This window comes from Molossus molossus, unplaced genomic scaffold, assembly GCF_014108415.1.
Source record: "Molossus molossus isolate mMolMol1 unplaced genomic scaffold, mMolMol1.p scaffold_m16_p_6, whole genome shotgun sequence".
NCBI classification, from domain to species: Eukaryota; Metazoa; Chordata; class Mammalia; order Chiroptera; family Molossidae; genus Molossus; species Molossus molossus.
The window spans coordinates 19,597,407-19,855,605 of NW_023425399.1; the positions used below are offsets into that span (position 1 = coordinate 19,597,407).

The 258,199-nt window shown below is 42.5% G+C and overlaps 4 protein-coding genes and 2 non-coding genes across 16 annotated transcripts; 4 read left to right on the forward strand and 2 right to left on the reverse strand.

The window, feature by feature from the left end:
- Positions 1-7,994: 7,994 nt before the first annotated feature.
- Positions 7,995-73,796, reverse strand: CNBD2 (cyclic nucleotide binding domain containing 2). Of its 2 annotated transcripts, XM_036246049.1 has the most exons (14): positions 73,755-73,796; positions 66,884-67,149; positions 62,399-62,536; positions 59,990-60,043; positions 54,916-55,079; positions 50,053-50,209; positions 49,393-49,544; positions 46,269-46,407; positions 34,578-34,692; positions 27,305-27,482; positions 25,258-25,378; positions 19,448-19,611; positions 12,583-12,675; positions 7,995-8,104 (listed from the first exon to the last, which is right to left on the reverse strand). In XM_036246049.1, the coding sequence occupies exons 2-13, from the start codon at positions 66,932-66,934 to the stop codon at positions 12,639-12,641; spliced, it is 1,470 nt and encodes a 489-aa protein (XP_036101942.1). In that variant the 5' UTR covers positions 66,935-67,149; positions 73,755-73,796; the 3' UTR covers positions 7,995-8,104; positions 12,583-12,638. The 2 variants fall into 2 exon arrangements, with proteins under 2 accessions (XP_036101942.1, XP_036101943.1); XM_036246050.1 differs by lacking the exons at positions 62,399-62,536; positions 66,884-67,149; positions 73,755-73,796 and adding an exon at positions 60,397-60,541.
- Positions 48,408-48,824, forward strand: LOC118619356 (thyrotropin subunit beta-like). The gene has a single exon (XM_036246052.1). The coding sequence runs from the start codon at positions 48,408-48,410 to the stop codon at positions 48,822-48,824; it is 417 nt and encodes a 138-aa protein (XP_036101945.1).
- Positions 73,797-76,088: 2,292 nt separating the features above from the next.
- SCAND1 (SCAN domain containing 1) lies at positions 76,089-77,069 on the forward strand. The gene has a single exon (XM_036246051.1). It carries the CDS (start codon positions 76,293-76,295, stop codon positions 76,830-76,832), a length of 540 nt encoding a protein of 179 aa, XP_036101944.1. The 5' UTR covers positions 76,089-76,292; the 3' UTR covers positions 76,833-77,069.
- Positions 77,070-78,630: 1,561 nt separating this feature from the next.
- PHF20 (PHD finger protein 20) lies at positions 78,631-231,766 on the reverse strand. Of its 10 annotated transcripts, none has more exons than XM_036246046.1 (18): positions 203,513-203,544; positions 182,967-183,052; positions 179,517-179,688; positions 177,492-177,576; positions 164,851-164,930; positions 160,455-160,842; positions 156,775-156,888; positions 155,902-156,090; positions 155,196-155,375; positions 121,731-122,009; positions 111,826-111,924; positions 110,945-111,109; positions 109,882-110,060; positions 102,477-102,576; positions 98,366-98,561; positions 90,659-91,055; positions 89,141-89,324; positions 78,631-81,151 (listed from the first exon to the last, which is right to left on the reverse strand). In XM_036246046.1, the coding sequence occupies exons 6-18, from the start codon at positions 160,660-160,662 to the stop codon at positions 81,009-81,011; spliced, it is 2,433 nt and encodes an 810-aa protein (XP_036101939.1). In that variant the 5' UTR covers positions 160,663-160,842; positions 164,851-164,930; positions 177,492-177,576; positions 179,517-179,688; positions 182,967-183,052; positions 203,513-203,544; the 3' UTR covers positions 78,631-81,008. The 10 variants fall into 10 exon arrangements, with proteins under 10 accessions (XP_036101939.1, XP_036101938.1, XP_036101937.1 ...); XM_036246038.1 differs by lacking the exon at positions 182,967-183,052 and adding an exon at positions 231,706-231,766 and having other exon boundaries at positions 78,636-81,151; positions 203,513-203,627; XM_036246039.1 differs by lacking the exon at positions 182,967-183,052 and adding an exon at positions 230,788-230,918 and having other exon boundaries at positions 78,636-81,151; positions 203,513-203,627.
- On the forward strand, positions 101,900-102,010 carry LOC118619435. Its single transcript, XR_004957210.1, has one exon. It is a non-coding gene; the product is annotated as a U6 spliceosomal RNA (small nuclear RNA).
- A 19,899-nt stretch (positions 231,767-251,665) lies between the features above and the next one.
- LOC118619514 lies at positions 251,666-251,829 on the forward strand. The gene has a single exon (XR_004957273.1). It is a non-coding gene; the product is annotated as a U1 spliceosomal RNA (small nuclear RNA).
- The last annotated feature ends 6,370 nt before the right edge of the window (positions 251,830-258,199 follow it).

The following is a 258,199-nucleotide window of genomic DNA, read 5'->3' on the forward strand; positions in this document are numbered from 1 at the left end:
GATAAAGTAGAGTTAGAAAATCACACGTCTTGCAAATGCCCATGTAAAAAAATATCAAAAGAAATGTCTTCTGGAAATGACTTTTTGAAATGGAATTGTTAGACTACCTCCAGAAACGACATGTGACATCGGGAGCGACTCGCGTCCACGTTTCTCCCCTGAGTTAGAGGACATGGAGTAGAAGACCCTGAGGAGGAAGAAAAGAAGGTTCTTTGCCAGACTGGTCATATTTAGAAGACATTTTCATATGATAACCATTGTTTTATGTGTGCATTTTATTCCTCACTACTGTATAATAGTTGACAATGCTAAGTACTTTTTTGAAATACCTATCTTTCTATATGTTCTGAAGTGCCTGATAAAAGTGGAGGTAGTAAAAAAGACATTTTAGTAAATATCTTATTAAAATTCATATCAAATATTGTTATTTTGGAAATGACCAAACCACCTCTTTGAACAGTGCCCATTGTATTTGTGCACAGGTTCAAGGGAAAAGGAAGTGTAAAGAGCCTTTGTTAGTGCTTCGTCCCTTATATTCATGCATTTGTTTTCCTGAGCTGTGTATATAGTGTATATAATGGACAAATTAGTCCTGATTTACAACATCTAGTCTTTCTAGATGTTAAAGAGGTTGCCAGTGTATGACAATAATAGAGTTAGTAAACTAGTGCATTTTGTACAATTGTGTTAAAATTTCTAGGAAAGATTGTCTTCTAAAAATGTGAGCATTATACCCTGCATGGTTGGGGGAGGGGGAGGGGAGAAGATAAGGAAGGGGGAAGGGTGGTGGTGTTAGGCTACAATGTTCATATTTTGAAGACACTTTCAGATTGTAACTGTTACATGTGTGTAGTTTATTCAAAATTTGTGTATATAGTGGACAAATTAAGTCCTTATTTGAAACATCTAGTCTATCTAGATGTTTAGAAGTGCCCAACGTATGTTAAATGTAGAGGTAGTAAAATATCACTTTTGTAAATATCTCTTTACTAAAATTCATAGGAAATACTATACTATCTTTTGGGAATGGAATTGTTAAACCACCTCTGTGAGCAGTATACTATAGTCTATACTTGTTCAGTGGTTTGGAGGAGGTGGGAGGGAAAGAATTGCAAAAGGTAATATGCTAGTGTGTGTCATATTTGGACATTTTCGTATAAAACCATTTTTGTATATTATGTGCATTTTGTTTTGCTGTGTATATAATGGACAAATAAGTCCTAAAATTGCAATATCTAGTCTCTAGATGTTAAAGAGATTGCCAGTATATGACAAAGTAGTTAGTAAAATTAGCCCATTTTATACACTTTGCGTTGAAATTCATAGGAAAGCTTGTCTTGTGTAAGTGACTTTTGGATATGAATTTGTTCAACCACCTTTAAGTATTAAACATGCCTTTACTTGTCCACTGGACTGGTGGTAGAGAGAAGGGAGTGAGAGAGGGAATGGTTCAGGCCAACACGGTCACCTTTAGAAGATACCTCAGATTATAACCATTGTTCTGTGTGTGCAATTTTAATAGTGCTGTGCACTTAGTGGACAAGTTCTTAAATGAAATATCTAGTCTTTCTAGACATTTAGAAGTGCTTGATGTACTTAAAAATAGAAGTAGTAGAATAATGCTTCTTGTAAATAGCTTTCAAAACCTAATAGGAAATACTGTCTTTAGAAATGGAATTGTTAAACCACCTCTTCAATGACTATGTACTTCTTCACTGGGTTGAGGGAGGTGGGAGAGAAGAAATTGCAAAAAAGATGTTTTGCTAGTGTGTAGAAAATTTTAGCTTTTCCTTTGCCCTATATGTTATATACATTTCATTGAACCTTACTGTATATATTGTGAATATACTGGACAAATGGGTCCTTATTTAATAATATCTAGTCTCTAGATATTAAAGAGGTTGCCAGTGTATGACAAATGTAGAGTTAGTAAACTAACACATTTTGTACACTTAATGTTAAAACTCATCAAAAGGCTGTCTTCTGAAAAGGACTTTTGGAAATGAAATTGTGAAATTACATCTAAGTAACACATGTGCCTATACTCAACCCACTGGGTTGGTGGTAGACAGAAAGAATTAGGAGAAATGAAGGATTTGAGACTAGACTGTTATGTGTAGAAGACACATTCAGATATAACCAGTGTTAAATGTGTGTAGTTTATTCAACACTACTGTGTATATAGTGGACAAACTTAAGTCCTTATTTGAAACATCTAGACTTTCTAGATGTTTAGAAGTGCACAAAGTATGTTAAAAGTAGAGGTAGTAAAATAACACATTTTGTAGATATCTTTTTGTTAAAATTCATTTCAAATACTGTGTTTTGGAAATGGGATGAACAAAATGAACAGACCACCTCTCTGAACAGTACACGTTACTGTATTTGTGCTGGTTCAGAGAGGAAGGAGAAGAAAGTGCAAAGGGCTTTATACCAGTATGGTTCTAGTTAGGCGGGAGTAACCATCTTCCCGTGTGCCTGTGCATTTTGTCTTACTGAGCTGTGTATATAGTGTATATGAAGGAAGACTGTCCTAATTAACAACATCGAGGCTTTGTAGATGTTACAGAGGTTGCCAGTGTATAACAGGGTAGTTAGTAAAAAAAAAATACATTGCATACAGTTTGTGTTAAATTCCTAGGAGAGACTGTTCTGAAAACGTGAGGAAGTGAAATTGTAAAAATCCCCTCTAAGTATTATGGATGCTTACTATACTTGTCCACTGAGTTGATCTAGATGAGAAGGGGAAGAGTTCTAGGCCAGAATGCACCTTCTTATTTAGAAGACACTTTCAGGTGCAGTTTATTCAAACTTAAATTCTTACTTGAAACATTTAGTCTTTCCAGATGTTTGAAAGTGCACAACATATGTTAAAAGAGTTAAAGTAACACCCTCTAAGTGTTTTTGTTGTTGTTGTTAATTCATAGGAATGGTTGCATTCTGGGAATGAACTGTTAAACTAGATGTCTTGGAGAGAATGCTGACTGTTCACAGAGGGAGGGGGAAGGAAGGAAGGAAGTACAGAAAAAAGGGTTCTGTGCCCATGAGTAGACAGATTGTCTAACCATTGTTATATAATGTGCATTTTAGTTAATATTGCTATGTATTCAAGGATAAACAAGTCTTTATGCTCAAAGTATATTAAAAGTAGAGGTGGTAGATAATCCCTTTATAAGGCCCTTTAGTTAGTTTATAGGAAGGACTGTCTTCTGGGAATGTGTGTGTTAATCCACCTCTTGGAGCTAGGTGTCTTGTATTTAGTCACTGAAATGGTGGAGGAGGGAGAAGAGGAAGGGTGAAGGGAAGGGCTCTTTGCTAGTATCTCCATATCTAGAAGAAAGTTTTAGGTTATAATTATAGGTCTATATGCGCATTTTTGTAAAGTTCCTGTGTTTATTGTGGACAAGGTTAATTATTTTGCAACATCGGAGCTTTTTAGATGTCCTGAGGTGACAGTGTATGGTAAAAAGTAGAGCTAGTGAATTCACCAATCTGTAAATATCTCTTTGTTATAATTGTTAGAAGAGAGGCATCTTAGACATGGAATTGTTGAACCATCTCAGAAATGGACGCCAGGACTTGTTCATTAGGCTGGCAGCAGAGGGCAGAAGGAAGGGCAGGGAGGGGTGTGTGTGGATGTGCTCATGTTCACATTGTGATGATAGCCACTGATGTGTGTGCATCCCTTTGGCTGTGCTGTAGGAATACAGTGTTAAACATTTTGGTCAAAACTGCCTCCTTGCTAACATTTTTAAAATATAGAAGCATTATACTTTGTGTACTCTTGCTTTGTGTCTCATTGTTAATCAAACATTAAGGGAATGCAGTATTTTAATTGTAACTTTGTCACTATCTTTATGTAGATGTCTTGCTATTTTTGTCCTTGATGAATTTTTTGTCGCCAAGGAAGGCAGGATTACATTTTCTTCCAGATTGAGTTGGTGTAGGGTATTCTTGGTTATCAGAATACTCATAGCTTTGGGACTTTGAAGTGGTAAATATTCACGATGTGTGAAAAAGCTTGATACATAACTGTACAATCCTGATGACAAAATAAAGGGAAGCTTAGTTGTGTAGACACAGGGGACTTAGAAGGACACGTCAGACTGTAAACTGCTTGTGATTATGGATAACTCTGTTCTTTGCTTCTTGTGCTTTTCAGTTTCCTATTATATGCACATGTTAACTTTTAAAAAATAAATGTTATTTTAAAAACCTGCATGAAGTCTTCATTGCTTGTAAAGTTAGCATACTCCCTTGACACAGTGTTCATACCCTTCATGCTTGCGCCCTGAGGTATTTGAAGTATTTGAAGTTTCACATCTTGCAACACCTTCCTTGATCTCTTAGATGTTAACCACCCCTGAGGGCTCTGCTGTCTTCTAGGTTAACCTTGCACTTTGGTTTGTGATTCCAACTTTGTTCTAGCTATTCCTTCTGCCTATAGTGCCCTTTCTACATTTTTCATTTAGTAATTAAAATTGCCCAACTCAAATTTTAATTTATACACAGTCTTATCTGTGAGAACCTGATACCCAAGAAAGTGCCAGAACCAAATGTCAAAAGTGTTGCTCTTCCCTTGTGGCCCCTATTTGTGCCTTTTGTATATGGAACCCACTTGCACCATCATTGTTACTTGAAAGTCTACTGGACTGAACTTGAGCTTAAATCCGGCACCACAGGTGCCACACCATGCCTGACACAGCTATAGCATAGGAAATGTCTTGAATGCAAAGGTGACAAATGCTTAGCTTTTCGACAGACTTATTTGGCATTGCTGTTACGGGCACTTGTTAAATAGGTGGCTTCCCAGGCTGGAAGTCAATTTCATAGCTGACCAAAGCGGAGGAGCAGGTCCAATGCAGCACCACCCACCCCCAAGTCGGGCACAGAAAACCTCTAATGGAGTATCAGAGGGGTTCTTACTCCCAACTTTGAGATGAGGCTCAAGATATGCCTCCGACTGTGGGGAGGTAGTGTTTCTAGTGTTTCCTGGGTGCTCTTGGTATAACCTGGGTAGGCTCAGAGCCAGTGAGAGCAGGTAGAGTAGGCCCTTCCCATCATCTCAACCCAGAATCAGGCCTCACTCCATCTCTCCTGCTGATGCCCCTATGAGACATGTCAGCTGACTGAGATGGGCTTCAGGGAGGCACATATGCCTTGAATCCCTGGTCTGAGGGAGGAGAACCAGGTGCACTTGCACAACTCATCCCAGGTTGGGACCAGTCTGCAAGCCCAAATCTACCAGAGCTGGGGAGAAAAGCTGAACCTCTCCTCTGTGGTTTAAGGTGGGTTCACCATAATGGTCTCCTGGGAGAGGTAAGTCTCATAGAAAGCTAAGAGATAGGCTAGCTCTCAGAAAAGCTGTCCTTGACCCCCAGGACCCACAGTCCTCTGTGGACAGAAGAGGAAAGAGGTTCAGAGTGGGGACAGCCACACTGGGATCATCACACCTTACAGCTAGCAACATGTATTGACAGGGAAAGAACAATGGACAGGTAGACAGTCAGAGGCCTTAGCTCTCATCTATGCTGTGACTAACTGGGGAACAGCCAAATGATCCCATCTAGGCCTCAGCCTGCCTGGCTGATGAGGTTTGCCTTTCCAGATCAGATGGTGGGTCTTTTAAAGCCACAAATTTCATCAGCCGCCAGGGCCAGGGCCAGAAGCTTCTCAATACCATTCTCTACTAAAAGGAACAGGTCCTTGGAGAAATGGTTACTTCCAGGGCTGCAGCAGGAAAGTACAAGCTGATCCTAGAATATCGTGTTGTGGCAGAAAACAAGGAAGTGATCAGAAATAATAGGAACATGTAAAAAGCACAACAGAAGCCAGCTGGAAGTGACTTCTATTGGCCAAATCTGACAATTTGTGCATCAAATATAGAATGATAACAGATTATAACACATTAAATAAAATAAACCATGAGTCCAATGCTGATATAAATAAATGAATAAATGAAAAGTATAAGAGAATATTCTAAGTACCTCCTCACAAAATACTTATTAAAAGGCAATAAGATGCAATCAACAGAGTGAAAAGACAACCTATTGAACTGGAGAAAACATTTGCAAGTCATATCTGAGTTTGGTTCCTGCTAAGGGCACGTACCTGGGTTGCAATTTGTCCCCAACCTGGGTTGGGGTTGTGTGGGTGGCAACCACTCAATTTGTCTCTCTCACATCGATGTTTCTCTCTCTCTCTCTCCCTCCCTCCCTCCCTCTCTCCCTCCTGCTCTATCTGAAGATAAATGCAAAAATGTCCTCGGGTGAGGATAGAAAAAATAATAATAATAAAATAAATAAAAATGGGGACAGTCCGGCCAGTGCAGCTCAGTGGTTGAGCATCGATCCATGCACCAAAAGGTCGCTGGTTTGATTCTCAGTCAGAACACATGCCCAGGTTATGGGCCCAAACCCCAGTTGGGGGCATGTAGGAGGCAGTCAATTGATGTTCTTTCTCATCAGTGTTTTTTTTCTCTCTCTCCCTCTCACTTCCTTTCTCTCTAAAATCAATAAAGGAAAAAAAAAATTTTTTTAAATAAATAAATAAAAATGGGGACGAGGTCGACCTTGCATGAGTATGCATGAAGTGCCCGGTACTGCTCTAACAGCTTTATACATACTAAGTCCTCATGTCTCTTTTTTTAAAAACTTAAAACCACATTCTAATGTTTACTCCTAAATGTGCTTCTCCTACAGCCTTCTCCGACTCAGGAAATGGCCACTCCACCTTCCACTTGCTCAAACCAAAATCTTTGGAGTCATCCTTGACTCCTCTCTCTCATTCCTCACATTCAGTCCATCAGCAAACCCTCATCAGTTCTACCATCAAAATATGTCCAGAATCAGCCACATCGTGACACCTCCACCATAGCCACTCTGATCCGAGCCACCATAATCTCCTACTTGGATTATGTCACTGCCCCTCACCCCACCTCCCCCTTCCAACCTGTATTTAAACACCAAGTCTGTACAGATCATACTACTCTGCTGAGAACTTCCAAATCCTCCCTTCACATGCTCACAAGCTGGCCCCAGTCCCCCTCTGCCCTGCCTCCTTTCATCTCTCTCTCCTTTGACTCCGTGCTAACCACACCAACCTTCTAGCTGTTATTTAACCATGCCATGCATCCTATTTCTGCCTGGAATGTTCTTCCCCCAGATACCTGCACAGCCCATCCCCTCACTGCAGAGTCTCGCAGAAACCTTCTTTGACTACCCTTTACAAAGTAGTATCCTCTAACCCACCTGCATCCCCCACTTACCCTGATTTTTCTTGTACATTTTTTGTGTTCTTTGACTACCAATCCAGAATGTAAACTCCTTGATGCCAAGGACTTTGTTTGGTTTGGTGCTGTATCTCCAAACCCTGACAAACTCCTCCCCAGAGCAAATCTGCTGATTGGAGACAAACTGATTGAATCCATCTAGATTTTAGTTTAGTCCTGTGAGCTCCCACACACTTCCCTGTCTAGTGGAGATGCCCAAGAGCCCAGGGGCTGAGGGACAGCAGACAAGCACTGGCATAAAGGGAGGATGAGGAGGAGGTAGGCAGGCAACAGAGAAGCTCCAGGGACCTTCTCTCAAAAAGGCATAGCTGCTAATCATTGCATGCTAGTAGAACAATGTGTAAATGAGAATGACTCCTTGGTAAGCGCTCTTTACGTGTGCAAATCCCCCAGCTGCTGTGATCTATTAAACTGAGAAACACCCATATGTAGGACTCTTTGGTTGCTCCTCTGTGAGCAGGGCTGGCCTCCCTGTTGGTCTGCAGGGTTCATGGTATCTGTACCATTTTGTCCCTGGCTGCCCCTTTTTCTCCCACCCCAGGCATCTGCTTTCTGTAAGTCAAACTCTGAATTTAACGTTGTATATGGACTACTTAAGTTAATTTTCATGATTTCATGAGACATGCTTTTATTATTCCCATATTGGGAAACTGAGGCAAAGAGCAACCACTTACCTAATGTGCTGCAGCTGGTCTGGAACAGTGCAGCCTAAATCCAGAACTCCTGCTCATAATCCTGCTCTGTGATGGACAGGAAAAGGGCTGGCATCCTTTGGAGGAGGCTTCCAGAAAAGCAGTTCCTCTCCATCTCCACCTTACATAAAACAAGAGAAAGTCTTTAGCAGTAGCATGAGTTTTAAGTTATGACCAGATGAAGGACTTCCCGACAGTATCTTTCAAGATAAAAACCTGCTCTCAGGAAAAGATATGGTGGTCAGTTTCTATCCATTAAAATCATAGATGATCAGTGTTGTTGAGTCTACTGCCTTCTTCCCTGTGATAGGGATGAGGGGGAACAACCTTCATCTGCAGCCAACCAACTTTGTGCTATTAGAAGGGACCTGAGGCTGAGAAGTCTAGAGTCAAGTAGAAACAGGCAGACCCCTAATTTAAAGTACCCCCGAAGAGGGAAGCACACAGTAAATTGAGTAGAAGGCACATATGAAAAAAGGGAGTGAGGATAAACTTCCCCAACCTCCTGAGAGACTGAGCAGATTCTTCCTTTCAAATAATAAAATACCATGTTTCTCTTTTTGCCTTGGCCACCGGGGAACTCAAAACGAGGTTTATAATCATCATGGAGCTTATACCCATACATCAGGGAGCCTATCATCAGATTTTAAATTACAAACTCATTTAGATCTAATATTTATGCATATCTGTATTAGCTTCCCCTATTTTTTTCAGCTGTTATTTTTATTTTAAAATCATGTCCCACTAAAGTTGCAAGAATGACATAGCCACTATAAAAAATAATAAGGTAGGTCATCAATTTTATTAAAAAATTAAATTAAAAAAATAATATGATAGTTCCTCAAAAAATTATAAATAGAATTACCACATGATACAGCAATTCCATTTCTGAGTATATATCAAAAGAATTCAAAGAAGGGTTGTGAAGATACTTCTATACCTATGTTCATAGCAGCATTATTCACAATAGCCAAGGAGTGGAAGCAACCCAAGTGTCCATAGAGAGATGAGTGGATAAACAAAATGTGGTCTATACATACAATGGAATATTATTTAGCCTTAAAAAGGAAGGAAAGCCCTGGCCAGTTTGGCTCAGCGGTTAGAGCGTCAGCCTGCGGTCCGGAGAGACCCGGGTTCGGTTCCCGCTAAGGGCACATACTTCGGTTGCAGTTTGTCCCCGGCCCTGGTTGGTCGTGCGGGAGTCCCTTCATGGGACACTCGATGTGTCCCTTCACGTCGATGTTTCTCACTCTCTCTCCCTTCCTCTCTCTCCCTCCCACTCTATCTGTACAAAAAATGGAAAAAATATCCTCGGGTGAGGATTAAAAAAAAGGAAGGAAATTCTGCTACAGCACGAATTATCCTCGACAGCTAAGTGAAATAAGACATTTACAAAGAGACAAACATTGTATAATTCCACTTATATAATGTACTTAAAGTAATCAAATTCATAGTGACAGAAAGTAGAATGGTGGTTGCCAGGGGCCGGGAGAAGGGGAAGGGGGAGTTATTATTCCATGGGTACAGAGTTTCAGTTCTGCAAGATGAAAAAGTTCTGGAGATGGATGGTGGTGATGGTTGCACAATAGTGTGAATGTACCTATGCCACGGAACTGACTGTACACTTAAAATTGGTTGTGAGGGTAAATTTTATGCATATTATAAAATTAAAAAATAATTTTTTAAATATTGCAAAAATGGTTTAAAGAACTCCTGAGCACCCTTCACCCAGATTCGCCAATTATCATTTTGCTGTATTTGCTTTGCCATTCTAAATATACAAATATATTTCTAAATCATTTGAGAGTAAATTGAAGAAATCATCTCCCTTAATCGCCGAGTATTTGTGTGTGTATTTCTTAAGAGTAAGGAGACCCTTCTACATAAACATGGTACAATTATCAACATCAGGACATTTGACATTAATACAATATCATTATCTCACCCACAGTTCATTTTCACACTTCACCAAGGGTCTCAATAATCCATTTTCTTCTTGATTCTGATTTTCTGTTGTGGGCGGGGTGGCTTTGGAAGTAGGGGAATAGGTAGAGGCAAAAGAAGAGAGAGGGTCAGGGACCCTGCACAGCCCTGGGCTTGGGGGGAGGCTTGGAGAACACCTACTGGACCCCTCAAATTTTACAAATGATAGCAGTAAAGCTCCAGGAAGGGAAGGGGCCTGGCTCAGCACATATCCCAACGTGCCACCTTCCCATTGCCCCCAGCTCTCTCCCCAGGGCTAAAGCCCACAGCCTTCAGCAGCCATGAAAAACCCGTGTTTCAGCTTTCTGCTGCTTCCCAGCACCTAGAAACTACTCAACCTCACTGTCGGCTCTGAATCGGTGATTACAGATTCTGCAACTCAGCACCCTTGTGGTTAAACCCTTAAATCCCCACATAGAAAAGCATCACAGCAAAATGGCCTCTGGTGGTACTCTGGGAGGTGCAAAGTGACCCATCTCACCCCTTAGATGTCCCATAACTGGAAGGTAAGATTTTTCCATGAGTTCTATAAAAGAAATAGAGGATTTAAAAGAATGTTTTTTCTTCCAACCCCAAGATGGGATCTTAAACACATCCTATAACAAGTACTGGCAACATCGCCCATGTTTATTTTTCAAATAAGTGTTTCATTTTCCCCAAAACAGTGGAAGCTGTTAGTGCTGGGGGCTACATTTTTGGCTCAAGTGGCCTGGGTGTGCCTCTCCAAGTATGACTGTGCTTATTTACATATGGAAAATCATTCCAGAGGGTGATTATATTCTCCCCAGCACAGTTCCTGGGTTGTGCGCGCAGAATTTCTTTTTTGAAAACAGGTGGCGTGCATGGGATAGACAAATAACATGGTGTAACAGTTCATGCACTTGAGTGCTGGCTGCCTAGGAGGGTGCCAGGGTTGCAAAGAAAGCACAACCTGGAACCACAACCTGATTGCTTAGACAGGCTTTTGCCTCTCTGGGCTTCAGGCTCTTCATCTGTCAGATGGAGATATAATGCACCTCGTTAGTTGCCAGGAAATATTTTCAGGGCAGTGATGGCCTCTGCCGAGTGCTTCACATAATGAATGCCTGGTACAAGCTGGGTACTCAGTACCTGAGCCCTGGCCCTTCTCCCTCATGGCAGATCACTGTGGGCTTCCTGACCCCTGGATCTGTGCCCAGGTGGGCTGTGAGGCCCTCTACAGCCCTGAAAACATGGTCTGTTGCTAACGCTTGTGCCAAGGGAGGGAACCTAGAGAACCACTGCTCATTCTGCAGTTCACAGCCTGGAAACTAGGAGGCTCTCACACACTTACAAGCAACCATCCTTCCTGCAACGGCACCCTCACCCACAGTGCATGCTAATTAATGCTTTGGTGACCTGCCTCTACTCTCTCCATCCCGGGCTGCCCTTTAATGTTGACAGTAACTATTTCAATTAGTGAAGAGGGTGGGGCTGGGCAAGATGCCAGCCAGGATCACCTTACTCCAAATCTCTTGAGGATGGCTTTTATCACTAATGATAAAGGCTTAGCCTTCCAAAGCCTCACTTTCCTATTCCATTGAGAAGGGAGGAGAATCTCCAGATGGCCTAACTGAACTTGGTCAAAATAACATCTGATGTGTATGGAGCACTTACTATGTACCAGGGACAGTACATGTGTAACCCAGATAAAACTAGGGCCTCGTGCTGCCCACTCTCTGCTTGGTTACTGAAGTCAGAGAAATGGCAATACTGCATAAAACCTAATTAAGAGAGATGCAAATGTTTATTTGGTTTCTCAAAACAATGCCAAAGGAGAAACATATTCTCAATGCACAGAAAAGCTCTTTGAAATCCTCTTAAGACTTTTCTCATTCTCGGGTTCTTCTGTTACATAGTGACTTCAGAGAAAGCTTTGCTCCCTTCAAGACTTCCGGAAACCCAGCCCCCACGTCCTCTCTCCCACACGCAGTGCCTTGACTCCTAGGTTGCCCTTCTAGTCCATTTTGTCACCCGCCACTCTCCTAGAAGACATATCTGCCTCCTGTTCTGGAATTTTTTCTCTCACTTTCCAGGAAATGGGATCCAGGGGTCTTGGTGAATACAGTCCTCTACCATCCCGAACATGTACCAACTCTTTTAATTCTCAACAGCTGTTGAGTAGCAGAGCTACCATCTTAGCCCAAAGGTCATCAGATTCCACAGTCAGATGCTTAGCGAGATGGCTGCCATGGAATAAGTGCTCAACAGTAAGTTTCTCTCCCCATATCATATCTGCTCAAGAACCTTCAAGAGCTCCCTATTGCCTGGAGCAGGGGTAAGCAAATTATGGCCCACAGGCCAAATCTGGCCTGCCACCTGTTTTTGTAAATAAAGTTTTATTGGAACACTATATGTTACAACAGAGACTACATGGCTGGCAACACCTAAAATATTTGTTATTTGGCTCTTTACAGAAAGGGTTTACCTAGAGAATAAGAGGGTACAGAGACGGCCCCTTATCCTCCTTTGAATCTGCTATGGAGCAAGTGCTTAATAAATAAATGTCAGGGGAATGCACAAGATGTTCACCATCATCTTGGAGTCACAACCCTACCTGCAAAGAGATCCCAAGTAAAGTCAGACACTCCCTCTTACCTGGTTCCAAAACAGCGTCACCCCATCCTTGCAGGCCATAGACAGCGCTCCCAGGACTACTGCAGGCGCCTCAGACTTCTTGACCTTCTGGAGCTGTCAGGGGAGATGAGCTGATTGAGTCCACGGCTCCTCTACCCTTTTATACCCACACTCACTTGTGACAAAAAATTCCATACGCTGCCTCCTTTGCTGTGCAACATAAAAAGTTTTAAATTCAACATATAAAAGTATAATGTTGAATATGTTTTTCAAACTATACTCACCCCTCACTCATGAAAACCATTGATCTTGTCCAACTTGCTCAAGGTGTGCTCAAGGGGGTCCAGTGAGATGGAAACAGGGCCAGGTTCTCCAGAGCTCTCAATGTCTAGCTCGGCACTCAGGTGTCCCTCAGACTCCACTCCTTGCTGGGGTGGGCTAGCTGAGTGCTGGAGTGTGCAGGTGGGGAAGGCTCACATCTCTCTCGGCGGCCCCAGGCCAGGCCCTTGTGCTGTCATGGCCTCCACCAGTGCCCTTGGCACTGTCAAAGCTGGACTATGGATTTCCCATCGGAAAGAGGTGACTGGGTGCTGGGTTTGGGGTGCTGAGGCTGAAAGAAGACAGGAACCTTGAGTTCTAGGCCCAGGGCTACCAACAGGAGAGCTGACCCAGGTCAATGACAGGTGGCTGCATTCAACCTTGTCCCCAGAGGGTCTGAGGAACTCTCTTTAAGTGCAACCAACTGCCTCCTTGTCTCTGGCCTGCGTCCTCTCTCTCTCAGGCTGCTTGTTCCTCTTCATCCTCGACCCAGAATGTTGATTCTCTTGCTGCCCACCTGTCTCTCTGGCTTCTTATACCCCCCTCCACAGTCACACCTCACTCCAGTCCCTGGCAATGCCCTGTAAGTCTGACAGAGGTGCTTGATGAGCATTGGCAAAATAGCAGTCTGAAGGCCCAACACAGCCCACATATGTGTTTTGTTTGCCTAACACGGTATTTCAAAAACAATGTGAATTAGTTGCTCACATTTAAAAACCAGTAGGAATCTTCGTAAATATTGGGTTTCTTGGTTCTCTTGAAAGACAGACCAGCGGTACCAGGCCTGCACTTATTTCCTGGCATGGCGTCAATTGACTGGGTCTAAGAAGTAGCTGCTCCATCTCGATGGGAATGTATGCACCAGTCCCCACCAGTCCCTGTTGCCTCCCCAGTCCTTCTGCGGGCTTACTCATCTGGCCTTGGAAGGCATTTGAGTTCACAACCCCAGTCTTGCTCACTTTGGTTTGAGCCCCTCTGTGCCTCCCATCCATCTTGTCAGATTAGACCCTCCCACCCTGAGATCATCCCCAGTGATTAACCCATTCATACCAGCCTCTACTCACGCCACTCACTCAGCCCCACAAGTGTCAAGGGAGAGGGTGCCCTAGCTGCTGTCCCTAAATATCTCTCCAGACCCACAGCTCAGTCCCAGCATCCCCCATTCCAAGCCCCACAACTCCCATGGTGGTCATTCAGGAAACATGGTGGCCAAACCTACACCCTTTATTGGGTCTAAACAAGGACCCCTGCATTCTTGTATCGAGGCAGGAGTTCCTGGATTTTGTACCGCGGAGCTGTGATGGTTTGGACAACCCTCAATGGGGGGAGGTTTTTCTGGGGTGCCATAAAAATTGGATAAGTAGGGTTAGTCTCCTTGTTGAAACTACACAGATCCAGTGTCAGAGACTTGGGGTTGTAGATCTCGTTCTTCTTGTTCCGCACTGAGGGGGGTGGTGGACCCCGGCGAGGCTTCAGCAGCAGGCGTAAAAAGTCCTTTCGAAAGACATCCCAGCTGTTCTCCATGAGGAACTTTTGGCACATATCGTCGTCACTGAGGGTAAGGCACAGATGCTGAGGTTCCCGCACCAGCTCCCCTGGTCCCCCTGCCCCTCCAGCCTTGCCTCCCATCACTCTGCAACCCTGAAACACAATGTGCTCCTTCCCACCTCTGTGCCTTTTCCCAGACTCTTCTCTCTACCTCCTTTCCCTTTCCCTACTTTCTTCCCCTGGGCCTGTGCTGTTCCACACAATGCCTGTGAGCTGTGTCTACTGAGTACCTGAAGTGTGGCCAGTCTGAATTAGAGAGGTGCTGTGAGTATAAAACTTACACCTGATTTCAAACACTTAGAACAACAACAAACAAGAATGTAGAGTATCTCATTAATAATTTTCATGTTGATTACATGTTAAAATGATATTTTAGATATACTGAATTCAATAAAACACTATTTAAAATACTCTCACCCATTTCTTTTTACTTTAATATGGCCACTGAAATGTTTAAATTACATATGTGACCATCAGCCATCAGGGAATTGTAAATCAAAGCCATAGTGAGATACCAATTATGCCCACTAGAATGGTTATAATTCAAAAGACAATCAGTGTTGATGAGGATGTGAAAATATTAGAACAAAGGTTCCAATACATGACTGATGGGAATGTAAACTGGAGCAGCCACTTTGGAAAACAGTCTGGCGGTTCCTCGAATGGTTAAACAGAGTTAACTTATGACCCAGCAAGTCTACTCCTAGGTATATAACCAAGAGAAATGGAAATACGTCCACACAAAACTTGCACATGAATGTTCACAGCAGTATTATTCATAATAGCCAAAAAGTAGAAACAACCCAAATGTCCATCATCTGATGAACGGATAAAGTACGGCATACACATGCAATAGAATGTTATTTTGACAATAACAAGGAATGAAGTATTGATACATGCTGCAACATGAGTGAAACTTGACAATATTATGCTAAAGACCACATATTGTAGGATGCCACTTATACGAAATGTCCAGAACAGGCATATCTATAAAGAAAGAAAGCAGATTGCTGCCTTAGACTGGCCTTGGTATCCTGGCTCTACTCTGCCCCCTACCCTATAACATGTGAGGGGGCTCAGCACTCATTGGCTTATTTCCTTCCGAGACCACAGCAAGGGAAGGGCAAGTTCAATGTCTACTGACTCACCTGTACTTTCACCTAAGGAGGCAAGCCTAATAAACCACAAACGAATTAGTACATTCTTCTGGCTACATTATTTGACCAGAACAGAGTCCATTTTGATCCATAGAGAGCAATTTAGTAAATCCAGAGGTTGGCCTGGACGGTATGGCTCAGTGGATTGAACGTCCCCCATGGCCTGAGAGGGCCCGGTTCGATTCCTGGTCAGGGCACATGCCCAGGTTTCGAGCTTGATCCTCAGTAGGGATCGTGCAGGAGGCAGCCAACAGATGTTTCTCTCTCACATCCATGTTTCTACATATCTCTCTCCCTCCTGCCTCTCTCTTTTTTATATTTTGTTCAGATAGAGTGGGAGGGAGAGAGAGAGAGAGAAACATCGACGTGAAAGGGACACATCGAGTGGTTGCCACCCACACGACCCAACCAGGGCCGGGGACAAACTGCAACCGAGGTACATGCCCTTAGCGGGAACTGAACCCGGGTCTCTCCAGACCACAGGCCGACGCTCTAACCGCTGAGCCAAACTGGCCAGGGCGCTCCTGCCTCTCTCTAAAAAAAAAAAAAAAAAAATCAATAAAAATATACTAAAAAAGAAAAAAAAATCCAGAGGTCAGAGTGGGCTACAAGCTAGTCCTATTGGTCTCAGTGGTGTTATCAAAGTCAGCTCCCACCAGCTTGTGAGAGCTGATTGTGTGCACCTCAAGTGCATGTTCAGTGACATCAGGTTGGTAGCTTCAAACTGGGCATGGTGGAAGTGTGTACATCACGGAAATCGACACACTCTTCAAATCCAGGTTACCTCCACCTCCCAGAGAGTTTGTTGTTAAACATTCACCAGCTCACCACTGAAAAGTCTTCACTTAAATATTTCCATTAACTTCCAATTTCTTACATAATAAACAACAACAACAACACTAACTCTGACTTAGCACTTACCACGCCAATTTCTAGTCTAGTTTTTCACTAAACAAGATAGCTCTTCTAGAGGCCTCACTTGAACAGAAAGTTTCATCTATCCTTGGCCCTATGATTCCCTTAACCCCCATCCTCACTGGGCAATCCCAACACTAGTTCCCCCTGTGCTTTGGTTTTTAGGCTCCTCTTCATTTGGCCCTTCAAGAGTTCCCTTCTTCCCTGTGATGATATTCTTCGTGGCACTCCCTGTGCTTCGTACGAAGCACAGGGAGAGAGGTTTCCGTTTACCTAGCCTGTAGCATTCACAGGACAGGTGTCTCGCGAGGCCTACGTGACCTACAGGATGTCACAGCCCATTTCCTGGGCCTCACAGTCCTCAGCAAAAACATGGAGGATTTGAGCTAGCTAATGGAGATGGTTTCTGCCTGCTTTAGCAGTCTAGAAAACCATGAGTTCAACAATTAATGAGTAAGCCAGAATTCAATCTGTCAGCATTATAGATGATTGCAGCAAAATGCTGACTGGGCAGCCCCAACACCTGCCACCCTCGAGTCTATGTGAGCCTTTTCTGAATTTCAGTTCAACAGGCATTAACTGATACCCGTCATGTGCCAGGCATTCTGCAAGGAGTTAAGGCTCCTTAAATCATTCCTTGGGTAGGTGGCTCTTAATAGCCATTGTCTATATTGGTAGTACACAGGAACCAGAGAACTGTGGCATCTTTGGACTTCAAGGAGCCACCACTGTTTCCCAAATTGTTTTTCTCAGAAAACTGCCCCAATTTGAGCCCTATCTACATATTATCTGTTCTTTAATTAACTAAGGATTTTTTTCCTTAAATCTACTTAGTTTCTTTTACTTAGATATTTACTTTGGCTTTGTTCTAAGCAAAAAATCTGTCAGATCACGGGTTCAGTGAGCGAGTCCTGTTATTTTTCTCATTCACACTAGAATAAATACATAGCGGCTAAAACAATGTCAATCAACGAGCCACCTAAAATCATCTTGTACACCTTCTGTGAATGTGTCCCATAGTTTAGGAAACAGGAGGTGCTGTAGGGGAATTGAAGGGTCAGACTATGAAGAACTTTTATGTGGCATAGAGTATGCACTGTATCCTATAGTCAGTGAGATACCACTGACAGATTTTAAGCAGGAGTGTAACAGCCAGATTTAGGTTTCAGCAAGAGCACAGTATGTACAAAGGATCTAGTGAGGAGGAGACTGAAGCAGGATTACCAGTGGTAAGAGAACATCGATTGGCCACCTCCTGCATGCCCCCACTGAGGATTGGGCCCACAACATGTGCCCTGACTGGGAATCGAACTGGTGACCTCTTGGTGAATGGGTCGATGCTCAACCACTGAGCAACACCGGCCGGGCTAAAGATCTAAATTTTTTTTAAAATATGTTTTTATTGATTTTTTTTTTTATCCTCACCCGAGGACATTTTTCCATTTTTGTTCAGATAAAGCGGGAGGAGAGAGAGGAAGAGAGAGAGAGAGAAACATAGACGTGAAAAGGACACATAGAATGGCTGCCTCCTGCATGACCCAACCAGGGCCGGGGACAAACTGCAACCGAGGTACGTGCCCTTAGCGGGGACCAAACCCGGGTCTCTCTGGACCACAGGCCGACGCTCTAACCGCTGAGCCAAACCGGCCAGGGCTAAAGATCTAATTTTTATATTTATAATATATGTGGTATTTAATATAGCAATATATGGATATAATAAAAATTATATTCTCAGAGAAAATACACTCAAATGCTTTTTAGCAACAGTGTGAGATCAAAACAGTTTTGTGAACTGGTGTGGCCAACAGATTAATTTTTCCAAAAAAATATTAAAGGTTATTTTTAACATTATAAAAGTATTTACTCTGGACAATTTGAAAACTAGGGAAAAGTAAAAAAATATATATTTTACTGAATCTTTCAAGATAGATAGTTATCTTTTTAAATTATGAAAGTAATATATCATCATTACAGAAAATTTGGAGAATAAAGAGGAAAAAAATCCACTGATTTACTACCCTGACACAACTTTTACCAAGTACATCTTTTCCCCCTCATTACTAAAGCAATGCATACTCATTTGAAAAAACAAACATGAGAGGAATATATAGCTATAACTAGAAAGTTCCTTTAGTCCCACATTCCAGAGTGACAATGACAAATGTAGCAATACCACAATTATCATCTTGCTTATTTCCTTCTAGATTTTTCTCTTGTGTTTTACAAAGGTGTAGTCATAGTACACACAATTTTGTACCCTATCCTTTCCATTGTCATTATATCACCCGTTTCACTCTCTTGCTATTAGAGCCATTAAACTTATAATTTTAATGAAAGTTATATTCTATCAAGAGAATGGACCACAATTTTCTAAACTATCCCCTTAGTGTAACGTGTGGGTGGTGGTGGTGGTGGTTTTTCTTTCTATTATGAATATGACTGCTATGAACAGAGCTTTCTCCTTAACTTAGTTATATAAAGATAAATTCACAGGTGGACCACTGCTCCCAAAAGTAGGAACAGTTTTTTGGCACTTGAAACATAATGCTAAAATTATTACCCAAAGGACTGAGTCAATTTAGAGTGTAGCAACAACTACCAGTTTCTTTTTTTGCGTTTATCTTCAGATAGAGAGGGAGGAAGAGAGAGAGAGAAACATCAACACGAGAGAGACACATAGACCGGCTGCCACCCACACGACCCCAACTGGGGCCAGGGACAAACTGCAACCGAGGTACGTGTCCTTAGTGGGAACCGAACCCAGGTCTCTCTGGTCTACGGGCCAACGCTCCAACTGCTGAGCCAAACCGGCTAGGGCACAACTACCAGTTTTCACCCACCCTTGTCAGCATTAGGTATTATCATTTTTTTCCTTCTTTTACTAAAATAACAGGTGAAAAATGTGTTCGTTTGATCTGGTGGGGTGTACACACATACCCAGCACTGACCTGAGGTACCCGATCTTGAACCTGGACAACTTTTCTGTTACCTTACTGTCAATCAGTTCACAAAATTTTTCTTTCCTCACTGTTATCAACTCAACTCCCATGCTCACGAGGATCAAGGGCCGCAAGTCTTGTTGGTTGTCTGGGAGGAGGATCTGGTGAAGGCCCTAGAGGAAAAAAGTCCCAGAAAGTTAGACCTCAGAGACCATCCACTCTACCAGCAGATATTCTAGATGGAAAAAAACAAGGCCCCAAACAGGAAGTGAATCCATCAGGGGTCATTTGGCAAATGATGGGAAAAGTCTAGGGCTCCTTTTGCTAAATGACATTGACTCCTCCTACTCCTCCGACTCCTCCGATGAGAGGAGCCCTTAAGGCACTCTGACTTGCCAAAGATCCTACCTCCAGGCTCTCTCCTGTTTGGGGCCTTGTTTTTTCCATCTAGGCTCTCTTCCAGCATCACACTTGCATAGTCACTCTCCAGGGGATGACATTTTACAAGTCTCCCCCAATATCCAATCTCAACTCTTCCTTGGGCCAGGTAAGCCCATTTTCTCTTCCTTAGAACTATGACAAAAAATCAAACAGCTAGTCCCCCTCTTCTATATCTTCCATTTTGCAGCAACCACCCTCTCCCATCCTTTTCTGCAGGTCTCTGCTCATAAATGGGTGTTCCCACTGAGCCTCAGTCCTTTCTCCATCCCACATAGACGTTGGAGACCACTGTCCTCCTCTCTTGCAGCTTATGATGCTTCTTTGGCTCCTTGGCATGGATTCCTTTTTGGTTATATCTGGAAGGGGGATGGAGGTCAACAGGCATACCTGTTTGTTTTACACCCCCCTTTTAAGGAGACACCCTGAGATGGGGCAAAGCCCTTGTTGGTAAACTGTCAATCCAACGCTCACTCCTTAGCCTCTCGGCTATTATTTAAGATGCAGGGAAGGAGGGAAGGGGAGGTCAGTGGCCCCAGAGCCTACAATGTTTTGCTGTCATGGGGTAAAGAGAAAGGAGGCCATAAACCAAGAGATCTGCTCTAAGAAGGTCACCTGGGATTGGGAATAATCCTGGCTTCAGGAGGAATTTCCAAGTGTTTATGTGACTTTGGGCAAGTTATACCTCCCCGGGCCATTGTTTGCTCAAATGTGAAACAAAGGTGAGAATTACCTGCCCAGTGTCTCTGAAGGATCCTGAATTTGAAAGATGTGAAGTGGGGTTTGGAAGAGCCCTCACCACCACCATCACCATTTGGGTTCTAGACCTTGAAGTATGACCATCCACAAACGCTTCAGTGCTCTGAGCCCTGGCCTGTCTCTCTTGGTAAGACTAGAATGGAGATATGTTCTTTTTCTTTTTTTTTAATCCTCACCAGAGGACCTTTTTCCATTTTTTGTTCAGATAGAGTGGGAAAGAGAGAGAGAGAGAAACATCGACGTGAAAGGAACCCATCGAGTAGCTGCCACCCGCACGACCAACCAGGGCCAGGGACAAACTGCAACCGAGGTACGTGCCCCTAGCGGGAACCAAACCTAGGTCTCTCTGGACCGCAGGCCGACGCTCTAACCGCTGAGCCAAACCAGCCAGGGCGATATGTTCTTTTTCTTATGAAGCTTTTGAAGGTCCAAACAAGATGATATGTGTAAGGATACAGAGCACCTCACACATCAGTTATGCTCGGTATGGTGGGCATGAAGGCCCTTCTATAGTGCCAGGCCTTGCATGGAATCCAGAATAGCCAGCTCTACTAATGGTAGAAATATATATACACATGTGTGTTTAATCCTCACAACCACTCTAGGAGATAGAGATTATCATCCTCAAATGTGGAAAACGAGGCTCAGAAAAGGGAACTGACTTGCTAAAGGTTATACACCTTGTAACTAATGATAACAGCAAATGATGATGATAGGGATATGATGATAGGACCAGCCCCTCCAGTAACTTTCATGTATATTAACACATGTAACCCTCCATAGCCGCCCCATGAGGCGAGTGCTACTGTTACTCTCCTTTTATAGATGATTCTGCTGAGGTTCAGAGACTTGGCCAACATAACAGCATGGGAGCACTGAAGCTAAGATTTGAACCCAGGTGGTCTGTCTTCAGAGTCCATGCTTTAACCACTATTCTGTGAGGAAACTGAGGCACCAAGAGGTTATGTAACCTTCCTAAGAACAGAAAGTGTTGCAGCCAGTATTGAGCCCAGTGATGTGTTCGGGGCCTCACTAAGAGCAGCACTGTCTTCCGGCACTCCTGTCCACCTCCAAGCCACCCCGACACTCCCAGCGGGGTCAGGTCCTTTCTCTGCAGACTCTTCAAATAGCTTCCCCAAGCACTGGGATGGAACAAAGCTCGGTGTGGCCACCAGGCTGGGCTCTCACCCTTCCAGGGCTCTCCAGCCTGGCTTCACATTGCCTGCGCCTTGGCTGCTCTGTTCGGCCGTGCTGCTCCCCCTCCCAATCCCCTCAACATGCCAAGCTCTTTCCCACCTCAGGCTTTGAACTTGCTGTTCCTTTATCTGGCTCACTCTTCCCTCAGGTCATCCATAGTTTGTTCTTTTCATCATTCAGGTCTCAGCTTAAATATTACCACCTGAGAGTAGTCTTCCTTGACCACCCTGCTTAAGAAGCCCACCCCACCCAGCTTTCTGTTTTGTCCCTAGCAGCAATTTGCAACTTTCTATGTGTCTGCTAATTTATCTGTATACCGATTGTATATTTCCAGACTAGATCTCCAACAATGTTACTTTACGCCATGCTTGGAACATGGTAGATGCTCAGGAAATATATGCTGAATGCTCCAATGGAATCAGAACATTACAGCCGGCAACGCACCCAGGTGAATCTCATTTGTTGATGAGGACACAGATTCAGCAAAATAAAGTGATTTCCCCAAGGCCACACAGCTAGCTAATTAGAAGCAAAATGAGAATAAGACAACACCGGCTTGCAGTCATCTCCCTTCCGCCCTGCCCATAGCCCTGGCCTGCCCAGTCATGACCATCTCTGAGGCCTCAGCCTGCCTGTTCCCTGGAGAAGCTGGTTCTCCTAATGCAGCGGTTCTCAACCCGTGGGTCGCGACCCCTTTGGGGGTCGAACAACCCTTTCCCAGGGGTCGCCTAAGACATAACAGTAGCAAAATTACAGATATGAACTAGCAGCGAAAATAATTGTATGGTTGGGGGTCACCACAACATGAGGAACTGTATTAAAGGGTCGCAGCATTAGGATGGTTGAGAAGCACAGCCTGATGCCTCCTGGCTCAAAACCTGGGACTCAACTCTGGGACCCAAGCCCTGCTTTTTCCAGGTCCAGCTCAGCTCCACCTCCTGTTCTCAAGGATAAGGAAGATGTGATCTCCTACCTCTGGTAAATGAATACAGTAACAGCCGTTACCATTCATTCTCCTACAAATGAGGCCAGAGCCTTGAAATCGGGGAAAGCAGGGTCTTACCAAAGGCACACACCATGAGATATCCACAAGCATTTTCATCAAAGGGCCCTGTGGGGGGCCTTCTATGCACTGGGCTCTGTGTAGGGAACAAAGCAGTCAGGGCCTTGCTCTGAGCCCTACCCAAAGCCTGCCAGGTCTTCCTAGAGAATCAAGTGCAAGGTCCCTATCGCGGCATTGCAGGCCCTCTACAGTATGTATCTTGTCGTTTCTGTGCCATCTTACACAGTCTCCTGCTCCTCTCGCCGTCTACCAAATGGGTCAATGCCTTCCCTGCCCCCTGGTGCCTCCATTCTCCCAGGGTGCCAAGCATCCCCAGCTCCTCCACCTCACAGTGTGCCAGGCTGCAGTCAGGGGCCCAGGGGCCTGGCCTCAGGCGACCTGTGTTCAGTCCAGAGCACCTCGCTCGGAAACACTGACAAACTGCAGCGAAGTGGAAGTGAGCAGGCTGGACACCACATCCAGCCTCACTGAAGGAATGGAGGGCGTTTTGCCTGAATAAGAAAATAAGTAATGGCATTGGCACTGTGCCTGGCTCCATACATGTTGAATGAAAAACAACACAGCATTCTTTAAATTCCTACGGGCCACCACATGGCAAGGAAGCTGATTTCTTCTGTTTTGTTCTTAGGGTGGTTAAGGGAGGGAGTTATTAAAGTTACAGGAGGCCGAGTTTTACTGAATTTAAGGAAGAGATTCCTAAGAGCTTGAAAATATTCAATTGGCATTGACTGAGGGTCATGGTAGAGTCCGGGGTTCGCTCCCAGACAGTACTGAGCTGACCTTCCTGCCTCAGAGGACATACAGTCCAGCAGGCAGAAGCATTAAGAGCCCACCACACACGGGTGAGAAGGGTGTGCAGAGGGCCCTGGAGACACTGTAACTGAGGAACAGTGGACAGAGCATGGTGAGGGAGCAGCTTCCCAGACTAAGGTGACCACACACAGGGCTCCAGAAGAGAACCACAGAGATAAAAATGCCATTTTCATCACATATACCATTTTTACCATATCACAGCAAGGGGACATACTAGTGACATGATTTATTACTGTTGACTTTGGCCTCATTCACCTGGCTGAGGTAGTGTTTCTCAGGTTTCACCACTGTGAAGTTATTCTTTTTTTCTCCCCTTTCCGTACTGTACCTGTTGGAAGGAAATTGTTATGTCTGGCCCATACCTCAGGAGCAGTGAGTTATATGCATCCTCTCCCTTAGAGTAGAGTATCTACATGTTCTTTGGAATTCTTTTGCATGGAGGTTTGTCTCTTCTTTTCTTTACATTAATTTATTCATTATTTAGGCATTACATCAGTATGTACTCATGGATGTTTATTTTATACTTTGAGTTATAATCAATACTACTTTATTTTGTTGCTCAAATATTCAAATCATTCCAGCTTTGGCCATCAGCCTTGGCCAGCTTTCAATTGGTCACTGTGTCCCTTTGATATGCCCCCATAAATGTAGTTCTTTGTGTGTTTTTTTTATTCCTCATCTGAGGATATTTTTGTACTTATTATCAGATAGAGTGGGAGGGAGATAGAGAGAGACAGAGAGAAGCATCGATGTGATAGAGCCACATCGACTGGTTGTCTCCTGCACAACCCAACCAGGGCCAGGGACGAACCGAAACCGAGGTACATGCCCTTGACTTGTAATCGAACTCGTGACTCTTTAGTCCACAGGCCAAGGCTCTAACCGCTGAGCCAAACCAGCCGGGGCTGTTTAAATCTTCTTTGAATTCTTTCATTATATAGTTTTTTGCATACTGATCCTGAACATATTTTGTTAGATTTACATCTAAGTATTTCACTTTTTGGTGCTATTGTAAATGGTATTGTGTTTTTCATTTCAAGTTTCAATTGTTCATTGCCTTATCCTTGCAACTTTGCTATAATCACTAATTAGCTTCAGGAGTTTTTTGTTTTTATTCTTTAAAATTGTCTACATAGACAATCATGTCATCTGCAAACAAAGACAGTTGTAATTCTTCCTTCCCAATCAGTATATGTTTTATTTCCTCCCCTTATCTTAATGCATGAGCTAGGACTTCTAGGATAATGTTGAATAGGAGTTGTGAGAGGGGACAACATGTCTTGTTTATTCCTAAATTATTTTAAAGCAAGTTCCGGATGTCATATTTTATATGTAAATATTTTGACACATCTCTTAAATATAAGAACTCTTAAAACAAACATAAGCATAATATAATAATTTTAAATGATATCTTTTAAAAAATCAATAACGTTTGTTAATATCACCACATATAAAGTGGAATGTGTTTAAACCGTTACTCGCATTACTGAACACTCCCAGCCCATCATGTCACACACTATGTCGTTAACAAGGCTCTCTGTACACTTACGATGATTTCTCCTTCCTCCACCGTGTGGATCTTGATGTAGGCCCCCACTGAAGCCTCCTTTGGGATATCACCATGCTTGGTATTGATCATAGGACACTCCAGCAGCTGAGGTTGCCTGGATCTGAAATTAGACAACTTGGTAAAAAGAATTCATTTGTGACACAGCCAGCTAATGAGGACATGGATAATCAGCTCCAACTCTACTGCATACGATCTCCTCTCCCCTTTCCCAGAAGTGAGAAAACTCAAAATCAAGCCCCGGGAGAGACTGACTGCCTTAGGACTGGAGAAGTTTAGTAAGGGGGAGACTTGAAAGAAAAGAAGATAGGACCTCTTTAAACACCTGAAGGCCACTGTTATGTGCAAGAATGGGCTGAGGACCTCATGCAGTGGAACCAGGCCTGCTGGGTGAGAAGTCCAAGCTGGTTGACTTAAGCTCAACATGAGGAAGGAATTTCTAAGTCAGAGCTGTCTGAAAATGGAACAGATTGGTTGACAAAGAGTAAGCTCCGTGTCTTTAGGGACACAACAGGAGCTGGGGCTCTTTCTCTTGACAGGAAGGCAGAGAAGAGATGCCTTCGCTTGCTTGTTTACAGACAGGTTTCTCTAGGCGGCCTGGAGACTCTACTTTGTTCATCTTGGAGTTAATTTTACCCAGGCAAACTCGTTGTGCTTTTTTGGGTCTCAGGCTAGGTAGAAGGAAGAGACAGGCCATGCTATTTGGATTAGAGGAAAAAGAATATTTACCAGCTGGAAATATAGCTGAACTCATCCAATACATGAATAAGGCAGCCTTCTATTTTAATCACCCACCCCCACCCCAGGACTTGTACATGAGTGGTACATGCCCAGTATGTTCTTTATTTTTCACTTCTGAGTCTAACCTGCCCCTTTTCCCTTGCTGATTTATAGCAGAGAAACTAAGCATGTTCCACCTCTGCCTTCAGAAGAACTGGGATTGTGATTTCAAGCATGGCATGCCTTAGAAAGAGTATCCATCCAAGGGAAAAACTCAGAAGCCATGAGATGCTCACATGGAGGCAAACAGACTAGACATGTTAACAGGCAAAAGACTCGAGGAAAGTGGCACTAGGCAATATGGAGATTGTGGCAACGATGTCATTATCAGTATCACTGCGGTATTTTTAGCCCGTATTTTGGGGGAGGGGCTGTTATGTTGCTCTGGGCCCAGCTAGGCCGGTGCCCTCTAGGCCGGTGCCCACCGAGTGTCCTTTCCTGCACCCTCACTGTGCATCCACCTTGTTGCCATCATGATAATTGTACCAGACAACAAGACGGAACCATAACAAGCTACTGGGCTCAAATCCTGGCTTTGCCACTTCCTACATGTGTGACCTCAAACAAGTGACTTAATCTCTCTCTGTACCTTGGTTTTCTCACCAGAAAAATGAGTGTGATAATAATAGTACTTACACTTACCTCACAGGGTTTTTGTGAGGATTAAATTAGATAATACAGTACCAGGCAGAGTATTCCATAAGTGTTAGATACAATTATAATTATCTCACTTAATTGCTGGCTTGCAACAACCCCAAGCCTTAGACACTATTATCTACAGACAAGGAAACTAAGGCTTACAGAGGTCAAGTTCCTTGCCCAGGGACACAGAGCTAAAATAAGTAGCCAAGCCAAGATATGAACCTGGGTTGAACTGACTACTAAGCCCAGGCTCTTTTCTGCTGCCTCCCTTGGATGGTTATAATTTTGTGAAGAGGCTCAAGGCCCAGACACACACAGCGTTGGAGCTGTAAGACCTATCCTGCCCCTTCTTCCTCAAACGGGTTCCCTGCCAAAGGAAGTAGCTGACCACCTAAAGTGACCCTGAGAGTTAGAGGCAGAGAATGCAGCTCCTGGATATCAAACCTAGCACCTCTCAGGCTGCCTTCCCCACACACCCCAATCTTTGTGTCAAGCTGCGCCTGCTACCTCTGCCACCTCCCTAGCATTCCTGACATTCTGCCCTAAAGTTATAACGTCCTTTTTAATCCGAATCTGGACACTTCTATCTGCCAAGAGCTAAGCTTACTTGATCTTTGGGCCCAACATCTTTGGGAGACTGTTTTCTAGGGTATTAATCTTCCTACTGAAGCTAGTCCCCTGTTGCTCCCAGGCTTTCTCGAGACGCAGAAGTTTCAGAGAGCTAAAATCCTGTACAGGATATGATTTGATCCGGAATTCCTTAAATCTCTTCACAGGAAAAAGTTCTGTTAGAGAAAGCACAGGAAAACATATTAGCAGGTCTTTGCACATATGCGGGTGATGGTGGTGGTGGTGGTTGGAGGTATACCAAAGTCACCTGCCTGGCTAATCTGGTGCATGGAGAAATTAAGAAAAATAGAAGAAAAGCAACAACAAAAACACTGTGGCACCCACATATTGTCCCTCTGTGTTAGTTGGGCCCTAATCTAGAGCCTTCATAGCCATTGCATCCAGACAAGTGTTATTGGTCTCATTTAAGAGATAAAATGAGGTCAAGTCACCCAGGAAAAGGCTGAAGCTTAGATTTGAACACAGGTCTATCTGATTCAAAGCTCATGTCTTTCAGCAAATCACATTTATCTGGGCTTTCAAACTGGGATTAAGGGTGGGGGCAGCAATGAAAGATAAATGGATGACCAGCCTTAGAACCTTGAACAAGTCACATAATCTCTTGGAACCCTCATAGGGTAATTGTAAGAATTATAGATAAGAGTATGTGCTATGCACCTAGCACAGTGTCCAGCACGTAATAGGCCCTTCATGAGAGTTATCAACAAGTTCTCCAAGAGAATACTACTCGGAAATAAAAAGAAGTAAACCAACTACTCAAGAACACTATGCTGAGTGAAAGGAGCCAGACACAAAACAGTACTATGGTATGATTCCATTTACATAAAACCTTAGGAAAGTCAAATGTAACCTATATGAACAGAAAGCAGATTGCTGGTTGCCTAGGACCAGGGGTAAAGCGTAGTGATGGACTGGGAAGGGGCACAAGGTAACTTTTGGGGGTGATGAATCCTATAACTTGATTCTGGTGGTTACAACAGATGTAAGTTTCTCAAAATCCACTGAACTACACATTTTATTTTTTTTATTTTTTATTTTTTTAATTCTCCCCGGAGGACAATTTTCCATTTTTTTTCAGGTAGAGTGGGAGGGAGAGAGAGAACAGAGAGAGAGAGAGAGAAACATCGATGTGAAAGGGACACATCGAGTGGCTGCCACCCGCACGACCGACCAGGGCCAGGGACAAACTGCAACCGAGGTACGCGCCCTTAGCGGGAACCGAACCCGGGTCTCTCTGTACCACAGGCTGACGCTCTAACCGCTGAGCCAAACGGGCCAGGGCTGAACTACACATTTTAAATGTGTGTATTTTATTGTATGAAAAACTTCAATAACAATGATTTTAAAAATAGATCTCCAAGTGTCAGAATCAACTATTAAAGTTAATGTTAATAGAAATCAGTCCAAACTGCACAAGGAGAAGGGCCTAGATTAGCAGAGCACATACATATAAAAAGGCCTGAGTATAATCTCTGAAAGGCATTTTGGCAATACCGATCCATATTTTAAATGTGCATAGCCAGTACACCCTGGACCAATGACTTGATTCAGTGTCCTAAGAACTCATCCAGTATGTTTCCCTGCAAAAGTGTGCAAAGATAAACACACCAGGAAATTCACCACAGTAGGGTAAAAGTGAAAAATTGGAAATAACCCACTGTATCTGTAAAAGGTAATTGATTTAATCAATTATGGTATATCCACACAATAGAATGAAACTCAGCTATATAAGAAACATAGATCTAGACTTCTGGTTCCAGCCAAATTTACTTTCCTGCCTGAAACTACCAAAATATCATCAGACTAAATGTATGGGGGTGGGGGGATGGTTTTCCAGACATTGGCCATCAGGCCACAGTTTTGAAAGACAGAAAACAAAGGGAGTGAGCCCTACTATTGCCCCAGTTTATTGCCTGGAGATTTTTCTGGGACATGGTACAGAGAAGGGAAACCCAAGTGATCTCTCTGAATTGAGGCTTGGGGGAGAACACAGAAGCTAGAGTTCACAGAGCAGAGCACCAGGGAGGAGAGAGCTGCAAGAAAGAACTCTGATCTTCCAAGGCTCCCCATTCAGTCTCAGCAGAGTACTGAACAGCATATGTATCATGTTAGGAAACCAACAATGTTAGGCAGCCTCTAAGATGGCCCCCAATGATCCCCACATCTCCTGGTATCCACACATTGCGTGATATCCTCCCATTAAGTGTGGGTTGGACTTGATTCTAACAAACAGAATACAGCAAAAGTGACTTTGGATTAGGATGTCACTTAGGATTAGGTTTAAAAGATTGTAGCTTCTGCCTCGGACATACTCTGTGTTGCTTTCTCTCACTCCCAGGGAAGCAAGTTGCCCTGTCCTAAAACAGCTCTGTAGATGTCGGGCCAGTTTAGCTCACTGGTGGAGTGTCGACCCATGCACCAAGAGGTCAACAGTTCAATTCCCAGTCAGGGCACATGCCCAGATTGTAGGCCCAATCCCCAGTAGGGGGCATGCAGGAGGCAGTCAACAGATGTTCTCTCTCATCGATGTTTCTCTCTTCCTCCCAATCTTTCTGATGATTAAAAATAAATAAATAAATAAATAAATAAATAAATAAATAAATAAAATTCATCATCAGCTGACCTGAACTATAAGAAATGTTAAAGTATATACTTCAGGCAGAAGAAAATGGTACTTTGGAAAATTGAATCTACACAAACAAATGAAGAACATCAAAAATGGTAACCACAGCCCTAGCTGGTTTGGCTCAGTGGTTAGAGTGTTGACCCCCGGATCAAAGAGTCACAGGTTCAGTTCTGGTCAAGGGCACATACCTCAGTTGTGGTTCATCTCCAGCCCTGGTTGGGATCATGCAGGAGGCAACCAGTCGATGTGTCCCTCTCACGTCCATGTTTTTCTCTCTCCTTCTTTCTCACTCTATCTAAAGATAAATAGAAAAAATATCCTCGGGTGAGGATTTAAAAAAATAAATGGTAACCACAGCCCTTGACAGTGTGGCTCAGCTAGTTGGAGCATCCTCCCATGCACCAAAGGGTCATGGGCTTGATTCCTGGTCCAGGTACATACCCAGGTTGTGGGTTCCATCCCCAGTCCACTAGTGCGCATATGAGAGGCAACCGATCTATGTTTCCCTCTCAAGTTGAAAATAAAATAAAATGGAATCATACAAAATAACTAATCCAAAAGAAAGAAGAAAAATCAAAAGGACAAGGGGAATAAAGAACAGATGGAGAACAGATGGGTCAAACAGACAACAAATAGCAGGATGGTAGATTTAAATCCAACCATAATCAATAATAACATTAAATGTAAATTTAATTGTCAATAAAAAGGCAGAGATTGTCAGAATGGATTGAAAAAGCAGGATCCAGCCCTGGCCAATGTGCCTCAGTGGTTAGAGCATCAACCTGCTCACCAAAGGGTTGTGGGTTTGATTCCCAGTCAAGGGCTCATACCTGGGTTGCAGGTTCAATCCCCAGCCCAATGGGGGCACATGCAGGAGGCAACCAATCAATGTGTGTCTCTCACGTTGATGTTCTCTCTCTTTCTCTCTTCCTTCTACTCTCTCTAAAAATCAATGGAAAAATATACTTGGATGAGGATTAACAAAATAAAAATAAGAAAGCAAGACCCAACTATATGCTGTCTTTTAGTATTTTATCTTGAAAATACTGAAAGTGGGTTTTTTTTTGTTTTGTTTTTAATTATTATTTTTTTATCCTCACCCGAGGACATTTTTCCATTTTTTATTCAGATAGAGCGGGAGGGAGAGAGTAGAAGAGAGAGAGAAACATCGATGTGAAAGGGACACATCGAGTGGCCACCACCCGCACGACCCTGACCCAACCAGGGCCGGGGACAAACTGCAGCCAAGGTACATGCCCTTAGCGGGAACCGAACCTGGGTCTCTGTGAACCGCAGGCTGACGCTTTAACCGCTGAGCCAAACTGGCCAGGGCTGAAAGTGGGTTTTAAAGTAAAGAATATTGCCCAGTATATTGAAGTTGCTACATTAAAAAGCTCATAGTTGGCCTGGCCGGTGTGGCTCAGTGATTGAGCATCAACCCATGCACCAGGAGGCCGCTCGTTCAATTCCCAGTCAGGGCATATGCCCAGGTTGTGGGCCCAATCCCCAGTGGGCGGCATGCAGGAGGCGGCCAATTGATGTTCTCTCTCATCTGTTTCTCTCTCTCTCCCACTCCCTTCCTCTCTCTAAACTCAATAAAAAAAAAAAATGTAAATAAATAAATAAAATGTCACCAAGACTTAAAAAAAAAAGCTTATAATTGGATCTTGGGAGCAGGAGGGCAGTCCAGCACATGAGGTGAGCCACCCCCTGTCCCCGCCCCTAGCCTCTTGGCACCCCCTTGATGCTCTTAGCTGAGTGTCCCGTGGGTCCTAAAGCGTTTACTTTGAAAAAATTAGAGTTCAGCCCTGGCCGGTTTGGCTCAGCGGTTAGAACGTCCGCCTGCGGTCCGGAGAGACCCGGGTTCGGTTCCCGCTAAGGGCATGTACCTCGGTTGCAGTTTGTCCCCGGCCCTGGTTGGTCGTGCGGGTGGCAGCCACTCGATGTGTCCCTTTCACATCGATGTTTCCCTCTCTCTCCCTCCCACTCTGTCTGTACAAAAAATGGAAAAATGTCCTCGAATGAGGATAAAAAAAAAAAAAAAAAAGAAAGAAAAAATTAGAGTTCAAAGCAGGCGCCCTCCCCCTCCCCCTGCCAAAAAAAGAATATTGCCTGACCGGTGTGGCCCAGTGGATTGAGCATCATCCCATGGACTCAGATGTCCCAGTTGGATTTCCAGTCAGGGCACATGCCCAGGTTGTGGGCTCGATCCCCAGTAGAGGGTGTGATGGAGGCAGCCGATAGATGTTTCTCTTATTGATGTTTCTATGTCTCTCTCTCCCTTCCTCTGTCGCTAAAAAATCAATAAAAACATATTTAATAAATAAATAATAAAGCAAAGAATATTACCAGGGATAGAAGTTCATTTCACAATAAGCAAGAATTCAATCCTAAAGTCAAAGCACCTAATAAGAGAGCTTCAAAATACATGAAGCGCCCTGGCCGGTTTGGCTCAGCGGTTAGAGCGTCGGCCTGTGGTCCTGAGAGACCCGGGTTCGGTTCCCGCTAAGGGCACGTACCTTGGTTGCAGTTTGTCCCTGGCCCTGGTCGGTTGTGCAGGTGGCAGCCACTCGATGTGTCCCTTCACGTCGATGTTTCTCTCTCTCTCTCTGTTCCTCTCTCTCCCTCCCACTCTACCTGAACAAAAAATGGAAAAATGTCCTCGGGTGAGGATAAAAATAAAAAAAAAACAAAAAACAAAATACATGAAGCAAAATTGGTAGAACTGCAAGGAGGAAAACATATCTATAATTGTAGTTAGAGATTTTAACTCTCTATATTAATACTTAATAAAGAAAGTACACAGAAATAAGAGCATAGATGTCTTGAACACTATCAACCAACTTGACCTAATTGGCATTCTTAGAACACTGCACCCATTTCCAAATGCAAATGGAACATTTGCCAATAGACTATATTCTGATCCATGAAACAAGTTCCAATAGATATATAAAGATTCAGATCATACAAAGTATGTTCTCTTCTAAATCACGAACAAAAATAATAGCTGGATAATCCTCCAAATATTTGGAAACTAAATAACACCATTTTAAACATTCAATGGGTCAATGGGTTCTGTTCTTTTAAGAAATCCAAAGGGAAATTTAAAAGTATTTTGAACTAAAGTCTATGAAAAAACAACATATTAAAATTTGTGTAGAAAACCCTAAAGATTCCATGATAAAACTGTTAAAACTAATAAAAAAATTCAGCAAAATAGCAGAATACAAAGTCAACACAAAAGTCAGTTGCATTTCTATATGCTAACAATGAACAATCTGAAAATAAATTTATTTTTTTAATTCCATTTACAATAGTATCAAAACGATAAAATACTTAGGAACTGACTTAACCAAGGAAAAGAAAGACATGGACAATAAAAACTACAAAACACTGCTGAAAGAAATTAGAGAAGACATAATAAATGGAAATCATCCTATGTTCACAGATTGGAAGCCAATCCTACCCAAAGCAATCTACAGATTTAATGCAATTCCTATGAAAATCCCAGTGACTTTTTTGCAGAAATAGAAAAACCCATCCTAAAATTTATAAGGAATCTCAAGGGACCTCAAATAGACAAAACAATCCTGAAAAAGAACAAGCCCTAGCCAGTTTGGCTCAGCGTTTAGGGCATTGGCCTGAGGTCCAGAGAGACCCGGGTTCGGTTCCCGCTAAGGGCACATACCTCGGTTGCAGTTTGTTCCCGGCCCTGGTTGGGTCATATGAGTGGCAGCCACTCCATGTGACCCTTTCATGTCGATGTTTCTCTCTCTCTCTTTTCCTCTCTCTCCCTCCCACTCTATCTGAAAAAAAAAAAAATGGAAAAATGTCCTCAGGTGAGGATTAAAAAAAAAAAAAAAGGAAGAAAATTGGTGGGATACAGCTTTTTCTCTGGTGGATTGGCAGTGGAAAAGAAATTGACATAGAGATCTGACATTTATTCAGCACCTACCAGGCCCTGTGCATACATGATCTCACTTAGCCTTCCTTAGTAATCTGTGTGATAATGACAACAAACATATACTACATACTAATGCATCCAAGTACTATTCTGCAAGCTTTATATAGTCATCTGCTTAATTTCATAACAAGTCTACGAAGTAAGGACCACCATTCACATTCTACAGACTGAGGGTCTGGTTACACAGGGATACTGAGTGACTTGTCTAGAATCACACAGCTGGTAAGAGACAGACCCTGGATTCAAACACAAGCAGTTTGGCTCCTGGGTTTATGCTCTTAACCACAACACTACCATGATACCCAAAGAAACTAGGCCCAGAGGCTTAGTAACTCACCAAAGTCACCCAGCTAACCAGTGGGATTCACACCAGCTCTAACTCCAAGCTCACCCACCCCCACCCCCTACCCTCTCTCCCTGGGGGAACCTGAAGCAAAGAGGAAACGCTGAAAAGGAGTGGGAGAGGTGGGCCAGAGCCTAACCTGGCTAAGCTGGCCTTGTAGGTTTCCACAGCTGGTAGAAGAAAGAATCAAACCAGACATCCTGCCAGGCCCTTCTAGCTCTAGATTTCTAAGACTCTATGAACTGGGAACAGGCAACAGGATGGGACCAGGTGCCCCCTGCTGTGCAGCCAGCTGCCAGATGTGGACAGCAGCTTACCTTTGAGGTTGGTTTTCAGAGCTCTGTCATCTATCAGCTCCAGATGCTGCCAGATCCACTTGTAGTAGAAAGGGGAGGCCCCAAGGTCCAATAGCCGCAGGACTTCACAGCTGCCCTGTATGCATCAAGGGACATAAAACCAGAAGTTTAACCTGGAGGGCTCCAGGCAGGCCACACTTTGAAAATAAGCTCTCTGTATTATGTCTCACTCCATTTTGTTTTACTTGCTCAATACAAGTAGTTCTGGGTCCTTTTTCTTTTTTTTTAAATGAAATGTTATATACTTATAAAAAATTCAAATAGCTAAAGAAGCTTGAGAATTAATAACAATGCTGGCACTGGAGAAAAATCATTGAGGATGCTATTGGGACATTTGATAAAATTGATTATAAACTCTAGAGTACATATTATATCACTGTTAAATTCCCAGATTTTGATCAGTATTCTGTGATTAATTTCTTATCTCAGAAAATAATCATGTAAGTGTACAGGGGTAAATAAGTATGATGACTGATACTTAACTCTCAAGTGATTCCGGAAGGAAAAAAAAACCCATGTATTAAAGTACATGTGGCAAATGTTAACAACTGATGAAGGTTAAGGTACTACAGAAGTTCTTTGTACTGTTCTTGAAACTTTTCTATAAAATTATAATTATTCCAAATTTAACACTTAAAAAAATTCAAACCAAACAGAACACAGAGAAAGTGAATCTTAACACCCAGAAATAACAATAACATTTTGGTGCATATTGTGTCAAACTTTTCTCTCTAAGCATATACTATCTTTCATAAATGAGCCCCATTTATGTAAACAGACTTTTGTAACCTTTTAAAAAACTCAATATATCAAAATAAAATAAAAACAATATATCAAGGATATCTTTTCATGCCAAGCAATATAGTTGTATATTTTTGCTTCTAGTGATTTCATATTATTCTAGGTATGTCAGAATTTGTATACAATTAAAAATAACAAATATTCAAATGAGCAAAAGAAGTCAGACACAAAGATTCCATTTATATGAAGTTCAAGGACATGTAAAAGTAATCTGTGGAGACAGGTCAGGAGAGTGGTTACCATAGCGGGGCTTTGTCCGGGAAAGGGCACAAGGGAGCCTTCTGAGGTGCTGGAAATGTACTCTATCTTGATTGGGTGATGCTTACTCAGGTGAATACATATATAAAACTTTACCAAGCTGTAAAGTTTAGATTTGAGTTCTTTATTGCATATATGTTACACCTCAAGAAAATATTTTTGAAGATCAATATTTAGTTTGTTTCTAATTTGTCAGTATTGTATATAACTCTGAGTTTGTTCAGGATAGCAAAATCCCCAGTTAAAACAACTTGTCACCTTCCCAAACTCTCCAGCAGTGGGCGTGGCAATGATGCAGTTCTGGCTAATGAGACATAAGTGGAAGACTGGTGGATAAAATAGGAAACTATGGTTGTCCTTCCCCCTTCCCTTCGCTTGAAACTCAGATGTGATGGCTGGAGGTGGAATAGCCATACTGAAAGCCATAAGCTGTGGATGATGAAAGTAGAAACTAGAAGGGGCCTGGGTTCTGGAGGCCTTCCTAGAACAGCTCTTCTAGCCCTGGATTGCTTAAACCTAGACTTTACTCCATGAGAAAAATTCCTTATTAATTAAGCCACTGCAGGTGGGTTTCTGTGACTTTCAGTGGTCAGCAACTTTAATTGACAATCTTGTCCATACACCTTTTTTTTTAAATTTATTTTTATTGTTGAATATATTACAGATGTTCCTCATTTTTCCCCCATTGACCCCCTCCTCCCCCATTCCCACCCCTCTCCTGCCTTTCCCCACACTGTTGTCTGTATCCATTGGTTATGCATATATACATATAAGTTCTTTGGTTTATTTCTCCCCACCCCTTAATCCCCCTTCCCTTTGAGCTTTGTCAGTCTAACAACCAATTTGTACTTCTTAATCCCTTCACCTTTTTCACCCATTCCCCCAACCCCCTCCCATCTGGCAACCAACAAAATTCCTCTGTATCTAAGAGAATGTTTCTGTTCTGCTTGTTCATTTTGTTTGTAGATTCCATTGTCGATAGATAGGTATTCATTGCCATTTTGTTTGTTCATATTTTTTACCTTTTTCTTCAAGAAGACCCTTCAACATTTCATATATTAATGGTTTGGTGGTGATGAACTCCTTTGGCTTTTTCTTGTCTGGGAAACTCTTTATATGGCCATCGATTCTAAATGATAGCTTTGCAGGATAGAGTAAACTTGGTTGTAGGTTCTTGCTTTGCATCACTCTGAATATTTCTTGCCACTCCCTTCTGGCCTGAGAAATCAGCTGACAGCCTTATGGGAACTTCCATGTAGGTAACTAACTGCTTTTCTCTTGCTGCTTTTAAGATTCTCTCTTTGTCTTGAACCTTTTTGCATTTTGATGATGATGTGTCTTGGTGTGGGCCTCTTGGAGTTCATCTTGTTTGGGACTCTGTGCTTCCTGGACTTGTACGTCTGTTTCCTTTACCAAGTTAGGGAAGTTTTCTGCCATATTGTTTCAAATAGGTTTTCAATTTCTTGTTCTCTTTCTTCTCCTTCTGGCACCCCCAAGATGCAAATGTTGACACGCTTGAAGTTTTCCCAGAGGCTCCTTACACTATCCTCATTTTTTTGGATTCTTTTTCTTTTTTGCTGTTCTGATTGGGTGTTTTTTGCTTCCTTATATTCCAAATCGATGGTTTGCTTCTTGGCTTTACCTACTCTACTACTGAATCTGTGTAAATTATTCTTTTTTTTTTTTTTTTTTTTTTTTTTTTTCCAAATCTTTATTGTTGGATGTAAAATGTATTACAGATGTTCCACATTTTTCCCCCATTGACCCCCTCCTCCCCACTCCCGCCCCCCTCCCACCTTTTCCCACACTATTGTCTGTGTCCATTGGTTATGCATATAAGTTCTTTGGTTTATTTCTTCCCACCCCCCCCAACCCCTTTCCCTTTGAGGTTTGTCAGTCTAGCAATGAGTTTGTGCTTCTTAATCCCTTCACCTTTTTCACCCATTCCCCCAACCCCCTTCCCAACTGGCAACCAATAAAATGTTCTCTGTATCTATGAGAATGTTTCTGTTCTTCCTGTTCATTTTGTTTGTAGATTCCATTGTTGATAGATATGTATTCATTGCCATTTTGTTTGTTCATACATTTTATCTTTTTCTTCAAAAAGACCCTTCATCATTTCATATAATAACGGTTTGGTGGTGATGAACTCCTTTAACTTTTTCTTGTCTGGGAAAGTTTTTGTATGTCCATCGATTCTAAATGACAGCTTTGCAGGATAGAGTAATTTTGGTTGTAGGTTCTTGGTTTTCATCACTCTGAATATTTCTTGCCACTCCCTTCTGGCCTGCAAAGTTTCTTTTGAGAAATCAGCTGACAGCCTAATGGGTACTCCCTTGTAGGTAACTAGCTGCCTTTCTCTTGCTGCTTTTAAGATTCTCTCTTTGTCTTGAACCTTTTGCATTTTGATGATGATGTGTCTTGGTGTGGGCCTCTTGGGGTTCATCTTGTTTGGGACTCTCTGTGCTTCCTGGACTTGTATGTCTGTTTCCTTCACCAAGTTAGGAAAGTTTTCTGCCATTATTGTTTCAAACAGGTTTTCGATTTCTTGTTCTCTCTCTTCTCCTTCGGGCACCCCCAAGATGCGAATGTTGGCACGCTTGAAGTTATCCCAGAGGCTCCTTACTCTATCCTCATTTTTTTGGATTCTTTTTTCTTTTTGCTCTTCTGATTGGGGATTTTTTGCTTCCTTATATTCCAAATCGATGGTTTGCTCCTTGGATCTACATACTCTATTATTGAAGCTGTGTAAATTATTCTTTATTTCAGTTAATGCCTCCTTTAATTCTAACTGTGTATCCATGATTTCTAACTGGTACTTTTTTATGCTCTTGATGCCCTCCCTAAGTTCACTGAGGTTCTCACTAAGTTCATTGAGCATCCTTATAAGCAGTATTTTGAACTCAGTATCTGTTAGGTTGCTGATCTCCCTTTCGCTTAGTTCTTTTCTTGGGGTTTTGTTCTGTTCTTTCATTTGGGACCTGTTTCTTTGTATCCTCATTTTGGCTGCCTCCCTGTGTTTGTTTCTGTGTATTACTTAATGAGAGGTATGGGGCTCGCTGAGACCCGGTGCTGCTCGTTTGAAAGAATTTAGGAAAAACCTGAAGCAGGATCCAAGACCAGCCAATCCTATGGTTAAGCAAGTGGCAACAGCTTGAAAGTTGTGTCGGGCGGGGCGGGGCCTCAGGGAGTCAGCAGGGCGGGGCTAAGAGTGTGAGCCAGGTTGCTGGAGTCCCAGATATGGCTTCTGTCTGCCGCCCCCGGGAAGGGCTCACCAAAGGAACAAAGGCCTCTGACAGCACGTTTGTCCCCGAGGAAGCCCCCTCTCCAGCTCTCGCTCCAGTGCCAAACAGCTCAGTTCTTCCCTGTGTGTCTCTGGTGCCCCTCGAGCTGCCTCCCCTCCGAGCTTAGAGGGAGAGAGTCGGATAAGTCCATGCGCGGGCCCTTTAAGGAGCTGCCTGGGGCTCCAGCCACTTCAGCTTCCCTGAGCCTCAGTTTCCGCTGGTTTTTCCAGCCAGAAGTTATGGGGACTTCTCTTCCTGGCACTGGAGCCCTGAACGGGACACCTGGTGTGGGACGGGGACCCCTCAGTCCTCAGGAAGGACCTTCCCAGCCGCGGGATCCTCCTGATTTTTATCCACTACGCTTGGGTGTGGGACCAGCCCGTCTCGCCGCTGCGCGCTCCGCCGCCGCTCCCCCTCGCGCCGCCGCCCCTCCTACCGGTCTGGATGTAGCTGCTTTTTTTTTTTTCCTTAGTTCCGTAGTTGTACGACTTCCATTCAGCTTGATTTCAGGCGGTTTTGAATGATGGTTGTTCTGTAGTTTAGTTGTAACTTTGATGTGGTTGTGGGAGGACGCGATACCGCGTTTACCTACGCCACCATCTTGACCGGAAGACCTGTGTAAATTATTCTTTATTTCAGTTAGTGCCTCCTTCATTTTTGACTGGTCCTTTTTTATGCTCTTGAGATCCTCACTAAGTTCACTGAGGTTCTCACTAAGTCCTTTGAGCATCCTTATAAGCAGTGTTTTGAACTCAGTATCTGTTAGGTTGCTTATCTCCATTTCACTTAGTTCTTTTTCCTGGGGTTCTGTTCTGTTCTTTCATTTGGGACCTGTTTCTTTGTCTCATTTTGGCTGCCTCCCTGTGTTTGTTTCTATGTATTGCTTAACGAGAGGTATGGTGCTAGCTGAGACTAGATGCTGCTTGTTTGAAAGAATTTAGGAAAACCTGAAGCAGGATCCAAGACAGGCCAATCCTATTGTAAAGCAACTGGCAACAGCTTGGGTGGGCCTAAAAGTTGGGTGGGGCAGGGCCTCAGGGAGTCACCAGGGCGGGGCTACCAGTGTGAGCCAGGTTGCTGGAGTCCCAGATGTGGCAGCTGTCTGCCGCCCCAGGGAAGGGCTCACCAAAGGAACAAAGGCCTCTGACAGCACGTCTGTCCAAGAGAAAGCTGACTCTCCAGCCCTCGCTCCAGTGCCAAACAGCTCAGTTCTTCCCTGTATGTCTCTGGTGCCTTTCAAGCTGCCTCCCCCCACACTGGAGCCTGGAGTGTGCCAGTCCGAGTAAGTCCGTGTGCGAGCCCTTTAAGAGGAGCTGCCTGGGGCTCCAGCCTCTCTCAGCCTCAGCTCCTGCTGGTTTTTCCAGCCAGAAGTTACGGGACATCTCTTCCTGGCACTGGAACCCTGAGCTGGGCGCCTAGTGTGGGACGGAGACCCCTCAGTCCTCTGGGAGGACCTTCCCAGTCAAGGTATCCTCCTAATTTTTATCCACCAAATGTGGGTGTGGGACCAGCCCGTCACACCTCCGCCCCTCCTACCAGTCTCGATGCAACTTCTTTAATTTCGTAGTTGTAGGACTTCCATTCAGCTTGATTTCAGGTGGTTTTGTTGTCCTTACATCTTAATGCCTAGAGTGGTTGTTAGGCAGTTCACAAATACTTGATTTCTCTCAGGTACATGGCAGGATTGTACTTTGAATTAGGCGTGGCCTTCTTACTTGCTTTGGCCAATTTCTGTTAGCAAAGTGACTTGTGATACTCTAGGTGGAAAGTTTAAAAGCCAGTGCTTGATTCTCAACATTCCCTTCCCCCGTCCTATTGTGCATGAAAGCATGGGTCAAGATAGAGTTTCCAGTGGCCTGGGTTCCTGAGTGACCATAGGAAGCAAAACCAGCTGGCCTGCTATGATCAAGTAGTGGGTTAAAGGAATAAATCTTTGTTAGTTATTCCACTGAAGCTTGAGGATTGTTTATAATTGCCGCTGAAGCTGGTTTACCTAAATAAATACACATTTTTTATTTTTTCCTTGGGGTTAATTCCAAAAGGTATGCATGTTTCCTCCCTCCCTCCCTCCCTCCCTCTCTCCCTCCCTTCCTTCCTTCCTTCCTTCCCAGGCCAATGCTCCAACCACTGAACCAAACCAGCTAGGGCAAGGTATGCATGTTTTCAAACTGCACTCTAGAAATGTTAGATCAGTTTATACCCTCTCTGACAGGGCATAACAGAACCCCTTTAATACATCTTTGTTTTACATTGACAACTGGGTTTGCATAATCTTTTAATTTTTCCTAATATGATAGGTAAGACAGATATCTCATTTTAAAATTTCACGTCTTTATAAAATCTTACCCTTTTTTAGTAGAAACTCTAAGAGGCACATTATGAAGGGTTAAGGTTCAAGACAGATTACTGTTAAAGAGGAGGAAGAAGAAGGTAGCAAACATTTAATAAGCCTTTTTATATGCCAGGCATTGTGCATGGAGCTTTATTCAATATTCATTCAACAAACATTTATCAACCAGGAACTGCAGGTGCTAGAGAAAAACACTCCAACAATTTCTTTTTAGAAAGCCTCTCATGGGTATTTAATCACATCTATATCTGTGGAGAAAACAATTTCACCATGTGTCCCCAAATGATAAACTGTTCAAAATGAGTTGATTATGGGCATTAATTATGTTTGTAATGTCAACAGGAAATCAGGTTCTTTCTTGGGTCTCAAGGATGCCAAGCCACCAGCTGCTGATTTGCCCTCTAGTGGCAATATGGGTAAACTACAGGAGTCAGGACAGCCTAGTCTCATTAGCAGATAAACACTCAAGGAGCTGGAGCTGGCTAGACGGGAAATAAAAATGAGAAGAGTAGACCCTTTAGAGGGACAGGTGCTCTGAACTCCAGCCAGAGGGCCACACCAGAATACAGCCTAGTGTTGCCTGATCTTCTGAATATTCAAAAGAAGCCAGAAATCAGAATTTTTACATACAAACTTCATCTTACTGATTAAATCAGCTTTTAATAAAACACTGTAAGGGGCAAACCAAACTTATCTGCTGGCCAGGAAGAATTTGTGAAGTCTGTATTATTTTTCTCAGAACGAAGTTCAAGCACCCGTGCATTAGACGCACCTGTGACACTCGCTTATTCAGAATGCAGTTTTCCAGAGTCAGTGAATCAATCTCTGTGGTGAGGCAGGAATCTATCTGTCTTTTTAAGAAGCATCTTAGGTGTTCTTTCATGCTTACCAAAATTTGAAAATGCCTCCCTTAAATCACAGGTTCTCCGACTTTAGTGTACATTAGAATCACCTGAAAGGCTTGTGAAAACACAGATTACTGAGCCCCCTACCTCCCAGAGTTTGGGATTTAATAGCTCTTGGGTGGGCCTGAGAATTTGCACTTTTAATGAGTTCCCAGGTGATTCTGATGCCTCCGATCCAGTAGCAACACACTGAGAACCGCTGGATTAGAGATGAATGTTAATTCAGTAAGTATGTGCTAAACTCTCATCCTTACAGACTTTGTGAGGTAAATTAGTCCCATTTTACAGATGAAGAAATGAAGGCCAAAACAGATTAAGAACCATCCCCCACTTTCTGCTGGTCAGCATGTAATCATCTTACTGATTAAGAAAGTCTTGCCCTGGCCATGTGACTGAGTGGTTAGAGAATCAGCCCACGCACCGAAGTGTCATGGGTTTGATTCCCAATCAAGCTTACGTATCTAGGTTGCAGGTTCAATCCCTATTCGAGGCACGTGCAGGAGGCAACCAATCAATGTATCCCTCTCACATCGATGTTTCTCTTCCCGCCCCCCCTCCCTTTCTCTCTCTCTAAAAATTAATGGAAAAAATATCCTTGGGTGAGGATTAACCAAAAAAAGGGGGAGTCTTGAACTTTACATCCCTCACTACTCCTCCTTCCCAATCTTTTAGGGAAATTTTTAGGAAAAACAATTTTAGGAAAGACGAAGCAGATATCAGGGAGGAGAAGGAATTGTAAGTGATTCAGATTGTCTTCAATATTCTCCACTGCCAGTTCTCCTAGGCTCTCTCCCATCGCTTCTCACATGACCATCAGGATTCTCCAAACCTGTATAAACCTCAGGTACATCCCTGCTGTAAGCTTGGCTTCCCACTAGTCCCCTCAGGTGGCAAAGACCTCACCTTCATCCCCACCCTGAACTGGGTCGGTTCCTGTACATCCAATCCCCTTTTGTGTGTAGAGGCTGGAAGCCAAACACTATATTCCCTAAGCTTCCTTGCAGCTCAGGGTCTGGTGTGATTTAGGTTCCACCAATCTGATGCACTTGGGTGGGCTTAGTTTTGGAACTGCCAGACATCCGTGTTGTTGGTGGAGGCGGTGGCTGTAGAAGTGAGTGGCTTCCTGAACGTGGCGGGAGCAGCAGCCCCTGTGGCAGCCAAATATGACTTTGAGCTGGAGTTGCTGGGGAATCATTTTCAGTCTCAGTATGTTTCTTCAACTCTCCCCTCCCCCTGTAAATCTGTCAGCCATTCAATATCCTGCAATAAATCTCTTTCTGCTTATGTTAGCTAGACTTGACTGTGTTCTCTAGAACTGGACCCAGGATAATAACACAAACACATCCTAGGTGCTGCTAGGTTTAACAACTAGCTCTCTAGGAAAATGTACACAAGTCTATATATTTTACTGTTATAAAGGGTGTGTTATATACAATTTATAAATAACAAAATATACCATACTCTTCTTAAAAGTTCCATATTGCCAATCGATTTCCGCAGAATGTTTTTGTTGACTTTGGCTGAACTCTTGTGTCCATGGCCAATCGATTTACAGTGACACTTCAACCATGATTTGACAAATGAATTTGTATCCCAATCCACTCTTCCCAATCACTTTAATATTATTAAATCCAATTTCTAATCTACTGGTAAACTATTTCTCACTCTCTTACAAATTATATTCATTAAATTGAAAAGCTTTATCACTGTGTGTATCAGAACTTCACTGTTCATTGATTGATGATATGACTAATTTCTGTGATGAATCAGATAATGCTTTTTCAATACTAGAAGAATATTTTCTCAGTTTTCTTCTCTTTACAGTGTAATGGTTACAGACCCTACCCACTATTAAATATAACCTGCATTATAAACATTTTCTCTATAGTTTTCTTAGGACAATCAGCCAAGCTATAAATCAAGAACTGACTTAAACTGTCTGCCAATTTCCATTGTGTAAATACTCCCACGGTGGCCAGTTCTAAGCTACCAATGTGAGTAAAATCAGTGAGTGTGGAGTTGAGAAGAAATGTGCACAACTATATAATATTTCTGCCATACAGCTGCAATAGACATAAGTAACCTCAAGAGCATAGATAATACTAAAATGCAGTAACATCATTAGAAAATGATGAGTGTTCAGCATTGAGAGCATTGTTTTCAATATAAAACACTTAATTATAGGTTTATATAATTTAATTTTTTATAATTATAGTGTTATTGGGAATAGTGTTTACCAATTCACAGAATTCCTAAAAACTTAATCAGCTCTTGAAGGCCACTGTGAGCCAGCTCCAGCACACAACTAGTTCTGCCCCTCCTTCTGTCTAATGGTCCGATACGTCAAGGCTCACCTCCTCCAGAAAACCTTCCTTAAAGCCTCCAGCCTTTAGAGACTTCTCTCTCCTAAATTCTTATAACTCACAGGGTTTGTATTGATTACTTGGTGGTTTCATTGACTCCTTTGTCTATGCTCAAAATCTAGTGGAGGAGATGTGAGAAAACCAGTCTTTTCCATCTTTGTAACGCTCCCGAGCCTGGACCAGTGTCTCATGGCCTTGGCAAAAACCTGACAAATGTCTGTGGTTGCTTAACATTTAGATAATAGATATGTTGGAAATACTAAAAGTTTCAGGGGCAGAATGCTGGCTCTGCCACTTACTAGCTGGGTGGCCTTTTTTTTTCTTTTCTTTTCTTTTTTTTTTTAATCCTTACCCAAGGATATTTTTCCATTTATCTTCAGGTAGAGTGGGAGGGAGGAAGGGAAGGGCTGGCAAGAGACATCAGTGTGAGATTGACACATCGACTGGTTGCCTCCCGCACGACCCCAACCAGGGCTGGGGACCGAACCACAACCAGGGTACATACCCTTGACCAGAATCGAACCTGAGACTCTTTGGTATGCAGGCCAATGCTCTAACCGTTGAGACAAACTGGCCAGGGCTGGGTGGCCTTTCTTAAGGTGTCTTAGCTTTCTTGTCTGTAAACGTAGGATAATAATATCTTCCTTATAGAGTTTTGGTGAATATTTACAGTGAAACGATAGTATGTACATGGTTATTCATCAAAACACTGTTGGAAATAACAAAAGATTGAGACAACCTAAATATCCATCAGTAGGAATCTGGTTAAGTAAATTTAAGTGCAATCATACCATAAAATACTACACAGGTGGAAAAAATAACGAATGAGTTCTGTATGTACTAATATGAAGCAATCGATAGAAATATTCTTAAATGAAACAGCAAAGTGCAGAACAGTTTGTGTTATTTGATGCCATTTATGAAAAAAAGGAAAAATATATACACATGCATTTGCAGGCCAGACACGTAAGAAACTGGGTGCCAGGGGAAAGAGTTTCTGAAAAGGAGACTTACCACTCTTTTGAACCTTTTGAATTTTGAACCATGTGAATGTATTACCTATTCCAAAATAGACACAAAAAAATTAATGATGCTAGTTGAACCCCTGGCACAAGAGCAAAAAGCCTCATAATAAATGGTGGCTCTTAAGATGGTAATAATGATTAACTACTTAGGATCTGAGCAAAATCAACAATTGACAGAAAGGTGGACTCAAATTCCAAATCCCAGCCCCTGAGGAAGAGAGCTTTGAACCCTGCCTCTGCCCCCCAGCAAATGTGTGACCTTGGACAAGCCACTTAACCTTCCTGTGTCTCTGAAAATGGGAATATATATCTAATGACAATACCAACCTCCCTTGTGCTGCTGTGAGGCTGAAATGAAATAAAGCACGTGAAGCCCGCAGCCTAGGACACAGTAAGTACTCAATATATGTTAGATTTTCTTTTCATTATTAACCAAAGAGAAACATAAACATAAACATAAAGCAATTCCCAAAAGACAACATTTCGATAGTAAACAAACATGATTAATCTTACTAGTAATCAGAAAAGATATAAATTAAATCTCAATGAGGCAGCAACTGCCAATTGCGGGTGCGGCAGAACGGTGCTCAGCCCCATCTGTCTGGCCATAGGATATGACACAGGCACACTCTTCCTAGCTTCACAGCCCCAACCCGGACCTCTTACCCTGCAGACAAACATGACGGAGGACGATTCGACAATGTCTTTTGAGATCAGCTGCCCATACAAGAACTTCTCCACCTTCCCCAGGGTTACCAGCTTCCAGAGCTTCTCATCAGACCAAGAATGTAACAGACTCATCCGCCTGAAGGAAAAAGCCTGTTAGAATGCACTGCCCTCCATCACTGAAGGTGCACAGCTCTTAGCAATTTCCTGAAAGGGAGCATGTTCTCCTGCTCTGGCAAATGCCTGAGTTGAAAGATTTCGCACACCCTCCAATCACCTAGCCTGTAGCCAATCCCCGCTTGCATATTGCCTTGGCTCCCTCTGCCCTCTTCTCGAGGCCCTCCCCTGCAGCCATGCCCCTCTGCTCTTCAAATACACCTGTGTAACCCACCTGTGTAACTGGGAGTCTCTTGCTTCTGTACCCCCACCCCCACCTGGGAGACTTTCCCCAGCTCCATTGCCTACAACCTTGTGGCTCACTAAGCTATTCCTGTTTCAAGGAACACTGTAAGGAGGCCTCACTTCAGCTCACTGGCTATTCTACCTCCAAGCCCAGCAGTCCTGGCCCTACTTTGGTTTGGGTAGTTCATTCCTACCCATCTCCTATAGCCTATTGGCTTCAAATACTCAGCCCTGGAGCAGTGTCTGGACTCACCTCTTTGTTCCCTGTGGTTGAAGGCCCACCACAGTGACCGCCCCTTTGCCTGACCTCACACACCACATACATGTGTTTGCCTTCCCTCATATGAGGCCCCAAGGGACTACTACCAATGGTCTTAAATTTTCTCAGCTCCAACAGATTATGAGCTCAGAACTCGTGACTCAGGCCTCAGTGGGGACACTGGGTTTCCATCCAGAGCACCAAAGGAGAACAGAGTTGGTGCCATGTCTAGAAGAGAAGGGTCTGGAGACACTGAAAGGAAAGTGGGGCCACCACAGAAGGAGAACTGGGCCACAGACTCCCATGGTCATCTCATTCAATCCTTACAATGACCCCAGAAGAGAGGAATCATTATCTCCATTTCACAGAGCAGGAGACTAATGCTCGGAGAAGTGACTTATCTAGGGTCACATGGCCAATAAGTGTAAGAGCTGAGACTGGAGGAAAACCAGCCCTATTCTCCCACTGTATGAACAAGTGAGCTTTTCTCCCTTGGGGACTAAATTCCCCTTTGTCAGGCTCCAGCCCCTTTATGAAGCACGCGCTCAGCTCTGGTCCCCAGGGACACTCTGCCTATCCTGATTCTCTGCAACCTGCGACCCAGAACCTGTATTTTCAGTGCCAGTGCATGTGCTTCATTCGACTTTCACTCTTCCCTAAAGATAACTGGATGAGCACCTGTTTGTGCCTGGCACCCTGACAACACAGGGATTGCCATGGTGAAAAGGGCAGATGTGGCCTTGCCCCATTCTGCTTACTGTCTGATAGAGCAAACAGCTGTAAAGAAAGTATTGTGTGCCCTGGCCAGTTTGGCTCAGCGGTTAGAGCGTCGGCCTGCGGTCTGGAGAGACCCGGGTTCGGTTCCCGCTAAGGGCACGTACTTTGGTTGCAGTTTGTCCCCGGCCCTGGTTGGTCGTGGGGGTGGCAGCCACTCGATGTGTCCCTTCACGTCGATGTTTCTCTCTCTCTCTCCCTTCCTCTCTCTCCCTCCCACTCTGTACAAAAAAATGGAAAAGTATCCTCGGGTGAGGATAAAAAAAAAAAAAAAGAAAGAAAGTATTGTGTAACCAAGAATTACAGTTTTAACACAGTGTAATAAAAGGATCGAGGGGCTGGCACTCTGGCTGGTTTGGCTCAACGGTTAGAGTGTCGGCCCTCAGACCGAAGGGTCTTGGGTTCGATTCCTAGTCAACGACACATACTTAGGTTGCAGGTTCAATCCCTGGGAGACAACCAATTGATGTCTCTCTCTTGAATTGATGTTTCTCTCCCTCCCTCCCTTCAACTCTTATATAAAAATCAATGGAGAAGACTTCTGGTCAAGATGGTGGGTAGGTAAACGTGGTATCGAGTCCTCCCACAACCACATCAAAGTTACAACTAAACTACAGAACAACCATCATTCAAAACCGCCTGAAATCAAGCGGAATGGAAGTCCTACAAATACGGAATTAAAGCAGCAGCCACATCCAGACTGCATGACTGCTATCTTCCTGGTGTCCATGCTTTCTGGCCTTGCTTGTGCACAAGCAACATCTTTTTGTATTCCAACTGAGTATATGATGCATGTCGGAAGGAAAGAGTACGATTATTGCCTAACCATCAACACTACCATCTGTGCTGGATATTGTATGACACAGGATATCAATGGCAAGCTGTTTCTTCCCAAATATGCTCTGTCCCAGGATATTTGTACATATAGAGACTTCATGTATAAGACTGTAAAAATACCAGGATGCCCACGCCATGTTAGTCCTTATTTCTCCTATCCTATAGCTGTAAGCTGTAAGTGTGGCAAGTGTAATACTGACTATAGTGACTGTATACATGAGGTCATCAAGACAAACTATTGTACCAAACCTCAGCAGTCCTACATGGTGGGATTTTCTATCTAACTTCAATAGCAATGTAATTTGCAACTCAGTTCAATGTGTTTGCTTGGAATAAAACTCATACTATATCAGTATATTTCACAACAACAACAACAAAAATCAATGGAAAAGTATATCAGGGGAGGATTTTTTAAAAAGTGTTGAGGGGTACCCTCTCTATTCTGGGGTGAGGTTAGGGTTGGTTAGTGAGGTGGGGGTGGTGAGGCCCAGAGATTTCTGAATCAGACATTCTGGGACATCCCTATCCTGAACCTTACTTCCCTTACCCATAAACTGGGGAGAAAAAGAAAAATATCCTCATAGGACTGAATGTGAAATTAGATAAGGCAGAGAGTACAAACGTTGCCTGGCAAGCACTCGATACACATTAGCCATTCTAGTATTATTAACCCACAAGGAAGGGATATTTGAGCTGAGACTGAAAGTATAATAAGAGTGTGATAGAGAAGTTGGGTAGGAGGTAGGTACTGAAGAACATTCCAGGCAAAGAGAAAAGCACCTAGCGGCCTGGGGCCAAGTTAGGCACCTAATAAACACCCAGGGAGAAGATGCAGGCTGGTGATGGAGTTACCTAAAGAAGTCAAACCGGTGCTGAGCATCCTTTTTAACCTCCTGGTCCAGCTTATTAGCAAGGAAATCCTCTTGGTCGACAACCAAGAACTCTGTTTCTTCCATACAGACCACGGTGGCCCTCCTTACTGAAGAACTCAGAAGGCCCATTTCCTGTCGGGTAAACAGGGCAAAGGCAAGTGAGAGGCTACCTCCAGTTTCCTGCTTACAGCCCTGCATACCTCTTTCCTGCTTCTCTCTCCCCCCTTCCCTGGAAATCTCTCCTCTCAGACTGCAGGTTCCCAGGCCAGCCCTGTGCTCTGGCTCATCCTTCCTTCCGTGGGCCCACTCCTCCCTCTTAATATGCTGCGTGTGGGACAAAAAGCAACAGGCTTGACCAGGCCAGAGGCAGGAAACTGGAGAGGCCTCACTGAGGAGTCACTGAATCTCTAAGGGGTTATATAGGGAGCATACTTCTTAAACATCCCAAATGAAGAAGCTGGCCTTGGATATCACTTGGTCCAATTCAATCAGCATTTGACAGATAAAGACTCTGGGACCTACAACAGGGCCATGGGCTTGCACAGAGTATAAGGCAGGACTGGGCCTAGCTGAGAGGTTCTAGCAGGAATCTTCTCACACCCCAACCCCACCCCAGGAAGCCAGGCCCTTCCTCTGTTACCCCAAAGCAGTCGCCCTTGTGCAGCAACATTGGTTGGGGATCTAGGAAGGCACTGCTGCCATCCTCATCCTCGGTTACTGCGACTCTGCCCAGGTAGATGAAATAAAAGCTGTTGCTCTTCATCCCCTTCTTTATGATCACACGCCTGCGGCCAAACCTGGGGAGAGATCATGGCCATGTGATCTGGTAGTAACACAGAGCCCGGTCCGTCCTGGGAGGAGAGCTGGACTGGTTGTGGTCTTTGCTCTGGAGCATGAAAGCACAGGCTGGGACTAGAAAGGACCTCAGAAGATCCCAGTCCCAGCCCTACCAAGCTCCACTTCTTCACTAACACTTATCTAGTTGTCCACCTCTGTTGGATTGAAGCTTCTGGAGAGCAGAGCCTTTGTCAGTCTGCCTAGGCACATAGTAAATGCTCAATGAACAGTTGTGAAATAAATGAATGAACAAATGCTAAAAGCAATGTATGAGTAGCTAAATAATTAAGAGTGTTGGCTATAGCCTTGGCCGGTTTGGTTCAGCGGTTAGAGCATCAGCCCGTGAATCGAAGGCTTGCAGGTTTGATTCCCGGTCAAGGGCACAAACCTGGCTTGCAGGTTTGATCCCCAGCCCTGGTGGGGGTTGTTCAGGAGACAACCATTTGATGTGTTTCTCCCATATCGATGTTTCTCTCCCTCTCTCTCTCTCTCTCTCCCTTCCTTCCACTCTCTCCAAAAATCAATGGAAAAATATCCTCAAGTGAGAATTAACAACAACAAAAAAAGAGCACTGGCTTTAGAGTCAGACCAGGATTCCAGTCCTGGTTCTGCCCCTGGCTATGTGCCAATGGGCAACTCGTATCCTCTTTCTGAGCTTCAGTTTCTCTTGTCTGTAAAATACAGATGAGCATGCCTAGAAAGAGACAGATAAATGGTCTTACTATGATCCTCAAGAACTCACTACCCAACTGGGAACCCTTAGAGTAGAAGCACCCAGTTCCCCAGAAAGCCGGGAGTTAGTTCTTAAGCTCAGAGGAAAGTTTCTGTATTTCAAATGCAAGTTCAAATCACGTCTTTCAGTATTCATTCATTTCCTTCATTCGTTCAATATAAGTTAAATAAATGCCAACTGTGTCTGTCAGGCACAGTGATAAAGGACACAGAATTTGTTCTCAAAATTATGGTCAAGTAAGGAGTAAATAAGGTTTAAAAATGCTTAAAGAGAGGTAAACACAAGCTAATTCAGAATGGGCATTTAACCCAGCTTAGGGAAGGCCAGAGAAAGCTTTGGGGTAGTGTCTGGAGTCATCCAGGTGGATAGAGATATGGAAGAACATCCTAGGCAGAGGGACTTCCATGTCAAAAGGCACACAGGTGGCCAGAAGCATGGCACATTAAAAGGAATAATGCACCATTAGAGAGGAAAATGGGAGACGGGAGAAGGTCAGGGGAGTAGTGGAAGAGAAATCTGGCTCTCTCTAATCACAAGGAATTCAAAAGTTGGGCTGTGTTTGGATTTTACCCAGAAGGCAATGAGGAACCCAGTCTACCCTTTAGTCTCTGCCAAGGTCTGATGAATCAGTAGTCTTTGTAGAAGTACTTCAGTATTTTCCAGACTGCTGCCATGTCCCTCAGCTCCAATCTCAGCACTGCCCTCAGCAGGTCCTCCTCATTCTCCTTCCCCTCCTCACTGAGCCAACCCTCTGCACAGGCCAAGTGTCACTTCCTTTATTCCATTAATTCGTCTACACAGCAATCCCTGCCTGAAATGGCCTTTCCTGTCTTATCCACCTATTCAAATTCTTTCTAGGGGCTCAAGGTCCAGCTAAGATCCTACCTCCTCCAGGAAGACCTCTCTGACTCAGCCCATAGCAGTATCTCCCTTTCTGAGCTTCCAGAGCACCCAGTGGCCTCATGGCCTCATGGCCAATTCCTGGGGGCAGACAGAGCACAGAGAACAGAAGGACTCAGGACTGCATTAGGCTGGAGTTAGTAGCTTCAGGCTCCCTCTGGCTGTGGGCTTGTTCCAAAACAAACCAGAGGCTATGTCATGTAAGAAAGAGGTGATGGCCCAGATGGCAATGACCAGATGGGAGAAGTCAGGTATATTCAGCCAGGAAATAAGACATGGGGGACAAAAGAGCACAGTCAGTGTTCATGCAAGTGTAGACCCCTAGAGCTGAAGCCAGAAAGACCCCCAGAGACCATCTACCTCAATCTACATTTTCAGGATGAGAAAAGTGGGGCCCGGGGAGCCCACAGCTTGCTTGAAGATCACACAGTGAGTCACACTTGAGTCAGCACAAAAACCTGAATCTCCGCCCTGGCCGGTTTGGCTCAGCGGTTGTAGCGTCGGCCTGCGGTCCAGAGAGACCCGGGTTCGGTTTCTGCTAAGGGCATGTACTTCGGTTGCAGTTTGTCCCCGGCCCTGGTTGGTCATGCGGGTGGCAGCCACTCAATGTGTCCCTTCACATCGATGTTTCTCTCTCTCTCTCTTCCTCTCTCTCCCTCCCACTCCACCTGAACAAAAAAATGGAAAAATGTCCTCGGGTGAGGATAAAAAAAATAAAATAAAACAAAAACAAAAAAACCCTGAATCTCCTATAGTAGACATATATTGTTTTTTTCCCTTCTTTATTGATTTTAGAGAGAGGACAGGAGAGAGATCGATAGAAATATTGATCAGAGAGAACATCGACTGGCCGCCTCCTGCATGCCCCCAACTGGGGATAGGGGCCCACAACCTGGGCATGTTCCCTGACTGGGAATTGAATCAACCTCTTGGTGCATGGGTTGATGCTCAACCACTGAGCCACACCGGTCAGGCGACATCTATTGCTTTTGCTGCCAAGCATCGGGTCACATTTTTCTACCAACTGCACCCTGATTTTGCTTTGGGTGGAACACCCTTTCTTGATTCTCAGACAATCAGAGCATCATTGCCCACTGATGCGTTAAGTGAAGCCAACCTGGTTCAGAAACAACTAATCCCAAGGCTCTGACTCGAGGGACTGGAAGGGGTTATTCTGTTTCCCAAGGGACTGAAATGAAACCAGGATGGCAGTTTGGAGCGGTGGCTGGAGCAACCATCTCGCCATCGTGAGAAGAGGGTCTGGCTGAGAAGGTAGCATATGCTATGAAGTGCCAGGAGATGGAGACAGACAGACAGACAGAGAGGGTCCTGGTGACACTGAGCCCTAAATCCAACTGAGCCTGAAACTGAAAAACTATCCCAGGACTTTTCAGATACAGGAACCGCCAATGCATTCCCTTGGGCTGCTTTTTCTGTCATTTGCAACTAGAAAGGTCCGATCTAATCTGCTAATTCCCGGTCCTGGCAATGACAATCACCATCTCTTGACCTGTACAAAATCCTTATCATCCTCATTTCACTGATGAGGATACCAGGCTCAGAATCGTTAAGTGGCTTGTCTGAGATCACAGTGGGACAGACATGGCATTAAATTCCAGAGCTTCGCCCTGGCCGGTTTGGCTCAGTGGTTAGAGCGTCGGCCTGCGGTCCGGAGAGACCCGGGTTTGGTTCCCGCTAAGGTAGTTCCATGATTCTTTTTCCTTCCATGACACCTTTCTGCCTGCCCGGGAATCTCACTTTAAGACAGCAGTGACAGAAAAATATTCTCAGGTGAGGATTAACAACAACAACAAGAAAAGATAGCAGTTACTTGCTCTTCTTCACTGGGCTAGAACAAAGCAGATGGTCCTCTCTGCCTGGAACATCCTTGTCTACACTTCCACCTGTCAAGTCTACCTGTTCAAATGCCCCCTCTGCTGTGAAACTCCCTTGGTCAAGCCGGCTGGAGAAAAACCTCCTCCGCCTGGCTTATTACCTATGGAAAGGATCCTGCATGGTTCATAAAGCATCGTAATCTACAGTTAGTTGTGATTATATCCTAGACTGTGACCTCCATGAAGGAAGATATCGGTGCACAAACCTATAATGACATTGTATCCTAGATTTTCAAAACAGGCCTCACCTAAAATATTCTGCTGTCACCCACAAGCCATTGGAATGTCCTGGAAATAGCAATATTTCCACACGCACCTCTTAAACTTCTCTAGTACAAGGTATTTACATGGTGCTTGTTGTGCCATGGGCCCTGTGACCATCTGGCGAAGACTTCACAGAATAACATTTTAAATGTATAAAATAAAATACAGCAGAAATATAGTTAACAAAAACCCAAATTTGTGATATAGCAATATGTGTGTGTCTATATTTAGGCACTGAGTAATAGCTACCACATTTTCGAAGATGTGATCAACTATTTTTCAAAAAATCTGCAACAAATAAGGTGAAAATATCTGTGATTTCTTTTGGTGAAAAAGTCACAAGAATGTCTAATACTACAGTGATTTGTTACCTATATCCATGATTGAAGAAAATGATAAATTTCAGTTAGAAATTAATGAAGATACAGATATAATTTTTCTCTTATCCAAGTTCAAGACCCTTGCCCTGGTTCCCGTCTGGATATAGTATAACCACCTGTGATCCATTCTGGCTTTTTGGGCCTGGATTTGAGCCTCTGCTTTGTTACTTATTATCTGGTTGACCTAGGATGAGTCATTTCCCCCTTTTGAGGCCTGTTTTCTCATCTGAAATATGAGGGGATTGGACCAGATCCTTTCCGGGGTTCCTACCAGATCCTCTCCAGATTCAGTGGCTCCTTAATTCTGGGTATACTCTCAATTAATGGATGAGATAAACTGTGCAGCAACCATAACAGTGAGCTCTAAGGTGAACTAACAAACAGCTTTCCATGGCTGACACTCCAGAGAGGCTGGCAACCTGCTCAGTTGGGCTCTTCCTGCCCTGCCCAGCCCAGCTCCAGCCCAGGAGCCAAGGGTTATGCCCCCCACTGACCGTTCAAAGCGAATGACTTTGGCCAGGAGCAGCTGAAGGGGCTCTGAGTAATTCCGGTAGCAATCCAGAACCTGCAAGAAGTTACAGAGGGACTGGACGTCCTGCTCCGTCCTCCAAGAAGGAATCTTCTGTGCTATCTCAATGGCCCTTGGAGGGAAGTAACCCTGGGGAGAGAGAACCAGAGTGACACACAGGACCCAGCAGTTTCCCCCACTGGCCAGCGGGCAACTCCTCATACTGCTGCTCTTACTCCTTCCTACCCCCCACACCACAGTGGCTGACATGTAGTAAGTGCTTACTGTGTGCCACACATCGGGACATGCATCTCACACACACCATCTTACTGCATCTTCGCCCAGCTCAAGAAGCGAGGCACGGTTACTGTCCCCATCTGATAGGCGAAGACACTAGATCTGCTACGTGTCAGGGCCTGTATCCCCAACTACTGACCATACTGCCATTGCTGTTCATTGACCTCCTACCCCAGGGAACATGGGCTCCCTGGGCTCCAAGGGCCCCTCAGCACATGCACATGGCAGTCAGGAGAGACCTCCCTTGCCCCAGCCTATACCTATGCATGCTGCCAAAGACTAAGGAACAGGAAACCTACAGAGACTATTAACCCTCATGAACCAGGACTCATGGACCAGTAGGCGAGCAGGTCCACCCGTTCACCCACTACTCCCACCTGCGGGGAAAATGGTACGGAAATTGTTAACACTCCCACTAGCTGCCCGTTGCACTTAGGTTAAAATTTTAACTCTGTACCACAGCCTACGGGCCCATGTGGTCTGACTCCCTATCTCCCTAATCCTTTCCAACCTCACCTCCTGCCTCTCCCCTTCATTCTCTTGTCTCTAGCCTTCTACCCATCTCTTGGAGGTGCCAAGCTTGCTTCTGTCTTGCGATCTTTGCTTGGGCTGTTTCCTCTGTCTGGAATGCTCTTCCTCTGGATTTTCCCATAGTAAATCCTCATTCTGATCACAACTCCTATGTCCTCAGGGAAACCCTATTGAATCAGCTGAACTAAAATAGCAGGGCCCCCTTCCCAGCACCCTGTAGGCTCTGAATACTTTCCTCCCAAGCATTTAATACTTTCTGAAATTATCTAATTCCTCTTTGTTAATCATCCTTTTTGTATATTATCTGTCGTTCCCTACCACACCCCACAAACACAAACATATATATAATCTACAACTGCACTGTCCAGTATGGCAGCCAGTAACTACACGTGGCTATTTACATTTAAATTAGATTAAAAAATAAGTTCTTCAGTCACACAAGTGCTTAATAACTACACGTGTCTGTTGACTACTACCCTGGATAATACAGACTATTAAACATTCCCATTATTGCAGAAAGTTCTATGGGACAAAGGTGCTCTAGAATATAAGCCCTGATGTAAACATGGTAGTGGCTTCGTCTATCTTTTTTTTTTTATCCTCACCCGAGGACATTTTTCCATTTTTTGTTCAGATAGAGTGGGAGGGAGAGAGAGAGAGAGAAACATCGACATGAAAGGGACACATCGAGTGGCTGCCACCCGCACAACCCAACCAGGGCCGGGGACAAACTGCAACCGAGGTATGTGCCCTTAGCAGGAACCGAACCCGGGTCTCTCTGGACCGCAGGCCGACGCTCTAACTGCTGAGCCAAACGGGCCAGGACTGGCCTCATCTATCTTGTTTACCAGTCTAGAATAATGTCTCACATGTAGTGGGCACTCAACAAAATATTTGTGGAAAGAATGAATGAATACCGACAGTCTTGCAGAACAGTGACTATCATAGGAGCAAAATGAAAGTGGTATGATGAAGAAAGCTGGACATTAGAATGGCAGATCAAAGCCTTGCATATTCATTATTCAGAAAGGCAATGTAAGAAAAAAAGTTAAAAAGAGAGAAAAAATAAGAAAAAGAAACATAAAGGCAGTGTAGTTCAGGGATTAAAAGCTCACAGGCTCTGGTGCCAGGTGTCTGGGCTTGAATCTTGGCCTGCTTCCTAGCTGTCTGTCCTGAGACAAGTCACCTCTGCCTGAGCCTCAATTTCCCTATTGATAATAGCAGAGCCCTGGCTAGTTTGGCTCAGCGGTTAGAGCGGTGGCCCACAGACCAGAGTCCCAGGTTCAGTACTTGCTAAGGGCATGTACCTCGGTTGCAGTTTGTCCCCCGCCCTGGTTGGGGTCGTGTGGGTGGCAACCAGTAGATGTGTCTCTCTCACATCGATGTTTCTCTCTCTCTCTTCTCCCCTCTCTCCCTCCTGCTCTATTTGAAGATAAAAGCAAAAACTATCCTCAAGTGAGGATCAAAAAAAAAAAATAGCAGAAACTATATGTATAAATAACAGAGTAAATACGTGTAAAGGACTTACAACATGCCTAGCACACAGTAAGGACTATGGAAGTGTTGGCTTTCTTTCTTTCTTTTTTTAATCCTCACCCAAGGATGTGGTTTTGTTTTGTTTTTTATTGATTTTAGAGAGAGATGAAGGGAGAGAGAGAAGCATCGATGTGAGAGAAGCATCGATCAGTTGCCTCTCATATGAGCCCCAACCTGGAATCAAACCCACAACCTACTGGTGTACAGTATGACGTTCCAACCAACTGAGCCACCTGGCCAGGGTTAGTGTTGGCCTTTTTTTTTTAAATCCTCACCTGAGGACATTTTTTCATTATGTGGAAGGGAGGGAGGGAGTGGGAGATAGCGAGAGAGAGAAACATGAAAGTGAGAGAGACACATCGATTGGTTGCCTCCTGCATGACCCCAGCTGGGCCAGGGGTGGAACCTGCAATATCCCAGGTACGTGCCCTTGACCAGGAATCAAACTCAAGACCCTTCAGTCCATAGGCCAATGCTCTAACCACTGAGCAAAACTGGCCAGGGCCATGTGTTGGCCATTTTTCGTCAGAATCCAAATGTTCTCCTTTCTAACTCTTTTGCTATCAATAACCTATTGGCATTCTGTCACAGAATCCATTTACAACAAAACACAGGTGCTCTTACCCTCATTCAATTCAGGCCAGCAATTCCCTCACTGTGTTCCTGTAGCACACAGGAAGGATAAAGAGGGGAAAAAAGGGACTGCCCTTAATCCCACTACCCAGAGCTGGCCATTAATATCTGACATGCTTGTTTCCTGTCATTTTCTTATGTATAAATAAACTCTTTGAAAATAATACAAGTAATACATGAGTTATTTTCCATGAAGAATCAGAACAAGATAATAGTTAAAATCCCCTTGTACCATGTCACCCCTAATCTGGATCTGCTCTCCATCACCAGTTACCATTTTTATACATTATTATATAGTTACACATGTGCCCACAGAATCTGCATAGAATTGGTTTGTTTTTATTTACATAAATGTCAGACTGCAGACATCATTTATGCAACCTGCTTTTTTTCACTCAATGTTCCTTTTAAAACTATGTTTTTGAAATATACCCAATGTTTTTGATGTCTCACAATTTTTATAATAAACGGGTCTAGATTCAAGTCTCTGTAATTCTAAGGGTTCTTTTTGAGAAGTTCAGCATTAGCAGAATCCCAGTATGGACTATACTGAGGTTTAGTTTTCAGTCATAATCCAAGTGCTGCCCTGCAGGGGAGGTTATATATGTATAATACATGTGTGTGGGGATCAACTTGATTGAGATATAATTCACATACTGTATGATTCACCATTCACCATTTAAAGTGTATAATTCAATTATTTTTAGTGTATTCAAGAGTTGTGCAACTATTACTACAATGCATTTTACAACCTTTTCATCACCCTAAAAAGAAACCAGGACCCATTCGCAGTCACTCAAAGCAGGTTTTTAAATTGGGTCTCTGCTCTTTGTCTCCGTGTTGGAGCCAAAGTCATTCAAGAGGCTGAGAGACTACACAGTGGATTTTTCCTTTGCACCCTCTTCTTTTATACACAAAATTGCCTTACTCTCTCGAGCTCTGTGACTCTCAGAAAGGCCCCTATTTTCTTCTGTCTAAAGAGCAAAACTTGGGTAAACTTCAGAACCCAGTGTCATACAAGTCTGGAAAGTTGGAAAAACAAAAAACAAACACCCATCCCAGCCAGTGTGTCTCAATGGACTGAGCATCGTCCCATGGACTGAGAGGTGCCAGTTTGATTCCCGGTCAGGGCACATGCCCAGGTTGCTAGCTCGATCCCCAGTGCAGGGTGTGCAGGAGGCAGCCAGTAATTGTTTCTCTCTCACATTGATGTTTCTCTCTCTCTCTCCCTAAAAAAAAAAAAAATCAATAAATACATATTAAAAAACACACAGAATTTGGATGACTTAATTGTGCTTCATACATAATGGGGCATGAAAAAATAGATTATGCTCAGGAGGGACAGACAACAGGAGCCACACCTTGCTGCAAAGGGGAAAAGAGGTGGGACAGGGTGGCACAGGTCATAAAGCTCTGTCCAGCCTCCTTTCCCTGAAAGAAAAATCAGCACGGCTACCCCAGGCCAGGGTCAAGTCAGGTCTTCACTGGTGAGAACTTCAGATTTTCCCTATAAATAGGTAGGCCCCTTTAAATTTTAAATTTAATTTTAATTAATATCCAGCTGGGAAGAGAACCATGACTCTTGAAATTCAGAGAACAAGTGACACAGTCCAAAGCCTCACCCAGATATAAGGTATTTACTCATCAGAATGGCCATCCTACACCCAGGTCGGGGACAACTGTGCCCAGCATCTTTTGGAGAGTTTAGGGCAGAGCCAGAATTCACACAAGCCCCTTTGGGGCTCTCACATCCTCTGCTGTGCCTTCTGCTGTCTTCCCACAGGTCCAAATGCAGGAGCTCTCCCCTGCTGGTTCTGCTCAGCTTTAAAGCAACAAAAAGTTGGGGCAGGGGGAGCTCACAGTCTTGGAATAGCAGACTGAAAGGGATCACTGAGATTGCCTGTGTTATAGATGAGGACACTAAGTGGCTAGCTCATGGTGACACACTGGGCTGGTGGCAGAACCTGGACTGAACCCAGGTGTCCTGATGCCCAACCCAGTGCTTCTTCCAGACCATGATGCAGAAAAAATATTCCCCAAATCAAGGTCAGAACTATGCATACCGATTCTGCCACGTAGTCCATGGTATCAAATATGATTCGGCCTTGCTTCTTTTTCTGGAAATAAAAAAGGGGGGGGGGGAGAATCAACTAGACTGATTCTAGAATTTTGCATTGAAACCCTTTACCTGGACCACCATGGTAGGCAGGAAGCCATAGGAAACCCACCAGCTGCGTTTCTCATGTCCACCTCTGTTCAAAAGATCCAACTCAGCACAGATGTGGGGGGCAGTGACAACATATTGTTGCGGACAGAGAGAAAGATGGGGGTGTGGGAAGGGAAAGGAGAATAAAGAGAGGAGGCAGGGGAAGAGAAAAGAAAGAGGGAAAAGAAGCAAACAAAAAGGAAAGTAGTGAGGGGAAAGAAAACAGAAAGAAGGGATAAAAAGGAAGGAGCAAATGAAGCCAACCTTTGATGAGTGCCTATAATGAGCCAGGCATGATGCATCTTCCTTATCTTACTCTGTTTCATCTTCAAAACAAAGCAGGTATTAAGCCCGGTTTTGGACTTGAGTGAAGAATTTGCCCAAGGATTTCACAGCAAGTAAATGGTTCTCATCTAGAGGATGGCTAGGAGGAGGAGGTATAAGAGGTCTTAGGGATGAATTAATTCAACCCTTTCTCCTAACAGATGCAGAAAGGATGTGGAAAGAATAGAGAACGGGGCAGAGAGAGTGGGACAAAATATGTAGGGAGATGTAGGGGTGAAAGAAAAGGACAAACAAGGCACTGACCACCATACTGGACCAAACCAGGACCCTCACATCTCTCTAGCTATTCCTCATGTCCTTCCCCAGAGCGCACTCAGATCCCTGTCCTCTCCCCTCATTTATAGTTGAGTATCCATGTGGTGCTTCTCGGGGAGGCCAATGAAAGAAAGATGATGTTCAGAAGGATCTGGATTCACATACTCCACTAAAAACCAGTCTTTGGCTCTCTCTCTGTGCAACCCTATGTCCCAGACCTCCAGCTCTCTGCTCAACATTCATATGACCCTATAGAGTGCCCTTGAGAGGCTTCTGCTCAAGGCCACCCTGGCTGGGTAATGTTGTTAGGTTTAGCTTCACACTCCCCTGATGACAAACCTGCTCTTATCCTCAGCTTCTGACTGCCCAGGCATCAGCCCAGGTCTGCCGGTAACCAAAGACTCCTGGTCTCCAGGGCCCTTCATTTCACCACTGCCTGGCACCCTGAGTCAGAATGTCCTTCCTGAGAGCTAATCTCAGTCTCTCAGGTTACAATTCTTCTATTCCATCCCTTCCCGTCTCATGGCCCAACTACAGGGCAGAATCTGGCTGAAGACTTGTTTGGTTTGGCCAGCATAGTGTCTTCAAAATATATTAATTTGAATGTCTTTAGATGGGGCATGCCCTTCCTCTCCAGCTGGCCACAGGCCCTTTCTCTCTGCTGCATCTTCAACTCAGTCACACACACATAGAGGAGCCTCCTGGCCCCTCAGAAACCATGTAAGACCACCTTCCTTTGCCCCATCACTACCACCTCACTCTCTCCTTGGCTACTTTCCTCCAGAAACCATCCTGGGGAATTTCTTGGAGTGAATTGCTGCATGCAGGCAGGAGGCAGAGGCTGCGTGCGATTCCAGGAAAATGGGCAGGAGACACTTTGGGGCCCTGGGTAGTAATGAAGACAACTCTGGAGAACTAGAACAGGTTAACAGAATCGTGATTGACTTTTCTGAGCCAAATGGAGCTAGTGATCTACCACTGGGATAAAATATTTGAAATGGGGACCTTATGGAAAATCTAGAAAGCATGGTCACTAGAGCGAACAGGGCCCGGCAAATATTCCCTTCTCATTTCAGTAAGGAGACAGGAAAGAAGGTAGAGAAGATGGATGGCTGGTGGGCATTCAGATAACCCCAACTAGATCTCTTTTGGCTCCTTTGATCACTGTTGGAAGGAGATGGCTTCTTCCCCACTCCCGACGTTTGTTTTCACATGGAGGGAGTTGTACTAGTTGAACGCTACCAGCCCCCTGCCCTCCACACTGAGAAGAAGTGATAGACTCCTTGGTAGATTTTCAAGGAGAAACTGGGCACGATCACCCTTTTCTCCTTCCTTCTGAGCCTACATTCTGCTCTGGCCTTCTCTGCTGAGAGTTTAAGGCAGGAGGCCCGGCTGCTGTAATGGAGGCCTGCTATGGCCCAGCACTGCCTGTGATTGGGTGTGCAAGGCTGACTAATTCCGGGGTTCAGTATTAGGTAACGCTCTCGCTTGATGATCCAAGTCATCTCCAATATAAATGTCATTAATAAAAGTGACAGTTGGGGTCTCCCTTCTGCTTTATTCTTTGTCTTCTTTCTCCCTTGGTACAGAACTGGGAATAGGAAGTGGGGTGCTACTTATAGAACCCCCTTAAGCCCTGATAACCCTTCTGAGCCCAGCTGCTTACATCCCAGAAGGAGAAGGTAGGGTGCCTTCTGCGAGTAGTCTCAGTGATCTCATATTCCCGGAACCCCCTGAGGCCTTGGCGGAACATTTTACACACTCGGATCATCACAACGACATCCAGGATGAGCTGGTGTAGCTCCTGTGGAATCAAAACAAACAAGAGAGTGGAAACCATCTGTTTTCAACCATCAACAGCAGGCTAGATAGTGCTGAAGAAGGCGAAATGTAATTGGATTAAAGTCGGTGGTGTGCTAGAGGGATGGTTACATTTTCAGGAAGTTTTTAAGACTGTTGAAATCATGTTGGTAGCTTGAAATTGCCCATGGTGGGAATATTTATACCACATAAACACTGGCAACTACTACAAATGAGAACATGCCCTTCCCCAGAGGGCCAGTTGTTCAAACATTCACCAGTACGGTTCTAGTTATATGTCAAGCCCTTCACTTTGCTCTATAAAATAAAGAGCAAAAGTAGTGGCAGGAAGTGAGAGGTGATGCAGAGAGACTGAACTTGGGAATCAGATGGATCTGAGGGAAGACTGGTTGAGAAATGCAACATTGCTGGCTTTGAAGACAGAGGAAGGGGGCCACAAGCCAATGAATGCAGGTAGTCTCTAGAAGCTAGGAAAGTCAAGGAAATGGATTTTTCCCTAGAACCTTGAGCAAGGAACACAGCTCTGTTAACACCTTGATTTTAGCCCAGGGAGACTCATGCCAGACTTTTAACCTACATAAGCTAATAAATTTGCATAGTTTTAAGCCAATAAATTGTGGTAATATGTTAGAGCAGCAATAGAAAACTAATATAACACCTAATCCAAGATAGGACCATCCGATCTTTTCCCTGGGAATTTGGAATGGGAACTGAGAACAAATCCCAAATAGAATTTGGGAGTAAAATAAATCACCCTCTACCTGCGAGTAAATACAGGAAATAAAGAAGTAAGTTCAACACTAAAGAGACAAATCCAGAATGTAAAACAAACTATAAGTCACCTAACCCAGTTTCTTAAAAAAGTCAATTTCATGAGGAAAAAAAGAACAAGTTGTGGGGGCTGTTCTAGATTAAGACTCAAGAAACATACAAACAAATGCAAAATATGAACCTTGATTGGATCCTAATTCATCACAAAAAGCTATAAAATACATTTTAGGAACAAATAAGGAAACTGAATATGACTGCATATTAGATGATACAGAGAATTACTTTTTTTTTTTTTTTTTTTTTATCCTCACCCGAGGATATTTTTCCATTTTTTGTACAGATAGAGTGGGAGGGAGAGAGAGGAAGGGAGAGAGAGACAGAAACATCGACGTGAAGGGACACATCGAGTGGCTGCCACCCGCATGACCAACCAGGGCCGGGGACAAACTGCAACCGAAGTACATGCCCTTAGCGGGAACCGAACCCGGGTCTCTCCGGACCACAGGCCGATGCTCTAACCGCTGAGCCAAACTGGCCAGGGCCAGAGAATTACTTTTAATTTTCTTAGTATTGTGGTGATATCGTGGTTGTGTTCTTATTTATTTTTTTATCCTCACCCGAAGACATTTTTGCATTTATCTTCAGATAGAGCAGGAGGGAAAGAGGAAGGAAGAGAGAGAGAGAAACATCGATGTGAGAGAGACACATTGACTGGCTGCCACCCACACGACCCCAACTAGGGCCAGGGACAAACTGCAACCGAGGTACGTGCCCTTAGCAGGAATCGAACCTGCGACTCTCTGGTCCACAGGCCGACACTCTAACTGCTGAGCCAAACCAGCAAGGGCGATTGTGTTCTTATTTTTAAGTAAGTGTCATAAAGTATGCACCTTTTGAATTATTCAGCAAACACACACCTGCACACATACACACACACAAATACATAAAGCCAATATGGCAAAATGATGACTGTAAGATCTAAAAGATGATCATTATATATATATTTCAACTTTTATGTTTGAAAATTTCCATAGTTTTAAAAATGCAAAAACTATTAACTTCTGATTAAGGACATCATTAAAAAAAATGAAAAGATAAACTGAAGATTGAAAAAATATATTTGCCATGCATATAATTGACAAAGGATTACTATCCAGAACTATAAAAGATTACTATTACAAGGGATTAATATTCGGAATTTTAATTAAAAAAAATTCTATAGCCCTGGCTGGTATAGCCGAGTTGGTTGGGTGTCATCCCATGGACTGAAAGGTTGTGGGTTCAATTCCACTCAGGGCACATGCCCAGGTTTCAGGCTCAATCCCCAGTAGGAGCGTGCGGGGGGCAGCCAATCAAATTTTCTCTCTCCCTCCCTTCCTCTCTCATAAAAAAAAAAAAAGGAAAAATCAATAAAAATTCTACAAATAATAATAATAATAAATAACCCAGTAGAAAAATGAGTAAAGGATCTGAGCAGGTAATTCAAAGGGAAAACTCAAGTTACCTATACATAATGAAAGATTCTTTTTTTTTTTTTTTCATCCTCACCCGAGGACATTTTTCCATTTTTTGCTCAGGCAGAGTGGGAGGGAGAGAGAGGAACAGAGAGAGAGAGAGAGAAACATTGATGTGAAAGGAACACATCGAGTGGCTGCCACCCGCACAACCGACCAGGGCGGGGGACAAACTGTAACCGAGGTACACGCCCTTAGCGGGAACCGAACCCAGGTCTCTCAGGACCGCAGGCCGACGCTCTAACCGCTGAACCAAACCGGCCAGGGCATGAAAGATTCTTAATACCACTAGAAATAAAGGAAATGGAAATTAAAGTAACAACAAGATTTACCTTGCTCAGGCTGGGGAAATGAAAACATGGTACAATTATGTTGGAGAGCAATTTGACAATATTTTTTAAAGTTGAGGATGTGTGTCCTTTACAACCAAGGAGCTGTATGCACCCATACATATATATTTTAGAGAAAGTTACACATGCGCACAAAGAGATAGCCATGAGGATGGCCACAGCACATGTGATGGTGGAAAGCTGAAAACAATGAAAGTTTCCAACAGCAGGGAGCGCATCAACACATTACAGTACAGTAACAGGACTGAGCATAGCACTAGCTGTGTATGGCAATGTGGGTAAAGCTCACACATAATTTTGAGTGAAAAAAAGTGAAATACAATGCCATTTATAATACCATTTTTTCAAATGTGCCACATTGCCCTGGCTGGTTTGGTACAGCAGGTGCGGACCAGAGAGTCCCGGGTTCGATTCTGGCCAAGGACACGTACCTCGGTTGTGGTTCGTCCTGGCCCCGTTTGGGGTCGTGTGGGTGGCAACCAATCAATGTGTACCTCTCATATTGATGTTTCTCTCTTTCTTTCCCTCCTGCTCTATCTGAAGATAAATAGAAAAATATTATTGCATGAGGATTAATAAATAAATAAATAAATAAATGTGCCACATACTATACAGTTGCTTATGTATACATACGTATGTAATAAAATTTAAATATATAGATAGGAAGAATATATAAACATCAACCTTAGGAGAGTAGTTAGTTACCTGTGAGGAGAAAGGCAGTAGGATGGTGAGGAACTTCACCTATAACTGTAATATTTTCTTTAAAAATTATATATCTAATGTAAATATAGGAAAAGGATTTATTAATAAAATTAATAAAAACAACTTGCCATTATTGGGCAGTATTCTAAGACCTTTATATATATTGACTCATTTAATCCTCAACAATAAATCTATGCAAAGGAAAAAACAGGCACAGTAAATCAAGTAACTTGCCTAATACTAATATTAGTCATATGACTAATAGGTGATAGGGAATTGAACCCAGGCAGTCCAGTTCCAGAATCTGTAAGTTTAACCTATTACTTTACCCTGCTGCTGGGTCTTATTTTTTCTGGATCTTGTAAGAGTAGAAGTAGTAGGGACAGAGTGGGAGAGCAGGACTCTGGCTCAGCGTGTAGCCTGGGTCTTGCCTAGTGTCGAGGGAGTACAGGGCAGGGCTCAGAATTGTCTTTCTTTCTTTTTATTGAATTTATTGGGGTGATACCAGTTAACAAAATTATACAGGTTTCAGATGCAAAATTCTAGAGCACATCAAGAATTCAGTCTCGCCCTGGCTGGTTTTGCTCAGTGGTTAGAGTGTCGGCCTGCAGTCCAGAGAGTCCCAGGTTCAGTACTTGCTAAGGGCATGTACCTCGATAGCAGTTTGTCCCCCCACCCTGGTTGGGTCATGCAGGTGGCAACCACTCGATGTGTCCCTTTCATGTCGATGTTTCTCTCTCTCTCTCTCCCTCCTACTCTATCTGAACAAAAGATCAAAAAATGTCCTTGGGTGAGGATAAAAAAAAAAGAATTCAGACTTTCTGAAGCCTAATCTGGAACTCTTTTCTTTGTGCCCATGCTGTGACTCCAAAAGGTACAAGGTAGCCACATTCATCCAAGGTCCCGTCCAATACCTGCCTCTCCCTCCCTCAAAATACCTGTCTGTTCAATGTTCCACTCTCCCCTCCCTGGGCCCTTCACACTCCTTACCCGTTCCTTCTTCAGAACCTGCCAGGGATAAGTCGCTGTATATCTCTTCATGGTTCCTGATTTGACGAATGGCACACGCCCCTCTGCCTTTCAAAGGCAGGACCACAAATCCTTCCCAAGGATCCGGTTATATTAGGAAGAAATAGCTTCCTTTAGGGGTAAGGTAAGTGCTCTTCTCCATTCCTCATACCCTACCAACAGCTGTTGGAAGCCTTGTTTTGAGAAAATCTCATCCTCAGAATCTCCTTATGTCACAATGAAGGATTCTGGAAGGAAGAGAGAAACCAAAACCTGAGAATCTAATGTTTAGTGAACACTCATAGGCATTATCTTAGTTAATCTTCCTGACTACCACAAGATGAGAGACCTCGCACACTCCACACAGGAGGAGACTGAGGCTCAGTGGCTAGATGACTGCCAGAGCCACGGGACCGTAAAGAAGAAAATAGTAGGAGGCTCCTGGGCTGGGGCCCAGGACACCCAATACCTCAGCCTGGGGACCACTCTGACTGAGGCTTAGAACCTGGACATCTCGAAGTGTAGGTGTATGGCACTGTCCTATAAATCTTGTTAAATTAGGAACACTTAGCAAGTTGGAAGTCCCCAGCCAAATGTTGAAAGGAACTTGGTGATTGGAACTTAATGACTCTGGAGTCCTTTCAAAACTAGAGAAGAATATAGGGTCCAAAGTACTTTTTTTCATTAGATTAAAGATGGCAGTTGATAATCCCAATTTGCTCTTGTATAAGAATACTCAGTGAGCCCTGGCCAGTTTGGCTCAGCAGTTAGAGCATTGGCCCTCAGACCAGAGAATCCTGGGTTCAGTTCCCACTAAGGGCACGTACCTCAGTTGCAGTTTGTCCGGGCCCCAGTTGGGGTCGTGTGGGTGGCAACCAGTCAATGTGTCTCTCTCACATCAATGTTTCTCTCTCTCTCTTACTCCCTTTCTCCCTCCCGTTCTATCTGAAGATAAATGGAAAAAAAACAAACAAAAAAAAACAATGTCCTCAAGTGAGGATTAAAAAAAAAGAATACTCAGTGAAAAAGTATTGCCTGATTTGCCATTCCTATCCCGCTACAACTATCTGCTAACTCTCCCCCAACCAACAGCCAAATGGAAGGGCATTGAATACAGTGAAGACAGCTGGACAGCTGGGAACAAAGACCCAGGCTCTGAATTACTAAATGCAAAGGCCGCTGCTCCTGGTGTGAAACACTAACAACTTACAGAGGTGAAAGAGGTAGAACTGGTTCTCCCTGACCCCTTACCTAGAGAAAAGACAGAGGAAGAGAGCAGTATGAAATTTTTGTCTTCACTACCACACACCTGGTCTTGAAGAAAATGCAAGATCCCTTACAAAAGTTTAGGGGGATTCTGAGAGAAACTACTGGGCATGGGGAAAGGAAGAGAGATGGTGGGAGGTGGCTATGGACAGGGGGTGGTCCCTGTAAGGAATCGGGGGAGCCGCCGAATAAAACAGAGAAGAGACTGGAGAGCCAATCAGCCAAATAAACAGGGATCAGGCTTTATTGGGTACACTCCAGGCGGGTTCACAGACTCCGGGGGTCGAGTCCTAGAAGCCACGCTCAATGTAGGGGCTCGTGTCTTTTATATCTGCCTGTTGTATCTGGAATTTGTCTCTTAGGGTTTGGCCCTGCGGGGGCTATGCATGGAGCTTCTGGAATGTGAATCGATAAGAGCAAGATGGGAGTTAATCTATAGGCTCGAGGCAGACCGTTCAGGGTGGGAGACAAGGCTGACCAAGGAGACAATGGTCGAGCACTTTGCCTGGCGCCAGTCCCCCAGGCCATCGGACAGTCCCATCAGTTCTCTGAGTTGCCTGAGGATCCAAGTGACATGGAAAGGACCCAGACTAATGAGGGGCATCAGAGGATGCCAACAAGTAGGACCAAGAATATGATAGGACCCCAAAAGCAGACACTCCCAACCTCACCTCCTGCCAGCTGTGGTTGTATAATTTCCCTGGGAATTGGATCAGTGTTGGGGAGGAAGAGGCAGGAAGTCTGGAGAGCTCTGAACTGACCTAAGATGAGTCAATTGGCCTGAAATTCCATTCCCTTGAAATTACTGAATTGGTCCTTCATTTACCTAGAGACATCTGCTAGAAGGCAGGCTGAGGACTCAATCAGACATTAAAGTCAATTCTAGAAATTAATAAAGTGTCATTTCTGTCCCAGTTCCTAATATTATAACTGAACTGTTACAGAGTAAAATGTGGTCCTATTCTTATGTGATCTTAGGTAAATCACTTATCCAGGTGGTGCCTCATTTTCTTCCTTATAAAATCGAGTTATAGTTAATTCCACAAATAATTTCTTAAGATAAAATTACTGTTTTGCTAATTAAAAAAATCACGTAACAAACATTTATAGAGTTCTAACTATGTATAAAGGAGAGAAAGGTGAATAAGACATGGTCTCTGCTCACAAGAAGTTCACCATATGACAGAGAAGAAAAATGCTACCACCACCATAAGACAAAGTCTCACTATAATAAAGTTATAAACATATATGAAGAAAGAGCAGGGCCTGTTCTGGGAGCATGAGATGTGGCTGACTGAGAGATGCCCAGGGGGCATGGCCCAAAGTGAGGTTGGGCTGGGCAGAGGCTGAAAACTGGCTCCCCTGGGCCAAACAGATTTTGAGACTACTTAATTTGACCCGCATGATGTTTTGGTTAAAATAGTATTAAAACTTGCCCTGGCCGGTTTGGTTCAGCGGTTGTAGTGTCAGCCTGCAGACCAGAGAGTCTGGGTTTGGTTCCCACTAGGGGCACGTACCAAAAAAAGAAAAAGAAAAAAAAATATTATTAAAACTTAACTTGCAGGACCCTGACTGAATAACTCAGTCAGTTAGAGAATCATCCTGATACATCAAGATTGTGGGTTCAATTCCCAGTCAGGGCACATACAAGATTCAAGCAATGAATGCACAGATAGGTGGAACAACAAACTGATGTTTCTCTCTCTCAAAAATCAAATAAAACATTTTTTTAAAAAACTTAACTTACTGCCCTGGCTGGTTTTGCTCAGCGGTTAGAGTATCAGCCCAAAGACCAAAGGGTTGCGGGTTCAGTTTTGGTCAAGGGCATGTACCTCAGTTGCAGTTTGTCCTCAGTCCTCAGCCCTGGCTGGGGTCCTGTGGGGGAAAACCAATTGATGTGTCTTTCTCACATCAATGTTTCTCTTTCTCTCTCTCCCTTCCTCCCACTCTTAAAAAAACAAAAAACAAAAAAAACCCTTAACTTGCTTATCTTTAATTGGGGAATGGGTTCCCTTCATTTAAAGGGGAGTTATAGTAAAAAATAAATAGCACCAGACCTATATAAATATACTACTCCAAAAGTGGGAGAGGGTGGCAGAGAACAAGAAAAACAAAAGGCATATGAAAGGCACTCACCAGACAAAAAATTAACGTGAAACACAATTATGAACAACAAAGAACTCAGAGGGCAGACTGAATTTTAAAACAAGAGATCAAAGCAAAGATGCCACTGTTCAAAGAAGAGATGAGGAGACAACTGGAGGAAATGACATTGGCAGAGCTCAGGAAAGAAATGTTTAAAAAAATTTTTTTTTTATCCTCACCTAAGGACATTTTTTCCATTTTTTGTTCAGATAGAGTGGGAGGGAGAGAGAGGAAGAGAAAGAGAGAAACATCGACGTGAAAGGGACACATCGAGTGGTTGCCACCCGCACGACCCAACTAGGGCCGGGGACAAACTGCAACCGAAGTACGTGCCCTTAGCAGGAACCAAACCTGGGTCTCTCTGGACTGCAGGCCGACACTCTAACCGTTGAGCCAAACCGGCCAGGGCATGAAACAAGTGTTTTTTTAAAAAAACATCTCAGAAGTGAAGGTCATTTCTGAAACATCAAAAAGGAAGCTAGCCTTGTTGAATACAGAGCATAGGATTGCAAAAAACAAGTGAAAGAGTTGAAAACGAACAATTAAAAAGGAACCAGAAAATAATATAGCTAACAAGTCCATAGATAATAGAGGTATGTGAGGTAGCATAACTACATGGGTTTCTTGAAATTTTATAGCTATAAATCTTTTTTTTTTCCTGGTTTTATTGAAATGTAATTGTATTAATTTAAGGTGTGCAACATAATGATTTGCTATACATATATACTGTAAAATGAGTGCCATGATAAATTTGGTTAACATCCATCACCTCACATAGTTGAATATTTTTCTTGTGATAAGAACTTCTAAGAACTGTAAATCTTGCCCTGGCCAGCATGGCTCAGTTGGTTGGAGCAGTGTCCTATGCACTGATATATAGCAGGTTTGATTCCTGGCCAGGGCACATGCCCACATTGCAGGCTGGATCCCTACTGGGATGCATGTGGGAGGCAGCCGACCGATGTTTTTCACATCGGTGTTTCTCTCTCTCTCCTCTCTCTCAAATCAATAAAAACATATTTTTTAAAAAAGAACTGTAAATCTTAAGATACCTTTTAAACCTGATAAGGGAAGATATAAAGGGAACTAACAATAATAATCAAGGCTGGATAGAAAAGGATGAAAAAAAAGTATAACAATTACTCTTTTTTGACTTTTTAATTTTATAGTAGGTATATATTATCACCTATTCAGAAAATGAATCAATTTTTTAAATAATAAACAAAATCAGTGCAATGCAATAAGGAATGCAGAGCTACTGGTAGAGTGCTACACAAAAACAGATTAATTGAACACTGGGAACTAGCAGAATTGCCACTGAATAGAAATCAATGAAAGGAGAGAAAGGCAAAAGGATTATGAAGTATCTAGGCTTCTGAATTTACACTAGTTTATCAGGAATGAGAATTACTAATAAGTAAGTTAATTACAAACACAGTCCAGCTAGATTAATCACCCTAGACCAATTATCTGAAGCTCATCAAAACATCAGAAAACAGATCTCCAAGAAAAAAAGACATTTGATAAAATAGGTTACCAAAAAGAAGTTAACCCTGGCCCCCATTGGGGTTGTATAGGAGGCAACCAATCGAGGTCTCTCTCTTACATCAATGTTTTTCTCTCCCTTCCTCCCTCCCTCCCTCCCACTCTATCTGAAAATCAATGAAAAAATATCCTCAGGTAAGGATTTTTTAAAAATGCAGAAAATGGAGGCTTTTTGTCCAAGCTACCTCATTAGCTGAACCTGCTTCTCTTCACCATGAGCACGGCTGGCCCCCTGGAATGATGTATGTACTGTGTGGTACATGAAATGACGGGATTAGCAAATCTGTAGAAAATCTGAATTTCTTGTCCACTGGTAGCATCTTAGAACTTCCTATTTAATATCTCACATTAAAAAATAATGCAAAGGAGCAAGTGTTGGAGAGGATGTAGAAAAATTAGAAGCTTTGTGCATTGCTGATAGGAATGTAAAATGGTGGAGCTGCTGTGGAAAACAGTATGTGGCTTCTCAAGAAAGTAAACATCGAATTAGCACATGATCCAGCAATTCCACTTCTGGGTATACATCCAAAAGAAATCTGTATATCAGTGATCATACCAGCATTCTTCTTCTTATTTTTTTTTAATCCTCACCTACAGATATTTTCCTATTTATCTTCAGATAGAGTGGGAGGGAGGGAGAGGGAGAGAAAGGGAGAGAGAGAAACAGCAACTGGCTGCCCAACCCCACTCCCCACCAACCAGGGCCAGGGACGAACCACAACTGAGGTAGGTGCCCTTGACCAGAATTGAACTTGAACTCATTGGTCTGCAGGCTAATGCTCTACCATTGAGCCAAACTTGCCAGGGCACCAGCATTATTCTTGATAGCCAGAAAATGGAAACAGCCCAAATGTCCATCAATAAATGAATGGAGCCCTGGCCAGTTTGGTTCAGGGGTTAGAGTGTCGGCCTGAAGACTGGGGAGTCCTGGGTTCGGTTCCTGCTAAGGGCACCTACCTCGGTTGCAGTTCGTCCCCGGCCCCAGTGGGGGTTGTGCGGGTGGCAACCAGTCGATGTGTCTCTCTCACATCAATGTTTCTCTCTCTCTCTTCTTCCCGCTCTATCTGAAGATAAATGGGAAAAAAAAAATGTCCTCAAGTGAGGATAACAATAAATAAACAAACAAACAAACAAAATTTGATGTTACACACAATAAAATATTAGTCAGCCTCTGAGTGGGTTCAAGGATATCTGGAAATTACAGTATGCAAAGTATGTAAGTGGATCGATCACTCTTCCAGGAAGAAGTATATTTTTTTCAGATTCTGGGGCCTTACTGACCCATTAAGAGTTTAGAATAAATGAATCCATTCTAACATTCCATGATTCTAATAGATCTCTGAGATCTCTCCTTCCAGCTCTAATATTCTATGATTGCAATAGAGATGAAAGAAATGAACTGGAGCCCTGGCCGGTTTGGCTCAGCGGTTAGAGCATCCGCCTGCGGTCCGGAGAGACCCGGGTTCGGTTCCCGCTAAGGGCATGTACCTCGGTTGCAGTTTGTCCCCGGCCCTGGTTGGTCGTGCGGGTGGCAGCCACTCGATGTGTCCCTTTCACATCGATGTTTCCCTCTCTCTCTCTCTTCCTCTCTCTCCCTCCCACTCTATCTGTGCAAAAAGTGGGAAAATGTCCTCGGGTGAGGATTAAAAAAAAAAAAAAAAAGAAAGAAATGAACTGGAGATCTAACATTCCGTGATTCCAAATGTCACAAGAGTTCATTCCCTTTCCCAAGAATAGAAGGGTTCAATTTTTCAACATGGAATTCTAGGTTCTTTTTTATTTAACCTCCAATTGACCTTTCTACCTCAGCTCTCACTACCTCCTCCAACCCCCGTCTAGCCTGCAGTTTCCACAAAGGTTTGCTCGCATTCACTCTGTGCCTTGGTACAGGCAGTACCTTCTACCTGGAGTGCCCAACTCCATCCTTCTTCTTCTTGAGTCTCAGCTTAAGGTTCTCTCCCCAGTGAAGCCTTCCATGACCTCTGGTCCTTGCAGCAGGGTTTAGTGTGCTCCTTTAGTTCTGGACACTGACGGCCTGTTACCACACAGGCAATAGGACTTTCGGTTCACTCAGGGTAGCAAACCCAACTGCCAAGGGGCCAGGGAGAGGAAATAAAGATTTGAAGCTGGTAAGTAAAACAAACTCTGGGCCCCTGTTTTCCCACCTCTGAAAAGAAAAGAGAGAAAAATACCAGCTCTAAGGAAAACAACCTGAGAGCAACAGTAAATGCAAACCACATTCTACTTCAGAGAATAATAGGGAGTGGTGGGGATTAAGACCAACTGAGATGGAGTATCTTGTCTAAAGGAAAAAGACTGGACTCAGCTCCAGCTGATTGCTGACTGGCAGGAATGAGGGTGGGACCAATGTGGATGGCTCCTTCACTCTTTCAAGAAGACCTGGAAATCCAGATTGTATGTGAAATCTCCCAATATTTACATGGCAGTAACTACAAAACATTAAAGACCCATTGTGATGACCTTCAAGATTTTCAGGCTCTGGAAAATGTTCTGTGAAGAGAGCACATCCTAATGGGGGGGAGGGGGCAAGTTTTATATCAGGGCCTGTGGAAGGTTGATGGTTGTTAAACAGGCCCACTCATTCTGCACAGAGCTCAAAGAGATTGCAAGGGTCATACAAAACCTTTCATATGGGGCCCCTTTCTCTCCCTGGGCTTTAATTTCTCTATCCATAAAATAGGGATACAAAATACTATGTTTGTGAGTCAACTGTCAAATAGAACATTGTCATTCACTGAAGGGCTGTCAGAGCTACATGCTTTTGCCTGCATCATCTCACTGAATTCTCATAATAACTTCTATGAGATAAATTCTATTACATCCACATTTTACAAATAAGAAAACTGTAGCTCAGAGATAGCAAACTACCTAATGAAGACAACAGCAAATATTTGGAAAAGCCCTTTCTTTCCAAGGGCTTTACTGGTTTAATCCTCTCAACAACTCTAGCCAAATGCAAATAAACCTTGCATTGGGCATTCCACCAAGGCAGCTTACCCTAGCACCGCCCTATTCAATAAAATAATAATAATGTAAACCATCTATGTAATTTAAAACTTTCTAGTAGCCACATTTAAAAAGTAATATGATACAAGTGAAATTAATTTTAATAATACATTTTATTTGACCCAATATATGCAAGATATTATCATTCCAGCATGTAATCACTATGAAAAATTATTGAGATATTTTGCATTATTTTTTTCATACTAAGTCCCCTATATATTTTCGAGTATAAGTTATCTCAATTCCAGCTAGCCACCTTCCCAGGGCTCAGTAACCACACGTGGCTAGTGACCACCATATGGAGCAGTACGTTTAGTGTATTTACTAACGCTGAAGTAAAAAGCCCAACCCACAGAGCCACCTGTCCCTTGGTTTCAGAGGATACGCAGAAATAATAATGGCCCTGGCTGGTGAGCAATGGTTAGAGCATTGGTCCATGAACGAAGGTTTGCAGATTCTATCCCCGCCCTGGCTGGGTTCCTGCAGGAGGCAACCAATCGACGTGTCTATCTCACATTGATGTTTCTATCACTCTCTCTCTCTCCCTCCCTCCCTTCCACTCTCTCTAAAAACAAGAATTAATGGAAAAAATGTCCAGGGGGGAGGATCAACACAAAAAGAAGAAATAATAATGGCAAAAAGTTCTTGAGCATTTCCTCTGTGACACCGGAAGGGCAGGTTTTGCTGTTTGTTGAGGATCTCACACACGTTATATCGTCTTCCTTGCAATAAGGGATGCCCTCCTCTTGACGGACGAAGAGAACTTTCTGGAGTGAGCCCTCCCTCAGTGCCCGACCGCCCTCCGTTGTCCCGCTCTGGCTACCGGTCGGGAGCCAGCCTCCTCGAGCCCACCACTCGCCACCGTCCTCATCAGGGTCAAGTGAGCAGATGCGCCCACAGGGGCTGGCGCTGGTCACCTGCGAGCGGAAGAGATGAGGGCGGGTAAGAACCCCTCGGGGCTCCGGCTCCGCCTCCGCCTCCAGCCCTTCCTCCGATGCCTCCCCATCCACCAACTCGGACTGCTGCTCGAACCGGTGCTTGGAGGCACCAGCATCCCAATGAAGCCACTGCACACTTAGATTGGCCCGCGACGCCGCAGTCGCCGCCGCCTGATGACGCGACTCGCCAACGCTAGGGGGCGCCGCTTTCTGCCACCCGGACACGGCTTCCGGGCGATCGTGCGCGGAGCTCATCATAGAGACGCTGGCGGAATCTTCCGCTTTCGTCCGTCCGTCCATTCGAGCGCTTCGCTGCTGTGGGTGATTTCGGTGCGCTCTCCTTCGTGCCAGCGGCCGCTTGCTTCCGGGTAGCGCAGGCTCTACCCTTTAGCGGTAAACGTCCCCTTTCCTACTCCGCCCCGCAGACGTAGTGCTGTGCCCGCAGCCGTCGGACGCCCAGAGCCGGAGTCATGGAAGCGACCGATCCGGGCGTGGCGGCCACGGTGAGCTCCGCGCCGCCTTCGGATAAAGAGGAAGGAGCCGGCTTCAGCTCAGGCCCGGAGCGTAACTCTGAGGGCTCCTCTTCGACTCCTGAGGCACCACCACTTGAACCCTCCAGCCCCATCGCCGCTGCCCCCGAAGCGATTCTGCCGCTTCCCACGGCTGCCTCCGCGGCCCTGGAGCTGCCTGTCGGGCCCGCACCCCCGGGGTCCGTGCCGCCTGCTGAAGCCACTCCGCGCTCCTCAGGCCTTGGCGGCTCCCGGCCCGGCCCGGAGACGTTCCGCCAGCGTTTCCGACAGTTCCGCTACCGAGACGCGGCAGGCCCACGAGAGGCGTTCCGGCAGCTACGAGAGCTCTCTCGCCAGTGGCTGCGACCCGACATCCGCACGAAGGAGCAGATCGTAGAGATGCTGGTGCAAGAGCAGCTGCTCGCCATCTTGCCCGAGGCGGTGCGGGCCCGTGGCGGTGCGAGGCTTCGCCGCCGCACCGATGTTCGCATCACCGGCTGAACGGCGGGCGGCCTGGTCAGGGCGCTCTCTGGACTGGAGCCTTGATCGGGTCCTGGGGCCTAAGCCTCGCTCTCCACTCCACATTAATGAAAAACGAATTTGGCAGCCTCTGTAGTCCGATGTGGCCCTTTTGTTCTTTACTGGGTTTATTTCTCGAGCTTATTTCCAACTTTGTTTCTGGCTAGTGGTAAATCCAAGTTGAGTGCCCATGAGAATAAAGCCTTTGTTTCCTCTTCATTTGGCCTTCGTTGGCTTTTGTGGGATCATTACGTGTTGGCTAGGCCTGAGCATTCGCCACATCTGGGACATTTTTCTGCACGCTTCCCAGGACCCCGCTTGGGCGTCCTTTGTTTCGGTAGAGCCTCAGGGCTCCATATTCCCCCCTACCTCTCTCTAGCTGGAATCTGAGCTTGTTTTCCTGAGAAAATAGTGACACATCTTGCCTTGTTAGGTAGGTTGTGGCATTGAACAGGCTAACAGCTGGCTCTATTAAATGATTGCTTACCTGGCTACCTCTGGACCAACACTGCTACCAACTTGCTCCAGTAGCCTGCTCTATGGGCACAGATTCCCAAAAGGTCCAAACTACAGGGCTATTTTAATGTTTCAGAGCAGGTCTTTATATAGAGATAGGCCAGTTCTTGTTAGCTCTGGTTTAAGCCTCCAGACACCTTCCTTGCCAAATTTTAGGCCTCTAGAAGGATTTAAGCAGAACTAGTGTGATCTTTTATATTGCTGGAGCTATACATTTTCTCTTCAACCACCTCCCATTTATTTATTTACTTACTTATTTTTATCCTCACCGGAGGACACTTTTCCATTTTTTGTTCAGATAGAGTGGGAGGGAGAGAGAGGAAGAGACAGAGAAACATGGACGTGAAAGAGACACATCGAGTGGCTGCCTCCCGCACGACCCAACCAAGGCCGGGGACAAACTGCAACGGAGGTACGTGCCCTTAGCGGGAACCGAACCCGGGTCTCTCTGGACCGCAGGCCAACGCTGAGCCAAACCGGCCAGGGCCCATTTATATTAAAATAAGCATAATTGTTTAGAAAGGGATTTGGGATTAGGGGAGCTCTTCTGTGAAATCTAAAAGCCTACTCTGTTCCTTAAGTCTTCAACCCCACCAGAAAGGAGCTAATTGGGGTCCACAGGCAGTTTGGATTGGTCTCAGAAGGATCCTAAATGCAGTAGTAGGTGCCACCTCTTGTCAGGAAGGCCAAAGTTGTCTTCCTTGCACTTCTTTCAATAATCAAAATCCGATAAGCTTAAGTTCACACCACATAGCATGAGCTAAACCTGGGCCAGAGGCTGGTGTGGGGCATTTTACTTTTGAACATTACAGACACTTAAATGAATTCAGAAGTGTTGCATACTTTCTTGGGATTTAGGATCTTGAACTTGTATCTATCTCCTTCCCTGCAGAAGTTAAATCTGTTTAGAATATAAAAGCTGACTTCCTTTAAAAGATGTTTATTTATAGTCCTGGCTGGTTTGGCTCTGCCATTAGAGCCTCCACTGGAGGACCTGGGGTGGGGGTGGGGATAATGTTGCCAGTTTTGATTCCTGATCAAGGGCATGTACCTGGGCAGTAGGTTCCAATCCCGGGCCCAGTAGGGGTCATGCAGGAGGCAACCAATCATTGTTCCTCTCTCCCTTCTTCCCTCCCTTCCACTCTAAAAACCAATGGAAAAATAATCTCGCATGAGGATTAATAATAATGTTTATAGAAAGTTAAATAATGCATATTAATAATTTAATTCAATAACATGACAAACATAGCAACAAAAACCTGTTTTATTTTTTCCAAATACAGATACAGAAGTTTGCATGTTTTGCAAATATTGCTTCAAAGCAACATCTCTATATACAGCGCCTTCTGTTCTAATAGCGCGTAAACATAGATATGTATCCACAGTGCAATGTTGGCTCATCAAGGGTCCACCTTGCATATACTCTTATCACTTAAAGAAACAAAATGATTAGTCAAACCGGAACTGTTTGTCAAGGCAATTTTTTTTTAAAGGTGGATAGTTTACTCAAAATAAAACTTAGGTAGTGTAAATATTTCTAAATGGTAACAGTAATATTTGCAAATAACAGTTTCCAGTGCTCCAACTTGGGGTTTATTCAGCTTGACCCAGGAATGAGGATGGAGCCCCTCAAAATGGCTTTAAATCAGGGAAGCACACTGAGGTTACCAGAACTTGGAGTCATCCCTGCTTCCCTAAGGACAAAAGTCACAATGAGTGAAATGAATTTTCTTTACAGAACTTAATACGCCAATTAATGGACAAAATTAGGGTAGTTCAGTTAGTTTCTGATTCCATCTTTGAAAAACACATGAGATTAACTACCTTAAAGTTACAGCTTCCCCAAATGTGATGCTCAAATTTAAAGAGAAAAAAATCAGTAATTCAGTAATACAAATCATCATACCTCACAGTTGTGGCTACAGAAAACCATCCTGTTTCTTCCCTTTTCAGACAAGCATCACACCGTTCTTATAATGTCGCTGTCTGATAAATTATGCAAAACATAGATGCCATGCACACTCCTGGAGCGTTTCTTCCTATACCAGAAACACCAACATTAGCAACGGGAAACAGCCTCTTGTAGAGGAATTGTGTCAGCTTTATTACAGATGTCATAGCTACATGTATTCCTTCTGATGGATAAGCTACAGCAGGTCAACTTGTCCTAAGTTTATTTTATATCACATGGTGAACAAATCACTGGACAGCATTCCCTAAAACAGATCTTAGTACAGAGGCCTTCATGACCACAATGACCTGAGCCTTAAAGCCTAACCATTCTACAGATTGCTGGATATACTGTCATTGCTATTGAGATATTGGCTACTTCACGTTTACATAGTAAATATTTCAGCATATAACATTACAGATTCATAAACCCATAATTAACTTGTGAGTGTTAATGGACAACTGTGCTTTGCTTTTTGCCTTTAGTGATAAGAAAACTAAATGGTGAAACAGGTCACTCCTCAAAACATGGAACATTTTCTTTAACTTTGCCTAGTAAGGAAAAATAACAATATAACAATTACATGTGGAACCGTAACCTGCAAGAGTAACAAATATTGTCTCAAAAGGTACAAACTATACCTGGACCTTAAGCAGCATTATCACCTTGATCTCACAAAATAATACAAACAGGAAATTTAACGTGTTAAAGTATATTAAAACAATTCTGAAAATGCCATTACTGAACATATACCCTTCAGGGAAGGAGGAAAGCGGCACATGTAGAATCTGAGATTTGTTTACAACAATATAAAATAAGGTAATTCCTCAAACCACATTCTTTGTAACAAATCTTTACAGTGAAAGAGTTCAAAATTTTGGGAAACACTTTTGGACATTAAATAGAACTGGGAAGCTGTCAATATTAAGTGGATAGAAAATGCTGTCCTTTGGGTTCCAGACCCTGCCTGCTTCAGTTTGGAATTCCTCCTAGATTCCTAGAACAGTGAGATTCTAGTTCCTCCACAGGCTGTATGGGCTCTGCTATACAACACACAACCCAGCCAACTCTGGGGTGAAAGCATACAAAATCTGTCCCCAGTACCATGAAGTCATGCAAGAGATGTAGTGAGAAAAGTGGAGTCCTACGAAGAAGGCAGGGCAGCCAAGGCCTCTGCTTCTCCCCAATCTCCACAGAATGGTGAAGTCATGACATTCCCATGAAGCCGGAAAAATGAAAATGATACCTGCTGCCTAAATCCATGCCAGGCAGAAACCAGAGGCTTGGCATGTGCCCCAACCTGACAGAAAAGTCAATTAAATAAGCTGCAAGTTGAATCTACAACTGTTTCCAATGAAACTTTTTTGGCTCTCATTCCATTTATCATCAGTGGCACGATTTCAAGTGAAGTTTGTGCAAAAAGACTCACTCGCCATCCAACGACGTGCACAAAAGGGAATCCCAAGAGTCTATTTGCTACCTTCTTGGTAGGCTCTGAGATCAGAGTGCCCTGCCCTCCAGCAGCCAAAATGGCCTCTTTGTCCAATGTCCATCACACCCCATCTGCCCAGATCCCTGAAGTCAGTCGGTGTCACGTGCATTCGGCATGCTAGGTTTATTTATTTTAAAATGCAAAGTTCCTCCTGCAAGCGCCCCCGAATTGTGCCCCCATTTGTTTTGGGTGCCCAGTTTCATGTTGAGCAGCACAGCGCAATCTGCTGCACCTTGCCCAGGTCCGTCAGCAGTTGCTTAATGCAATGCTTGAGCTGCGGAAGCCTGGCCAGTGGCTGCGGGGGCTCCAGTTCCCCAGTGTAGTCCAGCCAGCTCTCCAACACTGTAAGCAAAAGAGAGAGAGAAGATCCAGTGAATTCCCAACACTTGACATGAAAGACTGTCAAGAACTTCAGCACCAATTTCAACACTGTATTTCATTTGACCACTTGTAGAGAACAGGAAGGAAGGGCCAGTTCTGGCAACATTGACACATCACCCTCTATACAAAGTATTACTCCTAGACAACGCTCAAATGCTATACAGCAGTGTAGTCAAAAAGAACTTTCTGCAACATGGAAATGGTCTGTCTGTGTTGCTGAATATAGCAGCCACCAGCCATATGTAACTACTAAGCATTTAAAATGTGGCTAGGGCCCTGGCCTAGTTGGCTCAGTGGTTGCAGCGTCAGCCTGTGGACAGTGGACCGAAGGGTTCATCCCCAGCCCCAGCCAGGGTCGTACAGGAGGCAGCCAATTGATGTTTCTCTTTCTCTCTCAACCCCTGTCCCTCCCTCCCGTCCACTCTATCTAAAAACCAATGGAAAAATAACCTCAGGTAAAGATTAACCAAAAAATAAAAATAAAACGTGGCTAGTGCTAATGAGAAACTGAATTTCAGTTGTATTCCACTTTGCCCTGGATGCGTAGCTCAGTTGGTTAGAGCATCATCCCAATACACCGAGATTGAGGGTTCAATCCCCAGCCAGGGCACATATAAGAATCAACCAATAAATGCATAAATACATGGAACAACAAATCGATGTTTCTCTTCTCTCTATCCTGCCGTCTCTATCAATAAATAAAATATAAAAAAAACTGATTTAGATTTTAATTAAACTGCCACACACAAAGCAAGTGACTACTACTTTATTAGTGCAGCTCTAGAGTCTAGAAGGCTTTCTCAAGCACCTTGCAGCCACACACACAATCCTCTCTCCTCAAATCCAGCCCTCCACCTTCCTTCCCACCTTTCAAAATCCTTTTGTTTTCTGCAAGTTACTTCTCAGGGAAACCTTTCCCAGCTCTACACCTTGAGTCTGGTCCCTGCGTTATGAGTGCTACACTATTTCATGTTCTCCTTTGGAGCACCTACCATAGTTTGTGTTCATATATAATGGGATGATTTAATATCTGTCTCTATCGCCCTGGCTGGTGTGGCTGTTGGTTGAGTGTCAACCGTGCAATGAAAAGTCACAGGTTTGATTCCTGGTCAGGGCACATGTGGGAGGCAACTGATCAATGTTTCTAATGTCGATGTTTCTCTCTCCCTCCCTTTCTCTCTAAAAATCAATAGAACAATATATATATATATTTTTTTTTCTTTTCCTTTATTGATTTAGAAAGAGAGGAAAGGAGAGAGAGAAACATCGATGAGAGAGAACATCAACTGGCCGCCTCCTCCATGCCCCCCCCACTGGGGATTGGGCCTACAAACCTGGGCATGTGCCCTGACCGGGAATCAAACTCGTGACCTCTTGGTGCATGGGGTGATGCTCCACCACTGAGCCACACTGACCAGGCTCAATAAAGCATATTTAAAATGTTTTTACCACAAGATCAAGCTCTGTCTCTACCATGAAGGCAGAGGCAGAGTCTGCCTTGCTCACCATGATATCTCTAACACACAACTGTGTATGGAACATAGCAGGCACTCAACAGAGGCAGTAAGAAAATGTGGGAATAGTCTGGCGAAATGTCCCACTGATTGCTCCATCTCTGCAGAGCTCACCTGCCTCCATCAGATTTCTTGTTGGTACTTGGGGGTTCCAAAGAGGAAACACCTTCCCTCCTCCTGATCCTAACAAGTACAAGGACTTGAAAATAATTTTAAAAATGCCCTGTCTGGGTTGGCTCAGCAGTTCGAGCATCAGCCAGAGAACCAAAGCGTCAGTGGTTCAATTCCTGGACAAAAGCACATACCTGGGTTGCAGGTTTGATCCAGTCAAGAGTCGTGAGGGAGACAACCAATTAATGTGTCTCTCTCACATCAATGTTTCTCTCTCTCTCTCTTTCCCCCCTCCTTCGGTCCCTCTCTTCTATTCTATCTAAAAAAAAATAAAATAAAAATCAATGAAAAAATATCCTCGGTGAGGATTAACTAAAAAATAAATAAATATAAAAATAAAAAAATAGCCCTGCTGATGTGGCTGTAGTTGAGCATCGACCCATGCACCAAAAGGCTGCCGGTTCGACTCCCAGTCAGGGCACATGCCCAGGTTGTGGGCCCAATCCCCAGCGGGAGGCACGTAGGAGGTGGCCAATCAATGTTCTCTCTCATTAATGTTTCTCTCTCTTTCTCTCTTCCTCTCTCTCTAATCAATAGAGATAAAAAATAAAAAACAAGACTGCCTTCTCAGACCTGGTCTGAAACTGAAAACCAAAGTAAAGGATCAAAGTCACATGAGAGTGACTAGTGACCTCCTGAGCAAGAAAAACTCAATAGTGACCAGTTTCAATAAGTCTTAAAAACTAGCAGGAGACAGTGCACTACTCAGCATAAGGGAGAAAAGACCCGAAAACAATGCTGGAAGAGCCCACCTAGGTAAGTCTGAAGAAGAGGTAGTCAGGCTGGGTTGATTCCAAGAAAGAAAGAGAGACAGACAAACACAGACACTGTCCCTGGCAAGATGACCCTACAAGTGCTTAGAGACCCTCTTTTAGGTTACTATAACTACCTCAGATATAATTCCAGGTACACCAAAGATATCCCCCAACACTGTGGTGACCTAGGAGGCATGCAAAGGGAGAAAGAGCCCCAGTATGCAGACTAGAAGAATCTGAGAAGCTGAGTGTGATTGCTTAGAGCCTCTACAGTGCAAGCCTTCACTAGATCTATTGGGCTGAAGACCAGACCCAGATCTATGACAGCCAAATGCATCTCCTCTAGATCCCAGCATCCAGCAGGTCAGCCTTTTATTCATACCATGTGCTGGACTGTCACCCTAAGTTTTTCTCTTAAAAAGCTCAACAGGCCCTGGCCAGTTTGGCTCAGCAGTTAGAGCATTGGCTTGTGGTCCAGAGAGACCCAGGTTCGGTTCCCACTAAGGGCGCATACCTCGGTTGTGATTTGTCCCCTGCCCTAGTTGGGTCGTGTGGGAGGCAGCCACTCGATGTGTCTCTTTCATGTTGGTGTTTCTCTCTCTCTCTCTCTCTCTCCTTCCCACTCTATCTGAACAAAAAATGAAAAAATGTCCTCAGGTGAAGATAAAAATAAATAAATTAAAAAAAAAAAAAAAAAGTAAAAAAAAGCTCAACAGCCCTGGCCAGTGTGACTCAGTGGTTAGAGCGTTGGCCCGTGCACCGAATGGTCAGAGGTTCAATTCTGAGTCAAGGGCACGTACCTGAGCTGCAGTTTCCATCCCCAGCACCGGCCAGGGCAGGTGTGGGAGGCAATCAATCAATGTGTCTTTCTCACATTGATGTTTCTTTCTCTCTCTCTCTCCTTCCTCCCCCACCCCCTGTCCCTCCCTCCCTTGCACTCTCTCTTAAATAAAAAAAAAAAAATCAATGGAAAAAATATTCTTGGGTGAAGATTAACAAAAAATAAAAATATAAACAACTTCTCAGAAATACACTGACTACAACCAAAGCACATTTCATTTCAAATACACTCAGACCAATTAGATAGAGACAATGCTCTCTAAAGTAACATATTTTCTTAAAATTATATATATATATAATTTTACTTTTTATTTACTGATATTGGAGAGAGAAAGAGACACATCAATTTGTTGTTCCACTCACTTATGCATTCATTGGTTGCTTCTTGTATGTGCTCTGACAGGGGATGGAACCCGCACCCTTGACATACTGGGATAATGCTCTAACCAACTGAGCAATCTGGCCAGGGCAAAAATAATAGTTTCAATGCTAAAAGATTCACAATTGTCATGGTTATTAAACATGTTTTGTCTTTTAGTCTTACGATACTGTTTTTGGAACTACATAAATTATTAAATAATGATTAATACGAAAACAATGACATTTTTAAAACATATATCTGTTAATATAACAGCTTAGTAGGCATTTGTTAAAGTAGTACTGTATCCAAATTCCTATAAAAGTTTATTTCATTTATTTATTTATTTATTTATTTAATCTTTATTGTTGAATGTATTACAGATGTTCCTCATTTTTCCCCCATTGACTCCCGCCCCCCTCTCACCTCCCTCCCGCCTTTTCCCACACTGATGTCTGTGTCCATTGGGTATGGATATAAGTTCTTTGGTTTATTGCTTCCCACCCCACTACCTCCTTCCCTTTGAGGTTTGTCAGTCTAGCAACCGATTTGTACTTCTTAATCCCTTCACCTTTTTCACCCATTCCTCAAACCACCCTCCCATCTGGCAACCAACAAAATGTTCTCTGTATAAGAATGTTTCTGTTCTGCCTGTTCATTTTGTTTGTAGATTCAATTGTCGATAGATATGTATTCATTGCCATTGTGTTTGTTCATATATTTTATCTTTTTCTTCAAGAAGACCCTTCATCATTTCATATAATAACGGTTTGGTGGTGGTGAATTCCTTTAACTTTTTTTTGTCTGGGAAACTCTTTGGATATCAATTCTAGAGGATTGCTTTGCAGGATAGAGTAATTTTGGTTGTAGGTTCTTGCTTTTCATCACTCTGAATATTTCTTGCCACTCCCTTCTAGCCTGAAAAGTTTCTTTTGAGAAATCAGCTGACAGCCTAATGGGAACTCCCTTGTAGGTAACTTGCTGCTTTTAAGATTCTCTCTTTGTCTTGAACCTTTTTGCATTTTGATGATGATGTGATGTGTCTTGGTGTGGGCCTCTTGGGGTTCATCTTGTTTGGGACTCTCTGTGCTTCCTGGACTTGTATGTCTGTTTCCTTCACCAAGTTAGGGAAGTTTTCTGCCATTATTGTTTCAAATAGGATTTTGATTTCTTGTTCTCGATCTTCTCCTTCTGGCACCCCCAAGATGTGAATGTTGGCTCGCTTGAAGTTGTCCCAGAGGCTCCTTACACTATCCTCATTGTTTTGGATTCTTTTTTCTTTTTGCTGTTCTGATTGGGTGTTTTTTACTTCCTTATATTCCAAATCGATGGTTTGCTTCTTGGCTTTACCTACCCTACTACTGAATCTGTGTAAATTATTCTTTATTTCAGTTAGTGCCTCCTTCATTTCTGACTGGTCCTTTTCTATGCTCTTGAAGCCCTCACTAAGTTCGCTGAGGTTCTCACTAAGTTCATTGAGCATCCTTATAAGCAGTATTTTGAACTCAGCACCTGTTAGGTTGCTTATCTCCATTTCGCTTAGTTCTTTGCCTGGGGTTTTGTTCTGTTCTTTCATTTGGGACCTGCTTCTTTGTCTCATTTTGGCTGCCTCCCTGTGTTTGTTTCTATGTATTACTTAACAAGAGGTATGGGATTAGCTGAGACCAGATGCTGCTTGTTTGAAAGAATTTAGGAAAACCTGTAGCAGGATCCAAGACAGGCCAATCCTATGGTTAAGCAACTGGCAACAGCTTGGGTGGGCCTGAAAGTTGGGTGGGGCGGGGCCTCAGGGAATCACCAGGGCAGGGCAACCAATGTGAACCAGCTTGCTGGAGTCCCAGATATGGCGGCTGTCTGACGCCCCAGGGAAGGGCTCACCAAAGGAACAAAGGCCTCTGAGAGCATGTCTGACCAGGAGAAAGCTCCCTCTCCAGACCTCGCTCCAATGCCAAACAGCTCAGTTCTTCCCTGTATGTCTCTGGCGCCCCTCGAGCTGCCTACTCTCCAAGCTTAGAGGAAGTTGAGTCTGAGTAAGTCCGTGCGCGGGCCCTTTAAGAGGAGCTGTCTGGGGCTCCAGCCGCCTCAGCCTCCCTGAGCCTCAGTTCCCGCTGGTTTTTCCAGCCAAAAGTTACAGGGACTTCTCTTCCTGGCACTGGAACCCTGAGCAGGGCGCCTGGTGTGGGACAGGGACCCCTCAGTCCTCAGGGAGGTCTTCCCAGCCGAGGTGTCCTGATTTTTATCCGCCACACGTGGGTGTGGGATCAGCCCTTCCGCCTCCACCCCTCCTACCAGTCTCGATGTGGCTGCTGCTTTAGTTCCATAGTTGTAGGACTTCCATTCAGCCTGACTTCAGGAGGTTTTGAATAATGTTGTTCTGTAGTTTAGTTGTAACTTTGATGTGGTTGTGGGAGGACACGATACAGCTTTTACCTACACCGCCATCTTGACCGCAAGTCTCTAAAAGCTTATCTAGATGGTATTTAAATGAACTGAAGAGTTCAGTCCCTACTATAGTAGGATTCTGATGAATGAGTTAAATACAATGTAAAAGTCTGTTTATCTGAATAAAATCTTTAAACTTTATAATTGATTTTCATGCTTCCTTGGTACCTCCCAGGGCCTGGAATATTAGAACACGAACAGAGTTATGTGGCCCCAAATCGGCAGGACACAACATAAGAAGTCCTCTGGAAGGCCAGAGAAGGGAGCCCAGACTTATCATTCTTGCCATACTGCCCAAGCTGCATGGGATGGGTAAGTCAATGAGTAAGAAATAGACAGGCTCTTACTTCTCCCCTAAGAGCAAGTTCTTTTGGCAATAACAGAATGCTTTTCACCCTGTTTCCACGGTGCTAAGCCTCCTCTCAGAGACCCAGGGCCAGTCCTACTGCCATTCTCTCAAAATCCACAATCTTCAGTCTGACCTTCAATCCTCTTTCAGCAATCTAATAGGGTTTTCACAATGACACCGGTTATCATTCTAAGGAGCCCAAGCAACTTTTTAGGAGTAAATGAGAGAGAAATACTCCCCCTTCTAGAAATGTCCTCACAGTGGACCCTAGATTAGCCTCCTATTCCCATTTCCTCAGATTTGCCTCAGGGACAAGACATAAGCATGAGGGCATGTAGGTCTCAGTGTCGGTCTCTCTCTCTCTCTCTCACACACACTATCCTCTAATGCAGCAATCCATTTTCCAGTAGAACCTAGTCGTCTCATCATTCACTCTGAGTTACCTCCTCTCCAGCAGAAGACAGTACTCTCCTCGAGGTTCTGCTTCAGTCCCTGGAGTTCCAGGAAGCCTCCCTGTTATTGCTTCCCCTCACAACAGTTCTTCCCTAGCATGGCCTCAGCCATACACCCGTCCTGGCCACACCTCATGACCTTACCTTGTGTAACATATGGCATTTTTTGAGTTACTTCATATCCCCAATTAAAGTAATAATAGCTTGAATATACTCAGAATCCTCAAACAGAACATTTCTTTTTATTAATTTTAGAGAGGCAGGGAGAGGGAGAGAGAGATAGAAACATCAATGAGAGATAACAGCAACTAGCCACCTCCTGCATGCCCTCTACTGGGGACTGGGCCCAAAACCTGGGCATGTGCGGTGACCCGGAATCAAACCAATGACTTCTTGGTGCATGGGTCAATGCTCAACCACTGACCACACCGGCTGGGCGAACATTTATTCCTAAATCAGGCTCCATTTTAAGGATGAAACAAATAATTAGAAAATAAGTGAACAATCAAGGAGAAATTTTGTCTTGAAAAACCAAACTGGCAACTTCCTGGGGATCAAAAGGGACTGAACTTGATCATATTCGTCATTACAAGTTCTGTCCTCCAAGTCCATCTGGGAGAAATACCCAGGGGCTACACAAATGACTCAGTCAAGTTCTTAAATCTCTTATATGGAGAAGGGTGCATTTTAGATTTTATAAAGAGGTAAAATAAAAAGGTGTTTTGTTTGTTTTCAGATTAATCCTCAGATATCCTAAAAACTCAATTAAGAATTTGGCTGGTAAAGATTTACTCAACTTGCACACTGCCTGTAGGCTGAACCTAGCTACTCTTATGCAGAAGGGACTGGGCAAGTGAGGCAGGACCCCTAACATCAGGCAGACCTTAGAAGTACCCAATAAATACTAAAAATTTGGTCCATCTGGAAAGAATGGAGGTGGGCAATACTGAAAAGAAGAGGAGGCAAGAATATAGTTGTCCCTGGGCCAGATAAGGGAGTTCAGAAAGCAGTGCATCCTGGCAAGCTCATAGTGCCTACCAACAGACAGAGAGCTAGGGAGGAGACCTACCATCCAGCTCCTTCTCAATGGAGTCCATCCTATGCGTGACTTCATCCTGAAGAGATTCTACGTGGGTGAGCAGGTTAAACTGCCACTGGTGCTGGGAGCTCAGCAGCCCCTCTCCACCTCTGTCCAGCAACTTCTGCACAGGGGCTTCCTCTGATATGACCTTTTTGGAGATGTATTCCCTCACCTGGGGACACAACAAAATTTAAGTTACTGAGCGGAGACAGGTCTCAGCCCCTTCCCCAACCAGCCAGTGGTTAACACCATCTAAAAACCAGTTGCAGTTTGAATATTTTAAATCTCTCTCTCTCCTCCCTCTCTCTTGGGCACTGGCCAGAAACATGCCTGCTGTACCAACTGCAACCACTCCGAGGCTTCACAGACCTCTGGCTCAAAGGACCCCATGGCTGTTTCTCCCAATGCCCCAGGCCTGACATGGCTTCACAGAATGGCTTTCCGAGCCCTGAGATCAGAGTATAGTAGGGCGAGTATAGACAAGGATTAATATGTGGGAATCAGACAAGAGTCCTAGCTCTGTGTCTTGCTGAATGCGTGAACCTGGCTAAGTTATTTCATCTCTCCAAGCTGTTCCCTTATGTGCAAGATAGAAGCAGTAAAACCTACTTTAAATTTTCATGAGGATGAAATTATATAAGAGATGTATAATACAATTTGCATTATATTGATGGCCTAATGTCAGGCTGCCATCAAAGAAAGAGATTTTTAACCCTGCCTGCCTTGTTCAAGCCCAGCATTTCCTTATAATTTAGGAAGCTCCCTCTCACCAACAAGCAGCAACGTATTTAACATTGATGATATTGACCCACAATTCTGGGAAGGTAAGGATGACGTGGGTAAGAAGTTTTCAAATCACTCAGAGCCTCACTGACAAATGAGGATAGGGTAGACCGAGACCAGTGAACAGTTAAAGATGACAACTTTAGCAAGAGGATGACACAGGGGGTTCCAGAAAAGAATGACTTGAAAAACAAAAAAATAAAGAGTGGCTCTTGGGAAAACTGATGAAACTTGCAAATATTTTGACAAAACAGACTGTTCTTATGTCAGGGCTGTTCAAGTAAAGCTATCACCAAACTGTATTGAAAAATTTATGCTTAACACAACACTTGACTCATTCTTGGCTCATGCTAAGAATTAGCACTTAGGTGCAATTAGAACATAAATTGTATTAAAAACAAAAACAAAAAAACTCATTTTCCTAACCTGATTCCATTTATCAAGTCCCAATCAACTCTTTTCTCCTTGCTACTTCCCACCTCTCCACCCCCACCCCTATTGACTATGCCCTTTTGTGGGTATTTCCCAGAACCAATGATCTTTAGTTTAAGTGGACTCTCCTGACTTTGCACCAATTTTAAAAGAAAACAAAAAATACCTGTGATAAGCACATTTAAAACAATTTTACAATAAATGCAATCTTATAATAAACATTTTCCCTAAAAGGAGAATTTACAAGCAATCAAACACTGAACTAAGAACAAGTACAAGCAAGCCATATACCTTTAGGGAGCTAGGTTTGGGGTCAATGTCCCCCCTGCTCCTATCTTGGTCCAGAGGCCAGCCCAGGCGCGGGGAGAGGGAATCGTCACCATTTTCATGGAGGGGGTTGACTGCATCGAGGGCCGAGCCCCGGGTCTCCACCACTAGCTTCTGCTCCACAGCAGGGTAATAGGCGCGGGGTTTCTGGTAGCAGTGCTCACTGGTGATATATGACTCCTCCATAGACCGGGGCAGGGGTAGGGGTTTCTCCGCTGCCCCATTCAAAGTTCTACAACTTGGGGCTTCCTCCTTGCTCTTGGCTTCAGTGACCTGGATGTGTCTGGAATGAGCTCTCCCATCCCCTGAGTGCTGTTTCCAAGGCTGACACCACAGCTGCAGATCAGGATGCTCCCTGCTTCTGTGGGGAGGGCAAACATGGAAAGGGGTATGGAGTAAGTGGAACCACTGCAGGGACTTCTCAGTTCCCAAACACTCTCCCAACAGGGAAAAGAGCTCCCACCTGGTCACATACCACCCTTTGCCAAGGAAGAGGGAATGGAAATCCAGTCTCTGAGGAAATCACTTCTAGGCAAGCTCCCACTGTGTACACTTGCAGTGAGTGGGAAGACGGACAGATGCTACTCACATTTTGTTCACAAATATGTAGAAAGGTGTGGGGGCCTTCTGACAGGTACTACTGGCATTTGATTTATAGCCTTCAAGGATGCTAAACATCCTGTAATGCTTGGGACAATCCCACACAGGGTTATCCCACGGTATAATTGTCAACAGTACCTTCCCAGCCCCAGCTGAGGAACACTGACCAGCAGGAAAGCACAAGCTTAACTCCCACACATGGGTACCCCCACACATACACACTTTACTGAAGCCTTCCTAGAGAAATGGAATAGGTCATCTGGTCAGGGCACATGCCCAGGTTGTGGGCCCAATCCCCAGTTGGGGGCATGCAGGAGGCGGCCAATCGATGTTCTCTCTCATTGATGTTTCTATCTCTCTCTCCTTCTCCCTTCTTCTCTCTCTAAAAAACAAAAAAGAAAAAAAAAAATCTGCCAGGCTACTTAAGGAACAATATTTCTAAGAAAGAAGATCCAGAATCGGTGTCAAGAGAGACTATCCATGTTACAGACATACTGGGACCACCTCCCCCTCTCCCAAGATCTTTTCTCCACATACAATGGCTAAACTGATCTCCCTACACCCTCTTCTGAATTGCTTGGAGAAATCAGATTTAATTCCAGTACAAAGTCACTGCTCTAAATATGGAAGATCTAATTTGGAAGAGACAAGGTTCCTGAATATGAAACAAGGACAGGAACACTGGCATTTCAGTGAGAAGGAAAAGGACATCCTCTGACTGATTCCGCAAATGAAAAGAAATAGAGCAAAGTTCACAATCAGGAGCATTACCTGAAGGTTGTTTTTTTTTCTTTCCACAACTATTTACTTTATTTATTTATTTTAAAATCTTTATTGTTGGATGTAAAATGTATTACAGATGTTCCACATTTTTCCCCCATTGACCCCCTCCTCCCTACTCCCGCCCCCCTCCCGCCTTTTCCCACACCACTGTCTGTGTCCATTGGTTATACATTTAAGTTCTTTGGTTTATTTCTTCCCACCCCCCCCAACCCTTTTCCCTTTGAGGTTTGTCAGTCTAGCAATGAATTTGTACTTCTTAATCTCTTCACCGTTTTCACCCATTCCCCCAATCCCCCTCCCAACTGGCAACCAACAAAATGTTCTCTGTATCGCCCTGGCCGGTTTGGCTCAGCGGTTAGAGCGTCGGCCTGCGGTCCTGAGAGACCCGGGTTCGGTTCCCGCTAAGGGCGCGTACCTCGGTTGCAGTTTGTCCCCGGCCCTGGTCGGTTGTGCGGGTGGCAGCCACTCGATGTGTTCCTTTCACATCAATGTTTCTCTCTCTCTCTCTGTTCCTCTCTCTCTCTCCCACTCTACCTGAACAAAAAAATGGAAAAATGTCCTCGGGTGAGGATAAAAAAAAAAAATGTTCTCTGTATCTATGAGAATGTTTCTGTTCTACCTGTTCATTTTTTTTTTTTTATCCTCACCCGAGGACATTTCTCGATATTTTGTTCAGATAGAATGAGAGGGAGAGAGAGAGAGAGAAACATCGACGTGAAAGCGACACATCGAGTGGTTGCCACCCACACGACCCAACCAGGGCTGGGGACAAACTGCAACCAAGGTACGTGCCCTTAGCGGGAACAGAACCCGGGTCTCTCCGGACCGCAGGCCGATGCTGTAACCGCTGAGCCAAACCGGCCAGGGCTACCTGTTCATTTTGTTTGTAGATTCCATTGTTGATAGATATGTATTCATTGTCATTGTGTTTGTTCATATATTTTATCTTTTTCTTCAAAAAAAACCCTTCATCATTTCATATAATAACAGTTTGGTGGTGGTGAACTCCTTTAACTTTTTCTTGTCTGGGAAAGTTTTTATATGGCCATCGATTCTAAATGACATCCTTGCAGGATGGAGTAATCTTGGTTGTAGGTTCTTGCTTTTCATCACTCTGAATATTTCTTACCACTCCCTTCTGGCCTGCAGAGTTTCTTTTGAGAAATCAGCTGACAGCCTTATGAGAACTCCCTTGTAGGTAACTAGCTGCCTTTCTCTTGCTGCTTTTAAAATTCTCTCTTTGTCTTGAACCTTTTTGCATTTTGATGATGATGTGTCTTGGTGTGGGCCTCTTGGGGTTCATCTTGTTTGGGACTCTCTGTGCTTCCTGGACTTGTATGTCTGTTTCCTTCACCAAGTTAGGGAAGTTTTCTGCCATTATTGTTTCTTTTTTGTTTTGTTTTTATCCTCACCCGAGGACATTTTTTTTCCATTTTTTGTTCAGACAGAGCGGGAGGGAGAGAGAGGAAGAGAGAGAGAGAGAGAAACATCGACGTGAAAGGGACACATCGAGTGGCTGCCACCCGCAAGACCAACCAGGGCCGGGGACAAACTGCAACCGAGGTACATGCCCTTAGCGGAAACCGAACCCGGGTCTCTCTGGACCGTAGGCCAACGCTCTAACTGCTGAGTCAAACCGGCCAGGGCTGCCATTATTGTTTCAAACAGGTTTTCGATTTCTTGTTCTTGCTCTTCTCCTTCTGGCACCCCGAAGATGCGAATGTTGGCTCACTTGAAGTTGTCCCAGAGGCTCCTTACACTATCCTCATTTTTTTGGATTCTTTTTTCTTTTTGCTGTTCTGATTGGGCATTTTTTGCTTCCTTATATTCCAAATCGATGGTTTGCTCCTTGGAATTACATACTCTATTATTGAAGCTGTGTAAATTATTCTTTATTTCAGTTAATGCCTCCTTCAATTCTAACTGTGCATCCATGATTTCTAACTGGTCCTTTTTTATGCTCTTGAGGCCCTCCCTAAGTTCACTGAGGTTCTCACTAAGTTCATTGAGCATCCTTATAAACAGTATTTTGAACTCAGCACCTGTTAGGTTGCTTATCTCCATTTCACTTAGTTCTTTTCTTGGGGTTTTGTTCTGTTCTTTCATTTGGGACCTGTTTCTTTGTCTCATTTTGGCTGCCTCCCTGTGTTTGTTTCAGTGTATTACTTAATGAGAGGTATGGGGCTTGCTGAGACCAGATGCTGCTCGTTTGAAAGAATTTCGGAAAACCCTGAAGCAGGATTCAAGACAGGCCAATCCTATGGTTAAGCAACTGGCAACAGCTTGGGTGGGCCTGAAAATTGGGTGGGGCAGGGCGGGGCCTCAGGGAGTCACCAGAGCGGGGCTACCAGTGTGAGCCAGGTTGCTGGAGTCCCAGATATGGCGACTGTCTGCCACTCCAGGGAAGGGCTCACCAAAGGAACAAAAGGCCTCTTACAGCACATTTGTCCCAGAGAAAGCCCCCTCTCCAGCCCTCGCTCCAGTGCCAAACAGCTCAGTTCTTCCCTGTATGTCTCTGGTGCCCCTCGAGCTGCCTCCCCTCCAAGCTTAGAGGGAGAGAGTCCAATAAGTCCGTGCGCGGGCCCTTTAAGGAGCTGCCTGGGGCTCCAGCCGCTTCAGCCTCCCTACGCCTCAGTTCCCACTGGTTTTTTCCAGCCAGAAGTTATGGGGACTTCTCTTCCTGGCACTGGAACCCTGAGCGGGGCACCTGGTGTGGGACGGGGACCCCTCAGTCCTCAGGAAGGACCTTCCCAGCCGAGGTATCCTCCTGATTTTTATCCGCCACACTTGGGTGAGGGATCAGCCCGTTGCGGCGACGCTGCCATCACCACCCCTCGCACCTCCTACCAGTCTGGATGTGGCTGCTGCTTTAATTCCGTAGTTGTAGGACTTCCATTCAGCTTGATTTCAGGCGGTTTTGAATGATGGTTGTTCTGTAGTTTAGTTGTAACTTTGATGTGGTTGTGGGAGGACGCGATACCGCGTTTATCTACTCCGCCATCTTGACCGGAAGTCACCTGAAGATTTTTTAGGCCCTCACATGGACCACCTTCCCCCCTACCTCAGTCAATTTCTGGCATCTCATTAAGAAGAAATTCATTTGGTTTAAATGTGGTAAAGTTTTCCAGTTTTATAAAATATGAAGGAAAAACTAGTCTCTGACATCCTATTCAGGGCTGTCAGATTCAGCTAGACTCAACAGATACTGTCACAATAATAGCTAGTATCAACCCAGCCACTATCCTCCTCTTCTTTTATACCCAGCTCAACCCTCACTACTGAGTTTCATCAGGGCACGTAGACAGCTGGTTAGCTTCCCTTGAAGTTAGGTATATCCATAAAACTGCTTGTTCCCCCTTTTTCTACTACCCCCTCCCCTGCTCCTGAGGTTTGGAGCATAGTTGAGATACAGATGAGACTACTTCAACCATGGAGATGAGGATAATCCCAATGAATGCCAGAGGAATAAGACAGAAGAAACCCAAGTTCCCTAAGTCCCCAGAAGGAATCCTGGAGAAAGGTTATATACCTGGCCTGGACCCCTACCTACCCCTGAACCATGCAAAATGTGAGAAAGAAAATTCCATTTTGCTTTAATTTCTATTTGGGGGAGGCCTTTGTTATAGCAGCTTATCTTTCACCCAAACCAATATACACTCTTGCTGAATGTGCCTTGTTACTCCTTGTCATGCCAGTACTTGAAGCCCAGCCTCTGTGTACCAGAATGCAAGAGAAAGCAGACCTTCATTCTACCATCTCAGGGTTCTGATACTCTACTCTGCCTGAATCCAAGAGGCCTCCAAGACTAGTAAGCACAAAGGAAACCATGTTGGAGAGTAGCCTGTCATGTCTAACTTGCTCATGGCACTAGTTTGTCATTATTGATGACTTAACTAAAATGGCACCAAATGGTTCCCCCCTCACCTCTCCCTCTCCCTCTCCCCCTTCCCCTCCCTCCCTCCCTTCCACTCCATCTAAAACTCAATGGAAAAATATTCTTGGGTGAGGATTAACAAAAACATAAATATATAAATAATAATAAAATGGCACCCTATGGGCAGGTTCATGGGAGAACTTAAGGAGAGATTTGTACAGAAGAGAACCCTTCCCTACCATAGATTGTGCTAATACCAAAAGAAAATTCATGGAACTGCTGAGATGAAGAAATTAAAAAAGTCAGAACCTGAGTTCTAGTTCTGACTCTACCCCCAGAAACCAGGGGAGAATGGCTGCCCCATTCAAGGCCCAGTTGCCCTATTTGGTAAAGAGGGGTAGGCTATAAAAGCCAACAGACCCCAATAAGAGCCACATGTCTATCTCAGAGTATACATAAGCTTGGGTCACCTGACATGTAGAATGCAACCACAGAAGGGAATTCACACTCAATTTAACTCCAAACACTGGCCACTGAAAGCCAGAAGTCCAGCTCCAAAAGGCCTAAATCTTTCCTATATGAGCAAACCATCAAGAGGCATATTTACTGAGCAACCCCAATGCTAGAGAGCAGGCTTGCCACCAATAATATCTCTTCCAACAGCTTTCATTTTTAGTTTGTTTACCAATCAAGGATGCTTAGGATGAATGGATAAACAAAATGTGGCATTATATACAATGAAATATTATTTAGCATTAAAAAGGAAATTTAATACAGGTTACAAAATAGATGAAACTTGAGCACATTACAATGAACCAGTTATAAAAAAGACAATTACTGTAGGATCCCTAGCCCAGCCGGTATGTCTCAGTGGTTGAGCATCAACATATGTACCAAGAGATCACTGGTGTGATTCCCATTCAGGGCATGTGCCCAGGTTGCAGGCACCATCCCCAGTAGGGGTTGTGCAGGAGACAGCTGATTAATGTTGATGCTTCTCTCTCATCAATGTTTCTCTCTCTCCCCCTCTCCATTCCTCTCTAAAAAAATAAATAAAAACATTTAAAAAATAAAGACAAATGAAGTACTTATAGTAGTCAAATGCATAGAGACAATAAGTAGAGTGGTGGCTGCCAGAGGGTTAGGGGACGGAAAATGGAGAGAAGTTATTTAATGAGTACAGAGTTTCTGTTTTATAAGCTGAAAAGAGCTCTGGAAAAGAGTTCTGGAAATTGGATGCACTTATCACTGCTGAACTGTACAATGAAAAATGGTTAAGCCCTGGCCGGTTTGACTCAGCGGTTAGAGAGTCAGCCTGCGGTCCAGAGATATCAGAGTTCAGTTCCCACTAAGGGCACATACCTCGGTTGCAGTTTGTCCCCGGCCCCGTTTGGGGTTGTGCAGAAGGCAGTCACTCAATGTATCCCTTTCATGTGTCAATGTTTCTCTCTCTCTCTCTCTCTCTCTCTCCCTCCTTCCCTCCCATTCTATCTGAAAAAAAAATGGAAAAATGTCCTCTGGTGAGGATAAAAAAAAATGGTTAAGATGGTAAATGTTTTTTTTTAATCCTCACTCGAGGATATTTTTTCCATTTATCTTCAGATAGAGTGGGAAGGAGGGAGGGAAGAGAGAGACAGACAGAGAGAGAAACATCAACGTGAGAGAGACACATCGACTGGCTGTCACCCACACGACCCCAAGCAGGGCCAGGGATGAACTGCAACAGAGGTACATGCCCTTGACCAGAATTGAACCTGCCAATTCTTTGGTCTCAGGGCCAATGCTCTAACTGCTGAGCAAAACTGGCCAGGGCTAAGATGATAATCTTTTTTAAAAATATTTTTCTTTATTGATTTTAGAGAGAGAGGAAGAGAGAGAAGGAGAGAGAGATAGAAACATCGATGAGAGAGATGTTTCCTCTCTCATCAATTGGCTGCTTCCTGCATGCCCCCACTGGCGTTCAGGCTCACAACCTGGGCATGTGACCTGACCGGGAATAGAACCAGTGACCTCTTGGTGCATGGGTCAATGCTCAACCAGTGAGCCACATGGGCCAGGCAGATGGTAATTTTTATATTATGTATATCTCACCACAATTTAAAAAACAAAACAACTCAGAACTGTACACCAAAACAAAAACCATTTAAACTATAAATATATAGACTGTATCCTGATTATGGTGATGGTTGCAAGAGTATATACATTTGTCAAACTCAATGAATGCTTAAAATGGGTGAACTTAATTTATGTAAATATACCTCAGTAAAGTTGATTTTTTAAAAATGTTTTATAACTAAGAATTGTTGGTAAGGTCATCTATCTTGATTTTGTAGCTTTCCAGTTTCTCACATTTATCCTTTCCCCAGACCATGACAAATCAGACACATCCCCAAAGTTGCAGGTGTCACACTTACTGCAAGATGCTCATCTTTAGCTGTAGGCCATGCAGAACCTCGATCACTCTCTGCACATCCCCAAGAAGCTGGTGGGTGGCCACAATCTTCTTGGCATTTTGGTGGGAATAGTTCTCTTCTAAAAACGCCAGGCCATGCATATGTCCCCTAGTCAACCACTCCTTATCATACCAGTACTTTAAGCCAGGCCTCTGTCCTAAAATAGTGACAGTGAGAGTTAGTACTTGGCCTGAAGGAAACCCAAGTTATTTCATCATTGTACAATCATCACACAAACTTTTGGAAGGATGGATTGGTGTGTTCATTTTGTTCATTTATTTACCCAATATACATTTACTTGGCTCCCTACTAGATGTTGGTGATAAGGTAGTGAGTAAGAAATATAAGTTTCCTGATCTCCTGGAACTAGCCAGAGGTACAGTAAGAACCTGGATATCTCTTTAAAATTTTTTTAAAATAATTTTTCTTCATTGATTTTAGAGAGAGAAAAAGGGAGCCCTGGCTGGTTTGGCTCAGCGGTTAGAGCGTCGGCCTGCGGTCCAGAGAGACCCGGGTTCGGTTCCCGCTAAGGGCACGTACCTCGGTTGCAGTTTGTCCCCGGCCCTGGTCGGTCGTGAGGGTGGCAGCCACTCGATGTGTTCCTTTCACATTGATGTTTCTCTCTCTCTCTCTTCCTCTCTCTCCCTCCCACTCTACCTGAACAAAAAATGGAAAAATGTCCTCGGGTGAGGATAAAAAAAAAAAAAAAAAAAGGGAGAGGGAGAGGGAGAGATAGAAACATAGATGAAAGAGAACATCAATTGGCCACTTCCTACATGCCCCCCACTGGGGATAGGGCCCACAACCTGGGCATGTGCCCTGACTGGGAATCAAACTGGCAACCTCTTGGTGCATGGGTCGATGCTCAACCATTGAGCCACACCAACTGGACAATATCTCTTTAAATATAAATCACATCATCCCCTCTCCTATGTAAACCTGAAAAGACTTCCTACAGCACACAGTAGAAACCAAAAGCCCTAACTAACTCTGGCCTACTGAGGCTTACAGGACAGGCTACTATCTGCCCTTCTGGCCCCATCCTTATACTAGCCTCCTTTCAGTTTATGGAACACATCAAGTTCTTTCTGGTCTGAGGGTCTCTGCTTTAGCACCCAGTCTGTCTGGAGCACTATTCCTCAAGGCCTTTTTGGGACTGGCTCCTTACCACCTCTCCTCAGAGAGGCCTTTTTTTACCTCCCAAAGTAGCAGCCTCTTCAGTGCCTCCTAGCCATTCTCTGTTTGGTTGCCTTTACCCCCTCACAGCATTCATTTCTATCTAACAAGTCCTAATTAACTTATTTTGACTACTGTTTGAAACCCTCAACTATAGTAAGAGCCAAGTAAATAGGAACCATCTTACTCATCGTCGTATCCCCTGTGCCTGGAAGAAAGCATCTTGAATAGATTTATCAAAGGGAAAGAAGCCCCAAGTGCCCCTCCAACTGTCAACTACCACCTACCTAAATATTGGTCAGGTCCCCTCCCTTCCCTGGACTTTCATTTCCCATCTATTATAACGACAGATGAACAGGATGGCTTCAGGGGTCTTGTTCACTACAGGGACTCTTAGGAAGGACTGAAAATACAAACCCATGTAACTTGGCAGTGTTTCCTGCTCCAAAAGCCCAGGGAACAACTTTTAATCAGAAAACTGCTCACCTCCTGATATCTAAAAACCCCAAAATAACCCCATTAATCCCTCTCAAGGTCCCTGGGCTCTTCCTGGCTTTACCAAAACACATGGCAGGGATGCACCTTGATTCTGTTAAAAAATATTTTAAGTAACTTTTTAATCTATTAGGTTAAACTTCTGTCCCAAGACACTGTAGAGTTCAACCAAGTCTATAAATGTGACAAACAATGAGTGCTCAATTCGAGGAGAAATCTATTCACAGTCTTGGCAATTAGAATTATTGAAGTTCAGAAAGTATGTAGGGATTGATGAAGATAATGTACATGATTCCTAAAAAGAGAAAAGAGAAAGAATGGGAGACAATAAAGTAGACAAAAGAGATTTTAAAACAGTGCCTTAAGAAGCCCTCGGGATTATATGTGGAATCTCTGGGGCAGCTGCTGTAGGAGCCACCTGAACAGCATTCAGAGCAGCACTGCCTGTTTTCACAAGACAAGTGTCAGAGACACTGGTTCCCCCCTTCTGTCCTGTCCTCTCTGGGCCTGTATTTGCTCACCTGTCAAATGCTAGGGCTATACTAAGTGATCTCTGAGATGCTGCCTATCAATAATATTCTATGCCTGGCCAGTGTGACTCAGTGGATTGAGCGTTGTCCCATGGACTGAGAAGTCCCGATTCGATTCCCGTCAGGGAACATGCCTGGGTTACCGGGCTCGATCCCCAGTGGGGAGCGTGTGGGAGGCAGCCGATTGATGTTTCTCTCTCACATCGATGTTTCTGACTCTCTCTCCCTTCCTCTCTCTCTAAAATAATCAATAAAAACATATTACATAATAATAATGATATTCTATGACTCATAAACTAATCTTCTGACCACATTCTTCCTTTGAGATAATGGAGAAAACAGAAGCCAGTTCCTCTTTGTCTATGGCCTAATCTTGCACAAGGAGACACAGTATCACAACAGAGGTTACCAGGCCCCGAGGGGACCGACTTGCTGGAAAAATTACTGGTGGTCAGCCCCACACAACCAGCAAAATAAAGAGATTTGGCCCCACAAGCCAGTTCTAATTTCAATTTGCTTTATGAGATTAGGAAAGTCATTCATACCCATTATCATCAATTTCTTTCTCATCAGCAAAAATGGGAGCAGGAGTTCCTACCAGGCCCCTACAGGACTAAAAGGAATAACAGAAGCAGAGGTTCTCAAGTGTTGTCTATCTGAAAGGGAATCATGGGACTGGAGCTGACAGGAGACTACAGGTGGTGAAGGGAGAGGATGTCATCATCCTACTGACAGTAAGACAAGAACAACAGATTTATAATCTACCCTTGAGACTTCTGGAAAGGGGCACCCAAGAGCCATGGGCCAGCCCTGGAACAATGAAACTAACTGATCCTGATAAGGAATTAATTCCCTCTTTTGGGTGGCAGATAGGCTCTTTGAAACCACAACTTTCCCCTTTCCCTCAAGGGCACATCTCCCTTCTTTTTTTTTTTTTTTTTATCCTCACCCGAGGACATTTTTCCATTTTTTGTTCAGGTAGAGTGGGAGGGAGAGAGAGGAACAGAGAGAGAGAGAGAAACATCGATGTGAAAGGAACACATCGAGTGGCTGCCACCAGCACGACCGACCAGGGCCGGGGACAAACTGCAACCGAGGCATGCGCCCTTAGCGGGAACCGAACCCGGGTCTCTCAGGACCGCAGGCCTACGCTCTAACCGCTGAGCCAAACCGGCCAGGGCCACATCTCCCTTCTTGGTGGCAATGAAGCAACAGAGGGCAGGTGCCACCAGAGGGAGCAGAGGCAGGTTTCTAACCCTCCACCAGCTCCTAAAAGCCAATGACAGGGCCCACATCCTCATGAACACTGAAGAAAAGGAGAGTTCTAAAACTGGACTGATACAGAGAATATTAGCATGGCCTTTACACAATGATAACACCAATTTGTAGAGCATTCCATAGTTTTCACAGAGTTTTAGTCATGCAAGATGAGTAAGTTCTAGAGATCTGTTGCATAACACTGCTTTTTTATAAACAATACATTTAAAATGTTAAGAGGGTAGATCTCATGTTACATGATTTTTACAATAAAAAATACATTCTGGCTCCAGGTCAGCTCTTCAACTTGGCAAACCTCTTCACACATGGTCTCTTACTGCTAAGCTCGGGAAAGCTGGCCACCAGGCTGATCAACAAAAGCAAGAGAAGTCAGAGTCCAATCCATGCTGAAGAAATGAGTCAGGGGATTGGAGAAGGGGAGTTAAAGAGGGTGAAAAGGAAGGACATCTGTAATACCTTCAACAATAAAGATACATTAAAAAAGGAAGAAAGAAATGAGTCTCAAGACCACAGACACTTAGGCTGCTTCACGACCAGCTGTGCCAAGGAAAGAGCTACATACTGTTAATATCCCTGACTCCAGAAATCTCTACCTGGAGGGTCTTGGCAAACATAACAGGTGTATTTCTCAGGCACGTTTTCTTCCAGTAATCCCATGCAGACCCCATGCTGCCAGCACTGGCACTCTTCACACTGTTAGAATTAAAGAAGCAATAAAAATTAAATTCAGAAGGTATCCGCCCCATCCAAAAATGAGACCCACCCTGGAAGGGGCAGTGGGAGGTAGAAAGAGATGGGAGAGACAATGCCCATACAGTCGCCACTTGTTTATCGTGGTTAATCCGTTCCAGACTCTAGTGGTTGCACCTGGTGTTGAAGGCTTCCTCGGGTGCTCGAATACATAGGCTCACAGTCCATACATACAGAAATTTTAATTTTAATTTTTTTTTTTTTTTTATCCTCACCCGAGGACACTTTTTCATTCTTTGTTCAGATAGAACAGGAGGGAGAGAGAGAGAGAGAAACATCGATGTGAAAGGGACACATCGAGTGGCTGCCACCCGCAAGACCAACCAGGGCCGGGGACAAACTGCAACCGAGGTACATGCCCTTAGCGGGAACCGAACCCGGGTCTCTCCGGACCACAGGCTGATGCTCTAACCGCTGAGCCAAACCGGCCAGGGCTTAATTTTAATTTTAATACAGGGGTGTATAATTGATTCAGACAACCGAGTGCGTGCTGTATCATTTTCACTGTCTCAATCAACTTTTTAGTGAATATATTTGAAAAAACTGCGATAGAGTGAAGCCACGCAAGTCGAAGTGCGAAGTGCAAAGTGGCGAGGGACGACTGTAACTGACTTACACAGGTGCTGGGCTGCAACTATTCATCTAGAACTGTGCTAGCCAATATGGCAGCCACTAGCCACCTGTGGCTCTATTATTTACATTAACAAATTAAGTTAAAAAGTCAGTTCCTGCCCAGCTGTTGTGGCTCGCCAGACTGAGCATCGTCCAATGGACTGAGATGTCTCAGTTTGATTCCCTGGTCAGGACACATGATCAGTTTGCTGGCTTGATCCACAGTAGCGGGTGTGCAGGAGGCAGCTGATCCATGTTTCTAGAGGTTTGAACTTTTCTGATCTTTTTGACAAAGGAGAAATTGTTCAAGTATTCAGAAGAAGGTTGACTTTGTAATGACAAAACCTAAATTTGCATTCTGGCTCAGACATTTATTAGCTGTGACCTTGCAGAGGTCACTTCTCCATCCTGAGCTTCAGTTTCCTAATCTGAAAAATGGGATACTATTCCTACCAACCATGCGGGGCTATTTATGAAGAATCAGTGAATCATGTATAAAAGCTCCTGACAACTTTAATGTATTAAGAGTCTATTACTGGGGGGGAATCAGTGGAGGGAAGAGGAGAAACATCTGTAACAAAAATAAATTAATTAAATTAAAAAAGAGTCTATTACTACTAATAATGGGCAATCTAATTCACTTTGATACCTCCTAGAATAACCATGTGCTAGCATTTTGCATTTATTCACTCTAAATCTTAACAAAGGTCACACAGCTGAAGAGAGGCAAAGGTGGATCAGAACACAAGCCAGACAAGCTACAAAGGTAGTTCTTTTAACTCCTAAACCCCACTGCCTTCCCCGGGTAGGGGAGAGGTAAAGAGGGAGGTGAAGGAGGGACAGGAGGTAGAGAGAGGAAGAAAGGAGTAGATAATGAGGGCAGCTCTGGGAGACCTAAGGATAGTAAGTCTGAGGACTAAGAGCCCAGAAGAGGAAATGGAGAAGAAAAACAGATGTCAAAAGAGACACTAAAATCCTTCAAGCAATTCCAAACAAGGGCCCGAAATCTTTAAGTACCCAACTAAATATTCATTTAGCTCTGAAAGGTGAACAGTGAGCTTCCTGACTTGGCTTTGAGGGTGGGCCACTACCTGACCACAAGGGACTAAAAGTCCAAAATCCAGACAACCTTCAGCCACTTGGAGTACGATAGTGCCCAGCTTGAAGACAGCTTTCGTGAGCAGATATGAACCCTCTAGGAAGCTAATTATTTCAGAATCAACAGGGGCAGAGCTAGAAGTATAGATCTGATCCAGATTCTTACATTCCCAATGAGGAAAAGTAAAGAGTGCAGGACAACAAAGGTAGTTAGTAGCAGAAAAAAGATTAGTAATAAGAATGAAGGTCTCTCACAAATGACTTTGTAAGTGTCTTAAGAACTAGAATTCATCCTGGCCGGTTTGGCTCAGCGGTTAGAGTGGTGGCCTGCGGACCAGAGAGTCCCGGGTTCGGTTTCCGCAAAGGGCACGTACCTTGGTTATGGTTTGTCCCCAGCCCCCGTTGGGGTCGTGTGGGTGGCAACCACTTGATGTGTCTCTCTCACATAGATGTTTCTCTCTCTCTTCCTCCCTCTCCCCCTCCCGCTCTATCTAAAGATAAATTCAAGAATGTCCTCGGGTGAGGATAAAAAAAAAAAAAGAACTAGGATTCACTACAATTGAATCAAATACAGCCAAGTTGCAAATTTCAAAATAAGTTTCTTGAGTCTAGCTAAAAATACACCATTCTTTTTTCTTTGTTTGTTTTTGGTTAATCCTCATCCAAGAATATTTTTCCGTTGATTTTTTACAGAGTGGAAAGGAAGGAGAAAGAGAGAGAGAAACATCGATGTGGGAGAGACACATCGATTGGTTGCCTCCTGCATGACTGCGACTGGGATTGGAGATCAAACCTGCAACCCGGGTATGCACCCTTGACCAGGAATCAAACCTGCGACCCTTTGGCCTGCAGGCTAATGCTCTAACAGCTGAACCAAACTGACCAGAGCTACATTATTATTTATTTATTTATTTCATTCCTCACCTGAGGACAATTTTGCATATTCTCAGATACAGCAGGAGGGAAAGAGGGAGAAAGAGAGAGAGAGAAACATCAATGTGAGAGACACATCAAGTGGTTGCCACCCACACAACCCCAACCAGGGCTGGGGACAAACTGTAACTGAAGTACATGCCCTTAGCAGGAACCAAACCCGGGACTCTTTGGTCCATGGGCCAATGCTCTAACCACTGAGCAAGACCAGCCAGGGCACATTATTCATTTTTAAAAGGTTTAAATTTAGAAATGAACAAGAATAACAGAAAAGATAAAATATACAGAGTGGGAGGGAGAGAGAGTGAGAAACATCGACGTGAAGGGACACATCGAGTGGCTGCCACCCGCACGACCAACCAGGGCCGGGGACAAACTGCAATTGAAGTACGTGCCCTTAGCGGGAACCGAACCCGGGTCTCTCCGGACCGCAGGCTGACGCTCTAACCGCTGAGCCAAACTGGCCAGGGCTGAAAAATATTTTTAAAAGAGCAGAGGTAAAACAGTTTGATAATACCTTGTCTACTAACAAGGGTGCTGGTGAGACTTCTTTGATACTGCCTCCAGGGAGGGTTTATATAATATTGCTATAACAAATAGCAATATTTATCAAATTTACAAATGCACATACCCTTTAGTCCAGGAATTCCACTTCCAAAACTCAGCCCCACAGGTATACTTACACAAAATTATTCATTACATCAATATCATAATTATCTTTATTTATTTTGTGTTTTGTCTTTTTTAAAATCACTGTTATGATTAAAAACAATCTAGCCCGGCTGGTGTGGCTCAGTGGTTGAGTATCAACCCATGCACCAAGAGGTTGCCAGTTTGATTCCCGGTCAGGGCACATGCCCAGATTGTGAGACAAATCCCCAGTGGGGGGGTCACCAGGGGACAGCCAGTTGATGTTCTCTGTCACAGATGTTTCTATTTCTCTCCCTCTCCTTTCTGCTCTCTCTAAAATCAATAAAGGGGGAAAAATATTTTTTTAATCTACATGCCCATCAATAGGAGGAGGGTCAAAAAATTATCATCCAGCCCTGGTCTGTTTGGCTCAGCGGTTAGAGCGTCAGCCTGCGGTCCTGAGAGACCCGGGTTCGGTTCCCGCTAAGGGCGCGTACCTCGGTTGCAGTTTGTCCCCAGCCCTGGTCGGTTGTGTGGGTGGCAGCCACTCGATGTGTTCCTTTCACATCGATGTTTCTCTCTCTCTCTGTTCCTCTCTCTCCCTCCCACTCTACCTGAACAAAAAATGGAAAAATGTCCTAGGGTGAGGATAAAAAAAAAAAAAAAAAATTATCATCCATCCATTATGCAGCCATAAAAAAAAATGGGGAAGCTTTTTTGGGACGGGGGGGGGGGGGGGGGATAATCCTCACCCGAGGTTATCTTTCCACTGATTTTTTAGATGGAGTGCAAAGGAGGGAAGGAAAGAGAAAGAGAGAACCATTGATGTGAAAGAGACACGTGGATTGGTTGCCTCCTGCATGACCCAGACCAGAGCTGGGGATCAAACCTGCAACCCAGTACGTGCCCTTGACCAAGAATTGAACCTGCGACCCTCTGGTGTGCAGGCTGATGCTCTAACCACTGAGCAAAAAAAGCCAGGGCAGGAAAGCTTTTTATATTTGAAAATGAAGTGGTGTTCAACTTATATATTGTTATATGAAAAAAGATCTTAAAAATATTACATATAAAATAACATTTTTATTTTAAAAAAAATGGTTGCACAGCGATGTGAATGTACTCAATGCCAATTCACTTAATGCCACATACACTTAAACATGGTTTAAATGGTAAATTTTATGTTTACGTATATTTTACACACACACACTAAAATGAAGAGAATTTATTTGTTATTGCTTGTTTAGCCACAGAATGTTTGTGGAATGATATACAAGGTGATAAGGGCTGCCTCTAAGAAAGGGTAGTTGACAGGGGTAAGATTTTTCTCTGTATACCTATGTATACCTTTTAGCCTTTGAACTATGTGAATGTATTAGCTAGCAACAAGTAAACAATATAAATTTTAAAATAAACAAAACTTTTAAAATGGGCTTCTTGCTAAAACTGCTACACAATTTTTACTGGGGTTTGGCACCTAATATATATTTGTTGCTCTAGGGCAAAGTACAGCAAACTACAGTCCACAGGCCAAATCCACCTGGAGTCCAGTTTTTATAAATAAACTATTATATAAACATGCTCATTCATTTGACATATGGCCTATAACTGGTTAGGACAGAGCTGCGTAGTTGCAACAGAGACCACATGATCCTCAAGGATTAAAGTATTTACTATCTGATTATCTGGTCCAATTAGAAAATGTATGCCAAAACCTGGCCTAAAGTAATCAAAATAATTTAAGTATCAAATAGGTTTCCTGATGTTCATTTTTAATGTGGTACCCAGATTTCTCAAACATTCATAATTACTAAGTAAAATTTTAACCTCCCAGTGATTTAAATTAGCACTGGTAAATAAAGTCAAATAATAAAGTAATGTTGATACCAATCAAATAATGAAAATGATCAAAGAAAATTATTTCTATAAAGTAATGTATGTAGGTTATGGAAAATAAATTCTAAATGTATTCTAGGGTTATACAAATTATCGATGTAATTTAAAATTTCATTTTAAGAAAAGATTATTTGAGCCCTCCTAGATAATAAACACATTTGAAACTAGATGATGAATAAATTTTAACAATTTAAAATATATTTGTTCCAGTTAGCTCTCTAAATTTCTGTAGCCTTTTGCTAAAAGTTCCTGAGTGGAAAAGTTACATTGCTCATAATGACAGGGACAGTCAGAAACTATCCCTCTATAACACAAAGCCAGCTGGAGAGCAAGTGGATAACAGGAGAAGTCTGTAACAAAACCAAAGGGGTTCACAACAATGCCAGACAGGAAGCCACAGTGTTGAGCTGAGCTGGGAGGAAGGTCACGTAGAACCTGGGTAGCAGGAGACAGAAGTCAGTTCCAGACTCAGCCATGTAACAGCTGGTATGCCTCAATAGCTCCAAACAGTACAGAATAGCCCAGAACTGAGCATGCATCCAGAGAGACAGAATAAAAACTAAAAATCTTGCCCTGGATGGTGTGGCTCAGTTGGTTAGAGCATCATCCCATGCATCAAAAGGTCATGGGTTTAATCCCCAGTGAGGGTGCATATAAGAGGTAACCGACCTGTTTCTCTCTCACATCGATGTTTCTCTCTCTTTCTCTCTCTCCACTCTCTCTCTAGAATCAATGAAAAGCATATCCTCGGGTGAGGATTTAAAAAAATAAATAAACAATCTCCAATATCCCTTTAAAAATCAAACTTGAAAAAAAAAAATGCACACTCAAACATGTTCAAAGCTTAATGGTAAGACAACAGAGCCCACTAGTACACATAATTCTGTACTGCTAGGCTAGCTCAGTATTATGTTGTCTTTGGAACAAAGCTTTTCCTCCCATCTCTAATTAATCAAAGTGACTACACAGCATGTTGTTTAGGAAAACTCACCCATACAAAGGCCATGAGCATTAGGCTTATCTCTCAATAAGAGAAAAATAACTGAGCCACTGAAATGCTCCAAGTCGGCCACTGTCACTCACAACCCTGACTGCATATCAGAATTCATGGAAATAGGCCCACCCTTCACATTATGAACTTAAAAGTGAAGATTATCCATTTTGAACTTTCTAAACTGCTGCTTTCACCTTTATACATTTTGCGATTCTGTGGAAAAGTCCATTAGGAAAAGGGGTCCTGGTACTTAAAATGTTTGAAAACCACTGACCTAAGGCATACTTAAGGTCATACATATAAGGCCATATTTGAGACCATTCATGTATCCTGAATTCCCAGAGATTACCATAAAAAGGCTATTCAAAAGGGAAGACTACCAAAGAATCCTAACCAACATAACCATGACTTACTTAAAAACAACTCAGGTTCCCTGGACAGCCAGGCAGCTGCCAAGACATGCAGACAGCCCTTAAAGTCAGCCAGACAGGAGCCACCTCCACCAGAACTGTGATTAAGAACAAGAGAAGGACCAGAAACAAGCAGGTGCTAGCTAGTGATGGTCTCCCAAAGCAAGCAGGGAAGCCCACCCCACAGGTAAATCCCAGAGATGGAAATGACAGATGCAAATGTCAGAAAAACAAAGAACAAGAAATAGACAAGGTATAAAACTGGCCTCCATTTCTTTATGCCATAAAGAAAAAGTATCTGAGAGAGAAGGTAAGGATCCACAGGAAGATTAACTGCCATTCCAAAAATCTGGAGGGCCCTGCTGTTCAAATCTTCACTGTGTGATGGCAGGCTAGGCCCTTCCTATTAGTGGATCCCAGCCACCCCAAGCAGAGCATGAGGTTTAAACTCAATAATCCCTCAAGTCCTTGCTTCTTCTATTAATAGGCTCTTTACACCAGCCTGAGAGTTAGAGGACCCAAAATCAAAAAGCAAAGCTCAATCTGCTGCTGATAATACTGCCTATGTGGGGCTTCTGACGTGACTTATTTTTGCTGGCCTCTAACTGTAGTCCCTCAAAATTCCCTCCAAGACCAGGTTGTGCTTCCTTATACCTCTCTCCTGGAAACTCTACCTACCTGAATCATAAAGTCATTTTCCTCCTGAACCTCACAGATGCAGCGAACCACTTCAAAATCATAGCGGTCATCCCCATCGAATTCCTCATCTGGGTTGGTGGTCACATCGACGTCTTGACCATACTCCTCATCGCTCCAAAGAAAGCTCTCAGAAGAGGACTCACTCAGATTATCCTCCTCTGAGAGGAAAAGGAAAACAACAGTTACTATTTTAAATTGTTATAAAATTTTACAAATCCTAGATTGTCGAGTAACAGCCTGTTATCTAATAATAGCCCAAAGGATATATGCTGCCTAGCAGTCAACAATGTCTCATTTTACTGAGAGAGAAGCCCAAGGTAAATGGCTGCTCAAAGTCACAGAATTCATTGGCAGAGAAGCAGCAACTCCCCACGAACCTCACAAATCATCATCCCTAATGACTCAAAAGTGTTCCTCAACTGCACCCCATCCAGCCAGAACCTGGCTTACAGTCAAGTCTGTATCCAGAGCCACCTTTAAAACTGTAGATGGTGAGGAATGAAAAAGGGGCAGATTCCAGGTATAAGCAGAACTAAAATCACTAGTTCTTGGAGCCTAATTAGTTATAATTACAGCTAATCTTTACTGATCACCTATTCGGTAGACACTGTTCTAAGGCCTTTCCATATACTTATTAACTCCTTTTAAGCTCACAATCATCCTACAAGTTGCTGGAGAAGGGAAACTTCAAGATAGACTCAGATTTCTCCGAGCAAACAGGTTAGATGCAGACACCATCAAATAAGAAATGGAGGAATGGGGGGCAGCAGGTGTGCAAGTGACTGGGGGAATGATAGATTTGATTATAGACACACTGGCTTGGAGGTACCTGTAAGACAGTAACTAAGACCAAAGTTGGAAAGAAGGGAACTTCAAGGAAGGCACAGCTAATGGCATTTATTTTATTTTATGTATTTATTTTAAGAATATAATAGATTATACTTGCAGAAGGCTTGGAGAGTAGATTATAATACAACATAAATCCACTTTCATCAGACCACAGTGCCATACAAATTATCAAGCCAGCAGAGCGCCTCCTTACCAGATACTTTCACTTTCCCTTTGTAGAGTCCAGATTCTGAGCCATGGAGTTGTGGGCTCATATGGACCCCAGGCTTGTGTGAGGACCCACACCTGGTGACAGCAAATGCCTTGGGTGGAGAAGGTTCCTGGGAGGTATCACTGATCTCCCCACTGCAGGGGCATTCTGAAAGAACAAGATCAAAAAGGAATTAGCACCCCCAGACACGATCAGGACATTCCAGAATCAGCACCATCCAGTCAACAGCTCTGCTGTTCAAACAGCTCAAAGGTTCGGGAGCAATTCAACTACAAAGTGGTATGGAGGAGAGATTTAGAGATTATTTTTCTGGCTGCCTCTGAGAACCTCAAAACAAAAAGCTTTCTCTTCATCATCACCCTTCTTCCGTGATCTTTTCTGATAAGACTGTTTTTCTCAGCCAGAAGACTGTTTTTCTAAACCTAGCTCCCAAGGTTGGAACACGGATTTTCTTTAAAAATCAACATTTTTGTGAGGGCTAGAGACACACTTTTCAAGAAGTGAATTCTGTCCTAAAAGGATTCAGAGATGTGTGTTTGACTTGTGTGTGCAAACAAATACAGTCCTTTATCTGCATATCCTCTGCTATTATGATGTTTTCCTATGCACCACTGCCCTGTGGCAAGGCACACTGGCCAATGAAGCAAGAGAGATGGCTTTCCTAAATGCCAATGTCGCCATGTAACTCCTAAGGTGAGTGGGCTCCTCCCTTGCCAGGGCTAAGCCCACCAGCTCCAGTAAAGGCCTGCTGGCCCTTCCTTTCCTCTATGCAAGCTCAGAGGTCAAGATGGGGAGAAAGCAACAACCCCTCGGTCCACCCATGGTAAGGAAACCCAAGTGAAACACCCTACAGGAAAAATTACCAGGTTTGGTTTTCTTTTTCTTTTTCTTTTTCTTCTTTGGTTTCACTCTCACAAACTCTTTGAATTTCTTCTCTTTATTCTTTTCCTTGTCTTTTGCAGCTAGAATTAAATACAAGTGTAAGTATTGGCATTCTAACATTGCTTTCAACTCTGGGGTGTTTATTCTTAAGTTAGTAAGCACGTCCAATGTGAAGAACTAAAATGAATGGTAGAACAGAATTCTCAGTCTGGTTCTGCCCTCAGGGCTCTAGAGCCCCTTTTCTACCACCACAGCATTTAGACCTGGGGTCAGCAAACTGGCCCACTACCTGATATTGTAAATAAGTCCTCGTAAAACAAACCATGCTCATTCATTACAAGCTGACCATGACTGCTTTCATACTTCAACCACAGAGCTGACAGAGACCTTTGGCCCTCAAAGCTGAAAATATTTACTGTCTCGCCCTTTACAGAAAAAAGTTCACCAACCTTACTTTAATCAATGCTCCTCAATACTGGCTAGATACCTACATACTGCAATCACCAGGGAAGATTTTTTTTTTTATCCTCACCCGAGGACATTTTTCCATTTATCTTCAGATAGACAGGGAAGGAGAGAGGGAGGAAGAGAGAGAGAGAAACATCGATGTGAGAGAAATACATCGAATGGTCGCCACCCACATGACCCCAACCAGGGCCGGGGGACAAACTGCAACCGAGGCACGTGCCTTTAGTGGGGACCGAACCCGGGACTCTCTGGTCCGCAGGCTGAAGCTCTAACTGCTGAGCCAAATTGGCCAGGGCGAAGATTTATTTATTAAATTTTTTAATATGTTTTTATTGATTTTTTAGGGAGAGAGGAAGGGAGAGAGAGAAACATTGATGTGAGAGAGACACATCAATCGGCCACCTCCCACACCCCCCCCCCCCACTGGGGATAAAGCCCGCAACCCGGGCATGTGCCCTGACAGGGAACCTGGACCTTTCAGTCCATGGGATGATGCTCAACCCACTGAGCCACAACAGCTGGGCGGGAAGATTTTTGCCCAGGTCCCATTCACAGAGATTCCAATTTTATTGGCTTGAGGTGTGACCTGGGCATTAGGATTTTGTTTGATACTTTTTTTTCCTTTTATAATTGAGGTACAATTCACAAAACATAAAAGTACCCATTAGAAATAAGCAATGCACATTTTCTAAATACCACAACTTCATTCTCTGCTACTCTTCACAGCAAAACTCCTTAAGTTATCAATACTTCCTGTCCAAACGTTTTGTCCCCACTGAACACTCCTACTCAATATCATACTAGACATACTAGCTAGTCCAATAAGACAAGGAAACAAAATACAGATTGGAAAGGGAAGAAATAACACTCCATTTGCAGAAACATGACTGCCTATGTAGAAAAACTCCAAAGAACTGACAAAACAAAAGCAAAAACTGGAACTAATAGTGATTATAGCAAGGTTGCAAAATACAAGGTTAATGTACAAAAGTCCATTGCTTTCCCATATATTAACAATGAATAATTGGAATTTGAAATCAGTAAATAGCAAGGAGGCGTGTATGTTTCCACTGGAGTTGAAAGTAGAATTAGATTGAGAGATGAAGATGTGGGCTACAGGCAGATCATGTAAGGCCTTATAAGGAAGTTAGCCTTTACCATGAGTGACTTAGGGGGCGCTACTGAAAAGAAGAAGTACTATGATTTGATGTACCTTTCCCTATACACATATAGAAACTTGCCCAATTAGTTTTGAATTTGTAAATGCTGGTTAAAATGACCTCCAAACTAAACTGTACCCATTAGTTATGTGAAATGCTAACAGCAATAACCTTAATCAGTAGCAGAAATGGCTGAATAAGAGATTATTACCTAGGTCCTGGATCCTTGAGATAGAGAGGTCAAGATGCAGGGTAGAAACTGCCAAAACCCAGAGCATACCAGTTAGCACCTAAGTATGGGAGTTCCTTTGTGCTTCTCCAACAATCTTCTTTGCATTTCACATTTTATAAAATAGCATCATATCCTTTAGGGAATTCAGTAGGCAATAAGAGAAGTATGGGGCAATTTATTCCATAAAAGAGATTCCTGAAGACCCCGCATTATTCAAACTTACATAATTCCTGACTAATAGTCCTATAAAATGAAGGTATAATAAGCCCAATCTCATTGACCTACAAGCTTTGAAATCATGTGGTTAATGAGTTTTCTCAATTTCTTGGGATTTGCATTAATTCAAATTTTGTACATAAATAAGTCTTTATATCACACAACTTCAAACTCTTAAACTTCAATTTTACAGAAATACAGCTATGCTTGAACATTACCACTTTACAGAGGAAGAAGTGAAATTCAGAGAACCTGCACGATCACATACTGGTGTATAGACCTATTAGAGGATCTGGGAAGTCTTGGGCCCTATAATAGGAAACAAGCTTATAGCATGGAGCTGCTCTATAGTTCACCACCACTATCACTCCTTTTGTGGCTGTGTAGGTTTTTTTTTCTTTATTGATATTAGAGAGAGAGAGAGGAAGGAAGAGGGAGAGAGAGACAGAAACACTGATGAGAGAGAACATCGATTGGCTGCCTCCTGCATGCCCTCCACTGGGGATCAGGCCCACAACCTGCGCATATGCCCTGACTGGGAGTCGAACCGGCAACCTCTTGGTGCATGGGTCAACGTTCAACCACTGAACCACATCAGCCGGGCTAGGTTTCTTTTTTCACTTTGTACTTGCTGCTGTAGTAGATGTTGTGCTTATCTCTCAGAACCTTCCCTACCTACTTCACTATGCAGAATCTACAGTGGTTCTCAACTTTCCTAATGCCACGACCCTTTAATACAGTTCCTCAGGTTGTATGTGGGCGTATCTGCATGTGAGCGGACCCATCTGGAGACGGATTGAGGAGCGGTGTCTCGGTTCCTAACACCATCGGAAATATGTGTTTTCCAATGGTATTAGGTGACCCCTGTGAAAGGGTCGGTCGAGCCCTGGTCAGTTTGGCTCAGCAGTTAGAGCGTCAGCCTGTGGTCCAGAGAGACCCGGGTTCGGTTCCTGCTAAGGGCATGTACCTAGTTTGCAGTTTGTCCCCGGCCCTGGTCGGTTGTGCAGGTGGCAGCCACTCAATGTGTCCCTTTCACGTCGATGTTTCTCTCTCTCTCCCTCCCACTCTATCTGAACAAAAAATGGAAAAATGTCCTCGGGTGAGGATTTAAAAAAAAGGGTCATTCGACCCCCAAAGGGGTCACGACCCACAGGTTGAGAATCGCTGAATTCTAAGAGGTTTGGACAGAACTGACTCCACATTCAATTAAAGTTGAAGAGTAAGTCCATGCCCTTTGTCGCAGTGATAGGCTTAGATAATCTGAGCCTTGGCCAACTGGTTCATAAAACAAGAACAGGAATAGACTAATCAGACCCAAACTTTAGATTCTGGTCCAATGCTTATTAAGAGGGTATGCTCTTATTCTCTTGTTAGATTTCAATAAAGCAGCATAGAGCCTTAAATGATATAGGCTACCATTCTACGACAAGGGTATTCAACCTGAAAACAGCAGTGACAGGCGAGATAGTAAAACACTGGGTCCTCAGCCAACAGTCCTGAAGTAGTACCTTCCCTGGACTTGCCTATTATATGAACCAACACATCTCCTTTATTATGGAGTCAATTCAAATTGAGTTTCCTGTTACTTCTAACTAAAAGCATCCCAATTGTTGTAGCTGGTCAGAAATATGGTCACATTAAGCGTTAGAGGGACAAACAATGAGGAAAAGGTGAGCTTCTAGGAGTTGTTCTATAGAAGCCCATGTTCTCTGAACACAAAGGGAGAGAGAAGCTTTCAGAGGCGCACCCTTACTTCTAGCTGAAGACTATGAAGTCATATGTGGCCTCAAGTGGCAGAGCTCACAGGAAGAGCTGCCCAGCAGGGACTAAGCTAAACCAAGTGAGTCCCTGAGGAACAGAGGCAGACAAGGTGACAAGAGGCAGAGATCATATGGACTATCCACGTGCACAGGAAGTCTCCTCCAGGGAGACACTCCTAGTCCCTATTCCAGGGCTCAGGGTACAGCATCCTTCCCTTGAGTACTAAAAGACAGCAAAGGAGAGTATGGGCTCTGCAACTAGATTCAAATCATGGCTCTACCACCTGCTAGATAGATAGACAGACAGATATTGGTTCAAGTTAATCCATATAATCTGCACCTCAGTTTCTAATCCATAAAATGGAAACAACAGTACCTGCTTCATAGGGTTTGTTTTGAGGTTTAAATAACACAAGTGAAAAATTTGAAACGGAGCCCACCATTCAGCAAGTACTCAAACATTAGCTGTTGTGCCCAAAAAGTGGTGCTGGTCTGCTCTCAGTTCTCTCTTCAGACAAGATCTAAGATCTTGGCTGTCTAAGAACTACAGAATATGTAACTTGGCTGTAAAACTTCTTTCCAAATGCCCAGACTCAGCTGAACAGAGCGACTTCCTGCCAGGGCTCTGCATCATACAGCAGTTTGTCCCCTGAGTATGGCAAGGCTTTTCCAGGAATGGCCACCTGTCTTCTCAGGCCGCAGGCACCCATCAGGAGAAATATTAGAGCTCTTCTTGCTCCCTCTGTACATACAGCCTGCTCCCTATTTCTCTTTTTATTTTTAAAGCTTTTTTTTTTTTTTAAATCCTCACCTGAGGATATGATATTTATTAATTTTAGAGAGAAAGGAAGGAGGAGAGAGAGAGAGAAACATAAATGTGAGAGAGAAACATTGATTGATTGCCTCCTCTACACGCCCCAACCAGGGATATCAAACCCATAGCCTAGGTATGGGTCCTGACTGGGAATCAGACCTGCAACCTTTTAATACCCAAGACAATGCTTCTACCAACTGAGCCACCAGCCAGAGTTGCTCTCTCTTTCTCCATCAGATCATCACTAAGTTATGACAGAAGGACATCAAACTGCTGCTTCCAGGAAGGAAGAGGAAAGAATAACATCACCCTCACCTATGGGAGAACTGCTTGTACACCACAGAACATAGCCATGCAGCTGACATAAGCAGTGACCAGAGCGTGTTATGACCTGCACACGGGGATAGCAGCTCAAGGGCAGAGTAGAAGTGGGTATGCTCTTGGAGAGATTCTCAATGCCCATCAGAGGAAGTGATGCTCATGGCCTAACACCATCATTTAATGTTGTCTACTTTCCCAGCTTCATTTCCCATCATCCCCTACCACCCAGATTATCAGTTCAAAAGGGTCCTCCAATAAATCCCACCCTCAAGCCCTTTATTTTTCTGCCTTAGCTCATATGACAGAGACTGCTAGGCATTCTCTAATACCCTTTCTCCACTTCTTCTACAGGAAAGAAGTACATTTTCCAACTTCCCCTTACAGAGGGTATAGCCAGGTACAGACGTTTGGGATATGAACAGAAGTGATGTGTGGTACTTCTGGATTGTGCCCTTAAAAGAAAAATGCATGTCCTGGCCAGTTTTGTTCAGTGGTTAGAACATCGGCCCAAGGACTGAAGGGTCACAGGTTCGATTCCAGTCATGGGCACATACCAGGACTGCAGGTTTGATCCCCAACCTGTCAGGGTCATGGGGCGGGGGGGGGGGGGGGGGGCAACCAATCAATGTCTCTCTCACTTCTTTCCTTCCTTCCTTCCTTCTCTCTCTCTCTTTTTATCTTTCTTTCTACCCCCCCCTCCACTCTATCTAAAAATCAATGGAGCCCTCTTCAGTTTGGCTCAATGGTTAGAGTGTCGGCCAGCGGACCAGAGTCTCGAGTTTGATTCTGGTCAAGAGCATGTACCTTGGTTGCGGTTCACCTCCAGCCCTCGTCAGGGTCATGCAGGAGGCAACCAGTCTTTGTGTCCCTCTCACACAGATATTTCTCTCTCTCTCCTTCCCACTTTGAAGATAAAAAGAAAAATATCCTCAGGTGAGGATTTAAAAATTAAATAAAAATGAAAATCAATGGAAAAATATCCTTAGGTGAGAATTAACAAAAATATAAAGAAGTATGCCCTCCCTCCTTTCCCTTCCCTGCAGCTGAAAGCCCTCCCTCCTTTCCCTTCCCTGCAGCTGAAAGATAGGCAAGGTAATAAACCATTCTGGGCCATGCAGAGAAGAGCAACACCTTAACCTGAGGCCTGGTGGAACAATGAGAAGGCTGGTCCTGGACAATTTCTTTCTTTCTTTTTTTTTTTTTTTTTTTTAATCCTCACCTGAGGACACTTTTCCATTTTTTGTACAGATAGAGTGGGAGGGAGAGAGAGGAAGAGAGAGAGAGTGAGAGAAACATCGACGTGAAGGGACACATCGAGTGGCTGCCACCCGCACGACCAACCAGGGCCGGGGACAAACTGCAACCAAAGTACACGCCCTTAGCGGGAACCGAACCCGGGTCTCTCTGGACCACAGGCCGACGCTCCAACCGCCGAGCCAAACCGGCCAGGGCTGGAAATTTATTTCACAGAGACAAGGTGCGAGCTTGCAGTCTTGACAAGAAGGAAATAAACCTGTCTTGTTTAAGCCAATTATATCCTCATTAAATTCATACTGCTCTCTTCCTTTAAAAGAGAAAGTGGCCTGGCTGGTGTGGCTCAGTGGCTGAGTGTCATCCTATGGACTGAGAGGTCCTGGTTCGATTCCCAGTCAGGACACATGCCCAGCTTGCTGGCTCGATCCCCAGTGGGGGTCGTGCAGGAGGCAGCCAATCGGTGTATCTGTCTCATCAAGGTTTCTCTCTCTCTCTCTCCCTTTCTCTCTAAAAATATCAATTAAAAAAAAAGAACATCTTCAAAAAATAAAGGAAAAAGTGCATGTCCCTGTGAGAAGGCCAGTCTAAGGGCACAAGAAAAGGTACAGATGGCAACAAAGAAGTGTCCACTGCCCCAAGGCTCATTTTGGCCTAAAGCTAAGGTTTATTCAGAGCGAGAACATGAACCAAAGGTTCCCTAGAATATTCTTTGTCAGCCAAACCTCTACTCAGGACCTTGGCAAAAACAAACGGAATACCAAGGAAGCCTAAAATATGCCCCTAAAGATAATTTATTAAATGGATTCTGGCCCTGGCCGGTTTGGCTCAGCGGTTAGAGCATCGGCCTGCGGTCCAGAGAGACCCAGGTTCGGTTCCCGCTAAGGGCATGTACTACGGTTGCAGTTTGTCCCCGGCCCTGGTTGGTCGTGCGGTGGCAGCCACTCGATGTGTCCCTTCACGTCGATGTTTCTCTCCCTCTGTCTCTTCCTCTCTCTCCCTCCCACTCTAGCTGTACAAAAAATGGAAAAATGTCCTCGGGTGAGGATAAAAAAAATAAAAAATAAAAAAATAAATGGATTCTGGTATGAGAAACCTCACTTGGAATAGCAAATCTAAAAGGACCTTCCAAATTCATTTATGATACTAAAGGCCTGACTCAGGGAAGAGGAAACATCTGAAGGTGAGAGTCAGAAGGGCACCTTAGGGATAGACTATCATAACAGTTTGTTGCCCTCGATGCCTCTAAACCTTTGCTGCTTGTTCCCAGCACAGGGATGCCTTTCCTAGTCCCCTGCCTTCTAGTCCAACCTTACCTACCCTCACCCTTTCAGGCCTAACTCAAATGCCACCTTCTACTCTCAACATCTCACCCCTGCTCTACAGGCAAAATCTGAATGTGTGTGCCCACAGCATTTTATATGTCCCTGACTGAAATAGGACTTAGCCCTTTTCACTGTATCTGTTCATGTGTTTTTCTCCCCACATGCAAGGTCCTTTTCTCATCCATACTTAGTCCTACACTGTCACTTCAGAAATGAGGAAATCAGATTTCTGAAGAGCTCAGAGCACAAGTTGACAGTACCAGGACTGCTACTAAGATTCGGTTCTGGACTCTCAGACCAGACCTGCTTCTGCGTCTCAACGTTACCAACAAAAAAATTGAGGGGATGAAAAAAAAAATCACCTCTGCAGAGTTTTCTGGTCCTGATGGATTAGAAGTCTCAAGAATCTCTATCTGAGAAATCCATTAGAACCCAAGTTTTCATTTGCCATAATCAGAGCACTCAGCATAACAAGGGTACTTTTTTATAATAATGATCCCCAAACAGCACAAATCCTTTAGCATAACATCAAGTTCACAATGCCTGTGAACCAGAACCCAGGCTGCCTGGTGTCATAGTGCCACCTTGAAACATCTTCCCAGCTGAACTCTCCTCAAATGTCTGAATTTCTACTCCTAACGATAAGGGCTTTCTTGGAAGTCTGAGGTGAAACCTAGATATGCAGAGAGAAAAGGTGAGCTATTAAGCTGGTTTTATTCTTTCAAATCTTAAAAAATTCAGTTATCACCCTGGCCAGTTTGGCTCAGCAGTAGAGCATCGGCCCACAGACCAGAGTCATGGGTTCATTTCTAGTCAAGGGCACGTACCTCAGTTGTGGTTCGTCCCTGGCCCCGGTCAGGGTCGTGTGGGAGGCAGCCAGTCAATGTACTCCTCTCACGTCGATGATGTTTCTCTCTCTCCCTCCCTTCTACTTGATCTGAAGATACATAGAAAAATATCCTCAGGTGAGGAAGAGTGGAAGGAAGGAAGGAAGGGAGGGAGGGAGGGAGGGAGGGAGGGAGGGAGGAAGGAAGGTTGGTTCAGTTAACAGATTAGTCAAGTACCAGCAAATCCATGAGGAAATAGAAGCTTTAATAGGAGAAAAGATGAGATGCCTGGAACAGGGGCAGGGGGCTTCCTGGAGTACTGGGGCTTATGGAATGTCCTGAATACCCTGCTATGTTTGCTCTCATTAACAGCCAGTAGCATGAACATGTTTACTCACTCTGGTTCACAAAAGATAACAACAGAGGCTCCTTCCTGCTGGTTAGTGGCAGAGGCAGGACTTAATTATTTAGATCAATTAGCCTATGGTTAAAAATTGGCTTCATTATACATTGTTTCACTTAAAGTCACAGAACCTACAGACGACATTAAGTGAAGACTTACTATATATTAGTATGAGATCCAAGAGCAGTAAATAAAAACAGAAACTCAATCATCCAGGTTTCTTAATTACACCAAATGGCAACACCTTGTCTACTGGTTCTCACACAGATCACCTTAGTCTGCATGGCCCTGCCCTACTGCTCTGAAACCTGATTTTATACATGCTGTCAGACGTCCCAGGAGTTTCACATGCCATTGAATGCCTATGTATATTAATGGAAAAGCTGTAAGCCAAAAATATATAATGTTACAATTTCAGGTAAAAAGAAGCTGGAAAGCCTGTAGAATTTATGGAAAACTTATTAATTCTCCTACAATTCCCCAGAAACATACAATTTTTCAATTTTTGTAAGTTTCAGAGGAAATCTCCAGGAAGGTTCTCTGTAATAAAACATGAACATGAGATTTTATGGTAACCCTTAGTATCATCATTGTAGTTTCAAAATTAACAATGCTATAGGAAAATATTTTCAGTCACAATTATTTTAAAATCAGACTCAAATTTGAACCCCACAGGAAAATCACATATCACCTTTAAGTTCTTTTGTCCTGCAGGCAGGGATGGGGGATGGGATGACTGCACCCATGCTGTTCTGAACGCAAGTTCTCCTGCTAGCTCTGGAAGGAGTTCCCTTTCCTTGACTGTCCCCACTTTATACTGAGAGTACTAAGGCCTTCAGAGGCTAAGGGTCTTACTCAAAGTAAATTGAACAGCAAGAGGGTGGGGTAAGAACAAGAGTTAGGTATTTCTGCTTCCTCCAGGAAGGCCACAGCTCTATAATGCAACCCCTGAGGATCACTGGTCATTTTCAATCTTTTGGAATTGAACCGGACCAGACCCACACCTGCTTCCTGTGCTTCCTGTGCTTCCTGTGTCAGAAATGGAAGCACTGTGACCTGAGCAGTAGAGCGCTCGTGATACAGATACAACACAGAATGGAAATACTTACTTGGGGAACTGGCAGAGACTCGCTTCCTGGTAAGGCTCTCCTGGCCAGCCTTGTCTGAAGCTGAAGAGCCCCTCGTTTGGACATGCCTCTTTCCTGGGCTCTCCTCTGGCTCTGGAGACTTCTCCATTCCATGGAAATACTTCATGTGATAGTGCAACAGTTTGGCTTTGCGGAAAAATTTTAAACAATCCACGACCTTGCATCTAAATTTGTGGTCTAGGTCGACAGCTGGTGCTTTAGATGTCACAAAATCACCTGTTTTCTTAAAAGTATTTGTTACTGAAAAAAAAGAAAGAAAGAAAAGATCCTTTGTGCTTATCCTAGTCGTTACAATACACACATTAATATATGGCAACAAAGTTAAAGAATAGCATGCAAATGTAGCTGGAGACATCAATCAGACTGCCATTACCTCCCAAAGATTACTGTTTGGAGAAAAGGAATACAACTTTAGGCTAAATAACAGAGATTCAACTGTGATTCACCTTTTCAAAGAAGAGATCAACATATTGTTTTTTTCTGAAGCTGCCCTAAAAGTTCTCAGGATTTCAGACTTTGGAGAAAGAACAAGGGAAAATCCTAAAAACAAAAATCAGAACCCCAACCCAGCACTTGTTACTCACGAATTGGACCAGATTCAGACACACCACCATTTCAGTAGCAATTTGTGTGGACAGAACTGGGGATTATTCTGGTGGGACCTCCTTATACAACCAAGTGGCCTTGCAACAGTTTTTCCACAAGGAGAGTGTAACTGTTACAAAGGTTTTAGCATTGAGTGTTTTTGAGATTTCAATACTGTGTACTTTGTTTCATCAAAAGGACTCAGAGACTATAAAAAACAACCAACCAACTGAATGCAGCTGGAAGGTATGAGGAGAACTTAGAGGGCTCGATGAGCAAATTCAAGAGACAATGTCTGAATGCCCTAAAACCAAACAGAAGGCAATGGTCTGTCATGCATCAATGACAAAAAGTAAAGCTGTCACAAGTCTTTCATGTGTGTTAGAAATCAGTTTATTGAGGACTCCCTTCACAGTGTCCTCACTCCAGTGACAGCAATCACATTAAACTCAAGTCTCTCCTCTACAGAATAAGTCACCCAAGAATATGCTTTCTTGAGTGAATCAAAAGTTTCCTAAATGCGCCCTGGCCGGTTTGGCTCAGCAGTTAGAGCGTCGGCCTGTGGTCCAGAGACCTGGGTTTGGTTCCCGCTAAGGGCACATACCTCAGTTGCAGTTTGTCCCTGGCCCTGGTTAGGTCGTGCAGGTGGCAGCCACTTGATGTGTCCCTTTCACATCGATAATTTTCTCTCTCTCTCTCCCTCCCTCCCTCCCTCCCTCCTCCCTCCCTCCCTCCTCCCTTCCTCCCTCCCACTCTACCACTCTATCTGAGCAAAGAATGGAAAAATGTCCTCAGGTGAGGATTAAAAAAAAAAACAAATTCCTAAATGCAATGAATTATACAAGTTTCATCAGAAGCATCCCTGGCCGGTTTGGCTCAGCGGTTGGAGCGTCGGCCTGCGGTCCTGAGAGACCCGGATTCAGTTCCCGCTAAGGGCACGTACCTCGGTAGCAGTTTGTCCCCGGCCTTGGTCGGTTGTGCGGGTGGCAGCCACTTGATGTGTTCCTTTCACATCGATGTTTCTCTCTCTATCTTTTCCTCTCTCTCCCTCCCACTCTACCTGAACAAAAAATGGAAAAATGTCCTCGGGTGAGGATAAAAAAAAAAAAAAAAATTCAGAAGCAGATAGTGTGCTGAAACTTTGGTAAATATTACGATTACTTTTTGAAGTACATTCTATGATCTACCTCATACTCTATTGCAGCACTAGGGTATAAATGCAAAACTGGTAGGCTTAATGAGCTGATGGATGCTGTTACATAGGCAATTTAAACAAGTAAAAAAGTATACACACATATACACATCCCAAGTAGAATGCCTTAAAATCACTTCCCATCTCTGAAAGAGATGTAAGAGGCTCGAATCATTTAGATGCAGTTAAGAGAAGAAAAAGTAATATTAAGTAAAATAGAATATATACTTATCAGACTAATAGTACAGGACAAGCATGTCTGAAGAGAAATTAAAAACTCAAACCTCTGATACATCCTAACATTCTCTCTTAAAACCAAATACAAACGGTTTCTCTCAAATTTCCTCCTCTTAGGCCTATTAAGTTGAACCATAGGAATCTGTGATTTTTGTAGTAATTAAAAAGGTTAAATAGCCCTGGCTGGTTTGGCTCAGCGGTTAGAGCGTTGGCCTGCGGTCTGGAGAGACCCGGGTTCGGTTCCCGCTAGGGGCACGTACCTCGGTTGCAGTTTGTCCCCGGCCCTGGTTGGGTCGTGTGGGTGGCGACCACTCGATGTGTCCCTTTCACATTGATGTTTCTCTCTCTCTCTCTCTCTCTCTCCCCCCCTCCCACTCTATCTGAACAAAATATCGAAAAATGTCCTCGGGTGAGGATAAAAAAAAAAAAAAAAAAAGGTTAAATATTGGCCATTTCATAGGGTTCAACCTAATATTTCCTTTTCCATATGACAGTATTTCAAAAATCATTCCAGACAACTCCATTTACCACTGTCTAAATAAAGCTAAGATCTGAGATCAGAAAGCATAACTGACTGCCACCACCTGAGGACTATAGCAGTCAAATTCAAGTAAACTCAACTATCCTTTGACTTGCATTTGAAGGCCAGATTTGTGATGAACTTATTTATACTGCAAAACAAGAAGGCTAAAATACAAATATCTCTGAATTTAAGAAAAAATTTAAGAACTGAAAATTATCTTCGGCAAGTGGTGTGGGAAAACTGGACGACGGAGGAGGAGGAGGAGGAGGAGAAGAAATGGGACCACTCTCTTACACCATATACAAAAATAAACTCAAAATGGATTATATTTAAATGTAAGGCCTGAAAGCCCAAACCTCCTAGAAGAAGACATAGGTAGTAAACTATCTGACATCAGTCTTAGTAATATGATATCCCCTCAAGCAAGAAAAACAAAAATAAACAAATGGGATTTCATCAGACTAAAAACTTCTCCACAGCAAAGGAAACAATCAACAAAACAAAGAGAGGACCTACTCAATGGGAGAATACATCTGCAAATGATATATCCAATTAGGGGTTGATATCCAAAATATATAAGGAATTCATACAACTCAACAACAAAAAAATAAACAATCTGATCCAAAAATGGGCAGAGGACATAAAGAGACATTTCTTCAAAGAAGACATACAGATGGCCAATAGACATATGAAAAGATGCTCAATATCGCTAATCATGAAGGAAATGCAAATCAAAACCACAATGAGATACCACCTCACACCAGTCAGAATGGCTATATCAAAAAGTCAACAAATAATGTTTTGGCAGGATGTGGAGAAAAGGGAACCCTTATATACTGTTGGTAGGACTGTAAATCAGTGCAGCCACTATGGAAAACAGTATAGAGAGTCCTCAAAAAATTAAAAATAGACTACCATACAACCCAGCAATTCCACTTCTGGGTATTTATCCTAAGAAAATGAAAACACTAATTCCAAAAGATATATGCACACCTATTTTCATTGCAGCATTAGTTACCAAAGCCAAGATATGGAAGCAACCTAGACATCCATCAATAAAATGAATGGAGTCCAGCCGGTATGGCTCACTGGTTGAGTGCTGACCCATACACCAAGAGGTCACCAGCTTGATTCCCAGTCAGGGCACATGTCCAGGTTGTGTGCCAAATCCCCAGTGGGGGGCATGCAGGAGGCAGCCAATCAATGTTCTCTCTCATAGATGTTTCCATCTTTCTCTCCCTCTCCCTTCTTCTCTCTCTAAAATAAATAAAAATAATTTATGTAAAAAATATATATATAGCCCTGGCCGGTTTGGCTCAGCGGTTAGAGCGTCAGCCTGCGGTCCAGGGAGACCCGGGTTCGGTTCCCGCTAGGGGCATGTACCTCGGTTGCAGTTTGTCCCCGGCCCTGGCTGGTCGTGCAGGTGGCAGCCACTCGATGTGTCCCTTTCATGTCTATGTTTCTCTCTCTGTCTCTCTCTCCCTCTCACTCTAACTGAACAAAACAAAACAAAAATGTCCTCAGGTGAGGATTAAAAAAAATAATAAAATAAAAATATATATATATAATGAATGAATGAAGTAGACGTGGTATATATAAATAATGAAATAAAGCAATAAAGAATGAAATCTTGTCATTTGTGACAACATGGATGGACCTAAAGGGTATTATGCTAAACGAAATAAGTCAGTCAGAAAAACATAAATACTGTAGTGTCAATATGAATTTAAAAAACAAACAAAACAAAAATAGACTCATAGAAACAGAGAGCAAAGGAGGGTGGGTTACCAGAGAGAAGGGGGATGGGGATGAGTGAAAAAGACAAAGGGGAATATAGTCTATAATATTATGATAGGTTCACAGTGACAGATGATTACTAGAATTAGTGGAGTGATCACAATGTAAAGCATAAAAATGTCGAATCACTATATTCAACACCTAAACTAACATAACACGGCATACTAATTATATGTAAATAATTATTAAGATAAAAAATTTTTAAGTCTATTTATGATAAAAAGAGTTGAAAGTGAGAACTTGGAACCAATTTTTTAATTACCATTCTTGCCTTGGCCAGTTTGGCTTAGTGGTTAAGAGCGTCAGCCCGCAGACAAGAGAGACCCGGGTTTAGTTCCCGCTGAGGGCACATAGTTTGGTTGCAGTATGTTCCCGGCCGCAGTTGGGGCTGTGTGGGTGGCAACCAGTCGATGTGTCTCCCTCACGTCGATGATTCTCTCTCTCTCTTCCCCCCTTTCTCCTTCTCTCTCTTTCTCTCTCTCTCTCCATCTGAAGATGAATGGAGGAATATCCTTGAGTGAGGATTAAATGAAAAATAAAAAAAAAAGAATTACCATTCTCTGTATTCAAAAACTTTGTACTCTTGTGTATACACACGGGTCATTTGCATAAGGCTAAGACAGGACAGTGGTTAAAAGTGTGGGCTCTGCTGCTGGACAACCTGGTTCAAATCCTGTGTCCTCTGCTCCTCCTGCCTCAATTTCCTCATGTGCAGGGTAGAGATAATAATGGTAACTTCTTCACTGAGTTGTGAGAATTCAATAAATTACATGCAAAGATCCTAGAAAAGCATCTGGCATTTAAGTGTCCTATTACTACACAGTATCATTTTGGGGTTATGAACAAATGGGACTTATAAATAGCCTTTCAAGAATTAACCTGCTCATAAGCAGAAGATCAGAATTCACCATCACTCCCAGCCTTAGTGCATGCCCATGCCAGGGGCAGTATGCTATAATGAAAATGGCAAACTCCGAAGCCAGCTCTACCCTTCACTAGTTGTATAAATAAGCTGTGTACATTTTTTAAATATTCTGGTTATTCAATTTCTCATCTTATTTGTAATAACACCTATTACAAATTGCTGGAGAGAGGGCTATAGCTAACACATACTTGGCACAAAGCAGGCAATTTCTAATATAAAATATATCTTAGTAAATAGGCTTCTCATTTATGGAACACAGCTAGCTAGAAACAGCTGTGATAATTATCAACCAAGTAAAACATCCCTTTGACCAGCACTCATAAGCTCTAGCTGGGAGACACATCACTCTGTAAGCACTCTTCATCTTTCTAAAAATGTGAAATCCAAAACCAACCACAAGATTTCTAGTATGGCTATTCAGTGGGATTATTATTCCCACCTTTTACGACATGTTACTTTTACAAATGCAGCCAAAGATTTTTTTAAAAATAATCACAATATACAATGCCAGGCTTAGGCCACCAAAACCCTGAACTTTGTGTTGTCTTTTTAAATGTTCTAAATATATTTTAATTGATTATTTAGAGAGGAAGGGAGAGAGAGAAACATCGATGGGAGAGAGAAACATTGATCAGCTGCCTCCAGCACACCCCTGAGCCCACAACCTGGGCACGTGCCCTGACCAGGAAACTAACCCGGACCTCTCAGTCCAATGGATGACAGTCCACTGAGCCACACCGGCCGGATTGTGTTATTTATTTTTTTTTAACTTTTTTTTCCCTTTATTGATTTTAGAGAAAGAGTAAGTGAGAGGGAGAGAGACAGAAACATTGACGAGAGAAAACATCGATTGGCTGCCTCCCACATGCTCCCCACTGGAGATTTGGCCCACAACCGGGGCATGTGTCCTGACTGGGAATCAAACTGGCAACCTCTTGGTGCATGGGTCGATGCTCAACCACTGAGCCATATCGGCCGGACCGGGCTGTGTTTTCTTTTTTTTCTATCCTCACCCGAGGACATTTTTTTTTCCATTTTTTGTTCAGACAGAATGGGAGGGAGGGAGAGGAAGAGAGAGAGAGAGAAATATCGACGTGAAAGGGACACATCGAGTGGCTGCCAACTAGGGCCGGGGACAAACCGCAACCAAGGTACGTGCCCTTAGTGGGAACCGAACCCAGGTCTCTCTGGACTGCAGGCCAACGTCTAACTGCTGAGCCAAACCGGCCAGGGCCTGTGTTTTCTTTTTAAAACATGAATTAAAGTGTATTTTCATTTCCCCCAAACAGTTCTGTCAAACTATATAGTGACAAAATATGTATTTGTAATAAACTCCATCTGATGATTTTAGTCCAATACTTTAAAAACTCTCAATTCTGTAATCCTATATATTCTTAGGTCTTTTTCCAAGTTGTTGATAAAGATCCAGTAGGTCAGACCTGAGGACTGCCTTTGGAACAGCCTTTAGGCTGACACCAATCAATTAAATCTGCACTCTGGGTATAGTTGCCTGAGCCAATTCAATTTCATTTCTCAGATCACCAACATGCTCATATATCGATTTCCTCCTTGTCCACAGATAGATTTCAAGAAAGAGGTAGTCAAACTATCTGCTGCAATAAAGATATACCTGTTATGGTAGTGCTATAGATCCCCAAAATTTATATGTTTAAATCTAATCCCTGATATGGTATTTGGAGGAGGGGCTTTTGACACGTGGATTAGGTTATAAATGGAACTAATGCCCTTATAAAAGAGACCCCAGAAAGCTCCCTTGCCCCTTTTGCCAGGTGAGATTACAGTGAGAACCATTAAGAACTAAGTAGACCCTAACGAGACACTAAATCTACTGGAGCCTTGATCTCAGACTTCACAGCCTTCACAACTATGAGAAATAAATGTCTGCTGTTTATAAGCCACCCACTCAGTCTATGGTATTCTGTCAGAGCAGCCTGAATGAACTAGGTCAGAGTCTACCAATCCAGTAAGCCTCTCAAAAGGAAATAAGTTTAGTTTGGCAGGATAAAAACTCCTCCCCCAAAAGCAAAACCCTTGCTTAGCAGAAGGTGGGAACAGCTGGACCTCCAAAGGAGAGCAAGCTTGGCATGCAGGTGGGCCACTTGCCTCTGAGAGGTAGTACTAAGATCACAGAGGCTCAGATGAATGGAGAAACTCCCTAGGAGAGAAGACACTGCCATGTGTCACTGTCATGAAGTAACCCCCCTTCCCCCGGCCAAACCAAAAGCCCCCTTCAAGATAAAAATTGACAAAACAAAAAATGATTTGCTAGTGTTTCTCTGAAGGAGTAAACATTAAAAGAAGAAAGATTTTAGAATTATGAATCTTCAACCACGGAAGTTCAGGAAGTAAGAGTCCCCCATAAATTCAACTCAGTGAAGTATAACTCATTAATATGCATGCCCTTTTGATTATAAGCCTGTTAGTAACCTTCCTTTGCACTGTTGGGAAAAAGCAATCAACACAGGCATCAGGGTTAGACAAACGGCAAACAGGGTATGAATCAGTTATGGATAATAGCCTGTGAGAAAATCTGATTACTCAATTAACTATAATCTCAGAACCACAAATTGAAAAATGATCAAAAATATTATACAGGAATAGTGTTTATGCTCACTTTTTAATGAAAATTATGTGTTAAATTAAAATAACAGCAAAAAAATATATATAAACACCCCAAGATTTAAGTATTTGTTCCATTTTCATGAAGGTCTGACAAACTGTACTAACTTTGAACTCAATACATTTTTAGAGGTATAGAAAACTTTCCAGACTTTATAATTTTATCTTATCCTCACCCGAGGATATTTTTCCATTTTTTGTACAGACAGAGCGGGAGGGAGAGAGAGAGAGAGAAACATCGACGTGAAGGGACACATAGAGTGGCTGCCACCCGCACGACCAACCAGGGCCGGGGACGAACTGCAACCGAAGTACGTGCCCTTAGCGGGAACCGAACCCGGGTCTCTCCGGACCGCAGGCCGACACTCTAACCGCTGAGCCAAACCGACCAGGGCAGACTTTATAATTTTATCTTACTCTTTCCTTACAACAGCCACAACAAGCTGTCTGTATGCACAATGAAATGTGCCAGTGTAGCCAGTGTAGTCCACGTGGTTCCCTCTGTTTGACACATTTCTCCCATATGCAAAACAAGCCCTGCTCATCCTTCAAATGCCACCTCCTTGCACAACACTTTCTCCTTGGTTTCTCAGCAGAAAAGATTCTGTCCTGCCTTCTCTGAATTTCCATAAGTACTTCATGAAATATAAATTTTTATGTGCCCCTTTCTATTTGTATTAGAGTTGGTTCTGTTCACTCCTTATTCTAAAATGTTGAAATAGGGAATGTGTTCCTTTCTTTTCTTCTCTTATAAGTACTTATTTTACTGTACTACTATATTCAACAAGAGAGTTAGTCTCTCCAAGAATGTTTCTTCATCATTAAGTGGGAATAAAATACATATTTCACAAGGCTCCTATGTGTGTCTCCATGAGGTAATAGAAGAAAAAACCCTTATTAACTGCAATGGGTTACTTGAACATTAGTTGTCATCATGGTTGTCATCAATCTCACCTTGACTTACTTAAAACAATCAAAATCGCCCTGACAGCTGAGGCTCAGTGGTTGGAGCATTGGCCCTCACAGTGAAGGGTCCTGGGTACGATTCCCAGTTAAGGACATGTAGCTGAGTTGCATTCCCCAGGTCCTGATCAGGGTGTGTGCAGGAGGAAACCAATCAATGGGTCTCTCTCACATCCATGTTTCTTTCTATCCTTCTCTGTCCCTCCCTCCCTCCCTCCTTCTCCCCTCCACTCTCTCTAGAAATCAATGAAAAAAATATCCTCAGGTGAGGATTAACAACAACAAAAAAATCAAAATCAAAACCAAAATCATGCATAGTCCCAGCCAGGGGTCCATGTATCAGTGGCATGACCTGAAAAATTTTAACACCTAATTAATCAGTAATTGCTGTATTAATGGTAATTAATAAAACACAATAGGACCCTGGCCAGTCTGGCTCAGTGGTTGAGCGTCAGCCTGCAGACCTAAGAGTCTCGAGTTCAATTCTGGTCAAGAGCACATACCTCAGTTGCAGTTTGGTCCCTGGCCCTGGTTGGGGTCGCAACCAGTCAATGTGTCTCCCTCACATATCTCTCTCTCTCTCTCCCACCCCCTCTCCCTCTCCCTCCCTCCCTCCCTCTCTGTCTGAAAATAAATGGAAAAATTTCCTCAGATGAGGATTTAAAAAATAAAATTAAAAAGCACAATAGGGTCCTGCCAGTGTGGCTCAGTGGCTGAGCGTCAACCCATGCACCAAGAGGTTGCCAGTTCGATTCCCGATCAGGACACATGCCCAGGTTGTGGGCTCAAACCCCAGTGGGGAGCATGCAGGAGGGAGCCGATTGATGTTCTCTCTCATCGATGTTTCTATCTCTCTCTCCCTCTCACTTCCTCGCTTTCCAAAAAGTCAATAAAGGGGAAAAAAAAGCACAATAGGAACAGTAAAATGACGCAACCAGCAAAAGTGTTTCACATTTGAAAAGAATTAAAAAACAGAATACATACAGCATAATTACACTAAAAAAAAAACCACAAAGGGAATACTATGAGCAAAACAAAATCATGTATAAGATTAATCTATAAAATATAAATAGTATTTCTTTTAGAATTGTAAGAATGCAAACAATGCCAACCTTTTGATCAAGAGTTTTCAAGTAAACAAAATCAGTTTTCTCTACTTTTCCATGTTTTCTTTTTTTTATTATTGATTTTTAGAGAGAAACATCAATGTGAGAGTGAAACATCAATCAGCTGCCTCCTTGTCCCTACCAGGGATCAAGTCCACAACCTGGGCATGTGCCCTGACCAGGAATCAAACCAGCAACCTTTCGATGCACAGGACGACACCCAACCAAGCCACACTGGCCAGGGTTCCATGTTTTCTAATATGTTTATAATAGCCATATATTTTCACAGTAGACAAAAACAACGTGATTCTTTTATATTTTCACATTATGCTCCTCCCCAGAAAAGGTGTTCCTGTGACAAAAGAAACATGGTGTTGGAAGCATAGTCAAGAAATTAGGATAGCCACTGGTTGCCAAAAGGGACAGCTGGCCACTGTCTACATAAATCCAGTCTCACATACGAGTGTGTATTTCCCAAGGGGAGGACAGTTCATTTGAAATGTGTGTCACTGGTGGAACCAGTTAAGTGACATCTACTCTTGTCAAAATGGGAGCAGTTACAAGGACAGTGGGCAAAAAATACATACATTAAATCTTTGTGAAAGCGTGGTTCAAAAACTTGGGGTAATCAAATTACCCTTAGGGTAGAAACCAACTTATTCCTGTTTTAGAAAGCAGTAAGAAAATCAGTATTTGCAAATAGTTACTGGTATTACCATTTAAATGTTCTTTGTCCGGCCAGTGTGACTCAGTGGCTGAGCATCGACCTATGCACCAAAAGGTCGCCGGTTCGATTCCCAGTCAGGTTACATGCCCAGGTTGTGGGCCGGACCCCCAGTGGGGGGTATGCCGGAAGCAGGCAATCACGGCCCTCTCTCATTAATGTTTCTCTATCTCTCTCCCCCTTTCCCTTCCTCTCTCTCTAAAAATAAAATTTAAAAAAGAATTTAAAAATCAACAAACAAAAAAAAGAGTTAAAAAAAAAAGGAGTTATAAATGCTCTGTGCTGCCCAGCCAGTGTGGCTCAGTGATTGTGCATCGACCAATGGACCAATAGGTTGCCAGTTCAATTCCTGCTCAGGGCACATTCCCAGGGTTGTGAGCTTGATCCCGGGTGGAGGCATGCAGGAGGCAGCCAAACAATGTCAATGTTTCTCTCTCATTGATGTTTCTATCTCTCTCTCCCCCTCCCTTCCTCTCACTTTAAAATCAATAAATATAGAAGGAGGGTGTCTGGGGGGGGGGGGGATCTGTAACAAAAATAAATAAAAATTGGATAAAAATAAAATAAAATAAATAAAAACATTTAAAAATAAATAAATGCTCTGTGCTATCCCTCATGTTGAACATATTTTTGTTTGGAGGAATCAAGGCAAAGCATAGAGCTCTCCTCTGGCTCCCAGGCTCAACATCCAAACAGTTACCCTTTGCTCTTTCCTCTCCCAAATTACTACTATACAGAGAAAAATATACAGATTTGAATTTCCTTTCAAGAATAGTAAGCCTAGCCTGGGCCGGTTTGGCTCAGCAATTAGAGTGTTGGCCTGCAGTACAGAGAGTCCCAGGTTTGGTTCCCGCAAAGGGCATGTACCTAGGTTGCAGTTTGTCCCTGACTCCAGTTGGGGTCATGTGGGTGGCAACCACTTGATGTGTCTCTCTCACATCAATGTCTCTCTCTCTCTCTCTCCCTCCCTCTCCTCCCACTCTATCTGAAGATAAATGCAAAAAAAAAAAGAATAGTTAACGCTAAAGAATTATTTCCTTTGTGGGTGTGTGTGTGCGTGTGGTAATAGGAGATAAGACTATAAAACATCTCCTAATAATCCCTGCCTTCTGGTATTCACACCCATGTATAAATTCTCTCACCTTGAGTGTGGGAAGGATTGGTAACTTGCCTCTAAAAGGATATAGCAATGTGACAGTATGTCACTTCCATGATTATGTTATGTAAGATTGTAATGTCCACCTTACTAGTAGTTACACCTCCTTGCTGACTGAATGAAAACAAGCTGCTATGTTGTGAGCTATTCTATGGAGGCCCATCTGGCAAAGAACTGAGTAAAAGCAAAAAACTATAGCCCTCGGTCTGACTTCCTGCAAATAAAGAATGCTGCCAATAACCATGTCAGCCTGGAAGCGGATTCTTCCCCAGTAGAGTTTTCAGATGAGAACACAGCCCTAGCCAACCCCTTGATTGCAGCCTTGGACTCAGTTAAGCTATGCCTGATATCCTCACCCACAGAAACTGTGACAAAATAAATGTGTGTTTAAAGCCATTATGTTTGTTGTAATATTGTTACATAGAAACAGACAATGTAGAGTAGGATCAGAAGCCCTCTCATTTTCTATATACTTGGGTAATGCTTTATACTTTCCCTTTTACAATAAGTATACATTACTTTTATACTATAAAAGGTTTTAAAACTGTTTCTTAAAACTTAGCTTAGAGATGAATGCCTTATCTACCCCTCCTTTTTTTTTTTTTTTTTTTTGTATATTCACTGCTAGTACCTCAAAACCTCACAATTAGATGACTATGATGGTGATATTCAGTCTGATTGGCAATACTCAATCTGGCATTCTAATCCCATGTCAACCTAAGTACCCATCTTGCTTTCTAAACTCATCTCCCATTAATCTACAATGAGGCCTCAGCATCTGCCATTGCTGGCCCCAGCAACTGCTTCATGCTCCTAGAGCTTGTACTTCTACTCATGTTGTGCCCTATTCCTGCCATTCTTCCCTGGTTCAGCCAAGTATTCATTTCCATCCAGACCCAGCTCACTCCACATGTAGGAGGGTGTTCAGATGGCCCAGGCTGTCAGAGACCATATGCCATCAGCTCCTGGCACAAATGACTATCTGATGCACCCCATCTTTAGCACTCTGGATCTACTCTTGAGTCCTGTTGTCACTTCTCCATCCAGAAGATAAGGGCCACTTCTCATTGTCTTGTTTTCCCTCAGCACTAAACCCTAATACAGATAGTATTCTAGTCAGCAATGATACCATGTGAACCCAGTAGTTAAAATATTTTTTTGACATGTACTTCAAGTACTATAATGAATAAAACAATTTTCAGGTCTGTGAAAAAATAACTTTCTCAGCTTTAAAGTAACAAAAGCAGTAAGAGAAAAACATGAATTGTTCTTGTTGTTGTTAATCCTTACCCGAGGATATTTTCCATTGATTTTTAGAGAAACTGGAAGGGTGGAGGGGGAGAGAGAAACATCGATATGAGAGAAATATATCAGCTGGCTGCCTCTTGTATGACCCCAACTGGGGCAGGAAATTAAACCTGTAACCCAGGTACATGGAATCAACCTTGACTGGAATCAAACCTGAGACCCTTTGATCCGCAGGCCGATGCTCTAACCACTGAGACAAACTGGCCAGGGCAAACACGAACAGATTTACATATTCACCGCAAGTCCAGTCAAATACTTAAAATAAAAAATAAACAATCGTCCAGCCGGTGTGACTCAGGGGTTGAGCGTCAACCCAATCACCAAGAGGCCACTCATTCGATTCCCGGCCGGGGCACATGCCCAGGTTGTGGGTCTGATCTCCTGTGGAGGGCATGCGGGAGGTGGCCAATCGATGTTCTCTCTCATCGATGTTTCTCTCTCTGTCTATAAATCAATAAAAGAAAAAAAAATTAAATAAACAATCAAAATATCCACAGAGAAATAGTTTAAAAATTATGAGAAGTCTTGCCCTGGCTGGTTTGGCTCAGCGGTTAGAGCGTCAGCCTGCAGTCCTGAGAGACCCGAGTTCAGTTCCTGCTAAGGGCACGTACCTCAGCTGCAGTTTGTCCCCCACCCTGGTTGGGTCATGTGGGTGGCAACTACTCGATGTGTCCCTTTCACTTCAATGTTTCTCTCTCTCTCTCTCTCCCTCCCACTCTATCCGAACAAACTATCAAAAAATGTCCTTGGGTGAGGATAAAAAAAAAAAAATTATGAGAAGTCTGAATTATGTAATTCTAATCAGCCACTTAAAAAGAATAAAGTAGCCCTGGCCGATATTGCTCAGCGGTTAGAGCATCACCCCATGGACCAGAGAGTCCCGGGTTTAGTTCCAGCTAAGGACATGTACCTCGGTTGCAGTTCATCCCCAGCCCCTGTTGGGGTCGTGTGGGTGACAACCGGTCGATGTCTCTCTCTCACATTGATGTTTCACTCTCTTCCTTCCTTTCTCCCTCTCGCTCTATCTGAAAATAAATGCAAAGATGTCCTCGAGTGAGGATAAAAAAAATTTTTTTTAAAGAATAAAGTATTTCTATATTTACTGATATGAATAATCTCAAGATATATTAAGTGAAGATAGGAAGTTGGCCAGTACACAACTCCATGTACAATTACAGATGTAGAAAAAATATATTATAAAAATGCAGTTAGGAAACCAGAAGGATAGAAATTAAACTGTTGATAGTGGTTACCTCTAGAGAGAGGCTTGGGCTAGAAAGGCAGGTGGTAAAGAGGAACTTCCATCCACATTTTCTCTGTATACCCTAGGAACAATGAGCATACTTAGCACCCAGATCGTGGTTTCTAAATTCTCCACTTAAAAGATATAGAACTTCTTGGAGAAACAGTTGAATCCAGGGTTGGATAAATAACAACATAAGCTTAAAACATCTTGTTATGCCAAAAAGTAAAGAAATGCTCAAAGATAATATACAGGAAAAAGTTTGAAGGGCTCTCATTGGCCAAACAAATCTGGGACAATATGGGTATTAAAATTAAATAATGATAAGAACTTATATGCATATATGCATAGACCATGGACACAGACAATAAGGTGATAAAGGCCTAGGGCGGGGCAGGAACTTGAAGGAGTGGGACAATGGTAGAAAAATGGAGGACTTATGTAGTACTCACTACAATAAAGATAAAAATTAAATTAGCCCTAGCCAGTATGGCTCAGCAGTTACAAAGTTGGCCTGTGATTCCCGGTCAGGGGCATGAACCTGGGTTGTAGGTTCAATCCCCAGTCCCAGTAGAGGTTGAGCAGGAAGCAACCGATTGATGTGTCTCTCTCATATCAATGTTTCTCTCTCTTCCTCCCTCCTTTTCCTCAGCTCTATCTAAAAATCAATGGAAAAATATCCTCAGTTGAGAATTAACAACAACAACAAAAATTAAATTAAAAAATTAAAAAATTAAATGCTATGCATTTAAAAATGAATAAATAGCCCTGGCCTGTTTGGCTCAGCGGTTAGAGCGTCGGCCTGCGGTCCAGAGAGACCCGGGTTCGGTTCCCGCTAAGGGCACGTACCTCAGTTGCAGTTTGTCCCCAGCCCTGGTTGGGTTGTGCGGGTGGCAGCCACTCGATGTGTCCCTTTCACGTTGATGTTTCTCTCTCTCTCTCTCTCCCTCCCACTCTATCTGAACAAAAAACAAAAAAATGTCCTCAGGTGAGGATAAAAAATAATAATAATAAAAATAAAAATGAATAAATAGCCTGGCCCATGTGGCTCAGTGTATTGAGCATCATCCCATGGACTGAGAGGTCCTGGTTCGATTCAAGGTCAAGGCCCATGACTGGGTTACAGGCTCGATCCCCAGTAGGAGGCATGCAGGAGGCAACCAACTGATATTTCTCTCTCTCTCTCTCACGCTTCCTCACTCTCTAAAAACATAAAAATAATAATGATAGAAACATATTATAACCCACAGAACAAAGTAAGAATCCATGAGTTCATGTGGATATAAGTAAATACAACAAATAAAAAAGAAAGGAAAGCTTTTCTTTATAACAGAATATAAACTAATAAATGTAGAAGGAATGATGAGAGTTAGAAATCACCATTTGGCAGCTATCATAGTAAAGTTGTTTCAGGCAAGAAATATCAATAAATGTTAAAATAGTAGGTAAACCTTTAATAAAGAAAGAAGATATTTACATAGTCTCAAAGCATCCTCTCACAAGAAATTGTTTAATGATAAAGGGAAAAGTAACAGCTTTAGAGTAGAGAAACCTGGTAACTACTACCTTTACCAAGTGATCAAAGTTAGTAACATCACCAATAAATGAGACAAAGAGAATAGTGTGCCTCATAATACAACACACTTGAAAAAGATATATTACTTACATGGTCTTTCTGCTAAAAGTGAATAACCTAAATTTATTTATGAGGATACATCACAAAACCCCAAAATGAGGAACATCATATTTTTTCAGAAATGCCAAGGTCATAAAAGACAAAGAAAGACTTAAGAACTGTTGTGTCATCCAGGATTAGATCCTGACCAGAAAAAAAAAAGTTTTTCCCAATTTTGCTATAAAGGGCATTATTACAACAACTGATAACATTTGAAAAAGGACCTGATTTTGATCATTATATTGTGGTAATGTATGAGAACATCCTTGTTTTTAGAAAATATGTACTGAGGTAATTCAGGGGTAAAGGTGTGCAACCTGTCTGCAAACAATTCAGAAAAAAATACTTTAAAAAACAATAATAAAGTAAACATGGTAAATTGCTAACAAGTGGGGAATCTGGTTGAAGATACACACACATACCTCGTTTTACTGAGCTTCACTTTTACTGCACTTCACAGATGTTGCATTTCCTACAAACTAAAGGCAAGATCCTCTACAAGCAAAAGGATTACGACTGTCTTTATTGCTATACTCATTTTATTACAGAGGCCTGTAACCAAACCTCAGTATCTCCAAGGTAATGTCTGTACAGGAATTCTTTGTACTATGTTTGCAACTTTGTTATAAGTCTGAAATTACTTCAAAATAAAAACTTCTTTAAAATACATGCAGGGAAAAATACATATGCAGGAAAACTACTTTGAGGCCACAGAATATATAAACAGGAAGAGAACAACCTATCCCCTGGATTGCAAATCTCTGTACTAAACCCTCACAAAAATCTCTGAGCATTTATTCCACAAGATGGCAGAGTTGCCCCAAATGCCAGAGCTGCTTGTGGAGCAGCTAATCTCTTCTACTCTGGATTAGCCAGTACCGTCCCCAGCTCCTCCTCCTCCTGACACCCACGGGCCTCCTTCACACTGATTTCTCAGATCCTGACTCCATCCCAGGTTAGAAATTCCAAGACTGGCACCAGCTCAGGACAGCAATCACTAAACAATGACTAACACAGCAGCATCATGGCCTCAAGGGGCCTTGCTAGATGGCTCTGATGATGGCACCGCCCTCCTTCCTGCTTACTTACATAACACATTCCTGGTGAATGAGTTTGCAACAACCCCCTCTCTCTCCCAGCAATCTTTCTGGATTGTCCTGTACTCACCACTAAGCCCTGTCCCAGGAACACCATTTGCTTTCCAGATCAAATTAAAGATATTCCCCTCAAATTAAAGAATTCCAAAGGCACCATCATGTCTGGAGCTGACATCACTTGTACCACACAACTGCTCTCCAAGCCCGGCCATGCTACTACTAAGCCTCTTACTCAGAGTGGACATACTGCTTCAGTGAGTGCCCTCAAGCAATGGGAGTTGTATCACATACTATACAACTTCCCTAAGGCAGCAACTTGATTTACATAGCACCCAGCATCTCATCAGATGGCAATAGGCACTCATTTGAAAGATAGGAGTCACATACCATGCATCACCACACCAGCCATCTAGGAAGTGTACAACTCTGGCTAAGTCACTCCTTGGCAAGTATTAGGCTCTTTGCCTATAAAACAGGGAGAATTAATAATGAAAAATTAGAAATAACTTTAATGTCTTTCAGCAGAGGATAGTTAAATAAATTATATGCAAATTTATGAAAGGAGATATGAACTAACATGGAAGAATACCATAAATAAAAATGGCAAGCTAGTGAATAATACAGAATATGATTGTGTTTTTTGGGGGGGGGGGGTACGTGCCCCTAGCGGGAACCGAACCTGGGACTCTCTGGTCCTCAGGCCGCTGCTCCAACCGCTGAGCCAAACCGGCCAGGGCTGATTGTGTTTTTTAAAAGCTATATGTGTATATGTATGTTTGTATATGCACAGAACCATGTCTGGAAGGATGGAAAACTACACACCGAATTGTACCATTTTTTTTTTAAATATTTTTTTTCTTTATTGATTTTAGAGAGGCAAGAAGGGAGGGGGGAAAAGAGAAATAGAATCATCAATGAGAGAGAATATCAACTGGCTGCCTCCTGCATGCCCCCCACTGGGGACTGGGCTCACAACCTGGGCATGTGCCCTGACCAGGAATCAAACCAGCTTCTCTCTTTTTTTTTTTTAATCCTCACCCGAGGATATTTTTCCATTTTTTGTACAGCTAGAGTGGGAGGGAGAGAGAGGAAGGGAGAGAGAGAAACATCGACGTGAAGGGACACATCGAGTGGCCGCCACCCGCACGACCAACCAGGGCCAGGGACAAACTGCAACCGAAGTACGTGCCCTTAGCGGGAACCAAACCCGGGTCTCTCCGGACCGCAGGCCGACGCTCTAACCGCTGAGCCAAACTGGCCAGGGCAAACCAGCTTCTCTTGGTGCATGGGTCAACACTCAACCACTGAGCCTCACCGGGTGGGCCTATACTTCTTTTTAAAGTGAGAAGGCTATAAAGGGAAGACTTAATTTTCTTTTAGCTGGCTTTAATTTTTCCTAGCATGTACTGGCTTTGAAATTGGTAAGGGAGGGGGGCAAAATGATGCTTTATAAAACAGGAGTCCCAGAAGCCTTAATTCAGAGACTAGTTGTGAAAATTCATCAAGAACTAGTACTTACAAAGAATTAGTATTAATAGCACTCTAATAGTAAAATATTAAATTTCATTTAAAAATAAACATTAACCCTTGGCTGGTTTGGCTTAGTAGTGAGAGTGTTGGCCCTTGGACTGAAGACTCGCAGGTTCAATTCCTGGTCAAGGGCACCTACCTAGGTTGCAGGTTTGATTTCCACCTCCAGTGGGGTTGTACGGGAGGCAACCAATCAATGTGTCTCTCCCACATCTATGTCTGTCTGTCTGTCTGTCTGTCTGTCTCTCTCTGTCTTCCTCTCTCACGCCTTTCCCCCCTCCCTTCTATCTAAAAATCAATGGAAAAATGTCCTTGGGTGAGGATTGACAACAAAACATCAACATTAAACAAAATCTTTCATTGTTGTTTCCTTATGACTCAAAATGATGACGACACTAAGTCCACAAAGTCTGGGATGACCTTAAATTAGGTTCCTGCCACTTTATGTTTTTCAATAAAGAAAATCTTCCTGGCCAGTGTGGCTCAGTGGATTGAGCATCATCCCACAGACTGAGAGGTCCTGGTTCAATTCCTGGCCAGGGCACATGCTGGGGTTGTGGGCTCGATACCCAGTAGGGGGCATGCAAGAGGCAGCTAATTGATGTTCTCTCTCACCGATGTTTCTGTCTCTCTCTCTCCCTTCCTCTCTCACTAACATCAATAAAAAATAAATAAATAAATAGATAAATAAAAATTTTTTTTTTTGAAACAAGACTTACTTGAAAATTGGGGAGGGGGAAGTTGTCAACAGTATAGCAGATTAGAAATATTTAAGCTGGGCAATGAACAACCAATACTGCTATTCACCATTTACCAACTGGAAGTACCCAGAACAATCCATTCTTATAAGAGCGTGCTTCCTGAGGTCAAGAAGATAAGTTATTAATTTTTGTGTGTTTTCCTAACTCCTTCAGCTTTCTTCTTCCCCTCAAAGTTCTGGTATATAAGAAATGCTGCTCGCCTGGCCAGTGTGGCTCACTGGTTGAGCATTGACCCATGCATGCACCAAGAGGTTGCAGGTTCGATTCCCAGTCAGGGCACATGCCCAGGTTAAGGGCCAAATCCCCAGTTGGGGCATGCAGGAGATGGCCAGTTGATGTTCTCTCTCATTGACGTGTCCATTTCTCCCTTTCTCTCTCTCAAAAAAATCAATAAAGAAAAAAAAATTTAAAATGCTGCTCAAGTAACTGTTGAATGAATGAGCCAATGAATTAAATGTTACCAACCACTTAGCTGATGAAATAACTTTTCTAATGGATCTATTTGCAATAGCTGGGAATAAAAGATATTTAATAAAAGTGTGCTGAATAAAAGGTGAGGGTGTAAATGCTGTGCTTGCAGAACAGCAAGGAAGCCACGTGGCTGCAGGAGTATCAGTAAGGACAGTGAGAAAAGATTAAGTTGGAGAGGTAGATGGCCAGAAAAAGCAGACCCATTGCAGGCTAGCACAAGATCCTCATGACCAAATACCAATAATCTGGGCAGTGGGAGACATGAATGTTTCACTATTCTTGTACTTTTCTGGATTTCTTTTCAAATTTATCGATATAAAAAAGCAAGTTACCAAAAAAGTAACTGAATGAAGACAAGACCATTTCTATAAATGAAGTAAAAAGTAACAACAAAATCCCTGGCCAAGTTTAAATAAGGTCCTGATTTTGGTAATCATAGTGTGGTAATGTAAAAGGATGGCCTTTTTTTTTTTTTATTTTAAATTTTATTTATTGATTTTAGAGAAAGGAAGGGGGAGAGAGAGGGAGAGAGAAACATCAATTTGTTGTTCTATTTATTTATGCATTCATTGGTTGATTCTTGTAAGTGCCCCGATTGAAAATCAAACCCATAATCTTGACACATTGGGACAATGTTCTAACCAACTGAGCTACCCAGCCAGAGTGAAAATGTGCTTGATTTCAGGAAATATACATCACAGTATTTAAGGGTAAAAGTCTGCAACTTATTTTCAAACAATTCAGAAAAAAATGCTTTAAAATACCTGAAGGCCACAGAATAGCTAAGTGGGAGGAAAGCAACCTTACCAACACAGACAGCCAAGAGAACATTTTAGGACTATTCCCCTACCCTGCAAACAAAGCATTGCTAGTACCTAAAAGCAACTGACCTCAGTTTAGCAGCTACTTACCTGCTTAGCCTTAGCACTTCAGGAAGCCTGCAATTAAGTCAGCAAGCACACCTGACAGTCTTAGAAAAGATCCAATGATTATGCTGTTGATGCTGCTTCATGTCCATCTCCAAATGCCTAACTGCTATTCATCCTTCAAATCCCTGTACTACCTTCTTCCACCCCTGCCTCCAAACCATCAACCAAAATATCAACTCTTTTCCCTAAGTCATATCCAAATAACATTTAAACCCTGACCAATGTGGCTCATTTGGTTGATGGCAGGTTCGATTCCAGGTCAGGGAGCTAACAGAACGCAACTGATTGATGTTTCTCTCACACACAGATATTTCTCTCTCCCTTCCTCTCTCTAAAGTCAATAAAAAATAAATAAAAATTTTAAAAAACCAATAGCATTGCCCGGCTGGTATGGCTCAGTGGCTGAGCATCGACCCATGCATTAAGAGGTCACCAGTTCAATTCCCGGTCAGGGCACATGCCCAGGTTGTGGGCCTGATCCCCAGTGGGAGGTGTGTGGGAGACAGCTGGCCAATGGATGTTCTCTCTCATTGATGTTTCTATCTCTCTCCCCCTCTTCCTTCCTCTCTCTCTAAATAAAGAAAAAAAAAATAAAGAAAAATCAATAAAGAAAAAAAAATATTATAAATAAATAAATAAATAACCAATAGCATTTAATGAACATTAAGACCAAGAGTATCTATTCATCTTTGTATATGCAATAGTTAGCAGAACTCCTGGGCATATATATAGCAAAGGCTCAACAAGTGAGTCCTGAGTTCAACTTTCAAGTGGCAGGCAAATATCAGTTAGTCAGTCTTCTCTTCCGTAGTTTTATTCTATATATCGTTCATGACACCATCTTACTTTCTCTCTTGTGTTACAGATACCTGCAGTTTTATTCATTCCTCTGGACAGAGAAACCTGGAAGGGCACTGACCAGATATCTCATTCATCTCTCTAACCCCTGGAAAAATGAATTATGAACCAATTTTCCACCACAGCATATGCCTGATGGTAAACCATAAACACCACAACTTCCCAAACTACAAAGACTGTAACCCTATGACCCTTTTACTCAAGTGCATGAAAGCTACACTATTGTAGCATTACACTAAATCAGATCTGGTTAATTTAAAAATAAATCATTTTTATTTTTATTTTAACCGGTTTTGCTCAGCAGTTAGAACATCGGCCCACAGACCAAACACTTGCACATTCAATTCTGGTCAAGGGCACAAAGTAAATCATTTGTAAACTTTTGATACTTCAGTGACAAATGACATCCTATTAATTTTATAACTGACAACACATCAAGACTCCGTAGGTTAGAATCATTGATCTGCACCAGTAATTTTCAACTGGTGTGCTGCAAGAATTTGTAAAACATGCAATACCTGACTATTTAGTCAGGGGTGCTGACCTCTTTTCCCTTAGACTGTCAAATTAAAAAAATGACAACAGCCCAGCTGGTGTGCTCAGTAGATTGAGTGTAGTCCCATGGACTGAGAGGTCCCAATTTGATTCCCAGTCAGAGCACGTGCCTGGGTTGCAGGCTCGATCTGCAGTAGGGGGTGTGCAGGAGGCAGATGATTTGATGTTTCTCTCTTACATTGATGTTTCTGTCTCTCTCTCCCAACCTCTCTCTAAATAATCAATAAAAACATATTTTTTAAAAAATGACAACAGCCAACACAACAATAGCTATCCAGTGTAAATAAATCAAAATTATACCTATTTTTTTGTCAGACAGGCAAAAAATATAATATAGATTTCGGTGTGTCGCAGAATTTTAGTAATTAGCCATGAGATGAAAAGGTTGAAAATCACTAATCTAGACCACATGGCAATGTGTCCCATTTCTAACAAGTACTTATTTAAGAAAAAACAAATTGTGTACCCTGGTGGGTTTGGCTCAACAGTTGGAGGATCAGCTCACAGACCAAAGGGTCCCGAGTTTGATTCCAATCAAGGACACGTACCTGGGTTGCAGATATTTGATCCCCAGCCCTGGTCGGGGTCATGCAGGAGGCAACCAGTCAATGTGTCTCTCACATTGATGTTTCTCTTTCTCCCTCTCTCCCTTCCACACTCTCTAAAAATCAATGGAAAAATATCCTCGAGTGAGTATTAACCTAAATAAATAAATGCTAACTGAGCCTGTACTTCTGTTAGGTCTTCTCTCTTATTTATTCTGTGTTTCATATAGAATATTCACAAATGAGACAGTTTAGAATAGAGTCTAGTACCTAGTAGGCACTTGCTAAATATTTGTTGACTAAAATGAATGTGCTGCAGCCCATTTTCAAATAGCCCTGGTTATCTGTGAATGCCCAATAGGTTGGGGCCCAGATTTAGAGAATAATCTGAGATCTCTGAACTTCTAAGGGCACCTACTCTAATTTCTGTTTTACAGCATAAACAGATATCTACCCAAATAGAACAATTTCAACTGCATTCTCCTTGCTTTTAAGTCATCAAAGCAAATAGCTTAGAGCCTACTTCAAGAGTACAGTAGTAGGTTCCATGATGCGTTATTGCTCCCAGCACAAACTCAAGGTAATCTGACCTCTGCCATTACTATAAACTCTCTTGGAAAACGGGCAGTACTTCATTTAGTTGCTGTGGTTTCAATATCACTCCCTAGAAAATCCTCTGTGCAACCTAAAAAAAACTAAAGAAGACATAAAATCTTATCATTTTCCTTTCCCAAAACTCACCTACCCCACCCTCACAGTACCTTATTTCTATCCTCTACACAAACCAGAGACACAGCTAACTTAACCAATACAAGAAGGATATTGTGTGTGTGTGTGTGTATCTTTTGGAAAGAGGTAGTTCACAAAATACGTCAACTCAAAATAGGCACTGGATTTAGCCTCTAACCTAGTCTCCTCACTCATCTCATCTACATAGCTTTTCTTTTATTGATTTTTTTTTTTTTTAGAGAGATAGGAAGAGAGAGATAGAAACACCAATGTGAGATATACATCGATCAGCTGCCTCCTGCACACCCCACATTGAGGATTGAGTCCACAACCCAGGCTGTGCCCTGACAGGGAATCGAAATAGGACCTCTCAGTCCATAGGATGATACTCAATCCACTGAGCCACACCAGTCGGGCCATACAGTTTATTTTCTAGTGGTGTAGGAATAATTTGTTGCCAATTTTGAGTGATTCTAACATAATACCACCTTTAAGACAACATAATTAAGAGCTTAGTCTGCTGAGTTATAAAGGGACGTACCTGTCATTTAGAGCTCTCCCTGCCAAAACAGACAACTAAATTCTAAGATTCAATTTCCACCTCATGACCTGGGCAAGTGTGGCTCAGTGGTGGCTCAGTGGTTGGAGTGTTGGCCTATGCACCAAAGGGTTGTGGGTTCAATCCCTGATCAAGGGCATGTACCTAGGTTGCAGGTTCAATCCCCTGCCCTGGTTGAGGCACGTGCAGGAGGCAAACAATCGATGTTTTGCTCCCCCTCCCTCCTTCTCTTTCACTGTGTCTAAAAAGCAGTGGAAAAAATATCCTTGGGTGAAGTTAACAAAAAAAAAATTTCTACCTCATTTGTACATCAACTCTAATATTTTCCCCCACATGAAAGAAAAGCAGGCTCGAAGGAGAGGATCCCTGCCACTGAGAGGAGGCTCAACAAGAAAAGGAAGATCACTTGGACCCAAGACTAAGGTACAACATTCTGACCCAGTGGGACAAAAGACAAATCTAATGAAACCACGGATGATCCAGGAGTAAATACCTGAATATTTTCAGTTCACTGTTTTCAAAGAGCTGTTCTGCTACAGCATTTACATTAACTAGATGGTAACTAGTCAAGACAAAAAGTAAAAGAAAAAAAACTACCCCTCTCCTCAAAACTGAAATTATACAAAGAGAAGTATGCAATTCTGTAGACATATTCACATTCTGGTGTAAAAGCCTTATAAAAACTAAACTATTTCAATGTTATTGACCTTTTAACAATGTAAAATTTTCTATCTATAATTTGTATAACTTGGTATTTGGAAATTGCCTTTCTCAAAGTAAGGCAAAGAATTCCAAACCTTCTTTCATTGTTAAATATATACATTAGATTTCTATTTAGTATAACACAATGAGGATATAAATGTATAGATTTCATGATAGCTAATATTAAAAGAAGTCACAAGTATATAGTGTCAAAATATAGAATCACAAAATATTTGACTACCTTTCTCCATATGAAATAGCCTAATAGGAAATGTGCTGCACATTTGCTCATATTGTTCCCTCTGCTGACATTCCTAGCCTCATCTGTTACTTGTGGAACAGTGTTACCCACTCATCAAGATTCAGCTTAAGTGCCATATCTCCCAAGTTAAGATGACCTTTAGGCAGGCACTAAATCTGACTGATCTTGGCCTGGTACTTAGCAAGTTCAGAGGATGCTCTAACTGAACAGAGGGGAAAAAAAAAAAAAATGCAAGCAGAGCTTCCACATGCACATCTGCAGCATCTCTTCTCAACATTTGATGCCCTAGCTGCCAGAAGACAATTACTCTTAAACCTTTACTATTTCCCAGAGTTGCCCAGCACATTCATGCTCAGGAAACAATGAACACACAAAAATATCCACAGGCATCCTTATTTTTCCTCTGGGTTTGTATGCACCCAAAAATCTCTCTACACACTGGGAAGGAAGAAGGTTAGAGACCACATATGTTTACCAAAGAAACACGTCTCAGGTCCAGAACCATGTAATCAATAGAACCTCATGAGATTTGATTCCATAGATTGTTTCTGGCTAAACTCTCCAATAAGGCCATGTCTTCTCCCAGTTAAGTCAGCCTTAGCCCAGCAAGCCCTTAAACCTTCATAAATATTTAGGAAAGGCCAGAATTTATCTACACTAATTCCCTGCTTCCTTACTCTACCCCTGTCAATTCATGATAAGCCAAACACTAAAAATAAACAACTTTTTAAAGATGAATGCTGATCAAGAAATTTGGGGCATGAGCTATGAGTAGGAGACATATTTTGATTTCATCAAAATATATAAAGATTGGCTTATACTATAATTTAATTTTTTTTTTTTTTTTTTTTTTTATCCTCACCCGAGGATATTTTTCCATTTTTTGTACAGATAGAGTGGGAGGGTGAGAGAGGAAGAGAGAGAGAGAGAGAGAAAAACATCGATGTTAAGAGACACATCGAGTGGCTGCTACCCGCACGACCAACCAGGGCCGGGGACAAACTGCAACCGAAGTACGTGCCCTTAGCGGGAACCGAACCCGGGTCTCTCCAGACCGCAGGCCGACGCTCTAACCGCTGAGCCAAACCGGCCAGGGCTATAATTTAATTTTTTAAATAGTTTATAATATGGGAACATATATATGTAATAATATTGATTGTACACATATAATCATAACTATATTTTTAAATACAAAATAAAAATGAAAGTAGATTTAAACTTTTTACTTTCACTACTGTGAAGTACAATAAATAAAAGATAAGTGACAGACCAAGAGAAAATATAGTATAATGTATATAAAAGACAAAGAATTAGTATCAATAATACAGAAAGAAAATTTGGCAAATTAATAATAAAAACCACCACCAATAAGTGGGCAAAGAATATGAAAAGACAAATCATAGAAAAAATAGATTAAAATAATTCAATAAACACTTGAAAAACTTGAACCTCATTAAAAACACAGAACTTGAAAAATGAAATCTTATTTTCAATGAACATAAATTGGAGAAACTTATACGATGAGTAATATCAATAGTCGGCAAGAATATAAGCAGAAAAGTACTCCCGCATACCCTTGGTCATAGCATAAAGTGGAATGGTCTTTTTGGAGGTTGTCAATGCAATTTATTTTATTTTAGTTTTTTAATTTTCACTTGAGGACATTTTTCTATTTATCTTCAGATAGAGTGGGAAGGAGGAAGACAGACAGAGAAACAACCATGTGAGAGAGAGACATCAACTGGTTGACTCCCACACGACCCTGACCAGAGCCAGGGACGAACCGCAACCAAGGTATATGTCCTTGACTGGAATTGAACCAGAAAGTCTTTGGTCCACAGGCCGATGCTCTAACCGCTGAACCAAACCAGCCAGGGTTGTCAATGCAATTCAAAAGGTGCAATCCCAGCCCTGGCCAGTTTGGCTCAGCGGTTAGAGCGCTGGCCTGCAGACCAAAGAGTCCTGGGTTTGATTCCGGCCAAGGGCACGCATCTCAGTTGCGGTCCGTCCCCGGCCTTGGTTGCCTTGATTGGGGTCGTGCCAGTGGCAACCAATGTCTCTCTCTTACCTCAATGTTTCTTCTCTCTCTCTCTCTCTCTCTCTCTCATTCCCTCTCTCTCCCTCCCTCCCTCCCACTCTGTCTGAAGATAAATGTAAAAATATCCTTCGGTGAGGATTAAAAAAAAAAGTGCATTCCCAGATTAGCCAGTGAAGATGGCAAAGTAGGTAACCGCTGCAAAGTCGAACACACAACTCTTCAGTCTGCGGGCTGATGTTCTAACCACTCAGAAAAACCAGCCAGGGTCCTTTTATTTTATTTTTTTAAATGTTTTTATTGATTTTTTAGAGAGAGAGGAAGGGGGAGAGAGAAACATCGATGGGAGAGAGAAACATCAATAAGCTGCCTCCTGCACACCCCCGACTGAGGATTGAGCCCACAAGCCAGGCATGTGCCCTGACAGAGAATCCAACCAGGACCTCTCAGTCCCTGGGAGGATGCGCAATCCACTGAGCTACATCGGCCGGGCCCAGGTGTTTCTTTTAAAGGCCCCATACATAGATTTACTCACTGAGGGACTCACACTCTGAGCTCCAGTGTGTGAGTTTGGTGCTCAGGAACATATAAGGAGGAAATGAATTGAAAGGTGGCAGGGACAGAAGGTGAAGAACTAAATTGTCTGGCTTCAGGGTGAGGAATGGAGGGAAAGTAACCTCCCAGACAGATGTGCTGGTACAAGCCATTGTTCCCTTGCTAAGCCCTCCCCCAACAGAGTTGGCAGACAGATGCAATATCTGAATCTCCATCAACCTGGCTAATATTGCACACAAATTTCAGGCTCACTCAAGCCACTTCCAGTGGCTTTTCCATACAAACAACCTGTCTTGGCTCATGCTACAGACTTTCCTAAAATCTCTCAAAGGTTCACAAACCCCAAATAAGCACCATCTGGCCTCAGTGTGCCCTGTACCTCTTGCTAAGCAGCCCCAAGCCCAGCACTAGCGGTCACTGGCCTCAGTTTGCAGTTTAGCCTCTCCCAAGCATCTCCAAGCCCAGCACAAGGGACAAATATCTACAGATCACTTTGAAGCTCAAACCAACTGGCCCCAGGCAGGGAACAGGCAGCAGCTGGCCATGGCCTGCACCTCCCACGAGGCCCCAGAACCAACACACCCGGTGGTCAGTTTCAGACCACACCACATCACCACCCAACCACTTCTACAAACAATATACTCAAAGGACAGACAGAGCAAATCCTTCTCTATAGGGTCAGCCATGCACAACAACTTGTAGTCACAGCCAGTCCTTAAAACCAATCAACCTGAGGGTTAATCCCTCCCACTGATGTGCCAACAGTAATCAAGGCTCAACTACAACAGGAGAGCACACACAACCTACACAAGGGACACACCTACATCACCCAGTTCAGGTGACTAGGGAGACTGCAACACTAGGACATCTACTACATAAGGCCATTCTACCAAGACTGAGCTTTACCCAATACATAGAAAGAAACAAAGGACCGCTGCCAAAATAAGGAGACAAGGAAACATATACTAAATGAAAGAACAGAACAAAATTGCAGAAAGAGCCCTGGCTGGTTTGGCTCAGCGGTTAGAGTGTCAGCCTACGGACCAATGAGTCACAGGTTCAATTCCGGTCAATTGCACGTAACTTGGTTGCAATTCATCCCCAGCCCTGGCTGGGATTGTGCGGGAGGCAGCCACTCCATGCGTCCCTTTCACATTGATGTTTCTCTTTTTCTCTCTCCTCCCACTCTATCTGAACAAAAAACAGAGAAATATCCTCAGGTGAGGATAAAAAACAAAAACAAAAAACTAAAATTGCAGAAAGAGAACTAAACAAAATGGAGACAAGCAATCTACTAGGATGCAGAATTCAAAACACTGGTTTATAAGGATGCTCAATGATCTCAGTGAGAACTTCAACAAAGCATAGGAAACATAAAAATGGAGAAAGAAAACATAAAAAAGAACCAGTCAGAAATGAAGAATATAATAAATGAAGAATATATTAGAAGAAATAAACAGCAGACCAGATGAAGCAGAGAATCGAATCAGCAATTTAGAAGATAAAGGAGCAGAAAATACCCAATCAGAACAGAAAAAAAAAAAAAAAAAATTAAAAAGAATGAGGATAGTTTAAAGGGCCTTTGGGACAACACCAAACGTACCAACATTCACATCATAGGGGTACTAGAAGGAAAAGAGAGTGAGCAAAGAATGGAAAACTTATTTGAAGAAATGATGACAGAAAACTGCCCTACCTTTGTGAAGGAAACGGACATATAAACCCAAGAAGCAGAGAGTCCCAAACAAGATGAACCCAAAGAAGCTCAAACCAAGATACATCGTAATTAAAATGCAAAACATTAAAGAAGAAGAAGGAATCTTAAAAGCAGCAAGAAAAAAGCAATTAGTTACCTACAAGGGCATTCCCACAAGACGGTCCGCTGATTTCTCAACAGAAACTTTGCAGGCCAAAAGAGATTGGCACAAAATATTCAAAGTGATGAAAACAAAGGACCTACAACCAAGATGACTCTACCCAGCAAAGCTATCATTTAGAGTCAAAGGACAGATAAAGAACTTCAAAGCCACAACCAATTTTGCTTAGCAGTTAAAGCACTGGCCTGCGGACTGAAGGGTCTCGGGTTCAATTACCAGTCAAGGGCACACACCTGGGTTGTAGGTTTGATCCCCAGCCTCGGTTGGGGTTGTGCAGGAGGCAACCAATCAATGTATCTCTCTCACACTGATGTTTCTCTCTCTCTCTCCCTTCCTGTCTACTAAAAATAAATAAAAAACATACTTAAACAAATATATGAAAGATAAAATGGCAATAAATACATATCTATCAAAAATTGAACCTACGGCCCTGGCCGGTTTGGCTCAGCGGTTAGAGCGTCGGCCTGCGGTCCGGAGAGACCCGGGTTCAGTTCCCGCTAAGGGCATGTACTTCGGTTGCAGTTTATCCCCGGCCCTGGTTGGTCGTGCGGGTGGCAGCCACTCGATGTGTCTTCATGTCGGTGTTTCTGTCTCTCTCTCCCTTCCTCTCTCTCCCTCCCACTCTATCTGTACAAAAAATGGAAAAATATCCCCGGGTGAGGATTAAAAAAAAAAAAAAAAAAAAAAAAAATTTGAACCTACGAACATAAAGAAACCAGCAGAATAGAAACAGATTTATAGATACAGAGAACTTTCTGTTGGCTGCCAAATTGTACAGGGGAGATGTGAGGGGAAGGGTGAAAAAAGTGAAGGAATTAAGAAATACAAATTGTTAGACTGAGGAACCTCAGAGGGACGGGGGAAGGGGGAGAGGAGATAAACCAAATAACTTATATGCATATATGCATAACTACTGGTCACAGACAATAGTGTAGAAAAGGCAGGAGGGGGCCAGGCACAGGGAGGAGGGGGTCAATGGGGGAAAAAAGGGAAGACATCTGTAATACTTTCAGCAATAAAGATACACTGAAAAAAAAATTAAAGAAAGAAAAGTACAAATTGGTAGTTTCAAAAGAGTCATGAGCCTATAAAGTATAGTATAGGGAATATACTCAATAATATTCTAATAAGTATGTGAAGTGTCAGATGGGTATTAGATTTATCAAAGTGATCACTTTGTAAGTTATATAAAGGTCTAATCAATATATTGTACACCTGAAACTAATATTTTATGTCAACTATAATTGAAAAATAAAATAAAATGTACATTCTCTTTTAATCCAGCACTTATACTCATTGAAACATCCTATAGGGCTATTCACCAAGTGGTAAAAAATATATATTTAAGGAATACCACCGTATTGTTCTTTAAAATACTGCTTGGAAATAATTTAAATGCCCATCAGAAAAGAAGTGGTTAAATATATTCTTACTAAACACTAATTCAACCATTAAAAATAAGACAAGTGTATTGACATAAATAGATCTCAAGAAATGCTGTAAAAATAATAAAACAGACTCATGGATATAGACAACTTTTTGTTGGTCACCAGATGGAAGAATGGTTGGGGGAGATGGGCAAAAAAAGGTTAAGGAGTTAAGAAGTACAAATTGCTTCTTACAGAATAGTCATGACATAGAGGGGATCAATGGGGAAATTAGGGGGGACCATCTGTAATACTTTCAACAATAAAGATAAATTATAAATAAATAAATAAAATAAATCAGAGAACAATAAGCCTAGAATTAACTCAACTAAGGCTCATAGAAGCCAGTTACATTTAAAAATAATAAAATCTGCCCAGCCTGTATGGCTCAGTGGTTGAGCATCGACCCAACAGGTCACCAGTTCAATTCCTGATCGAGAAACATGCCCAGGTTGTGGGTCCAACCCCCAGTGGGGGCATGCTGGAGGTGGCCAATCAATGTTCTCTCTATCAATGTTTCTACTCTCTCTCCCTCTCCCACAACCTGGGCATGTGCCCTGACGGGGAATCAAACCAGTGACCTCTTGGTGCATGATTCAATGCTTAACCACTGAGCCACACCAGCCAGGTTCTCACATTGATGTTTCTTTCTCTCTTTCTCTTTCTCTTTCTCTCTCTCTCTCTCTCTCTCTCTCTCTCTCTCCTTCCCCCTCCCACTCCATCTGAAGATAAATGAAAAAATATCCTCAGGTGAGGATTAACAAAAAAATAAAAAATTATAATACTGTATTGTGGATTTTATAGTATATGTAGATATAATTCATGTGACAACTAAAGCATCAAGGGGCATTAATGGAACTACACAACATTTACATAAAGTTATTCAATATTAATTAAATTGAAAAAAGTTAAGGATATATATCATAATCTCTAGAGTATCCTCTAAAACAAATGCTAACAAGTATAACTAATAACTAATAGGTGAAATTAAAACAAAATTATAAAAAAAATATTCAATTAACCTAAAAAAATAGAAAAGGAAGAACAAAACACAGGATAAACAGAAAACAAGAAGCAAATAGTAGACCTAAAAATAATCATATCAATAATTACACTTAATGTAAGTAGACTTAAACATTAAACACTGCAGTTAAAAGCAAAACCTTCATATGCATGTATGCATAACAATGGACATAAACAAGAATGCTGGGGGTGGGGGCAGGATAGAGAGGAGGATGTCTATGGTGGGGGGGGAATCATCTGTAACAAAAATAAATTCATTAATTAAAAAGGAAAAATAAAATAAAAAGGAGATATTAAAAAGAAAAAAAACAAAACCTAACTATATGCTATCTATATAAAACTCACTTTTAACTTAAAGACTCAATTATGTTGACAGAAAGTGTTCAATATACCATGCATACAGTAAGTAAAAGATAGCTGAAGTACCTGTACTAGTATCAAACTTCAAGTCAAATGCTATTATCAAAGACAAAGTGATATGTCATATTACAAAGGGGAGAATTTATCAGGACATAACAATTATAAATGTGTATGTACCTAATAACACAACTTCAAAACACATGAAGTAAAATTGACAAAATTAAAAGGAGAAACAGACAAATCCACAATCATGGTTAAGAGATTTTTAACATCCCTCTCTTGGTAATTGATAGAACTAAACAAAAAACAAAATTAATGGAGAAATATATCGAAAAAATACCATCAACCACCCTGACCTAATTAACCAATATAGAACAAATGAAAAACAATGGCAGAATACATATTTTTTTCAAGTGCATACGAAACATTCACCAAGACAGATCATATGCTGGGCCATAAAATAAGTCTCAACAAACTGTAAAAGACTGAAATCCTACAGAGTACATTCTCTGACCAAAATGAAATGACATTAGAAATCAATAACAGCGAATCATCTTTAAAAACCCCAATACTTTACTTAGAAATGAAACACACATCCTAAGTAACCCATGGAAAACAAATAAGTCACAAGATACGTAAATTGAATGAAAATGAAAATAGAACATAAAATTTATAGGATATAACTGAAGCAGTGCTTAGTGGGAAATTTGTAACTTTAAATTCTCATACTGAAAAAGAAGAAAGATCTAAAATCAATTGCCTAAGTTTCTAGAAAATTTTAAAGGAAGAAAACAAGGTCAAAACAGAAATCAATGACATCTTAAAAAGACAAATAGAGAAAAAGTAATAGGTTGGTTCTTTGAAACTATCAAACAAAATTGATAAATCCCTAGTCATACTAATTAAGAAATGAAAAAATACAAATTGGCAATATAAGAAATGAAAAGGGTATAACATTAAAATAAGGAAATATTATTAATAAAAGGTGAAAAAAACATTATTAGGAAAATCCATTAATTATACTACACAATCAAAAGTGTATCTTAGGAAAAAATTATGTTAACTCGAAATATGAACCTGCCACAGTAGAAATCTCTTGTAACTCAGCAAGGGGAGAAGCCGGTTCTGTTTTCATAGCGTTTTCTCCCACTGACTTGCAGTTCAACTCCAAGCCTGTAGGCCCCAATCCATTCCCCAGGGAGTGGCAAGTCAGTGCAGATGAGATCTGGCCAGCTTCCAAAGGAGATTTTAACTGATCTAGAAGAAAAAAATGAAAGTGTGAGACACAGACACATGCATATAGTCTGGGCACCAAAAGTACCTCAACAGACTAAGAAAGCCTGGGACTTTTTATAAGATGCCATTCATCTAAGGGCATAAAAGAATATAATCACAAATTCTAGCACATCTAGCTAGGGTTGCAGCATCTCAAAGAAAGGCTAATAACAGACTAAAGTGAAGGGAGAATCTGCCAGAAGCATTAGGAAAAAAGCACAGGCACTGGAATGAGATGGCACCAGAAAGATAGAGAGAGGGGCAGGGCTCTTCAAGCATGTACCTCCAACCCAATATTCAGACATATATAAGCAAAACCAATCCCAAAAAGTTTGTCTACTGAATTATCAATGAAGAACAACATCTTATAAAAACACTGCAGCCCATTCAATAACTTGATTTTAAGACTATGTAAAATTTGTGGAAGGCAGTACACAAAGATTTAGATTGATTCTCACTGGACAAACATCAGGTTAGCAATACAATTCCAGAATAGACTTTGACTCACCTTCTTCAGATTCCTTGGTACTGGATGATGTGTTTTGCAAAGAATCATTATTAACTGTATCAACCATATCTGATACAACCAAGTCAGGATCTAAGATCTCGTGGGTCCCATTTGTTGACAGCCTGGAGGACCGTCTCCTTGATAAGTCTCTGTCAGTGTTTTCCGGGTAGTTTTTTGACTTTTCCTGGGCTATAAACCATTGAGAGAGTTGTAGTCAAGAAACCAGAAGAAGTACGCTGCTGCAGATTTACGGACTGGCTGTCCTCTATAAGGGTTTTACAGAGACTTTTGGAATATTAGACCAGTGATAAAAGAAAATATCCTTTCCTAGTTTATGGTTTTAAGTAAAAGCACAGTCTCTCTGCCAGGACAGAATTTCCCTTATTTAAGGATTTATGGTCTGCAAATATGTGCCAATCTTGACAACTACATTCTATGTTGGAGCTTCCTAACATAAAAGTCTATTTACTGACTTTCAAAGTAAATACGGTTTATAGAGTCTTAGAAACATCTCAAGTCCTTTTTAGAGCCAACAGGATATATATTTTTAAATCAATAAATAGTGTTTTAAAAGTTTCACTCCATATGAAATCCATCCCTTCCTAAGCCATTAAATTTCAAGTGGAATTCAAATCAAATGTAGTTTATGAGTATGGAGATAACATCACTGAACCCAACATTAATGGGGTTTATGCTTTGAGATTTTTCTTCTAGCAAAACTCCTTCTGATCCAATTACATCACACTCACATTAGCTCCTATAATCAAGGGCAAGTCTTAGAGACTACATGAAATAGGGGAAAACATGGATACAGGGGAGGCTAACCCAACTGAAGTCAAGTTCTAGGCACACATACACAAAGTGAAGACTCACATGAATTTTTGTCAAACCGAGGACGTTTTAATGGGATTTCACTTCCTTTTGATATTTTTCGTCTTCTCAATTCCAATGTTATTGGTTGCAAAGTTTGAGAGTTTGAATCCACAGCTACAATGTAAATAAAACCACACAAAAAATGTATGTAATTTCTTAGTGTCCAAGCCTCACTGTTATATATAAATAACACACACACACACACACACACACACACATATCTTAGCACAATAAATGGATTAAGGCACATTCTTACTTAAGCTAAAGGGGGGAAAAAGTGAAATGCATGAGAAATTACTTCCTTATGGGAGGTGCTGACATCTATGACCCAAGTCTAGATGTACACTTCTCTCCTGAAACCCTCTCTTTAAAATGCTATATATCCCAACATGACTGGTTTAAAATATGAAGGTGCAAGAGCAATATTAAAGTCATTTTTATCAGCATCAAATATTTTTTTATTAATTCTTAGAGGGGGGGTAGAGAAAAAAATAAAATAAAACATCAACTGAGCTACCCAGCCAGGGTACAGCATCAAATCTTTTCATCAAAACTTGACTTAAAATCTACCATGTAGGCTAATTCCTAAAATGTGAGCCCTGGAATACGGCTTGTTTTTTATCTCTACTTGCTAAACTAGTTAGCTTGGCATTGGTCCTAGTTTTGAGGAACCAAAAAGAATGTCAAAATTTATAACCTCTAAAAAAAAAATTCCAGAAAAATCTCAGGAGACTATTCTATTTGATAGTCAATGTTCCAGGCAAGGCTGCTGATCACTAGCAAATCCAGATCTGACATAATTTGGCACTGCAGACAGAAAACCCTTGGACAGTACTCTTTATTTTTAAATCTAACACTTAAGAAGCTCTTCCCCAATCAGGAAAAATGAGAATCCAAAAGGCAAGCAGAAGAAAAGAAAAAAAAGAAAAGAAATTGGGAAGCTTAGGGAGAAGGCAGGGCTAAGGAGACCAATGAAGGTTAAAAGAAGGGAGAAGGGGAAAGGGGAAAAAGGAAAAGGGAGGAAAGGAAGGAAATGGGAGAGGAAGGGGCAAGGAAAGGAGGAGAGGAGAGGAGAGGAGAAAGCAAAGGGGAAGAGGAAAGAAGACTCATCTAACACCAGTAACTTCAGATCTGCCATGTCAAATAGCCAAACAAGAGACAGGGCTGAGCTCTGAGGAGGCAAACCAGATGAGTGCTGAACTCCGTGGCTCTTCCTATGTTCACTTTTCCCAATGTACCAACATTCTTTTGTTCCACATGGTGGGGGAACTTGGAGACCACACACATTCCAGATTAAACACAAACAACCCTCCTTAAATAGCTCAGATCCTGTTCCAATCATGTCTGCACAATCTAGAGAGCTCAAGGCTCCACTGAGTCAATGAACTTATTCTAAGTAATTTTTAAAGAGAATTTGAACTATATTATAAGCTATTTGGCAAGCCTTCTTCACTTTAACACCATATACAAACTTGAGCTGACTATATTGAACTTCACTGTTTCCAAAACTTTCTTCTAGTAAGAATCATCTGGGAAGGTTGTTTAATAATCCACATTCCCACACCCTGCTCCAGAGATTCTGACTGGGGAGGAAAACAAGTATTAACAGTAAACTTGGAAAACACCATTTCTCTCTTAAATTGATTCTATCTGGTATGAAATCCTACACTTACAAAATAAAAGCAATAAACTGGATGCCGTTTATTTTATCTGAGTGAAGTCTGCAAGCTGAAGTGCAAGTACCCTAGTACATACTTTCCAGAAGGTACAAGCCAGAGCATGAATAGCTAATGAAGAATTAGTTTCACAACACTCAGTTCCCACATATATATACTCTTTCCTAAACTGAGAAAGGCACATACATTTGCCAGTTCACCTTTTCTACTTTTCCTACTTACATAAAAAGGCCTGCCTCTCACTCATCCCACATCTTAACATGTTATATTGTCCAGAGGTTTAAAGCCTAGATTGTTTTTCAACTAGCATTCCTCATTTGAATACCAAATACACAGGTTAATTTCTCAGTTCTCCCAAGGGTAGTTTACAACTAATACCATTTGAAATGCACAGGAGAGAAGTCAATTCATTACAGATCATTGATACCTTGGGCATTAGAGGTTAATTCTCTCCCAGACACTTAAGAAAGCCAGTGAATTTAGGCCGGTGCTATCCAACAGAAATATAATGAGAGCTACAAATGTAAATTTAAAGCCATGTATGTAAATTTAAAAATTTCAGTCATCACATTAAGAAGTTAAAGAAAAAAGTGAAATTGATTTTAAGAATATATTTTATTTAACCCAGTAGATCCAAAAATATTTCAACATGTAATCAATTAAAAAATTGAGATATTTTACATTCTTGTGGGATTTTTTTGTACTACGTTTTTGAAATCCAGTTACAGCACATCTCAGTTCAGACTGACCACATTTTAAGTGCTCACTAGCTACATGTGGCTAGTAGCTACCACACTAGACAGTGCAGGTCCAGGCCCTAGATTTATCTAGGGACAATTCCAGCATGCTCTGCTTTTGAAGACAAAACCCAGTTACAACCACTGAAGGGGAAGGTACCTTATTTCATCTGGGAAGAAATCAATATACCTAATTTCCTATCTTAAAATTAGAACTCAGATGAAAGAAGGTTGTCTACTGGGAATGACTACTAATACATTTATTTGAAGTAAGCTAAGGTAGACTTTCTGCCATGGAAATTAAGACTGATGTAATTGTATGGACTGACAGAACTAGCTTTGGAAACAATGAAAGAAGTAACTTTGTAGTTCCACACTTTTGATGAAAATAAATTTTATATTTTAAATATAACTTTTCAAACTAAACTTGTGAGAAAAAAGCAGATATCACTTTAAAATGAGCTAGGGTATTTATAGTTTTTCAATACTCCTATAGAGGACATACAAGCCAGAATGTCTGAAGACCACTGCCAGATAATCACAGGCATTCAGTCTAGAGATCATGAGGACTCTTCTTGCCATTGACTCGATCTAGAGTAGGAGTGTTTGGGTTAGGAAGAAATTCAGGGTGTGTTTCATTCCGAGTTACTACAGAAAAATTCAAAATTTCAACTTTATCTCACAACTGTGTATTCTTCTCTAACTCTGTATCCTCTAACCTTCACTCTTACCAATTAGCCATCTCAGCTTTTTATTTAGACAGAAATTTTTCAATCAATAATCACTCTCCAGAGAACTCAATTTCAAATGCACCCTTGCCTTTCTAGGTCTTTGGCCCCATCTCCTTCAGTAAACCTCCTTCAGACACCCTCACCTATTTTACTTCTTTCCTCTTTCATGTCTCTCATGAAAACTGTACTTCCTGGTCCCAGGTTCTATTCAGCTTACTTAAACTGAGTTAATTTAAATAGGCACAAGTAAAAGACCCTACCTTATTAGGTTTTATCATATTAAGTGGAAGTATCTAGTGAACAATTATCTATCCCCCAGAAGCTCAAAAACGTAAGATGTTTCCCAACTTATGTTCATCTAGATACATTCCTCCCTTAAAATTCAGCTTCACGGACATGACTTGTTTTCAGATCACAGGATAATTCAAAGTCAGCCACAAAAACGAAGGATTGATGTACAGTAGTGATAAAGAAACACAAAGGGCCACAGGAAAACACTGGCATTGCCCATTGCAGAGCCCACTTGTGAAACTCACCAGTAGGAGCTATGGAAGGGGGTCTGCCTCGTTTTCTTTTTGGCTCCCTCAAGTTTTCTTGTGGACTCTTCACAATGTCATTTTCAGGTTTCTTATCCACTTGAGCATCTCCAGAGTACTCTCTGTCATTTTCTGAAATGTTCTCCTTATCTTCCTTCTCGTTCTTAGGAAGGCTTTTCTCTGATACCTTCCCCTTTTCAGAACACATTAATTTTCCTTCTTTATCAGGCTGTTTGAGTCGCTTTTCTGTCTTTAAGGCTTTGTCTTCTTTGTCTTTCTTCAGGTTGACTGTGACTTTTCTCTGTTCTTTAAACTTCTCTCGTTTATCAGGAGATGATGAAAGACTTTTGTGATCTGTTTCTTTAGGCCTATTGTTACCCACAATATTCTAAAATGAGCAAAATAGCGATGAAACACACTTTGTGATTACTTGTAAATAAAAATCAGATATTCTTTAGCAAACTTATGAGGACAAAGAAATTAAAATGACATAATGTCAAGTCACAATAATCACCACTGAAAATATCAACCCATACTCTGAGGCTTGAGAACCAACCCTAAATTAAAAAAAAAAAACAATGGTCATGTTCAATTTCTTCTAAGACAAAGCCTTCTCCCTTATGATTAATAAGTCACTATAAGATATTTAAAGGGACAGATAACTACCCCAGGGACTTCTGGTGGAAAGCAATCTAAAAAAATGCCTTCATCCCAAGCATGACTACACTGACCCAGGGCATTTCACAGGCCTGGCTCAGTGCGCCAGTGGACACTGATTCCTTATATAAAGTAGAACGCAAACTGATAACTAAAGGCTGAAAGGAAAGCTGCAAAGGTTTTTCAACCCAGAAACAGGGTCTTTGCTTCCTCTAATGGGTAAAAGCTGTGCTCAAACAAGCCACCCACTGTGATCCTGAGCTACTGAGTTTTTACCAGGAGGAAGTACTACTCCTTTTTTTTTTTTTTTATCCTCACCTGAGGACATTTTCCATTTTTTTGTTCAGACAGAGTGGGAGGGAAAGAGAGAGAGAGAGAAACATTGACGTGAAAAGGACACGTCAAGTGGTTGCCACCCGCGTGACCCAACCAGGGCCGGGGACAAACTGCAACCGAGGTACGTGCCCTTAGCGGGAACTAAACCTGTGTCTCTCTGGACCGCAGGCCGACGCTCTAACCGCTGAGCCAAACTGGCCAGGGCAGTACTGCTTCTTAGTGCCTTTGCTCCTAAATTACTTTCTTTAAAATTCACTCTAAAAATCTTGTGACCCAGTCTCATAATAAAGCCAGCTCTAAAAGCTCTGGAGTTTCCAAAACTATAATTAAGTTTATTTGTATATGCATCTGTCTTTTACCACCTCAATTTCCACCATACCATGTTCACATGAGATCCCCAGCACCAAGCACACATAGGGACACAGATCTTAGGAAGGAATACCTAAATACTCACTGGGTAAAATTTTAATTTGTCCCATAGGGAAAAATAATTAACAAGGAGAATCTCTGTGGTTAGAACTAGAAAGAAATATTTTTTCAAGTCTTCAAAATTTTCTGAAAGCAGCCAGGTTTGAGAACATACTAAGCATTTCTCAATAACTGCAGGCAGTAATATAAACTGCAACCAGGTGGGGGGTGGAGGGGCGACTTGGCTCAAAAGACTTAAGACTTTTGAACTGGAATGTATTCCTAGAAATAAAATCTGTTAACAGAATAATCAGACTTGTGCACCCAGACTTACAAATATCCTTAAATGACCATTAGGCAATTGGTTACACAAAGTAGGATATATAATATTATAGAACACTATAGTCATTTGTAGCACTGTTTACATACAGTATTAAGAAACTTGGGAAAATGTTATTCGTTAAAAGATAAGGGCAAGTTATAGTTCATAATATACTACATGACTTCAATTTTGAAAATAAATATGTATATACATATTTAACAAAAGACACAGGATACACATCAAAATGTTAACAGTTAATAGTAATTATATCTACATGATACAACTATAGTTTTTACTTTCTTTTTTCTTTTATTCCTCACCCAAGGATATTTTTCTATTTATCATCAGATAGAGTGGGAAGGAGGGAGGGAGGGAGGGAAAGACAGAAACAAACATTGACGTGATAGAGCCACATGGACTGGTTGCCTCTCGCACGATCTGACCAGGGCTGGGGAAGAAGCGCAACCGAGGTACATGCCCTTGACTGAAATCAAATCCGCAACTCATTGGTCCTCGGGCCAACACTCTAAACTGCTAAGCCAAACCGGTCAGGGTAGTTTTCCCTTTCTTTGTGCTTTTCTGTACTTTCTTAATTCTCTACAGCAAATGTATTGGTTTTAACTTCAAAAAAATATAAATGTTCCTAAAATATAGCTTATCAAAACATTTGAAAATTTAAAAAAAATATATTGAGACTATGTGGTCCTACAAAATAATCCTCAATCTATTCTACTACTATATGAGAAAGGCTTTAAAAATTGTCAGACATATTTTAAGAAGTTTTACTTTGTAAATGGCCATTACAGAACCTTAGATTATTAGGGCCAAAAAGAGCTGATAAGTCATTTATCCAAAATACTATGTCTTCTGGGGGTGGGGGGGAGACACAAACAAATAGGCACCATGGGCCTGTGTTTGACCACCTGCCAGGTCTGAGATGAGGTGAGACACTCAGAGGCATCTGGAAACTGAGAACTGAAGCACCCACAAATCCACACTGGGTACGGTGCCCAGCTCCAAACCAAAGTACCATGAGTCTATCAATCAGTTTATTGAGTAAAACAGAATAAACAGTTGAACATTTCTTTTCTGGAGCACTGGACTTCCATTTGGGGAGGTTCTGGATACAATCTGACAAATCTGGATAAGTTTTTTTTTTAAATATGTTTTTATTGATTTTAGAGAGGGAGAAGAGAGAGAGAGGGAGAGAGATACAAACACAGATAACAGAGAAACATCAAACGGCTGCTTCCTGCAAGCCCCCTATTGGGGATCGAGCCTGAAACCTACGCATGTGCCCTGATCGGGAATTGAACAGGAACCTCTCAGTCCATGAGACAACACTCAATCCACTGAGCCACACCAGCCAGGCTGGACAAGTTCTTTCTTTTTTCCATTTCTTGTTCAGATAGAGTGGGAAGTGAGAGAGAGAGAGAGAAATATCGACGTGAAAGGGACACATTGAGTGGCTGCCACCCACACGACCCAACCAAGGCCGGGGACAAATTGCAACCGATGTACGTGCCCTTAGCAGGAACCGAACCCGGGTCTCTCTGGGCCACAGGCCAACACTCTAACCGCTGAGCCAAACCGGCTAGTGCTGGATAAGTTCTTAATATAGTCCTCTAACTATATTAACTCATTCCATGAACTGCACACAAAAACTGTCAAATTGAACATCAAAATAATGTTTTAGAGTGCTATGTAGCTTTTTAGAAGCCCCAGGGTCAAATGATCAAAGAGGAAACATCTTCAGGGCTAAAGCTTTATAATTCTGTCAGTTTTCTGAAGCAGAAAACCAGCAAACGGCAAAAACACCTTGAGGTTAACTTCAAACATATCATACATTAAGATCCTTTGAAATTGCTAAATATATGTACAGAGGAATTTACAAAAATCTGTGATAAGGAGAAGCATCTGATTATCATAAGATACAACATCACAAAATACCGTCGCATCAAAAACCACCAAACAGGTGAGTAACAGAGTTTTTAAAAAAATCAATATCTAAATTTCGATCTGTTTCCCTTCAACTTCTTCATGAAAACATAAACTTAAAAAAGACTGAAGGAGTAAAAAATCATGAAGAAAGTAGGCAACACTTCTAGATGACCCATGTCTGCATGCACTATATTTCCAGTATCAAAACTCAGGTCTGTGCTCAGGCAAATACATGCCTAGATAGGAAACAAAATTTTCAACCCACCTACATCTAGCACAAGTAACTGCCAAATCCGTGCCAAACTGTAGCTTCTGTAACCATTTCATGGTCCTGAGCTTAAAGACAAAGTTAGATGAGGAGAAAACACTCTAGATCTCCTCAAGCAGTTCAGCAAGTTTCCTGTGATGAGTAACAAGCTCTGGGGGAAGGGGACATAGAGAGAAAAAAAAGAGTAACTAGACACTTTCAAGAAAAGATGAGGAAAACAGATAACAGGTAATGGTATCCAGGTATTTGGTACTTTTGAAAAGAAGAATCTGTATTAAAAGAAAATGGCAGAGAGAGACAAATATTTAGTTTCTGAAAATGTGCATATTGCTTTCTGGTGAAATTGTGTCAGATGGAGGAAATAAAGACTTTGCCATAATAAAAAATGTAATGTCTTTATTTGAGAAACAAAACTACAATGTTAGCATTATTCATACCACAAAACATAAAACCACATTTCTCACCTGATCTTTGGAAAAAGCTTTGACATGAATATGCTTGACAGTCTGAACTACTCCATCATAAAATTTCACAGTGTAAGTACCTAAAATTCAAGAAGATATCATGATTTTAACTTGCAGTTTCATGAAAGTGACACAACTTTTCAAAGCATAACACAAGGGAGCTCCATCTATAATAATAAGCTTATAGAAATTAAAATTGTTTAAGAGTCACATCAGTCTTACTTATGTTTAAGATACTAGTATGCATGCCTTTCTTTTTATCTATACAGATCAAAATCCTTAAAGAAAAAAAACAATTCATTTTTATGATGCCTCATTAAAATAAAAAAATCTTATAGTGAATTTAGACTGAGAACAAAGAGCAGGAAAACAATTAAGAATCTGAGGGAAATGCAGATCTATTTCCTGGTGAATTAATTTTTATAATTTAATCTTTATTTTCTGGGTTTAGGGATAGTAATAGGTTTTAAGCTTTGAAAGATAACTATCTGCTAAAGGTATCACGTTTTCAGGGGTTAATATTAATCTCATAATCCATATGAATTAACTTCATGTTATAATACTTAGAAACAGAGACTCGGCCAAAACACTAAATGGTGCCTGCTACATTGTCAGTTTTATTCCATTAGGAAAAAAATGTCCAACAAAAATCACTCTCTGCTAAAAAATTAAATTGGAAATCCAAATAATCTGTCTTCCCAAATAAGGCAACCAATTACAAAAGCTCTCATTAGCTGCATCCAAACCAGTACTTTCAAACTTCTGCATCTTAGAACCCACCTATACTCCTCTCCCTCCCTTTGTCAGAGATTTTAAAAGAATCATAGTTAGCCCAGCTGGTGTGGTTCAGTGGTTGAGTGTCAACCCATGCCCAGGTTGTGGGTCCGATCCCCAGGGGGGGGCATGCAGGAAGCAGCCAATCAATGTCCTCTCATTAATCTCTCTCTCTCCCCCTCCCTTCCTCTCTATCTAAAATCAATTTTTAAAATGTATGAAAAAAATCAGTTAATCTTGTCAAGATCACCAATGAACAGCTGGTAATTATGTAACGGTTTAACACTGATAAACATGGTCAATGTTCAGGACCAACTTCCTACCCAACATGGAATGAAAAAAAAAAAAATCCCAAGGGTGGGAGCAGAATAATGCTACAAGGAAGCTAAGATATGGCTGATTACCACCTTCGTACACATCCTCTCACCACCACACCCCATCTCTCCTCCAGTTCAAAACAGGGCCCTGTCAATGGCTAGCCACCTCTATTGAAAGCCTCTGTCCAGTGCTCAAATCTGAGACCAATTATTTGCCAAACCTTATTTCTCATTACTAGTATACAATACCTACCACCTCAAAGTGACTAGCTACATGCCGCCCACTGAAACTGCCTTGTGATATTTCTACCTCCACATCTTTATCAAATGTTTTCCTGCCTGGAATGTGCTCCTCATTAATCCTTAAGCACCCCCTGCTCAAATGACAACAATAGTTCTGTAAAAGCTTCCTAATTTCCTAGCTAGTAGATAATTCTCCCTGTTTTGAGCTTCTCAAAGGCTCATTTGACACTTGGCCTGCAGAGCCTCACACGTATGTATATCCACCTTAATACAGAAGACAGTCCCAAATCGAAGGCAGGCTCTCCAAGGCCAGAGACCACATTTCACTCCAGTTTCTCTCTCACACAGCACCTGGCTCACTGTAGACCAGTGCTTCTCAAAGTGCAGTCCCTAGACCAGCAGCATCAGCAACTCCTGGAACTTGTTAGAAATGCAAGTTACCAGCCCCACCCTCAATATACTGAATCAAACACTCTGGGAGTATGACACAGAAATGTGTTTTAATAAATCCTTCAGGTGTTCTAGTGCACACTAGAGTCTGAGAACCAATGGCGTACACTGATCTTTACTTGAGGTAATTACAAAATAAAGGTTATTATTTGTCACAAGTGTCACACAGAAGGAAGATGGCTAGCATACAAGCTAGATATAATGATATATATTATGCTTGGATGGTTAAAACAAGCAATTTAGATGACAGGCTATTGTAAAGAATTCTACATTTAGCCCTGGCCAGTTGGCTCAGCGGTTAGAGCGTCGGCCTGCGATCCTGAGAGACCCGGGTTCGGTGTCCGCTAAGGGCGCGTACCTCGGTTGCAGTTAGTCCCCGGCCCTGGTCGGTTGTGCGGGTGGCAGCCACTCGATGTGTCCCTTTCGCGTCGATGTTTCTCTCTCTCTCTCTCTCTGTTCCTCTCTCTCCCTCCCACTCTACCTGAACAAAAAATGGAAAAATGTCCTCGGGTGAGGATAAAAAAAAAAAAAAGAATTCTACATTTAGGCAGCTCAGCAACAAAGGTCGGGGTTCCTATCTTCCTGGCTCCATTGTGAGGGTGTTGGCAAGCAACTGAGCAATGATAAGCAACGCCATGGAACTCGCAACAGACCCTTTTCAAGCGACCATGGTTTAGCTCTGGTAAGCATGGGAGTGGGAAATTGGGGCCTTAAGCATCCAATTCTCATGAAATCTTAAATACTAAGAGTGCCAATAAGCCACCCAAGCCTTTACTTTAAATTATTTTATCTACAGAAAAAGTTCAGCATCAGTTACAGCAAATTGAAAACTGTCCACTTTTATAGACATTTCAAACATCCAGAAGGTCAACATTGAGGAATGCTCTCCCACAGTACATTTTCAGCTATATGATGTGAATTTCGAAGTTTACTCGTGATGGCTCACTCAAAAAGAACATCTTGGGTAAAGGGTTGCGCCCCAAGTTTCATACATCTAAAACAGAGCTAGGATAGCCAATCTATGCTCCATTCTCACATCGATGTTTCTCTCTCTAAAAATCAATAAAATAAATAAAACAGACCTAGGATTAGAATCCGAGCCTGTAACCAATTCTTCTCTCACGACCCCATAATGGCTATTCCCTAAATCCCTCGGCCTAAAGTCCAAACCACAGACCCAAAGCACAACTGGCCACTCTGAAATGACCCAAACTAAAGCCAAAGGTGCTCAAGGGCCACTGTCCTTAGCAATATCCCAGCCCTGACCCTTTTAACTTTCAAAAGGATCGTTTTTGAAACTGTGTTCCTTGATCATGCACACAGTTTAACTTGGGCTCCGATAAGTAAGTGGGAACTAAACAACACATCCCATGAATAACAATCCCTAAATATATGTTAACGGTTTCATGTATAACTAAATCCCTGGCCGGTTTGGCTCAGCAATCAGAGCATCGGTCTGCAGACCAAAGAGTCTCAGGTTCGTTTCTGATGAAGGGCATGGGCCTTGGTTTCAGTTTGATCCCTGGCCCCGGTCAGGGTCATGCAGGAGGCAACCAATAGATGTGTCTCTCTAACATGGATATTTCTCTCTCTCTCTCTCTCTCTCTCTCTCTCTCTCTCTCCCTCCCTCCCTCCCTTCCACTCCATCTTAAAAAAAAAAAAAAAGCTAAAAGAGTGTCTCCCCATGGAATCCTTCCATGGGTGGCTGACCATAAAGCTCTCCCATGGCCACAAACAACATCTAACAAATAACATGTAAATAACAGAATTCAAAATAAGTGTATTCTTAACACAAAAGCCTCCTGGTTCAGGCTCCCTTAAGAAGTCCCTGCCTTATACTGCCAGGAGAAACAAAGCTTTCTGGCCTTGCCCCTCTGGGAGTTAAGAACTTAGCATGCTAGACAAACCTTATAGCAGTCAGTTAATAGCAGAAGGAATGTAAGAATAAAACTGGAGATGTATGGCAAGCTCATCTTCTCTAGGACCAAGGAAATAGGGATACACAGGTCACTCGGGATAGGTCATACTTCTGTTACTCTTGAAATCTAGTATAACTGTGACACTCCAGGGCCTTTACTCTATCATACTCATTCTCTAGGAATAGGAGAATTCCAGAATGCCATGCATAGAAGACTCAAAAGTTTTCAAACATGATTTCTCAAGGTCCCCAGGTTCCCACAGATGTGTCTCAGCGAATGAACAGAGGGATATGCACATATTTGCAGACATACCTTCCCTTCTCTCTTAAGTCTTTTCTTCTTAGCAATTTTTACACAATGGGCTTGGGTTGCGTGACCAACAATTTCCAAAAATGCTCATATATTCCAATTTCTTCCTCAATTTCTAATTTCTCAAATGAGTCCAGAGCAAGGGCAGTGAGCTGCCTCCGTTACCAAGCAGAAATGGGAACAGAGACTCATCTCCCAATCAGACTATAGAGACACCACCAGGCTCCAGAAAATACAAACCATCTATACTCACCCTACCATCATATTAGGCCTGTGTGTGCCTGTGCGCGCGTGCGCGCAGACACACACACACACACTCCCCCAACGAACTCCTGCCCTAGCTGACAACTCTTGCCATTTAGGAAAACCCTGCCTCAGAGAAGAAGCCTGGTACTGTGGTTCAGGAATTATAGAGTCCCACAGAGCTCCATTCAGATCTTAGCTCTTCCATTCATGTGTGTGCTCTGTACCGCTAGCAATTTGTCCTGTGAGCTTATTTCCTCATCTGTTAAATGAGGATAGGGTTGATGGCAACAATCTTTCCATGTATGTGTGAAGACTAAATGAGGTCAGAGATGAAAACTGCTTAACAAAGGGACTGTCACAGAGCAATGGATCAATAAGTGGTTCTAATTATTATCCACTAAAGCACCAATCCCTTCCCCCCACAGAAGATAAAAGCCAAGCCAGCACTTGCATATGTAAGACTAAACATTCCTTTTTATCTCTGTACAAAGTTGTTCACAAAGTCCCAACATCTCTGCATTTCAAATGCAGGATCAGTTACATCATAAAGAAAACAAAAAACAGTAACAGCTTCAATAAGAGACTCTAGAAATAAGACCATTTACACAGGATCTCCTATTATAAATACACCGACTTCAGACAATGGACCAAAGAGATTGAACTGGGAGGGGGAGCTGAGGCAGGAATGTGACTTAAGAATATGCATTTAGCCCTGGCAAATTTGAAGCATTGGCCTGCGGACCAGAGAGCCCTGGGTGCAGTTCCCACTAAGGGTACATGCCTCAGTTGCAGTTTGTCCCTGGCACCAGTTGGAATTGTGTGGGTGGCAACTGCTCGATGTGTCTCTCTCACATTGATGTTTCTCTCTCTCTCTCTTCCCCCCTCTCTCCCTCCTGCTCTATCTGAAGATAAATGCAAAAATGTCCTTGGGTGAGATTAAAAATAAATATATATATATATATATATATATGCATTTAATTTTAAGGAAGAAGAACCTGATTAGCCTGCTCACTCAAGTTAAAGAACCACAGATCAACAGGAAGGAATAATTCCTTATTTTGTTGTAAATATGAACCTACTTTCAGTTTCCTCCTCCACAACTGGGAGCACAAAGCACTGACAAACAAGTGATTCTGCTTCCCATTGTAAAAAAGGAGAGCTGAGCAGCCCCAGCTAAAAGCTGAGATCAACTCACCAGAGATGGCTTCCAAACAAAGATTCCTGGAACCAGAATCCTGTCTTTTACGATAACACTGATCCTGGGTCTACAAGGTTACCAGGTGTTGCTGCCTTCACACTAAAAGACGCTTAATTACCATTGCCAAAGAAACTTCCAGGTGAAATAGCTAAATAATATGGCATTGCCCACCCCAGTTTCCAAGTGCTAACTCCCTCAAGAAACTCTAAAGTTGCTATTTAATTGTAATTCAATCATGCCAGATTCCCAATGCCAGTAGCTGTCGATCTCCACTCTGGCAAGAGCCCCCGCCCACCAGCCTACTCAGTCAATGATCGGCCTCTGTAAAACCACCACAGAGATTAAGAGTGGCAAGAAAACCAGACAAAGGCTTCCAAAGATGAATATACAGAGTGTAACTTCACTATATTCCTGGCCTCCTCCTGGCAGCACTAACAAGACAAAATGACTTTTATAGGAAATAAAAGGGCACCCTGCCAGCAGAGCTTCTACTCAACAGTGCCATTAAAGTGTGGTGGCCCCTGCTACAGATGAAACTGAGACTTCGACGGCACAGGTAAATGCGGTATCGCGTCCTCCCACAACCACATCAAAGTTACAACTAAACTACAGAACAACCATCCTTCAGAACCGCCTGAAATCAAGCTGAATGGAAGTCCTACAACTACGGAATTAAAGAAGCAGCCACATCGAGACTGGTAGGAGGGGCGGAGGCGCGACTGGCTGATCCCACACCCACGTGTGGTGGATAAAAATCAGGAGAACACCTGGGCTGGGAAGGTCCACCCTGAGGACTGAGGCATCCCCATCCCACACCAGACGACCCGCTCAGGGTTCCAGTGCCAGGAAGAGAATCCCCATAACTTCTGGCTGGAAAAACCAGCAGGAACTGAGCCCCAGGCAGCTCCTTAAAGGGCCCACGCACGGACTTATCGAACTCACTCCCTCTAAGCTTGGAGGAGAGGCAGCTCAAGGGGCGCAAGAGACAAACAGGGAAGAACTGAACTGTTTGGCACTGGAGAGGGGGCTTTCTCTGGGGCAAACGTGCTGTCAGAGGCCTTTGTTCCTTTGGTGAGCCCTTCCCTGGGGCAGCAGACAACAGCCATATCTGAAACTCCAGCAACCTGGCTCACACTGGTAGCTCCGCCCTGGTGATTCCCTGAGGCCCCGCCCACCCAGCTTTCAGGCCTACCCAAGCTGTTGCCAGTTGCTTAACCATAGGATTGGCCTGTCTTGGGTCCTGCTTCAGGTTTTCTTAAATTCTTTTAAACAAGCAGCATCTGGTCTCAGATAGCCCCATAGTGCTCGTTAAGTAATACACAGAAACAAACACAGGAAGGCAGCCAAAATGAGGAGACAAAGAAACAGGTCCCAAATGAAAGAACAGAACAAAACCCCAGGAAAAGAACTAAGCGAAATGGAGATAAGCAACCTAACAGATGCTGAGTTCAAAATACTGCTTATAAGGATGCTCAATGAACTTAGTGAGGGCCTCAATAGCATAAAAAAGGACCAGTCAGAAATGATGGATGCACAGTCAGAAATGAAGGAGGTATTAACTGAAATAGAGAATTTACACAGATTCAATAGTAGAGTACATAAATCCAAGAAGCAAACCATTGATTTGGAATATAAGGAAGCAAAAAACACCCAATCAGAACAGCAAAAAAAAAAAAAAGGAATCCAAAAAAATGAGGATAGTGTAAGGAGCCTCTGAGACAACTTCAAGCAAGCCAACATTCGCATCTTGGGGGTGCCAGAAGGAAAAGAAAGAGAACAAGAAATCGAAAACCTATTTGAAACAATATGGCAGGCCCTGGCCAGTTTGGCTCAGCGGTTAGAGCGTCCGCCTGCGGTCCGGAGAGACCCGGGTTCGGTTCCCGCTAAGAGCATGTACCTCGGTTGCAGTTTGTCCCCGGCCCTGGTCGGTCGTGCGGGTGGCAGCCACTCAATGTGGCCCTTTCACATCGATGTTTCCCTCTCTCTCTCTCTTCCTCTCTCTCCTTCCCACTCTGTCCGTACAAAAGATGGAAAAATGTCCTCAGATGAGGATTAAAAAAAAAAAAAAAAGAAACAATATGGCAGAAAAGTTCCCTAACTTGGTGAAGGAAACAGACATACAAGTCCAGGAAGCACAGAGAGTCCAAACAAGATGAACCCCAAGAGGCCCACACCAAGACACATCATCATCAAAATGCAAAAGATTCAAGACAAAGAGAGACTCTTAAAAGCAGCAAGAGAAAGGCACCTAGTTACCTACAAGGGAGTTCCCATAAGGCTGTCAGCTGATTTCTCAAAAGAAACTTTGCAGGCCAGAAGGGAGTGGCAAGAAATATTCAGTGATGAAAAGCAAGAACCTACAACCAAGATTACTCTATCCTACAAAGCTGTCATTTAGAATCAATGGCCATATAAAGAGTTTCCCAGACAAGAAAAAGCTAAAGGAGTTCAACACCACCAAACCATTATTACATGAAATAATGAAGGGTCTTTTTGAAGAAAAAGATAAAAAATATGAACAAACAAAATTGCAATGAATACATATCTATTGACAATTGAATCTACAAACAAAATGAACAGGCAGAACAGAAATATTCTCCTAGATACAGAGAAGAACATTTTGTTGGTTGCCAGATGGGAGGGGGGTTGGAGGAATGGGTGAAAAAGGTGAAGGGATTAAGAAGTACAAATTCATTGCTAGACTGACAAACCTCAAAGGAAAAGGGGTTGGAGGGTGGGAAGAGATAAACCAAAGAACTTATATGCATAACCAATGGACACAGACAATAGTGTGGGAAAAGGTGAGAGGGGGGAGGGAGTGGGGAGGAGGGGGTCAATGGGGGAAAAACGAAGAACATCTGTAATACTGTCAACAATAAAAAAATTTTTTTAAAAAAGAAAGAAACTGAGGCAGGGTAGAAAATACCAGGGGAAGAGTGAAAAGAGAGTTCAGCATTGTCTTTTCCAATCCTGCAATTGCTGGAATGCATCATGATGAACTAAAAACTGTATATCGACTCCCATAGATAAAATCTAACTCAAAGGCAGCACCCTAGGGGTTATTATCTCATCTCAAAACATCTGAGCTCCCACAAAGGCTAGCTTTCCCTCACAATCCACAGTGTGGCAATAATACCACCCAACTGGTTCCACTAACTTTCAGGACTTCACCTCTCCCATGTTCTTCCTCTCCTCCCCCTTCCAATTAGTCTCAAGAACCAATAAGAGTAGCAGCATAATACAGGACTTCAGACTCAAGAACTAAGGAAAACAGGCTGTGGCAGAAATCTCCGCTCATTTTCAGTGTCCTTCAACTAACTAAAATTCACCGAACATAATTCACAGCTTATAGAAACTATATATTAGGGAAGCAAATGACCAGTTTAGGAACAACCATTACTACCTCAAGACTCTCCCTCCTATAATTTTAGTTCATGGAGGAAATACAGTCGGCCCTTGTTTATCACGGTTAAACCGTTCCAGACTCCACTGCAATAACTGAATTTCCACGAAGTAGGATTCTTTATTTATAGTATCTTGGACTGGTTACTAGGTATCAGTATCCTGCTCTAGCTCCTTTAAAGAGCAGTACTGGAAAAAGCAATAGGGAGAGTCACTTTTCTGTTAAAGAACAGCCACCTAGATGAGCTGCAGGGCTGGGTGATAGGTTATCAGAAATTCATGAGTCTGTGCCTGTTAAATTCATCACTCTTCATTGGTATAACAAAAGCCAGTCAAGAGTTGTTGAATGTTGTGTTAATTCTGCTGTTTGTGTAAAGTTAAATAAAAATAAAATTTAAAAAAAGACTGCAGCCCTGGCTGGTTTGGCTCAGCGGTTAGAGCGTTGGCCCACAGACCAAAGAGTCACAGGTTCGATTCCGGTCAAGACCACGTACCTTAGTTGTGGTTTGGTCCCCAGTTCTGGTCGGGTCGTGCAGCAGGCAACCAATCGATGTCTCTCCCTCACATAATTTGGTCTCGCTCTCTCTCTGTCTCTCTATCTCCTCCCCCCGCCTCTGTCTGAAGATAAATGGAAAAATATCCTCAGGTGAAGATAAAAAAAAAAAAAAAAAGACTTCGGATTCACCCACACCAAAAAAAAATCATTAATTGTAGACAGGGACCCCTCCCCACATTTCTTATGATTTATCTGTACCATCTGCTCCTGCCCTACCTCCTCCTATCTCAACACCTCATTCTGCCTTGAATTAGTTTTTTTTTCTTTAATCGGTGATGCCAAGCTCTGAGCCCTGCAGATATTAGATGAAAGTAGGTTCCTATGCCTTTACTGCCTCCACCAAGACACCCCTCCCCCCATTTGTGAAACAGCTCCCAAGGCTCCTCAACCCCTCTTCCTCAATTTGCCTCTGTACTCCGTGTGACTCTGAGACATCACTGGAACAAAAGAGAAATGTTGCTTCCTTTCTGCTACCTCCCTGACCTACAGAGTTACCCATGTTACCACCCACAACTTTCATTTTATCTAAGGGGCAGCACAAGGGGAAAAAACTCCAATGGATATTATTCTGGGGGAAAATATTACTTGATCAGCATAAATCAACCTAATAGACTTTCAGGAACACATCTATGTACATGAAGAACACTTGTATTTCATATCATGATTTAAAGATAGTAAAAGCAGAAAAAAATTAATCTTGAAAATGAGGCTAAAAGAAGTTAACTATGGCTCTGGCCAGTTTGGCTCAGTGGATAGAGCGTTGACCTGCAGTCCAGAGAGACCTGGGTTCGGTTCCCACTAAGGGCATGTACCTCGGTTGCAGTTTGTCCCCGGCCCTGGTTGGGTTGTGTGGGTGGCAACCACTCAATGTGTCCCTTTCACATCGATGATTCTCTCTCTCTCTTTCTCTCTCTCCCTCCCACTCTATCTGAACAAAATATCGAAAAATGTCCTCGGGTGAGGAGAAAAAAAAAAGTTAACTATGTCTTTTACTAAAAGGATTTGAGGCAGTTTAATAACCTATCAGTTTCCTTTTAAAATAAGTTTTTAGAGACTTGCTGAGTTTGTCTTCTGCAAATGAAGGTTTCCAGTGCTTGTCAGTTTCTAGAAGGTAGAGCATGTTGCCAAATGCCAGGCTCAGGTGCTGGAGACTTTCCTAGAGGTGCCAGGCTCACCCGCTCCATCAGCAAGTAACTGCACATTGTCCGTGGGGCAGGCACCGAGCTGCACAAGCCGCACTGGAACCCAGCCAGGCTGAACCCTCCACAGCCTGCTCTGTGCTCTTTGCCAGTGAGACACCCCTTTCCCAAACCACATCTCTACTTCCTCCCTCTCAGAATCCCACCCACCCTTCAGGACTAAACCCAAAGACCTCTTCCTTTCTGTCTTTCCCAAATAAAAAATAAAAATGAAAATAAAGCCCTGGCCGGTTTGGCTCAGCGGTTAGAGCGTCGGCCTGCAGTCCCGAGAGACCCGGGTTCGGTTCCCGCTAAGGGCACGTACCTCGGTTGCAGTTTGTCCCTGGCCCTGGTTGGTCGTGTGGGTGGCAGCCACTCGATGTGTCCCTTCATGTCGATGTTTCTCTCTCTCTCTCTTCCTCTCTCTCCCTCCCACTCTATCTGAACAAAAAATGTCCTCGGGTGAGGATAAAAAAAATAAAAAAAAATGAAAATAAAAATAAGCCCTGGCTGGTTTGGCTCAGCAGTTAGAGCGTCAGCCTGCGGTCCAGAGAGACCCGGGTTCGGTTCCCTCTAAGGGCACGTACCTCAGTTGCACTTTGTTCCAGGCCCTGGATGGGTCATGCGGGTGGCAACCACTCGATATGTCCCTTTCATGGCAATGTTTCTCTCTCTCTCTCTTCCTCTCTCTCCCTCCCACTCTATCTGAAGAAAAAATGGAAAAATGTCCTCGGGTAAGAATAAAATAAATAAATAATAAATAAATAAATAAATAAATAAGAAAGAAAGAACAAGTTTTTAAGGTGAGTGTGATACTTATGAAACGTAGTAACAGGATTTTATTTTGAACACAAACTTACAAATGTAATTTAAGGAAACAAGAAACTATCCAAAAATACTTAATCATAAACTGGAGGATCAGTAACTGCTTAGACAACTTAGAAGAAACAACTTTGCTTTGGAGACCTCAGGCATTAGGACTGTATTTTAAGGATAACCTACATATGGCATATGAGTGAACCTATATCTATTAACCCACACTGGTCTAACGGCTGACAGGGTGGAGGTGGGGTGAATGTAGCAATAGAGAAACTAATATTTCCTCTACCTGAAAATGAATATTCATTTTTGACCATTTCACCCCATTCTCAGACTAAAACTTCTTGGTCAGCCCAAGGTCCAGCATTTAGCAGAGTGCTGAATAAATACTTGAATAACTTCATGGAATGAAAAGTCAATCTGGCTTTAAAGTCACCCCTAACAGTAGTACTAAGAGGCCTGATTACCCTAAATATTCATTACAAAGATCATGGACAAACCATAAACATCCTGGTAGAAAATGCTAAAAAATATATATATACATATGTGTGTATATATACATACATACATACACACACACACACACACACACACACACACACACATTTGTACCCAGAGTCTGTTGTCTGAGTGTCAGGATGCTGACCATACATATTATCTCCCTCCTCTTGCCTTTGTACTAGCAAAACGAACCTCTACAGGCACAGCCTTTATTCTGACTCCTCACATGTTCTAAACTCTGGCAAAGGCATAACAACTCAGTGCCCTGAATCCCAGCATCCCAATTTCAGCTAGCAACTCTGATGTTACAGTCCACCTTCAATCACCTTATATCCACAAAGCACATTTTTAAGAATGTTTGTTGGTGTTCACTTCACTTCTAGACTATTCACAAGTAAATAAAAGGAATATTAGGGACTTATTTCATCAATTATATTAGGAACTCCTAGACAGCAAGAATCTACATACTTCCCAGCACAGTGACAGATGAACGAACCATGGCTATTTTAGAAAATAATGACTAAAATTTAGAAAGCAAAGAATCAAACCGCCTTATGTAACCCAGCTTCCTTCCATTTGTAATTTCGTCCTAACTCCTGACAGTGATTAACTTCAAGAGAGGATTCCTAGGCAATAAATACATACTGAAAATATACTATTAAACTCTAATATATCAAAGCCTCCCCCCCTCAAGTCATGAATAAAACAATTACAACTCAAACGCCTTACCATCCTTGTTAACAGCGGTGACTTTGGCTGGATAAAAACGACAATCAGACCAGCAAGCAAGGACTTGCTCATTTATTTGAAATTCCTAAAAAAAAAAAATTCCTGTTACTAATCCATTTCCCAGGACACACAAGGTATCAGAATTCATAAGAGGCTGGAATTCACAAGAGTGGGAAAGGGAGATGGCTACTAGGATGAAGGTAAATATTTCCACTGTTTGGCACTAGGAATCAAAACAAAAGGGCTGGCCCTGGTCGGTCTTGCTCAGTGGTTGGAGCATCGGCCTGCGGAACAGAGAGTCCCGGGTTTGGTTCCCGCTAGGGGCACGTACCAAAACGAACAAACAAACAAACAAAACACAAAAGGGCTGAACACAAGACTCTTCCCATCCTAGGAGGTGTGGGCAGTACAGCATAGCACTAATAATAATCCTATCCTGTCCTTCAAAATGAGTCTATGAGCTCAGGACCACAAGGGAATACACCCAGTATACAAGCTAGAAGGCTACTTCATTTTGAGGGAAGAAACATTTTTGCCACCTAAAGCCACCCATACATTGAAAGTGACTTTTGCCAAAGGAGTACCCATTCACCTTTATATTTCATATTGTTTTCCCATTACACAATTTGTACTGATACATTTTGTAGAATAAATATTGAACAATTAGACTGGATAACAGTGAACAATCCTAAATTGAGAAGGAAAGCCCTGGCCAGGTTGGCTCAGCGGTTGGAGTGTCGGCCTTCGGTCCAGAGAGACCTGGGTTCAGTTCCCTCTGGGGGCGTGTGCCTTGGTTGCGGTTTGTCCCCGACCCTGGTTGGTCGTGCGGGTGGCAGCCGCTCCATGTGTCCCTCTCACGTTGATGTTTCACTCTCTCTCTCTCCCTCTCTCTCCCTCCCACTCTATCTGAATAGAAGGTAGAAAAATGTCCTCGAGTGAGGATTAAAAGAAAAAGAAGTCTCCTAAATTGAGGAGGAAGAAAAAAGGCTAACAAGAGATTAAGTTCCCTGGTCAGGGTTAAAATGGAAAATAATCCAGGGCTGAGTCAGATCCAAAGGCAGCAGGATCTCTACAGATGTCTCAATGTCTTTTTTTAAAAACTCAAAACTAGCCTGGCCAGTGTGGCTCAGTGGTTGAGCATCAACCCATGCACCAAGAGGTCACCGGTTCCATTCCCGGCCAGGGCACATGCCCAGGTTGGGCCAAATCCCCAGTGGGGAACATACAAGAGGTGGCCAATTGATGTTCTCTCTCATCGATGTTTCTCTCTCTCTCTTTCCCTTCCTCTCTAACATCAATAATGGAAAAAAAAAAATTTCTTTTATAAACCTCAAAACTAATACCTCATCCTTCATTCTGAAGTCAATGAAAGCGCTAAGCATAGTAATAAAATATAAAAATTTATCAGAAATAGAGTCCAATGAATTCCAAGTTTTTCAAGGGCTTACAAGAGACCTTGATATGAAGCTAGCACAGTACTTCACATAGAATGATTGCTTAATAAGTGCTCAAACAGGTGAGCTTAATAAATTATCTAAATGTAGCCTGGCAGATGTGGCTCAGTGAATTGAGCGTCATCCCAAACTGAGAGGTCCCGGTTTGATTCCCGGTCAGGACACATGTCCAGGTTTCCGGCTCCATCCCCAGTGGGGGTGGTGTGCAGGAGGCGGTGGATCGATGTTTCAATATCTCTCTCTCTAAAAAATCAATAAAAACATATTTAAAAAATAAAAATAAAATTAATAAATAAACGTATACAGTGGTGTAAAAGAGATATAAGGTTCCCGTTCATCATCAGTGAGGTTTCAACCTAGTTAGTTTATGAGCTGTCACATCAATAACATCATTCAAGCAGATTCTTCAAGAGCCCAGATGCCCTGGGGACCTCAGGGTTACAACTATAGGTCCAAATAAAGATTGGTCCCCAGCTGCTACTGACTTTCACACTGAACATCAAAGGCTGAAACATAAAGTACCCACTGGCTGATCTAGTTCATTACAGAACTTTCCAGATCTGTTACTCACAGAAGATCCTTCCTCTTCATGTAAGCCTTCTTTTCTCAGCTGTATTTTCTCTAGAGGGCGTAAATAAGGACTGTCCCAGCAGAACCACTCATCATAACGATGGTTCCAACGCTTGAAATGGATTAGTACTTTTCCTTCTTCATAGTCAATATCTTCTATGTGAGCTGGATACCTGAGTCAGGAAAAAAAAAATTGAAATGCCTTTAAATACCCGCCCAAAATATCTCAAACAGTACCCTTCCAAATCTCTTTCCAAAAGAGTAAGTTACCAAAGTACTAAATAAAGCCCATCATTTAGAGGCTCTTCATAAATGTGTCCAATCACAAATTATGGAAGCTAACAGACAGGGGTATCAAATCCCAACCTTGATATTCCTTAGTTTATGTATTAAATTAACCTTACAAAGTTCCCTCATGTGAAGTGGAGGAAGGACACAGAGCACAAAGGGTTGTAATAAAAGTTTAGATGACAGATACATAAGACCTGAGCACAAAAGAAACAGAAAGTAAACATTTAACAACTAGATTATATTTTACATGTGCCAATAAATTAGAATGACCATGCAACCTAGATTGTATTAGACAGTCTCAATTTTAAGAATTTTGCAATCCATATAGTGGAGTATCATGCAGTTATTAAAAAAGAACAAGATGGTTCTGTCATGACATGGAAAGCTTTCCCAAGATGAACTATTAAATGAAAAGAGCAAGGTACAGAACATTGTATATAAGTTATTACTTTTTTTTTATTTGAAAAAGAATATATCTATATATGCTTAAATATACATAAAATATCTGGGAAAATACACAAGAAACCAACAATGGTAACTTGTATAAGTAAAGTCAGCTCAGTAGATGAACTTATTCAATCTCCATTCCACCCTCCTTCTAGACTGAGAGTTGGGAAGACCAACAACTACATTTCCCTGACTTCCTTACAATAAACAATAAAGGTCACGGAGACCTGTGGGTTTGGAGACAACCGTAGTTGCCAGGCCCAAGGCTCCAGTGCAGGGCCTCTCAAACTTTTATGTAATATAAATCATCAGATCTTGTTAAAATGCAGATTCTAGCCCAGCCAGTGTGGCTCACTGGTTGAACATCAACCCATGCACCAAGAGGTCGCCGGTTCAATCCCCAGTCAGGACATATGTCCAGATTGTAGGCCCAGTCCTCAGTGGAGGGCATGCAGGAGGCAGCCAATCAATGTTCTGTCTCATTGATGTTTCGGTCTCTCTCTCCTTCTCCTTTCCTCTCTAAAATCAATCAGGAAAAAAAAATTTTTTTTTAATGCAGATTCTGATTCATTAGTGGAACTAGGGCCTAAGACACTTAAACAAGCTCCCAAGTGATACTAATGTGCTAGTCTGCAGTACCAAGGAGCTAATGTCTAGTCACTAGTTTCCTGAGTGTGTCAAGCTTCAGAGCAGTGGTGGGGGTAGCAGTAGCAGTAGTGAATTCCTGACCTCCAGATCACAGCTTCAGTAGTAGGTCCTTCAGACTGACACTCTAAGGGCAACCCCCTTGACCCCTTAGAGTGTCAGGAGTCCCTACTCCTCCAACCTTTCCAACAATGTGAAAGTACCCAATTTCTTGTTGTTAAATCCTTATGTGGTTAAAATACCCAGAGTGGTTTCTGTTTCCAGCATTGACAGGATGCAAGAGAGAAATTGGATATGGGGACAGGGAAGGGTAAAAGTGGAAGGGAGACTTTTTGCAGTATATCTTAGAATACTTTTTCATTTTTCAACCACATATATATGGTTAAAAAGAAAGAAAAGTAGCCTTGGCTGGTTTGGCGCAGCCCACAAACCAAAGGGTCACAGGTTTGATTTCTGGTTAAGGGCACGATCCTGGGCCCTGGCCGGTTTGGCTCAGCGGTTAGAGCGTCGACCTGCAGTCTGGAGAGCCCCGGGTTCGGTTCCCGCTAGGGGTACATACCTCGGTTTCAGTTTGTCCCCGACCTTGGTTGGGTCGTGTGGGTGGCAACCACTTGATGTGTCCCTTTCACGTCGATGTTTCTCTCTCCCTCCCACTCTATCGAAAAATATCCTCGGGTGAGGATAAAAATAAATAATAATAATTTTAAAAAAGGGCACAATCCTGGGTTGCAGGTTTGACCCCTGGCCCTGGCCCTGGTTGGGGTCGTGTGGGAGGCAACCAATCGATGTCTCTCTCACATGGATGATTTCTCTCCCCCCCCCCCTTCACTCTATCTAAAAATCAATGGAAAAGGTGAGGATTAACGGAAGGAAGGAAGGAAGGAAGGAAGGAAGGAAGGAAGGAAGGAAGGAAGGGAAAATACTGCATGCAACTGTTCTCTTACATTAATCAGATTACTATTCTAGGTTGAGAAAATTTAGATTCTACCAATACTTTCTCCCTGCAACTTGGATTTGTACCATTTTCTTCCTTTCTTGTATCTAGCACCTAGTACATCTCTGTCCTAATAAATGTGTGTTACCTAAATAAAGAGGCCTGATGCTTGTGTATGTATACTGTGTCCTCTTCAATCCTACACTAGTATCCTCTAAGACAGTTTGCTTGCTGTTAATCTATCAGAGTGGCTGCAGATCCTGGGCATTCAATAAATGCTCAGCATATGAATTCTGTCTTCCTGTTCTTCCCCAGGTCACATATCCTGTCAATTCAATTTTCAAATCCCAAGGCTCTCAAACTCCAGTTACCCATTCCAATTTCATTTACTCACCAAGTTTAGGCTCCCATCACTTCATGTGGGTATTTCTCACACAGGACTAATAGAATATGCTTTTCAAAATTCCTAATGCACACATTAAATGCTCAATAAATATTAACAGAAGGAATTAAATAGTCCTGAAACTAGTCTCCTTACTCCAAGCTAACTGACATAAAGCTGCTATAAATAAATATCTTTTTTTTTTAATACAAGATGTCTTGACAGCAGACTGGCTAAATGTAAGATCGGATAAACTGAGCAGTACAATTGTGGGAGACAAAAAAGGTTTCCTCTCTGTAAAACAGGGAGAAGGACATGGATATCCCAATTATATTCCTCTTGCCTTATCGTTCATTCAACCTACCAGAGACTAGTGAGCCTCCCTAATAAAATAACACAATCTGCCCTAACACACTCCTAAGAGCCCTTTTTTTAATGGTTTACTGTTTCTAACAATAGTGTTCAAACACAGGTCTTTGGATCAATGCATAAAATTAAATTTTCACAGAACTAAATTTATTTAATTTATAGAACTTTTCATTATACAAAAATCACATTCTTTCTAACTTCTTGGTAATTGTTTTTAACACCCTAATATTATGCAGCCAGTAAAAAGAATCAGGCAACTCTCTATGTACTTATTTTTAAAGATTTCTAAGAGAAGTTGAGGGAAAAAATCAACTCAAGATGCAAAAATGGTGTTGAAAGCACTATTTCTTTGGGGGAATGGAGAGAGCCAATAACATTCATACCTGTTTTTATATGCCTGGGCTATCTCTGGAAGGATGATCAAGCAACCCGGTTTGCCTCTTGGGAGGGGAACTGGATAGTTAAGAAACTGAGGAGGAAGTATGAGACTTATTTTATTCAATGTATATCCTTTCATATGTTTTGAATGTCATACCATGAGCATGTATTAACTATAACTATAAAAATTATGCTAATTGTATACTTATTTTAAATATCCTTATTTGGCAAAATAACAAGATGGCAACCTCAGGACAAACCCCAAATTCTTACACTAGTCAATGCCTTCTGAAAGTCTGGCAAGTCTAGATCCATAGAATCAACTCCAAATTCCTAGGCTAGCAACTCTACTGCACACACTGGAGTCTGAAGGACCTCTGGACCTCAGCTAGCCTAAAGCTTCTTCCTTGCTCAAAAAACTTCACAGGGCACAGGTATCCCACTATCTGCAGACGACACAAAACTCTCTAGAAGGATCAACAGTAACCTAACGTCAGCAAGGTTTCCTAAACAGAAGGTGGTTCTCCCTACTTCTCTAAAATGTGATGATGATGCAAGTCACTCATGAAGGATGGAGAAAACCAACTGCATTTCAGAGAACAGAGAGACAGTTGATCTTAGAGATCAACCCAGTAAGACTTGTTGGATCACAATTGCTAGTTGCCTTGAAAACAGCTCAACTTCATCAGTCAACAGAACTTTTAAGTGATTTTGATTGGGTTAGTCAATTCTAGGCCTTAGAAGGAATTGCAAGATATATGTGTTCTGGCCCCTGCCCTTGAGGAAAACAAGACACATGAACCAAATAAGCTTTAAAATTGGCGGTCTGGCCAGTGTGGCTCAGTAGATTGAGCATTGCCCCATAGACTAAAAGATTCGGGTTCAATTCCAGGACAGGGCACATGCCCAGGTTGCGGGCTTGATCCCAGTAGGGGGAGTGCAGGAGGTAGCCAATCAATGTTACTATCTCTCTCTCCCTTCCTCTCTAAAAAAAAAAAAACTCAATAAAGAAATAAAAGTATTAGGGCAAAACATATGAAACTGATAATAATCTACGACTTTTACCCTACAAAAATACTAATTTTATCTGGTTCAATCTAAATATCTGGACAACCATAAAAAGAGCTGGAGGCCCTGGCCAGTTTGGCTCAGTGGTTAGAGCGTCAGCCTGCGGTACAAGAGACCCGGGTTCGGTTCCCACTAAGGGCATGTACCTCGGTGGCAGTTTGTCCCCGGCCCTGGTTGGTCGTGCGGGTGGCAGCCACTCGATATGTCCCTTCACGTCGATGTTTCTCTCTGTCTCTCTCTCCCTCCCACTCTATCTGAACAAAAAATGGAAAAATGTCCTCAGGTGAGGATAAAAAAAAAAGAAAGAGCTGGAGAATATTTGGCAAGGTTAACAAAAGAGGAGATAAGAATGGAATCTGTATATTAAAAAAAAAAAAAAAGAATGGAATCTTGGAATCTGCATAGACATAAAAAGGGAGAGAGCATTTCCAACTTGATCCTGTAACGGCCACTGGTGAGACTCTAGTTTCCAAAGAGGAGCAAATATTGAACATCAAACTTACAACAAAAGTTAGCTCTGGGGAGGGGAGAGGGATTGGGAATAGTCAAGAGACGTTTGCTTGTTGTATGACTTTTTATAAGAATTTAATTACATAATAGTTGTGTGTAAATAAAATACTTTTTTTTTTTTTAATCCTCACCTGAGGACATTTTTCCATTTTTTGTTCAGATAGAGTGGGGGAGAGAGAGAAAGAGAGAGAGAGAAACATCGATGTGAAAGGGATACTGGCTGCCTCCCGCATAACTCAACCAGAGCCGGGGACAAAATGCAACCAAGGTAAGTGCCCTTAGCAGGAACCGAACCCGAGTCTCTCTGGACCACAGGCCAATGCTCTAAATGCTGAGCCAAACCGGCCAGGGCTAAAATAAACACTCTTAAATTTAAAGTTTTAAAAAAGTATTAAATGGGAAGATATCACTCAATAGCTTCATGGTTATTGGGTTTATATGTGCTACTTGGCACACCCACAAAATATAATATTATGCAGCTATAACAAAAATAAGAACATACTGTATGAATTGACACAGAAAGATTTTCAAGACATTACATTTAAAAAGGCAAACTACAGAATAGCATATATCTTGATACCTTTTTTGTTACAAAAAAGGAAAATAAGAATACATGGGTTTTTTGCTTGTATTTAAATAAGGAAATACTGGTAGGATGGACAGAAACTAATAAAACTAGTTACCTATATCCCTGGCTGGATAGCTCAGTTGGTTAGAGCATCGTCCCGATATGCCAAGGTTGTGGGTTCAATCCCAGTCAGGGCACATAAAAAAATCAACCAATGAAAGCATAAATAAGTGGAAAAACAAATCAATGTTTCTGTCTTCCCCTCCCTCCCTCCCTACCTCTCTCTCTAAAAAAATTAAATAGTCTGGCAGGTATGGCTCAATGGTTAAGCACTGGACCCATGTACCAAGAAGTCAACAGTTCCATTCCAAGTCAGGACACATGCCCAGGTTGTGGGCCAAAACCCCATTGGGGGGCATGCAGGAGGCGGCCAATAGATGTTCTCTCTAATTGATGTTTCTATTTCTCTTTCCCTCTCCCTTCCTCTCACTCTAAAATCAATAAAGAAAAAAAATTTTTAATCAATAAAGAAAAAAAGTTTTATATAAAATAAGTATTTTTTAAAAACACTAGTTACCTAAACAGGGTAGAGTATAGGATAAAGAAGTGGAAGCAATCATTCTCTCTGTATACGGTTTTACACTTTTTACTTCTTTGAATTTGTTCAAACTCTAGTCAATGAATTATCAATTATATTCCCCAAGCAGATTAACATATCCTATTCAAATTATGATTATACTGTTTTACTTTCAATACTGATACTGCCATTTATTTTTCTTGTGTTATCACACTGATTAGTTCTTCTATGATGTTAAAAATTAGCAGAGAGCCCAGCCAGTGTGGCACAGTGGTTGAGCATTGACCCATGCAACAAGAGGTCACCAGTTCGATTCCCAGTCAGGGCACATGCCCAGGTTGTGGGCCAAATTCCCAGTGGAGGGCATGCAGAAAGCAGCTAATCAATGTTCTTTCTCATCAATGTTTCTATCTTTCTCTCCCTCTCCTTTGCTCTCTTAAAAAAAAAAAGTCCTGGCCGGTTTGGCTCAGCGGTTAGAGTGTCGGCGCACAAACCAGACAGTCCCGGGTTCGGTTCCCACTAAAAGCATGTACCTCAGTTGCAGTTTGTCCCTGGCCCCGGGTGGGGTCGTGTGGGTGGCGACCACTTGATGTGTCTCTCTCACACTGATGATTCTCTCTCTCTCTCCTCCTGCTATACCGGATGATAAATGCAAAAAGAAAAGAAAAAATATTTTAAAAAAACAAAAAAATTAACAGGGAGCCCAGGCAGTGTGGTTCAGTGGAATAAGTGTCACCCCATTGACTGAGAGGTCCTGGTTCAATTCCGGGTCAGGGATCAATCCCCAGTACGGGGCTTACAGGAGGCAGCCAATCAATTTATCCCTCTCATATCGACGTTTCTATTTCTCTCTCCCTTCCTCTCTCTCTAAAAAAATCATAAAAACATTTTAAAATAAAAATTAGCCCTGGCCAGTTTTGCTCAGCAGTTAGAGCGTCAGCCTGCGGTCCAGAGAGACCTGGGATCGGTTCCCGCTAAGGGCATGTACCCGGTTGTAGTTTGTCCCTGGTCCTGGTTGGTCGTGCGGGTGGCAGCCACTTGATGTGTCCCTTTCACATCGATGTTTCTCTCTCTCTCTCTTCCTCTCCCTCCCTCCCACTCTATCTGAACCGAAAAATGGAAAAATGTCCTCGGGTGAGGATTAAAAAAATAAATTAGCAGAGATAGCATCCTTCTCTTCAGTGAAAACGTCTCTAGTATTTCATCAAGTGTAAGAACTTTAATCAAGTTTCTGAAGTTCTACTCTATATCTAACTTATCAAGGGTAAGTTTTGAGAATGTTCAGCCTTTCTCAAGATTACACAGCTTTTCTCTTTTACTCTATGAATATAATAAAATAAGAGATTTCCTAAACTTATTGTCATTACCCTGCTAAAATCAGTCCTATTTGGTCATGGATCATTTATTTAATAAATGTCTGTTTGGGCCCTGGCCCACTGGCTCAGCAGTTAGAGCATCGGCCCACGGACTGAAGGGTTACAGGTTCAATTCCTAGTCAAGAACACATACATGGGTTGCAGGTTTGATCCACAGCCCTGGTCGGGTTCGTGCAAGAGGCAACCAATTGATGTGTCTCTCTCACATATGTTTCTCTCTCTCCCTCCCTCACTTCCACTCTCTCTAAAAATCAATGGAAAAATATCCTGAGGTAAGGATTAACAAAATAAAAAATGAAAATAATAATAAGTGTCTGTTTGGGGTTCTAGTATATTATTAACAAGTATCGCTTTCAAAAGTAGTATTTGTCCCAGTTTACTGGTACTGTATCATGACCTTCCTGGCCAGTTTCAGTATTAGACTGTGCTAATTTCATGGAACAAACTAGAAAACTTTGTATCATTTTCTTTTCTTTTCATTCCGGGTATGTTTTTTTAAACTTTTCTTTATTGTTGAATGTATTACAAATGTTCCTCATTTTTTTTCTCCCATTGACCCCCTCCTCCCCTCTGTCGCCCTCCTCCTGCCTTTTCCCACACTGTTCTGTGTCCATTGCTTATGCATATATGCATATGAGTTCTTTGGTTTATTTCTTCCCACCCCCCAACCCCCCTTCCCCTTGAGGTCTGTCACTCCAGCAACCAATCTGTACTTCTTAATCCCTTCACCTCCTTCACCCATTCCCCCAACCCCCCCTCCCATGTGGCAACCAACAAAATGTTCTCTGTATCTATGACAATGTTTCTGTTCTGCTTGTTCATTTTGTTTGTGGATTCAATTATCGATAGATATGTATTCATTGCCATTTTCTTTATTCATATTTTTTATCTTTTTCTTCAAGAAGACCCTTCAACATTTCATATAATAATGGTTTGGTGGTGATGAACTCCTTTAACTTTTTCTTGTCTCGGAAACTCTTTATACGGCCATCCATTCTAAATGACATCTTTGCAGGATAGAGTAATCTTGGTTGTAGGTTCTTGCTTTTCATCACTCTGAATATTTCTTGCCACTCCCACTGGCCTGAAAAGTTTCTTTTTTTTTTTTTATCCTCACCCGAGGACATTTTTCCATTTTTTGTTCAGATAGAGTGGAAGGGAGAGAGAGGAAGAGAGAGAGAGAGAAACATCGATGTGAAGGGACACATCGAGTGGCTGCCACCCGCATGACCAACCACGGCTGGGGACAAACTGCAACCGAGGTACGTGCCCTTAGCAGGAACCGAACCCGGGTCTCTCTGTACCGCAGGCCGACGCTCCAACCGCTGAGCCAAACCGGCCAGGGCCTGAAAAGTTTCTTTTGAGAAATCAGCTGACAGCCTTATGGGAACTCCCTTGTAGGTAAGTAGCTGCTTTTCTCTTGCTGCTTTTAAGATTCTCTCTGTCTTGAATCTTTTGCATTTTGATGATGATGTGTCTTGGTGTGGGCCTCTTGGGGTTCATCTTGTTTGGGACTCTCTGTGCTTCCTGGACTTGTATGTCGGTTTCCTTCATCAAGTTAGGGAAGTTTTCTGCCATTACTGTTTCAATCAGGTTTTCGATTTCTTGTTCTCGGTCTTCTCCTTCTGGCACCCCCAAGATGCGAATGTTGGCACGCTTGAAGTTGTCCCAGAGGCTCCTTACACTATCCTCATCTTTTTGGATTCTTTTTTCTTTTTGCTGTTTTTTTTTGTTTTTGTTTTTATCCTCATCCGAGGACATTTTTCCATTTTTTCTACAGACAGAGTGGGAGGGAGAGAGAGGAAGAGAGAGAGAGGGAAACATCGATGTGAAAGGGACACATCGAGTGGCTGCCACCCACACGACCAACCAGGGCCGGGGACAAACTGCAACCGAGGTACGTGCCCTTACCGGGAAACGAACCCGGGTCTCTCCGGACCGCAGGTGGACGCTCTAACCGCTGAGCCAATCCGGCCAGGGCTCTTTTTGCTGTTCTGATTGGACGTTTTTTGCTTCCTTATATTCCAAATCAATGGTTTGCTTCTTGACTTTACCTACCCTATTACTGAATCTATGTAAATTATTCTTTATTTCAGTTAGTGCCTCCTTCATTTCTGACTGTGCATCCTTCATTTCTGACTGGTCCTTTTTTATGCTCTTGAGGCCCTCACTAAGTTCACTGAGGTTTTCACTAAGTTCACTGAGCATCCTTATAAGCAGTATTTTAAACTCAGTGTCTGTTAAGTTGCTTATCTCCATTTCGCTTAGTTCTTTTCCTGGGGTTTTGTTCTGTTCTTTCATTTGGGACCTGTTTCTTTGTCTCCTCATTTTGGCTGCCTCCCTGTGTTTGTTTCTATGTATTACTTAACAAGAGGTATGGGGCTAGCTGAGACCAGATACTGCTTGTTTGAAAGAATTTAAGAAAACCTGAAGCAGGACCCAAGACAGGCCAATCCTATGGTTAAGCAACTGGCAACAGCTTGGGTAGGCCTGAAAGTTGGGTGGGCAAGGCCTCATGGAATTACCAGGGCAAGGCAAACAGTGTGAGCCAGGTTGCTGGAGTCCCAGATATGGCAGCAATCTGCCGCCCCAGGGAAGGGCTCACCAAAGGAACAAAGGCCTCTGACAGCACATCTGTCCAGGAGAAAGCCCCCTCTCCAGCCCTCGCTCCAGTTCTTCAGCTCAGTTCTTCCCTGTATGTCTCTGGCGCCCCTCAAGCTGCTTCCCCTCTGAGCTTAGAGGGAGCAAGTCTGAGTAAGCCCGTGTGCAGGATCCAGCCACCTCATCCTCCCTGAGCCTCAGTTCCCACTGGTTTTTCCAGCCAGAAGTTTTGGGGATTCTCTTCCTGGCACTGGAAACCTAAGCTGGGTGCCTGGTGTGGGATGGAGACGCCTCAGTCCTCAGGGAGGACCTTCCTAACCGAGGTGTCCTCCTGATTTTTATCCACCACACATGGGTGTGGGACCAGCCTGTCGTGCCTCCGCCCCTCCTACCAGTCTCAATGGGGCTTCTTCTTAATTTTGTAGTTGTAGGACTTCCATTCAGCTTGATTTCAGGTGGTTCTGAAGGATGGTTGTTCTGTAGTTTAGTTGTAACTTTGATGTGGTTGTGGGAGGACGCAATACCACGTTTACCTACACTGTCATCTTGACTGGAAGTCTCTGTATCATTTTCTTTTTTTTTAATCCTCACCCGAGGACATTTTTTTTTTTTTCGTTTTTTGTTCCGATAGAGTGGGAGGGAGAGAGAGAGAGAAAAACATCGACGTAAAAGGGACACATCGAGTGGTTGCCACCCGCACAACCAACCAGGGCCGGGGACAAACTGCAACTGAGGTACATGCCCTTAGTGGGAACCGAACCCTGGTCTCTCTGGACCGCAGGTCGACGCTCTAACCACTGAGCCAAACCGGTCAGGGCACTCTGTATCATTTTCTATGAAACTACCTCCTCTGGGCCTTTTCATAAGATAAACTCTGGGCCTTTTCATAAGAGGACCTGCCTTTGTCTACCTTTTCCATTACTTTTTTGGTTACTAGTCTGGTCAGGTTTTCTACCTGTTCTTGTTTAATTTTGCCTAAACTAGTAAGAGTTTGAAATGATCAGCAGATACAATTTAAGCGTTCAAAAGCAATAGTTGTCCTTTGAAGAAAAGAGCTCAAGACTCAAAAGCATTTCAAATTCAAGTCACAAACTTTTATATGGCAAATACACTTACTAGATTGCTAAGTTCTTTATAGGGAAGAAACTATGCCCTGTTGATTCCATTATTCAACAAACATTCCTAAATTTGAATTCTAAAACAAAGTGCTAGGTCTCAGAAATACAAAATAGATGACCAAACCAACATAAAGGCTTCTAGGATGGCAACAGCCCAAAGATAAGTTGGGTGGACTACTTGGAATTTCCCATCCCTCTCCAAAAGCAAAGAGACCAAGAACACTCTTGATGTCTGAAGGGAAAAGAATAAAGGAGTATAGCCCAGGAATTATCTGGCCTGCCTGTACCTCATAATCAGGATCAGATGGAAGAGAGGCATTGTCTGCCCATGGCACACCTGGGTTTGAGAGTCTGAGTTTTTTAATGTTCCCTCGTACCCCCTCTAAAGCACCTAAATGAATCCTTCTCTTTTTAATTTTTTTAATTTTTTTTTTTATTCTCACCCGAGAACATTTTTGCATTTATCTTCAGATAGAGCTGGAGGGAGAGAGGGAAGAAGAGAGAGAAAGAGAGAGAAACATCAATGTGAGAGAGACATATCGACCAGCTGCCACCCACACGACCCCTACCGGAGCTGGGGATGATCAGCAACCGAGGTGCGTGCCCTTAGTGGGAACCGAACCCAGGACTCTCTGGTCCACAGGCCGACATTCTAACTGCTGAACCAAACCAGCCAGGACCCTTCTCTTCTTAAAGTAAATTTCCTAGCCCTGGCCAGTGTGACTCAGTTGGTTGAGCATCATCCAATGCACCAAGAGGTCACCAATTTGAGTCCCAGTCAGGGCACATGCCCAGGTTGTGGGCCCAATCCCCAGTGTGGGCATGCAGGAGGCGACCAATCCATGTTTCTCCCATTCCCACCAGCAATGGGGATTTTTTTAAAAACACTTTTTTCTTTATTGATTTTAGAGAGAGAGGAAGGGAGAGGGAGAGAAACATCAATGAAAGAGAACATCGATTGGGCCTCTTGCATGCCCCCCACTGGGGATTGAGCCCACAATCTAGGCATGTGCCCTTACCAGGAATCAAACCAGTGACCTCTTGGTGCATGGAGTCAAGGCTCAACCACTGAGCCACATTGGCCGGGCATGTCAGTAAAAACTTTCTAAATCTTTTTCCTGCATTATGGTTTTTTGGACAGTGCAGCCCTTAGATGAGCTCATCCAGTCTCATGGCTTTAAACCCCATATAAAGTACTTGTAAAAGATACATCTGATAAATAACAGTTATCCAAAATATACAAGGAATCCTTAAAACTCAACAGTAAGAAATCACCTGATGCCCAGCTAGTGTCGCTCAGTGGATTGAGCATCATCCCATGGACTGAGAAGTCCTGGTTCCATTTCTGGTCAGGGCACATGTCTGGGTTTTGGGCTCAATCCCCAGTAGGGGGCATGCAGGAGGCAGACAATTGATGTTTCTTTCCTACATCAATGTTTCTAGCTCTCTCTCCCATTAATGTTTCTATCTCTCTCTCCCTTCCTCTCAAAAAAAATAAAAACATATTTTTTTAAAAAAACCAACCAACAACAACCAACCAATTAAATGGGCAAACAAGCCTAGATGGTGTGACTCAATGGGTGAGCATCAACCCATGCATCAAAAAATGGGCAAACAGCCCTAGCCAGTTTGGCTCAGCGAGTAGAGCATCAGCCTAAAAGACCGAAGGGTCGTAGGTTCAATTCCAGTCAAGGGCACGTACCTGGGTTGCAGGTTCGGTCCCCAGCCCCAGTGGGAGTCATGCAAGAGGCAACCAGTCAATGTGTCTCTCTCACATCGATGTTTCTCTCTCAAAATCAATGGAATTGGGTGAGGATTAATAACAACAGTTTTTTTGTTGTTTTTTTTCTTTATTGATTTGAGAGAGAAAGTGAGAGGGAGAGAGAGAGAGAGAGAAACATCGATGAGAGAACATCGATTGGCTGCCTCCTGTATGCCCCCCACTGACTGGAAATCGGGCCCACAACCTGGGCATGTGCCCTGACGGGGAATCAAACCGACGACCTCTTGGTGAATGGGTCGACCCTCAACCACTGAGCCACACTGGCTGGGCAACAACAACAATAAAAAAAAAAGGGCAAATGACCTTAATAGACACCTCACCAAAGAAAATAATACAGATGGCAAATAAATATATGAAAATATATTCAACATTAAAAAAAGATATTCAACATCATATTTCACTAGAAAACTGCAAATTTAAATAATAATGAGATACCACTGCATATCTATTATAATGGCCAAAATTCAAAACACTGACGACAACAACAAATACTGATGAGAATGTGGAGCAACAGGAACTCACATTCATAGATGGTGGGAATACAAAACAGCACAGGTACTTCGAAAGACAGTTTGGCAGTTTATTACAGAACTAAACATACTTCCATGTGATTCAGCAATCACATTGCTTAGTATTTACCCAAATGAGTTGAAAACTTATGTCGACATAAAAACCTACACACAGATGTTTATAGCAACTTTATTCATAATTACCAAAACTTGGAAGCAACCAAATGTCTTTCAATAGGTGAATGGATAAACAGTGGTACATCAGACAAAATATTATTTAGCACTAAAAAGAAATAAGCTATCAAGCCATGAAAGATATGAAGAAATCTTAAATGAATATTACTAAATGAAAGAAGCCAATCCAAAAAGGCTACATACTGTATGGATATCCAACTAGATGACATTATGAAAAAGGCAAAACCATAGAAACAGTGATTGCCAGAGGTTAGGGGAAGAAGAGGCAAATCATAGAGGAATTTTAGGGAAGTGAAACTATTCTGTATAATACTATAATAGTGGATACATGTCTTTATACATTTGTCAATAACCCAGAGAATGTAGAACACCAAAAGTGAACCTTAATGTAAACTATGGACTTTGGATGATAATGATGTGTCAGTGTAGGTTCATCAATTATAACAAATGTACCACTTTGGTGAAGGATGTTGATAGTGGGGAAGGCTATCTATGCATGTGTGAAGGCAAGGGATGGGAATTCTATTTTCTGGTCAATTTTACTATGAACCTCAAACTGCTCCACAAAATAAGATCTTTTCCTCTAATCCCATTTACTTACTGCCAGCTCCTAAATTTCTATCTTTAACCCAGTGTTCACACAAAAATGCTTTACTCAGTTATTCAATCATCTGCTCAACATCTCCACTTGGTCATCCAAAAGGAATCCCATATTGAATATGTGTAAAACCAAACTGCTAATTTTCCCATTTCAGCAAAGAGTGATTTACTAGTACTTAGACCAAAAGTCCTTAGAGTTATCCTTGACTATTCCCTGTCTCTCACAACATCATCAGTAAATCTGTCAGCTGCACCCAGACTCTGATCACTTCTCATTTCCACCACCACTTTTTAGTTTAAGTCACCTTTAATCTGGACTACAAAAGACTCCTTACTATTCTCCATATTTCTGCCCATGCCTGCCTACAGCATATTCTACACACAATAACCACAGCCACTTTTAATAACTAAAATAAGATCATGTCACTTCCCTGTTTAAAATATTTCAATGACTTCCTATTACACTCAGAATAAAGTCCAAACCCCCACTACAGCCAATCTAGCTCCTGCTGACATTTATGGATTCCTCTCCTACCTCTGGCCCCTCACTCTTTACCCTCCTTCTACTGCTTTAATATACCCAGCAGTCTGCCTTGGCTGCCTCTACTTGGAATTCTCTTCCCCTTGACACCAACCCGAATCACTCCCTCACTTCAGATTTCTACTTCAAATGTCTCCTCATCAGACAGATCAACCCTAAGCACCCTCTATATAAAAAAAAAAATCACCCCTCATACACACAGTGTCACTGTCTATGTACTAATCAGTCTTTATTTCTCTTCCTAGCATTTATCACCACCTAACCTTACAGATTTTTATCTGTTTGTTTATGGTCTATCTACCTCCTAATGTCAGCTTCTCAAGATCGGGGTCTATGTCTATCCTAACCACTACTCTATTTCTAGCATCTAATACTGAATGAATGACTTGGCATCAAGTCATCTTTGTGAGGTCTTCTGAAACTCCCATACATGAAATTAATTGTTCTCCCCCAGGGGTATGTATATGTGTAAATATCACGCCATGATAATAATTAATTTCTGGGACTTGACTCCTCATCCTGGGTACAGAACACAGCATGGGAATCAAAGCCATACCTTGTCATGCTCAGAAGCCAGACTACTTGGATTCAAATCCTAAACCCCACTACTTACCAGTTGTTCAACTTTGGGCAACTTAACTGTTCTGTGCCTCTGTTTCTTAATATATAAAATGGTAACAGCCCTGACCAATTTGGTTCAGCAGACCGAAGAGGCAAGGGACACATACCTGGGTTGCGGTTTGGTCCTGGCCCTGGTCAGGGTCGTGAGGGAAGTGGCCAACTGATGTCTCTATCTCACATCAATGTTTTTCCCTCTCTCTCTCCCTCTTACTCTATCTAAAGGTAAATAGGAAAATATCCTCAGGTGAAGGTTTAAAAATACATACATATATACATATATACATACATACATACATAATAAAAGTACCACCTAATAGTGTTGTGAGGATTAAATGGGGTTTAACATAAAAGCATTTGGAATGGTGCCTGCCACAGAGTAAATCACTCGATAAATGTGAGCTATTATTAGCACAGACAGAAGCATAAGACTCTATGATTAACAGTCCTTGGCTGGCAATGCTAAAAGCCAAAGCCAAACACCCCAATGGCCTCTAGATTTCTTTGTTTTTTGATATTTTGTTCAGATAGAGTGGGAGGGAGAGAGAGAGAGAGAGAAACATCAATGTGAAAGGGACACATCGAGTGGTTGCCACCCACACAACCCAACCAGGGCCGGGGACAAACTGCAACCGAGATACATGCCCTTAGCGGAAACCAAACCCGGGTCTCTCCAGACCACAGGCCAATGCTCTAACCGCTGAGCCAAACCGACCAGGGCTGGCCTCTAGATTTCTTAAGGGAACTATCTGATTTTTCTTCATTCCATAGTGCGTACCACTATGCCTGACTCACAGCCAATACTCATGTATGTGGAAAGCTCAGAAATGAAAGATTACTGGGGCAAAAAGATGGTACAAGAAGTGAAGAAGTATGAACCAGGAACTCAGACTTGTTCAGTAAATAATCCTAATGAAAAAGAAATAGAAAAGAGAGTTAACATTACGAAACTCAGATTTTAAAATCCTTTGTAAAAGAAATAGGAGACCATGATCAACTTAAATGGAAACAAACTGATGGAAACATACCAAAGTCAGGAAAGCAACAAACAGAAGGAGCTTTTTTCACTGTGTTCAGAGCAAGAACAGGGAAGGCCAGGCCACTGTTCAGGACAGATGCTGTGGTCCTGATAGATAACAGGAACAAGACGAAAGTTCAAAACAAGCAGCTTCCATTCTATCCACCAAGCATCATTACTGGGAAACTGTAGCTTCTCACATATTAGACAGTCCATCTACACAACCCCAGAGGTAAAAGAGGGCAGGCAGGATTACTCTGCCTATAGAATAAAAAAGAATATGTGGAAAGTTTGCCCCAAAGTGGTAGGTCCAAACTTAGAACATGGATTCTTATCACTATTCTACAATCTGTTTGGTGAGATAAAGTACTTTGAGAACTAACGAGCTTCATGAAAAATCCAAAACTATATTTTATAAACTCCCTTTAAAAAATGTAAAATCCTAAAAAAAAAAAAAAAAAAAAATTAAAATCCTGATTTCATTAGGTCTTTGGGATCCTATAATTTAAGAAAAACTGGCTTGGATGATTTACAAATAAATTCTGGTAAGATACACATAACACTGTTATCAAAGAGAACTAAGTAAGTCTTAGATTCATTAGTAATTTTTTTGTTGTTGTTACTCCTCACTTGAGGATATTTTTCCATTTGATTTTTAGATAGAGTGGAAGGGAGAGAAGGATGGAGAGAGAGAAACATCAATATGAGAGAGACATATCAACTGGTTGCCTCCCACAGACCCCACCTGGGACGGGAATCAAACCTGCAACCTAGGTATATGCCTTTGACCGGAAACTGAACACTCTGACCACTGAGCCAAACTGGCCATGGCAGATTGATTACTAATTAATATGTGCCTTGAGCAAGTCATTTTACTTCTGCACTTCAGGTCCAAATGGGTTTGCCATGAGGGCAGTTAAATGAAACAGCCCAATTAAAGCAATCAGCATTTCACTGATTAAATGCTGCTGTCATTGCTATTGTTGTTAGTCTAAAAGAAGCATAAAATTAGGTATTCTGACCCTGGTCCTGGCTGGTTTGGCTCAATGGTTAGAGTGTCAAACCTCAGACAGAAGGGTAGCAGGTTTGATTCTGGTCATGTACTTGAGCTGTAGGTTCAATCCCTGGCCCTAGTCGAGATCATATGGGAGGCAACCAACTGATGTGTCCCTCTCACATCTATGTGTGTCTCTCTCTCTCTTTCCCTTCCTCCCTCCATCCATCCCTTCCACTCTTTCTTTTAAGAAAAATATGGTATTATTGTTTTAGTGAGAGAGGAAGGAAGAAATAGAAACATTAATGTGAGAAACATCAATCCATCGGCTGCCTCCTGCACGCCCTCTACTGGGGATCAAGCCCACAACCCGGGCCATGTGTCCTGAGCAAGAATCAAACTGGGACCTCTCAGTCCATGGAATGAAGCTCAACCCACCGAGCTACACTGGCCAGGCTCCCTTTCACTCTTTCTAAAAATCAATGAAAAAATATCCTCAGGTGAGGATTAACAAAAAATAAATAAGTAACAATGGCTTGGAAAAAAAATTAGGTGTTTTGTATCCTGTTACTGCCCTATACAAAGGTGAGAGAAAAACTAGGTTTCTGTATAAGCAGTGCAGACAAAATAAATCAAAGATATAAATATGAAACCCACTCACCCACTCTGGGTCACATTTGTGTTTCCTTACACTTTTCCTGTCACATGGATTTTGAAAAATACTTTTAACTCTTTTCGTGCACTGTTTTTTGTTTGTTTGTTTGTTTTACAACAAGCAACAAATCAAGAAAATATCGAAGAGCACCTAGAAAACTATCACCTGGGAAACGAATCACCTGGGAGGCATGGAAGCCTTTAGAGTAAGATCAACAGGGGTGCATATCCCAGCTCTACCACTCACCAGCCACAATATTTGGGACAAAAGACTTTCACATTTGTGAACCTGGGTTTCTTCCTTCATTTATTAAACCTGATAGCTTGTTGAAACGATTTAATGGAGAAGCTGTATATGAATAGCCTGACAAAGAGTCAGTCCTTTACATAATTATCATCTAATTCTGCAGTATTTAAAAAGAAAGCATTTATTTTCTCTCGGGCTTAAGATACAAGCAATCGTGCCAAGAGGTCGCTGGTTCAATTCCCCGTCAGGGCACACGCCCAGGTTGTGAGCCAGATCCCCAGTGGTGGTCATGCAGGAGGCGGACAATCAATGTTCTTTCATTGATGTTTCTATCTCTCTCTCCCTCTTCCTTCCTTTTTCTCTAAAATCAATAGAGAAAAAAAATTTTTTTTAATGCAGAAATAAAATTATACTGTAAGAGTATTAAAAAGGAACTCACATTATTTAATTTGAAGTCCTATTTAACTTATAACAAATTAAATATATAAATTTATGTTACAAATTAAATATAATTTATCCTTAAATACATGTATATTTTTGTAAGTGCCAAGAAAATCTTAAACTTCATTGGTAGATTTGTTAGTAGTAATATTGGTATTGTAACTTTGAAATTATTTTGCATACAATGTATAATGAGGCAAACAAGTTAATTTATTAGTGTGATTAGGAACAAAAATTTTCAATATAAAAAAAGGCAAAAATAAAAATATAAATTATAAAATGCTGAATTTACATTGGAAACATCAAAATGAACTCACAATTTTTCAAATTACTTATTTCTTAGCTCCATCCACTGAAAAGGCCTAAAAGAAAAGACATTCTAGAAGCAGTAAACACACCTAGTGTCCACAGCTTAATTTCTATACACCACTTGCAACTAAAAGGAACCAGGCCTCCTTGGAAATGGCAGACTTCAAGGTCTAGTGCGGGACTCATGCAAGATAAATATGGGGCTTCTGATAGTACCAGAAAACAAGAAAATACTCAATAACTAATAGGAGCGTGTCAAAAGAACAAAAGAACTAGTTTAAAGGACCTCCCACTGGCAAAATTTGAAATAATTTTAGCACCAAAAAGAATAATGAATGTAATTACACCACACTGAAATCTGAGCCCTTAGTAATCCTTAAAAAGAAAAAAGGGGAGAAAAAGATCTTCTTACAGAAGAATGTCAGCTAATAAAACAAAATGACAAATTAAAAAAAAAAATCACTCTTGCCCATCTGGTGTGGCTCAGTGGATTGGGCATCGACCCATACACTAAAAGGTCGCCAGTTCAATTCCCAATCAGGGCACATGCCTGGGTTGTGGGCCGATTCCCAATTGGGGGGTTGTGCAGGAGGCAGCCGATCAATGTTCTCTCTCATTGATGTTTCTATCTTTCTCTTTCCCTTCCTCTCTCTCTAAAATCAATAAAGAAAAAAAAAAACTTTAAAAAAATCAAAAAAATATATATATTTTTTTTTTTTTTTTTATGAATTTTTATTTATTTTTTTGTTACAGATATTTTACCTTTTTACCCCATTGGCACCCCCCACCCCACCCCCTCCACCCTGTCCCCGGCTTAGTTGTCCATGTCCATTGGTCATGCATACATGCATATAAGTTCTGTGGTTTATCTCTTCCCACCCCCCCACCCCCCATCCCCTCTTCTGAGGGATGTCAGTCTGTGCCCTACTTCCATGTGTCTGGGTCTACAAAAAAATATATTTTTTAAAATCACTCTTCTCCCACTTTATTTCTTTTTTATCCTCACCGGAGGACATTTTTCTATTTTTTGTTCAGATAGAGTGGGAGAGAGAGAGAAAGAGAGAAACATTGACGTGAAAGGGACACATCGAGTGGCTGCCACCCACACGACCAACCAGGGCTGGGGACAAACTGCAACCAAGGTACGTGCCCTTAGCGGGAACCGAACCTGGGTCTCTCTGGACCACAGGCCGACGCTCTAACCGCTGAGCAAAACCGGCCAGGGCTTCTCCCACTTATTGTAATCAATCCTAATCAGTAATAATTGTAACCAATTATTGTACTTATATACAATATACTTATTGTAATCAATCCTAATCAGTAATAATTCCAAAATAGCTAATATCCAGACCATATTCAAATTTTCCTATTGTCCCAAAAATATCTTTTCAAAATCAACATTTAACCAAGATTTACATATTACATTTTTGTTTTATGTATCTTTAGTTGCTTTTATTCTACAATTATCCTTCTCCCCTCCCAACTCTTTCCTCTTCATGACATTATTTATTTATTTTTAAGAGTTCTAAACCGTTGCTTTGTAGAACATTCCACATTCTGGGTTGGTCACATTTTTTTCTCATGATAAGTTTAACTTGTTTCCTGCATTCTCTTATATTTCCTGTAAACTGGAAGTTAACTCTAGACTTCAGATTAAACATTTTTTGCAGAATGCTTCAATGGTATCTCTGTTTCATACTGTATCACATCGGGGAACATATAAAGCTAGGTTGTCCCACTGTTCCTTGTATCACTTGGATAAAGTAAAGAACATCATCTTTCACATTTTAAAGGTATATTTTTCCCTCTGAAAGTATTAACCAATTTGTGGGGATACTTTGGAATGTGTCGATATCCTGTTAGCATCCACTGACAATTTCTGTCTGATCATTTACTAAAATAATTATGCAAGTTTCACAACCAAAAATAAAGATTGGCAAAACCAGCCCTGGTAGATGTGGCTCAGTTGGTTAGAGCACTGTCCCATGCACTGAAGAGTAACAGGTTCGATTTCCGGTTGGGGAACATACCCAAGTTGGGGGTTTGATCCCCAGTTGGGGCACTTATGGGAGGCAACCAATCGATGTTTCTCTCTCACATTGATGTTTCTCCCTCTCTTCCCAGAATCAATGAAAAACATGTCCTCAGGTAAGAATTTTAAAAATATATAGAAGATTGGCAAAACCAGAAAATCTGTCAAAGCCAACAATTGGTAAGAATGTGGAAAAACAGAAAATTTTATGTATTACTGGTGAGAATATAATTTAGTAGAAGTATTTTGTAGATCAATCTGGCAATTTCCAGTAAAACTGAAAATGTATATATCATATTATGCAACAAATTCACTGGAGTAGGGCTTATTAAACTGTAATTCATGACCCATTAGAAGATTATAAAATCAAATTAATGCTTCTTAACCAGCATTTTTGTGTGTATGTTAAAGAAACATACACTTAACACAGATGAAAAACATCAGAGTGTAATGCATGTAATAAGGCTAAGGACTATTTCATATAATTTTTGCTTCAGTTAAATTTGTACGTATATATGGGTAGGTACCACACTAGACTTAAAATATATTTCTTGCCTGGCCAGTGTGGCTTAGTAGACTGAGAGTCAACCCATGGACTGAGAGGTCCTGGTTTGATTCCCAGTCAGGGCACGTGCCTGGACTGCGGGCTCAATCCTAGTAGGGGGCATGCAGTAAGCAGCGGATCATTCAATGTTTCTCTCACATCAATGTTTCTATCTCTCTTTCCCTTCCTGTCTCTCTAAAAAAAAAACAATCAATAAAAACATATTTTTGAAAAAATGGATTTCTTACAATATAGGTTGTGGTAAAAAAAAACATTTCAAAGCCACTATCCAGAAATATTCTTGGCATATGTGCACAAAGACATTTACAGAGATGTTCACAGTAGCACTGTGTATAAAGTGAAAAACTGGAATTTAAATGTCCATCAGAAGACTAAATAAACAAAATATGGTATATTCATAGAGTGGACTCTATACAGAAGTGAGGATGAATACCTTATATATCAATATGAGTAAATCATAAAAACATGAGATACAGAAAAGAAACACACAACATGGTACCACTTATATTACTTTCTGGAAACACCTAAAACGATTCTACTATTTAAAGACACACATATATAGCCCTGGCCGATTTGGCTCAGCGGTTAGAGCGTCGGCCTGGGGTCCGGAGAGACCCGGGTTCGGTTTCCGCTAAGGGCACATACCTCGGTTGCAGTTTGTCCCCAGCCCTGGTTGGGTCGTGTGGATGGCAACCACTCGATGTGTCCCTTTCACGTTGATATTTCTCTCTCTCTCTCTCTCCCTCCCACTCTATCTGAACAAAATATTGAAAAATATCCTCCGGTGAGGATAAAAAAAAAAAGAAAGAAAATATTGCCCTGGCCAGGTTGGTCCAGCGGTTAGAGCACAGACCCGCGGACCAATGAGTCACAGGTTCGATTCCAGTCAAGGGCATGTACCTTGGATGCAGTTTGTCCCCAGCCCTGCTTGGCTTGTGCGGGAGGCAGTTGGTCGATGTGTCTCTCTCACATCGATATTTCTCTGTCTCTCCCCGCCCCACATCTGATGATAAATGGAAAGGTATCCTTGGGTGAGATTAAAAAAAAATAAAATACTGAGGGAAACCAAAAAAGGGAAATCATTATAGATAATACAAACAGTTTAAAAACAACTAGGTGTTCAAAGTATCTCTAATTCTTATATCAAATCTCCCAGCCACAAAAGGCAGCAGAGACATTTTCTGCCCCAGCCATTTCCCTGCTTTTATTCCTCTGTCTTCTCTTCTGCTACCCCAACAACAGGTTAGCCTATTTTGTGATAACCCCTCAAAAGGGCTACATTCTTCCTTATAAAAACTCAGAAAGATTTGAGTTCTGAAACCCCAATCTTCACCTTGAACATTAACAACCAAATTCTAGAATGTCCTCAACAACCAATGTAATTTTATACTTTATAATGCCTTTCCCTACATATCCTATAATTTGATTCTCAGAAAAAAACTCTGTGAGGTCAATACTACTTTTACCCACATTTATAGATGAAGCTGATGCTAAAAGCAGCTAATTACCCACCAGAGGTCAGAAGTCAATGACAAAGACTACAACCTCTCAGCTTCTGAATCTAATCACCCCTACAGTATGACAATTAAATTTCAACCATACAACACACCTAGAAAACATCAGGGGTTGTTCACAACACAAGACCTGTTCTGATCTGACATCTTTTCTTCACTCTCCATCCCTGATCTTTCTCTCCTCTCCTCTTCCAGACAGGCAGCCTTGAGCAAAAGAGCTGCCACTATTAACTCTTCCCTTCCCTGTAGCTACTCATTCTTCTTTTTCTCATAACTCCTTCAGACAAAGAGGCAGAAAGGGGAAACAAGTGTAAACAAACGGTCACAGCCCCTGGCCAGGTAGCTCAGTTGGTTAGAGTGTTATCCTGATACACCAAAGTTGCAGGTTTGTTCAGGGCACATACAAAAGTCAACCGATGAATGCATAAATAAGTGTAACAAATTGCTGTTTCTCTCTTTCTCTCACCTATCTAAAATCAATAAATTAAAAAACAAAATAAAAACCAAGAGGTAACAGAATGGTCCCCCTGACACAGGGTCCCTAAACCAAAGAGAAAGGACATGCCCACGACTCTAGACTTAAGTCTCTTTCCACCTTCTAAGAGTCAGGGAGCAGAAAAACACTACAGAAAAGCCCAGGCTACCCCTCTTTATCAGTGCTGGCAAAAGTCCTTTACTGAAGGGATTTAATTAACAGAAAAACATAAAAGTACCAGTTTTTTAATCGGTCCCGGGCTTCCAACTGGGCTCCCACTTCAAAGCTGATTCCTCGTCTGTTAGGTGGATGCTTTGTCATTTTCAGTCATCAACAGGGCTGCCTTTATTCTCCTGAAAAATCCAATTAAATATTTATGAAACTTAGGCAAAGTATGGCCAGAGTGTAGCATCACTCACTACACATAAAGGACAAACAGGCATTATTCAAAACACAAAGCTCCAGGAAACCCTGTCTGCCCCCTTTTTTACTACTGCCCTCATCCTGGCTCTCTCTACAGGCGTGCCCTCCACTGGTTCCTCTTCTAGTATGCAGCATCCTGTACTCTCTGGAACTGTGAGGAAAAAAGACTCACATAAAGGAGCACCCCTCAGAACTCCAGGAAAACAATTAATTGCTCTCAGGGTTAAATTTAATCATTTGCTGATGCAGTCACCAAATTGTCTGTCTGTCAGCAAGCCCTGGCTGGTTTGGCTCAGCAGTTAGAGCGTCAGCCTGCAGACCAGAGTGCCAGGTTCGGTTCCCACTAAGGGCACATACCTCAGTTGCAGTTTGTCCCTGGCCCCAGTTGGGGTCGTGCAGGTGGCAGCCACTCGATGTGTCCCTTTTCACGTCGATGTTTCTCTCTCTCTCTCTCTTCCTCTCTCCCCCTCCCACTCTGTCTGAATAAAGAATGAAACAATGTCCTCGGGTGAGGATTAAAAAAAAAAAAAAGCAGCAAGACCAAGAGACACATTGCCTGCCCTCATGAAGCCCCAGTCCATTAGGGGAAGACAAAAATGCAGCCATTAAACAGAAAAATGAAATAATTATAAGCAGTAACTGCTATGAATGTTAAGTGCTACAAATGAAGCAAACAAAAGCTAAGGCACTGATTTCTGGCCCTACTTTTGGAAGGCTGGACAAGAAAGACCTATTTATACTTTCTTTGATCTATTTAAATTTTCTACTCCTTCTTGAGTCCATTCTAACGATTTACATTTACCTAAGTAATTTTTTTATCGTGCCTTTGAGTACTGGGATTAGTGGTCATTTTCTATCTTCATAAAAATCTATCTTTAGGGGCTTGTGGTAATTTTGATGGAGAGTCATTCTTGACCTCTCAGGGCATCTGAACAGGCCACACCCCCATACAGCAAGCTACCCCTAACTAAATTCTCTCCCACTAACTTTGGAACTTAATAGTCTGCAATGCCCAATCTGCTTTCACACCAGGAGCACAATCTTTGCAATGGATGAATGCAGAAAAATCACAGAAGTGGATCCTCATATCTGATGTGTAAAACCATCACATTAGAAAAAATGTGCTTGCAGGAAAAGGCTGGATGCACAATTACACCACTTTGAGCTCACATTAAACCTCATGTGCATTAAAGTAAATAAAAAAGAAAGAAAGAAGACTAGCCCTGGCCAGTTTGGCTCAGCAGTTAAGAGCGTTGGCCTGTAGACCAAAGGGTCACCTGTTCAATTCCCGGTCAAGGGCACGTCCCTGGGTTGCAGGTTTGATCCCCAGCCCGGGGCGGGGTCATGAAGGAAGCAACCATTCAATGTTTCTCTCACATGTGTGTGTGTGTGTGTCTCTCTCTCTCTCTCTCTCTCTTTCTCGATCTCTCTCTCTCTCCCTCCCTCCCTCCCTATCTAAAAATCAATGAAAAAATATCCTGAGGTAAAGATTAACCAAAAAAAAAAAAAAAGACTGGAAGAAAGAAAACAGGCTATAGGTAACTGCTCTCTTCCTCTTAAACAGTTCCTAAATTTATAAAGTTTTTCACAACAGAAATTTTCCTTAAGAAAAAAAAATGTGTAATGAAAAAGATGAGCTATCCATTAAAAAATCCATTCCAAAGGCCCAATATTTGAGAACACACAAGCAAATCAAACTAAGTCAGGAATGGTTGACAATTGTAATTAAAGAAGCTAGGAAAGAGCCCTGGCCAGTTTTGCTCAGTGGTTAGAGCGTCGGCCTGCAGTCCAGACAGACCTGGGTTCGGTTCCCACAAAGAGCATGTACCTCGGTTGCAGTTTGTCCCCGGCCCTGGTTGGGTCGTGCTGGAGGCAGCCACTCAATGTGTCCCTTTCACTTTGTTTTCTTTCTCTTTCTTCCTATCTCTCCCTCCCACTCTATCTTAACAAAAAATAGAAAAATGTCCTCGGATAAGGATAAAAAACAAAAAGAAAAAAAAAAAGAAGCTAGGAAAGGGAGTCAGAGGTTTCACTGGCTTTACCTAGTACTTTCCCAGGAAAATAAGATATCAAGTCATATATAAAAAAGTAAATCCAATCAGAAGAAGTTATCTTTTCATCTCTGATCTCATACATACCAAATAATATTCAGATTATAGTCTGGCCTCTAAGATTATATGAAAATATGGTACCAAAAAGGAAGAAAGGAAGAGTGGCATTGAACACTCACTGAGCTGCTAGTGAAATGGGGATGGGGATAATAGTACCTACCTGCAGGCAGTGGGTGTGAGAGAATTAATGAGATAATTAATTCATTTAAGGAGCACAGGGCTAGTACAAAATAAGGATTAAAAGCTAGTATTAATTCTATTATCGCACAATCAGGCTTAAAGTAATTTGGCTAAGGTTCAGGTATTAAGTGTCAGGCCCCAGAACAAAAGCCTAGGTCTACTTGATTTCTGAATTAATACTTTTAGCACACAACTTCCCTGACCCACGTACCCAAGGAGACCTTCCACTGAATTACAGGAGTGTGGGAGCAATGCAGTGAATGAATAAAGATAAGCAAATTATTCCCAATGGCTAAAAAAAAACAAATTCCTCTTGAGGCTGAATTATCAGGTTTTCCTTATCATGAACTTGTTTCATTTTAACTCTGACCCACTTGTTTGAATTTTCACTCTGACATTATACAGAACAAGACCAAGGACTAATCTGGCTTTCCAGTCCCATCCCCAGACTTCCCTCCACTCCTCTGAGAGCGGCAGAGTTTTTAAATTTCACATTAATTCATTCAACAAACCATTAGTGAGTACTCTCAGTAAGGCACTGTGCTAGAAATCAGAAATCCACTCAGTCCCTGCTTCAGTCCACTCAGGAAGACAAACACAAATACTGAAGAAGAGATGAACCAGCTCTAACAAAGGACAAGGGGAGGGACATCTGGGAAATCATCTGAAAAGTCTCAATTTAATTTGACAATACCTGCTAACAAAAGAGTTCAAGACAGAAGAAGGAATTTTTTACTTCTCACATTTAGGTGCTATCTCTTTAGGGCTTTTTTGTTTGTTTTAAATCCTCACCCAAGAACATTTTTCCATCTATTTTAATACAGAGTGGGTGGGAAAGAGAAAGAGACAGAAACATCGATGTGAGAGACACATCAACTGGTTGCCTCTCACATGACCAGGACTGGGGACCGAACCAAAAGAAAGGTATGTGCCCCTGACCTGAATCAAACCCTCAATTCTTTGGTCTGCGGGTCAACACACTAACCTCTGAGCCAAACCAACCGGGGCTAGGTGTTATATTTTTAAACTCTCACCCAAGGATATATTTTTATTGATTAAAAAAGTACATATGGCCCTGGTCGGTTTGGCTCAGCGGTTAGAGCATCGGCCTGCGGTCCAGAGAGACCTGGGTTCGGTTCCCGCTAAGGGCACGTACCTTGCTTGCAGTTTATCCCCGGCCCTGGTTGGTTGTGTGGGTGGGCAGCTACTTGATGTGTCCCTTTCACATCAATGTCTCTCTCTCTCTCTCTCTCTCTCTCTCTCTCTCTCTCTCTCGCTCTCACTCTCGCTCTCGCTCTCTCTCCCCCTCCCACTCTATCTGAACAAAAAATGGAAAAATGTCCTCGGGTGAGGATAAAATTTTATATATATATATATGTTGTTAATCCTCACCCGAGGATATTTTTCCATTGATTTTTAGAGAGAGTGGAAGGGATGGGGGAAAGAAAAACATCAATGCAGCCCTGGCCGGTTTGGCTCAGCGGTTAGAGCGTCGGCCTGCGGTCCAGAGAAACCTGGGCTCAGTTCCCGCTAAGGGCACGTACCTCGGTTGCAGTTTGTCCCCGGCCCTGGTTGGGTCGTGCAGGTGGCAACCACTCGATGTGTCCCTTTCACGTCGATGTTTCTCTCTCTCTCTCCCTCCCACTCTATCTGAACAAAAAGTGGAAAAATGTCCTTGGGTGAGGATAAAAAAAAAAAAATCAATGCAAGAGAGACATACCAATTGGATGCCTCCTGCACTGGCCAGGAATAAAAATATTTTGTATTGATTTTTAGAGAGGAAGGGAGAGAGAAAGAGAGAGAAACATTGATGTGAGAGTGAAACCACAAAGTAGTTGCCTCCTGCATATCCCCACACATGTGCCCTGACTAGGAATCAAACTGGCAACCTTTTGATGTACAGGATGACACCCAATCAACTGAGCCACACAAGCAAGGGTCTTACTGATTTTTAGAGAATGAAAAAGAGAGAGAGAAAAAAAAAAATCAATGTGAGAAACATGAATTGGTTGCCTCCCTCATGCACCCCAACCAGGGACTGAACTTATAACCGGGGTATGTGCCCTGATCAGGAATCAAACCTGCAACCTTTTTGGTGTACATGAAAATGCTCAAACGAACTGAGCCACCTGGCCAGAGCTTACATTTAGTTTTTGTTTCTTTTTTTTTTTAATTCTCACCCAAGGACATTTTTCCATTTTTTGTTACAATAGAGTAGGAGGGGGAGAGAGAGAGAGAGAGAAACGTCAATGTGAAAGGGACACATCGAGTGGCTGCCTCCCGCATGACCCAACCAGGGCCAGGGACAAACTGCAACAGAGGTACGTGCCCTTAGCGGGAACCGAACCTGGGTCTCTCTGGACCACAGGCCAACACTCTAACCGCTGAGCCAAACCGGCCAAGACTCACATTTAGTTTTGAAAGCAAACGTATCTCCAGATACAAGAGGGCTAAGATTCCATAGCTAAATTTTTTTTTCCTTTATTGATTTTATAGAGAGAGGAAATGAGAGGGAGAAAGAAGTAGAAACATCAATGAGAGAGAACATCAATTGACCGCCTCCTGCATGCCCACCAGTGGGGATCGGGCCCACAACCTGGGCATATGTCCTGACCAAGAATTGAACCAGTGACCTCTTGGTGCATGGGTCAACACTCAACCACTGAGCCACACCGGCTGGACTCCATAGCTAAATTTTAACTTATGCATTCTTCAGGGCCTTAGCTTATCTTCCCAAAATCTCTAGCTTCCAGAAAAAGAGGAAAACAAAATATGTTCAATAGGACACCAAGGAAAATTAAAAGAAAAAAATTTGATGCAGTCTGTATTTATATAAGATTCCATTTTAAAGACTTTGGTAGGACTTCAAATTACTCCTTTATATTCAAGTTGCCCAACAATGGGAGCCTACTGCTCCTCACACAGGAAAAAGAGAGCCTAGTTTATTTCCTTAAATACAGCATTTGCAGTCAAGGCCCCTATATCAATGATAATAAAGAAAGCTTTAAATGTGCACTGTGTAATACAGCTTAAAGGGCACTTTCACAAATGATAAACTAGGAGAAAATAACTGCAACACATATGACAAAAATCTAACTTCCTTTATTAACAAAGAGTGCACACAAACCAAGAACAAAAAAGTCAAACTCAATTTTGGGCAAAGTATAAAAACTGGCAGATTACAAGGGAAGAAAATAGTACAAAGATGTAATAAGCATGTGATATTATATCCATATAACCTCACCCTAAATTTAAAAAATACAAATCAAAATAAGAATTTTTCCCCTTCTCAGATAGACAAAACTCAGAGAAGGAGGATACCAAGTATTTACAAGGATGAGAAAAAAAGAGGCTGCTTATACACTGTTGTTAGCAGCATAAATTGGAAAAAGCTTTTCTAAAGGCAACTTAGAACTATCTACAAATATCCACATACCTGCAACCCTCCAGTCCCACTGCCAGATACATCCCCTAGACTGCCAAATTACCTGTAAGGATAATCCAAATAGCTTTGCAATTTCTGCACATGAAATGTCTATCAAAAGGCCTAGTTAAATTAATTATGGTTCATCAATACAATGTTGTACAGTTATCAAAAGGAATAAAGGCAATCTATAGATGCTGACATGAAACCATCAGCAAGATATATTGTCAAGTAAAAAAAGGCATGGTGTAGAGGCATGTGTATGATATTATCCCTTTAATGTAAACAAATAAACATAAATGTAGACAGATCTATTATAGCATATAAATAAAATTATTTCTTGGAAGAAACTAAGAAACTGTCTAAGTAGTTGCTTTAAATGAGAGGAATAGAGCATGAAAATTTGACTTTTCATTTTTTACCTTTCTGTATTGTGATAATTTTTCTTTTCTTTCTTTATTTCAGAGAGAAGAAGGGAGGAAGAGAGAGATAAAAACATCGATGAGAGAGAACACTGATTGGCCGCCTCCTGCATATCCCCCACTGGGGATCAAGTCCACAACCTGGGCATATGCCCTGACCAGGAATCGAACTGGTGACCTCTTAGTGCATGGGTCGATGTTCAACCACTGAGTCACACTGACCTAGCTATTGTTGTATTTTTCTTTTTTTTTTTTTTTATCCTCACCCAAGGACATCTTTTTTTTTTTGTTCAGATAGAGTAGGAGGGAGAGAGAGAGAGAGAAACATCGATGTGAAAGGGACACATCGAGTGGCTGCCACCCACACGCTCAACCAGGGCCGGGGACAAACTGCAACTGAGGTACGTGCCCTTAGCGGGAACCGAACCCGGGTCTCTCGGGACCGCAGGCGGATGCTCTAACCGCTGAGCCAAACCGGCCAGGGCTGTAATTTTCTAACTTTAAGAATGTACTTCCAGCCCTGGCCGGTTTGGCTCAGCGGTTGGAGCATCCGCCTGCAGTCCGGAGAGACCCGGGTTCGGTTCCCGCTAAGGGCACGTACCTCGGTTGCAGTTTGTCCCCGGCCCTGGTTGGTCGTGCGGGTGGCAGCCACTCGATGTGTCCCTTTCACATCGATGTTTTCCTCTCTCTCTCTTCCTCTCTCTCCCTCCCACTCTGTCTGTACAAAAGATGGATAAATGTCCTCGGGTGAGGATAAAAAATAAATAAATAAATAAATAAATAATAAAATAAAATAAAACAAAATTTAAAAAAAAAAAAAAAAAAAGAATGTACTTCCAGCCCCGGCCAGTGTTGTTCAGCGGTTAGAGCATCAACCTGTGGACCTAAGGGTCCTGGGTTTGATTCCCGGTCAAGGTCATGTTCCTGGGTTGCAGGTTAGATCCCCAGCCTGGGCCAGGATCATGTGTGAGGCAGCCAATCATTGTGTCTCTCTCAAATCAATGTTTCTCTCTCTCTCTCCCTCCTTCGCTTCCACTCTATCTAAAAAAAGTTTTTAAAAAATCAATGGAAAAATATCCTTGGGTGGGGATTAACAAAAGAGAGAAAAAAGAAATGTACTTCCAGTACAGTGTAGGAAGTAGTCAATAATATTGTAATAACTATGTTTGGTGCCAGTGGGATACTTGAAATATCAAGGAAACACTCTGTAAAACTATATGACTGTCTAACCACTACGCTGCACACCTGTACCTAATACAAAATAATACTGAATTTTTATTTTTAGTTTGTTCTTCTTTATTGGTTTTAGAAAGAGAAGAAGGTAGAGTTAGAGATAGAAACATCGATGAGAGAGACCATCGATTAGCTGCCTCCTCCGTGTCCCCCACTGGGGATCGGGCCCACAACCTGGGCATGTGTCCCGACCAGGAATCGAACCGGCAACCTCTTGATTGATGGGTCAACACTCAAACACTAAGCCACACCGGTCGGACTAAAATTTTTTTAAATCATTTTTTAAAATTGATTTTAGAGAGAAAGGGAGAGGTAGAGAGAGATGAAAACATCGATGAGAGAAAACATCGGTTAGCTGCCTCCTGCATGCCCCCAGTGGGGATCAGGTCCACAACCTGGGCATGTACCCTGACCAGGAATTGAACCAGTGACCTCTTGATGCATGGTCTAATGCTTAACCACTGTGCCACACCAGCCAGGCAACATTTTAAAATTTTTAATGTTTTTATTGACTTTTTAGAGAGAAAGGGAGAAATAGAAACTTTGATGTGAGAAAACATTGATTGGCGGCCTCTTGCACCCCCACTCCAATAGGGATGGAGCCTGCAAGCCCGACTGGTGTAGCTCAGTGATTTGAGTGTCGTCCCATGCACTGAGAGGTCCTGGTTCCATTCCTGGTCAGGGCATGTGCCCAGGTTTCAGTAAGGGGCGTGCAGGCGGCAGCCAATCAATGTTTCTCTCTCACATCGATGTTTCTATCTCTCTCTCCATTTCTTTCTCTCAAGAATCAATGAAAACTTTTTTTTTAATTTTTAATTTTAAAAAACTACATGTGATGTCCCTGTGGTACAGAAAGAAAACTAAGGTACAGAAGGACTAGCAACTTTCACGGTCCCCCAAGGCAGAAGGCATTCCTCTTATCATAGGTTAGCAGGATTTTCCCAGAGACAGACAAACCACTTCTCATAGGCCCTCCTTCCTCCTTCCCCTACCAAAGTCATTGCTACGCTTATTTCATGCCTTTAGATATCAACATAATTTGATACAAGAAGATTAAACAACTGGATGCTTTTCAAATGTTGTGTTAGAATTATTACACAATTATATAACAAGCAAGAAATACTCAATTTTTTATATAGGACACAATCTAAGAGGGCTAAGAGGGCCCAGCTGTGGACAAATTAGAACACCTGAAACACTGCCTGAGGCCCTGACTATAGCCATCTTTCTATACCTCAAACTGGAAGCAAGGAACAAGTTGTGAAACAGCTTATACACTTGGACTCAGTAATTTTAATCTGCAGAATACAGCCCAGGATAAAAATAAATAATTTTTATGGCTCATTACATACGATTTTAAGGAAACTAGATATAGTTCACATGTTAAAGAACAAGAAAATATTTAAGCGAAACTTAATATTAAAGAATGACGCTCAAAAGATATCTAATAAATGAAATAAAGAATGCTACTATCAACCAATCATCAAACAAGTGTTGGCAAGGGTGTGGAGAAAAGGGGACTCTAGTACACTGCTGGTGGGAATGCAGACTGGTACAGCCACTATGGAAAACACTATGGTGTTACCTCAAAAAATTAAAAATTGAATTGCCATTTGATCCAGTGATCCCACTTCTAGGAATATACCTTAAGAAGCCTGAAATACCAATCAGAAAGAATATATGTACCCCCATTTTTATAGCAGCACTATTTACAATAGCTAAGATCTGGAAACAGCCCAAGTGTCCATCAGTAGGCAAATAGATAAAAAAGCTGTGGTATATATACACAATGGAGTACTATGCAGCTGTAAGAAAGAAAGAAAGATCTCTTATCATTTGAGACGACATGGAGGGACCTGGAAAGTATTATCCTAAGCAAAACAAGCCAAGCAGAGAAAGACAAGTATCACATGATCTCACTTATTTGTGGAATATAATAAATATAACAGTCTGAGTAATTGGGTAGAGCCAGAGATGTGGAAGTAGGGTACAGAAGAGGGGATGGTGGAGGGCGGGAAGAGATAAACCACAGAACTTATATGCATGTACGCATAACTGATGGACACAAACAACAAAGCCGGGTATGGGGTGGTGGGGATGGGGAGGAGGGCGTCAATGGGGAAAAAAAGGAGAAACATCTGTAACAAAAATAAATTGATAAAAAATTTAAAAAATTAAAAAAAAAAAAAAGGGCCCTGGCCGGTTTGGCACAGAGGTTAGAGCATCAGCCTGCAGTCCAGAGAGACCCGGGTTCGGTTCCCGCTAAGGGCATGTACTTTGGTTGCAGTTTGTCCCCGGGCCTGGTTGAGTCGTGTGGGTGGCAGCCAGTCGATGTGTCCCTTTCACGTCGATGTTTCTCTCTCTCTCTCTTCCTCTCTCCCCCTCCCGCTCTGTCTGAATAAAAAAATGAAAAAATGTCTTCGGTGAGGATAAAAAAAAAAAAAAAGGGAATGCTACTGAACTACTAAAATGGCAAGGATGTAAACTAACTTACAAAAGGAGAGTAGATATATAATACCCTTATGCAGACTAACAAGACCTACATAAAAAACATGTATAATAGTAATAATGCCTAACTCTTCATATATATATATGTTAAATAGCTTTATTGCATGCGCCTAGTGCAGGCGGGCTGAGCTAAAAAGGGTTCAGCCTAACTCTTCATATATTAAGTCATGTAATCCTTACAACAACAACAGAGGTAAGTACTATTATTAAGCCTTGTTGTAAAGGTGAGTAAACAGAGAAATAGAGAAAAATTAGGGACACCCATATAGTAAGGGGCTGAGTCAGGATTTGAATTTATGCCCTGCAGCTCCAGATTCTTAACTATTACCACATGTTTGTTTATGAGGCACTTCTCTGAGTTCTCCTTCCTAACTCATCAAACTAGGATTAATGGCCCACAGTAATAGGATTATCTGAGAAAAGATATGCAAAGCCCCTATTCGGCATCAGAATTTTCAGAATTCATAATACATTTCTAGTTAATGATGTACTGATAAAGAGTCTAGGTTTTATTTTGGGAGAGGTGAAAGAGTACTATAGCCACAGCAACCAGAAGTCCTGCCCTCAGCAACTCCATCGTGCTCTAGGAGAAGGGACTGAGGGCTCAAAGTAATAAAGAATTAAAGTGACAGCCCTGGTAGGTTTGACTAAGCGGTTAGAGCCTCAGCCTGTGTACAGAAGGGTCATGGGTTCAATTTCCAACCAAGGTTAGTATCTTTGTTGCAGGTTTGATCCCTGGTCAGGACTGGTGATAAAATGGTTGTGTAGCCCTGACAAGTTTTGCTCAGGGGTTAGAGCGTCGGCCTGTGGTCCAGAGAGACCCAGGTTTGGTTCCTGCTAGGGGTGCATACCTTGGTAGCAGTTTGTCCCCGGCCCTGGTTGGTCGTGCGGGAGGCAGCCACTCGATGTGTCCCTTTCACGTAGATGTTTCTCTCTTTTCCTCTCTCTCCCTCCCACTCTATCTAAACAAAAAATGAAAAAATGGCCTCGGGTGAGGATTAAAAAAAAAAAAGAGGAAGGGAGGAAAGAAATAGGCCAAAAAATTCCTTCTTCCTAGATACCTGAAATGCTTTCTCCAATAACCTACCTTTTCCTTCCACAATTAAAATTCAGACAGACAGCAAACACAGGTTGAGTTGACACATTTCCAAATACTGAGAATGAGTTGGTTAAATGAGTGGAGCCTCCCAGAAGCAGTGGAAAGGGCCCAGTGCTCAGGCGTGGTTCCAGAATATATTTGCTGAATGACCTTTGGCACATTACTCAACCCCACTAAGCTAATCATCATACCCTCACAAGTTCCTTCTCCTTTTCTCCCCACCACAGTTTAAGGCCCCAAGACTGGCCAATGTGCAAAGCTAGAAACATTGGGCATCACCCTTGCTTCCCACTCTCGGTCACCATTTTGTAATACCTACTTCTAGGTCTCTCCCATTTCTGGGTGGCTGCCCAGTTCATATTCTCTCCCCAACGCCCACCAACTTTAATCCATTTACCACGACAGATCATGAGGAGCTCAAAGCCTTCAGACACACTCTCCCCAGATCCAAACCTATACAGTCTTACAAGATGACATTTTATAACTGCCTATTTTATGATAGACACTGTTCTAAGTACTTATATACACATCATCTCATTTAGTGTCTACCTCACAGGTTCATGATGAAGATTATTATTACTCCTATTTTATAGATGAAAAACAAAAGTTCAGCCCTGGCCGGTTTGGCTCAGCAGTTAGAACACTGGCCCACGGACCAAGGAGTCAAAGGTTTGATTCCAGTCAAGAGCGCATGCCTCGGTTGTGGTTCCTTCCCCGGCCCTCCTCAGGGTCATGTGGAAGGAGGCCAATCAATGTCTCTCTCTTCTCTCTCTCTCCCTCCCTCCCTCCCATTCTTTCTGAAGATTAATGGAAAAATATCCTCGGGTGAGGGTTAAAAAAAAAGAAAACTAAGGTTCAGAAAGTAAGCTGCTCAAATGACAAAGTTAGCAAGTATTGGGGCAAGGAATTAAACCCAGGTAGTCTGACTCTAGACAATTGCCACACTATTGATAACCTTCCTCACTGCTACCACAGTGATATTTCTAAAATACAAATTTGATCATAAGATCCTCTGTTTACCCAAGTGTCCATCAGTAGACGAATGGATAAAAAAGCTGTGGTACATATACACGATGGAGTACTATGCAGCTATAAGAAAGAAAGATCTCTTATCCTTTGAGATGACATGGAGGGACCTGGAAAGTATTATCCTAAGTGAAACAAGCCAAGCAGAAAAAGACAAATACCACATGATCTCACTTATATATGGAATATAATGAATATAACAGTCTGAGGAATAGGGTAGACCCAGAAACACGGAAGTAGGGTACAGACTGACAACCCTCAGAAGAGGGGGTGGTGGGGGGTGGGAAGAGATAAACCACAGAACTTATATGCATGTATGCATAACCAATGGACATGGACAACAAAGCCGGGGATGGGGCAGGGGGAATGGGAAGGAGGGTGTCAATGGGGTAAAAAAGAAGAAACATCTGTAACAAAAATAAAATTAAAAAAAAAAAAAAAAGATCCTCTGTCAGTCCAGGTTACTTCTTTAATTTCAAGTTAATTTAATCGTGTATATTTTATTAAAATACCATGTATATATTTAAAAATAAAAATAAAATAAATAAAACAGTTCAGGTTATATATCAATCATATCTCTATTTAAATGAAATCAGTTCCGTTCTGGCCAGTGTGGCTCAGTGGGCCCTCGCATGGAAGCGTCACGGGTTTGATTTCCAGTTAAGGGTTGCAGGTTGGATCCCTCCCCTGTTGGGGTGTATTTGGGAAGCAACCAATAGATCTGTCTCTCTCACATCGATGTTTCTCTCTCTCTCCTCCTCATCCCTTCCTTCCACTCTCCCTAAAATTCAATGGAAAAAATATCCTTGGGTGAGGATTAAAAAAATAATAATAATAAATAAAAGCAATTCAGTAGTTTGCCTACAGAACTGAGTTTAAGTTACTCAGTGTAGCATCAAGGCTGTCAGTGATTTAGCCCTTATGACCAAACCAAACTCAATGGGAGCATAAAAGGAAGGAAGCAGGCAAGCCCAGCAGAAGGGCAATGCTATATGGTGGTTATGAGCCAGAATTCTGGAGTGAGACTTATATGGATCCCAGATAACTTTGCACAAGTCATTTTCTCTCTGAGCCTCAGCCTCCTCATCTGTAAAAGAGGAAGAGTACCAATACCTTCATACAGGTGTCATGAAGATAATTACTTAGCACAGAACCTGGCACACAAAAAGCTCTCAAGGTTATCACTGCTCTTGCAGCCCACACACCCAGACTCCTTGCAGTTCCAAACACCAGACCTTGGCTCAAATAAGCAGCTTCCTCTGCCTGGTCCTTAAGGTCCGGGTTCAACCATTAGCATCTCCCTCAAGAGCTTACTGGGCCAGGGACAAACTCCAATATTCTCCCATGGCAGCCTGACCTGTCTTCTGAGCCACAGTACTCAGCATTCTACACTGAAATTTCCTCTTTCTGAGTCAATTTCTCCCTAGGCATTGAACTCCTCACTCCTCATACACCCCTGGCATCTAACAAGCAGTATCCTTACACTACGTCAGATGCCTGTTAGAGAAGACCTCAGCTTTTCGACTGGCAAAATGATAATAAATACCAGAAAGAGCCCAGCTGATGTGGCTCTATGGGTTGAGCATTATCAAATGGACTGAGAGGTCCTGGTTCAATTCTCCGTTAGGGCACATGCCCAGGTTTCAGGCTCGATCCCTGGTGGGGTGTGTGCAGAAGGCAGCTGATCGTTGTTTCTCTCTCACATTGATGTTTCTCTCTCTCTCTACCTCCCTTCCTCTCTCTCTAAAAAAAAAAAAAAAAAAAAAAAATCAATAAAAACACATTTAAAAAAAACCAGGAAAGAGACCAATACCAACCCCCTGAAGAGATGGAGGGATTAAAGAGATAATCACTTGGAAGCTCTTGGAAAAGTGCTAACCACAGATAAATGTAGAAACTGTTATTACTCCTTAGGGGCAGGGGGAATAAAGCAAAGCACAGGGAATGAGGTACCTGAAGACAGACCACAATTTCACCCATGGAGGCAAAGAAAAGTTGTATTCTTTTACGAGGAGGTTCCAATCTATAAATGTCAGTAGCTCTGAGGTGGGTTTGTATGGGTTCCTTTTAGGCAAGGGAGTCTTTTTTTAAACATATCTCGCCCTGGCCAGTTTGGCTCAGCGGTTGGAGTTTTGGCCTGCAAACCAGAGTCCCGGGTTTGGTTCCCGCTAGGGGCATGTACAAAAAAAAACAAAACAAAAAAAACACATATCTAACTAAGCTGTTCTTACAAGATTCTTTGAGGTATCACTGTATTACAAAGGAAAACAATTTGGAGATGAAGTCATTACTTCATGGGGCCTTCATAAGCATTTTCCTGAATTACAACCCTTTCACTACATGTGGAGTTTTAAAGATAAATAAAATATTTAATAGTCAATGAATTCATTACCTTATTCTTTTTTTTTTTTTTTTTTTTTTTTTTTTTTAATCCTCATCCGAGGACATTTTTCCATTTTTTGTACAGACAGAGTGGGAGGGAGAGAGAGGAAGAGAGAGAGAGGGAAACATCGATGTGAAAGGGACACATCGAGTGGCTGCCACCCGCACGACCAACCAGGGCCGGGGACAAACTGCAACCGAGGTACATGCCCTTAGCGGGAACCGAACCCGGGTCTCTCCGGACCGCAGGCCGACGCTCTAACCGCTGAGCCAAACCGGCCAGGGCTTTTTTTTTTTTTTTTATCCTCACCCGAGGACATTTTTCGATATTTTGTTTTAGATAGAGTGGGAGGGAGGGAGGGAGGGAGGGAGAGAGAGAGAGAGAGAGAGACATCGACGTGAAAGCGACACATCGAGTGGCTGCCACCCGCACGACCCAACCAGGGCCGGGGACAAACTGCAACCAAGGTACATGCCCTTAGCGGGAACCGAACCCGGGTCTCTCCGGACCGCAGGCCAACGCTCTAACCGCTGAGCCAAACCGGCCAGGGCCATTACCTTATTCTTTTTTTTTTTTTTTAATCCTCACCGGAGGATATTTTTCCATTTATCTTCAGATAGAGAGGGAGGGAGGGAGGGCAGAAGAGAGACAGAAGGAAACATTGATGTGAGAGAGAGAGAGGCACATCGATTGGTTGCCTCCCACAAAATCCCAGCTAGGGTCAGAAACAAACCACAACCAAGGTACATGCCCTTGGCCAGAATCAAACCCGAGACTCTGGTTTGAGGGCCGAGATTCTAATTGCTGAGCCAAACTGGCCAGGGCTATTATCTTATTCTTAAACATTAACTTTATTATCAGTACCAGAAAGTGGCTAACATTTACTGAGTCTTCACCACAGGCTAAATCCTTGACAAATATCTCATCCCCAACAATGCAGAGAAACTGGCAATATTATACCATTTTACAGAGGAGAAAGAAAGGAGGCTCAAAGCAAATAACTTGCCCATGGTCACCAGATCAGTGGAAGAGCTGGGATTTGAGAAGCAGGCCCTCCTCCAAAACCCACTGTACCTATACCGCTTTTAAAAATAAGGCCTTTGGGCCCTGGCCAGTTTGGCTCAGCAGTTAGAGTATCGGCCTGCGGTCCAGAGAGACCTGGGTTTGGTTCCTACCAAGGGTCCATACCTTGGTTGCAGTTTGTCCCTGGCCCTGGTTGGGTCGTGTGGGTAGCAACCACTTGATTTGTCCCTTTCATGTCACTGTTTTTCTCTCTCTCTCCCTCCCATTCTATCTGAACAAAATATCAAAAAAAAAAGTCCTCAGGTGAGGATAAAAAAAATAAAAAATAAATAAGGCCTTTGGACCCTGGCTGGTTTGGCTCAGCAGTTAGAGTGTTGGCCCACGGACTGGACAGTCCTGGGTTCGGTTCCCCCTGGAGGCACATGCCTCAGTTGCGATTTGTCCCCGGCCCTGGCCGGGGCTGTGTGGGTGGCGGCCACTCGATGTATGTCTCTCACATCAACGTTTCTCTCTCTCTCCCTCCCGCTCTATCTAAAGATAGATGCAAGGGTGTCCTCGGGTGAGGATTTTAAAAAAAAAAGGCCTTTGGCCCTGACCGGTTTGGGTCAGTGGTTAGAGTGTCGTCTCACGTACCGAAGAGTCCTGGGTTCAGTACCCACAGGGGGCACGTACCTCAGTTGCAGTTTGTCCCAGGCCCTGGTTGGGGTTGTGTGGGTGGCAACTACTCGATGTGTCTTTCTCACATTGATGTTTCTCTCTCTTTCTCCCTCCCTCTCTCCCTCCTGCTCTATCTAAAGATAAATGCAAAAATATCCTCAGGTGAGGATAAAAATAAATTATAAATAAATAAATAAAAATAAGGCCTTTGGCCTGGCCAGTTTTGCTCAGTGGTTGGAGCACTGGCCCTCAGACCAAAGAGTCACAGGTTCAATTCCAGTCAAGGGCATGTACCTCAGTTGTGGTTCAGTCCCTGTTTGGGAAGCAAACCAATAGATGTGTCTCTTGCATTGATGTTTTTTCTATCTCTCTCCCTCTCCCCCTCCCTCCCACTCTATCTGAAGATAAATGGAAAAATATCCTCAGGTGAGGACTTAAAAAATAACTAAATAAGGCCTTTGCTCTGGCCAGTGTGGCTCATTTGTTTGGAGCATCGTCCAGTACAATGAAGGGTCGCAGGTTTAATTCCTGGTCAGGGCACATACCCAAGTTGTCGGTTCAAAACCCTGTCAGGATGTGTGGCAACTGATCTATGTTTTTGTTTTTTATTTTCTTATGTTAACTCTCACCCGAGGATATTTTTCCATTGCTTTTTACAGAGAGTTGACGGAAAGGAGGGAGGGAGAGAGAGAAGCATTGATGTGAGAGATACACTCAATTGGTTGCCTCCCGCACTACCCCAACCAGGGACGGGGATCAAACCTGCAACCCAGGTACATCCCTTAACCAGGAATCAAACACGAGACCCTTTAGTCCACAGGCCAACACTCGAACTGCTGAGCCAAACCGGCCAGGGCAATCAATGTTTCCCTCCCTCTTTCCCTCTCCCTTCCTCTCCCTCTAAAATGAATAAAACATATGCTCAGGTGAGGATTAAAAAAAATAAATAGCCCTGGCCAGTTTGGCTCAGTAGTTAGAGCATCAGCCCTCAGACCAAAGAGTTGCGGGTTCGATTCTGGACAAGGGCAGTAAGTATCTGGGTTGAGGTTCAGTCCCCAGCCCTGGTCAGGTTTGTGTGGGAGGCAACCAGTCGATGTGTCTCTTTCGCATCGATGTTTCTCTCTCTCTCTTCCCACTCCCTCCACTCAATCTAAAGATAAATGAAGAATAAAAAAAATAAAAAAATAAAAAATAAATATATATATATATATATATATATATCTCCTCGTGTGAGGATTAAAAATAAATAAATAAAGTCTTTGGGATATCTAACAATAATGGTATTAAGGAAGTGCTGTTTTGTTCTTAAGTGTGAAAATGAGGGGGGAAATTTAAGTGTCTTTCTCTTATAGACACAACTGTTGTAGTTAAGGTTAAAATACACACTAACAGCCCTGGCCGGTTTGGCTCAGCGGTTAGAGCATCGGCCTGCAGTCCGGAGAGATCTAGGTTCGGTTCCCGCTAAGGGCACATATCTCGGTTGCAGTTTGTCCCCAGCCCTGGTTGGGTCGTGCAGGTGGCAGCCATTCGATGTGTCCCTTTCACGTCGATGTTTTCTCTCTCTCTCTCTTCCTCTCTCCCCCTCCCACTCTATCTGAACAAAAAATGAAAAAATGTCCTCGGGTGAGGATAAAAAATTAAAATTAAATACACACTAACAAACAAGATTCATGAAGGGATTTCACAAACATTCTGTGAGATGAATAAAACAAAAACAATGGTAACATGCTTAAACTCAGTTCACCAAATTTTGCTTACCTTATGAATTAGGTTTTCTTATTCCCATTTACAGATTAGGAAATGTAGGAAAAGGGTAATATTTACTGATACTTCCAATGATCAATGGGAGGCAGTTATGCTGATACTTGAGTGTAGAAACAGAGGTCCAGACAGGTTAAGTAACTGTCTCCAGTGCCCACTGCACATTGAGAGGTCCAAGTTACAAGTTACAGATGCTGGATCTCAAACTCAAGCATTCTGTCTCCAAATCCTGGTTCTCACCACCACATACCATGCAACCTGGACATGAAAGGTAGCCTCTTTAACTATCTTGCCTTTCTTTTTTTTTTTTCTTTTTTATCCTCACCCGAGGATATTTTTCCATTTTTTGTACAGATAGAGTGGGAGGGAGAGAGAGAGAGAAACATCAACGTGAAGGGACACATCGAGTAGCTGCCACCCGCACGACCAACCAGGGCCGGGGACAAACTGCAACCGAAGTACGTGCCCTTAGCGGGAACCGAACCCGGGTCTCTCCGGACCGCAGGCCGACGCTCTAACCACTAAGCCAAACTGGCCAGGGCATCTTGCCTTTCTGAATTGCAGTTGTATAATTCTCATATAGATCATGGCACAACCGATTTCCTACTCACAAAGTACACTGCACAGCATTCACCATTCCATGGGGCAAACAGTCCAAACCATCCAAGCCCAGAGCCCTCAAGAAAGAGATAAAGGCAGCCTAATCTGGGCAAGTTGGGCTTCTACAATTAAGGAATGTCTGCATGGTCAGAAATGGAATCAAGGGTAAGGGGGCAGTACCTAGGATGCTGCCTGTTTGATACTGTAATTAAAGTGACTTATTCAAACCTGGGGGGGGCAGGCGGGTGGGAGGGGGGTGGTAAGGGTAGCTGTAGAAAGGAAGATGTAAGAGAACCAGGATTGCAGGCCAAGAAACCTGGACTCTAATTAGCCAACGACCTTGGACAAATTACTTAATCTCAGTTTCCTCAACTATTAGATGAAGATAATAAATTGTAAAAGATTCAATAAGATCGAACAGAGTACTGCAATAAATGGTGCTATAGTTATTATCACTGTAAAATGCTCACATCTCCAAGCCAAGTTTCCAAAACCTAGAAATCCCAACACCTATGCACCTGTAAAAGCAAGGAATGCATGTCAATCCACCTAGCCATCCAACTTTTCCATGCGGAAAAGAGACCTCTTGAAAATTGGGCCCCTGCGAGGACAAAGGGAACCCAAATAGTCATCTAAGATGCCTGGGAGTTAGCCTTTTAAATCCTAGGATTATGTTCCTGATATGAGATAAGCTCTCATCAAAAAAAAAACATAGTTTTAGATAAAGCAGGAGGGAGAAAGGGAAAAGAGAGAGAGAGAGAGAGAGAGAGAGAGAGAAGGAAAAAAAACATAGTTTTAAATCCTCCCCCCGACCCCTCCTGTCCGTCCTTCCACAAAATCCACTGATTCAGGCACCTCCTCCTTTCATACAACTGCACTGTGACTCATACCAGGCTCCTAAAATTTTAAGGGATTTCTGCAAGCTCACTGCTTCCATTATTTGGCCAAAGAAAGCAAAGGACAGCTGGATACTTAGCCCAAGATACAGCAAAGTTGTTATAGCATCATTACAAATCAGGGTTTCAATTTTCAAGAGATTACCCCAAGGTTAGTCAGTCAACAATCTGAAAGGGGCAACTGCTAAGAGAAATGAACACGGACAGCATCCTCTGTTTTTCTTTCCAAGTTTATAGTCCAACTAAACCAAGGAGACTCTAGAGACACATTTTTTGTTGTTGTTTTTTTTAAATGCATATCAAGAAAAATGTAGCCCTGGCCTAATAACTCAATTGGTTAGAGCACTGTCCCAATATGCCAAGGTTTGATCCCTGGTCAAGGCACATACCAGAATCAACCAATGAATGCATAAATAAGTAGAACAACAAATCAATAATTCTCTTTCTCTCTCTAAAAAAAAAAAAAAAAAATCAATAAAAAAATTAAATAAAGCCTAGCTAGTGTGGCTAAGTTGGTTGAACATTGTCCCATGTACCAAGAGGTCACCAGTTCAATTCCTGGTTAGGGCACGTGCCTGGTTTTCGGGCTTGATCCCCTATAGGGAGTGTGTAAGAGGCAGTCAGTCGATCAATGTTTCTCTCTCCCTCCCCCTCTCTAAAAACATCAATAAAAACTTTTTTTGCCCTGGCCGGTTTGGCTCAGTGGTTAGAGCCTCGGCCTGCGTTCTGGAGAGACCTGGGTTTGGTTTCCGCTAAGGGCGCGTACCTTGGTTGCAGTTTGTCTGCGGCCCTGGTTGGTCATGCAGGTGGCAGCCACTCGATGTGTCCCTTTCATGTCGATGTTTCTCTCTCTCTTTCTTCCTTTCTCTCCCTCCCACTCTGTCTGAACAAAAAATGGGAAAATGTCCTCGGGTGAGGATAAAAAAAACTTTTTTCTTTATTGATTTGAGAGAGAGAAAGGGAGAGGGAGAGAGATAAAAACATCAATGAGAGAACATCGACTGGCCACCTCCTGCATGCCCCCCACTGGGGACTGGGCTCACAACCTAGGCATGTGCCCCGACCAGGAACCAAACTGACAACTTCTTGGTACATGGCTCAAACACTAAGCCACACCGGCTGGGCAAATTTTTTTTTTTTTTTTCAGATACAGTGAGAGGAAGAAAGAGGAAGAGAGAGGGAAACATCGACGTGAAAGGGACATATCGAGTGATTGCCACCTGCATGACCCAACCAGGGCCGGGGACAAACTGCAACCGATGTACATTCCCTTAGCAGAAACTGAACCCGGGTCTCTCAGGACCTCAGGCCAATGCTCTAACCATTGAGCCAAACCAACCAGGGCATTTTTTTTTTTTTAATTAAATTTTTAAAAAATTTAAGTGGCCAATCCAAGGTTAACTTAAAAAAAAATTTAAAAAGTAAACTCCCCCCCATTACTTCTTACGATGAGAAAGGAAGTTAGGAGGTTATATATATATATACCTTTGAGCCCTGATTTCTAGGCAGTGTTGCCAACTGCCTTTGAGGTATTCTCAAATAACTGTTAGTTTTACTCATTGATAAAGTTATTTGAAATCTAGATCTCTTATCATTGCCCTTAGAAATTTTTTTCTTTTCCTTTATTGAGTTTTTAGAGAGAGGGGAAGTGAGAGGGAGAGAGAGATAGAAACATTGGTGAGAGAGAACATCAACTGGCCACCTCCTAAATGCCCCCACTGGGGACTGGGCCCACAACCTCGGCATGTGTCCTGCCCGGGAATCAAAACAGCGACTTCTTGGTGCATGGGTTGATGCTCTACCACTGACCCACACCGGCCGGACACCCCTAGAAATTTCTTGTCTATGGTTTTGTTGGCTGAGTATATTCTTAGGAGGAAGAGCACTTGGAAATAATTTTTAAATGGTCTTTGCACTTAGGATACACTGTCAAATTTCAGATAGAGAATTTAAGCACCTTTAAAATCCAGGAAGAAGTATCAAGTAGCTGATTACCCACAGATATGGGAGGCCTTTGGAGAAGAAGGCTAAAAGCATTACATCTCATTTTCTCCAAACTCCAGCCAAAGGCAAAATACCTTCTTCATTTTTAAATTTCATTACATCTACATTGCTAATTTAAAACAAAAAGAAAGCTGGGGTGGGGAGGAGAGGAAAACATTTTTTAAATATACATCAGACAACATAATTTACAAATAAACATGTTGTAGGTAAAGCACAGAGTCCCTCTTAGTGATTCAGGGAAGTAGCAAATATTGAATACGGAATTCAAGGAAGACTTCTTTCAGAAGTTTATGCAGTTTTGAATAAAATACAGCATGGAACAGGCAGAGGACATGGAGGCAGAAGAATGCTGAAGTTGGGTGTGAGGACAAGCTGACTGCCTTGGCCAGAAAAGAGGCAGTGGCAGAAGTGACTCGGACAAGAGAATGATTGGCAGCCTGCCCAACAGAGCACGTGAAGAAATCAGATCTGCTACAAGCTCCCAGACACTGGGTTTCTAAGCAAGGTACTGACGAAGACTCAGAGCAGGGTAGACCTTGGAGATAATCAGCCCCTCACTTCACAAATGGAGAGAATGAGGTCCAGTAGCATTAAGTGACTTGCCTGAGGTCTCACAATGAGTGGAGCAGCTGGGACTACAGCCAAATCCAGATCAAATCTGTGACTGAAGAGGATCTGACATTCATGTGAGGGATGGGGGAGGGGAAGGACCAGGACACAAAAGAGTCTAGTCATTCAGGTTTGTCCTGATTAGAGCCCAGAAAAGCATAATGCTGGAAAAGGCCATGATAGGTGACAGCCAGGAAAATAGGTACAGATGACCTAAGATATTTAGAAAGGAAAAACCCAGTAAGACATAGAAAGAGATTAAACATGTGGGTACAAAAGGAGAGAGAGCATCATAAGGCATGATTCCCATCAAAGAAGGTCATCTTCCCACCATTTACCTTTGTGAAGCTCCCATACAGAGATAAGCCAGCAGCTTCCATTCAAGGTCCAAGCATTACCTTTTCCAGACCCATTTCCAGAACCTAGAAAACCAAGGATTCCTTGGAAATTCCAACACCTGTGACCCTGCTGACTTGGGGTATCTCAGACTCCCTACCATGGCAGAATGACAGGTGAGGAACCAGAGAGACAAGCTGGCTGTTTATTATATCAGCTATGAAGTACGATATAATGATGCTATGTCAAGAATTATGTTCAGCCCTGGCCGGTTTGGCTCAGCGGTTAGAGCATCGGCCTGCGGTCCGGAGGGACCCGGGTTCGGTTCCCGCTAAGGGCACGTACCTCGGTTGCAGTTTGTCCCCGGCCCTGGTTGGTTGTGCGGGTGGCGACCACTCGATGTGTCCCTTTCACATCGATGTTTCTCTCTCTCTCTCTTCCTCTCTCTCCCTCCCACTCTATCTGAACAAAAAATGGAAAAATGTCCTCGGGTGAGGATGATAAAAAAATAAATAAATAAATAAATAAATAAAAAATAAAAAAAAGAATTATGTTCACATTTAAGCAAGAAATATTTAAGCATTTACATTTGGCAAAATATAATGGTGATGGATTGGACCAGTGGTCTGAGAATCAGCCCTCAGACCAAAGGGTCTCGGGTACAATTTCCCATCAAGGAGGTACCTGGATTGCAAGATAGATCCCCAGCCGCAGTGGGGGTATGTTCGGGAGGCAACCAATGGATGTGTCTCTCTCACATCGATATTTCTTTCTTTCTCTCTCTCTCTCTTTCCTCCCTCCCTTCCACTCTCTCTAAAAATATCAATGGGAAAAATATCCTCAGCTGAGGATTAACAAAAATAAATGGTGATGGAAGGCGATGTGAATTGGGGTGGTAAACACAATACAATATACAAATGATTTGTTATAGAATTGTACGCCTAAAACCTATATAATTTTATTATGTCACCCCAATAAGTTGAATAAAAATTTAAACAGAAAGTTGAACAAACAATATGGATAGATAAAATTTCAGAGGAAATAGAAAAAAAGTTGAACAGCTTTTCACACCTTGTTTTTATTTTATTATTATTATTTTTATTATTTTTATTTTTTATCCTCACCTGAGGACATTTTTGCATTTAATTTCAGATAGAGCAGGAGGGAAAGAAGGAAGAGAGAGAGAGAACATCAACATGAGAGAGACACATCTAGTGGTTGCCACCCACACAACCCCAACCAGGGCCAGGGACAAATCAACCGAGGCACAGGCCCCTAGCGGGAACCAAACCCAGGACTCTCTGGTCCATGGGCTGACGCTCTAACCGCTGAGCCAAACTGACCAGGGCTCGCACCTTGTTTTTAAAGAGAGCACTGTCGTACATTGTTAGTGGGAATATAAATCAGTGCATCCTTTGTGCAGGTCAATTTGGCATTATTCATTAAAGCCTTAAAAATAAATATGCAGCCCTGGCCAGTTTGGCTCTGCAGATAGAGCATTGGCCTGAGGGCCAAAGAGTTGCAGGTTCAACTCCTGATCAAGGGCACGTACTTGGGCCACAGGTTTGATCCCCGACCCCAGCTGGAGTCATGTGGGAGGTAACCAAGATATGTCTCTTTCACATAGATGTTTCTCTTCCCCCGCCACTCTATCTTAAAAAAAATGGGAACATATTCTTGGGTGAGGATAAAACATACACACACACACACACACACACACACACACAAGCATGTTATTTAGCCTAGCAGTTACATCTAAGAATTTATCTTAGGGAGATAACCATGATTGGGCTAAATATGTTTGTACAGAAAGCACTGTTTATCGTAGTAAAAAGCTAGAAACCACCTTGACATCTCAGAATTAGAGACTGAATAAGTTTTAATACATGCACAAAGGGTAGTACCATGCCTACAGCCATTAAGTGAGCTATCGTGGAACTTGAAGGGGAACACTCAAGCTTTGGGAAAAGGTGAACAAAATAAATAAATAAATTTGACAAAATACATAGAAATCAAACTCATGGAGAAGTGTTAGGCATGGTTTTTGTTTGTGTGTTTGTTTTTAAACATTTTTTTCCCCTTTATTGATTTTTTTTAGAGAAAGAGAAACATCAATGATAGAGAATATCAATTGGCTGCCTCCTGCATGCCCCCGCGGCCCCCCCGGGGATCAGGCCCAAAACCTGGGCATGTGCCCTGACCCGAAATCAAACTGGCGACCTCTTGGTGCATGTATAAGTGCTCAACCACTGAGCCACACTGGCCAGGCTAGCCATGGTTTTAAAAGCTAAATGCTGCCCTGGCCGGTTTGGCTCAGAGGTTGGAGCGTCAGCCTGCGGACCAGAAAAGTCTTGGGTTCGGTTCCCGCTAGGGGCACGTACTAATAAATAAATAAATAAATAAAACCTAGTTAAAAAGTAAAAAGCTAAATGCTAGGCACTGCCAGGGTGGCTCAGAGGACTGGGTGTCGTCCCATGGACTGAGAGGTCCTGGTTCAATACCCAGTTAGGGCACAAGCCCAGATTTCAGGCTCGATCCCAAGTAGGGGGTGTGCGGGAGGCAGCCGATCAGTTTCTCTCTCACACAGATGTTTCTGTATCTTTCTCTCTAAAAAAATCAATAAAAACAGTATTTAAAAAAATAAATAAAAAATAAAAGCTAAATGCTACAATAACTGTAACTGAGTATAACTAATAGTGCTCAGAAGGGGACTGTGCCTTATATAAACTCCAATGGATGTGCGTCTGGATAAAGAGAAAATGAAACATAATACCACAGCATAAGGCTGTAATCACTACTTTCCTATTTTCACAGAGAAATCTTTGACCTTGTGTCTAGACCTCACTATTTAAACTGTAGTTTAATAACATTAGCATCACCTGGGGATTAGAAATGCAGATACTCAGGCCTCACCCTAAACCTAATGGATCAGAATCAGCTTTTTAGCAAGACCCCACCCAACCCAAGTGATTAATATGCACATTCAACTTTGAGAAACAGTGGTGTAGAACACTTGGGTGCACTGTACATAGCAGTACACAAATAAAGTACCAAACAGGCAAATAAAGAGACAAAGTACCTGTTCACTTTATAGCATATTTTATTAGGTACTGTTCAGACAGACCTCCAATGTTTTTTAATGAATTTGGTACTTTCTAATGACCAAATGATCTAAATGTAATCTATTTCACTTCCTGAACCACAACTTAGCTCTAGGGTTTTCATGAATTTGAAATATAATATAAAACAGCTTAGTTGTTCTGAAAATATAAGAATGATTAATTTTATTCAAATTCCAACACTGAGTTCAAACACTTCTCCACAAACCCCATTAATTCCTACAGGTTCCTGAGAGTATCATTAAATCCCCCCAGCATCCCTAAGAAGCAGGTGCTTGGCAAACATCCAATCTCCAAATGAGATTCAGAAGGATGTGGTCCTAAAAAGGCAGTATTTTCCTCCTGCCTTGTCCTGCCAGTGAAGCTTCTCAAGCCCAAATTCTCTCCCCCACTGAGGCCTCATACAGCTGCACACTCAAGTGGAAGAAAGGTCAGAGGTGTCATTATCCCATAAGCACTTGGGATTCCAGCTGCGGAGAAATTAATCTGATTAAGGGGTTCAGGCTGAGAAGCCCTGAGTAAGATCTAGAAAGGCAGAGGGAAATACAAAAGAATTAACTGAGAAGCTCTTAAGAGACAAGTGGCCCCAGATATTTGTAGATTTTAAGGTGGGGGTTGGGAGCAAGGCTTGGCAGATATGTGAAAGGATGATGGGGAGAGATAAGAATCCATCCCCTACCTGCACCCCAGGGACAAGAACAAAAAGAGTGACTAAGAGATCCCTCCAAATAATCTTTTCTTGATAAAAGAAAAGAAAGCCAATGTAGGAAGAAAGCTTTTGAGCTAAAAGCAAGCAAGACTAGAAGAATCTCTTCAGGGTGGTTGTTTTTTTCCCAATACAGGGAAATAAAGCAAAGGAGAAAACAGTATTCATCTAACCAGAACGTTATAGGAAGAAAACCACCAGGAGGATTAAGAGTTCTGTGAATAACTAAAGAAATTAAAGGGGATTCCGTTCCAGTTTAAATCCAGCACTTGGGGCATCAGGCAGTCCTGGACTTGAGGCCACCTCCAGCGCTAGGGGAAGAAAGGGAAAATGTATACAGCCACCAGTAAGCAGAGCAGGGTCCAAAGAGATAGAAAAATGCCTGGGGATAGGACAAGGCAAGAGAGGAGTTCCAGTTAGCAGAAAGCAGAAAAATAAAAGACAAAGTAGAAACAGGAAAGAAAACATGCAGGCACCCCTTTAGGAGGGGGATCCTCCCTTTGGGGAAGGGTAATTCAGGAGTTGTTACTATAGTAAGTATGCTCTGAAAGAAAAGAAAACAAGGCCACAGAAGCAGAGAAAGTGCTGCACTTAAAGATACCCATTCATCAAAGGAAGAGTAAATGGGTGCACTGACCAGACAGGGAGAGCACCTACAGGGAATTGGGGTTCCAAAAACGGAAGAAAATTGAGGGGGAAAAAATATCTTGGATGGCAGAAAAGCTCAAAAACCAAGGGCCATCGCCTGGGAATGAGAGGACTCATAAAAAGATGTACCCGCCCAGATTTAAGAAGCATCAGAAACGTGGCTGCACCCTGAAAATGGTGTAACCAAAAGGAGTGTGTCCTATACATTTGGGGGACACAAGAAACACAGTCTCCCCCAGGAAATAAGATAGTTCGATTTGGGGAACTCATGAAAAAGGGTGCAAACCCAAGAACAGTGACTGAAAAAGCAGCTAATTTCCTTATTTGTGTAACTCAAATATGTACCGTTAAACTTCAGGACTTGGATCTCATTTTCGGTAGTCTCTGGAAATGAAGTGCACCTCAGATATGAAGGGTAGGGGAAGGAAGTGGCCCCTAAATTTCAGAAATTCTGGAAAGCACGTTGCCAGATTTGGGGCCTGGAAAAGGAAATATAATTTCTTGGATTTGTAGAAATATAAGTACCCCAAAACTTTAGTTATTGGACCCCAGGTTTGAGAGACTGGTTAACAGGGCAAAACTCCAAATTTGAAAGGGAGTGTTTACTCAGATTGAAGGCTCGAAAAAGGAAGTGTCCTCCCATTTGGGGAGCCAGAGAAAGGGGATACATCCTCAGTATGAGGGGGCTTTGGAAATTGAAATAAAACCCCATGGCTGGAGCTAAAGAAAGGGGGTGACCCACCCACATTTTCAAAACTAGAGAAAGGGGACACTCCCATAGTCGGGGGCTTGAGAAAGAGGTGTGCTCCCCAGCATAGGATAAGAGTCTATTTAAAAAACGCCTTCCCAAAAACAAGGCAACAGCAAGTGCTGGTGGTGGAGCTCTCGGGGGCCACAAAGCTGACGCTCTGGCCTTGGCACTAAACCCCCCACCCCCAACACGGCCCGCTCCGCGCCCCGGGCCCGCACCCCGCGGCCCAGCCCCCTCGGGCGGCGCTGATTGGCCTAGGCCGCCGTCACTCCTGTGGGCAGCCCTGGGGATTGGGCGCAGCTCGCACGCCCGCCACGCTCTCAGCAGCGGTCCCCGGGCCTCCCTCCGGGCTGGGCGAGACGGGCCAGGCGGGGAGCAGGGCCGGGCAGGGTACCGAGGCAGTGCTGGCGTCCGTCACCGTCCCCGCCCGCACAGCACGCGCCGGCGCGGGCCCGCCCGAACCCGGCTTCGACCAGCCGGCTTTGCCTCGCCGCGCCTCACCGCGAGCTCACCTCACAGCCCCGCTCCGGCTGCGCCGCTTCAGGACCAACCGACAGAAGGACTCTGCGTGCTGCACACCACGTGACCCTAGGGACGCGCCCAGCGTATCCCCCGCCCCCCACACATACGCACCATCGCCACCACCGAGTGACGCAGCGCCCCAGCTGCCCCGCCCTCAGCCCCGCCCAATCCTATCACCGTGGCGACGGCTCGGGCGAGACACGCCCACTGCCCTAACGCGCGGGAACCGGGTCGGCGCTCTGATCCGGAGCTCGAAGACCCCACTCACCGGTAACCACTGAGATCACTCGAAGCCCGGGATTGTACACTATCCATCACCTGTTAATTTTGCCTCCTGAATACATCTTGAAGCCTCCCACTTCTCTCCATCCCACTGTAAACACCCGGTCTAGGCCACCATCACGTCTCTCCTGGGTAATGATGGTCCCCTTCAGTTCATTATGTCTCCCCCTTCCATTGCAATCTTCACACAGACTAGAAGCTTTCAAAACGCAAATACAATCACAGACATCCCCTGCTCAAAGCCTGTTTCCCACTGTTCTTCGCATTAAGATCAGTAGGATCTTCACTGGAAGCCTCTCTACCAGGCCCTTGAAAGTCTGGACCTAACCTGCATCTCACGTTCTTACACATCCAGTTTCCCTAGTTCTCAGCTGCTTTCATGTCCTCAAACAAGCCAGATTCTTCCCATCTCAGGGCCTTTGTACTAATTCCTCCTCCACTTTGCCTCATTAACTCCTAGGAAAGGATTCCAACTGCTGGTGTTAAAAGGAAATGTATTTTGTCTCAGGGGACCAACATAGCAGTTGCAGCTACCCTAGAAGGTTCTGGGATGTTTTCCCAATGGAACTTGGAAAGTCCCAAGGAAAAACACTCAATATTTGTTTGGGGGGTTTGTTTGTTTGGTTTTGGTTTTGGTTTTTTTAGAGAGAGAGGAAGGGAAAGAGAAAAACATTGATGGGCTATCTCCTGCATGCCCCCTACTGGGGATTGAGTCAGCAACCAGGTACATGCCCTGACCAGGAATCCAACCTGGACCTCTCAGTCCATGGGACTATGCGCAACCCACTGAGCCACATCAGCCGGGCAAAATGCTGAGCATTTGTAGTTTATGAGGGCAATGACAACTTTATTTTACACTGGAAAAATGACAGAACAGCCAGATTGCACTTCTTAAAACGTAAATCTAATCATGGCACTGACCTGATTAAAACAATCTCTTCATCTGCATCCTCCACCCTTGTTCATCCTCTAGCCACACTACACTGACTTTCTGTCAGTTTCTTTTTTTTTTTTTTTTTTTTTATCCTCACCCGAGGATATTTTTCCATTTTTTGTACAGATAGAGTGGGAGGGAGAGAGAGGAAGGAGAGAGAGAGAGAAACATCGACGTAAAGGGACACATCGAGTGGCTGCCATCCACACGACTAACCAGAGCCGGGGACAAACTGCAACTGAAGTACATGCCCTTAGCAGGAACCGAACCCTGGTCTCTCCGGACCGCAGGCCGACACTCTAACCGCTGAGCCAAACTGGCCAGGGCTTTCTGTCAGTTTCTATGGCTCTTTCTTAGATCTTTCCAGCTGCTGGGCCATTGAATAGTCTGCTGCCTTTTGCAAAGCTGACTCTTCATCATGTAGGTCTCAGTTCATCTCCTCAATGAGATCCTCTTTGACTACATTATCTAGAATTGCTTCTCTCTATCACACGCCTGCCCATGGCAATTACTGTCTACCTTATCACTTTAGTTTTCAACAGAGCACAACAGTTTGTTATAATTTAATTTGTCTGTTCTCTTGGTCATATTTGTCTATTTCCTGAATTTGAGTTAGAGATTATCTTGTACCTACTGAACTGTCAGAACTTGGCAAATAATAGATGCTCTGTGTATCTGTGGAAAGGATGAAAGGAAAGATAATAATATTGAAAAAAAATTTATAGATTCTTCTTTATGACCTAAGTCTATAGGAGAGGTGCTTTTCATATCAGGACTGGAAACTGAAGAGGGCATTGCCACAACTGAAGTAGGACAGAGGAAAGTGCTTAGAAAGAGGTTGTGGGGGACCAGAGACAAAAGCTTCAGCTGGCCCTGGCCGGTGTGGCTTAGTTGGTTGAGCATTGTCCCATGAACCAAAAGGTTGACGGTTTGATTGCTGGTCAGAACACATACCCAGTTTTCGGCCTTGATCCCCAGTAAGGGGCATGCAGGAGGTAGCTGATAGATGTTCCTCTCTCTCCCTCTCCCTCCCTCTCTCTCTAAAATCAATAAAATCGTATTTTAAAAAACAAAATTCAACTGTGCTTACTTCCGCAGCACATATACAATAATTGTAACATACAGGGACACTAAGTACTCAAATACAGGAAATAAGGACCTTCCCATGATCCTCTAGTTTCCATTTATTAACATGGAGTTGCTCAACTGTTAGTGACTGTGGTAGTATATACAGAACTTTTTTTTTTTTTTTTCCCTCACCCAAGGACATTTTTCCTTTTTTTTTTTTGTACAGATATAGTGGGAGGGAGAGAGAGGAAGAGATAGAGAGAGAGAAACATCGATGCGAAAGGGACACATCGAGCGGCTGCCACCGCACGACCAACCAGGGCCGGGGACAAACTGCAACCGAAGTACGTGCCCCTAGCGGGAACCGAACCCGGGTCTCTCCGGACCGCAGGCCGACGCTCTAACCGCTGAGCCAAACTGGCCAGGGCTATACAGAACTTTTTGCCCCACAACGACAGTAATGCCAAGGATCCCAAGCTCCATAGCCCCATATAAACATAACATGTTTCTTCATTTATTGGACCTGCAGTATTAAGACTGGGGTTGAACTAGGCACCAAAGACAAAGCCCAGGATGGTATTTAGACACTACTTTCAAAATGCTTATAACCTGATAAAAAAAAAAAGTCATGATTTGCAAGTTAAATTTTTTTACTGTAAGTGTAAGTGAAATAGAAACATAAGGAAGTATGTTGTGGGGTCCCAGAGCTTCATCAGAGGGCAAGGAAATAATTAGGCTGAATGTCGGCTGAAAGTGATTATTGATTGGTTTTAGGACACATGAATTGTAACTTAGACTGCCAGAGGAGAACAGAGAGGATCAATCTGCTTCTAAGGATATCCCCCTAAATGGGAACTGAGGGGGAAACTGATGTTGGCTGGTCAAAAATAAGTTAATACAGGTATGAATGAAGTACCTACAGGCTCTTTCTGATTAAAAAGCCTGCAGAAACTTGGCTTCTTAGTTTCTTCTAAACTGGACATTTACTGAATGCTAGCTAGCCCCAGAAGTCCAGTTTGCAAAGTTCTGGTCTAAAACCAAAAACTACCACTGCCTCCTTAGCAGCATTCACCTTTCTGCCTTAAGATCCTCCCCAGCATGTCACTAGTAGTTGATCTCAACTTCCCAATTTCTTTTAAAAAAATATATTTTTCTTTATTGATTTTAGAGAGAGAGGAATGGAGAGGGAGAGGGAGAGAACATATGGATTGACTGCCTCCTGCACTCCCCCAACTGGGGATTGGGTCCACAACCTGGGCCTGGGCCTGGGCCCTGACCTCAAATCAAACCTACGACCTTTTGGTGCATGGGTCGAAGTTCAACCACTGAGCCACACTGGCCGGGCCCCAATACTTTCTTAAGTATAGTTTTTCTTTGTACAGGATAGGCATTCAATTAATAGTTGTGACTGAATAAATGAATGAAATTACTGACTGTATAGCAGCCTCAACTCCAAAGAGTAGAATATCTTGCTAAGTACCTAACAGTTTCAGAACTGTGGTCCCAACTCATAAAAAGATAGCTCCACAATAATGCCCTGCTACACACAAGGTATACAGTAGCACAACTGGCATTTAATACCTACAAGGAAGAATCCTTTCTCTCCCTAAGCATCACTTTTCTTCTGCTCTAAAATGGGCTATCTACCCTCACTCACAGAATTGTCACATTTAAGTTAAATAACATATGAGAAAATGTATTGCATCTGTAAAGTTCTATATAAATAATTTTCTTATTACTTTCTTACTAGATTTGTTGTCTAGAATGTTCAAAATGCCCCTAGATAGAGAGAAGAAGAACTAAAGACCTAACATGAGATAGGATATTCAATTAGAAAAGTGATCTTCCTCAGCTTCTACCCAGCAAACCTTTATACTCTGTCCTTATGTAACCCCAAGGCATTTACAATGAGTTGAGGGAAAGGAAGGAAACTAAAGCAGAAAAGCAAGTCTCTTAGGTGTGACCTGTAGACTCCATATACCAAGCCTGAGTATGTCAGTCTTCAAAGCAGAAACTGTGGGATGATATCTGCAGCAATGAGCTGCGTTTGAGAACTCAGGAAGCCGGAAACCACAGTCACAGCAGCATCTGAGAGGTCCAAGAACCTCCACAGGGCACTAGGGGCCTAAGAGAAGTGAGTTGAGTCTTGGCTCTGGCCTGAGGTCTTCTAGTCTGGGCCTGATGGAAAGTTCCTGAGCTCCCTGAGTCTTATTACTCTCCAGGTGAGGGGGAGGAGAATTAGGGAGGAATTCTAATGTATTTCCAGCATTTCGAAAGATTATAAAGAGGGAGGGAGAAGAGGAGAGGAGAACAACTTTTATTCTTGTCCTAGTCACTAAAAAGAGTGATAAATCCACCTGGATCACTTCAAGGGCAGGGACTATGTCCTGTTCCCTTCTGTCTGTTGGGAGTCCCAGTATTTAGCACTGTTCCCTGTAATTTATTATTAAATTTTTTTATTGACTTATTTTTTCTTTATTGATTTTTTAAGAAAGAGGAAAAGAGAGGGAGAGAGAGATAGAAACATCAATGAGAGAGAACATGGATTGGCCGCCTCCTGCATGCCCTAGACTGGGGATTGGGCCCACAACCTGTGCATGTGCCCTGACGAAGAATCAAACCAGTGAACTCTTGGTGCATGGGTCGAGGCTCAACCACTGAGCCACATTGACCAAGCTGTCCCCTGTAATTTAAACATACTGAATCCATTTTTCTTATAGGTTAAAATTCCTGCTAGCCCAGAGACAGAGAAAGGGAGAGGAATTTAGCCCCAGGGACTAAGGGAATGGAGGTTATAAAAGAAGTTGACTAAATTAAACAGTCTCTAACCCTGGCCGGTTTGGCTCAGCAGTTAGAGTGTCGACCCGTGGACCAAAAAGTCCCAGGTTCGATTCCAGCCAAGGGCACGTACCTCGGTTGTGGTCCGTCCCTAGCCCCAACAAGGTCGTGCGGGTGGCAACCAGCCAATGTGTCCCTCTTACATAGATGTTTCTCTCTCCCCACCACTCCCACTGTGTCTGGAGATAAAAGTAAAAATATCCTCAGATGAGAATTTTTGAAAAAATTAATTAAAGTCTCTAAATCTGCTGGTATTCCATTTTACTCCCCAAACTTCTTATAATTTAATTAAAAAAAATTTTTTTCCTTTATTGATTTCACAGAGAGAGGAAATGAGAGAGAAAGATAAATAGAAACATGGATGAAAAGGAATATCAATTGGCCACCTCCTGCATGGCCCCCACTGGGGGATCAGACCCACAACCTGGGCTTGTGTCCTGACTGGGAATCGAACCAGCAACCTCTTGGTCGATGCTCAACCACTGAGCCACACTGGCCGGACAATTTTAAATAGTCAATGCTGTCACACAGTTCAACCATCAGAAACTAAATAAAAGGTATACAATACAAAGTCTCCCTCAAATTCTTTTTTTTTTTTTTTATCCTCACCCGAGGATATTTTTCCATTTTTTGTACAGATAGAATGGAAGGGAGAGAGAGAAACATCGACGTGAAGAGACACATCGAGTGGCTGCCACCCGCACGACCAACCAGGGCCAGAGACAAACTGCAACCGAGGTACATGCCCTTAGCGGGAACCGAACCCGGGTCTCTCCGGACCGCAGGCTGACACTCTAACCGCTGAGCCAAACTGGCCTGGGCTCTCCCTCAAATTCTTATCCTTCATTAGTCCTGTTTCCATTGGTAACCACTACTCTTACTTACTTTTTTAAAAAAGTTTATTTTTATTGAGCTTTTAGAGAGAGAGATAGAAACATCAATGTGAGAGAGAAATATCAATTGGCTGCCTCCTGCACACCCCCTACTAAAAATGGAGCCCAAAACCTGGCAATTGCCCTGACCAGGAATCCAACCAGGACCTCTCAGTTCATGGAGCAACTCTCAATTCACTGAGCCACACCAGCTGGGCTACTCTTACTTTCTTATGACTCCTTTCAGGATATCTTTATGCATATATAAGTAAATTTGAATACAATTTCAATTATATTTCCATCCTTTTACACAAAAGGAAGTATTTATATGTGTAGTTCGCCATCTTACTCTTTTCACTAAACAACACATTTCAGACATCCTACAATACATCTTTGTACAATGATATAAAAATAACCTGCATTGGCCCTGGCCGGTTTGCTCAGCGGTTAGAGCATTGGCCTGTGGTCCGGAGAGACCCAGGTTCAGTTCCTGTTAAGAGCATGTACCTCGCCCTGACCGGTTTGGCTCAGCGGTTAGAGCGTCAGCCTGCAGTCCTGAGAGACCCGGGTTCGGTTCCCGCTAAGGGCGCGTACCTTGGTTGCAGTTTGTCCCCGGCCCTGGTCAGTCGTGCGGGTGGCAGCCACTCGATGTGTTCCTTTCACATCGATGTTTCTCTCTCTCTCTCTGTTCTTCTCTCTCCCTCCCACTCTACCTGAACAAAAAATGGAAAAATGTCCTCGGGTGAGGATTAAAAAAAAAAAAAAAAAAAGAGCATGTATCTCGGTTGCAGTTTGTCCCCGGCTCTGGTTGGTCGTGCAGGTGGCAGCCACTCAATGTGTCTCTTTCACATCAATGTTTTTTTCTCTCTCTCTCTTTTCCTCTCTCTCCCTCCCACTCTATCTGAACAAAAAATGGAAAAATGTCCTCGGGTGAGGATTAACAAATAAATAAAATGAAATAACCTGCATTGTTTTTGTTTACTTTTGTATAGTAGTATTCCTTGTATGGGTGTACTATATAATTTGCTTAATCAGTCACTGTATATAAGTGAGATCATGTGGTATTTGTCTTTTTCTGCTTGGCTTATTTCACTTAGGATAATGCTTTCCAGGTCCCTCCATGTCGTCTCAAAGGATAAGAGATCTTTCTTTCTTACAGCTGCATAGTACTCCATTGTGTATATGTACCACAGCTTTTTTATCCATTCGTCTACTGATGGACACTTGGGCTGTTTCCAGATCTTAGCTATTGTAAATAGTGCAGCTATGAACACGGGGGTACATATATTCTTCCTGATTGGTGTTTCAGGCTTCTTAGGGTATATTCCTAGAAGTGGGATCACTGGGTCAAATGGAAGTTCAATTTTGAATTTTTTCAGGTAACACCATATTGTTTTCCACAGTGGCTGCACCAGTCTGCATTCCAACCAGCAGTGTATTAGAGTCCCCTTTTCTCCACACCCTCACCAACACTTGTTGTTTGATGATTTGTTGATGGCGGCCATTCTGACAGGTGTGAGGTGATACCTCATTGTTGTTTTAATTTGCATCTCTCTGATGATTAGTGATGTTGAGCATTTCTTCATATGTCTCTTGGCCATTTGTATGTCCTGTTTAGAGAGGTGTCTATTCAGCTCCTCTGCCCATTTTTTTTTTTTTTTTTTTTTTTATCCTCACCCAAGGATATTTTCCATTTTTTGTACAGATAGAGTGGGAGGGAGAGAGAGGAAGGGAGAGAGAGAGAGAAACATCGACGTGAAGGGACACATCGAGTGGCTGCACCCGCACGACCAACCAGGGCCGGGGACAAACTGCAACCGAAGTACGTGCCCTTAGCGGGAACCGAACCCGGGTCTCTCCGGACCGCAGGCCGACGCTCTAACCGCTGAGCCAAACTGGCCAGGGCTCCTCTGCCCATTTTTTAATTGGGTTCTTTGTCTCCCTTTTGTTGAGTTGTATGAGCACTCTATATATATTGGAAATTAACCCCTTATCTGATACATCATTGGCAATGATGTTCTCCCATACAGTGGGTTGCCTTTCCATTTTGATGATTGTTTCTTTTGCTGTGCAGAAGCCTTTTAGTTTGATGTAGTCCCATGTGTTCATTTTTTCCTTTGTTTCTGTTGCCTTAGGTGATGTATCAGTGAAAATTCTGCTCCGTATGATGTCCGAAATTTTGTTGCCTACATTTTATTCTAGAATTTTTATGGATATATTTACATTTTTTAATGATTGATTTTAGAGAGAGAGGAAAGGAGAGGGAGAGATAGAAACATCGATGAGAGAGAACATCGATTGGCCGCCTCCTGCATGTCCCCCACTGGAGGTTTGACCCACAATCTGGGCATGTGCCCTGAACGGGAATCAAACCAGCAACCTCTTGGTGCATGGGTCAACACTCAACCACTGAGCCACATTGGCTGGGCTTAACAACTTTTTTAATGTGATATCCAAAACTTTTCAGTCACCTATGAACAACTGGCTCCCTGTGGAGAAAGAAAAGGTTAATTTGTAGCATTTGCAGATATCTGTAGTGTAAATACTCACTCTGTGGGTAATTTCAATTTATCAATGTGAGATCAATGGCGTCACAAATTTCCTGGACATTTATTTATTTTTAATTTTTTTTAATTTATTGATTTTAGAAACAGAGGGGAAGGGAGAGAGAGAGAGAGAGAGAGAGAGATCTATTTGTTGTTGTTCCATTATTTATGTATTCATTGATGGATTATTGTATGCCCTGATGGGGAATCAAACCTGAAATCTTAGAGTATTGGAGTGATGCTCTAACCAACTGAGCATCCCAGCCAGGACTAGACATTTACTAATCAGTTTATGAGCTGGTAGAGCCCACTACAGCACACACCACTGCTATTTTTCTTTTCTCCACATCTCACCAACATTGTTTTGTAATTGTCAATGATTTTTACTACGTTTTCCAACATTTGTACCGAGCGAAACAGGTCTGTTGGTTATCAGTAAACTACGGTCAACAAACTAGCAGAGCATAGAAAAACTTTCATAAATTAGCCCTATCTTTCCAATGGAATACCCTCTAACTCTCCAACTCACCCACGCAGCCCATTATCAAACCATACGAAATTCCTGTCTGTGTGAGAACATGCCCTACTTGTTTATACTTAATTGTCACTGGGCAATGTGCTCTATTTCTGAGAAGTCCTTTTATCTTTCTTCAGTCTGCCTCTGTACTGATCCATCTCCAAAGCAACCTCAACCAATTCAACAAATACTTGTTAAACAATCAGCACATTCCAGGCAACATACTAGGAACTGGGGGATAGACACAGAGATAAAGGATAAGCAGTAGATATTCTCAAAGTAGCTCACAGCCTGGTGGTAGTGACGGCAAATGTCTAAGAAATGAAGCTGAATTGCAGTCTAACAAGAGCAATAATGAGGGATTGGTTGAGTCTAACAAGGGTGGGCAGGATTAAGGCCTACTTCCTAGAGGAAGTAAAACAGAAATATCTTCAAGGACAGACATTTGCTAGGCAGGAACATAACAGGCATTTTGAGACTTCTGAAACAGATTAAGAAAGTGGGGTAAGACAAATGATAAGGCTTCCTGGACTCCCCAAACCCTCAATAAAAAACTCTATTACACTCCATTATAACAGAATCTTCAGCAAGCAAGCATGAAAATCAGTGAGTAGATCACAAACACAGAGAGGAATACAACAATCAGTCCACATCTTGAGAAATGTTTGTCAAAATTTTATACCTGTTGGTTATCAGTGAATTACGGTCAACAAACTAGGCATTTTGTTGATAGATCAAAGAATGCCACAAAACTTGATAGAGCTGTTTCGCTCGGTACAAACGTTGGAAAACGTAGTAAAAATTATTGACAATTACAAAACAATGTTGGTGAGATGTGGAGAAAAGAACACAAGATAAATATATAAATATAATAAATATAGCCCAGCCAGTATGGCTCAGTGGTAGAGTGTCAACCCATGCACCAAGAGGTCGCTGGTACGATTATTGGTCAGGGCACATGCCCAGGTTGTAGGCCTGATCCCCAGTGGGGGGCATGTAGGAGGCGGGCCAATTGATATTCTCTTTCATTGATGTTTCTATCTTTCCCTCTCCCTTCCTTTCTCTCTAAAATCAATAAAGGAAAAAAGTAAAAAAAAATCAATAAAGAAAAAAATTGTTTAAAAAATATATGATAAAAATAATAAAATTAATACTAAATGTCAGCCACCTATTTATGTGCTTTAACTTTTGCCACTGTTTTATAAATTATGTCAATTTATAGTAAGGCCATTATTATCCCACACAGATATTTCACAGATGGGAAAACTGAGACTTAAGAGATTAAGTAACTCACTTAGTATCACTGACATACAGTGGGGTACTAAAGCTAGTTTATACTGGCTTGCAAAAGCTGATTACTAAACATTCAACTGGTAGCTTAAAATAGGCCATAGTGAAAGTGTGGGAGTATTTACACTATGAATATTGGCAAACACTACACATCAGGCCTTGATTTTTTTTTTTTTTTTTTTTGAGAGCAAGTTTGTTAGCTTACCATTGGTAGTCTTAGATATTCCAGGCCCTGGGGATATAATAATGGTGGGAGATGGACAATGAGATGAACAAATAAATAAAATATATATTTCAAATTATTACAAGTGCTATTGAGAAAAATGAAGTATCAAAGGGGAGTAAAGGAGTTTCAGTGTATTTGGGAGCTTATGATTATTAAAACAAAAACCTATAGGCCTAAAGAAAGATATTAAGAATTGTCCTGGCCAGTTTGGCTCAACGGTTAGAGCGTCAACCTGCGGTCCAGAGAGACCCAGGTTCGGTTCCCGCTAAGGGCATGTACCTCGGTTGCAGTTTGTCATCGGCCCTGGTTGAGTAGTGTGGGTGGCAACCACTCGATGTGTCCCTTTCACGTTGATGTTTCTTTCTCTCTCCCTCCCACTCTATCTGAACAAAATATTGAAAAATCGAAAAATGTCCTTGGGTTAGGATAAAAAAAAAAAAAAAGAATTAACTGAAGCCCTGACCAGTTTGGCTCAGCGGTTAGAGCGTCGGCCCAAGAAACAGAGAGTCCCAGTTCAGTTCCCGCTAAGGGCATGTACCTCAGTTGCAGTTTGTCCTCGCCCCAGTTGGGGTCGTGTCAATGGCAAACACTCGATGTGTCTCTCTCACATCGATGTTTCTCTCTCTTTCCCCCCTCTCTCCCTCCCACTCTATCTGAAGATAAATGCAAAAATGTCCTAGGGTGAGGATTAAAAAAAAAAAAAATTAACTGAAGGGCCCGGCCGGTGTGGCTCAGTGGTTGAGCATCGACCCATGCACCAAGAGTTCACCAGTTCTATTCCTGGTGAGGGCACGTGCCCAGGTTCTGGGCCTGAACCTCAGTGGGGGTGTGTGCAAGAGGTGGTCAATTGATGTTCTCTCTCATCGATGTTTTTATCTCTCTCTCTCTCTTTCCCTTCCTCTCTCTCTAAAATCAATAAAGAAAAAAAATTTATTTGAAAGAATTAACTGGGGGAGAATCATCTTGACTGAGGGTAATGGGAAAACACACATGTAGAAGGTAGCATTTGAACTGGACTTTGAAGAGCAAATATTAGAGCCTCATATATCAGTCAAGGTCATTTAAGGAGGTAGAAACCACGTGCTATTTGAAGAGAGAGAATTTAATATAATAATTATCTTTTTTTTTTTAATCCTCACCAAGGACATTTTTCTATTTATCTTGAGATAGAGTGAGAAGGAGAGAGAGAGAAAGAGAGAAACATTAACGTGAGAAAGACACATCGACTGGATGTCTCCCACATGACCCCAACCAGAGGTGGGGACCGAACCACAACAAAAGTATGTGCAAAGATCAAACCTGATACTCTTTGGTCTGTGGGCAGATGCTCTAATAGCTGAGCCAAACCTGTCAGGACAATATAATGGATTATAAACTGCATAACTAAAAAAGAGGAGAAATCGCAGGTATGAAAGTAGTAATTGTAGGAACAGCTACCACCCCTAGGGTGAAGAAACAAAGGGAAGAAGTTGAAATTATTAAAACACAGAAACCTAAAGGAGGGGCCAAACAGAGCTGAAACTCAGATCTCCGAAGAAAAGGTGCTGTTTGGCTTGTGCTTGCTTGTATCTCAGAACTCAGAGGAATGGCCTCATGTGTTTGGGACCCAGACCTGTGAGTAGGGAACACTAGATAGTCCAGTGCTAGTGTCTCTGAAGAAGAAGTAACAAGATGGGTTCTTAAGTTTTGGGAAACTGAAAATTGATTCAGCTGCTGTAATGAGAAGAAAATGCCACTACCAGAATTAAGAAGCTTTGCTGATAGAAACAGGAAGGAGGCTTCCATCCTTCCTCCTTCAGCCCTGCAGTGTCATTCTAATATTCTCTATTGGGAGAGCTTAACACAGAGCCAATATGCAAAAGAGAAATATTGTTTGTGGATTCCCAGGCCCAAAATCATAAAGCAGAAGGGGGGATTTGGAAATGAGACAATAACTAATAACAGACTCACTTTATCTAGTTTACAAGGCTCTGCATGGTCTGGCTCTCCATAAATTTCTTTCCTACAGCCACATGGCCTTCTGCCAGGTCTTTAAAGACACCATACTTCCACCTGATACAAGGCCTTCAGCATATTCTATTCTTTGACTGTGATGTTCCTCACTTGTTAAATGCTGTTCCTCACACCAAATCTCCTTTTTATATGATTTCATAACACCATTAACCTTGTAGCACTTGTCACAATTGTACATCTTCATTTACTGATATGGTCTTCTGATTAACACTTGCCTCCTCCAACTAGATTGTCAACTCCAGGAAGGCAGGGATTATCACTGTGGGGTTGGAGGGTTGGAAGATGGATGTTTTGTAACATTGTGTTAATGCACTCTCAGAAACCTGGCCTGCCCAGGTACATTGAGTACTTCATTTGCATGTGAATAAGGGTTTGTTATCTTTGGCTTTAAAGTTTCTTCCCGTAAAAATCAAGAGACAAAGCTAGAGTGTATGGTTTGCAGAGACACCATCTCAAGGAAATAATTTACATAAATCCACTTGTAACCTGGGGGTACCAATCTGCAAATAAATGGGACTGCTTCCAAAGATCTGGAGCATTTTCTCCTTTGCAAAGCTCCTCACTCCAAGCAGCGTGTGCTTGTAGTCTCATTGCGTTGCACCGACCTCCAGCAGGCCAAGAGATGGCACATGACTGTTTTTAATTTTTTTTTTTTGGTGGTACATGCCCCTAGTGGGAACTGAACCCAGAACTCTCTGGTCTGCAGGCCTACACTCAACTGCTGAGCCAAACTGGCCAGGGCTGTTTTTATATTCTATTGTTTGCTTTCCCAGTGCCTAAATTAATGGCTGCCACACAGTATAAATTCAATATGTATTTGTTTAAAGAATTATTTCAGGATCCTGAAAATAGAGAATGAAGCAATGACATGAAAAGTGATATGTATTAGTAAGCAGGAGTTTGGAGGCTTCTCATTTCATCTTGTTCTAGATTTTGGAGATCCTTATACGATTCCTTGTTTCTTTTTTCTTCCTTTTTTTATTGAGGTAAAATTTACATAACATAAAATAAAATTAACCATTAACCATGCCAAATGTACATTTTTTTAAATGCTATTTCTTTCTTTTTTAAAATATTATTTTTTCTTTTTTCTTTTTATTTATTTATTTTTTCAAGTATTTATTGTTGGATGTAAAATGTATTACATATGTTCCACATTTTTCCCCCAATGACCCCCTCCTCTCCACTCCTGCCCCCCTCCCACCTTTTCCCACACTATTGTCTGTGTCCATTGGTTATGCATATAAGTTCTTTGGTTTATTTCTTCCCATCCCCCCAACCCCTTTCCCTTTGAGGTTTGTCAGTCTAGCAATGAATTTGTGCTTCTTAATCCCTTCACCTTTTTCACCCATTCCCCCAACCCCCCTCCCAAATGGCAACCAACAAAATGTTCTCTGTATCTATGAGAATGATTCTGTTCTACCTGTTCATTTTGTTTGTAGATTCCATTGTTGATAGATATGTATTCATTGCCATTTTGTTTGTTCATATTTTTATCTTTTTCTTCAAAAAGACCCTTCATCATTTCATATAATAACGGTATGGTAGTGATGAACTCCTTTAACTTTTTCTTGTCTGGGAAAGTTTTTATATGTCCATCGATTCTAAATGACAGCTTTGCAGGATAGAGTACTTTTGGTTGTAGGTTCTTGGTTTTCATCACTCTGAATATTTCTTGCCTCTCCCTTCTGGCCTGCAAAGTTTCTTTTGAGAAATCAGCTGACAGCCTAATGGGAACTCCCTTGTAGGTAACTAGCTGCCTTTCTCTTGCTGCTTTTAAGAGTCTCTCTTTATCTTGAACCTTTTGCATTTTGATGATGATGTGTCTTGGTGTGGGCCTCTTGGGTTCATCTTGTTTGGGACTCTCTGTGCTTCCTGGATTTGTATGTCTGTTTCCTTCACCAAGTTAGGGAATTTTTCTGCCATTATTGTTTCAAACAGGTTTTCGATTTCTTGTTCTCTCTCTTCTCCTTCGGGCACCCCCAAGATGCGAATGTTGGCACGCTTGAAGTTTTCCCAGAGGCTCCTTACCCTATCCTCATTTTTTTGGATTCTTTTTTCTTTTTGCTGTTCTGATAGGGCATTTTTTGCTTCCTTATATTCCAAATCGATGGTTTGCTCCTTGGATTTACGTACTCTATTATTGAAGCTGTGTAAATTATTCTTTATTTCAGTTAATGCCTCCTTCAATTCTAACTGTGTATCCATGATTTGTAACTGGTCCTTTTTTATGCTCTTGAGGCCCTCCCTAAGTTCACTGAGGTTCTCACTAAGTTCATTGAGCATCCTTATAAGCAGTATTTTGAACTCAGTATCTGTTAGGTTGCTTATCTCCCTTTCGCTTAGTTCTTTTATTGGGGTTTTGTTCTGTTCTTTCATTTGGGACCTGTTTCTTTGTCTCCTCATTTTGGCTGCCTCCCTGTGTTTGTTTCAGTGTATTACTTAATGAGAGGTATGGGGCTCGCTGAGACCCGATGCTGCTCGTTTGAAAGAATTTAGGAAAAACCTGAAGCAGGATCCAAGACGGGCCAATCCTATGGTTAAGCAACTGGCAACAGCTTGGGTGGGCTTGAAAGTTGGGTGGGGTGGGGCGGGGCCTCAGGGAGTCACCAGAGCGGGGCTACCAGTGTGAGCCAGGTTGCTGGAGTCCCAGATATGGAGGCTGTCTGCCGCCCCAGGGAAGGGCTCACCAAAGGAACAAAGGCCTCTTACAGCACGTTTGTCCCCGAGAAAGCCCCCTCTCCAGCCCTTACTCCAGTGCCAAACAGCTCAGTTCTTCCCTGTGTGTCTCTGGCGCCCCTCGAGCTGCCTCCCCTCCAAGCTTAGAGGGAGAGAGTCCGATAAGTCCGTGCGCGGGCCCTTTAGGGAGCTGCCTGGGGCTCCAGCCGCCAGCTTCCCTGAGCCTCAGTTTCCGCTGGTTTTTCCAGCCAGAAGTTATGGGGACTTCTCTTCCTGGCACTGGAACCCTGAGCGGGGCACCTGGTGTGGGACGGGGACCCCTCAGTCCTCAGGAAGGACCTTCCCAGCCGCGGGAGCCTCCTGATTTTTATCCGCCACACGTGGGTGTGGGACCGGCCCATCGCGCCACCGCCACCTCCCCTTGCGCTGCCGCCCCTCCTACCAGTCTGGATGTAGCTGCTTTTTTAAATTCCATAGTTGTAGGACTTCCATTCAGCTTGATTTCAGGCGGTTTTGAATGATGGTTGTTCTGTAATTTAGTTGTAACTTTGATGTGGTTGTGGGAGGACGCGATACCGCGTTTACCTATGCCACCATCTTGACCGGAAGTCCTATTTTTTCTTTATTGATGTTAGAGAGAGGTAGGGAGAGAAAGATAGAAACATCGATGAGAGAAAACACTGATTGGCTGCCTCCTGCATGACCCCACTGGGTATTGGGCCCACAATCTGGGCATGTGCCCTGACCGGAATTGAACTGGTGACCTCTTGGTGCATGGGTGGACACTCAACCACTGAGCAATACTGGCTTGGCGCTCAACCACTGAGCCACATTGGCTGGGCAAGTTGTACAATTTTTGGTATTTACCAAATTCACAATACTGTGCAATCATCACTACTATCTAGTTTCAGAACATTTTCATCACTACGAAAGAAAATCTCATACCCATTAAGTAGCCACCTCCACCCACCCCCTGGCAACCACTAGTCTGCTTTCTGTCTCTTTGAGTTTACCTATTCTGAATGTTTCATATAAATAGAATTATATAATATGTAACTTTTTGTATCTGGTTTCTTTCACTTAGCATATTTTCAAAATTCATCCACTTTGTAGCATGTATCAATATTTCATTCCTTTTTATTGCCTTTTTATTGAGTAACATTCCATTGTATGGATATACCACCTTTAGTTTACTAATTCAGAAATTAATGAATATTTAAGTTGTGTCCATTTTTCTGATATTTTGAATAGTGTTTCTATGAACATTTATGTACAAGTATTGGTTTGAAACATGTTTCTTTTGTCTATACCTAGAAGTTCAATGGCTGGGTTATACATTTAATGTTTTGAGGAACTGCCAAACTGTTTGCCAAAACAGTTGCACCATTTTATATTGTTTGGCAATGTCTGAGGCTTCCACTTTCTCCACATTCTTGCCAACATCTCATTTCTTTTACAACCACTGCATACAAGTTATGTTCATGCTGCACATATTCCAACTCTGGTGCTTCTTTTATATATTGATGTAGGACTTGGTTATTTATAGATGTTTGGACAAGTCATATCTCTTTGGGTCTCCTCCAGAAAATGATTACTAAGGACCTTTTTTTTTTTTTTTTTTTTCCAGCTCCAAAAACACGGAGCCTACTAGCTACATCCTTTCTGAAATGCTGTCTTGCCCTGGCCGGTTTGGCTCAGTGGTTGGAGCGTCGGCCTGCGGACCAGAGTCCCGGATTTGGTTCCCACTACGGGCCCGTACCAAAAAAAAAAAAGAAATGCTGTCTTTCTGGGCTATTCATTGTATATGGCCATTCACTGATGTAAACACAAGCTTTTCATTCAGAATCACTGTGGGTTGATGCTTTTATTTGTTTCTCCCCCAATCTATCCTTTTTAAGTTATAGCTCCATCTTGTGATGCCTTATCAGCAGGATCTTCCTTTCTATGGGTAGATTTGCTTAAATCCCAAATATTTTGCAATGTTATGTTTGATTGCATTTCTTTTTGTTTCTGTTAGCAGATGTTTATAAACATCTCCTAATTTGTAATGTTTTATCCATTCTCTGGTTATCAAGTCAGGGTATTTTGGGATAAAATATGTTGCTTTCTCTAGCTCTCTATTCCTGCCTCTGTCATTCCTTCATTTTAAATAACATAAATATCACCCAATTTATGTGCATTTGTCAAAACTCATCTATTAGTAAAATTAAAATGTGTCCATTTTACTGTATGTAAAATTTGTCTAATAAAAAAAGAATTTAAACTCTAGTTCAAAATATGCAATGTTTAGGAATGAAGTATACTGGTATCTATAATTTACTCTGAAAAGCATTAAAAATTAAACTTCATGAGTAGGTAGGTGGATAGAGAAGTGATAAAGCAAGTATTGCAAAATATTAAATGTAAAATAGGTGGTGTGTGTATGTATTATTCTTTCAACTCTCTGTTTGATAATTTGCATAATAAAATGTTGAAAAAAATACTCAACTACTCTGATGACCTACATCAACCAGCTGCTTCTAAAATAATATCCTGTGATCACTTTTTTTTTATAGTTTGATCACATCAATTTATATTATTCAATTCAAATAAATTAATACAGATCTAGAAGAATAAGAGGGATAATATACAGCAAATGGCTTGTAAACTGTGAAGTGCTATATGCTATTATTAATACTATGATGTTCAAGGCAAGGAGTTCTTGTATAACCTTTTTTTTTTTTCTTTATTGATTTTATTTTACTTTTTTTAAAAATTTATTTTAGAGAGAATGGAAGGGAGAGGGAGAGAGAGAAACATCGATGAGAGAGAACATTGATTGGCCACCTCCCGCATGCCCTCCACTGGGGATTTAGCCTACATCCTGTGCAAATGCCCTGACCAGGAATTGAACCAGTTACCTCTTGGTGCATGGGTCGATCCTCAAGCACTGAACCACACCAGCTGGGCTTCTTTATTGGTTTTAGAGAGAGTAAGGGAGAGGGCGGGAGAGAGAGAGAAACATTGATGAGAGAGAACACTGATTGGCCACCTCCTGCATTCCCCCAACTGGTGATTTGGCCCATAATCCAGGCAGTGACCTGACCTGGAATCGAACTGGCAATCTCTTGGTGCATGAGTCAATGCTCAACCACTGACCACACCAGCCTGGCTCATATGAAATCTTAATACAATACAAAACACTATCTTGAACATGGTTTTTTTTCTTTCAGATATTCTCTAACTAAACTGGAAACTCTTTTTTTTTTTTTTCTTATCCTCACCCGAGGACATTTTCCCATTTTTTTGTTCAGGTAGAGTGGGAGGGAGAGAGGGAACAGAGAAAGAGAGAGAGAAACATTGATGTGAAGGGACACATCGAGTGGCTGCCACCCACACAACCGACAGGGCCGGGGACAAACTGCAACCGAGGTACATGCCCTTAGCGGGAACCGAACCCGGGTCTCTCAGGACCACAGGCCGACGCTCTAACCGCTGAGCCAAACCGGCCAGGGCTAAACTGGAAACTCTTGAAAGCAAGAGACTGTGCTTTTGATTTATTTTGTACTCACAAACTGTCCTGCAGAGAACTAAAAATTCTAAAGGCACTGAATATTTATTGAGTGAATCAGTGAATGGTACATTTCACTGATAAAACTCTGTGTTCTAAATTATATTTTAAGTTATAATGTATTGAATTTTTTCTTTCTTTCTTTTTTTTTATCCTCACCCAAGGACAGAGTGGGAGGAAAAGAGAGGAAGAGAGAGAGAGAAACATCGACGTGAAAGGAACACATCGAGTGGCTGCCTCCCACACAACCCCAGCCAGAGCCAGGAACAAACCACAACCTAGGCACGTGCCCATAGCAGGAACCAAACCCCAGTCTCTCTGGACTGCGAGCCAATGCTCTAACTGCTGAGCCAAACTGGCCAGGGCAAATTTTTTCATTTTTTATTCTAAAAGTATTTTGGCAAACTTTTTGTACATCGGATGGACAAATGGGCTATATTATCACTTTATTCATGAGCACTCCTTAATTTTTTAAATTGTCTTAACTATGGGAAATCCAAAACATTCTACTTTTTTGACCATAGATTAAACTAGGAAAAAAAAAAAAATCAATGTGTTGCCCTGGCCAGTTTGGCTCAGTGGTTGAGCATCTGCCCGTGGACCAGAGAGTCCCGGGTTCGGTTCCTGCTAGGGGCACATACCACCAAAAAAAAAAAAAAAAATCAATTGTTTCCTTATCTAGTTCACATAGGCTCTTAAGAACCTGTATCTTGCCCTGGCCAGTTTGGCTCAGCGGTTAGAGTGTCAGCCTGCAGTCCAGAGAGACCCAGGTTCAGTTCCCGCTAAGGGTACATGCCTTGGTTGTGGTGTCCCCGGCCCTGGTTGGGTCGTGCAGGAGGCATCCACTCGATGTGTCCCTTTCCTTTTGATCACTCTCTCTTCCTCTCTCTCCCTCTCACTCTATCTGAGCAAAAAAAATGGAAAAATGTCCTCTGGTGAGGATAAATAAAAGAAAGAAAGAAACTGTATCTTGCTCACCCTGGCCAGATAGCTCAGTTTGCTGGAGTGTCACCATGATACAAGGTTGCAGGTTGGATCCCCAGTAAGAGCACAGAATCAACCAATCAATGCACAAATAAGTGGAACAACAAATCTCTCCCTCTCTCTCTGGTCAATCAATAAAAATTTAAAAAATACACTTACCTGGCAGGGGAGATACCATGATCATGAAGGTGGTTTTCTCAGGGCGAGGCTTAACTCTTGCACTCTGGATGTGCTGACCCCTGTGATTTCCCCAAATGTGGTAAACTCAACTGCATAATTTGTGGTAGTGGGGGAATGAATTCCCACTCTCTCCTAACAATAAAATAAAGAAACTGCATCTTGAGTTTGAAGAACAGGACTTTTTTATAGTGATCCCAAGCACGTTATCATGAGAGTTGCAGCTCATGGTATCAACTACAAATAAGTGGCTAGTGATATACCCTGGAAATAACTCCTCTTTTTTCAAGGACTAACCTTTCACAGATTTATGCAAATTTCATTGGAATATGTCACTACAATGCTCTTGATATTCTGGCCAGAAGACAAACAAGTATTTGAAACAAATGCCAAATTCAATCATTAGTAGATGGATTAGAAAACCAAGTACGAAGGTAGGGAATGATCATTTCATTCACCCAAATCAGGCAAAAGTCATATGGGTGGCGAAATTAATTCCATCTCTATGAAATGGGCTTGAGTTTCTCCTTGTCATAATGACTTAGGGAAAAAAAGACTCATTTTGCCCATCATCAATGATATTTATTTATTTATTTTATCCTCACCTGAGGACATTTTTGCATTTATCTTCAGATACAGCGGGAGGAAAAGAGGGAGGGAGAGAGAGAGAAACATCGATGTGAAAGGAACACATTGACTGGCTGCCACCCAACCCCAACCAGGGCTAGGGACAAACTGCAACTGAAGTACGTGCCCTTAACGGGAACCGAATCCAGGACTCTCTGGTCCACGGGCTGACCTCTAACCGCTGAGCCAAACCGGCCAGGGCAAATTATTTTTTTTATTATTGATTTTAGAGAAAGAGGAAGGGAGAGGGAGAGATAGAAACATCAATGAGAGAAAACATCAATTGCCTGCCTCCTGCATGGCCACCACTGGGGATTTGGCCCACAACTTGGGCATGTACCCTGACCGGGAATCAAACTGGAAACCTCTTGATGCATGGGTTGACACTCAACCAGTGAGCCACACTGGCCAGGCAAGAGAGTACATCTTAAAAGTTCTCATCACAGCCCTGGCCGGTTTGGCTCAGCGGTTAGAGTGTCAGCCTGCGGTCCGGAGAGACCCGGGTTCGGTTCCCGCTAAGGGCATGTACTTCGGTTGCAGTTTGTCCCCGGCCCTGGTTGGTCGTGCGGGTGGCAGCCACTCGATGTGTCCCTTCACATCGATGTTTCTCTCTCTCTCTCTCTTCCTCTCTCTCCCTCCCACTCTATCTGTACAAAAAATGGAGAAATGTCCTCGGGTGAGGATTAAAAAAAAAAAAAGAACAAAAGTTCTCATTACAAGAAAAAAATCTAGGTATGAGTATAGTGATAAATGTTATTGTGGTAAGCATGTTGTAATATATACAAATATCGTATCATTATGTTGTATACTTGAAACTAATATAATGCTGTATGTCAGTTATACCTCAATAAAATATGTGTGATTGAGTAATTGACTTGAGATATGTTATTTTAATTGGAAGGATATAAGAGACTACATTAGAATAGTTGAAGAAATGTTAAAGGTCACCATATTTATTTAAATTTATCGGATTTAGAAGAATTGTTTCCATACTTGGGAACGTTTGAAAGTGCTCAAAAATAACACGTTAGATTGATAAAAGCATAACCCTGGCCAGTTTGGCTCAGCGGTTAGAGTGTCAGCCTGCGGTCTGGAGAGACCCGGGTTCGGTTCCCGCTAAGGGCACGTACCCCAGTTGCAGTTTGTCCCTGGCCCTGGTTGGGTTGTGTGGGTGGCAACCACCACTCGATGTGTCCCTTTCATGTCAAGATGTTTCTCTTTCTCTCTCTCTCTCCCCCTCCCTCTCTATCTGAACAAAATATCAAAAAATGTCCTCAGGTGAGGATAAAAAAAAAAAAAAGAAAAGAAAAAAAAATTGATAAAAGCATACTAAATTTGAGAAAATTTGTCTAACATAAATGGGACAGATTTTTTTTTAATTTTTTTTTATTTTTTAATCCTCAACCGAGGACATTTTCCCATTTTTTGTTCAGATAGAGTGGGAGGGAGAGAGAGGATGAGAGAGAGAGAGAGAAACATCGATGTGAAAGGGACACATCGAGTGGCTGCCATCCACACGACCAACCAGGGCCGGGGACAAACTGCAACCGAGGTACATGCCCTTAGCAGGAACTGAACCCGGGTCTCTCTAGACCGCAGGCCGACGTTCTAACTGCTGAGCCAAACCAGCCAGAGCCAGATTATTTTTTTAAAATCCTCACCTGGAGATATTTTTTTATTGTTTTTTTTTCCCCCTGACAGAGTGGGAGTGAGGGAGCGAGGGTGGGAGAGAGAGAAACGTTGACGTGAGACATGTTGATTGGTTGCTTCCCACATGACCCTGACATTGACCAGGCCAGGGATTGAATCAAAACCAAGGTATGTGCCATTGACCGAGAATCAAACCCATGACCCTTCGGTGTGCTGGTCTGCCAAAGCTCTATCCACTGAACCAAACCAGCAAGGCCTGGACTAATTCTTTTTTTAAAAAAGTTTAGTCTGTTCAACTTAAATTTAACTCAATATTATTGGAAAAATTGAAAGCAATTAAAAATTTTAGTTAGATTCATAAATAAAACAAAAATATTTGTCAGTCTTAAAATCTTAAGAAAAACTAAATTAAAAACACATTAAAAATTTTTTTTTCTTTACTGATTTTTAGAGAGGGGAATTGAGAAGGAGAGAGAAATAGAAACATCGATGAGAGAGAACATCAATTGGCCGCCACCTGCATGCCCCCCACTGTGGACTGGGCCCACAACCTGGGCATGTGTCCTGACCCAGAATGGAACTGGGGACCTCTTGGTGCATGGGTCAACGCTCAACCACTGAGCCACACCGGCCAGACTAAAAACACATTTTTAAAGTAGAACATTAACTTAAAATGGTATTAAAAATACCATTTTCAGCCCTGGCCAGTTTGGTTCAGCAGTTGGAGCATCAGCCTGCAGACCAGATTCCTGGGTTCGGTTCCCGCTAGGGGCACGTACCAAAAAAAAATACCATTTTCACCCTGGCCAATTTGGCTCAGTGGTTAGAGTGTCAGCCAAAGGGTCTCAGGTTTAATTCCAGTTAAGGGCACATACCTGGGTTGCAGGTTCAATCCCAGGCCTTGTGGGGGTCATGATAGAGGCAACCAATCAATGTGTTTCTCTCATATCAATGTTTCTTCCCCCACCCCCCTTTATTGATTTGAGAGAGAGAAGAAGGAAGAGAGAGAGATGGAAACATCGATGGGAGAGAACATGGACTAGCCACCTCCTGCATGTCCCCCGCTGGGGATCAGGACCACAACCTGGGCATAGGTCCTGATCGGGAATTTAACCGTCGACCTCTTGGTGTATGGTTCAATGCTCAACCACTGAGTCACATTGGCCAGACTGTTTCTTTCTTTTTCTCCTTCCCTTCCTTCCACTCTATCTAGAAAATCAAAGGAAAAATATCCTTGGGTAAGGATAAAAAAAAGCATTTTCTTTCTATAAAAGTCATACGTAAACCAAAAAAACTCTTATTGGCAAAATGTATTTCACTTTCAGCCAAATTCTCTAAGTATAATATCTGTAACTTCTTCTAGCCCAGGCCCGTTTATTATTATTATTATTATTATTATATATATTTTTTGGTTAATCCTCACCCGAGGATATTTTTCCAGTGATTTTTAGGGATAGTGGAAGGGAGGGAAGGAGAGAGAGAAACATTGATTTGAGAGAGACACATCAATTGGTTGCCTCCCACACATGCCTTACTGGGACCAGGACTTGAACCTGCAACCCAGGTACATGCCTTTGACCAGGAATCCAACCACAACCCTTTGGTCCACAGGCCGATGCTCTAGCCACTGAGCCAAACCAATTTGGGCTATTAATATTAGTATTATTAGTATTATTGTAATATTTAATCCTCACCTAAGGATATGTTTGTTTGTTTTTTAATCCTCACCCAAGGACATTTTTCTATTTATCTTCAGATAGAGTGGGAGGGAGGGAGAAACATCCATGTGAGAGGGATACATAGACTGGTTGCCTCTTGCATGACCCTGACCAGGGTCAGGTGAACCACAACCAAGATGTCAATTCTGCATGTAGAGCAATTAATCTGCTCTACATGTGTCACTCACAACAAAAGCCCTTTTTGACAGACTTTTGTTTTAGAGACTGAGTTTTCCAGCTGGCGTTTCATGATTGTGTGCTAAATTGCCAGGCTAACTCTAATGGACCTTGAACAGAAAACGTTCCTCTTCCTAAATAAGAAGTTTAGAGGTTAAGATAAAGTTCTGTGCTGTCATGTTCCCAAACAAACAATATATTAAGGAAGGGCTATCTTTTTTTTTTAATCCTCACCCAAGGATATTTTTCGATATTTTGTTCAGATAGAGTGCAAGGGAGAGAGAGAGAATCATTGACGTGAAAGGGACACATCGAGTGGTTGCCACCCGCACGACCCAACAAGGGCCAGGGACAAACTGCAACCAAGGTACATGCCTTTAGCGGGAACCGAACCCCAATCTCTCTGGACTGCAGGCTGATGCTCTAATCGCTGAGCCAAACCGTCCAGGGCAGGAAGGGCTATCTTGATGCTGTGATATTTGCACAATTAACAAATCACAATACTAGAATTAAAGGGGAAAAAGAGAGGGCAAAGGTTAGCTTGCCTTTTCTGACACATTATGGTTCAACTTAGTTTTCTGCGATGATTTCAACACTTAAAAAATCTACTGAGGCCTTGGCCAGTGTGGCTCCCTTGGTTGAACGTATTCTGTACACCAAAAAGTTAGGGGTTCAATTCCCCATCAAGGCACACACCCAGGTTGGGGGTTTGATCCCTGGTCAGGGTGCAGGAGGCAACCAATCAATGTTTCTCTCACATTGATGTTTCTCTACCTTGCTCTCTCCCTTTCCCTTCTTCTCTTCCTAAAAAATCAATAAAAACATTAAAAAAATCAATAGAGGATCTGAATTTTCAGGAGAAGGAGTAAGGGGACATTACTAACTATGCAAAATATATTAACCATATAAGAGAAACCCAGTATAGAAAGTCAACCCCAAATGGAAAGCCTCTTTACACCTACATTTCCTCTAAATATTTTTTAAGCAATAACAGAAGTTAACTTTTTTGAGAATTATATACTTGCCAGGCATGTAACAGACATTATGTCATTTAATCCTTACTATACTACCAGGCATGCATGCATGCATTCATTCATTCCTTTATTGAGTGTTCACCTGGCTGGGCACATGGCTAAACACTGAGAATTCAGTAGTGAGCATTACTGGACTAGGTCAATCTCAAGAAGCTTAGCCTACTAATATATTACTCTCTTCTTCGTAGGAGAAAGTGGAGGATAGGCTCTGGGAGGGTAATTTACTTTTCCAAGGTCACACAGTGTTAGCGCAGCTACACAAACCAAGGTATCTCATTTGAAATCTTTGCCCTCAATCATTAAGCAGTTAATAGACTTCTATAAGATTTTTACTTGTGTGTTGTCTTTCTTCTTCAAAAATTTAAAAAATATTTATATTGATTTTAGAGAGAGAGAAAGCGAGAGAGAGAGCTAGAAACATTCATGGGCTGCCTCCTGCATGCCCCCCACTGGGAATGAGCCCGAAATCCAGGTATGTGCCCTGACAAGGAATCAAACCAGTGACCTCTTGGTGCACTGGACAATGTCCAACCAACTGAGACACACCATACCAGCTGGACTGTCATCTTTCTAATTTTTTTCAAAATTTTTTTCTCTCTGTTCCCATCTTTTATGCTATATTGACCAAAGAACAAGCGGTGAATTTATACCCCCCCCCTTTTTTTTAAATCCTCAACCGAGGATATTTTTACATTTATCTTCAGACAGAGTGAAAGGGATGGAGAGAGAGGGAGAGGGAAACATCCGTGTGAGAGAGACACATGGATTCATTGCCACCCTCACGACCCCAACCAGGGCCTAGGGAATGAACTGCAACCCAGGTGCGTGCCTTTGGCTAGAATTGAACCCGGGACTCCTTGGTCTGCAGGCGGACGCTTTAACCGCTGAGCCAAACATGAATTTATACTCTTAACTGCCAGGCATCTGGGAGACCTCAGGGGCAGGAGTCAAGATCCAGGAGAATGGGGGACATTTTTGAACAAACAATAACAATCCATACACAAGGCCAGACTATAAATTCGGGGGGTGGGGGCTTTTTTTCACCTCTTTGCGTTTTTCCACTACTTCCCAGAGGGTTTTGAAGCTGGACAGCAGAGACAGAGCCTAGTCCACTGGCTCCAACAGGCCGGGACATCTGATTTTTACAGCCCTTTACCCTCTACTCCTGTACGGTCTCTTCTTGCATTCTCTGTTATGTGCTTTACACGTCGTCTTCGCCCTTGGCGGATAATCTACAATGGCTGTTTTCATTTTATTCTATCGCCATATGGATTAGGATGCCTTATGGCGACCTTGACAGAC

What these genes read in the sequence shown, in the direction of transcription:
- LOC118619356 (XM_036246052.1), top strand. Translation starts at nt 48,408, where the DNA reads ATGACTGCTATCTTCCTGGTGTCCATGCTTTCTGGCCTTGCTTGTGCA.
- CNBD2 (XM_036246049.1), bottom strand. Translation starts at nt 66,934, where the DNA reads ATGAAGAGATATACAGCGACTTATCCCTGGCAGGTTCTGAAGAAGGAA. An exon ending in CACCGGTTTGACTTCTTTAG is followed by an intron (nt 46,408 to 49,392) that starts GTAACTCCATCA and finishes TTTTTCCTTCAG; the next exon opens with GCGGATGAGTCTGTTACATT. An exon ending in TCTGAAAACCAACCTCAAAG is followed by an intron (nt 27,483 to 34,577) that starts GTAAGCTGCTGT and finishes TTTCTCTAACAG; the next exon opens with AACTTTTTCCTGTGAAGAGA.
- SCAND1 (XM_036246051.1), top strand. Translation starts at nt 76,293, where the DNA reads ATGGAAGCGACCGATCCGGGCGTGGCGGCCACGGTGAGCTCCGCGCCG.
- PHF20 (XM_036246038.1), bottom strand. Translation starts at nt 203,595, where the DNA reads ATGACAAAGCATCCACCTAACAGACGAGGAATCAGCTTTGAAGTGGGA. An exon ending in AAGCTTTTTCCAAAGATCAG is followed by an intron (nt 160,843 to 164,850) that starts GTGAGAAATGTG and finishes TGCTCATTTTAG; the next exon opens with AATATTGTGGGTAACAATAG. An exon ending in GAAAAAGAAAACCAAACCTG is followed by an intron (nt 111,110 to 111,825) that starts GTAATTTTTCCT and finishes TTGTTCTTTCAG; the next exon opens with AATGCCCCTGCAGTGGGGAG.